General features: G+C 39.4%; 3 protein-coding genes, 3 long non-coding RNA genes, 2 other non-coding genes and 1 pseudogene across 27 annotated transcripts in view; 3 read left to right on the top strand and 6 right to left on the bottom strand.

Annotated features, from left to right (window-relative positions):
• Nucleotides 1–19405, bottom strand: part of LOC109502730 — a 21876-nt gene extending 2471 nt beyond the window's left edge. Inside the window, exons 1-4 of one of the 2 annotated variants that reach the window (XR_002744837.2) lie at nt 19244–19405; nt 8363–8756; nt 2096–2216; nt 1512–1594 (exon numbers count right to left, since the gene is read on the bottom strand). This is a non-coding gene — a long non-coding RNA (uncharacterized LOC109502730). Of the gene's footprint in view, nt 1–1511; nt 1595–2095; nt 2217–8362; nt 8757–17403; nt 17698–19243 lie in introns of those variants that run through there. The other variant, XR_002744836.2, reaches the window with a different exon arrangement.
• Nucleotides 19406–31920: 12515 nt separating this feature from the next.
• On the bottom strand, nt 31921–67468 carry CYBRD1 (cytochrome b reductase 1). Its single transcript, XM_003990848.6, has 4 exons — nt 67076–67468; nt 50363–50571; nt 36381–36535; nt 31921–35615 (listed from the first exon to the last, which is right to left on the bottom strand). Exons 1-4 carry the CDS (start codon nt 67266–67268, stop codon nt 35318–35320), a joined length of 855 nt encoding a protein of 284 aa, XP_003990897.1. The 5' UTR covers nt 67269–67468; the 3' UTR covers nt 31921–35317.
• Nucleotides 41600–44128, top strand: LOC111559066. The gene is made up of 2 exons (XR_002740083.2): nt 41600–41726; nt 43767–44128. It is a non-coding gene; the product is annotated as an uncharacterized LOC111559066 (long non-coding RNA).
• Nucleotides 54479–58765, top strand: LOC111559065 (annotated as a pseudogene).
• A 9999-nt stretch (nt 67469–77467) lies between the features above and the next one.
• Nucleotides 77468–127521, bottom strand: DCAF17 (DDB1 and CUL4 associated factor 17). 8 transcript variants are annotated; one of them, XM_045033941.1, is made up of 16 exons: nt 126751–126838; nt 125799–125902; nt 123659–123756; nt 123265–123355; nt 119026–119162; nt 117606–117684; nt 116697–116786; nt 114151–114255; nt 113746–113851; nt 105524–105666; nt 102067–102176; nt 98221–98311; nt 97503–97586; nt 95323–95478; nt 94454–94546; nt 77468–80916 (listed from the first exon to the last, which is right to left on the bottom strand). In XM_045033941.1, the coding sequence occupies exons 3-16, from the start codon at nt 123751–123753 to the stop codon at nt 80827–80829; spliced, it is 1470 nt and encodes a 489-aa protein (XP_044889876.1). In that variant the 5' UTR covers nt 123754–123756; nt 125799–125902; nt 126751–126838; the 3' UTR covers nt 77468–80826. The 8 variants fall into 8 exon arrangements, 6 of the variants coding, with proteins under 6 accessions (XP_044889876.1, XP_044889877.1, XP_044889873.1 ...); XR_006583276.1 differs by lacking the exons at nt 123659–123756; nt 126751–126838 and adding exons at nt 92904–93052; nt 126307–126750; XR_006583275.1 differs by lacking the exons at nt 77468–80916; nt 123659–123756; nt 126751–126838 and adding exons at nt 88829–89461; nt 92904–93052; nt 126307–126750.
• METTL8 (methyltransferase 8, methylcytidine) lies at nt 126908–226475 on the top strand. Of its 12 annotated transcripts, none has more exons than XR_006583280.1 (13): nt 126918–127137; nt 146074–146132; nt 169121–169275; nt 185092–185183; nt 198580–198950; nt 200732–200781; nt 206355–206418; nt 208064–208203; nt 212518–212624; nt 212746–212811; nt 213780–214086; nt 224123–224293; nt 226143–226475. XR_006583280.1 is itself a non-coding variant. In XM_045033944.1 (11 exons), the coding sequence occupies exons 2-11, from the start codon at nt 146085–146087 to the stop codon at nt 213968–213970; spliced, it is 1170 nt and encodes a 389-aa protein (XP_044889879.1). In that variant the 5' UTR covers nt 126914–127137; nt 146074–146084; the 3' UTR covers nt 213971–214154. The 12 variants fall into 12 exon arrangements, 8 of the variants coding, with proteins under 8 accessions (XP_019693813.3, XP_044889879.1, XP_019693812.3 ...); XR_006583279.1 differs by having other exon boundaries at nt 226140–226475; XR_006583278.1 differs by having other exon boundaries at nt 224123–226293; nt 226382–226475.
• Nucleotides 140969–148721, bottom strand: LOC109502728. The gene is made up of 2 exons (XR_002161539.2): nt 148214–148721; nt 140969–142101 (listed from the first exon to the last, which is right to left on the bottom strand). It is a non-coding gene; the product is annotated as an uncharacterized LOC109502728 (long non-coding RNA).
• On the bottom strand, nt 160686–160794 carry LOC111562179. The gene has a single exon (XR_002745223.1). It is a non-coding gene; the product is annotated as a small nucleolar RNA U13 (small nucleolar RNA).
• Nucleotides 226476–253127: 26652 nt separating the features above from the next.
• LOC111562088 lies at nt 253128–253235 on the bottom strand. Its single transcript, XR_002745143.1, has one exon. It is a non-coding gene; the product is annotated as a U6 spliceosomal RNA (small nuclear RNA).
• Nucleotides 253236–288358: the final 35123 nt, after the last annotated feature.

Genomic DNA, 288358 nt, shown 5'->3' with positions numbered 1-288358 from the left:
AGAAAAACTGAGGGTTGATGAAGGGAAGAGGGTGGGGGATGGGCTAGATGGATGATGGGTATTAAGGTGGGCACCTGTTGTGATGAGCACTGGGTGTTGTATGCAAGCGATGAATCACTGAATTCTCCTGAAACCAATATTTCACTGTATATTAACTAAAATTTAAATTAAAAAGATAATAAAAAATAAAATAAAATTCTGGACAAAGCATATTTCTAAAAATCTTCTAGGGGCTCCTGGGTGGCTCAGTCGGTTAGGCATCCGACTTCAGCTCAGGTCACGATCTCACGGTCCGTAAGTTCGAGCCCCGCGTCAGGCTCTGTGCTGACAGCTCAGAGCCTGGAGCCTGTTTCAGATTCTGTGTCTCCCTCTCTCTCTGACCCTCCCCCCGTTCATGCTGTCTCTCCCTGTCTCAAAAATAAATAAACGTTAAAAAAAAATTTTTTAAATCCTCTAAAAGATTTGGCTGGCCTACTGTGAAAATGAAGACTATCCTTGCTATCGGTAATAAAAGAGTAAGAATCTGGAGCACTTGGGTATCTCAGTCGGTCAAGCACCTGATTCTTGGTTTTGGCTCCAGTCATGATCTTATAGTTCGTGAGTTTGAGCTCCGCATCAACTCCACACTAAGTGTGGAGCCTGTTTGACATTCTCTCTCACTCAATAAATAAATAAACAAACATTTTTTTTTAAAAAAAGTAAAAATCCACAGAGATAGGCCCATCTGATGTACCAACATCAGTTTGCCACAGAGGTTTCTGACTAACTTTGGTGACCATATACTGAAGAGGACAAACAAAAACACAAGGCCTGTAAACGCTGCGAGGATGGAGTCGAAGAAAACTTCCACATGAACCCAGAAAGATTATAGTAGGTACATTCAAGATGGCTGAACTGGGGTGTGGGGGTGGTGAGGGTGGGGCACCCTACAGAAAGAGACAGTGAGGGGAATTTACCCGTTGTCTTTAGCAAAATGTAAAACGTCTTTTGTAAAAAGCATAAAAGAGGGAAACTACTTGGAGAATATCTAATCACAAATCTGTTACAACACGTGTTTGGGGCCATAATTTATACCACATGTGTTACCTACTCCCTAATAAATCTAAGAAAAATATTTGGTTAAAAGTGCCCCCAAATATTTGGTTAACAGGAACTGAATAACAGAATAAACCTAAAGAAAGTACAAGGATAGAAATAAAAGAAAAAAATTACTGACACAGAAAATACAGAAGCAGCAAAGCACATGTTTTGAAAAGACTAACAGTAGTGACAACCGTTATGAGAGCTTGACCAAGGAGGAGAAAACACAAACAACACAGTCGTGAACAGAGAACATAACTTAAGATGCTGAAAGGATTTAGGAAAGTATTTGGGACACCTTTGCCAATAAATATGAAAACAGATGAAATGCACAAATCCTTCGAACAATGTTTCTCCAACTTTCACCTATATCGTTACCACCTGGGAACCTTTTAAAAACACAGATCGCTGCCCCCGCCCCACAAAATTACCTGACTTCATAGATCTGAGATGTGAGTCTGAAAGTTTGCATTTTAAGCAAGTTCTCAGGCGATCAAACACTGAAGACACTGTCCTGGAAAATATAAATTACCAAACACACTTGATAGGAAATAGAAATTATTTTATGGTCTAGTGCTTTCCTACTTTTTCACATAATGGCACACATATGCAAAAACCCCATAGCACTATATGGCACACTGGGGTAAACAGATGAGGCTGTTGTTGGCTGGAGCTAACCTGCTCCTGAACTCTATTTGTCCCAGCTCTGCCTTGACCTACTTGCTCTTGGCAGCCCCAGTGATTGAAGGATTAACATCCTGGGCTCACCTGTACTCCATGTTCCACATACCAATGTGCTTTTACTCATAGAAGTTACTTACCACTGCATAAAAAATTACCCCCTGGCTTAACAGCTTAAAGCAACATACAGTAACTAGCTCACCGTTACTATGAGCCAGAAATCCAGACATGGCTCAGCTGTGGCCTCTGGCTCTGGGCTCTAACAAGGCTGCTATCAAGATGTCAGCCGAAGCAGTCACCTTCTGGGGAAGAATCTGCCTCCAAGCTCACTTACTTGGGTTCTTGGTAAGAGTTAGTTCCTCCTGGACTGTTGGGCTCAAGGCCTCAGGTCCTCTCTGGTTGTTTGCCGGAACCTTCATCCCTTGCCATGTGGGTCTCTCCATAGGTACGGCTTGCTTCTCACAAGTGAGCAAGAGAAAGAATGAAAGGTGGGCAGAAGTCAGTTTTCTGAAGCTTCATCTCAGAGGTGGCATCCCGTCACCTTTGCCGTATTCTATTAGTTAGAAGCAAGTTACTACGTGCAGCCCACCTTAAGGGGAGGGAATTACACACTGGGCACAGAAACTGAGAGGTGGAGCTCATTAGGGGCCATCCTAAAAGTCTGCTTACCACACCAGAAGAGACCCTGCTTGGTGGGAGGGTTGATGTTCAGCTTTCCTTGTTAGTTCCAGATTACCATCTAACAGTTACCATTATTACAAATTCTCACCAACATTGTTATTGTCAGATTTTTTATTTTTTTTGGCCGGTCTGATGACTATAAAATGGGAACTCATTATAATTCCTTTGTAACTAATGAGGGTGAGCATATTTTCATATGTTTACCACCTGGATGTGTTCTGTTCAAAGCTGTTCATATTTGTTCATCTTTATCGTGGATTTTTATCTTTTTCTTATCTGTTCAAAGGAGCTCTTATGAGTGGATACTAACCCTGAGTCCGCTATATGTGTAGTGAGTCTCTTCCTCCAGTGTTTGGCTTCTGTTTTCACTCTCTTGATATTTTTTGAGGAACAGCAGTTTTATGATTTTAATGTAGTTGGATTTATGCTTCCAGTTTTGTGTTAAGAAATCCCTTGTTCCCTCAAAATTAGAAAGGTAATATTTCATGTATCCTTCTAAAATTTTAAACTTTTGTCTTTAAGCCTTTTATCCATCTAGAATTGATTTTTGTGTATAGTGTGAGGTAGGAGTTCACTTGACTTTTCCCCTCTTCTGGCTAATCAATTAATACTTACTGAAGGGTCTGTCCCCCTCCTCCTAATCTGCAATACCATAGATAAGTTTTCCGTACATTCCTCTACTCATGGGTCTTACTCAGGACTCTGTTTTGGTCCACTGATTTATCTCTGAACTGATAACATGTTCCAAATTACTAATGACTTAATTAACAAATCTTAATAGCTGATAGTAGGGTCATTGCTTCTATTTGTCCAACTCCAGGATTGTTTTGGCCATTCTTAGCTCTTTGTTCACCTATATTTTAGAACCAGCTTGTCAAGTTCCAGGAATAGAATATCCTTAAATCTACAGGTCATTTTAGGGAAATATTGTTTACATCTTTAATGTCCTTTACTGAAGTTTTATGATTTTTTCCATCAAGGACTTGCACATCTTTTGTTAGATCTATTCCAAGACGCCTTACACATTTTGTTGCCATTGTAATCAGCATCGTTCCTTTTTGTATATGAGTTGCTAAAGTGTAGATTTGTAATTATGTTTTATCTATTGACCTTGTGTTGGCCTGAAAGATTCTTTTCCAATTCTTGCCTGGTTTTAGTATCAAGGTTACACTAGCCTCAGATAATGAGGTAGACACTATTCCCACTTTTTCTATTCTGCAAGATTTCAAGTATGATTGAAATTGTCTCTTAAATGTCTTTACTGTTCTTGCCATTAGAAATAGCTAGGCCTGGGGGCGCCTGGGTGGCGCAGTCGGTTAAGCGTCTGACTTCAGCCAGGTCCCGATCTCGCGGTCCGGGAGTTCGAGCCCCGCGTCAGGCTCTGGGCTGATGGCTCAGAGCCTGGAGCCTGCTTCCGATTCTGTGTCTCCCTCTCTCTGCCCCTCCCCCGTTCATGCTCTGTCTCTCTCTGTCCCAAAAATAAATAAACGTTGAAGAAATAGCTAGGCCTGGTGTTTTCTTTGTTGGAAGATTTATAATTAAATTTCTTTAATGGTAATAGCAAAGTTTTCTATCTGGTGTGCCATGTAAACAAACCGATATGTTCTGAATGGACTTCGGAGATTTTTTTTTTCCTTACTGTCATTTAAAAAACTTTTTGAAATTTACATCCAAGTTAGTTAGCATATAGTGCAACAACGATTTCAGGAGTAGAATCCAGTGATTCATCCCCTACATATAACACCAAGTGTTCATCCCAGCAAGTGTCTTCCTCAGTGCCCCTTGCTCATCTAGCCCACCCCCACCCATAATCCCTCCAGCAGCCCTCAGTTTGTTCTCTGTATTTAAGAATCTTGTATGTTTTGTCCCCCTCCCTTTTTATATTATTTTTGCTTATTCCCCTATGTTCACCTGTTTTGTATCTTAAATTCCACATGTGAGTGAAGTCATATGCTATTTGTCTTTCTCTGACTAATTTTGCTTAGCATAATACCCTCTAGATCCATCCACGTTGTTGCGATGGCAAGATTTCATTCTTTTTTATTGCTGAGTAATACTCTATTGTGGTATGTGTGTGTGTGTGTGTGTGTGTGTGTGTGTGTGTATACACACACACACACACACACACACACCACATCTTCATCCATTCATTTGTCGATGAACATTTGGGCTCTTTCCATACTTTGGCTCTTGTCGATAGTGCTGCTATACACATTGGGGTGCATATGTCCCTTCGAAACAGCACACCTGTATCCCTTGGATAAATGCCTAGTAGTGCAATTGCTGGGTCGTAGGGTAGTTCTATTTTTAGTTTTTTGAGGAACCTCCATACTGTTTTCCAGAGTGGCTGCACCAGTTTGCATTCCCACCAGCAGTGCAAAAGAGATCCCCTTTCTCTGCATGCTTGTCAACATCTGCTATGGCCTGAGTGGTTAATTTTAGCCATTCTGACTGGTGTGAGGTGGTATCTCATTGTGTTTTTGATTTGTATTTCTCTGATGATGAGTGATGTTGAGCATCTTTTCATGTGTCTGTTAGCCATCTGGATGTCTTCTTTGGAAAAGTATCTATGCATGTCTTTTGCCCTGAATGGGCTTCAGAGATTTAAAACCCTTAGCCCTGAAGAGGTCAAAGCCAACAGGTGAGAAATAGACATGGGGCTGCAAGATCCCATGGCCAAGTTGCCTCTGGTCAAAATCATCTTTGTCCCTTTAGCCCACTATGCCTTTGACATACACTATTACACTTTTCGATTTCTCCATAAAGATCTTGCATATGTTTTGTTGGATTTATCCCAAGATGTCTTGTAATTTGTCATCAACACTGGCATATTTCTTTTAATTGTGCTTACTGAATATTTGTTGATAAAGTATAGATCTGCAATTGTAGTTTATTGATCTTATTTATGGCAAGCTTACTAAACTCTCATTAATTCTAACAGTTTTTCTATATAATAGCTTTTGTGTGTGTGTGCCGTGCTATGAAGAAAGTTAGGAAGCACTGTGTTGGAGAAAGTCTAGCCTTAGTTTCTTCATCTATGAGATGAGGTTGAAAAAGTATGTGCTTCCTAAGATTGTTATGAAGATTAAATGAGTTAATCCAAGTTAGGCAACAGAACAGTACCAGGCACACAATGTTTAAGTACCACTGGCTGTTATCATTACGTTTTCATCTTTCCTCTTTCCATAAGACCTTGTATTTCTCTCCTGCAGACTCAACCTGATATTTTAGGCCATCAACAGTGGGTTTTGACCTTTTATGGGTCTTATAGCCACATTTAGATCTTGAAGGAAGCTTTCCATCCTTACCCTAGGAAGATGCAAACACATAATTTTGCATAAAATTTGAGGATCCCCTTATCTATGCACATGGATCTTCCTCTGCCTCCAAAAGATCTATGGGACCAGGTTAAGAATCCTGCTAGAAAACAATCCTCCTAGCTTTCTAGAGGGGTTTGAGATGTTCTAGTTGGATCCCCTAGGGATTTGGTATGACTATACTTAGCTCCTAGTCTGGCCATGACATTGTGCCTCAGTCCTGATAAATGGGATTCAGTCTTGCCTCTCTCACCTACAGTTTAGCTTTGGTATTGGGGCCAGGTCTTACTTTCCTGTTCTTGAGTCTGTACCTTAGCAGACTTCTCAGGACCCCTGTCATCCCGGAAATAGGGGTCATGCCCTATTAATATCAGTCTTTCTAGGGTAGGGTTTCTCAACATTGGCATCATTGATACTTTGTGCCGGACAATTTTTTATTGTGTATGTCTGTGTATAGGGCTGCTCTATGCGTTTAGAGGCCAGCATCCCTGGCCTCTATTCATTAGATGCCATTAGCATCCCCCACTTATAACAACTAAAAATATCTCCAGACATGTTCCCTGGAGAGACAGAATCACCTCTCACAGTTGGGAATCACTACTCTAGGGCCCAAAGTCCTGTCATTGAACTTTTGCCTGATGCCTAGAGTCCTGCTATCTGCTGACAGACCTCTCTAGTACCAACTAAACACCTAGCTCTTCAAATATAACTTGCTCCTAGATTTCTCAATGCCACGCTCTTCCTTCCAATAAAGAGGCCACTGTAATTCTTGCAGCATCTTTCTGGTGCCAACAGCTTGCCTGGACTACCAATTGTTCTGTTTCAAGGTACAATTTTCTCTGGCTTGGGTGAATGGCCCTCCATCCCCCACAGTTGCCGGCTTTCCTGCAGGGATGAGGTGGGGCTTATTTCAGTCTCTGGATCTGGTTGAGATCCAGTTACTTCTGCCAAGAGTGGCTGTGTCATGAGAGATGACAAAGAGATGACAGTGAGAATTTGTCTGTTTTCCTTGGGAAAGTAATCTTCCCAGTGCTTTTATGTGAGAGAGCCTGTCCTTTTCCTATGTAGGTGCAGATAAAATTTTCTGAAGGTGATAAATGAATTACCCCGTTCTACTGTGCAACAAGTCAGTCAGGAGTGAGCAGCAGAACCACAGAATTGCAGCTTTAATAGATGCCAAGAACACAAAGGTGGTGAACTTAATAACAGACCCTTAGAGAAAGTGAGAAAGACTGATTGATTGACTGAAAGCTTAGAGCAGAGAACAGAATGAAAGAACATTGTGTAATGCTTTTCACAGAGAACATATCTATGAACCACAGGAGAAAGAGAGAGTAGAGAAAGTACAGAACAAACTGTACCTTGCAGTATCCTAAACTTGGCCTAGTTAATCATAGTGGGGTACGGGGTGCTGGGAGGGCCCAGAGCCTGAAAGGTACTGCAGGGACCGACACAAATATAGACATTGGGAGGAAATCCACTCAAGCAGGTAAGAATGGTATGCAATGGCTTTAAGAAGTTAGAAGATTATTTCTTTCCCACGTGAAAGTTTGGTGGCCTTCCTTTGCAAAGTAGTCAAGGGCCCAGTTCTTCTTTCTCTCTTGTTATTCTATTATCTCTTGGATATTGCCCTCATTTTCTGACCATGATGGTCCATTCCCACACCCACATTTCTGCTAGCGGAAAGAAGGAGGGGAACCCGGGTGGCTCAGTCGGGTTAAGAGTCCAACTCTTGATTTCAGTTCAGGTCATGAGCTCACAAGCTCCATGTGGGGCTCTGTGCTGACAGCAGAGAGCCTGCTTAGGATTCTCTCTCTCTCCCTCTCTTTCCGCCCTTTCCCCACTCTCTCTCTCTCTCAAAATAAATAAACATAAAAAAAAAAAAAGGGAAAACCCAGGGAGGGGGACAAAACATAAGAGATTCTTAAATATAGAGAACAAACTGAGGGTTGTTGGAGGGTTTGTGGGGGGTGGATGGGCTAAATGGGTAAAGGGCATTAAGGAGGATACTTGTTGGCATGAGCACTGGGTTCTAGGAATCACTGGATTCTACTCCTGAAATCATTGCTGCACTGCATGCTAACTAATTTGGATGTAAATTTTTAAAAAATTAATTAAAAATAAAATAAAAAATAAAAAAAAGAAAAAGAAAAAGAAAAAAAGAAAAGAAAAGAGGGAGAGAAGGAAAGACACATCCCTTCTTCTTAAAGGCAGAACCCAGAAGTTACACATGTTATTTTGGTTCACATCCCACTGGCCAAAATTTAGTCATATGGCCACACCATATCATGCCTAGCTGCAAAGGAGATAGAGAGGTTCTGGAAGGTCACATGCCCACATAAAAATCAGGTTCTCTCTGAGAAATTTTTCTATCACCACTAGCCTGAGTGCTTTTCGTCCTCAGTCTTTCCTCCAAATTCAAGTTCCCAAATGCCCCAAGAACCTGTCTGGCAGATCCTTTGTTGGAAGACAGAAGTTGGAAAGGAAAAGAATAGGCAAGGATGGGTCCTTTTTAACAAAAAGGGGTTGCTGGACACTTAAATTTTGTTACTCCTAAGAGAAAGGTCACTTTTAGTATAATGTTATCAGGCAGGCAAACTGACCTGATCTTGTGAAACCACTCTACAGGAAGACTTTCCAGCCAGTTGTTGTGCAATTCCAGACAAGCCTGAGGCAATGTTGTGGGCTCTTCTTGGACAGTGAGGGGGCGTGTGCATGTTGAACTAGGCCCGTGCGCTGAGGCAGTCATCCCTAGCAATGCTCATCTTCCAAAGGATGAAATGTAATTGATGGACACCAGCGTATTTCTGGGACTGGAAGAATTAGAAACGTAGACAGGAAATACGTCTTTGGCCATACTATAGAAGATGCTTCATTTTACCGAGAGACTCTGGATTCTACGGGACGTGTCTCTTGGCTGGAAGGTTTCTGCAGTCTAGTCTTGAATATCAAGAGAACCGGAGGTCTGTGGTTGTAGGACATCACAGGATTATAAAGCTGTGAAAGCAGAAATGGAAATTAGGAAAGAGCTATTTACATAAAAGATATTTTGACACAATATGTGTAACTTTATAAGATTACCTTTTTACACATTTATATAAACTTTTTACACTTGATCTTAGCCAATAGGCCAAGAAGTGATACATTTATATAAACTTTTTAAGAACGGTTTTAGGGGTGCCTGGGTGGCTCAGTCAGTTAAGTGTCTGACTCTTGGTTTCAGCTCAGGTCACAGTCTCACGGTTTCATGAGTTCGAACCCCACATTGGGCTCTACCAATGATACACGTATGATACATATGTATCATATATGTATCACATATACCCTACATACACATATGTATGTCACATGCATATATCATATATATGTATCATACGTGTATCATATATGTATCATATATGTGTCGTATATATGTATGAATATTTATTTATTTTGAGAGAGAGTGAATGAGTGTGTGCAGGAGGAGTAGAGAGAGAGGGAGTGAGAGAATCCCAAGCAGGCTCCACACTCTCAGCGCAGAGCCCTATGCAGGGCTCGAACTCATGACCTAAGCCAAAATCAAGAGTCAGATGCTTAACTAACCGAGCCACCCAGGCGCCCCTGTATCTTATATATATGTTTTTCAGAGATAAAGGAATCTATCACAGCATAACAAGAAGGATAAAACATCTGCATTTTTGTATCTTATATTTTTAAATTAAGGCTTTTTAAATTCTGAACATTTTAATAGGGAAATTAAGAAGAAAATGAGTTGGTAGTAGAAAAATTTAAAAGGTATTATTTTCACTGTTCTGCCACTCCCTGAATGTGAGATTTCTGGTAAGTCACTTAACATCTTTGCACTTCAGCTTTGTCACTTATAAAACAGAGATAAAATTAATGTTTCACAGAGTTGCTATGGTGACAACACAATAAAGTACATACGAAATATCTGTATGTGGACCTATTGAAAAGTCTGAAACACGGATCAAATCGTGAGTCTAGTAATTATTCTGCAGTATCTTTGGTATTTTAACTGATTGAACACAGTATGTGAGCTGATATGCAGGGGTTAATTAATTTAATTAGCTTGTACTATGGGCTGCTGACTAAGGAGCTAACCTGCTAACCTGATGTTAAAAAAAAAACAAAAACAGAAATCATTAAACAATTAAATTTCCACCTGTACAAACAAGTGGAATAATTTCACTATGAGAATAAATATTATAAAAATTTACGGGATTGAATAATAATTTTCTCCAAAGAAAACATTTAATACGACTGACAAAGAACACGAAAAAGAAATTGTTCTTTTTTTCAAAAATTTTTTTAACATTTATTTATTATTGAGAGACAGAGCATGAGCATGGGAGGGGCAGAGAGAGGGGAAGACACAGAATCTGAAGCAGGCTCCAGGCTCCAAGCTGTCAGCACAGAGCTCAATGCAGGGCTCGAACTCACAAACTGTGAGATCATGACCTGAGCTGAAGTTGGACCCCTAACTGACTGAGCCACCCAGGTGCCCTAAAAATAAATAGTTCTTAAGAGTGTGTTGGATTTGGGGTGCCTGGGAGCTCAGTCAGTTAAGCACCTGACTCTTGATTTTGGCTCAGGTCATGATCTTGCCGTTCGTGGGTTCGAGCCCTACATGAGGCTCTGTGCTGGCAGTGCAGAGCCTGCTTGGGATTCTCTCTCTCTCTCTCTCTCTCTCTCTCTCTCTCTCTCTCTCCCTCCCTTACTCTCTATCCCTCCCCTACTCAGGCTGTCTCTGTCCCTCTCAAAATAAATAAATAAACTTAAAAAATTTTTTTAAATAAAAAATAAATTTAGGGGCACCTGGGTGGCTCTGTCAGTTGAGCATCTGACTTCGGCTCAGTTCCTGAGTTCAAGCCCCACATCAGGCTTTGTGCTAACAGCTCAGGGCCTGGAGCCTGTTTCAGATTCTGTGTCTCCCTCTCTCTCTCTGCCCCTCCCCTGCTCACGCTCTGTCTCTCTCTCAAAAATAAATAAACATTAAATAAATAAATAAATAAATAAATAAATAAATTGTAAGAAGTTGTTTCAATGTTAAGGGTTGTCAATATTCAAAGTACAGGGTGGGTTACCTTGCCTTGTTAAAACAAAAACTGTGAAGTACTTGTTTATTTAGTTTTTCCTGGTCAAAAAACAATGTGACATTTCCTGGAAAATCCCATCAATCACTAAGCATACTCTTTGCAATTCAGATTTCCAACGGCCCCTGTGAAAGTGGAAAGATTCCTATAATTAATGGATGAAAGGGTATGCTGCTTTATTCACCTCTGGGATCCATGACATATCTCAGTCTCAGATATAAATCCTTGAACTTTCTCTTTTATAGAATTTCTAACATTGAAAGAAAAGCCGCCTGTGGTCATCTAGAAATTAGAGAGAATGCTAAAAATAAAGAGCAAAATTTTTTCTTACAAAAGCAAGGTCCAAATGAACTGGCTTGAATAAATACATTATTGAAAATAGATATTCAGGGGGCGCCTGGGTGGCGCAGTCAGTCGGTTAAGCGTCCGACTTCAGCCAGGTCACAATCTCGCGGTCCGTGAGTTCGAGCCCCGCGTCAGGCTCTGGGCTGATGGCTCAGAGCCTGGAGCCTGTTTCCGATTCTGTGTCTCCCTCTCTCTCTGCCCCTCCCCCGTTCATGCTCTGTCTCTCTCTGTCCCAAAAATAAATAAACGTTGAAAAAAAAATAAAAAAAAATAGATATTCAGTTCAATATCTGCCCCTTTATTTGTGGACATCATTGTGTTTTATGAGGAAACCCAAAGATGAGACACAGGTATACTCGATCTAATGGGAATATAATCTTGGTCCTTGCTACTCAAGTAGGTCCACTGACCAGCAGCATCAGCATCACCCGGGAGCCTGTTAGACAACCAGAATCTCAGCCTCAACCCCAGATTCGCGTTTTGACAAGCTCTGCACTTGACAAGTGATTCATATATATATTAAACTTTGAGAACCGCTGACCTAGTGAATAGTCAGCTAATTCTGAGTCTTCCCACCTGACGGTATTGGCTAAGATAGCCAGCTATTCTGGAGGTACTTCTGGAAGGCGGAGATAGGTCATTGGTAACCGTACTTCCAAGAAACTCATCCTCCTGTTTGTTGATTCATCTAAAGCCTGCTCAAACTGATCAGGAGTAAATATAAAAGGTGGGGTATTTATTCAAAGAAATTATGAGAGGTTTGTGCAAAAAATAATAGAATAATTGAAAACAATCTAATGTTAAGTAATAAGAAATTGAAGAAATTATCATGTATCTAATAGCTACAAAGTAACCATTAAAAACCATGTCACCGAAGAAAGTTCATTGGTATGGGAAGATACTACATTGTATTCTCAAGTAAACAAACTGGCTATAAAACGTGGCCTGATTCTATTTTCATTTTATTTATTTATTTATTTATTTATTTATTTTTTAATTTTTTTTCCAACGTTTATTTATTTTTTGGGGGGACAGAGAGACAGAGCATGAACGGGGGAGGGGCAGAGAGAGAGGGAGACACAGAATCGGAAACAGGCTCCAGGCTCTGAGCCATCAGCCCAGAGCCCGACGCGTGGCTCGAACCCACGGACTCCGAGATCCTGACCTGGCTGAAGTCGGACGCTTAACCGACTGCGCCACCCAGGCGTCCCATCTATTTTCATTTTAAAAATACACATATATACACAAGAAAAAAGAAACTGCAAGGACATGCCCCAATGTGTTCAGTGGCTACAGATTTGGAGTGCTTTTTTGTTGTTGTTTTATTTTCATTGTGCTTTTCACATTTTCTGCATCAAGCAATTTTTCTTTCGTACAAAGAGAAATAGAAGAGTAAGTGTCAGAACAAAGAAAAGTGATCTGGACATAGCCCAGTCCTTCTGGCCATAAATAGTAGAAAATTATTTCAACTAGAAACTCATTTCTACTCTGATTGAATTATAACCAATATTCAGTAACGACACTAACTTACTTTTGCAGTAGAACAGTGGTTCTCAATCCTGGCTGCTTATTATTATCACCCCAAGGGCTCAACCAGCCAAACAACTAACCAACCAAACAACATGAAAACGATAGCTTGTTCCCACCCCAAAGCCCCTGGGCACTGGGACTTATGAAAAGCTGCCCAGAGTTGAAAACCACTACTCGGTATGGGTGGAAGGATATCCATAGTTCATTTCTGAAAACCAGTACTGCCTTATGTTTTAGTTATAAAACCTGTATGGTTATATATTTAGGGTTGTTTATTAAACTACAGCTTTTAAAGTCCCAGCACCATGACTTATACTTATTTTAATAATATTCAGCAAACATTTATTGAGCATCTAGATTATTTGTTCCGTGTGAGTCTCACAGACCCAGGAGGTCAGGAAGAGAGAAAATGTTAAATCCATTACACGGAAGAGATACCCCAGATCCCATGGTTCATTAGGGAAAGGGCTCAAATCTGTCAGATGCCAAAGCCAGTGGTAGCTCTGTCACCACATTTCTTTTAGTTTATGTTTAGTTTAGAGAAGGCATTTTTCTAGTTCATGGTTATTTTCTTTATACATCTCAAACATGCTTAGAATTTTTATAGCTGAAGGATGTGAGAGAGTCTTCCTTAAATTGAAAATTAGCCTGTGTAAGCTCAGAAATTTCTGAGGACAATGATCTTAATCATTCTTTTAGGGACCTTTTAGGGTGCTTAAGGGTTCAGGGCTTCTGAATCTGGGCACTGTAAACAGAATAAGGAAACTAGAGACTTGATGTGACATTTCCCAGCTGAATCTGGATTTTAGCAATAGTGCTCTACAAGAAGAGACCACTGGAACCAGCCGTATTTTACCTGCTGTCATGATTCTGCCCTTCATAAAATTCAAATTGTTTGAAAAATTAGCTGTTTCTTTGATTATTATAGATGTTGACTTCCACTGTACCTTCACAATATACATGGCTCATTATTTAAAATGATCACATGCCTAGTACACTGTGGGAAATAGGAATGTTTGAAAAATAATAAAGTATTTCACCAAGTGTACTGAAAAAAAGGGAAAGAATGTGAGACTGCAGATATCCCATATCAAATTATTGTTTATGTTAGTTCTGATTAAACCTGAATACTTTCTAATTGAAAATGGTCGCAATGTTTTTCTAAATCCCAGCTCAAAGAGAAACCACTAAATCTAACTTTGACACCACAACTGCTCAACTGGTGAGGAGGAAGTCAATGGCGGCCTCAGTTGTCCTTGGAGGCCACTGGCAGCCAAGGAGTTGCTGCCACCTGGTGGATATTCCAAATAGCACAGCCAGGGAGGTGGCCTCAGTCATGCCAAGGGAGCAAGCGCTCAAAAGCCCAGCTAGTCAGTCACACTTTGATAATGCTTCAGCTGAGCTCACTTATTACCGCGGAGGACGAAGGGCCTGTGCCGCTTATTATGGGTTTGTGGTGTTTATTAATCCACGACAGTATTGTTTTTGATAGACAACCTAAGATTAAGGCTAATAAAAGGACTCTGGGAATGTGGACTCGATAATTTTGCTGGCTTGAGAACAAAGAAGAAGAAAGTCAGTAAATAGTACCTGGATCGTCCAGTAATTACTCCATCTTATAAATTACTGTTTTCTCTGATTCCAGCCCACAGTCTGTCATTCTAGAAAGTATGATATATTAATTTTTAGCTAAGCAAGATCCACAGGGAGTAATCAGAGTCAGCACTATACAGGTGTTTTTCCAATGAAAAAGGTTACTATTGGAATTATTTATAAACGACATCAGAACTCTGAATATTAACAAAGTGCTTTTCAACTGCTTGTTAAGTGTCGGGAGATAACACTCGCACCAAGTCATGTTGTTCTGGCTGACATTTGAAAGGTCATGTGCTACTCGAGAAAGAGGTTCACCACCTTCGAGGCTATCCACCTCCCTTCACGTCCTTCTCCTTTCTCCTTTCAAATGTTATTTTAAATTTAATCATGAAATCCTTTAGTCCTACACAATGGTATTAAAAACAGGATATTGATCATGCTTGACCTGACCACTCGGCTTCAGAAACCCAGTATGATCGGGTGCCTGGGTAGCCCCGTCATTAAGCTCAGGCCGTTATCAGGTTCATGAGTTCCAGTCCCACATCAGGTGAGCTTGAGCTCTGCTTCGGGTGAGCCCCACATCTCTCTCTCTACCTCTCGTGGGATTCTCTCTCTCTCTCTCTATGCCCCTTGCTCACGTGCGCCCTCTCTCTCCCTCTTAAAAAGAAACTCAGTATCATCAACACAGCTGAAGCCCTCTGTGAACCCCCATTGTGTCCCCTTCTTTTCTCAAGGTTCCCAATCCCTAGATCTGGTGCTTATCATTCCCACTTGTTTCTTTATGCTTTTATTTACATGTACCTATAAATAATATAAAGTATCAGTTTGCATGTTTTAAAAAGGTTATTTAAATATCATTTTCCCCCTGTAACCTCAGTGTTTTTTTCGTCCAGTGTTGTGACTGAGCTTCATCCACTCCGGTAGTTTGCCGGAGCTGCCGTAACAAATTACCACAAAACAACGAAATGTATTCTCTCACAGTTCTGCGGGCTAGGAGCCCGAAGTCAAGGTGTCCACAGGGCTGTGTTCCCTCTGAGGCCCTAAGGGAGAATCCCTTCTTTGCCTCTTCTGGCTCCAGATATTCCTCAGTCTGTGGCTACATTACCCGAGTCTCTAGTCGATCTTTACATGGGCTTTTGCTCTCTCTGTCTTCCTCTCTTATAAGAACACTAACCAGTGGATTTACAGCCCATCTGTGTAATCCAGGAAGATTTCCTCCCAAGATCCTTATGGGGCACCTGGGTGGCTAAGTCAGTTGCAGTTGAGCATCTGACTCTTGATTTCGGCTCAGGTCACGATCCCAGGGTCGTGGGATGGAGCCCCGTGTCGGGCTCTACACTGAGCGTGGTAGATTAACATTTGCTTAACATTTGCTCTCTTGCCCTCTCTCTCTTTCTCTTTATCTCTTTCCACCCCTCTGTTCCCTCCCTTGCTCGCACAGTCTAAAAAAAAAAAATCCTTACGTACATCTGCAAAGACCCCAGATAATACGTGAGGGAGGCAGGTTTCCAACCCATGCATTTTGACCAACTCCCCTGACCACTGGATTACATGGCCTCTGAGCTCAGACAGCTGGGACTTCTGGTTATTTAAAAGATGAGCATTTAACTTGACATTGGTTTTAATGTGTAGCCCATATAGGTGAAAACTAACTCGTATTGAGAGGTACAGTGTGAGGGAATGGTACAGTGGCTAGGGAGGCAGGATATCTGGGTTCTGGAGTCAGCCCTTCATTGACTTCCAAACCCCAAGTAACAGGATGTTGTTTTGTCTCTGTTACTCTTACAAGACACTTTACATGATTGAACCAGCAGGGAGGTCAGTGAGAAGAAATGACCCAACCCATTCCCTGGGTTTGGGCTGGGAATGCACAAGGGGATTTTTTTTTTTTTTTTTTTTTTTTTAGCACTTACATTTTTTTGATTACTAAAGCAAATAATCTTACAGAAATTTGGAAAATAGAAGGAAAATTATTTTTAAAAAGTTTAGCAAGCAGGAAGGGTGGAGGAGGCAGACAGACAGAATCCCAACCAGGCTTCACACAGAGCCCCATGTGGGGCTCTAACTCATGACCTGAGCCGCAATCTAGAGTCCAACGCTTAACTGACTGAGCCACCCAGGTGCCCCCGAAGGAAAGTTGCTTTCAAGCCCACTAATAGAATCCACTTATTTCTCACCTACACATTTTTAAAGTTGTAATCATTTGAATCTAGTTTTATAACCTACAATTGATCATTTTCCTTGTTGCTTCATAAATGATTTTTTTAAAGACAAGTATTTTTATCTCTATCTTACAGTTGCAGAAAACCTCAGGAGACTGACTTACCGAAGACCCCAGCGCTAGGAAGTGATAAAGCCAGGGACCATAAAGCAGTTGCAACTTACAATGCATAAAATGATGTAATTGTTACAAGGTTTTGTTTAGACATTAGAACACTTTTAGGAGATGTTTCCATGTCAGTACCCGGGTATCTGCCACTGCATAACAAACCACCCCAAGCCGTAAACAATAACCGCATTTATTTTTCTTGTGAATTTGTAATTTGGGCAGCTCTGAGCAAGGACAGTTTCTGTCCTACGCCATCATTTGGGGCGGCTTGAGACTGGTGGCTGAGGCCGGCTCAAAACTTGCTTACTCACAGCTGGCTTGTTGATACTGGCTGTGAGCCAGGACCTTGGGTGGAGCTGGGGCCAGACACCTACACACAGCCTTTCCATGTGGCTGCTTGGCTTCCTACCAAGATGGTGGCTGGGTTCCAAAGGCAGACATCCCAAGAAGAAAGAAAACAAGGTGAAAGCTGTCTCTCGTTTTGTGATGTTGTCTGAGAAGTCACCCAGTGTATTGTATTTGTTAGAAGCAAATCACCGGGGCCAATTATGGTTCAAAAAAGGGAGGAATTAAGCTGTATTTTTTGTTGGGAAGAATTTCAAATAACTTGTGGACATGTTTTAAGATTATCACAAGTCACCCACTGCACATAAACTATTTACATTTCGTCCTACATGCAAAATACACTCATCACCTCCCCCAACCACCCCCCACCAGCCCGCCCTGTACCTAGACCCCTTAAACGTTGCACCTGCTGTAGCCTCACGCTCAGGCTTGAGGGTGCGATCTGGACACGTAAATCAGGTCCAGCAGCAGAGGCTCCTTGGGTACTGTTCTCCAGACGAAGCTCCTGGCAATCTGAAGACCCATGAATCAAGAGACAAGCCATCTGCCAACCGCATCTAATACACAGTAGTGGGACACGCCCAGGATAAGCACTGTGCACACTGCTGTTCAAAAAAGAGAAAAATGGGAGGCATGCAGCCACCGCTCTGATACCGCCGGGGAGCGCGGCGCCACTTCAATTAGGCCTCAGTCCCACTTCCGGGACGTAGCTTTTGGCTCCGCCCTCCGCGCTCTCGGTCCCACCCTTGGAGCCTGTCCTTCTCCGCTGAAAGTAGCACGTTTGGGGCTAATAGTTGTTTAGGTGGTGCTCTGCCCTTAGGAGTCTGGGGACCGACGGCCTGAATGTCCCTCTCAGTCTAAGCCGATTGTAATTCTTTTAAAAAACATTGTAGGTGGGGCACCTGTGTGGCTCAGTCGGTTGAGCGTGGGTCTCTGGCTCAGGTCATGATCTCACAGTTTGTGGGTTCGAGCCCCACATCAGGCTCTGTGCTGACCAATTGCTCAGAGCTTGGAGCCTGCTTCAGATTCTGTGTCTCCTTCTCTCTCTGCCCCTCCCCCGCTCACGCTTTGTCTCACTCTGTATCTCAAAAATAAATAAGTGTAAAAACAAAATTTTTTTAAAAACGCTGTAGGCTTCTTATCAATCAGTGGATAACTAACAAAGACAAAAGCCACTTGCATAAGACATAAGCCACTCGCTTAGCCCTTCTGTACCTTAGATTCTCCAAAGCTGTTGTCTGGTAACACCCTTTCGGTTTGCATGCCTTTCGTCTGCTTGCAAAGGTCGACGAAGCAACGCCTGAAATCTTTGTGAGGTCTTGCCAGTTTTATAGTCAACTGGTGGCTTTGCCTTTGAACTGTTTTCCAGGTAACACTCTGAATTTGATCTTCACCTGGAAGCCATTTCCTTTGCCATTTGGAGAGGCGGGGAAAGAGGAGCTGTTATTTATTTATTTATTTTAAATTTTTAATGTTTTATTTATTTTTGAGAGAGACAGAGACAGAGCTCAAACGGAGGAGAAGCAGAGAGAGAGAGGGAGACACAGACTCCGAAGCAGGCTCCAGCCTCTGAGCCGTCAGCCAGAGCCTGCCACGGGGCTTGAACCCATGAGCTGGGAGAATATGACCTGAACTGAAGTCGGAGGCTTAAACCACTAGGCCACGCAGGTGCCCCTGGAGCCGTGATTTTTGAATCCCGCAATTCCTGGCTCCTATACTATGTAACAGTTTTTTCTTATCTCTCTTCCCTTGCCTTTTACTATAGTCAGAAAACCCAGGCAGCACTCGGTGCTGTCTCTGAAAGTCTCCTTTGGCCATGCAGTTAATTTGTGTAATTTCTATTTTCCGTATAACCACAGATGACAGTGTTGCTGAACTTTCTACCACTATATGTCAGCTTCCGATAACATTTTCCTCACTTTCCTGTCAACCCTAACCAATGATGTCTCCAAAAACCGTGAAGCGTCCACTGACAGTTTCTTGAAGACCTTCCCAAATTCTGCCTTCTGACCAGTCCCGAAGTCATTGCTGCATGTTTTCAGTTTTATTACGTTAGCAAAATCGGTTCCAGTTGTTTGTTGCTGCCTAACCAACCACCCCAACACTTAATGGCTTAAAACAGTGACAACATCCACTTACTCATAATTTTGGAAGAACTCGGAGGAGACCGGTTATCTCTGCTGTGCCTAGTGTCAGCTGGGGTGGCTCAAAGAGTGGGGGCTAGAATAATCTGAAAACTCACTCACATGTCTGTTAGCTGATGTTGGTTGTCATCTGCAAGTTCATCCGGAACTGTTGGAGAACCTATGCATGAGCTTTCCTTGCGGTGGCTTGGCTTTTTTACCAAATGGTGAAATGGTTGGCTTCCAAGAGCAATCATTACAAGGGAGACAGCCAGGGGAAATTTAGTCTCAGAAGTCACATGGTATTATTTCTGCCACATTCCATTCTTTAGACATGAGTCACCGAGTGTGGCACATATTTAAGGGAGCAGAAATGAACTCCACCTTTCAATGGGAGGAGTGTCAAAAACTTCCAGAAACTGTATAAAACCACCAATAAAAAGGTATTCTTAGCTCCATTTTACAGATGTGGAAGTTGTAATTCAGAAACGGACTTGCTGAAGATCTTACAACTAGTAAGTGATAAGGCTCGGGACCATAAAATGTACTTCACATATTTAATGACATAATATATAATGTACAACCCATAAGGTATTATAATGCTACAACATTTTACTTAGGAAAGCCGCGATGTAGATGTGTGAAGGAGAGAGAGGCAAGGGCAGAAGTTTTCTAGCAAGTCCTTGCACATACAAAATACTCCAGTAATGTTGGAATATGTACAGAGCACCTGTCCATGCATGTAATAGCTGCAAAAATCCTCAGATGGCACGCTTCTGGATTCGAAAGACTAAATATTAGTATGATCTCAATTGAGCTTTCTTAACTTCTTAACACAAGTAAAAGAACCATGTAGTCATGAATCAAGGAACACTGTTGCATTTTTATATAATGAAAAATGAGTTCATTTCGCTGTTAGTGTTCATTTAGTGAATCAAACTGTCACAGTGGCCAGAAATATCTTCAATCCTGACCTCGGAGCATCTAACTAGGTTTGACTTTCCACTCTCTACTTTGGTGTACAATGCACTTTTACTTTACCACCCCTGTATTTGGCTAAGACAACTGAGTACAGTGAAGTTTCTTTAAAATAACATGACATTGTTTCAACTAGTTTGTTTTCCATGACCTTGGGCACTTAGGAGTCTTATAAAATGGGAATGTGTTTACCAACTTTTGCCCAAAGAAATTTTTGTTCTCATCGTTAAATTTCTGATTAGTGGTCAGTTTCCCTTATTTAATACCTCATATTTCTTTTTCTTACATGACTTTTATCTGTGTCTGTGACATCTGAGTGTCAGTACCTGTCCTTATGTGAACATTTTTCTTTTTTTAAAAAAACTTTTTTAATGTTTTTATTTATTTTTGAGACAGAGAGAGACAGAGCATGAGCAGGGGAGGGGCAGAGAGAGAGGGAGACACAGAATCCAAAGCAGGCTCCAGGCTCTGAGCTGTCAGCCCAGAGCCCGACGCGGGGCTTGAACTCACAGGCTGTGAGATCATGACCTGAGCTGAAGTCAGACGCTTAACCGACTCAGCCACCCAGGCGTCCCTGAACATTTTTCAACTAGTTTTTTACTACCGGTGGGCCTTTGAATTTTCTTGGTAGGCATGTTGTTGTGCAATGCAGAAAAGCAATCAAATTATGATATACCAAAACCAAACGAAAATGCTATGTCTAGTAATGTATCTAAATATCTTCTGAGAAGTGTAAAAATTACTTTTCCTGACCCTATTATGTTCTTTATGGTCACGTTTATTCTGTGCAGTTTTTCTGGAACAAAGCACCAGTCTACTGATTTGTGCCCATGTTTCCTATATTTGTCAAATCCTATGATCTTATCATTATGTACGATATTAAATATTCAAGGACAAAGATATTTGATTTAATCTCTCTCTCTCTTGCAATAATAGAAAACACAGGAACATTGTTTGGTTCAGATTGTTCTTGCCTGAAAAGAATAATGAACTGTACGTTGAGGGGAAATAAGGCATTTAGACTATTAGGCTTGGGAATTTACTACAATGATCAATAATTTTCCCCATTGCTTTTTCTCAGGGGTTCTCCCTTTTGTCCCCTTCCTCCAAATTGTGCTAAGCCAAGTGGATTACAATCTCTAACTCTTCATTCAGTTTATCCCTTACCCCAGGCTGACTCTTTTGTCACCTTTAAAAAGCCCACACTAATTTTCTCCTCTTCCTGGAACTCTCAATGCTTAGATTACAAAAGTTCTGCTCTACTCTTAAGGTCTGACAATTCTGGATAACTCTGTGCTGAAGCATGGCAATGGTGGTATAAGCTAAATTGAGGGCAAGTCTATAAAATAACACAGATTCATAGCATTCTAGCATGAGCCTAGGGCAGTGCCTACAGATAATGCCTATGTACAGAGGAGCACCTCCATGAATCATTGGTGAGTGAAAAAGAAGGGCCTGCTTTTGCAGAAGATGGAGGGATCAAGTGGCTTGTCCAAGGTTACATTCCTGGACCATGACGGAGTTCTTACAAGAATCCAGATCTTTCTGTTTTATCCAGTTGAGAAGATTCGATACTGACCAGCTTCGGGTAATTTACATTACTTTTGAAAGCCTTGAGAATGTTGATGCCTCCAGATCTGAGGATCATCAGTACTGCAGAACAAATGGGTCCTCAGGCCAGTCTGGTGTCTGACCAAGTTGGGCTCTTGGCAAATGCTTTGGTTCCTCTTTCCTGGTGTTGAGAAATTACTTATCTTGGTTTTAAAAATATTGCTTTTATTTCTTGTTAAATGAGACTAAACAAAGATTTGGATGATGTCAACTGGACAGATGGATTTCTGATAATACATATTTTTAAATATTTGTGATTTTTTCTTAACATAGATGCAATACATGTTGATTGTAGGAAATACAGATAAAACAAAAAGATATTTAAAAACTTTTTTTAATGTTTATTTTTGAGAGAGAGAGAGAGAGAGAGAGAGAGAGAGAACAAGTGGGGGAGGGGCAGAGAGACAGAGACACAAAATCCAAAGCAGGCTCCAGGCTCTGAGCTGTCAGCACAGAGCCCAATGCGGGGTTTGAACTCATGAGCTGTAAGATCATGACCTGAGCTGAAGTTGGATGCTTAATTGACTGAGCCACCCAGGCACCCTAAAAAGAGAGATATTTAAAATATCCATTATCCTACACTGTCCCAGTGAGAACCATATAACCATATGTGTATAGATAGATATATAGATATAGGGAGAGAGAGAGAGAGAGAGACATAATGCACATTAACATTTACAAATTGTTTTATATAATATTTATTTTTCTTAATAATATTTTATGAACAGTTCTCCATATTGTTAAATACTTACCTATACAATACTTTATGGCCACATAGCTTTTTATAGTATGACACTGTATTTGTCCACTCTCTTTCTATCGTACACTGTTTCCAAAGATAAGAAATCTTTATTTTTTTAAAGTTTATGTATTTTGAGAGAGAGAGAGAGAGAGCACACACATGCGCATGAGTGGGGGAGGAGAGAGAGAGAGAGGGAGAGAGAGCATCCCATGCAGGCTCCACTCTGTCAGTGCAGAGCCCAACATAGGGCTCAGTCCCACAAACTGTGAGATCGTGACCTGAGCTGAAATTAAGAGTTTAACTGAAGGAGCTACCCAGGCGCCCCAAGACAAGAAAACTTTAAAGATGATCTGCCATACCGATGATCACCACAGTAGTGATTCTCGGTCTCCTGTTGCACCTCACCTGCAGTCCAGTGCTCTGGATATAAGAGGGAATGAAAGAGAGAGCATGGCTGTGTGCATTGTGTTGCCTCTGGGAACCAGGATCCACCAGACCTCTGGGGGAAAATGGATCTTGAACATCTGACCTCAGTGCCCTTTTCCTAATCTGTGGAGGAAAAACGATTTTCATAACCTGTAGATCTTGCGGGGTTTTCTTCTCAAAATCAATCAAATATTGGTACTTGGTAAGATCAGAGTCAGGGAATTGAATGGGAGGTGAGGAGAACAACTTTATAAATGCAATATCATTTTGCAGGGTAGAAATAGAATGTTTTAAAAATCTTTTTAATGAAACAAAGAGACATATCCAGCTTTGCATGCTGATTTAAACTGATAAACTACATGTTAGGGAGAGATGGGTGTGTGTGTGTGTGTGTGTGTGTGTGTGTGATAGAGAGGGAGAGAGAGGGAAGAGAGAGACTGGCGTGGGAGTGGAAGGCCAGGGATAATTTTCCATCCATGGGGCCTGAATCATGATCACCACTCCAAACTTTTGCACATGCCTTGAATTATACTTGTACTTTTGCTCCTTCTGGAGTGAGTAAAGTCACACTTAAAAGCTGTTACTTCTTCCCTTACCTCGGCCCTCTTTTGCTTTCCCTCCTCTATTTGAGTGTTCCAGGTGAGTTCACTGGGCCCAGAATCTTTCATTGTCTGCCCCCTACTCAGAGACATGAGGGGAAAGAGGAGTTCTGATAGGAGAGAGAGGGAGCTGGGTCAAGCTGGGAGAGGCAAGGATGCTTTCACCTCTCTCCACTTTCCCTCAGCTGAGCCACAGTGGAAGAGGAAAGAACAGTGATAGAAGTACATGTAAAACATTTATATGGACTGGGCTCCAAGTTAAATTTCTACCATAACATTGACCAAAAGGAGGAAATGCTTATGTAAGATTCTGATCCTGAGGCTGAGGACCAGATGTCCTTCCAGTTGAAACAGAAAACCCATAGGACTCCACTCAGCCTAGAGATTTCCCAGGTATATACCAGTAGATATTGAACCAATCAAAGATGGCCAAATGTACTTAAAAGTCAATGAGAAAGCCTCCTCTGCTTCCAAAAAATCCACCCTAATGGGGCATTCTTCAATCACTCATAGACTTCCTCTTTTCACCCCATAACCTTCATTCATCCTTCACACATCCTCAGGTCTCTACCAGAAGGAAAGTGATGGTGGCTGACTCCCTAACTATAGTAAGATCTGAATAAGAAAACTTAGGTAATACCACATGTGTTCTTTGTCTTTTTTAAAAAAAACAAAATATGCCTACCCTCTTATCCAGATTTGCAATATACATTAGCATATTGGGCTACCTCCAATAAGAACAGAGATTGACAGACTGTGGGAACCAATACACCTCACTTACCCAGCATCCTTTCCACCCAAATTTGCCTGTCTTTATAATGGGTGGCCTTATGGGTTGTGTCTCCCTGGTGAATGAGGAGGGCCGTGTTCAGCTCATACTGTCTTCTCTTTTCTAGCTGCCTAAAGCTTAGCACTCCATAATTAAAAATGTCTTCTCTGGGATCCAAGACTGTTCCCTATGCAGATTATCATGGAAGAAAGTCCACATCTCTGTGAGAAGAGATATGGACCCAAGGGCGGTATACAGCAAGAAGTCATCTTAGGTCTTCTCTAAGAGGGCTACCTAAAAAGGCAAAAGACCCTCTTAAAGTAGAAATGCCATCGATATCACCAGATTTCTAGGTGCTAGCTAAGGACAGAGTAAGTGCCTTGTGGACTGGAGATGAACTTTTTGCCCAACAGCCTCTGGATCTGCAGGCCTCTCCCAGTGTAGCAGTGGCCTCTCTGCCTCCACCATTTGAAAAGCTAACTAGCCTGTCTCTCCACCCTTTACGTTTTCCAAGTGGAGGGAGACACTAGTCCACTGTGGACACATACTAAGCTCTCCAAGTGGTTCCAAGAAAATTCCTTCACGTTAGAGGTGCCCTCTCCAGTCTTCATCTTGCCATGCACATTAATATGAATGGCTTTTGATAAGAGCAAAATAGTAGGGTTAGGGAACTGAGAAACTGGGGAGTGAAGAGATTTTTTTAAAAATGCCAGTGAGACAGGAAGGGAGGTTTAATTCAGCTTAGGGCCAAACAACAACCCCTTCTGTCTGACCACAAAAAGGATAGCAGCTCTCACCAGTTCTGCTGCCCCATGCTTGTTTCTCTTATCCACCACTGACCATCTCTCTTGCTATCATAGTCTGCTTATCTTGTTGATTAAACTTTCATAAACATTCAACATATATCTATCTGGCCCTACCATAAGCCTGGGAGTACAAATCCCATCTCTCCAACACTTATAGAAATCAGGGAGGGAGAGATAATGAGCAATAGATACAGCCTGATAAAAACAGCTAGTGGCAGGAGCAGGATTCTTTGAGGGCTCTGAGGAGAAATGCTTCACTCAGACCAAGGGGTGGTGGGAGCAGGAGCAAAGAAGAAGAAACAGGAACCAGGGAGGGTTTTTCCTAAGTAGCGATTTCCTGCTAAATGTAGGACCAATCTCTGTTCTAAAATAGCTTACAAGATGGTCAGGATCTGGTAAAACAGACCTAAATATCACCATGCCTTGTCTGCCCAGCTAAAGTCAACATTTCCTCTAAAACCCAGATCAGGTTTACCGGCTTTAAGAATGAGCAAACTAGGGGCGCCTGGGTGGCGCAGTCGGTTAAGCGTCCGACTTCAGCTCAGGTCACGATCTCGCGGTCCGCGAGTTCGAGCCCCGCGTCGGGCTCTGGGCTGACAGCTCAGAGCCTGGAGCCTGCTTCCGATTCTGTGTCTCCCTCTCTCTGCCCCTCCCCCGTTCATGCTGTGTCTCTCTCTGTCTCAAAAATAAATAAATGTTAAAAAAAATTTTTTTTAAAGAATAAGCAAACTAAATTCAGTGTGACCACAGCAGCTTGAATCTAAGGAGAGAACCCTGGAAAGAAGAGAGCTTCTAAGCACTAACCCTGAGCTGTACATAGCATAGGGCAGACTAAGTGACCGATCTAAGACTAAATGAAGAGCAGAGATTTCAGCTGCTGCTTGCTTCAGTGTAAACAGAGCGTACAGATTGAGTCGTAACCAACGTAACTGCTTATTAAAACAAAAGTCAATTTTCTTTAGAGGAATATAACATAACCTGCAGACTCTTCAACCACACTCAATGTCCAGCGTACAATAAAAATTGTTAGACATACAAAGAAATAGCTAAATGTAGCCCATATTCAAGAGAAAAGGGCAACCAATAGAAACTCATCTCAAAATGATCCAAATGAGGCAGGCAGTGATATTAATAAACAAAGATTATAAGGCAGCTATTGTAACTATGCTCAGGGATATAAATGAAAATATGCTTGTAATGAATGGACAATGAAATCCATACCAAGACACATCAGAATCAAACTTCCAAAAGAAAAAAGACAAAGACAAAATCTTGAAAGCACCAAGAGAAAAAACGCACCCTCCTTATAAAAGAAAAACAATTTATTTTTTTAATTTTTTTAATGTTTTATTTATTTTTGAGACAGAGAGAGACAGAGCATGAACAGGGGAGGGTCAGAGAGAGAGGGAGACACAGAATCTGAAGCAGGCTCCAGGCTCCGAGCTGTCAGCACAGAGCCCGACGCGGGGCTCGAACCCACGGACCGTGAGATCATGACCTGAGCCGAAGTCGGACGCTTAACCGACTGAGCCACCCAGGCGCCCCAAGAAAAACAATTTAAATGATCAAAGATTTCTTATTAGGAACTATGGAGCCCAAAAGGAACAAACAGCATTGCATTTCTCAAGTGCTAAAAGAAAAACTATCAACCCATAATTCAATATTCACTGAAAATGGCTTTCAGAAATGAAGAGGAAATAAAATCATTCTCAGATGAAGGGAAACTTAAGAGACTTGTTGCCAGCACACTTACCCTAAAAGGATAGCTAAAGAAAGTTCTCTATACCGGAAGGAATCTTGGAACATCAATCAGGAAGGAAGAACAATGAAGAGAGTAAATAGATGAGACAAATACAAATTTCCTCCTCAATGCGTTTTCTAAATTTTCTTTGATGGTTGAAACAAAAATTATAATACTGTTGGATGTGATTCTTAATAGGTAGAAGTATTTAAGATAACTACATTATAAATGGGGAGGGTAAAAGGATGTAAATGGTATGGGGGGGAGAGGTGATGGGTGTGAATATAAAGGAGTAACATGAGAGAGATCTTTGTGGTGATGCAAGAGTTCTGTATCTTGGAGATGTCTGGCTGGCCCAGCAGTAGAGTAAGCAACTTAACCTCAGGGTCATGAGTTCAGGCCCCACTTTGGGCATGGAGCCTACATTATTATTAAAAAAAAATTTTTTTTTATGTTTCTTTATATTTTAGAGAGAGGGAGACAGAGTGGGAGCAGGTGAGGGGCAGAGAGAAAGAGGGAGACACAGAATCAAAGCAGGTTCCAGGCTCTAAGCTGTCAGCATGGAGCCCAATGCGGGGCTCAAACCTACGAACTGTGATCATGACCTGAGCCGAAGTCAGACACTTAACCGACTGAGCCACCCAGGCGCCCCATGGAGTCTACTTTAAAATAAATAAATAAAGTAAAAAAAAAAAGTTCTGTATATTGACTGTGGTAGTGGTCACAAGTCTACACATGATAAACTATCATAGAACTATATACACACATTGTACCAATATCAATTTTTATATCATGTTATTCTTATGTAAGATATAACCATTGGCATGCAAACTGGATCAGGAAGATACAAGACATCTTTGTACTATCTTTGCAACTTCTTGTGAATCTATAATTCTTTCAAAATAAAAAGTTCTTTTAAAAGTAAAGAAGAGGGAATATATAATTCCTATACAAATGTAAAATAACTTGAGTTTTCATTTGCTTAAAAATGTATATAGTTTTTAAACACTAACAGAACCTCAATGACCTGGGAACAATAACAAAAACGCAAACACATTATAAGTGGAATTCTAAAATGAGAAGAGAGAATGGGGCAGTAAAATATTTGAAAACATAATAGCTAAAAATGTCCCAAATTTGATAAAAGACATCAGTTTATAGATTCAAGAAATTCAATAAACTCAAAGCATGATTAAAAAAAAAAAAAAAAGCCTAGGGGAGCCTGGGTGGCTCAGTTGGTTAAACCTCTGATTTCAGCTCAGGTCATGATCTCACAGTTCCTGAGTTCAAGCCCCGCATTGAGCTCTGTGCTGACAGCTCAGAGCCTGGAGGCTTCGGATTCTGTGTCTCCCTCTCACTCTGCCCCTTCCCCATTCTCACTCTGTCTCTCAAAAATAAATAAACATAAAAAAAATTTTAAATAAAAAAATAAAAAATTAAAAAATTAAAAAAAATGGCTTACACCCAGATATATCACAATTAAACTGCTGAAAACCAGAAATGAAGAGAAAATCTTGAAAGCAGCCAGGAACAAAAGACACATTATATACACGGGAACAATAACACAAAGGACTACTGTTTAAACATCATAAATTATTGAGGCCAGAACACAGTAGAAGGACATCTTTAGAGTGCTAAAACAAAATGTCTGCCAACCCAGAATTTTATATCTACTAACTAAATTCTTCAAAAACAAAAATTATATGGATATTTTCAGAAAAATGAAAACAAGAAGACTTTATCATCAGCAGACCTGCACAAAAGAAATACTAAGGGAAGTTCTCCAGCAGGAGGGTAAATGATGCCAGTTGGAAACGGAGACTTCAGGAGGGTGATGAACACTGGAAATGATAAATATGTGGATAACTTTTAGAAGGCTATTTTTTTTAATTTCTTCATTTCTTTCTTTCCCTTTTTTATTGTTTTGGTAAGAAGACTTTCTAAATTTGAAATATAGCCTGAGCAACATGGATACAGTACTTCTTTATTTCTTTAAATTACATATGATTATATAAAGCAAAACTTTTAACTCTGTTATTGGTTTATAATATATGTAGCTGTAACACACATGACAAGAGTACAACATTGGTTCAACGTTCATAAACCAGTGTATTTCACCATTATATTAACAGACCTAAGGAGAAAAACAATATGATTATTTCAGTAGATGCAGACAAATCTTTTGACAAAATTTAACCAATTCATGGCTTTAAAAAGAACTCTGCAAATGAAAATTTTCAACCTGATGAAGGGACATATGCCATATTTAATGATAAAATATTGAATGCTTTCCCTCTATGATAGTGAACAAACTAAGAATGTCTACCCATGCCAATTTTTACTGTTGTTTGTAACATTTTGAAATGTATAAAAATTTAAGATGGGGTATTTGATGCAGAAAGGGATGAATAAATAGAAATGTGATAAAGCAAACATGGCAAATTGCTAATTATAGACTCTAGGTGGTAGGTACCTATATGTTCACTCTATAATTCTTTCAGCTTTTCTGTATGCTTGAAAATACTCATAAGTTATTGGAGAAAGTTATTGGTGCAAAGTCCCACCTTAAAAAAAAAAACCTGTTTAACTTTGTTTAATTCTGTGTCTCCCAAACTTCTTTTTTCAGCAAAACAAACAAAATCCTTAAGGAAAATGTAATAAACCCTACAGAACACGTTCTCGAAAATACTTCCTATTTGGATTTAGTCTACACCCAATTAAGTTTTTAAAATAAGAGTAGTGTATCACATCCATTGTTGCATAACAACTCCCCCTCCTCCAAACACAGTGGCTTAAATAAGGCTTATTTATTATTTCTCATGATTCTGTGAGTTGACTGGAGTTCAGCCGGGTAGTTCTGCTGATCTCATTTGGAATCTCATGCATGTGAGCTCGTCTGGGGCTGGAACACCTAACATGACTTCTTATTCTCTAGGGTCTCTCTTTGGGTGGCCTTTAGGTGGCCTAGACCAGACTCCCTCAACAGCATACTGGATGGGTTCCAATGGGAGGAAATAGAATGTGAGTTCTCTTAAGGCGTGGGCTCAGATTCTCAGAATGTTGCTTCTACATTCCATTGGTTAAAGGAAGCCAAAAGGCCAGCCCAGATTCAAGGGAAAAGGAAATTTATCTCCCAGTATAAGGAGCAGTGTGTGTGTATATGAGGAGAAGAGGAACTGATGTGGTCATCTTTGGATATTATCCATCACAGTGGCATACCAAAATTTCCACGCCGCCTTATTAAAGACACTTAAAATTTATAAGGGAATAGATGGTTGTTTACATTACAGTTTCAGTCTTTGTTTTCTGGATTACAGAGTTTTGTTAGGTAGCAATTTTGAAGTGCTGGAGTATTGGTTTGAGGGTATAGTGAAAATCATTCTAAATTTGAGAGTCAGAAGACCTATGTGTATACCCTGACTACTGCTCAGCAGCGGGGTGACTTGGGCAAACACCTAACCTTTCTGAACCTAAGTTTCCTTGTTCGTAAAACAGAATTAATGGTATTTAACTCACTGAATTTTATTTAGTGCCAAAAAAGAGACTGAGATCTCCCATGATTCTGAGGAGCAGTCTCCAAGGGAAGTGGAACTGAATCCATAGCAACCTTGAGGAACACTCAGCAGCATTTCATGGATCTTCACTCTAGTACCTGCCATTAATTTGAGTTGGCCACCCTCTCCAAGACTACTCCACTGCCCACTTGTATTTCCTATTATGACCTGCCAATCCTTCCTCTCTATCATCAGTATTTTCTCTTCACCACATAGTTCTTGATTTCTTATCATTTTAGCCTGTCATGAACTCTCATGGCCCCACCTAATCCCTGGTCTAGACCAGGGATTGGCAAACTTTGGCCTGTGGGACAAATGTGGGCTGCCACTGTTTTTTGTAAATAAAGCTTTATTGGAACATAGTCATACTCCTCCATTTACTATCGTCTGTGGTCTCTTTTGACTACAATGGCATTAGTTGAGTATTTGCCACAGAAACCATGTGGTCCACAAAACCCATTTGGCTCTTTATAGACAATTTCCTGATCTCTGGTCTAGATTTCCTCATGGCTCCTGTAACCAGGCATTCATTTAACTTCTGTTCTGACTTATTCTTGAAGTATTTCCCAATTCAAATTCTTGGAAAGGAGAGAGCCCAAATCCTCTGAAGTCCTCCTTCCTCAATCTGAAAGGAAATGAAAGAGGATATTTTCATTTCATACCAGGCTACTTCATAGTATGTTGGTGAGCTGTGAAAAGTCCACATGTGGGTGATGTGTTTTCTCCCACTAGCATCCAGTTAGCTGTGGCTGAGGAAATGCGGGTGGTCAAAAAAACACAGCTATGTTTGTAAGGCTGGGCATGGCGGACAATGTAAATGTCCAGTACAACCGCAAATTAAATTAAATGAGCTAATATATGTAAAATTACGTGTTAATGTATTTGAGCCATATAGTCAAAAAGTATTAAAAGTACTTGCCAATTAAAATAAATTTAAAGTAATATACAGTTATCTGAAAATAAGAATACAAAATATGATGGAACATAAAAATTCAATTCACATGCAATATTATAGCTCTATTGCATATTGTATATATAATATTAATGATGTTATTATAGCTAGACAATTTCTCAGGAGACAAAAAAAGGCTAAATGAGTGATTAAGACTGGAGGAGTACTGATTACGCAAATGCGACTAGTCAACAATTCATCCATAATGAGTTACTTTCTCAAGGACAAGTTACTGTAAACAGAGTTCTGTAATAACCAACTCTTTTAACAGGCTCTCCTTCCATGCTTTTCCCACTTACACTGTGTCTGCTTTGGTTGCCTACACCGACGGCTCCCTTCTGCACTACAAGGATGGCTCCAGTTCAGATCCTGCACGGAGGAGGATACCCTGGCAGTTTTGAAACAATCCTCTGATCCTTCCAGCAATGGAAATGGTGTGGCACTCTGACAGCACTTTCAATAAAGAAACTTAAAATTTTTTTTTCCATGAAACAAACAACCATAGAACAGAAACTTGCAGAACAATGCCTCCACCATCCAGCCTGGACAAATGGATAACACACAAATCGCTTCCAAAATAACTTTTATTACTATATAAAAACAAGTCAAGAAAAAATAGATGTATCTTTTTTCTACAAAATTATAAAATATTCAGGCTATTTAATATTTTTCCATAAGAAGGCAAATTTAAACATAGTAATCTTTTCCACTTAAAAATGTTCAGGCATCTTCTAAGGGATAAAGAATAATAGTTTTCTTTTTTTCTATACTTTCCTATGTGCACCTCTAAGACATAGCAGTTAACAGTTTTCTGTCAGAGTTATCACAAGAAGGACATAACAAGATAAAAATTCTATCATATTGCAATAAAATTAGCATAACACTTTACTTCTTTCTCTGAGGTTTTAGATCTGGCGTTGTGGTCAATCGGTATTGCACTGCAATTTTCAACTCAGCGGGGAAAGGAGCCTAATTAAAAACAAGACATTCTCTTTCTTTTGTCCTTTAGAAAATAGGAACCACTTGTCAGTATCCCTTAAAAAGTGCAATTGCTTCTTTGTCATTTGATTGTAAGGTCTGAGATGCTGTTTCTAACCAGCACAGCTTAAATGAAACCACACAAGGAATGGAATGGAAAGTATTCTGGAGGGTGAAATCAGTCTGACACAACAAGCACAGAAAGCTGTATGCATCTGAGAACATTAATTCAAAAAGTATATTCATTTGAGTTTCTCAATAAAACCCACCCAGAGAAAAGGCTTTAGTGTTGATTTAGAGGAGTGCTAAAATAAAAGCTTTTTTTTTTTTTTCTTTCTGAAATTAGATTATGGGGTAAGCCAAGCCAGACTATCTCTGCAGATGATATAAGCTATAATTATTTGGGAAGATTTCAATCACTGTTTTGGAAATGATACCTAAGGCTTTCTTCTCCCCTTTTCTTTTTGTGGACTCTTTAATGAGATATTTTGGGGAGAGGTGGCTTTAGGTAGGAAATACCAGCTTTTGAAAGATAAAGGTACAATTACCATTAGAATAAAAATCCCATTAAAAGAAGAGTCTCAGAAAGGTTTTCTAGATATATTTTACTATGCATTGTTTTCATAAAGGTTGAGAAAGAAAGAAGTTCTTATAATATCTGTAAGATTGCCCTCGCATTAGCCCATGAGAGAGAAAATAAAGGGCTGAGATGATGTGTGCTCAAAGACTTTGCAATGGAATAGAATATTCTCATGCCAAATCCATAGTTAACTTTTCTCCAGTAACCTCTTCCTTGGCCTACATAAAATGGAATAGCAGCTTCGGTCATTGGGACTATCGCCTTCCCCCAAAACGCTCCTGGAATTTGGGGCACCTCCTTGTAATGAAACATCCATTTATCGAAAATACGTTTGTATGTATGTGACAACGCAATTATTCTTCCACGTAACCCCAAAATTTGTAGCATGCTCTGTCCATATTGAATTTAACTGTGCTTACAGCGGGCCAGGCATTAGGCTGGGTACTGGGGATACTTAAGACACCATTACCAATTTTGGAAGGAGAATTAAATAAGAAGAAAACAGTGTTTTGGCAAGGGAATCTTGAATGGTTAGGCATGAAGCTTAAGGAGCATGATGGAGAGAAGCTCATATTCAGTCTATGTAGGTGACTACCACTTAAATTAAAAGGAACTTTATGAAGCACCAAAAAAGTTAAGTGTGTTTGGTGTAGGGGTGTCTGTGTAGCTCAGTTGGTTAAGTGTCTGACCCTTGATCTCAGCTCAGGTCTTGATCTCAGGGTTGTGAGTTCAAGCCCCACACTGGGCTCCACGAAATGGGCAGGGAGCCTACTTAAAAAAAAAAAAAAAAAGTGTATTTGGTATAAACTGTAGGGTTTCCACCCACATCAAAATGCCCCACTTTAAAACTGCAGGGAAACCAAAAATCAATCCCAAAATGAAAAGCATCCTTTCAGCAAAGGCACTACTCTAGGTCTTAATTCAAGTCAGCTAGAGTCAAGACAGAGATCTCCATGCATGAAAGATGTCACCTCTGAGTCTCTCACCTCACTACCAAGAACTCAAAGCTCTAGATATCACCTAAAATTCCACCAAAATCAGGAAGGACCTTAGCTCTTGCCACCGGGAAGGGCAGGCCACGAGGTGAGTCTCTCCTATCCCCAAACCCAAAGCTATACAGCAGCTAAGATCTTGAAGAAAAAAACTTGTAATTGATTCATCTTGAAAGTTAATATATTCTTGCCCAAATCTTTCTTTGTCACCAAGACACAAATTTAAGATCAAAGAGGCATTGAGGTAGGCCATGGCTTGTTGGCTGCATCAGGGTGCCATGATCTATTTCCAGGTATGGGTGGGCCTCTTTCCTTGGTTATTTGACGAATCTGCCTTGGACAAGAGAGCCAGAAGTTAAACTTTAACAACTCCACTGCACTCCAGCAGTGTACAAACTAGTATATAATAGAAGATACAGCATAGAGAAGTGGTTAGGGTCATGGACGAAGGAGTCAGATGGCCAAGTGACGAATCTCAGTTCTACCGTTGATGAGCTGTGTGACCTTGGGGCAAGTCACTAGCCATTCTGAGCTTCAGATCTCCCATCTGTAAAATGGAGATAATAATAGTGCCTACCGAGAAAAGTTTAAGGATTGAACAAGTCAGTATTTATAAAGTGCTTAGAATAGTGTCTGGCAGGTAGTATGTGCCACGTAAGTACTTTCTAAAATGAAAAAGGAAAGTCGGGAAAAAATGCTCTTTGAGGTTTGTAGAGCAGTTTACGCTACATAAGCTTTCAGGCATATTCCATTCTAATTTGGTTTGGAATCTGGGGTTATAAAATACGCCAAACCCCAGGGAGAGCTTTGGGATGAAGTGGAATTTTAGAAAAACTTCTAGGTCTGACAAGAGAAGATCTCTTTAGCTACATTTGGTTCAGTCATTGCCTCAAAATGCTCTAATATAACCCTGGTCTCTAGGGCCAATCTGAGCTCAAACTAGTTGGGGAGAGAGCGCTGAGAAAAGGGAACCAGTTAGTTTCCTAAATTTTTTTCTGTACTCTGCTCACATTATCTGTGTAGCATAAACCCTGCCCCAGATCTAATTCTAAACTGTTAGAACTGGACTCCCAGAATTAACAGGAAATGACAAGAGGCCAGAGATGCCACCAGCTGATGAAATTTACCAACCGAGGGACACATTTTTATTTTTTGTTTGTTTGTTTTTGAGAGACACATTTTGATCGACTGTTTTATGCAAGGCACTGTGCTAAATGTTTTGGTCCTCAACAAGAAAGAGGTAACATAACCACAATTTATATCTGCTATTATTTACATGATCATCTCCTTTCCAATTCAGGTAAGTTCATAGGCCTCAATCAATACAAACTCTTCCAAGGAATCCTACTTTATGATTAAAATAAATATTGACTCTGTGGCCCAATCACCTTGGGGCTAGAGAGAAGAAGTGATAAACTGTAGAGCTAGTTTGTAAAAGTGAAGTGATATGGCCACATCTCTACAACCCTTTACATGGTGGATCTCTGACCAGCCTCGTCAACGATGAAGTTTCTTTTCCTTGCTGCCGCTTCATTGTTTAATTCTGAATCTGATTTGTCCACGTTGCCGAAGTTTATTGCTGAGCCTTCCACTCCCTCTTGAGCACCTCCATTTGGCTGAAGAAAGATCGAATTTGGTTCCTTAGGACGCTGCCATTGTGGTCTGGTGACTATCCAAAAAATGAGGGCCCCAAATACCACAATCAGAAGGCCCAGGGTATTTGTGAAAACACCTTCTGGTGGAGATGTACTGTACCCAGAACTATTCCTACAAGAAAGAGAGAGTATGTCCAATTACAAATAGGGTGACGCAGCAGCGTGTCAAACAGTCTTGAATTAAAAAAAAATACCCACTGGTAGAGCTTCTATGTAAATTCCCTTAAGGTTTGATATTAAAGAGAAATTTAAGTTATGCTAAAATAACTCAATGAAATAGTATGACGTTAAAAATTATAAGTATGAAAATAATGTAGCACCTGGAACACCAGTAGCACTTAAAAATTGAAAAACGGACGATACAAAATGTATATACACTATAATTACATTTTTTTCAACGTTTATTTATTTTTTTTTGGGGACAGAGAGAGACAAATCATGAACGGGGGAGGGGCAGAGAGAGAGGGAGACACAGAATCGGAAACAGGCTCCAGGCTCTGAGCCATCAGCCCAGAGCCTGACGCGGGGCTCGAACTCAAGGACCGCGAGATCGTGACCTGGCTGAAGTTGGACGCTTAACCGACTGCGCCACCCAGGCGCCCCTATAATTACAATTAATATAAAGATATGCACATCAAAAAGATTAAGAGGGCACGTGTAACCTCAATAGTTGTAAGAGTGGTACAGTTTTTTGAACTTTTTGGTCCTTCTTCCAAGCATTATTAATGCTATACTACATGTATAATACATTTGTTAAAAATAAATTTTTAAATTGTCTATTTTTAATATTAAAAATTTTGTTACATTTTCCCCCAATGGGTAAGTATTTAGCATTTTATAGCTTAAATATTACAATTAGGAAAACTATATAACTTACAGGGCAAAGAACAATTTCTCAGTCACTCCCATAAGTACCGTTGCGATCACTGTTCCAAAGATGAGCAGTCCGGAGTAAACATGTATGGGCATGACAAGTGCTCGGAGAGAAAGTGGAGCCCAAGGAAGCAGAAAGATGGAAACACCTAGGAGAAGCTAAACATCAACAAGTACAAAGGTTATCATTTAATTTTAAGAGTTAACCAATTTGAAAAGTATTATTATAAAAGCAATTGTACGTAAAATGAGAAAACCTTCATACAGAACCAAGGGCATAAGATGAAAATTTCCCCCACTCCAGTTCCACTACTCAAAGGCAACACCTATTACCACTTTCTCAAGTATCCTTCCAGAAAATTTCTATGCCTATGCAAGCATGTGTGTGTGTGTGTGTGTGTGGAGAGAGAGAAAGAGAATTTTTAAAGTATAAATGGTATCTTACTATACGTATTTGTTCTGCATCTGCATATTGCTTTTTTTTCCCTTAATAATATATCTTGGAGATGGGGCGCTTGGGTGGCTCAGTCGGTTAAGCGTCCGACTTCAGCTCAGGTCATGATCTCACAGTTTGTGAGTTCAAGCCCTGCGTTGGGCTCTGTGCTGACAGCTCAGAGCCTGGAGCCTGCTTCAATTCTGTGTCTCCCTATCTCTCTCTCTCTGCCCCTCCCCTGCACGTGCTCTGTCTCAAAAATAAATAAACATTTAAAAAATTTTAATATTTTGGAGATCTTTTCATATCAACATCATATGTGCATCTGGTTTATTCTTTTTAATGGCTAATGTTCTATTTTAAGGATGTAACATAATTTACTCAGTTTTCTATCTATGGATGTTCCTGTTTCTAGTTTTTTTCGATCATTAACAAAGCTTCAGTGAACTTCTTGTTTGTTTTTATCTATTTCCTTAAGGTTGCCAAGTAGAAAAGGAAATAAAAGATTTTCAAGTCCCTAAAACCATATATGATAGGACACATTTAGACAGTTCAATCAAAAACATTGTGTGTTAGGGTGCCTGGGTGGCTCAGTTGGTAAAGCATCTGACTTTGGCCAGGTCACTATCTTGTGGTTCGGGAGTTTGAGCCCCACATAGGGCTCTGCACTGACAGTGACTCTAGTCTTATATGTACAAGATTCTAGATAAACCTGAATCCAGTTACCTAAAGCCTACACAAAAGTGAGCACTGAGGGGCACCTGGGTGGCTCAGTCAGTTAAGTGTCCAACTCTTGATTTCAGCTCAGGTCATGATCTCATGGTTCATGAGTTCGAGCCCCACATTGGGCTCTGTACTGACAGCATGGAGCCTGCTTGGGATTCTCTCTCCCTCTCTCTCTGCTCCTGTCCTGCGCACGCTCTCTCTCTCTCTCTCTCTCTCTCTCTCTCTCTCTCAAAATAAATAAATAAACTTAAAAAAAAAGTTACATGTTAAGAAGTTTACAATTTTGTTTTATGAGGAAAAACAGAGAGGTTATTGCCGTTTCCTTGATAATTAAATCCCTAGTGGGGGGGCGCCTGGGTGGTGCAGTCGGTTAAGCGTCCGACTTCAGCCAGGTCACGATCTTGCGGTCTGTGAGTTCGAGCCCCGCATCAGGCTCTGGGCTGATGACTCAGAGCCTGGAGCCTGTTTCCGATTCTGTGTCTCCCTCTCTCTCTGCCCCTCCCCCGTTCATGCTCTGTCTCTCTCTGTCCCCCCAAAAATAAATAAACGTTGAAAAAAAAATTAAAAAAAAAAATCCCTAGTGGGATGCTTCTCTGCAGAGGATAGCAAGATTCCTAAGTAATTGAAGTCTAGTGACACTTTCCATTTGTTTTGTGGCCCCACACCTCCTACCCCTTACCTATTCTCTTCTCCTCAAGAGAATAAAGATTTCTTAGTGACTGCTGAGCTACTGAATTTAAAGGGCATTTTTTTCAGGTACCTACTTTGGATCTACCCTCCCCGTCCCGCCCCCCCCCCCAACAAAACAATGATGAGAAGAAGGGAGAATAGGGAGAAACACAACATCACTGTTCATCTTTCCTGAATGGGATCAAAGGACTAATGGGGGACACCAGAAGATTGAAGGCAGAATGGGTCTGAGACCCTAAAATATATTTAGAATCAGTTTCTGGGAAATGGTAATGAATGGAAGTTAATTTTAAAAAAATGCATTCAATAGGCTAGTTTGCATATTTTATTGTCCACCTAATGCCACAAATGCCTGGATGTATGAGAAATGGTTCAGAGGGTCCCCTTTGGTGGTTGAGAATGTTGCTAATTCTCCTTCAGTGAAGTTTAGTGATTCTATTAGTATCAAAGGGCAAGCATCCCCATGTACAGATTGTGATTTCTATATGGAAACAGGGCTCAGGTAAATGGCCACCAAGGATTTAGCACATATATACCTCTATGTACTCATACCACATCTTTTCTGTGACTTGTCCATAGAAATATGCATTTCCCATATTTCTGCTCTCTTGACTTCACTCCTGATACTCTATTTTCTCTCATTTCTTTCAGGATTTATCATGTGTGCCTCTTGTAATCCTGTAGGGCTCAATGAGCTAAGTAGTTGGGGTGCCAGAAATTTGCTTAGAGGACCCCAGGCAATTGAACTTCCCTTAAATGTTCATAGGCACAATTAAAGCCCAAAGGAAGTAAGCCAAAGTGTAATGATACCTCTAGATTATGGCATTATCAATGATTTTTGTTTTTTTCTTTCATTTTTCTGTATTTTATAAATGTTAAAATTAATGTATACTACTTTTATAACTGGAAATAAACAATAAAAGTTTACTTTTACAGGTCCTGTGTTAAGTATCTGGGCTTTATCACTTAATTATTAATTATTATTATTTGCTCACTAACAAATGTATTTTACTATGCCAGTGTTATCTCCTTTTATGAAACAAGAGTTTTTAAAAAAAGATATGTGTGAACTTCGAGACCCAACAAAAGCTTTTATTTGCAAACCATTAATGAAACCAGGAAATATCTGCCTATCTAGCTTTTGTATTAGGTATGATTTCCTTTTTCTTCTTTTAACTATAGAGGTGGATTTAATGAGCAATCAAGTGATTTGCAGATTAATATATGGAAATCCTCTTCATTTTCCTGCTATTTCCTATACTCAATCATTCCTTCATTTAAAGTACATATTGCTGGGCCCCATCCCTTGAATTTCTGATTCAGTAGGTCTGGAATAGAACCTAGGAATCCGTATTTCTGATTTCCCTGGTGATGCTAATGATGCTGTTCTAGAGGCCACACTTTGAGAAGCTCTGTATTAGGTCATTTCCAAGTTGCATTCTTCAAGTGTAAAAGCATGTTTCTTCCAGGGATTAAAACATCTAATCAGCACCAACTAGAATATGTCCACAGTTTTTTATAAAGAGAGAGGACACACAAATGAACACTAAATTCCTCTGTCAATATCCTACATCTCCTTGCTGCACTGTCTTGCATCAAATCTACCTGGCAACACCCCAACACTGGCTCAGCCATCTTCAGGACTACCTCTGGTCTTCTAGGTACTACTAGAGTTAAGTCACACAGCCAAGGAGACCAGAGGCACTATAAATTCATGGTTATGATGCTCACAGTTATGAGCACTTCAACACTGCTCAACAATCCTTCTACTATTGTCTGATTTATCAACTGGTCCTACATGTTCTCTCTTCCTCAAACTAGTGGCTGTCCTGTGTGCCTCCTCACTATTAGCAGATGATTTTAGTACCATCTCATGGGAAAAACAGAGCTTCACTTTTCTGCTGCTGAACTTCAAACAAACCAAAAAAGCCAAGCCAACAATTCCTTCCTTTCTTCAATTACAATAGAGTTGGTGTTCGAGCTCCCAGCTGCGCTCTGCAACCTGCTTCCTGAAGGCATAGCTATAGATTCACTCCACTATTCACAACCTCTCCTTCTCTACTGGTGCCATCCTGGGAGCGTTTTATTTTATTTTAATTTGTTTTTTTGTTTTTTAATTTTTTTAACGTTTATTTAATTTTGAGACAGAGAGAGACAGAGCATGAACGGGGGAGGGGCAGAGAGAGAGGGAGACACAGAATCGGAAGCAGGCTCCAGGCTCCGAGCCATCAGCCCTGAGCCCGACACGGGGCTCGAACTCACGGACCGCGAGATCGTGACCTGAGCTGAAGTCGGACGCTCAACCGACTGAGCCACCCAGGCACCCCTTTTTTTTTTTTTTTTAATTTTTTTAATGGGAGCATTTTAACATGTCCAAGCTTCTCACAATGAAAAGAAGCAAAGAAACAGAAAAAACCCTCAACTAAACACCCGCCTTGACTCCTATCCCAGTCCAGTTACCACCCTCTCCTTCCCTTACCCAAACCTCTTGACTGAACTATTTTCTTACCTTCCACTCCTTCCTCAATCCACTGAAATCTGGATTCTCCCCTTTAAGAAAACGGCTCTCTAGTGTCATCAGTAACTTCCAGGTCACTAAATCCAAAGGACGGTTTTCAGACCATATTCTCTTCGCTTCTTGTAGCATCTGACACTCCTCAAACCCTCTCTTCCTCCTCTAATGTTCCCTTTCTCATCCCCCCACTTGCTCATGCTTGCAAGCGACTCTCATCCCTTTACCGTTAACTTTCCAAATCTCATTAATTCCACCTTTGAAATATCTTTAGAAACCATCCATTTTGCTCACTGCTACTGCTACACCTCCAGGCCAGCATCGTTTCTCATCTGAACCTCTGTAAACACCTTGCAGCTAGTCTATCTATATTTACTTCTGCCCAACCTCCAATTCATCTTCCATACTCCACTCCATGATGCCTGACCTCCTTCTTGCTTCTGAAACAAAGAAAACTGCACCCACCTACTCTTCTATTCACCTAGAATACTCTCTCCCCTTTCACCACCAACCTCATGAGTTCAGGTTTTGGTCTGACTTCCTTTACCCCCCATACCATATGAGAGCTCTCCCAGAATGCTCCATACCCACCTTGTCTACCAAATACTCAAAGACCTGTCTTGTAAACTACATGAGGGCAGAGAGCATGTCACTTTGGACCCATGCTTTTCTTATGGAACAATGCATCCCCCACAGCCTGGCGAGGAATCTCATACACAATGGGCATTTGGCTCTGTTGAATAAATGGATGGATTAATGAACAAAATTTCAGTGACATAAAATGTATGCTCTCAACCGTAAAGGTGCCAACGATCTAGAATAGAAATAAAAAATTCCATCTGCAGGTCATAAAGGAGCCTTCCATAAGACTTATACAATGGCTGACTTGTGTAATTCTAGTACACTAAGCCCTAGGCTGAGCATTTCCATGCATTATTTGGCTTTGAGCATGATGTTGTGAAGGATGTATCAAAAGCCTTAATTTACGGGTGAGCAAACTAAGTTCAGAAAAGTTCAATAATTCATCTTAAGGTCACAAGCTACAAATGGATGAACCTGATTCAAACTGAGGTCTCCCTGATTGCATGTCCTGTGTTCTTTTTTTTTTTTTCAACGTTTATTTATTTTTGGGACAGAGAGAGACAGAGCATGAACGGGGGAAGGGCAGAGAGAGAGGGAGACACAGAATCGGAAACAGGCTCCAGGCTCCGAGCCATCAGCCCAGAGCCTGACGCAGGGCTCGAACTCACGGACCGCGAGATCATGACCTGGCTGAAGTCGGACACTTGACCGACTGCGCCACCCAGGCGCCCCTACATGTCCTGTGTTCTTAAACACTACTTGCTCTCTGGATCTGAGCAAGAAGGTAGCCAGGGATCAGATTTCCTCCTGCTAAACAAAAGTCACGAAGCTGTGAAATGACCTTTCTGAGAAGCCTAGTTAGTTAGCACACAAGTAAAACAACGAAAGGTAAGAATTCGAATATTTCAGAGAGCAAAAGAGAATCTTGAGACAATTTAAAATGTTTTAAATTCACCTAAGTTTAATATTAGAAAAATCTACTGATGTAACTGACTACATTAACAGATTACAGAAGAAAAGCTTTTCTCCTAGGTTAATTGATCTCAAACCGCATGCTTCTGAACCACCTGGAAGGCCTGTGAGCACATAGTTCTGGGCCCCTCACCCAGAGTTTCTGATCCAACAGTTCCGAGGCAGAACCTAAGAATATAGTTTGTTTGGCCCTCAGGGGAGGGAAAGATTTCCAAACAAGTTTCCAAAACGAAATAAAAAATAATAGCCTTACAGGGAAAGATGATTAATTTGTTTCATTAAAATGAAGAATTTCTGTTTATCAACAAATACTAACAAAAGAGAAAATTTAAGCTTCAAACTGGAAGATATAAACAATACATATAAATGAAAAGGCATCTGACACAGAACTCCTACAAATCTTCAAGGAAAAGAAAAAAGAAACCCTCATTTTTCAAGTGGACAAAAGATATTTCTCTTTCTTAGAAAGGAAACATGAGTGATCAGTGAAATAAACATTAAAACCACAAGAAGACATCAGTTTATACCCACTAGTTTGGCAATAATCAAAAGTTTGAAGACGACGCATGTTGGCAAGGATGTGCCTTATGGGTACTCTTACATGCTGCTGGCAGGAACACACTGGGATCAACCAATTTGGAAAACAGTTTGGCATTTCTGTTTTCGTCTGAGTATAATTCCACTCCTAAGTATACGCCCAGAGTAATCTTTGCATATGAGAGCCAGGAGATGTGTATATGAATGTTCAATACAGTATTGTTTATAGCAGAAAACTAAAAATAGCCCAAATGTCTAATAGCAAGAGATTGGATAAGTAAATTCATGGTATATTTAAACAATGGAATGCAAAAGTAAAAATGAATAAACTACAGCTAAGGAATCAAGATAGTTGAATCAGTAGAATGAAAAAAAGTTGCAATAGAATACTTATATGATGATACTGTGTTTTTCAAAATTTATTAAAAAAGCAAAACTAAACAACATATTGTTTGGGGATTCGCAGTATGTAGAAAAATTGTAAAGAAAAACAGGGAATGACAGAAAAACTTCCAGAGAATGGTTACCATTAGAAGTTGGGGTAGTTAGACAGATATGGGATTGAAGTAGAAGTGGGTGGGGGTTCTATGTTTTCTAAATTAGGTTGGATAGTGGAATCCTAAGAGTTAATTTTATCATGATTCATTACTTCTAAATACATACAATATCGAGAACCCCAAAGAGCTTTTATTTATATTATACATCTATTGATATTTACCATATTAGAAATTAAAGCTGAAACTTCTAAAAATATTTATTCATTTAACAATGATAATAAATTCACTACATATTTACATAAATAACATGTCTTAGGAAAAATAACTATATTATGTGAAACAAAAAACATGCCAAGTGGCATGTTTTACATATTCGCAAATCACTTTAAGTTCTGATTCAGTAGTAGATAATTGGGTTCCTCTATTTGTCTCCACATTCAGGCTTATGTGATACCACATATAATGTAGTCTCTGGAAAAGGCCATGTAACACTTTTGAGAAACTGACACAAAGATAAATACCACCTTAGTATTATGAAAAGAGCTTTGAACAGAAAGAACCACCTGAAAATCTTGGTTACCACTCCCCACTCCCCGCTTCAGAGTTCTCTGGACTGGATTTTGAGAACTACTCTAAGAGGATGCCTCGGAAGCAGAGAGAAGGAATACCTCAGAGAGATGAAATGAAAGAATAAGAAAATATGTGTCAGCAAAATTTGGTGGAAGAATGTCACAAAGAAATTTCAGCGTAATTTCCTCTTCAAAAGAGTAAATAAAGGATCTCTGCTTTGCAGGGGAATCATTGCTGTGATTCTGTTTTCAGGGCTGGGGTTTGGGGGTGGGGAGGGGTGGGAGGGGAGTAGGGGATCCGGGTCGGTCCAACCCCCTGTAAAAGTGCCTCTTCAAGAGAACACCTAAGACACAAGTGGACCCGAACACATTTTTACTGAGTTTAATCTGTGGACTCAGGAAAGGTGGGCTCTCTACTTTTAGGGGTAGGCTCAAGGTTCTCAGCAATCCTGTCCTGACAACAGACTGAGGGAAGCAGAAGTCAGACATACAGAGAAAACAGCCCAGTGAAGAGCACACTTTGAGCCCCAGACAGTTTATTTTTTTTAAATGCCCCAGAGGCTAGATTTCACAAGCAGAAAAGTATTCTACACTTGAAATGCTTTACAACCCATAGGTAAATATGAGGAAGAAAGAAGACCTTTCAGCCTTTTTTGGTTGTATTCTTTGTTGCTTACCTCCGTCCTTCCCTCCTTACTCTATTTACTGAACGCCCCGGACACTAGCTTCCCTTGGCAGGTAAATCCTGACTTTAAACAAAGGAGCTAAGCCAAACCCCAACAGTGCTAAGGTAAGAAGATATGAACCTGACATTCTCTCCCACGCTCTTCACACTCTGGTAGGACTGCTTCTTGAATTGTTCTTTGAAGGGGAGGGGAGCACAAACTGACTTCACAAACTCGGGTGAATGGTCTGCACGCAGTTAAACTTGGAGACTGAAGTGCAGGCAGTCGTGACCGCATAAGCCAGCAGCAAGCCAGCGCCTGCACCCGCTCCAGGAAAGTGGAAACTTCCTGTTCTCCAACCACAAGCGGCAGCTCCAAGGATCTAGGATTCATCTTGATTCAGAAAGAGAAACTGCTTCCCCTTTTTACTTTAAAAAAAATTTAATTTATTTTATTTTACGTTAGAGAGAGAGCACGAGCGTGAGAGAGGGGCAGAGGGAGAGAGAGACAATCTTAAGCAGGCTCCGCGCTCTGCTCGGAGCCTGACTCGGGACTTGATCCCACAACCTTTGGGATCATGACCTGAGCTGAAAGGAAGAGTCGCTAGACTGAGCCACCCAGGCACCCCTCCCTTTTTTAACTTAAGAAATCTGACAGAAGTATGTCTCTGTCAAAGCATATTTTTGTGGCTCATGAATTTTTGCAACTAAGAATACGGAGGCAGGAATCTCTGTAAATCATAATAAGTGGGGAGCTTAGCTCCTACCAAAAGCCTAGAATTCATTTCTTTCCACTGGGAAAGGAAATGTGCTTTCACTTAATTTCTCCCTGAGCACATCTGGGTGATCTGTTCTGTCACTTGTATGGAGAAGCAATGCAAGTAACTTGAAAATAGCTTTTATGGAGCAAAGGAATAAAGTTGGAATGTTGTCAACTTTTCCTGATAAGAAACTGTTCACCTGGTTCCTGAACAACCACAGGCACCAAGCACAACGTGAGTATTCACAATCTGTGGTGAGGGGACACCTGTCTGCTTGTTTGGTTTTAAAAATTATGTATATATGCTTTGTATATAACATATGATTTACTTGTATTGGAAACAAAAGAGCCACAGGTTCAAGCAAGTCAAACAAGACACATTTAAAAATTTAATAAGCCCCCAAACCAATCCCACCCACTCCCACAATGTGGCAGTGGGTTGGTGTATTCTCCCATACCTTTCTTTACACATAAACACATACATGCTTGTTTTCTCTTTCCTTTTTTATTTTAAATGACGTTTTACTAAACATATTACTTATTCTCCAGTATTTTTTATACTGAAGAATATATCATGATTTCACTCTTGGTCAGTAGACATGGCTACATTCCTTGTAATGGCTGTATGATATCCACCATGGATTTACCAAAAATTATTTAACCATTCCCTATTGATGGATATTTAGCGGCTTCTGGTTTCCTGCTTGCATAAACAATGTTGCGCTAAAAACCCTTTTTAGGGGCACCTGGCTGGCTCAGTTGGTTGGACATCCAAATTCAGCTCAGGTCATGATCTCATAGTTCCAGCCCCGCGTCGGGCTCTGTGCTGACAGCTCAGAGCCCGGAGCCTGCTTTGAAGTCTGTGTCTCCCTCTCTCTCTGCCGGTCCCCAGCTCATGCTCTCTCCCTCTCTCTCTCACTCCCTTTCTCTCTCAAAAATAAATATTAAAAAAAAAATCCTTTTTAGAGTTCCTTACGTTACAGTATTTTATTTCCACTCTCTCCAAATGTGGGATTGCTAGGTTAAAGGGTAAGCATATATATATATTTTTTAATTTAGTAGATATTAACACACTACTTCCCTAAAATTTGGTGACAACGCATTTTCTTGTCACTAGTGGAAAAGCAAAAGTGGAGAGCACCTTTGACCACTCACGCCCTTGGCAGCAAGGAACATCACCACTGTTGTCCTGTTAGTCTTGTGGGGGAAAATGACATTTTATTGTTGTTTTATTCTCTATTTCCCTAGCTTCTTACTGAGGTTGGACATTTTATATGTTGATTGGTGATTTAAGTTTTTCTTCTGTGACCTGCCTGTTCAAATCTTCTGTTTATTTTTCTGTGAGGTTGCCTTTTTGTCATTAATTTTTAGGAGTTTTTTTATATTACATATTAAACACATTAAGCCTTAACATATGACATGACTATTCCCATATCCCTTTGTGCAGTTTCTGTTGACTTTGGTATGTTTTGCCCCACATGATTTTTTATTAAAATTTTTTTTCTTTTTTTAATGCTTATTTATTTTGAGAGAGAGAGAGAGAGGATGAGCAGGGGAGGGGCAGAGACAGAGGGAGAGAGAGAATCCCAAGCAGGCTCCATGCTGTCAGCACAGAGCCAGATGTGGGGCTCGATCTCACAAATAGTGAGATCATTACCTGAGCCAAAATCAAGAGTTGGACGCTTAACTAACTGAGCCACCCAGGTGCCCCCCTCCATATACTTTAAAAAATTTTTTATACAATCAAATATGTCTTCTTTTTCCTTTATGACTTCCGGATTTCTTGTCAACCTGTGGACTCCCCAACTTCAGATTATATAGATTATTTGCTTCTTAATTTTCTTTTTCTCTTCTCATTGGGTTTTTAGGAATCTTTTTTCCTTTGTGTTATATACAGAGTCCTTTCGCTTGTTTGGTCTCTTCCAAATGGATAACAAATTATGATGGTAACATTTATTAAATAAGCATTCTTTCTCCACTAAATTGAAATACCAAAGTGCCAAAGAAAAAAATTCGTGTACTACGTGGACTGTTTCTGTCCTCTCTGTTCTTTCCATGATTATATTTTGTTTACTCTTGTATTAATAGCTTGTTTTGAAGGCAGGTCTCCCTTCACCTCTTTTTCAACATTTGTTTGATTATCCTTGGATATTTGCTCTGCAAGTTTAAAACTACTATTGGGCTTAAAATTAGAATTATATTATACATAAATATAGTTGAAGAGGGAAAGATATTTCTATATTAATTGTTCTCTTTTAGTAACATGGTATCTAATTATACCATGTTTTCTGTTTTTCAATAAAATTTCATAGTATTCTACATATTCTACATATAGATTTTATACTTTCGTTGTTCAACTTATTCCTACATATTCTATAATTTTATATTCACATTATAAATGAATTCTACTTCTTATTCTAAGTGGTTATTTCTAGTTTACGCAAAAGTTATTGAATTATGCATGGCTATCTTCTTTTTTTTGAGTATTTTTAAATGTTTATTTATTTTTGAGGGGGGGAGGGGCAGAGAAAGAGGGAGACGTAGAATCCAAAGCAGGTTCCAGGCTCCGAGCTGTCAGCACAGAGCCTGATGTGGGGCTCGAACCCACAAACTGTCGGATCATGACCTGAGCCAAAGTTGGATGCTTAACCGACTGAGCCACCCAGGTGCCCCTGCGTGGCTATGTTAGATCCAGGCACCTTCCCAAATACTCATTACTCTAACCATCTCTGGGTTACTAGACATACATTCTATGTATTTGTTTTTGCAAACTGAAAAAAAAGTCACAAATTCTCTATTACTTATACAGATTTTTTCATTATCTTGTAGCTAAAACCTCTAAAATAAATTTGAATGACAAAGATAGCAAGCACCAATGTCTTATTAATATAATGAAATGTCTTCAATATTTCACACTGTAAGCTGGTGTTTGCTGTTGGATGTTAGTAAAGGTGTTTATCATCGGGGCCGCCATCTTAGATGTCAAGATGTAGTACACAGTGGCTCCACATCTAAGAGGAGTTTGTTTTCTCCCAGTGTGCTAGAAAAGTTTAAAGTATCCGTTCCTAGAAAGTCAAAGATACAAAACAGTCTGGACCAGTGCCTTTTTTAGAGATAGATTTCAAAAGATCTTACCAATTTCATCTAATATTTTATTGTCCTGTTTAGGTTTTTTTTTTTATGTTTATTTATTTTTGAGAGAGGGACAGAGACAGAGTGTGAGCGGGAAAGGGGCAGAGAGATAGAGGGAGACACAGAATCTGAAGCAGGCTCCAGGCTCTGAGCTTTCAGCAACAGAGCCCAACGTGGGACTCAAAACCGGGAACCTGAGATCGTGACCTAAGCCTAAGTCGAACGCTTAACCGATTGAGCCACCCAGGTGCCCCAATCCTGTTTAGGTTTTCTAATTCCTCTTGGATCAAATCTGGTAGTCTATATTTGGCAAGAAAAGAATCCTTATTTCTTAAAGATTTTTAAGTATATTATATTAAAATTTAACAATCTGTCCTAATTTTAAAATAATATCTGTATCTATGATTAATTTTTTTCTTATTCTGAAGGTTGTGTATTTTGTTTTTTCTCAGGTTTGCAATGGTTTATCTCTTTTATTTTATTTTAAAGAACCAGCTTTTCATTTCATTTATAATTTCTTCTATTTTTTATTCATTTCAGTTTCTTACTTCTCCTATATTCACAGAAAAGTGAAGTTCACATTGATATCCCAATTAGATAGCTGGCTATATACTGTCCTAAGGAAGGGAAGTGAATTGCCGTAGTTCACAAGGATTTTTCAACAAAATGGTTACCACCAAAAAGATTTTAAAAATTCACCTTTTACTTTAGTGTCCTAGAATAGCCAAATCCTTATCACACTCCATTAACTTTTGTTCATATGCACTGCTCTCAAATGTATGTGTTTTTAATAAGTGAAGAAAAGACAGGGGAAAACTAAACTAATCACTGAGCCTTCAAAATCTAACAAAGAAGTAAAATTCATGTCTTCACTCATAAAGTTAGGAAGAAGAAATGACAGGGGCACCTGGCTGGCTCAGTCAGTTAAGCACCCGACTCTTGATTTTGGTTCAGGTCATGAATCCGGCGTCAGATTCTGTGCTGACAATGTGGAGCCTGCTTGAGATTCTCTCTCTCCATTTCTCTCTCTACCCCCTCTCCCTCTCTCTCTTTCACTCTCATAAATAAATAAATAAATAAATAAATAAATAAATAAATAAATGTAAAAAAAAAAAAAAAAGGAGGGGCGCCTGGGTGGCTCAGTTGGTTAAGCGCCCAACTTTTGCTCAGGTCATGATCTCACAGTTTGTGAGTTCGAGCCCTGCACTGGGCTCTGTGCTGATAGCATGGAGCTCACTTTGGATCCTCTAATTCTTTCTCTGTCCCTCCTCTGCTCATGTGTGCACACGCTCTCTCAAAAGTAAATAAACATGAAAATAAAATTTTATAAAACAAAAAAGAAAAGAAAAATGATAGAGGAATATGGGAAAGAAATCTTGCCTATGCTTGTTTATTTAGCACATGGAACTTGAAGTCCAGATAATGGCAGTCTAGGTGTTATGGAGACAGTAATTTCCCTACATAGATATGTCCATATTTAAAATCTCATGCTCAGGGTGCCTGGATAGCTCAGTTGGTTGAGTGTCCAGCTTCAGCTCAGGTCATGATCTCACAGTTTGTGAGTTCGAACCCCGCATTGGGCTCTGTGCTGACAGCTCAGAGCCTGGAGCCTGTTTCGGATTCTGTGTCTCCCTCTCGCTCTGCTCCTCCCCTGCTCGTGCTCTCTCTCTCTTCCAAAAATAAATGAACATTAAAAAAATTTTTTTTAAATCTCATGCTCAAGCTTAAAGACTGAATTCTGCAGTTCTGGTGGCCCTTCAGGGAAGAATACTTACAATGGAAACAAAATGGAACAGGGCCTAAAGGGAATGAGAAGATTATTTCCAAGAAATATGAATGTGTAGAAAACATCTACAGTATCTGAACTGTTTTGCTTTTCATATCATGCTTACAAATACACTGAGACATTGACCTGTAAGATGTAGAGTATGACGACCGTCAGTCCGACCCAGCTGTGTAGACTGTACATGTTGGGGATATTCTTGGCATTGTGGAAATCGAAAACAGCCACCAGAGAGATAATTGCAAGAATGGCAGCAACAGCGTGTAAACCTGCATGGATGGATTTCATCAGGAGCTTGCTGCATTTCCAGGTCCATGGCAGTCTGTATACGATGATGGCTAGAAAGAAGCAAAAGGGGACAGAACGTGGCATTGTTGTTTTCAATTAACACAAGTTGAACAGTTTGACGCGCTGAACGCTCCCTTCCATGAAACCCTTTCCACCTGGCTTCTGCTTCTCCCCTCTTCCCTGCCTCTCAGGGGTTCATTCTTGGGCTCTTTTGCCGGCATCTTCTTTATTTCCGACTTATGAACAAACTCTGGTGGCTCTCAGGGTCAATTCTAAGACTTTTTCCTCCCTCTACACTCTCTGTGGGTGATCTCATTCACTCCTTCACTGAGATGCTACCTACATGGCAGGGACTCCCAAATTCTCACCTCCAGTTCATACCTTTTTAAAGTAGGCTCCATGGCCAGCATGGAGGCCAACATGGGGCTTGAACTCACAACGCCGAGATCAAGCTGAGCTGAGATCAAGAGTCAGACGCTTAACCAACTGAGCCACCCAGGAGCCCCTTAAGCCCAGAACTTTCTTCTTACCTCCAGACCCACAAAATCCAACAGCTTCTTTACATCTCTATAGAGATGCCTCCAAATATCTCAAACTCAACACATCCAAAACCAAATTATTAATCTTATGACCTGGTTTCTTCATATAGTCATAGTTTGATAAGAAAAGACAGACTAAGGGATATATATATGCACAAAGATTTAACCGAACAAAAGAGTATATCCACATATTTTACAGAAAGGTATATCCAAATATAGATAAACATAAGAAAGATGTCAACTTCACTAGTCAACAGAGAAATGCAAATTAAAATCAAATGAGAATATGTCTACCACATATCTGAATGGCTAAACATGAAAAATGCCAAGTATTGCAGAGGATGTAAAGCAATCACAGCTCTCATGTTCTGCTGATGGGAGTTTAAATGGGAACAAACACTGTGGCAAACTAGCAGTATTCACTCAAGCTAAACTTATGCATAACTTATGATCCAGCAATTCTACTCCTGGGTATATGCCCCAAAGGAATATGTACATATGTTCACCAAAAGACATGCACTAGAATATTATTAGCATCACTATTTGTAGTGGCCCCAAACTAGAAACTCCCCAAATGCCCATCATTAATAGAGTGAATAAATAAACTGTGATATATTTACACCATGGAATAATATACAGCAAAGAGAATGAATGATCTATAACTAGAACATCACCCAATGATATGGATCAACCTATAATGTGGGTGCCAAGAAACCAGACATAAACAGTTATAGACTGTATGGATTCAATTTATACGAACTATAAAAACAGGCAAAACTCATCTCTGCAATAAGAAAAGTCAGGATAATGGTTGCCCTTGTGAGGAAGTGGTATAGTAACTGAAAAGGAACATGCAAGAGATTTCTAGCTTTCTGCTAATGTTCTGTTTCTCAGTCTGAATGCTGGTTACATAGGTGTTCACGGAGGGAAGATTTCACCAAGCTATACACCGTATGTACATTTTTCTGCACGTAGATTAAATTTCAACAAAAACATTTTTGAATAGCATTTTTTAAAATGTGCTGGTTTAAGCAATAGATTACATAGCCACGTTAAGCAGCATGCAATTTTTGTTCTGAAGACAATATCCTGCCCCTACCCACCCTCATTCTCACCCCTCCTGTCCATGTCAGGAAAACTTTAGAGGGCCGAAAATGTATGACAGGTGGATAAAGTCTGAAGAATACTTCCTCTGGAAGGTGGATTCCATTATAACAGCAGTGTATATTTCTTAGTTCCAGCACGAAAAAAAAAAAAAAAAAAAGCATATTCCCACTACAGACATTTATAATTTAAATATATAGAACTTCATAGGATCACAGAAATTTATGGCATTATCTAGTCCATTCTCAGTCACAAAGGCATAAACCTACAAAGACAGATGTGGGTTCAGCCTCTTTAAAGCCTACAGCAAAAGATGTCAATCTTCGTATTCGTTGGTTCCATTCCTTAACACTTGACAGCCCTCACCATTAAGACAGTCTTCTTTTTATCTAGTCCAAACTCTGAAGGATTGCTACTTACTAATTTTAGTGCATATATGGATACCTTATAAATGTTGATCGCTTATATTTCCTCAAGGACATGGAGACTTTTTGGATAATCATTTCTATATTCAATGAATCTTTTCAAGCCATTTAGTGCAACCAGGTATACCAGTTGACCCTTACACAATGTTAGGGGCAATGACCCCAACTAAGTTGAAAATCCACATATAACTTTTGACTCCCCCAAAACTTCACTACTAATAGCCTACTGTTCACTGGAAACCTTACTGATAACATAAACAGTTGATTAACACATATTTTGTATATGCATTATATACTGTATTCTTAGAAGGAAGTAAGCTAGAGAAAAGAAAATGTTAAGAAAATCATAAGGGGGGGGCGCCTGGGTGGCGCAGTCGGTTAAACGTCCGACTTCAGCCAGGTCACGATCTCGCGGTCCGTGAGTTCGAGCCCCGCGTCAGGCTCTGGGCTGATGGCTCAGAGCCTGGAGCCTGTTTCCAATTCTGTGTCTCCCTCTCTCTCTGCCCCTCCCCCGTTCATGCTCTGTCTCTCTCTGTCCCAAAAATAAATAAAAACATTGAAAAAATAAATAAATTTAAAAAAATTAAAAAAAAAAAGAAAAAAAATCATAAGGGCAATACATTTACAGTACTGTCGTGTGTTTATCCAAAAAAAATCCACCCGTAAGTGGACCTGCACAGTTCAAACCCATGTTGTTCAAGAGTCAACTGTACTTTTAAAATCTAGCTCAATGTCCCTTCTCATCCTTACTTCATCCTCTCTGAAGGAAGGAATGCATTTTGCTGTTTCTCCTTGTATCCCGAGCCTAGAACAGCCCTGGGCTCAAAGCATGTAGCTCCATAAGTATGATTTTTAACTCTTATTTTGAGATAATTGTAGATTTACATGCAGTTGTAAGAAATAATACAGACAGATCCCATCTACTCCTCACACAGCTGATAACATCTGATATTACCAATGGTAACATCCTACATAACCATAGTACAACATCACAACTAAGAAACAGACATCAATATAATCCACTGACCTAATTCAGATTTCACTAATTTTATTTGTGTGTGTGACTTTTGCGTGTTTTTTTAAATAAATGTAAGATACTTTCTTCAGGCTGATCAAAGTCTAGAAGTCAAACTGAAGTCAACTCAGACACATGGTTTCCCCTCCTTATGCTTTTTCTCCTTGGAATTAGTGGATATACATATCCCTGTGTACATGTGATTCTCAAGTTTTCATATAAATCATATGAAACATATATGATTCTCAAGTTTTCAAGGAAAGCAAATGTCTCATTACCCATGACTTTGTGACCTTTCATCCACACAGTGGAGCGTTTTGCAATCTGTGTGATCAGGCATTAGTAAAATAAAAATGTGGATAATATGAAAATCTAATAATACATCTCACCCTCTTCTGGGTTAACATGATTTATTACACACACACACACACACACACACACACACACACACACACACAACTGAACCCTTACAAACCATGCTAAGTGCTCTATATGTATACATCATAATTTTTACCTCAACTCTGTGAAGAAGGTATGATTACTATTACCATTATACAGAGGAGAAAGCTAAGGCAGAGAGATGTTAAGTAGCTTGCTTAATCTCAATTCACATTTTAAAAATAATTATTATTGTTGCTATCATCATCATCCTATCATCCAGGCACTGCCCTTATCTTAGATGAGGGAACTTGAACATCTATGTATGAAAAGGAAATACGTGGACTATGTTTGCTTGAAAAGCAAATTATGAACAATAAATCACAACAGCTTTTTCTCCCTGATCTGGATCCTGTTGTGTCAAAAATTTCCAAAATCAAAACTAACCTCTGATATTAGAAGTCAGGAGCAATTATCATGACCGAGAGAAGTTACGATGGTTACCAGGAAGATTCTTGGGTGCCTGGGGTGTTGTTTCACCATCCAGGTACGTGAGTGTGTTCATGTTATAAAAACATGTAACTTATGATTTAGGTACTTCTCTGCATGTGTGTGGTTCTTCAATAAAACACTTGCCTAAAAAAAAATGCTCAGTGAAGAATTTTTACTCTTCTAAATACTACAGGCATCATAGAGGAATGTGTTGAATTTCCTGCAAAACTAAAATCTTTGCTCCTTGAGTGTTAAAACTGGATTTTTGAACCTTGCACATTTACTCAAATGCTTTCAGACTGGTTGCACACAAGCTTTCCTTCTCTAGCAGTAGCATGAATGGACACAATGTAATCTTTTATTGATGATTTGGGGTTACTAATAAAACATACTGTCCTATTACCAGTGGAGAAAATCCTAAGGGGCTTCTAGAGCTGGAGAGGTGCTTCCCTCCCATCCGCATGAGCCCAGGCAGTTATGATGGTTCAGCCCCTGGGTCTAGTTTAGAGTTCTCCAATCTCCAATTTTAGTTTCTTGCTTAGGTTAGGGTGCTTACCCTCTTCCATCATCCTGTATAATCTTTTCTTCCTACCACCCTTGAGTTCTAATTTATACCTTTTTATGTTGACAAAAATCAGAACCTCTGTTAAATCAGGGTGATGGATACATGGGGATGTTATGTTACTTTCCGTATGACTGAAAGAATTCTTACTATTTTTCAAGTTAAAACAATATTTTTGTAAGTTCACAAACCCAATAGCGAATTAATCTCAGCCACTAAGTCGGCAGCCCGCGGAAACTGGAGGGGGCTCTCATGTGAGTGAGGCCTGGAGTTTCTGCCTCTCCTGGGTATGTGGAAATTCTGCCAAATATAAATAGTTGACTATCATTCAGAGTGTTCTTTAGATAAATGAAGGATAACTGCAAAATGTTACATTTGCATAAAGTGTTTACATGTTTTTAAAGATGTATAAATAACAAAAATACGGTGGACTCCCAGAGAAAAGGGCAATCTTAACAAAGCAGACCACATTTCTTAAACAAGAAGCTACTCTCAACAGCTATAAAAACTGTCTGGAGAGGGGAATTTAAATATTTCTTGCTTTTTTGGCTTGGCATTTACCTAGACACCATTCCTGAGGTTCAGTGAGAAGGAAGAAAAACGTCTCAAAAGCCCATGAGGAGGGGAAACGGCATCAAACGGCTACTTGTAACTGAAACAAGGGTTTTCTGTTAGAGGCCCGAGTTGGCAAGACCATATCCTCGCAGAAAACGAAGGGAAACATGAACACATATATATGTGAGAAATACATTTTAAATCTTCTTCAGAAGAAAAATGATTGGTAGTGGAACACACCAGGAAGAAAGAAGAAAGAAAAGAGAAAAGAAGGCAAAGAAGGAAAGGGAAAAGGAAATCAACACCTGTGTATAATTATTTCTCGGACAAATGAAGGCGAAAATATAGTAACTTGAACTGAATTTAATTAGAAAATTTCTCAGCTCCTAGCTGCATGATCAATGCAGGAATGTGTGAAAATATACATTCTCTAAGATGTAATCTCTGCTTTGACACCAGCTTTCCATCCATAAACTATCTATAGGCAATACAAATTTTAGATCTGTCAAAGCGTATGTGAAGAGAGAGGCACTTGGAGGGAGAAATGTCCCCAAACATAGAAAACAATTTGACTCTAGTTCTTCCGTGTTTCAGTCTTGTGATTCATGAAGGTAGGGGCGTGTCTACTTTGTTCAGTGTCATATCTCAGCAGTTAGCAAACAGCCTGGTACATAGTAGGACTTCATTAAGTGTTTGTTGAAAAAATAAATTTTTTAAAGTACAGTAGGGGCGCCTGGGTGGCTCAGTCAGTTACCCATCTGTCTTGGGCTCAGGTCATGATCTCACCGTATGTGGGTTCAAGCCCCACATCCGGCTTTGTGCTGGCAGCTCAGAGCCTGGAGCCTGCTTCAGATTCTGTGTCTCCCTCTGCCCCTCCCCAACGTGTGCTCTCTCTCTCTCAAAAATAAACACTTAAAAATAAAAAAATTAAAAAGTACAGTAATTATTTCCCAGCAAATGAGCAGATCCTCTTTGAAAATGCACAAATCAAAAACTCAAGTCAATCTGTACTGCTGATCCAAGTGTAAGACCAAGTGGTCCTTTCAAGCAAGTAAAAGGTAGTCTACACCTGGGCCCACTGAACAGCTTGATGTATGCTTTAAATGAACCCCCAAATAAAATAGGAGTAATTGTTTGAAGTACAGTGGAATTTTAAAACACTTACAAATTCTATTTAAATATGGCGTATGCGTTACACTTTCCTTAACCCTTTGAATGAGGTATTATTTTGACATCCTTGGTATACGCTCAGAGCAGGATTTACTAATTTCCCCATGCACCCAAGAATGTACCAGACTCTACGCAAAGATCTCCAGTTTAAATGTAAAAGCAGATAATCCTTTAAAATAATCTTCTTGGAAAGATTCCTACGGTAGCTGTCAAAGAGAACCTGAACTTTGAAGCACGAATGCCTGGAACCCCCGCCCGCTAGAGCTGCGCTAGCCGGAGCACCCGAGGCTGGACGGGCGGGGGCGGGCACGGGACACAGGCTGCGGTGGCTGGCCGCGGACTGACCGGCGGGCTTCCGCCTGGGCGGCCCCGGCGCGATCCCCCCGCCCTGGGCGCCCGCCTCCGGGTAGGCCCAGTCCGAGGTCTGGCAGTCAGTGGCAGAGCCTGGCGCCCCTGGCCCAAGCGTCCTCAAAAGCACCACGCCTGCGCTCCTGGAGCGCCCCAAGCTTTCCAATGCCGTGGCCGGGGTGTTGCACCAGCACACAAAATGGAGCGGGAGCGCAAGCGGCCAGCGGAGTAAGAAGAGGTGGACAAGACGATGGAACAGAAGATGAAGGAAGAGCAGGGAGAAGGGAGAAAAAGGACAGGGCATGTGGCATCCACACGACTCCTGAAACAATGCTACGGGCACCAGTGACAGTCACAACAAAGTTTATTACAATGAGAGGCAAGGCCGACCGATTGGGACCAACACTCTTGATAAGAGTGAGACCCCAAACAGCCGGGGTACAGAGTTTCTATAACTGATCACATCGTTTTATCATCACCTGGGAACAGAACAAAGAAACAGTTTCCAGATGAGTTAGAAACAGTTGCCAGATGAGTTAGAAACAGTTGCCTAATGAGGTGCTTATTTTAGACTTTCTGCCTCCAAGTTGCAACCAGTGGATCTCCTTGACCCTGCCTCTGATGCTCTTTTCTTTGAACTTTTGTTTCCTTAATTGATGAAGCCTAATTTACAAGAGTATGAGGTGTAGTTTACAAGAGCAAAGCAAGGCTGTTATCTCTTAGCCTTCCGTGTCAACACAAAGCTGTTATTTTTCAAGCTAAGCGTTAGCCCTACACTACAATTTAACCCTTACAGGCAGAGAGAATGTCGCTAGAGGAGAACAAGGAACAAATCCTGAAGTTGCAGGAGAAGCTTGGGGCCCTACAGGAAGAGAAGCACCAGCTTTTCCGACAGCTCAAGAAAGTTTTACCTGAGGGTGAGAAACGGAGGCTTAGGGAGCACAGTGACCTGACCAGGCTGACGTCAGCTGCGCAACAGCAGAGCCTGACTGTTCACACAGGAGCTCCCCTCCACAGCATGCAGAAGAGCCCCGGAGGGCACAGTCGCCCAGGCACCCTCATAGTGGCTGCTGGCAGGGCCAAACAGATGTTCCCACCCCAAGTACTTACAACCCTGCAGGAGGCGCGCTCAGCAGCAGCTTTCGCAGGGACCGCAGAGGTCGGCCAATACCAAGGCCGTGCTTATGGGACCGCCCACCTCGCTGTGGACCCCCTTAGCCAGCCCTAGGCTGCGCTCAGAACACCTTCCGCGTTTCCGGCACTGCGGTACCTGTCATGGCCACAGCCCTGTGCAGTGCACAGCCACCGTCAGCCCACCCAGATAGGGTTCCTCCAGCCTGGTGGTGACCTGGCCTGACAAAAGCCCTTGCAAACGCAGATGCAACATACTAACCCACGGACTTATTTTCTGACTCCTCCTCCCTGCACCGCATGCACCCCCAAGCTCTGCGTCCAGCCCCTGCCCCCTTTGCCTCTCCCCAGCTCCCTGTGCAGATGCACCTGGGAGGAGAGTCGGTCTTTGCAGCTACCAGCCAGCCTGGCCCTGGGCTCCATCTTCATCCAGCACAACCAGAATTCGCCATTCTACCACAAGTGACCATCAGACTTTTGTCTTCGACCTCACCGCCACTCCCTGCCATGGGTGAGGGTCCCCAGTGTGTCCCAGTCCAAAAAAATCTACCTGCCACTGCAAAAAAAAAAAAAAAAAAAAAAAAAAAAAAGAATCTGAGCTTTGGAACATGCCTGTGTATTCAAACCGTCTTGACCTTTAGAGAATCAAAATGTAGGAAGTGATTTGGATGATTTGGTAGATTTGTTTTAGTATCTTGGCACTGAAGCATCTCTTTAAAGTGACTGAAATCATCACACAGGTGGCTACCTGGTATCGAAGAGTGTGTGAAGAGAGAAAAATTCAATTAATTGCTAGATATTTAAATACCCAGAAACTCTGCATTGTAGAAACATAAGCTATATTTTCTTATGCTTCACATCGATATTATGTAACAAATTAGAAATGGTACTGGCTCTGGTATCACCTCTTTGACCCTAGTCAGACAATCTTTAAACTTAGGAGCTGAACGTCAAATCTTAGCCAGCTCTAAATATCTAGGGCTCAGGTTTTCTAGAAGAAAACTGTAACTCAGCTCTAACAAACTTAAATGGGAACAGCTTGTAGACAGAGCTACATTTTACTTATTTGTTTTACACAGTGTCTGGCATGCAGTAAGTGTTTAATAAATGTATGCTAATTAAATAGGATGATATATGAAAACTGGATGAATGAACAAACTTAGAAAAGTACAGCCAAAGTCTGTATAGTTCTTTCAAAGCCTATTTTTACCTTTTAAGAAAGTTTCTCCTGGAAGAAAAACAAAACGTTATAAAAAAACATTTCTGGTCTATTTTCTCAACAGAGAAGATTATTCTTTTTAAGGGAAAAATTTAAATCCCACAAAGTCAAGACAGAAAGTCACTTGTAAACTCGAGTGGATTTGGTCCGTAGATGTGTTTTGTTTGATCAGCACAATATTTGGGGGGTTCTGTTTTGGCTTTGTGGCTGGTTTACTTTTAGACTGAACCAGTTTTTTAAAATCTGTATTCTCCTGGATAATGGGAAGCTCTAGTCACTCGGGGCTGGCATCCCCATAGAGCCACAATCTGCTGCAGCTAAGAGGTGTCCTATTTTGTCAAAAGTAGTCACTCTCCAGTTCTTTACAGTCCTCCCTCCACCCTCAACATGCACACACAGAAGGCATTTCCCTTCAGCTGTATGAGGATCTGACCTTTTGTTAATGGTCTTAGTTAACAGATAAAGTAGCTTCACACTGATATTAGGAAACATTGCTCACAATAAAATGACCCCCTGATTGGTAAACTGTGTCTGGACTGGGAAAAGTAATGAAAAATCTATAAATACCTGATAAGAATGCCAAACTCTGGGCTTCCCAGAGTGCAATGTTATACCCTATGTTGCGTTCCTAGGGCTATCATAACAAATTACCAAAAACTGAGTGGCTTCCAGTAACAATAAATGTATTCTCTCATCGTTCTGAAGGCCAGAAGCCCAAAATCATGGTGTTGGCTGGACTAGTTCCTTCTGGAGGCTCTGAGGGAGAATCCAGTCCATACCTCTCTCCTAGCTTCTGGAGGCTGCTGGCAGCTCATGGTGTTGCCTGGCTTGTTGACACATCATTCCAATCTCTGCCTCCATCTTCATATTGCCTTCCCCTCTCTGTGTCTGTGTCTCCAATCTTCTCCCTTCTGAGGACACAAGTCATTGGATGTAGGGCCCACTCTAAATCAGGATGATCTCATCTTGAGACCCATAACTTTACTTCTGTAAAGACACTATGGTCACATCCACAGGTCCTTAAGAATAGGACTTGGACATATCTTTTTGGGGGACACTGTTCAACTCACTATATATCCCCTGCAGGAACACTGGAAGCCAGATCTATAGAGTATTGCAAGAGATACTGGCTGCTTTGGGGCATGGAGACCTAAAACTCTGATCCCACCAATGCAGATCTCATCTCCTGGTGAATAAACTGTCACCTGCAGAGAGGCTAGTTTATGGGGGGGATATATGGTTGCTACATGAACCACTGCAGAAAGGATGCCTGTTTGGGGCACCTGGGTGGCTCCGTTGGTTAAGCATCAGACTCTTGCTTTCCGCTCAGGTCATGATCTCATGGTTCGTGGGATCGAGCCCCACATCGGGCTCTGCACTGACAGTTCAGAGCCTGTTTGGGATTCTCTCTCTCTCCCTCTCTCTCTGCCCCTCCCCAAACACACTCTCTCTCTCCCTCTCAAGATAAATAAATTTTTTTTAAAATCACTTAAAAAAAAAAAAGAAAGAAAAGAAAAAGGATACCCGATGCGGTCACACTAGCAAGCTCTGGTTCCTATCCTACATCCTCCTAAGTGGGCTGGTGCCCAGTGTGGTCTTGGCAGTCTTGTGTGTCTGAACGTTTAGTTGAACACAGAAAGACATTCTCGTGGGTGCTACACACCTAATCCACTTCACATATTTACTTTATAAACCATCCTTGTAGGTATGGCCCCTGGTTTAGAGGACTGCCCAAACTTGCATTAATTTAGTAAATATTTATTGAATTCTGACTGCATGCTAGGTAATGTTCTACACACCATGGATACGTCAGTGAGGAAAACAGACAAGGGAACTGACATTTTAGTAGGAGAAGCCAATGAGTGAATAAATAACTAAAATAGTTGATGGTCAGAATCTGGGTAATACTGTATTTTCAGTTTGGCATCTATATAATTATCTGAAGGACTGGGTGAGAAGTGTGATAGGGAAAGAGGAATCCAGGATGACTGAATGAACATCCAGAAGGATGGGGTTAAGAGTATGGTTGTTTTTAAGATGATAGAAATTGTAACATGTTGGAAATAATCCATGGGGGGGGGGGGAGGAGAAACTTAGTGATGCAGAAGGAAAGGGGAGAACTGAAGTGATGATGTCTTTAGGTAGGCAAGAGGAGGCACAGGTCGTTCTTAGCAACATTCTAATGACCCTGAGGCCTTTAGAATAAAGATGCATTTCCAATATAATATGACGCCCATTCTTCCCTAATAAACCAGTACTGCCAAACTGGCTGAACAGGATAATCACTGAGGGGGGAGGGAGAGCACATTTACTTTAGATGTTATTATTATCATTATAAAATGAGTAAAATTGCATTTTGCTACAGAACGAATCACTCAGTCATTCAATTGCTATTTATTGGCCTACCAGTTGCCAGATCTACTTGTTATTCTGGGTGCCAGATATACAACAGTGAGCAAAGTAATCGTTTCTAAAACATTTTTATTAGTTACATTACAAAGAGATCTGCATGTATTTATAACAAAAAATGTGTTTTGGGTTGCCTTGAATTGTGTCTTCATGCTTTGTAAAAACCCTCATTTCCCTAAAATTGGTAGGTATTATTATTAATAGTGTCCTCAAGGCTGGGTTTAGAGTAGGTATCTGGGGCATTTTCTCCACCATTTTCTTTGCCAGGTGCTATGCCAAGAGCCTTTTCAAATCATATTTAAGTGGACTCGGATTTGGTCATTTTGAGATACATTATTAGGCTATGCCAACTGCCTTAATTTAAGGCCTACTCAATTTCTTTTTCTTAGTCTTTTAAATGTTACTTAAATGTAGTTAGATTCTCTCACAAAGCCAACTTGAGATCACCATACTATTCAATTTCTCTTCCTTCAGTTTATACAGTAAGCAGAGTTCTGCATGTGGAAAGGGAAGGAGTATAGAATTGCTGAGGCTTCTATTCACCCAATTTATATACGTGAATTTTCTACCTTTTACCAAATAACATATTCCACCTTGCTGAACCTTTTAAAAGGTCAACTGCCACTTTGAGAGGGTTTGTTTCAATCTTTTCTGTGGCCTTCTTTTCAAGGGCTGTTTCTCTGATTTCCTGGCAGTGTACTTATTTCATGGGAAACATTCCTTTTAAGAGAAGTACAAAGCCTCTTCTCAAGTTCTCTTTGAAATTCTTCCTCATTCACGTTCGCTAGGTTTCCCACTAGTTTAAAATTTTATTTCAGTTTTAGATGTCCTATTGTCTGTTATATTCTATTTTAGAATACATAGATTTCCCAAAATGTATTTGGACTATGTGCATTTAGGTATGCATGTACCCGCCCCCCTCCCCATCACCGCAACCCACACGGGCATTTATTTATTTTGTAACTTTTATGCTTACTCCAGAGCTTACCTCTTAAAGGTGCTTCACAGGACTCTTTACTTGTTCTCAAATGGTTTTACATGTTGTCTACTGTCTGTGTGTTATATTTGTAAGGCATTTTATGCTCAGCCTTCCCCTCCTCATCTCTACATAGTTGTGCATCACAGACAAACTCCATTTCATTGTGTTCCTTACTAGGGATCTGAAAGAGCAAAACCTAGATATTTCCTCACTGAAACAGTAAAAAAGTCTGTTTTAACATGGCTAGTCTGTACCGTGTGTTTCCCTCCTGGCTTACAAAGCCAACTCTTTAACGCTGGCCCTGCAACCAGAGCCCTCATCCTGCTGGATAGGAGCAAGTGTGGGGTGACCAAGATTCGTAAGAACTCAGTTATACAACGCATGTGCCTGTATGTATGAAAAAGCTTATGTTTATGTCAATGAAATACATGGTCTGATTAAAGTGCTTTCCAAGTCTGGAATCCAAATAGTAAACAGGACAGGGAATGTTGACAGAACAAACATTCCAAAACTAATACAAAGCCCGTAACTTAGCTTAGGGGAAACAAGGTTTGCATAAAAGCAACAGATGACCATTTCCAAAATATCCATTCACACGTTTTTGCTCAAAAGTCAGTATGAACAGATTAAGAAAAGTCCGAAGTTTCAAGAAACTAAACTTTTAGGAAAACTCTAATGGACTCTAACACGAATAAACCATTTCAAAGTGTATTTGAGATGAACCTTTTTTTGCTTCTCTTAAGAATACTTTGCAGAAAATAAGCATATTGCCATAAAAGCAGAGAAATGAACCTTGAAAATAGAGCCACTGGAAACATACTACTTCCCTGGGTAAGGTACTTAATTGCTTTGTGTCTTGGTTTATTCTTACATTAACTGTGAAAGAACGCACTCAGTGGGCATACAGGAAGCATTCAATAAATGCCAGCGATTGTTTGGTGACTGTCTCCTCTCTCGTAAGTCAGCAAACAGCTAATATCATCTGTGTTTCCCTTACCCTCAACTATGAGAAGACTCTGGAAAGTTTCCTGGTATTAGGAGCTGCTCCGAAGGGCTGGTTGGAAAAGATGAAGAGACTGTTGCCACTACTTGGAGCAAACAGGAGATGTTCACAGCTCTGGCCAAACTGAAGGGCCCCACCACGAAGGAAAGAGTGTTTTTGATGACAGTGACTTTGGGACTTGAGTCTGTTTTTCTCGTTTTAGGTCAGTGGCAAAATAACTGGGACTTATGTAACGAAATAACTTGGCTGGCCAATGGCAGGCGCACCCGCATGCCTGTCACAACCCAGGTAAGGGAAGCATTAGCAACTTGTCTGCCACCACATCCCAGAGTGGGAGAATGCTGGCCACACCTGCTGGAGACTGCAGCACGAGCTTTAAATGGAAACAAAAATCTTTTCTTCAGGAATGAGGTCGGAGCTTTTCTGTTAGCTTGTTTGATTCGGAGAGCCAGATATGGCTGGAGAAAAGGCAGCCGGCTCGGAGACAGAGCTAGAGGTTTCGGCTGGTGGCACCTCTTTCTGAAGCCTTTACACTTCTGTCCATTATTTTCTTTTTTATTTAAAAAAAATTTTTTTAACATTTTATTTATTTTTGAGACAGAGAGAGAGAGAGAGAGCATGAACAGGGGAGGGTCAGAGAAAGAGGGAGACACAGAATCCGAAACAGGCTCCAAGCTCTGAGCTGTCAGCACAGAGCCCAACGCGGGGCTCGAAACCACGGACCGCGAGATCATGACCTGAGCCGAAGTCGGACGCTCAACCGACTGAGCCACCCAGGCGCCCCGTCTGTCCATTATTTTCTGAGGTATAACCTCAGCTCACCATTTTCTACCTTTTTCTAAATACTTTGTCTGCAAGGCCTTTACTTCACTTTTCGAAAAGTGCCTACAAAGAAATGGCACTTGCGCCACTGGCTGGAGGTTCCTCCAGCCAAACAGCGGAGGAAGGAAACTGTCAGGACACAATACCACACACACACACACAATACCACACACAACCACAATAAAAACTGCCATGGATTGAAGGAGGAGGGGGGTGGACAAGTGAAATGGGTGAAGGCGGTCAAAAAACTTGACTTCCAGTTATAAAATAAGTCCAGGGGATGTAAGGTACAGCATAGTGACTACATTAATAATATTATATTGTATATTTGAGCCATTGCTAAGAAAGTAGATCTTAAAGGTTGCTCAGGGGGTACATCTTAAAAGTTCTCATCACAAGAAAAAAAAATGCGTAGCTACGTGAGCTGTTGGAAGTTAACGAGACTTACTGGGGTGACCACTTCGATTTATAAATCACATGTGTGGGGGATAAACTTAGGAATCCCCCGGGCTTACACCAATGGGTTAACAAGGCATAATGACATACAAAGTCATAAAATGCTCACACCTGAGTTTGGGTAAACCAGATTGGCACTCCAAGAATAGGGGAATGCAAAGACACCCCAAGAATAGGGAGGCACAAAGGTGCCAGGAGTAGCGAGGTGCAAAGACACCCCAAAAGAGAGACAGGGTGCAGAGTCCCCAAAATAGGGAGGGAGAGGCAAAGGCCTGAGACAGAAACAGTGCAAAGGTGCCTGATACATAGGTATAGGAAATAAACAAGATTAGATGTTCAGGGCGAAAGCACCCCCAATTTAGCACTATAGCAGAAAAGCCGCTTTCACAGGAGAATAGGGCCAGGTTAGGTAAATTGGTGAACTGGACTATGGACTGCTGTGCTGCAGGCAAAGCAGCCGGAAGCAGAGATGGTTAACAAAAAGAAAGGTGCCTTATTCACCTGGAGGCTATTCCCCCTGTCTGTCTCATCCCCTAGGCTAGCTAAGATAAACAGGCACTGCGCCTCCTGTCTGCTGTTAACAACCATCTACCCATCTGCCCGGTGCCCGGATTTTGTTTTATATTGACCCAAACCCCAAACCCCAAAAACTGTATTTCTTCAAACCCCCCCTCTTTCACATCCCCAAGTTAAAGTTCCTAGTTTCTTTGTCTCTTTGTGCACGCCCATCACGTTTGCAAGCCTTCTGATCTGAATAAATACGGACCCTTATTCGGGGCTCTTGTCTTTTTCCTGGACATTAGCCATCTCTTGCTTTCATCCTGTGTCTGCTCTTCTGCTGGCCAAAAGAGAACTCTAGACTTAAAGAGTCTACGACACACATATATAATCTTACACGTGACCATGTTATACACGTGAAACACGTTGTATGTCAGTTATAGCTCAAAACAAAACCAAAAACGAAATATGTCATCCACTGAACCCTCCCTCTGGGCTAGCCTCATCCCAGAGCATGAGTACACGCCCGGAGCTGCACTCTCGTGGGGCCAAACGTGGTCACAGCAAACCCCAGGGATGTCTCAAGCACAAGCATCTCCGGGAGCCAGGCAGCCGCAAGCCCCACCTGCCAGCTCCCGCCCCACTTCAAGGCCAGCGCCCAACAGGAAGCCCCGCGGGAGAACTTTCGCTGGTCGGAAGCCACAAAAACAAGTCTGTGAAGACAGGGCAGCCTAACCCCCTTTTGAGTCCTGGCAGCTTCCTGGGCTGGACTGAAGTGAACGCTCTAGGAGACGCGAGACTAGAGCTGATGCTTCGCTCACCCCGACCACCTTCACTCAGGCCTGAGGATGGGGCAACAGGAGACCAATTCTCGCCCTACCCTTTCCGCCTTCCTCTCCTAATCTGCAGCCGGGAAGAAAGTTCAGAGGAAGGCCTCGCCTAAAGAGCGTTTCGGCACCCATGATTGCGCAGGCTCCGTCCACGGGGGGCAAATTTCGGGGCCAGGGACGCTCCGCACTCCGGCCTCCCTCCTCCGCTCCGCTTTCTGGCGTCACGCGGCTGCCTCACGTGCGCCCCGCGCCCCCTCGCAGCAAAGAGTTAACCAAGCGGGGCCCGCACGCCGGGCCACCCGCTCCGCCGCAGCCGTGCCCAGCCGCCCCCCGCGAAGCATCTCGTGGCGGTGCCCGCGCCTCGCGCGCCGCCGCCGCGCCGCCCCTCCCCGCTTGCCCACGTCGGCCCGGGGCAGGCTCCGCGCGCCCGCGGCTCCCGGCTCCGTCCCGCCGCCACGCCCGGCCGTCTCCGCGCCCCGGCCCCCCGCGCTCGCCGAGCTCCCCCTCGCACCCGCTCGCACCCCCCTCGCTCGCCCACGTCAGCCGCACTCGGCTGGGATCGGTCGGGGAGCCCGGCCGGCGCGTCCCTCCCCGCTGCCTCCCAGGAGGTGCCCAGTACCGATGCCCTGGATGAAGACGAAGCCAGTGACCACGAGCACCGGGTGCCAGTTAAACTCGAGCGCGGTCCCATCCCAGCCGAGTCCCTCCCGGTAGTGGAGGACCCAGATGAGGGTGAAGAGCACGGACAGGAAGCCGACGAGCAGCGCCGACACCAGCAGCCCCAGAAAGCCCCTGTAGCCGTCCATGGCCATCAGAGCCCCATACTCCGCGCCTCGGCAGCGACAGAAATTCTGCCAGGCGGCGGCGGCGGCCTCCGGGCACTCCTGGGAGCCGTCTCCGCCCGGGAGGAGGGGCTTCCTCGCGGGCCTGCCGGAGTGTGGGGCCTCCCGAGGGTGGGCAGCTCGCGCTCAGAAACCCGCCCCACCCCCGAGATCTTGGGCCGCCCCCTGGCCCAGCATCCGGTAACCGATCCAGTTCGTCGTTGAGAGCGAGAGAGCGCGGAGGATTCCATGCCCGCCGCTTGCTTTTGACTCTGCCCTCGTCTCTTATTTGTGGGGAGACGAAGGCAGTGGTGCTCGCTCTAGGTTATGAGAAGAGATGGGACTGTGTGTCGATGTGGATTAAGGAAGCCTCCAGAGCCCCAGCCCTGAGGATTGGCCGTCTTCGATGCCAGGAATGCGCCAAGGAGGCCCTACCGAGCAAAGCAAACTACTCGCGGCTTGAGCTTTCGACAGGGAAGACAGACATCGTCTGGACCTTGGACTTGCCTATATAGTGTCAGAAATAGTGGATCTTAAATGCGCTCACCTGCACAAACCTATTTGTAACAAAGCCCCGCTTTGATGAAGTGAAGCTTCTTCACTCTTTTGCCCTCTTTCCAGCATCATTGTCACCCTTCTCCATTAGACAAGGGACGTGGTGTTGTCATCTGCTGCTGTTAAAGAAAACGTGGCTCTGGCTGTTAGGGCTTCGAGAATGCGTTTGGGAACGTTCACTTCTAGCCGTCGCCTGTAGCTCATCTCCGAGGACTGGTTTACCGTATTGTGTCGTTGTACCATTTTGAAAGCCCTGAGAATGTGCAGGTGCTGTATGGAAGTGCTTTTCAACAGAAAAGACCAGTTTTCAGCCCAGGAAGCAGGAGTGTCAAGCCCTGGTCATAGGGCAGGATCAAGGGTTAAGAGCAGGAGGCTGCAGACTTCACCTAGGTCATCATTTTTCCCTTGGTGGAGAAACAGAGGGAGAGTAAGCAAATGGAAAAGAAGGGCGCCTCCCCGCAGTACAAGGTTTTCTAATGGTCTGGCCCAACCTAGCCCTCCACTCATCCTTTCACACCCTTACCCCCCTGATGTCCATGGTTGTAAACTTCTCACCCAGATGACCACTCTATCCACATGCTCGCTTCTAAATTTTCCTGACTCCCATCTCCACCAAGAAACCTTCCCTGAATCTGCTCCTGCCTCTGTTTTATGCCTCCACCCACTCACCTCCCCATCCCATGCCTGGCTGCATCATTTATCAAGATGTGATATAAACATCTGTTCCTGTGGCTGTCTCCGCTCCCCAAACTGCCCTCTTGAGAGTATTGTCTAATTTATCATTATCTTCTTCCTTGGCATGTAATAGTAAAGTTTGTTGGGGAGATGAATCAAACTGAGTGTGCCAGGGTCCTAGCAAGAAACAGGTGGTACACTCCAACTGGGCAATTTAGCAATGAGCTGGACTATTTACAAGGTTGTGGGCTGGGTGTGGGAAACCACAAGGATTTTGCAGTGCCCAGGCCTGAAGGAAAGAGGGTTACTGGAATCCAGAGACAGAGCTATGTAAAGAGGGCAGTATGACTGAGGTCATGGCCTTGAGTTGAGGGACACAGCCAGCCTGCAGCAACCCCACAGGGAGAATGAGAGGCAAGATGAATATTCCAGCTGTACTTTCTTCCTCTCCAGTCTCCTGTCCAGAGTCCCAAATGGCTGACCCTAACCAGAAGCCAGAGGATAATTGATCTAGTCCGTAAGGGTTAGCTTCTCAGGACATACAACAGAGGGGGAAAAGGGACAAGTAAACCTGTAGGAATAAACAAACTATCACCAGATCTTCCAGTTTTATTTTTTCAGATTTTTTTGGTTCCTGGGTGCTGCAAACGTTTCCTGTTTAACTTTATACTGCTTCTCTTCCTTTGTGATCTTTAACTAGCAGTTCCTTAACAATGTCATTGTGTCCCTATTCTTCTTCCTTAAAGTGTCTACTCCTTGTTCCCAGTTAACTTCACCCCTTTAACTTGGCATCTGCACTTCACTCATGAGTTAATTTTTCTCCACAGAAGCAGAAAATAAGAATCTCTGGGATTCCAGGGGTGCCTGGGTTGCTCAGCTGGTTAAGTGTCTGACTCTTGATCTCAGCTCAGGTCTTGATCTCAGGGTCGTGAGTTCAAGCGTTGGGCTCCACTTTGGGCTCTATGCCGGGCATGGAACCTGTAGAGAAGGAGAAGGAAAAGAAGAAGAATCATCTGGGGAATTCCAGATTCCATTTAACAAAACTTCTCAGGAGAATGAAAACATGGCCAAATGGTACGGATGGTATTCAATCATCTTGAAGTTAGAAACTAAACTGAGAGACTTTCAACTTTTAAACTTCTCAAAAGTTCAGAAGGAACAGAAAACCAATGAATCATGGAAGCAGTGATTAGTAAAAGTGTATTTATTGCACACACACCAAAAAGACAGTTTGTAAACTAGGAGCATTCAACCCAAAACATGGAATGAGGTTCAGGAGTATAGGTGTATTGTTATAAAGCAGCTTATATATGGGGCGCCTGGGTGGCTTGGTCGGTTGAGTGTCCGACTTCGGCTCGGGTCATGATCTCACGGTCCATGAGTTCGAGCCCCGCGTCAGGCTCTATGCTGACGGCTCAGAGCCTGGAGCCTGTTTCAGATTCTGTGTCTCCCTCTCTCTCTGCTCCTCCCCTGTTCATGCTCTGTCTCTCTCTGTCTCAAAAATAAACGTTAAAAAAATAAAAAAAAATAAAGCAGCTTATATAGATAGCAGTGATTGTTTATTTTTCACAGTGATTGGTTGTATTTCTTCAAATTTATTTATTTTGAGAGGGAGGGAGGGGCAGAGCGAGAGAATCCCAAACAGGCTCCACGCTCAGCTCAGAGACCCGTTTGGGGCTTGATCTCAGGGCCTTGTGATCACAACCTGAGCCAACATCAAGAGTTGGACACTTAACAGACTAAGCCACACAGGTGCTCCACAGTGATTGGTTTTAATACTAGAATTTTCTTAAAAGATAGGGAATTGATTAGTGGTTATATTGATCTTAAGAAACAGTTCAAGTTTTGCTTATGATTTCCAGAGGCATAAGCAAGAAATGACTTTGGCAAGTCAGTCTTGCAAAATGAGCTAAATTAAGCTTTGCTTGTAAATTAAACTGGTTTTGTTTGCTCGGGGAATTTTCAAGCTTGGTCTTTGTCTCCTAACATCCTTTAAAGACCTAACTTTGATAAAACTTGTCACTTGAAAGAGGAAAATTTTTAATAAATATTGTTGTGGCTTAGTATTAACTTTTTAAAACAAGAGTTGTTCAATATTAGAAGTTCCCCTTGTGAGATGGTAAACAATTAGTCACCAAAGTCTGACTAGATAACTTGTCAGCAATGCTCTCAAAGGGATTTCTGATGTGTGTAGGGGGAGAAGGGAGGGTGGGCAATGAACACAATAGCCTTCCTAAAAACCTGTGATGCTACAAACACGTACATATTGACAGATTTTGTTTTGTTTTGTTTGTTCCTGACAAACATAGAATTCAGAGTAAGGAGATAGGATGTGAAGGGGTGGGGAAAGGAAATCCAAATCCCGTCCGTCATGAGATTAGGAACCAGGTGTTCTATATGCCATTTATCTACTGAATTTCCATGAGGTAATGTTGCATTTCTCTTGGTGCATACAGAAGTCCAAAATTCTAATGTCAAGTATAATAAGTTGTGCATAGTGGATTGCCTTGTTGGATAAGTGGACTGTTTTTTTAATTCAAATATTGACTGTGTGTTGGGGACTCTGCCCCTCCATTCTCCATCCTTCCTTGGCTTGCCTTCTGCCCTGGCAGGCTCCTTGCCCATTGGCTTCCAGTTGGCTGTGGCCAGTACACTGAAGGAGATTAGAGGGCAGGAAGAAAGAGAGGTCAACCTACTTATCCATCTGTGCCCCTTTGCTAGGCCATGGTTTTTGCAGTGGTTGCATTCCTTTGCCACAACAATGTTTGAGTGGCCCCTCTTCCATAGCTATAGCTCTCCCAGAGTTCAGTAACACCATGCCTCCTTGCGTATATAAGGCCTGTATGTGGTGCTGAGCACCCCCTTGCTTGTCCCTTGTTTTCACCATTCTTTGTTGGGTTTTCTTAAGTCCGTTTGCACCTCTCTAAATACTCCCTTTATTACACTCTCCTTGGTTAAACCTTTGTGCAAACCGACTGTTCCCTGCAGGACCCTGACAGAGACAAGTAGAAAAATTACCTCACCTAATACTACTCTTCCCCTAGCCCCACCTAATTGCCTATGCCTTTTTAGGACATATTATGAAAAGAGAAATATATGAAACAAGAAAAAAAAACCACAAGTAGGAGGAATGAGCTCACACATCTTCCTGTTCTCCCTTCTACTGTACAGGAGATGTGGGGATCAGAAAGCTGTCTCAGTGACTCACAGCTGACACCATGACGCATGATGTAAACCAAGCCCAAGCAGTGGTCACAGTGTCCTAGCAAAATGAAGCAGAGTTTAGGACTTTGAAAAGAACAAAAACCCATGTTAATGGGTGGAATATACTTCCTTATGTGAGGCTAGACTGTGCCGTCTTTGGGGAAAAAAATAAATGTATGCTTTGCTGAGGTGTTTCTCCTTTGAGAGAACTGGTGAGGAGATTATCTCCAGCTCTGGCTGTGGGGAGACTAGCTGTGCAATCAGCCTCTACTGCCTCCCTAACTCAAGAGACTCTCTGAGTCTACCTGCCCCAAGAGGGCAGGGCTGGAGTAAGAATAGACTTCATTTCAGGAACCCCAGTTTGGGAAGAGGTAGAAAGTAACTCTCTTCCTGAGGGAGCAGAATGGTACACCAGCCTGGGAGGCAAACACAAGAAGAGGAAGATGTCTGGGGAGAACAGAAGCAGCGAGGAAATCACCTAAAAAGGTGCCCAAGCCAAAGGCTTAACTCAGTAGGGCCTCTTCCCCGTAGGACATAGAGGGGAGGGGGTTAGATCAAGGCATTAGTTTTGTTCACCCACGCCATACTGCTCTGTAAGATCTAACTGACCCTCCATTTACTTTTTAAAATTGCTTCCATCATCATGAGAGTTTGGTGAGGCAGGAAGCACTTGGGAAAGGGATTGATAACTCTTCCTAATCATTTAATCATCTGGCAAAGTAAAATTACAATGGCCCTACTCTGGGCCTATCTCCTCAGCCCAGACATTAGCAGGTGGAGTTTTGTCCAGGCAGAAGAGATACGGGATTCAATTCTTTGATTCCCCCATTCTTATCTACCACCTTTATAGGTTAGCAGGAACTAACCAGCTGAAGAAAAAAAGAATGGGGTTTGATCACACCTAGGTTCAATTTATTTTTTATGTTTTTTAAAGTTTATTTATTTTGAGAGAAACAGAGACAGTGCAAGCAGGGGAGGGGAAGAGAGAGAGGGAGAGACAAAATCCCAAGCCAGGCTCCACCCTGCCAGCTATTGAGCCCGATGCAGGGCTTGAACTCACAAACCATGAGATTAACCAAGAGTTGGACGCTTAACTGACTGAGCCACCCAGGCGCCCCGGTTCAATTTACTTTAGAGCCCTCCCCACCCCACACACTTATAAACCCTAGATTAAACTATAAACTCCTTGGAGGTGATGATTTGGTCTACCTTATTTGCTGCTGCTCTAATTTTAGGGTGTGTATTCTAAAAATGTGTTGAGATGTGTTGTGTGTGGGTGAGTACGAGACACAGACATGAAAAGGACTGTCATGAAGGAAGAAGTTACTTTTTTATATTCATGGTCCCCTACGAACAGGAGGCACTGCAAGTATGCCCTGCAGGGCCACGCAGGGCCACGCAGGGAAGCACCCACACAAGAGGAGTCTTTATTGTGGTTTTCCAGGGAAGAAATGGACAAGGCAAGATCGGCAAGTGGAACACACTTATGATTGGATAGTTTGAAGAATTTCCATGGGCTCTGGTTTATAGGGGTGGCCCCCAGTTGGTCTGGTACCTGCCCCTGTAGTCACTAGGGTAGGGGATAGTGCCCAGACAGTACTGGAATTGGATAAAAGAGCTGGATAGGGGAAAGGACTCTGAAGTGGATGATCTGCATATCAGAGGCTTGCTGGCAGGCAAATCGTTATCTCTAGGAATTAGTTAACCCTGAGAGGGGCAGTCCCCAGGTCCACAAGGCCCCAAATGCCAGAGCAGCAAGAATATGGAAAAGGGGATGCCTGGGTGCCTCAGTTGGTTGAGCATCCTGACTCTTGATTTCGGCTCAGGTCATGATCCCAGGGTCATGAGATTGAGCCCCTTTCTTGGCTGTTCTTTCTAGCACCACATTTTGTACAAGAAGGTCCAATACGCAAATATTTGGTTGAATAAGCTATCTGCAAACAACTTAAACTGACCTCACTGGATCTCGGGAAGAGACTAGAATTCCTGTTAGAAGTTCTTTTGAAAGAGAAACGCAAAGGGTGTAAGTCCAAATTTTATTTTTGCTCCAGAATAATTTAGTTTGGCGTCTGTCATTTATATGTTGCCTCCAAGACTAGATCCTTGAGATTCCAGTCAACAGGAAGCAGTTTGAAATGAGGAAGTATTCATTGCTCTGGGGCCTCAATCTGCTACTGGCTTGCTATATAATCAGACAGTTTACAGGGGCCAAAAACCGGGCTGCAGTGACAGGACGGCTTGGAACTAGATCCAGGTTCTTGATCTGGTCCGTGGGTAGAATCTGGATGGGGGGGGGGGCGTGGTGGGGGTGGGGCACTGCATCTTTATTTCCTTAAGTTATAACTGAAATTTAACAATTTCTTTAATTATGAATGCAAACAACAAACGCCACTGGTATTTATAGTGGCTAATACTCTTTCACCAATAAAAACTACTGATATTTTTATTCCTTAAGAGTTGTTACAGGAGGGCGCCTGGGTGCTCAGTCGGTTGAGCATTGACTCTTGATGTCGGCCCAGGTCATGATCCTGGGTTATGGGATTGAGCCCCATGTTGGGCTCTGTGCTGAGCATGGGGCCTGTTTGAGATTCTCTCCCTCTGCCTTTCTCCCCTGTTTATGCTCTCTCTTTCTCTAAAAAAAAAAAGAAAGGAAAAGAAAAAGAAAAGAAAGAAAAAGACTTGTTAAGGATATCTTAATATACCATTTATGCTCAGCATTTTTCAGCAGTTATTAGCAGATCTTATTAATGCATCAATAACAAAGCACGTATGCTATTATATTAGAATTTTCTTTTAAATTCTCATAACTCTGTTTTAACATAATTGGTTTTATTTGTAAACATATTTTTAAAATTTTATATATTTTAAAACAATATTCATGGGAGAGGTCCATAGGTTTTATTTAGCCTGCCGAAGGAGTCCCTGGCACACAAAAGTTTGAGAATGCCTGAGTAAAATGACCTCTAAGGTTTACTTTTCCTTTTAAATTTGCACTTTCAACACTTGTACCCAGAAATCCAGGGCGGGGGGTGGGGAGCTATGAACTAAATCCAACTCACATCTTACAAAGTGCAGTCACCATCCTGCTGTGATAGGAATGTAAAAAACAACACTTGAAGAACTTGATACATCTTTTGGAAAACCAACCTAGAAAAACCTTGTATCCTCTTTATCCAGAGCTGTTGTTAAATGCTGAATTGTCCTGAGTGTCATACTTCCTCAAGGATAAAAGCCTGTCTGTCCCTTGATTGTTTAATCTTTATTTACTGACGATCTGGTAGATGTATTCTATAAACATAGCCAGGCCAGGCAAGAGTGTCAAACAGAACTTTTTTGTCATGGGTGTCTTGTTGCCCTCTCCTCCTCCCCTCTCTTGGCTGTTCTTCCCAGAACCCACATTTTGTACGAGAACGTCCAACACTCAGACCTTCCTACCACCATCATGGTCCCCGGATGGAGATTCAACCTTCCTTCACCATCTATCAATATGGAATAATTGTAGGTCTCTTTCACGGTAAGTATTAATGGTTGATGATCATACTAACATCATGAGAATTACTAACGCTTATTGACAATTTAGTATGCCCCAGGCACAGTTCTATGAACTTTCCGTGTATTAAATAATTTGATTCTTACAACAACCTCATTTTACAGATGGGGAAACTGAGCTGTGCAACAGTCAATTTGTCCAAGTTCCTATAGCAAGGAGGTAGTGGGAGGTAGCGGGATTGGGATCCAAACTCAAGTATTTTGGCTCCAGACCTGCACTCATCGATACTATGCTAAACTGCCATGATTTATTTAACAAATTCCCTATTTGTTGAATTGGCATTTATATTGTTTACAGTTTTTCACTACTAGAAAATTGCCTTCATGAATGTCTTTATACATAGATAATTTTACATTTCTGGTTGTTTCTTTAGGGTAAATTCCTAAAAGTGAATCTATCCCATTAATTTTTTTTAACCAAATTGCTTAATTATCCTACAAAAGATTGTAGCGATTTCACCAGAACTGTATGATCATGTCCCTTCACATCATTGCCAATGAAGAATATTATTGTTCTATATTAAAAAAAATTGTTTTAAATTTATTTTGGAGAGAGAGCGAGAGCGAGAGAGCAGTCTTTTGAGGTTGTCTTCCCTTATTAGACCCTACATGGGTCCATTCTACCCCCTGAGAAATCCACTCATTTCTCTCCATCTTTTCTGGTGCTGCTTAATTCCAGCAACCCTGTTATGAAACCTAGATGAGCAAACAACCACCCATGGTTGGCTTCTACTCTTGCCACACCTCCCCCAGGCCACACATTTCCCACACTACATCAAAAGATAATCCAAAAATACAAACCTGACTCTTGGTTTCGTCTCCAGTCGGGATCTCATGGGTTCATGGGACTGAGCCATGTGTTTCCCTCTGCCCCTCCTCCCCAATTTGTACAACAGATCATTATGCAGTCTTATAAAACAATGATGAGGCTCTATATGTATGGATCTGGAGCACTACGCAAAATCTATTACTAAGGACTTCCAAGTACGGTGTTATGGCTAATCAGATGCACCGAGGCACCCATCCACCAAGCAACAAGTGGACCTTAATTACAACCCACTTCTTTGAGGCATCGTTAATCTCTCGAGAGGTACGGGAGGTTTCTGCAGACCTTTCTCCTTCAAAAGCAAAAACAAAAACACAGTTGTCATGAGGGAAATGATGACACTAGTGATACTTCTGTCAGGGTATGGAGGCTTGGACCAACACAAGGTTGGGAAGGATGAACTGAGCCAAAGCCCTGAAGTGGCCCCAGGATGGTGCCAGCTTTGGCTATAGGCAGAAATAGAAACAAATCCTCTCTGGAGGAGAGCTTTCCCAGTTGGGGGCTATGGGAGTCTCATGGATTAAGACCAAGTACACAATATCATCAAGATCATGAGGGAGCAAGGCAAGCCACCATTCGTGAGAATCTGCATCAATAATAAAATATAGAAAAGTGATGAATAAAATGTTTAAGAAATAAAGAAACACAAAAATCCGTATTTGGTAGATCTAGATAAGCAAGTCAAAACTATAATGCTTTTGGGAAAGAATGTAGGAGAGTACCTTCCTGGTCCAGGACAGTAAAGAATCTATAAAAGAAGATTAAGGCCACCTGGGTGGCTCAGTTGGTTAAGCATCTGACTCTTGATTTTAGATCAGGTCATGATCCTAGGGTGATCACGATCCCAAGCTGAACACGGAGCCTGCTTAAGATTCTCTTTCTCTCAGGGCGCCTGGGTGGCTTAGTCGGTTAAGTGTCCGACTTTGGTTCAAGTCATGATCTCGTGGTTCGTGGGTTTGAGCCCTGTATCAGGCTCTGTGCTGACAGCTCAGAGCCTGGAGCCTGCTTCAGATTCTGTGTCTCCCTAGCTCTCTGCCCCTCCCTCACTCGTGCTCTGTCTCTCTCTCTCTCTCAAATAAACAAACATTTAAAAAAATTTTTTTTAAAGATTCTCTCTCTCTTCCTCTGCCCCTCTCTCCTGTTCTCTCACTCTCTCTCTAAATAAATAAAGTTTAAAAAAGATGAAAACTATCTCAACCATAAAAGACTGGTGCATTTAACCACATTAAAATGAAGAACTTCTGTTCCTCAAAAGACTCCATTATTAGGAATTATTGGAGTAAAAAAAGAAAAAAGATAGGAAAAGATGTCTAGAATACACATAATTAGTAAACCCTAGTGAGCATTACTATTAGAAACTGATGGGACGAACAGCCAAATAGAAAAATGGGTAAAAGACTTTAATAGATACTGTACAAAAGTTGATATTCAAATGACCAATAAACAAAGAGGAGCTCTACCTTTAGTCATTACGGAAGCGCAAATTAAAACCACAATGGGATACATGCCTATCAGATTGGTAGAAAATGAAAGGTCTGACCATATTAAGTGTCGGACACTGCTGGGGGGATTATAAACTGGTATGATCTTTCTGCAAAATTGTGTGGCATCCAATAAAGTTGAACATATACATACCCTCTGATCCAAGGATTTTAATCCAAGATATATACCATCGAGAAATACATACACATGTGCATCTGGAAGTATGTACAAGAACACTCATGGTGGTATTGTTAATAATTGGCCCCAAACTGAAGACAACCCAAATGCCCACCAGCAACAGAATGGATAAATAAATTTTTATACAACTGAATGCTACACAGTAGCTGGAAATACATAAAACAACATAAATGAAACTTATATACCTAATGTTGAGGAAAAAAGCAAGACACAAAACAATATATACAGTGTAGTTCTATAAAGAGGCACAAATAAACCCTGTAGAGATGCATGCAGAGGTAGTACATTTATGAAGAAAAACAGGAAAATTATTATAAATCAGGATAATGGTGACATCTTGGAAAAGAGGTAAAACTGTAAACAGAAAGACATACATACGTGGCTCCTCAGATGCTGATAATATTCTATTTCTTGACCTGTATGATGGGTTGTGTGGTTGTTTTGTGGCAATTTTTTGAATTATGCTTTTTCCGGGATGCATGCTATATTTCACAGTTTAATTTTTTTTTAAGAGGAAACAAGACAAACCACCACTAAGATAAACAGGCCACAGGAGAGTACCAGAAATGAACAGGCAAATTGTGAGCAAAAGTAAAACTTTTCAAGTGCTTACGCAAAATTAAGCAAAATTGACCAAATGTTGGACCGCAAAGCAACTCTCGGCAAATTTCAAAGGACTGAAATGATATTGAGTATATTCTCTGGCCACAGTAGAATCAAGCTAGAAATGAATACAAGATTAAAAGTAGAAAATTCACTTGTTGTATATTAAGAAATATACTCTTACAGAGTTCCATCATGCAAACAAGAAATCATTAAGGATGTCAGAAAATATTTTAGATTAATATTGAAATAAAACTTGTCACAACTTGTAAGATATAGTAAAAGCCATGCTGAAAAGGAAATTTTTAGCATATAAAGTGCATATATTAGAAAAGAAGGAAAACTAAAAAAACAATTATCTAAGTCTCTATCCACAACATTAGAAAAGTAGCAGAAAAATACATTGATGGAGAAAACACAGCCAAAAGACTGTGTTTTTAATGTTTATTTTTGAGAGAGAGAGAGAGAGAGGAGAAAGCAGGGTAGGGTCAAAGAGAGAGGGAGACACAGAATCCGAAGCAGGCTTCAGGCTCTGAGTTGTCAGCACAGAGCCCAACATGGAGCTCAAACTCATGAAAGGTGAGATCATGATCTGAGCTGAAGTCAGACACTTAACCAACTGAGCCACCCAGGCGCCCCCCAAAAGACAGCTTTTTGAACAAGGCTAATGAGCATAATAAACATCCTATGAGACTGATCATGGGAAAAAGAGAATCCCTGGGTCAGCTGTGAATCAAGCTTTCAGGTGCTTTGCACCTGCTCGCCAGCATTACACACTCTTTAGCTATTAAAAGATGTCAAAAGGATATTATAAACAACTTCATGATTATAGCTTTGAAAAATGTGATGAAAGGGACAGATTTTTAGCCAGACCGTATTATTCAAGATTGACACAAGAAGAAAGAAAAACCAGATTAAGTCACTAACTCTTAAATAAATTGAATCTCTAATTTAAAAGATTCTCAATGAGGGGCACCTGAGTGGCTCAGTTGGTTCAGCATCTGACTCTTGATTTTGGTTCAGGTCATAATCCCAGAGTTGTGAGATCGAGCCCCGCGTTAGGCTCTGCACTGAGTGTGGAGCCTACTTAAGATTCTCTCTCTTTCCCTCTGCTCCTCTCCCCAGCTCGTGCACTCTTGCTCTCTCTAAAATTAATAATGATAATAATAACAATTATAATAAAAACATTCTCAATGAAAGGAAGGGTTTGCTTCTATTATTAGTATTTTCTCTTGGTCACAGGCCATTTATTTCCTGCTTCTTTACATGTCTAATAATCCTTTATTATATGACACAACTTATGTGTAAAAGAAGAAGTCTCCAGCTGATAGCTCCCATTAGTGAGTGCCCTTTTCCTCAGTTAGGCAGACAGATTTCAATCCACTTAGTGACTTAGTTGGGTCAGGGCCTAATTGAGAGTTTGTAATGTCTCTGTTTCTGCAGGCCTGAAACTACTGTAGTCCTTCAGAAGATGTTTGAGTGTAGCTCTTTAGCCTCCAACCCCATTATTATGGGCTAAATTGTATCCCCCAAATTCATATGTTGAAGTCTTAACCCTAAATACCTCGGAGTGGGACTGTATTTGGAGACAGAATCCTTAAAGAGGTAATTAAGTTAACATGCGTTCAGTAGGGTAGGCTCTAATCCAGTATGACTGGTGTCCTTGTAAGAAGAGATCAGGACACACACACATGGAGGGAAGACCATCATCCTCAAGCCATGGAAATAGGCCTCAGAAGAAACCAACCCTGCTGACACCTTGATCTTGGACTGCTAGCCTCCAGAATCATAATAAACTTCTTTTGTTTAGGCTCCCCAGCCTGTGGTACTTTGCTGCTGTTAGCAGCCCTAGCAAACTAATACACCCATGTACACATGCCTCAGGGACCGTCTAGTTATGAGTTTGTGAAAGGCTCCTTTCCCCTAGTAGGATGTTCCCCTCCAGGCACCACGGAACAATAGATTACAGTCTGACTTTCTGGGCCAGCCTCCAGCCTCATACATCACCCTAAAACTAAAAAAATATCTCATGGGGGAAAACCTGCCTTGCATTCAGGCTCTTCCAGTTTCTAATAGGTTACACCAGCCCTGTGTAATGGTCAAAAATTTTGCTGGCTTTTTTTTCCCTCTAGGAGATTCTCTCTGCTAAGTCAAGTCCATCAGGAAAAACAAAGCAAAACAAACAAACAAAAAAACAATCATTGGCTTACTTAGGAAGAGTTCTTACTGTTCTGGAATTGTAGTTCGTCTATTCCTCCTTGCTCCACAATTCTCTGATATCTTTACAAATACAATTTTAAAATTCATCCATTTCATTTTCTGGTTGTTGCAGCAAAAGCATTAGACTACTGCTAATTAACATATTTTACTTAGAAGTTAAGGTCTTGGTGGCTCAGTCGGTTAAGCATCAGACTCTTGAATTCAGCTCAGGTCATGATCTCACAGTTCTGGCAGATCTCACAGCAGGCTCTGACGCAGGGCCTGCTTGGGAGTCTCTCTCTTTCTCTCTCTGCCCCTCCCTCTCTCTCTTTCAAAAATAAGTAAACACTAAAAAAAAAAGAAGAAGAAGAAGAAGTTAAGGTCTTCATTAAAGTGATAACAAACTGAATGTAACAAAATGTAAAAGGAAACATCATAACCAAGTTGAGTGTATTCCAGGAATATATGATGGTTTTAACATATAAAAATCAATGTAATTCACAACATTATCAGAAGAAATAAACAAAATCATGATTATCCTTAATAGATGTAAACTGATAAAATTGCACATGTAGTCATTAAAAAAAAAAAACACCTCTTAGTAAGCAAGGGACAGAAGAAAAATTCTTTACTTGTTAAAGGGTATCTATGGAAAAAAAACTTACAGGAAACATAGTACCTAATGGTGAAATGTTAATATTGTTTACTCTGAAATCAGAAATATACTGGTGGACCTAGTCAATATAATAAGGCAAGAAAAATAGGTAACAGTATTATAGATAGAGAAAGTAATAGAATTGAATTCTTTGCATTCTTAGAAAATAAAATCTACAGAATAGTATTAGAATTATTAGGTGATTTGAATAAGCTTACAGGATATAGATTAGTATGCAGAAATCAATAGAATTTCTTTGGTTGAGCATCAAACCATTAAAAAATGAAATTTATTATTTATTTTTAAAAAATGAAATTTAAACACAATACCATTTACAATAGCATCAAAACATAAAATAGTTAGCAATAAAAAAAGATGACACTTCTATACAGAAAACCTAAAAACACTTTTAGAAAAATTGAAAATGACATAAATAAATGGAAGGATGTTATTACATCAATGTATTAGAAGACTCAAAATAATAAGGATGTCATTTCTCCCTAAGTATCTATAGTCAATTTGATCCCGATCAAAATTGTAGTGAGTTAATTTCTGTGGGATTGACAAGAAGATTCTAGACTCCAAGGCACAGAATATGTCAAGGGTAAAGAATAGCCATAACATTCCTGAGAAACAACAATTTATGAGGACATACTCTACTGCATATTAAGATATATTATAAATCTACAGTAATCAATGTAGTGTGATATTGGTGACAATAATGACAAATAGATCAATGGAACAGAATAGAGTCCATATAGACACATGGTGACAAAGGTGTCACTACAAAGCTGGGATTTATGGTGCTGGATAGAGTAGATTTTTTTACAAAAAGGGAGAAAAGAGAGTTAACCATAAACAAAAACCAATTCCAGGTGGACTATACCTCTGAATGTAAAAGGTAAGGATCAGAAAGAGCCCAGAAACAGACCCAAAAAGAGGGTGAGGGAGAGATCACTTTTCACTTTCAAACATTTTGAATTTTGTGCCCGCAATGGGGCCCTGAGGTATGTGTTACAGCACATCTAAGGCACATGGACATGGCAGTTCATAGTAACTAGTTCTTTGAAGAGATCTAGACCTCATTCTTAAAATACAGATCCAAATCTGGCAAAGACACTGTCAAAAACCATTTCAAATTAAGCTTCATCTATGACAAAAACTATGAGCCCAAAAAGCTCCACTGAGCTTTGATTCTCAAGTTTCTTGTCCTCAGTTATACCCTGACACAGCCCAATACCACATGGGTCATTTCCACCTGCTTCCAACACCTTGGTTCCCTATAGCATTAAGGTTATCTCCTTGTTCCTCATGGTCCTTTATGAGTCTGGACTGTTCTGCTAACAACAACAACAACAACAACAACAACAACAACAAAACACCTCTTTGGAAATTCCCCTCCCACCTGATGAATCTGTTGATTCATCAATACATTTCTCAAAACCTCAAAAATAAGTACTGTCCTAGGTATTAAAAATATACTGATTGTAGTACTATATCCCAAATGACATTGTTTATTAGAATGACGGTAGTGACTATGCACTTCTGAACTCACCTAAATACAGGATTTCTGATTCACTGGAATTTTAGATTAATACCAGCAATTAACTAAAAATAGTCTTATTTCTTTAATCTGTATGTAATGACAGTATTCACTGACACGAACATTTTATTATTAGCTGCACTTCCTTGTGTAACCCACTTGTCGTGCAGCAGGTATCACTAGTTATTAAAGCACATCTTGTTTTATTCTGATGTCATAAAGGCAACATTAACAATGCTGTTCTTTGCAGATAGAGAACCTAATGAGTTTAGTGATCAAACTCAAGAGATAGCCACAGAGGTTGCTGCATCTAAATGTTTTAGTAGTTATTAGCAAGCTGTCCGTGCAATGACTCAAAAGTATTCTTAGACACTTCTGTGTAACCTATTAAGTTTAAAAAGTCTAAGATTCTGAGACAGAAAAAGTAATTGCTCAGAAAATTATACAAGCTTGAAACACAGTCACTATTTTGCTGTCAATATTTATAAAATAACAGGTATTAATTTCACTTGATCATGGAATGCGTATTTGCTCATTGTAGGAGCATGCAAAAACCACACCCATCTGAATTTAGGGGAAACATTAAGAATTAGGGAAGAGGAGCACCTGCGTGGCTCAGTCCGTTAAGTGTTGGACTTCAGCTCAGGTCATGATCTTGCGGTTTGTGAGTTCGAGCCCCACATTGAGCTCTCTGCTGTCAACACAGAGCCCGCTACAGATCCTCTGTCCCCCTCTCTCTGCCCCTCCCCCCCTCAAAAATAAATAAACATTAAACAAATATTTAAAAAATTACAGAAGAGATACTTCCTGTCAGTGGGCCTGGACTGGTAGGTTGGCAGTATCTTTGTGTTTCCCTCACACTCCTTTTAGGAGCAGATGATATCTTATTCTTCCAGCTCTTAGTGAGGTCAGTGGCTGGTGTTTCTCTCACCAACACCTACTGGGAATGGACTCCCAGCAATATCCCCCATAGCCCTCATTCTCACCCTTCCCAGGAGAATCCCAAGCCTCACATTTGTGAATAAACTTAGAATCAAACTACAACTTATTTTCCTGTGTTAATACGAAGAAGGACTAAAACAGTAACTAGTGTTAACATTAAATTTCATTCAAGATTATAAATTTTTTTTAAACACTTATTCATTTTTGAGAGTGAGAGAGACAGAGCGTGAGCAGGGGAGGGGCAGAGAGGGAGACACAGAATCCGAAGCAGGCTCCAGGCTCTGAGCTGTCAGAACAGAGCCCGACACGGGGCTTGAACTCACGGACTGAGAGATCATGACCTGAGCTGAAGTCGGCCGCTTAACCGACTGAGCCACCCAGGTGCCCCTCATTCAAGATTATAGATTAAAATCATCAACTTAAACGTAAAAGCTAATTAAGAAACTCTTAGAAGAAAACATAAGTGTACATTTTTATGACCTTAGACTAGGCGATTGTTTCTTAGATATGACATCAAGAGCACAATCACCAAAAGAAAGAATAGATTCAAAATGTGACTTCATCAAAATTGAAAACTTTTGTGCTTCAAAGGACACCATCAGGAAAGAGGAAAGACAACCCACACAATGAGAGAAAATATTTGCAAATCACATTACCTGATAAGAGACTTGTATCTAGAATATATACAGAAATATATAAATATATAAATAACTCTTACAACTCAATAATAAAAAGACAACCTCATTAAAAATGGGTAAAGGATTGGAGTAAATGTCTCTTCAAAGATGGTATACAAATGGCCGATAAGCACATAAGAAGATGTGTATCATTAGTCATCAGGGAAGTAAAATTCAAAACTGTAATGAAATACCACCTCATGCCCACTAGGATTGTTATAATAAAAAATAGAAAATAACAGGCGTTGGCAAGTATGTGGAGGAACTGGACCTCTTGTATATTGCTATGGGGAATATAAAATGGTACCACTGCTGTGGAAAATAGTTTGTCGGTTCCTCAAAAAGTTAAACCTAGAGCTACCATGGGACCCACTAATTCCACTCCTAGGCATTTCTCAGGAGGACTGAAAATATCTATCTATACAAAAATGTGCACACAAATGTTTATAGCAGCATCATTGACAACAGCTAAAAACTGGAATCAACCTGATGTCCATCAACAGGTGCATAAACAAATGTGTTTAGTTTCATAAGAGAATATTACTTGGCCACAAAAAGAAATGAAGTATTGATACATGCTACAACATAGGTTAAAGTTTGAAGACAGCATGCTGAAGGAAACCAGACACGAAAGGCCACATTTTGCATGATTCCGCTTAGGTGAAACGTGCAGAATAGGCAAATCCACAGAAACAGATTAGTGGTTGCCAGGAGGTGGGGGGAAGGGAAATGGGAACGACTGTTAATGTATACAGGGTTTCTCTGTGGGGTGACAAAAGTGTTCTAGAAATTAGAGAGGGGTGATGGCTGCACAATTTTGTGAACATTCTAAAAATCGTTGAATTGTACACTTTGAAAAGGTGAACTTCACAGTGTGTGAATAAAAATAAAATGTTTCCAGATCATATGCCACCTTAAAACATAGAAGGGTACATTCATTTAACTATCTTGGATGTAAGGCTAAGGTCTATTTCTTTAGATTGGAGTTTGCTGGTTAGGGCTCTCTGCCATCTTTCTGGCCTTAAGCCGTGCTCACCGGACAGAAAGCAGACCAGAACCCAGCACGTGGGAAGAAATAGAGTTCTTCCCAAGTCTCCCTTTAACCAGACATCCTGCACAAATTCAGATTCTGTTGGCCTCACCCCCCCTCTTGTTTCAGTCACTGCTACTAAGACTGCTCTGTGTGGACCCTGCAAACTTCATGCCAACACAGCCTGCCAATGCGAGGACCTCATTCATGTCCTGTTGCTGAGTTTCCCTTGCTTCCCGCCCATGGGTGTCAAGGTGAATTCTGCCCTTGTGCAATCTGGAAATTCGGGGGAGTTATGTTGGAATCTTTGGAGAGTGGCAGATAAGAGCTGGGGGTAAATTCTTCCCCCTTCCTCCCTAACCTATCCCTCACACACGGCCCTGAGGTGCAGTTTCTGTGGCTTCTTGGAGGCTGGTCCGTGAGATTAAGCATTTAGTTGCTCTTAGTGGTCCAATCAATAATGATTGGTAATGTTTCCTTTCACTCTCAAAAGTGTCTGTATATGCACAATGAATCACTCTAACGCTAGCCAAAGTGGCAGAGGCACCCAAGACTTTCTGGCAGAAACTGAAATGGAAACCATCAGATCAGGAGTCCGGTAAGGGAACCAAGACAGACTCTGGAAAAGAGACGTTTGGGACATTCTTATTTTTTTTAAGTTTACTTATTTATTTTGCGAGAGAGAGAGAGAGGCAGAGAGAGAGAGGCAGAGAGAGAGAGGGAGAGAATCCCAAGCAGGCTCTGCACTGTCAGCACAGAGCCCTGCATGGGGCTCGATCTCACAAACCATGGGTTCATGGCCTGCGCTGAAAGCAAGAGTCAGACAGTCAACTGTGCCACCCAGGCACGCTGAGATATTTGGGACTTTCTATTAGATGTGGTAGTGGTCTCAAGGACCTCTTTAAGTTCATGATAGTGTCAGTCAGCATATCTTCAAGCAGATCTTGTGTCATTACTGTGTAAAATCTGAGGTTTTAGATGTGGGAGAGGTTGGAGCTGGAAATGCTTTAACTCTCACTGACTTTGCTCTCTACAGAGAGAAAGACAGATTACAGACAGGAAAATTAAGTGTTAGAATGGCTTTTAAATTGTAATTCTTTTAACGTGCTTTAACCAGTCTTATTACTCTTACAGAGGAAGCTTGAAAAGCTGTGCCCTTGGAGCTTGTGAGTTTTCAAAGAAAAAATGGTGTTTAAAATAGGATTCAGAAATGATTGTCTGCTTGAGCAGGTGCCCTCCTAAGAGAAAATTTAAAATCCTTAATTGAGCCTTAAAACTTTTACTGGAAAGAACTGATAAAGAATTTATTGATAAGTCATTTTCTTTTGAAAGTTTCATTTGAGAGATCAATTTATGGATGCCTATTACCGGAGAAGGTAGATTGTCCTCCATATGACTCATTTCACGGATTGTCACCTTTGTGAATTTAGCTCACTGTAAGTTTCATCACTTCTGCGGTGGTCCAAGGTTTCAAAGTATATTGAACTATAATGGGTTCAAAGCATTAATTGGGGTCACAGCAGGTATTAACTGACTTTTCTACCTCAGATATAATTTTACTTAGTATACGAACTTTCTGGACTGAGGTAAGACAGGGAGAGGCTGGCAGCATGCCCAGAGCTTCTCCAACGCTGTTGAGTCCCAACTTGCTAAATTCTGTTTATATGAGAATGAAGTATTTGGCAAAGGGTCCAAAAGTGTTTGGAAATTATTTGTAAAGGCAGAAAGCCGTCTAAATGTAATGAACTTGAAATGATTACTATGTACCACGGTGCCAATACAGTGGTAAATTTTATGAATTTGTTGTTGTGGAAATGACGCATGTGACAAAGTAGAACTGCAGAGACCGTCTGACTTAAAATATGATTAGAACTTTAGAGGTATCAAGTGCGTTTACCCCAAGAATTCAATACTGGTCTAAAGTTAAAAAAAAAAATCAATCAATGTAACTTACCGTATTAACAGACTAAAAGCCATATGGTCGCCTCAACAGAGTATTTGACAGACTCCAACATCTATATCCAATAAAAACTCAGAAAACTAGTAATAGTAGGGAACTTCTTCAAATTAATAAGGAGCAGCTATGAACAACCAACAGTTAATATCATACATAATGGTGAAAGACCAAATGCTACCCACTATGCACTAGATACCCATATAGAAAAAAAGAACTTTGATCCATATCTTGCACCGTACCCAAAAATCAACAAAAAGTGGATTATGGATCTAAATGTAAAACCCAAACTTGGGGCACCTGGGTGGCTCAGTTGGTTGGGCATACGACTTCGGCTTAGGTCATGATCTTGTGGTCTGTGAGTTTGAGCCCCGCTTTGGGCTCTGTGCTGACCACTCAGAGCCTGGAGCCTGCTGCAGATTCCATGTCTCCCTCTCTCTCTGCCCCTCCTCCACTCACACGCACACACGCACTCTCTCGGTCTCAAAAATAAACATAAATTTAAAAAATTGTAATGTAAAACCTAAACTAAATGTCTAAAATTAAAAACACTGCCCATAACAAGTGTTGGCAAGGATATGGAGCACCTGGAACTCTCATGTACTGATGATGGGGTGATGGGAATATAAAATGACATAGCCATTTTGGTAAAACAGTTTGTAAGCTTCTTAAAAAATTAAGCATATACCTAACATAGGATCCAGCCATTTTCTCTTTGGTATTTCCCAACAGAAATAAAGCATTATGTCCATACAAAGAATTTGTACTAAATGTTCACAGTAGCTTTGTTTGCAGTAGCCCCAAATTGGAAAGTACCCAAATGTACATCAACAGGTAAATGTGTAAAAAATTGTGGTTATAACCACACAATGGAGTAATATTAAGTAACAAAAAGGAATGAACTATGATACACGTAATACAGATGGATCTCAAAATAACTCAAAATAACTCAATAATCTCAAAATAACTATACTGAGTGAAAGAAGCCAGGAGAAAAACAGAAGAGCACTTACTGTGCGACTACATTTATATAAAATTCTGGACAATGCAAACCAACCTAAACCAACAGAAACAGATTAGTGGCTGCTTTGGGAAGGCAGGAGAGAAAGGCAAGAGAGGGGTGGCACAAAGAACCAAGAGGAAACTTTTTGGAGTGATGGATGTGTTTGATATCTCAATTGTAGTGATGGTTTCATGGGTGTATACATGACATGTCAAAATTTACCAAACTTGGGGCACCTGGGTGGCTCAGTCGGTTAGGCATCCGACTTGAGCTCAGGTCATGATCTCGCGGTCTGTGAGCTCGAGCCCCGCATCGGGCTCTGTGCTGACAGCTCGGAGCCTGGAGCCTGCTTCGGATTCTGTGTCTCTCTCACTCTCTGCCTCTCCCCCGCTCATGCTTTGTCTCTCAATAACAAATAAATGTTAAAAAAGTTAAAAAAAAATTTACCAAACTGTGTAATTTAAATGTGTGCAGTTTATTATATGTCCATTATGCCTCAAAAAATCTATGTTAAGAAAATTTAAAATTTATACATGGCATATAAACACACCTGAATATGCTTATCATCATTAGTTTACCAGGAAATATAAATCAAAATCACACAGGAAATACAAATCAAAATCAAAATCACACTGGACGAGTGATTGGTTGAGCAACCAATTCTTGGTTTTTGGCTCAGCTCATGATCTCACGGTTCGTGGGTTGGAGCCCCGCATTGGGCTCTGTGCTGACAGTGAGGAGCCTGCTTTGGATTCTCTTTCTCCCTCTCTCCGCCCCTCCCCTAGTCTCTCAAAAGAAAATACATAACCCACATCAATGTAGTTATTAGGGAAAGGATAAAGCTTATTTAATACTAATATCATATTATAGCAAAAATTCATCCGATTTACAAATAACATGAACTCCCAGCCTTTAAAGGAAAAAATCACTTTCTGCTTTTATTACAATGTTTTATGGAGCCCCTCCTCTGGTGCCATCCTGTCCAGCTCCAGCAGTCACGTAGAACAGTCTAACATAAGCCTTTAGCAATCCAGGTTTGTTCTGTTAGTCCTCATTAAAGGAAACAGGGTTCCTTGATGAGAATGTATTCTATGTTTGAGGAAGAATAATGCAAGATCGCTTTTGAGTTATCTTAATTATTATCACAAAGAAAGAATGTTTTCAGCAGTTCCTGGTGGGGTGGGGGTGGGGTTAAAAAAGATAAAGAGGGTGACCTGAGAAAGGGCTGCTAGAGGCAAGTAGAAACAATCTACGTATCAACTAGAGATGATTATACACCCACCACAAATGCTAAGATAAAGAAGACTAAGAACCACAAATGTTGGAGAAAATGTGGAATGACTGGAAGGTTCATATTGTTGCAGGCATGTGAAATGATACAATCCTTCAGGGGTGGGTGGGGGGGGGGATCTGGCAATTGCTTATTAAACTAAACACACTCCTACCTAGGACCCAATAATTGCATTCTTAGATGTTTACCCAAGAGGAATAAAGAAATATGTTCGCAAAAAAATGTGTACAAGAATGTTCACAGCACTTTATTCACAATAGTAAAAAAAGAAAAAAGAAAAAAAAATCAGAAACAGCCCAGGTGTCCATTAACAGAAAACTGGAAAAAACAAATTGACGCATTCATACAAAAGACTGGTCAGCAATAAAAAGGGATGAATCACTGGTACATGCAAAGTGAATTAACTTCAAAAACACGGTGAATGAAGGAAGCATTCCACTTTGTATGATTTCATTCATATAAGGTTTTAGAATGGGCAAATTTAATCTGTGAGGCAAAATAATCAAAACAGTAGTTAACCCCCAATAGGTGTGGTGAGGATTGACTGGGAAGGAATGGGAGGAAACTTTCCGGAATGAGTGCTATGTTCTAAATTTTGAAAAGGGTTTGGGTTACGCAGATGTACGCATTTGCAAGAACTCAGCAAATTTATATTTAACATTTTTGCATTTCACTGCATGTAAATGTACATAAAAAATTTTAAAAACTGAACATTAAACTCTATTTAGTGGTATGCATGTTGAGGTATCAGGGGGAAGTATACTGAGGTCTGCAATTTACTTTGAAATGCATCATAAAAGTAACATGGATAGATAGTAATAAAACACGTAAAATTTAGAATCCATGAAGTTGGTATTTGGGTATTTACTGTAAAATTCTATCAACATTTCTGTATGTTTGAAAAGTTTCATTATAAAATGGTAGAGAAAAGCCCTCAGTTGGTCTTATCTTTCTAATATATATCCTTTGCCTATAATAAATTATTCCTTCTGTAAGATTCTGTAGCAACACAGGGACCAGAAATTTGCCCCAGAATTTTCCCTAGAATTCTAAAAGTGAGATACATATGTAGACATGGTTAAGAAAGGTAAGCAATACAAAGATTATTAAAAAGGAAGTCAAATTAACTTATGAATCATTACCAATACTGGTGTTCATTATTACCACAAACAGGATGAGAGTACCATATTTTGTACCTTTTTAAAAAATTACTTTTAACTACTGAATGAAGAACCATCATTTATGTCAAGTTATATATGTGAATAGGCCAACTGTATTTCATCCAAACTTTGTCCAAAATTTGGATATCCAGACATCATTAAAAAAACACTAAGTATTTTCTTGTACCTAATATTATCATTATTGGTATGCTTTATATGAGATAAAGTAACATGATTTGCTTTTTTGAGAGCTTTGGAGGAAATCTGGCATAAGTGTGTGTCAAAAGAATCTGGATGTGTTTCCTTTCTCTGCACTTATTAGTTGTGGCAAAGTAACTTCTATAAGCCTCATGATACTCATTTACAAAATGTGGAGGGATAACAGTAGTTTCACACTTCATATGGTTATTCTGAATGTTGAGTGAACCATTTCATTTTACATGTTATCACAGTGACTGGTACATAGAAAGCAGTCAATAAATGTAAGTTACCATTTAAAAAATACGTACAAGAAACAAAACATTCAGTTGGTGGAAGAATGTCAAGTACCTTAATTTGTTTAAATAGAACATCATCTCCTCACTAGGCAGTTCAAACAGCAACTACAATAGGATTCGTTTTGTTTTCTCTCAGAGTTGAGAGAAACGTTTTCGAGTCAAAGAAGGATAATCTTGCTGCCTCGATACTGTGAGAACACAGCATCACAAGGAGTGAAATGTAGCAATACGCTTCTCATCAGCTTAATATCTAGACCTGCTGGAAGAAGCTAAATTGCTTCCCTCAGTTTTGCATTAAACACTCAGAAACGTTGCCCATAATGTTTTATGCCTATCAGTAGTGCCTGTTAGGTAGGCGGGCCACACCACTGAAGACTCTAAAAGAGTCAGGCAGAGAGTGGGGGTTGAGGTGGGGCCAGGAGGATATTAACCGCCACGTCCCTCCACCCCAAGAGAATGGCGGTGTCATGGCTGGCAGGTGGCGGAATGAACAGCTGCGATGCCACTATGGGGGGCTGGGACACCCACACTTTTTTGGGAAGCGTGCTGTACTGTCTCCTGCTGTGTGTGTTATCTGTAAATTTCCCACATTCTTTACTATCTTCTGTATCATTTGGCATCTTTTTATCAACCATCTTGTTAAAAGTCATGCAGCCCACATTCCCACAAAATGTCACAATCAGTTGAACCTAAATAGGAACAGCTTGTCCTTCCAGTTGGGGCATAACCCTTCTGTTTGTTACAGTGCCCACAACTGACCTCCCCCTCCCCCCCACCATGGTCTTTTACACTGAGGTAAAAGTGTCCGGCTGATACGGCATAAGGATCCTGGCCTAGTCTGACTTTAGCAGTGGTGAAACATGCGGAGTTTCTCAGTGGTCAGTTCATACCTAGACTAGAAGTATTCTAGCCACCCACCCACTCCTGACCCCAGCCTAAAAAGCAGCCAAGAATCTCAGCTAATTCTCAGATGCCTTTCTGAGCAGATGAGTTCCTATCATTTCATTAAAAGAAGAGAGTGACTTAAAGGAGATGGGGAAACTCAATAAACCTCTTCTTAAAAAAATCAAACAGGACTGAAGTCTTAACCTTTTCTGAAACACTCTTGGAAATGGAGAATAGGCTTTCAGCTTTTACATAGCACTGCATCTGCTTTGAAACCCATACAACACTGGTTTCTTTCTTTTCTCTGGTATTTTAATCTATTCCCTCTTACTGGACTTGTTTTTCAAGATGTAAATTCATTGGGCATGACTGTTTAGCTATAGCTAGTGTCTAATTGGAAGTTTGGGGCAATATCCAGTACATCATAATTATTCAACTGCTCTGTAACCTCAATCAGGTCTCTAAAATGCTCTGAAAGCTTCAAATATTATATTAAATATGCATAAAACAAGAATGGATTTTTCCAGTAGTAGAGATATAAGGATTAGAATTAATATATGAAGATAGTTATACCTTGCTCACAAGGTAATCACTTCTACTTGCCCAAACGGTTATTACACTTAAGGTCAGATGCAAAAAGATTTATCTTTGGCCACATATAAATATTTTCTGGTATTCTAAAACGTTAGCAATCTTACCTATTGCACAAAAGATAGTTTTAGGTTTGTTCCTTGTATTTCTTTTAAATTTATGGACTCTGCTGCTAATTTCTTGATGTCTGGAATAGGTTAACACCTTTTTCTCCTCAGCACTGTTGATCATAATTAGCTTGACATTTATCTGCAAACTTCAAGGGCAGAAAAGGGCAGAATTCACATCATTCTTAACATGGGGTCAGGCCAAAACCAAAGGGGAAACTAAAGGGTTTTAATGCAAATTATCCAAGCTACAATCCCATATTTTAACCTTAAATTTGATTCAGCAATGATTTTCACTGCTGTTTCCTCCCCTTCTATTTTTACTGGTTCTTCTTTTGAGGCTGAATCAGAGAAATGTGCTGAACGTGTGGATCTCAGCAACCGGATTTCTCAAACAGGAAGCAAAAAGAAACAATTTTCTCCCAAGACTTATAACGCTTTTATTTAACAATCTGACGAATGATTATCTGAGTTCAAGGATTATATCTATATTGGTCCTAACAAAGAAGCAAAAATACTGGTTTCACAACTAAGCCAGAGTCAAAAGCCTTTTCTAGCTAATCAGTCAGTCCCCAAGCTAGTAGGAATTGAGACTTTATCTACTCTTCCACAAGGAACAGAACTGGGGGGATCCAGGATACTTTCATCTTATTGCATAGGTATGAAAATACTGCCTAAGCAGAACTGGGAAACTTACCAAATAAACAGAATGGTGAAATGAGTACAACATTCTTAGATATATTCAGAGCTAAACAGGCTACATATCAGGAAAAATTTTCACTTAAAGTTTGCTTGGAATCTTTTACATTAGTCTGTGATAGAAATGTAAATAACCAATGGGAACACCAAGCCAAGAGAATAAAACCATGGAAGAAAAGATCATCTGAGAACTAGAACCAATTCCTAATGCTACATATAAATATAAACATATACATATATACACATATATGATTAAAAAAAACATGATGACACATTTTTGGCTCAAAGGTATTATTTCACATTATGGATCTCATTTCTCACCCTAAGGCAAAGTTTGGTATACAGGATGGAGCATGTCTTTCTGAACCCTTTACGTCTTTTTTTTTTTTTTTTTTTTTTGTCTCTACTGCATTGTCTTACCAATCAAAATTCCATACCATCCTTTAAGAACCATGTTTAACACTTCTCCATCAGTACCCTTCTCCCAACAACTGACACCAATTTGTTTTTCTGTGCTCCCCAACACCTGATATTTGCATCACCACCTAGCTAAAAGCTCTAAATGCTAGACTTCTTGGGATGCCATTCTAAAAAACTCTCTCCATAAAATGAAGTCCTTACCACTTGTATGGCAATAATTTAAAAAAGAAGTCACAGTCATGTGAGGTCAATACAAGATGTTTTCTAGAAAATACTGGAGAACTTGCTACACAGATAACAGAGAGGAGGACTGAACATAGTTGCTTGGCTATGTGGCTAAAAGTCTCATGAGTTACATCTCAAGTTTTAAAAGTATCTCACTCCTTTTCACAACTTCTGTTTGTTGTTTCTTCTTCTCCAGGGTCACATACCATCTGGTAAACGTAGCAGCTGAAGACCCTGCTGGGTTTCTGTTCTATGTGTAGTACCAAGTCTCTGTCAAAGTAGACTTCATGGCTGTATGTCTGGAATGAAAACACAGCCAAATGAAATCTCCTTTTCACACAACCATATTCACAACTGTGTCACTAAAATGTCATAGCACCTATGCTAGAGATCTTCAAATATATACATGGAAGCAAAACAGTTGCTAGAAATAGTTTATTGTCATTATTTATGAACATGCGGATTCCTTATGAGGCAGGCATTACATGAAATGTTGAACATAAAAAGAACCCTGGTCTTAGGAGTCGGAACACCTGGATTCCATTGCCTGTACTCTATCTCACTGTGTGACAGTGGGCAAGTTGCTAAACCTCTCAGATATTTGATAAAACAAATGATTGGATAAAATGGCAGCTACTCTTCCTTATAACTTTTATATTCTATAATAATCAAAAAAGTAAACAGATATTTCTGAGAGTGCCTAGAAACCCTACATGCTTAGATATCATCTCTTAACTAACTGGGGGGATTCAACACAGTACGCTTCTATTTTTAAAAATGTTATCAAACTTATAAAATGTGAGAAAACCTAAGACTATGGTAAGGAAATAAACAGCATGTCTCAGAATAAAACATAAAACTTTATCTTTAGGGCCTCCGGAAAGGAGGCGTCCTCTAGTTCCTAGGGAAGGAAGGTTTAAGAAGTACTCGTTTTTGTCTGGTCGGATGATACCTCTTTGATGTGGTCATTGGTACAGGCGAGCCTGGACTGACATGAACACAGTAGCACGTGTTTCAATGAATGTCACCTATGAAGAAAATTCTTACAACTTTGAATTCCACGGACTCTACTCACCACATCCCATGACTCCTCTAGTGGAATGCTTTTAAGTAAAGTTCCATATTCATTACAGTGGAAATCCAGGTGAGCTTTTCCTTCAGCATCTATTTGGGTAACAGCTACCACAGAAAGCAAATCCAGCTCATCTTCGTAGTCCACAATTTTAAAAGTCTTAGGGAACGGATGGGTTAGGTACAGGAAAAAGGGGCAAAATCCAGTTATCCACTTAGGATTATTCCTGTTCATAGTTTAACTCTTCTATTATCTTTCTATTTTAAAAATGTGGAAAGAAGAACGAATGGGTGAGAGCATAAGTAGAAATGTGTCTCTACTTTTATGCCTAGTAAAAGTCCCAAGATTCTGAAGACTTAAGCAGCATCCCACAGATTCTAACAGACTCAAGTCTATGCAGATCTTGGCCAAAGTATTATTGAAATTCTCTATTATGACAGCAACCCAGAACTTCTCCAAGTTCCAAAGAGGTGTTCAACTGCTGCCTCTGACGTGTGTGTTCACTGGTTCCCAGATAGTACTAAATATATGCAGCTCAGTTCTGAAACCTAAAAACTACCTACTGTGTCAGAAGAGTCTTACACCAGAAAATCACAAGTCATTTCAGGAAGAACTGATGACCTATCACATACTATTTATGACTCTCTTTGCCATCTTTTTTTTTTTTTTTTTTTTTTTAACTCTTTTTGGTCCTCTAAAAAAAAGTAAAAATGGCTGCTTACACTTGGGGAAGAATATTAACTAGGAACTGAAATCCAACCCACAGAACAGAACTGGGATAAGAGATATTTCTTGGAAATGACTAATGATGGTAAAGACTTACAAGAGAAAAATCTAACCTCAGAACTCTGTTTAAAGAAGAAAACCTGGGACTCCAATAGCCTCACAGGGGAAGCAGATCTGTGCCAGCCATCCAAGGATGGGCTACAGGAGGGCACATTTTGGCAGGCACAAGTTTCTTTTAACCACCACATACGAATCCTTCACTTACATTTGGTAAAACTACTTTTTAATCCACTTATATTTTCTGCCTTTACTACCCATAACATAAAACTTTATCAGATTTATTATACATGGTTCCTTTTTATTTACTTTTTTGCCTTAATATTACCTTGGTCAAACTTCAAAGAGTGACTTCTTGCCTGGGTGTCAGTGATTTTATAGCCTTTAGTTACAATCCCTTTTGGTTTTTCCTTTGCAGGCTAAACCTTGTTTTCTAAGCTCTTGATGGAGACTATCTCTCTTTTTGCTACCACCTTCTTCTTGTTAATTATTGTTGCCATATATATATGGCATGCAGCCACATACTTTTTGGAGTGCAGCCACATACTGGGAAACCTCTAACCTTTGAAAAAGATTTTCAAAAACTATCCTTAGAAGGCTACTCTAATATTTCTACCTAGAAATGGTCACAGAACGAATACAATTATCTGGTCTAAATAGACTCTGTATTCATGCAATGGTTACATATTCAAAGCATTATCACTGCCAGTTGATTTCATAAGAACTTTCAGTGCCTCTTTAAAAGAAAAGGATAAAAATGTATTAGCTCAGTGACTGGCGATGTCAAGTTCAGGCCACAGGCTGAACTAATTTACCACACCCTCACACCCTTCTTCCCTGGCCCACGATCATTAATAAACATATCTGTATCTTGTAAAGGAAAAGCCATAAAGTCATCAGGATATATTTCCCTACAAAGTGTGCACGTTAAAAAAAAAAAAAAAAAGAAAGAAAAGGAAAAAACCCTGTATATATTAACAAGCAATAAGCTAGTAGTGTTTTCAAATTGTTTTGGCTCTATAAATCTTTCTGCAAACAAAATCTTATGAATAATTCTTTTTTTTTTTAATTTTTTTTTTCAACGTTTATTTATTTTTTGGGACAGAGAGAGACAGAGCATGAACGGGGGAGGGGCAGAGAGAGAGGGAGACACAGAATCGGAAACAGGCTCCAGGCTCTGAGCCATCAGCCCAGAGCCTGACACGGGGCCGAATAATTCTAATATGAGAAGAGCAGATGATGGGGACGCATTGGTTGAAATAGCACGCACAATCCTACCAACGAAGTCTGTATGGAACTGCTCACTCCGAACCTCTACCCCAGAGTTTGGGAAGCATAATTTAAAAACCTTAGGGCTAGTACACACTCATTTGGTTTGCTACGTCTGGCTAAAGTAATACCTCTTGTTCTGGGTCATCATCCAGAAGGTTAAATTTTTTTTTCACCACCCGTCCAGAAGCTGTAACAGTGAGTAAATTTTCATTCTATCATATGGAGACAAATAAAAAGATATGATGAGTCCTATCATGTACAGCAAATAGCAAAATTGTATTAAATTTGGTTAAACAATCAACCCTTCTCCAACACCCATAATTCTTTCTTCTACTGAGAAAATTCTAAATCAGATTTCTGATCCTCCTATTAGCAAAAATACTTTACTATCATAAATTAATGGATAAAATACCAAAAGCAGTGGATCTGCTTTTAGAAATTTCTCTCCACATAATTTTCTTCATGCTCTTAATTTGCACACTAAAAGAAAACAACTACCTGGAGTTAAAGCATGGTATGTGATTTCTGATTCATATTTAACCCAACTGACTCCAAGTTTGCACAATGAATTAAACCCAAAGGTCGATAACTCATCAATGAAAACTAAAAGAGAAACCCAGAAAGGAAACAGAAATTAGCAAAAGACAGCTTAATATAACCAACTCTTTTCAAATCTCAACTGTGCATGAGGCTAAGCCTAGCTCCCTATGCAGACAAAACCACTCAGATTTCTACAGGATCGTGCTGTTCTTTTCAGCCACACCGAAAGACAAACACATTTGCATACTATAGTCTCAAATAGAAAGACAGTGATATACGAAGAATTTTAAAGTACTCCTGACTTACTTTGTTCTTCTCCCTGTTGGCCAAAATGACAAAGTCTTCAGAGATCTGATGCTGGGCACTATTATTTTCTACTTCATTTAGCTTTAAAACTCTGAAAAGGAAAACAGATTCTAAGAACCTAAGACCTCAACACACCATCAAAGTGGTAAAGTTGAACTACTGAAATAAAACTTAACAAATGAAAAGTACAGTAACAACACTGAGTTAGTTCTCTCCTCCTGCGTAGTCTGAAATGTTCATGTCTGATCACTTAAGTGTCCAGAAACTCCTTCAAATTCAGAGATTTTGTTAGACAGAAAAACCTGTGACAACAGGTACTCCTGAGGTAGGTAATGAAGCAGCTTCCTCAGGCTTAAGCCATCTTTCAAACTGGCTTACTGAAAGTTACTCTTAAAGAACCTTATCTTTGTTGTCCTGCAACAAGTCTTTAATGTTTCAGTTTTAACAATGGCATTATACTAGATATTGGCATTTTTTACTTCTGAATCTATCATGAGATATTAATGACCAATACTCAGAGTTAACTATATGACAGATTGGATTTGGGGCACCTGGGGTTGCTCAGTCAGTTAAGTGTCTGACTCTTGATTTTGGCTCAGGTCACGGTCTCACGGTTTGTGAGTTTGAGACCCATGTCGGGCTCTGTGCTTCGGATTCTCCCTCCTTCTCTCCCCTCTCTCTCTCTGCCCTTCTGCCTCTCGTCCACACACACACACACACACACACAGTCCCTCTCTCTCTCCCTCCCTCCCTTCCTCCTCCCTCTGGCCCTCCCTGGCTCTCTCTTTCTCTCAAAATAAATAAATAAACATTTAAAATTAAAAAAAAGGGAGAGACTCGATTAGCAACTAAGCCTAAACTAAGAGTTTTCATAAAAGAGTAATATTTGAAAACTGCAATTTACTTAACACTTTTTTTTTTGTAGGATTATATTTAAAGATTTGGGTTTTCTGAGTGCAAATGGCCTTATGGATCAAACTTATTAAGCAAGAGAAAATAAAATAATTTGCTCACCACCCACACAAATCTGTTCACAGCATTAACAAGCTTCAAAAGCACAATGTTATTAAAGCATAAAATCTAGAATGCAAGCAAAAAGAATAGCAGGGAGTAGCAGCCACAGTGGCCAGAGAGAACCAGGAGGCTTTCTTTGCCAGAGACAAAGAAATCAGATTGGGGGCGCCTGGGTGGCGCAGTCGGTTAAGCGTCCGACTTCAGCCAGGTCACGATCTCGCGGTCCGGGAGTTCGAGCCCCACGTCAGGCTCTGAGCTGATGGCTCAGAGCCTGGAGCCTGTTTCCGATTCTGTGTCTCCCTCTCTCTCTGCCCCTCCCCCGTTCATGCTCTGTCTCTCTCTGTCCCAAAAATAAATAAACGTTGAAAAAAAATTAAAAAAAAAAAAAAAAAAGAAATCAGATTGTATTTTAAATTACTCAATTCATTATCTTAATTATTTAAAAGTGCCTATCTTTTAGAACTTGCCAAAAGGGCACACACTCTGTGGCTCTTATCTTCTTAAACTCAAAGTACTACTAAAAGGTGGGTAGAGAGGTGCCTGGGTGGCTCAGTGGGGTAAGTGTCTGACTCTTGATTTCAGCCCAGGTCACAATCTCACCAGTTTGTGAGATGGAGCCCTGCGTCAGCACAGAGCCTCCTTGGGATTCTCTCTGCCCCTTCCCTGTCCCTTCCCTGCTCGTTCACACGCACACACACATACACACACAAGCACGCACGCACGCTTTCTCTCTCTCAAAAGAAATAAAGTTTTTTTTTTTAAAAGGTGGGTAGCAACAAACATTAAAAGTATGGTTTAATAAAGCTAAACTATAGATTTTAAGACTTTTTATAAAAGTTCATCATCTTATTTAATTAAGTCCCTTTATCATCTTTATAATCAATCCAGAGAAGTAGATTAATTATCATGAAGCATGAGGAATAAATAAGGCAGACAATACCTTTCTTATTCAACAAACTTACGGAGCACCTACTCTGTGCTAAGCACTATGTTCAAGTGCTGGGGTTCTAAATATCAGCAAAACAGACTCTTTCTCTGTCATTATGGAGTTGCTGATTCTAAAGCTAGATATTTAAACAGATGATCACATAGATAACTAATTAAAATTGCTGTGTTAGAAGAACATGACACAGTGGGTGCAATGAAAATGTGATGGGGGAGCGAATCTAACGAGGGGTCTCAGGGAAGGACTCTGCAAAAAAAGGATGTTTAAGCTGGGGCATGAAATATGAATAGAAATGAGGCACAACAGGGAGGGGAAACACATTCCAGAGGAAACAGCCCCCAGCTTTCTGAAATGACGGCACTGCTGAAGTAAACTGAGTGGGAGGATGATCCTCCAGACCATACTAAGTATGCTGGTCTTTATCTCAGGAACAAGAAGCCATAAGAAGGTTAAAGTAGAATCCATTTAGTTAGGTTTTTGTGTTTGTTAATGTTCCTAAAAATCACTGTCACTGCTGAGAAGAAAATAGACTTAAAGAGTGCAAAAATAATTCTTGGAGTCCAGGAGGTAGCCTATTAATATAGTCCAGGCTAATGATGACAATGGTCTGACAAACATGGTGACAATGGCCAAGGGCAGGAAGAGGAGGATTTAGGAAAATTTAGTAATACAACAACAACAAAGGATTCACAGGATATATGGTGCAGGTGTGTGTGTGTGTGTGTGTGTGTGTGTGTATGTATGTGTGTGTGTGTGTATGTAAGGGACAGGGAGGGGGTGAGCAAGAGGGAGGGAGAGAGAGAAAGGGAAAGAGAGAGAGAGAGAGATGGGGGCAATGTACATGAGTATATGTATATGAAAAGTCAAGAGTATATGCATATGATGAAAGAAAGACAAGAAGGTAACAAAGTGTTAAGAATAATTCCAGATTTTTGGCTGAGCTTAGATGAGAAATTTGGGCAAGGATATAAATTTTGGAGTTTTGGTGTACACATGATCTTTGAAGCCAAAGGAATAAATAGAATCATGCAGAAAGGGAATGAAGAGTGAGAAGAAAATAGGGTCTAAATCCTGAGGACATGTAATAATTAAAGTCTGGAAGACTTCCTCTAGAAGAGGATGACCATGAAAGGACATGAAGAAAGACACATCAAAGAGGGAGAGAAATATTCAGGAGAACTGTGGCGTCGGGGAAGCCAAATGAAGAGTATTTCAAGGAAGGAAAGGTCAGCTGGATGTAGATGTGGGTCAACAAAACAAAACAAGGTTCACTTCAAACAACTCCTGCACTAAAGCTATCTTTTACACCAAAAACAATCATCTCTCATTAATCCTAGAGAATTAAAACCTGACGAAGACAAGCCAATCTGAATCTCCTTTTACCCATATATCATCCACCAAAGAATTTATTTAAATGTAATATCTACAAACAGTAATGAGAAGGCTGAAAGAATAAAGTCAGGTTCTCTGAGGAAGCAACCTACAACAAGCTAATTATTTCTGTAATTGGGTCAGCAGTGAGCTGGCAAAAATAAACACGCCAATAAATGCTTCCAAAAGCTACTTTTCGCTTTAAAGCAACTAATGAAAATACTCACTTGAAGGGCACCTGGGTGGCTCAGTTGGTTAAGCATCTGGTTCTTGATTTCAGCTCAGGTCATGATCTCAGGGTTCATGAAGTCAAGCTCTGCATCAGGCTCTGCGCTGCTGGTGTGGAGCCTGCTTGGGATTCTCTCTCAATCTCTCTCTCTCTCTCTCTCTCTCTCTCTCTCTCTCTCTCTCTCTCCCTCTCTCTCTCTGTTCCTCCCCTACTTGTGCTTGCTTGCTCTCTCTCTCTCTCAAAATAAATAAGTAAACTTAAAAAAAATTTTTAAAAAAATACTCACTTGACCTGATTGGGGCCAACATGTATTATTCTACCAGAAGCATCAGGATGAAAATAGATCCAGTCAGATTCTAGAGAACAACATTCCATTTCTTGGATCCCATTTTTTGCCTAAAGTTGGGGAAAAAATATTGAAAATAAAGATTAAGGGAGAATAAAATAAGTTTTCAAATCTAACATCAATGATAGATCAGTAAATCAAAGCTACAGGGAAAAGAAAATATCAACAGTTGAACTGGGATATGCAGAAGAACTGAATTTAGGCAGTCATACTTGAGAAATCCAGAACATCTGCTCTGTACCATACAGTTTGCCTCACAAATAACAACCTAACAGTAATCCTATCTCAAGCATCTATTTTGTGTCAGACATTGTGGTAGATGTTTTAGAGCCATTTCATTTGATTTTAACAATACACAAAGCACATGTGACTACCCCCATTTTGATGAGGATAAAATCACAAAGAGGACAAATCATTTGCTCAATGTTTTGCAGCTGCAAAACAGCAGCTCTGACTCCAAAGCCCAAGGACTTTCCATTATATAACTCTGTATAATTATGCACATGCAGTCCCCTACAACTTCTTCTTCCCTTGCCCATCCCTAATAAACTGTCAAAAAGCGTGCGTAGCGCACAAATAAATATGCAACCCAATCTAAAATCTCAGAAACAGGTCACATAATCTTTTTGGATAAGTCAGATGTTAACCTCTAATAATGAGGAAATGGTCTAATAGCCTTTTAGGTCTGCTTAGCCTTTTAGGCAAGGAGAGATTTATTTCATGGCAGGACATTTAGACATTAAAATAAAGAGAAGTTACCTCCGTGATATATGATCACATATGTACATAAATGTTTTACCTTATACAAAGGAGCACTGGGAACTAATACCAGCATGGATACATTAATTTCATTTAATTTCTTTAATTTTTCCAACACAAAATGAAGTGATACCACCTTGCCTATTAGATACTCATATTTTTGAAATATTAACTTACTAATTTCACTAGCATATACTGACAGGATACTATGTCTCAAGTATCACACTAGGTGTTCATACCACACATGAACTAAACATAACCCTTGCCGTCAAAATCTCATTATCAAAAAGGGAGGCAGAAACACAAACAGAACAGAAAAGAATAAGACGGTGTAGAAAACAAAGTGATCAAGCCACACACAGGATATTATCAAGCATTCAACCCAAGTGAGCAGAATTTCAGGATGAAAAAAAGAGCTTGAAGTAAGCCTTAAAGGATGAGTACAAAATGGCTACAAGAGATGGCAAAATCTGAAGCACAAAAATGTTAATCCATACAGCATGTGTGTGCATACACATGAATAAAAATCTTAATTCTGGCTCCTAGAAAATATGCATGGTGTCCAGTCATGAGACTAGAGAAGTAGGTGGGGGCTACTTTTTTGAATTCCATGCTTAAAAAAAAAAAGGAATTTAACACATATTCTGTACTAGTGCATGTTTTAATTTTTAAGGAATTTTTATAAGTATCCTAATAATTTCTAATAGGAATGGCGGTATTATCACATTGTATATACATAAGAAACTCAATGGAATTAAATACCTTGTTTGCTACCACTAAAATTAACATATCCAAGATGGCATTAACTCCAGATGTTCCTTTAATATCAAACATGCACATACTATACATATCTTTCTTTAGACGATTCTCTTCATTGTAATAACTATAACATGCAAAAGAAATACTATCTTTTAAATATAAGACAGCATTATTACCAGCTTCTGCAGTTTTTATTATGTGCTTGAATGCTAGATTTTAAAGCTCAGTTTAATAGAAAGCTATGAAACATTTTCTGAATTCTTCAGTTTGGCTGCATGTGTTTTTGGGTAATCTACTCTTTTGACTGACAGGTGGGGAAGTAAAGGGCATATGCATCCTTAAATTAATGTCCTTACCAGAAAGCTGTCTGGCAAAAGGATTGAAAACTTTCCCTGGATTTGGCAATTAGTTATGAATATGTTGAAATACAGATTTGACTAGATGTTATAATCAGTTATTACAGGACAGTACTTGATAGACATGCTTGGTATAGATGCTGGAAGCCATTTTGTGTGTGTGTGTGTGTGTGTGTGTGTGTGTGCACATGCACGTGCACACACACACACAATAATATATATTATCTGTTCTTATATAAAAAGAATATCTAGAATTGTACGGGGTTTGACAGGATGGAAAAGTTAAGTGAAAGAGGGCTATGACAGGTCCTGGTGGTTGAAGAATGTTCACTGGCTGCGAGGTGAATAATCAAATCACAGACTTGTCATGACAGCCTCTATCTAGAGAGGCCACTGTAAAAGAGGACGTCACTGGAGCTGCCACATGTGACAGGTAAATGAGAAAATGGAAGGGAACAATGTTCCGACAGAAGGAAACTAGAAGACACTATACATAGTGTTCCCTGGTGGCGACATCAACAGAAATAGATAACTGGACCCAAGACTATGTTGATCTTCAGTGTGGTGTAAGGTGGCCTGTGACTCTAAAAGCCACTGAATCAAACAGTGACTGATTGAGCACGGTCCTGGAAGTGATAGATATGGAATAAGTGGAGTCTGATTCAGAAAAATTAAGTTCATCTCATATATCAGGAGGTTCCAGAAATAAACTACACTAACTCAGCAATAGAAAACAAAGATGGAACCCCTCTACCCATCATCACTGTGCATTCACTCTTTGGCACTTATCTTAATTACAGATTAATTAATTAATTGCAGTTAACAGACTGCATCTTACTTATCTACATGTGTGCTTTAGAGAGCATAAGCAACTTGAAGGAAGGAAGGTGTCCCCAGCCATGCCTGGCCCACATTAGGCACTCTTTAAATTAAATTAAATTAAATTAAATTAAATTAAATTAAATTAAATTAAATTAAATTATAAATCAATGCCTAAATCATTTTCAAAAAGAAAATAAAAATGAACTCAAGGAGTAGAAATTTCTATTGTCTTACCATGTCTTATCATTTCTTCCTATTCTGCCATAAATAAAGTTCTTGAAAATTCAAAGTGTTTCAGTGCTTACATTGTGACCAACAGAGTTCTACCTGGTTCTGCTCTGGAAAGCAAATAGCAGCAAACCACGAAAAAAACAGAACCAACTACACATTCCACCAGCAAGTTCAGAGGCAGCCTGAACATATTGCAACAATAATTCCCACTATGGAGCTTGGGAGATGTGTTGCACGAGATCCCATGAGAAATCTTTGGTCACTAAGTATTTTCAAATGTTAATGTTTTTAAATGCTTGGTAGTATACACAGGCGTTTGTTATATTCTTTGTATCCTTCTGTACCTAACATTGTTTACAAATTATTAACACAAACAAAAAGTAATTCTTAGGAATTCTTAATACAAAGTAGAAAATAAAGAATTTATGATATACATTTACTACTAAAAAGTCTGATCACTCATGGTTTACCAAGGAATTATCTTTCAGGGCACAAATATGGAAAACTCCTTTCTGTTTCTTCCTATTAGGTGTGATGATATAGTGCCAAGGATGGCCTCCAATCTGGAAAGCATTCTCCAGGGAGGACACCTCAAAGAGCAGTGGTGGTGAGTCTGTAGAGATGGGCAAAAGGAATTTATTAGTTTCTCTGTTCTGGTAGCCTTGGAACATTCATGATGCATGCATCATCTATGAACTTTCATTAACGAGAAATTACTACATTTAAGAAATAAAATATAATCAGGAAAGAGCTGATTGCTAAGAAAAGAGAAAGCTGGTAGGCAACAAATGTTATGCAAGAAGTCAACTTTATGTTACATGAGCAGTCTTAAGATTTCCAGTATATAAGTGATATTAGTCATAATGAATGTAACCACTTAAGGACAGGTCCTGTCACAGTGGTAGCTTTATTAAAGGATGGCGACTAATACTAGTATTATCTTTAGATAAGTTAACTAGTTTAGACATCTGTTTCCAGGGCATGTGTGACCTGCAGCTGAGTGGAGATAAAAAAGTGGACCGAAGGTGCTTATGATAGCAAAAAAATGACAAAGTACACCTAATAAAAACAGCTACCATTTACTAGGCATCTATGTATACGATTCTGAGTTAAACACGATTTCCAACTCTCAAAACAATCCTACAACATAATTAGGTCTAATAATTTCCTTCAGATGTGAGGAAGAGATCTTCCATATTCCAGACTAACAGGTTATACTTAGCAAATTTTATACGAGCAGTCTTAAGATTTCCAGTATATAAGCGACATTAGTCATAATGAATGTAACCACTTAGGACAGGTCCTGTCACAGTAGTAGCTTTATTAAAGGATGGCGACTAATACTAGTATTATCTTTAGATAAGTCAACTAGTTTAGATAAATCTAGCCATTCACTGTCTTATAGAGACTAACACCATAAAAGAAATATCTGTTGGTGCTTTTTAGTTAGGATGTCTATTATGAAAAAGATAAGAGTGATGCCTGGGTGGCTCAGTTGGTTGAGAATCTGACTCTTGATTTTAGCTCAGGTCATTAGTTGTCTTTAGGTCAACTAATTTTAAGTAGAGCAAAACATGCACTCTTACACAAGTGTGTAAGTGGAAGGTACTACAGCTTTAGAATATCCCAAACATTCTGTTTCGGCAAGTGGTTACTTGGGACTCTTTCTTTACCCTTTTGCTTTTAGTGTTTAATCTTTGGTTATGAGGCCAACACTGCCAGTAAAGGGGCTTGCCTTAGGAAGACCCATTCACTCAAGAGCCTTAAGTTACATATATAAGTGTGTGCTTTGGGTTGCCAGGGTGGCTCAGTCGCTTAAGCTTCCGACTCTTGATTTTGGCTCAGGTCATGATCTCATCGTTTTGTGAGATTAAGCCCTGTGTTGGGCTCTGAGCTGACAGCAGGGAATCTGCTTGGGATTTTCTTCCCCCCCCCCCCCCCCCCCCGCTCTCTGCCCTTCCCTTGCTTGTGTTCTCTTTCTCAAAATAAATAAATAATCTTAAAAAAAAAAAAAGAAGTGTGTGCTTTATTAGGCCTCTTCATAAGACACTTTACTACTGGGTCCTCTATATAGGAGAAAAATAATGAAAAGTGAATTCACAAACTGACAGTGCTGAGGAAGACACAGGTATAAACATATCAAATATATTTAAAGTGCTTTTTTAAAAAAAGCTTTTAGGAAGAAAGTAATATTCTTAATATATAAAGAAGTCTTCTTAATGAGGAATAAATGAACCCAACAGAAAACTCAGCTAAAAATGTTAGATAAATTATGAAAGAAATACAAACATCATATGTGATAATACAGTAGCTATGAAATGATGGTGGATGACAAAAAATTATAAAAAAAAGAAAAAATATAATTGGAGTTTGAATTTGGGGCTAAAATTTTAAGTAGGTATGTTATAGAGAATATAAAATAGGTATTAACACTAGAAGAAAATCAATGCAAAAAGATACACTTAAAAAGAAATACTTTTCTCAGCAGTTGCTAAAAATGGCCCCAGAGTAGCAGTGGGACTCTGCTAATCACAATTCTGATGGGTCCCCAGTAACCTGAAATTTTGATCTCTAATACTATTTTCAACTAGAGTCCTAGAAGTTCTCAGAGAGTAGCTGATTCTATGTCTTGTCATGAGGAAATTTTAAGATCCTTCTGAACCATCTAGTTGTTGTGATAAAGGGTATTTATAGGATGCCAGGGTAGTATTAAAAGAATAACAGAGTCAGCAAAAGGGGTTCCTACTTGCTAGACTGTGAAAAGAGAGGCATGAAAAAGAAAATAATAATAATGATTACAATGCTTTGAGTCTGTGAAAGGTCAAGCAATACTTCAGAGTTTTAATATAAATTGTACAAAATGTTGTATTGTTTAGAAAAGAATAGCTATAGTAAGATTTTTCTGTAATTTTAAAATATAGGGAATATATCAGGGAAATGCAAATCAAAACCTCACACCTGTTAGAATGTCTATTATGAAAAAGATAAGAGGGGTGCCTAGGTGGCTCAGTTGGTTGAGAATCTGACTCTTGATTTTAGCTCAGGTCATGATCCCAGGGTTGTGGGATTGAGCCCTGCATCAGGCTCTGTGCTGAGTGTGGAGCCTGCTTAAGATACTCTCTCTCCCTCTCTCTCTCTCCCCCTGCCACCCCTCTCCCCGACTCACACTCTAAAATTAAAAAATAACAAGATAAGAAACAATAGCAGTTGGAGAGGATGTAATGAAAAGGGAACTCTTGTGCATTGTTGCTGGGAATGTAAATTGGTGCAGCCACTAAGGAAAACAGCACGGAGGTTCCTCAAAAAATTAAAAATAGAACTACCATATGATCCAGCAATTCCACTACTGGTTATTTACCCAAAGAAGATAAAATCACTAATTTAAAAAGATATATGCACCCCTATGTTCATTGGGGCATTATTTATAGGAGTTCCTAGAGACAGAAAACAGACTGATGGTTATCATAGGGGAAGGGGGTCAACTATACGGTGAAAGTAGTAACTAGATTTACTGCAGTGGTCACTTTGTAGTGTACACAAAAATTTTAATTTTTTTTTTTTTTTTTTTTTTTTTTTTTTTAGGTGAAAGCAGAGTTTATTGAAGATATAGAGCAAACAGATACAGATGAACTGTCCGGAAGACTGAGAGAGGAAAGAAGCATGAGTCTCATCACTGCTTGGGGTCTGGGTTTTTTTATTGAGGATGGCAGTCTCGTGTACGTGTCCTTTCAGGCATCCAAGAAATGGTTAGAACAAAGATGAGGGCTCAGGTTCTCTTCCTAGGAGCCAGGGGGTCTTGGTGTAGAGACGTCTAGCTCTCGTGGCCTGCAATGCACATATGATAGTTTCGTCCAGTCATTCTCACCTGGGCCTTCCTTAGATGTCATTTATTCTAGAGCGTCATCAACTCCTCATCCCTTACAAGAAGGGCTTAGGCTGTTTTCATTATAAGGCATGTGTGAAGTGGGGTAGAGATGCAGGTCCTAGCAGGAAGAGAAGCCAGAAAAGAAGCAAAGGGGAAAAAACCCAGCTTTTTCTCTCATGGCATCCCCTTCAGTTTCCCTGTCTCATTCCCTGCTATGGGATTTTTATCGTCCTTATTCTTAAGGGGTGTTGAAGGGTGAAGGTCTCATCTCCTGTAGCTTCTTCAGGCTGAAAGGGATGCAGGTCCTACCTAATGGGAGGCATAAAAATCCTGAGCTATCTCACTAAAGGAAGTGCTCCTAGTTGCAGATATTTTTGAGTTGGAGGCATGCATGAGGTCTCATCATAAGAATAGGATGTTTCCTACAGTCATCATTGAGAAATTTGTCTGACGTCTTTACGCAGAGCATGTAGCAACAATAGTCCCCATAATAAAAAAGACTAGCATAATTACTATCATAGCTAGTAGAAGAAGTGTTTTCCACCAAGACTATCCATTTCCGCTAAACCAGGAAGAAACCCACTCACTAAGAGAATGAGAAGAGTCAGACATTGCTTTGTGTGTGCATGTCTGCTAAAACTTTTGATAGAGATTAGAGTCATCTGGGATATATACATAACATTTAGTCTCAATATTAGCAGAAGTGTCTTCTTGAGCTGTAGTCAGGATATCAAGGCTTTGGAGGGCCACCTTTTGAATTTGTGGGTGACAGCATGTCGGGTTTGGCTAAAGGTGGCTACCATATGCTTGACTACAGTCTCTATTTGTAATTTTACAGGTATAGAGGTGGCTCCTGGGACAAATACAGCTAAGGAACAAAACCATCAAGAGTTCCTCTTTGCCTCACGTTTGGCCTTAATAATATTCTAACTATGAGGAATCACTGGCAAGTACACCTGACACTAATCTAACGCTATACATCAACTTTATCTCAATAAAATATAGGTAGCTAATCTTATATATTTCTTCTGTTAAATAAATGTTTGCTTTAACATTTACATGTTAAATGAAAATACAAGGTACGGAACAGAGTATACAATATACTACATTTGGTGTAAGAAAGAAGGTAGCATTTATTTATTTCTAAAAAAAAAAATTTTTTTAAGATTTTTTTTTTTAATTTTTTTTTCAATGTTTATTTATTTTTGGGACAGAGAGAGACAGAGCATGAACGGGGGAGGGGCAGAGAGAGAGGGAGACACAGAATCGGAAGCAGCCTCCAGGCTCCGAGCCATCAGCCCAGAGCCTGACGCGGGGCTCGAACTCACGGACCGCAAGATTGTGACCTGTGCTGAAGTCGGATGCTTAACCGACTGAGCCACCCAGGCGCCCCAAGAAGGTAACATTTAAAGAATACATATGCATGTTTGCTTATTTAAAAAAAAAAAAAATTTTTTTTTTTTACATTTATTTATTTTTGAGAGACAGAGAGAGACAGAGCACAAGCGGGGGAGGGGCGGAGGGAGAGGGGGACACAGAATCCGAAGCAGGCTCCAGGCTCCGAGCTGTCAGCACAGAGACTGACACGGGGCTCGAACCCACAAACCATGAGATCACGACCTGAGCCGAAGTTGGATGCTTACCTAACAGAGTCACCCAGGCGCCCCTGCATGTTTGCTTATTTTTTTTTTTATTTTTTTTTCAACGTTTATTTATTTTTGGGACAGAGAGAGAGACAGAGCATGAACGGGGGAGGGGCAAAGAGAGAGGGAGACACAGAATCGGAAACAGGCTCCAGGCTCTGAGCCATCAGCCCAGAGCCCGACGCGGGGCTCGAACTCACGGACCGCGAGATCCTGACCTGGCTGAAGTCGGACGCTTAACCGACTTCGCCACCCAGGCGCCCCTGTTTGCTTATTTTTATGAAAAGAAACAACAGAGGGATAACCTAGAAACTAAAAACAATGATTACTTATAGGGGCAGGGTGGAATTGGGGGAGGGAAGTTAACAGAATGGAAGGACTTTTATGGATGGCAGCAAAGTTTCTCAGACTGTATCTTTTAATATAGTTTTGACCATTAAAACATACACATTTGACTTCAAGAATAAAGTCAAAAGGGAAAAAATAAACCTAAAATTGAAAAACTAAAACAAATGAGCCTAATTACATAAAATTGGTAACCTAATGACACAGAAAAATAATTTCAAGAAATCTTTGAACACATTACTCTGATAGTACACTTATTGGGCTGTACACTAAGGACAAAAGGACCTGCAGAGAAATCTTAACCTTCACACTGTACTTTAGTTTTCAGTAGTAGCACTGATATGGCAATTTTAAGATTATCACATATATATTATAGGATAAAGTTTCACTAGGAATCAAGAAGTTCAGTGGGAGCCAAAAGAAATACAAATATAAAATCAAAGAAGAATTGGGGCTCCTGGGTGGCTCAGTCGGTTAAGTGTCCAACTACGGCTCAGGTCATGATCTCACGGCTCATGAGTTCGAGCTCCGCACTGGGTTCTGTGCTGACAGCTCAGAGCCTGGAGCCTTCTTCAGATTCTGTGTCTCCCTCTCTCTCTGTCCCTCCTCCACGTGCATTCTGTGTCTGTCTTTCTCTCTCTCTCTCTCTCTCTCTCTCTCTCTCAAAAAAACAAAACAAAACAAAAAAAACGTTAAAAAAATCAAAGAACAATTAAATTTAGAAACACGAGAATGAACTAAAAGGTTTTTGTTTTAATGTATTTCCCAGCTCTGTTCACCAAAAATAAAGACACCCAGCTGTACTGAGCACAACTAGATCTTGGTCTATGTTTTAGGTTGAAATGCGCCCCTCAAAAAGATATGTCGAACCCCTAACCCCTGGTATTGGTGAATATGACTTTATTTGGAAACAGGGTCTTTGCAGAGATCATGCTGGATAAGGGTGGGTCCTAAAACCCATGACTGGTGTTCTTATAAGGAGAGAGAGAGATTTGAAGACAACAGAGTGAAGAAGGCCATGTGAAGACAGGCAGAGAGGGCAGCAATGCTGCCACAAACCAAGAAATGCCAAGGATTGTCAGCAACAACTAGAAGCCAGAAGAAGCAAGGGAGGATTCTTTCCTAGAGCCTTCAGAGGACCTGAGGTGGTCTCTGTCAATGCTTTAATTTCAGACTTCTAGCCTCCAAAGCTGTAAGAGATTAAATTTCTGTTGCTTAAAGCTATCCGTTTGTGGTGTTACAGCAGTCCTAGGACACTAACACAGTCAATGAGGGTGTTCTCTCCTTGTCACATCGAGGACAAGGAAAGTAAAAGGTAAACCTAGGATACATTATTGTTCCAGAAGAGCAAGGGAATTCCCCAAGACTCCTGGGGTATGTCAAAATGGAGCTCTCACTGGCCAAATTTGGGGCAATTTGAACATCATGAAGAATAATGACTGTAACCATATAATTTTGGATAGATGAAAATCCATGAGTCCACTGTGATTATATATGTGTGCTGACCTCTAAAATATTTTGCCACCTTGGACGTGACTATTAACACCAAATCCTTGCTTGAATACTGATACTTAAAGAGAAAGAATAAGTATATACCTTGACTTTTCAGGAGGAATTTCAGTTCATCCCTAGGTGATGAGTGAAAGTTTTTATTTACAGAAAAATGTCAGTTATTAAAGGTAGGAATGACCGAATCTTTTCAGATGGCCAGTCTGCCACCCACAATGACATAATTGATTCAAGCATTACTAGTTATCTGTAATCACAGAAAATTAAAAACAACCTAAATGTCCAAAGCAGTGAACTGGTTCAACAAATTCAAAGTTCATCCATAGAATGATACACAGGTCAAGTTCTTAAAACTTCAAGGAGCTGTGTGTGTGGGTGTACATGCATACACATGGAACCACATTTTGGTGAAGGTAATGTAGGCACCACATTCAAAAAGTATCACAAGATACATAATGAAAAATAAGTCTTCCTTTCATCTGTATCCCTCAGAGGAAACTACTGTTTATCAGGTTTTTGTGTGTCCTTCCATATATTCCAAGCAAATCTAAAAGTATATGCTCATGTGTACATTTCTAACATGTGAATATAAATTCTTTATACAAATGAAGCTTTTTATGTACAGTTTTACACTCCTTTTTATCATTTATTAATATATATTGGGAATTGCTCTGCAACAATACAAAAAAAATTCTTTCTTTGTAACACTTAAATTTATGATATGGCCAAACAATGAAATAATAGTAGTGTCACCTATCAATTATACATTGTTTCTAACCACTTGCTACTAGAAATAATGTTACACTTGTACATTTGTCATTTTTGTACACATATGAATGTATCTGGTATAAATTCCTAGACATGGAATTGTTCAAGGAGTATATATATTTAAAACTTTGCTGCATATTGACAAACTGTCCTCCACAAATGACTCCAACAATAAATGACTATAGTTTTATATAGTTTTATATTCTTATATACTTCTACACTATACTTTTAACAACCCCATTAGTAACTTTTTGATAGCTGAAAACCTGAAAAGATGTACCTTAGGATAATTTTAATTTACATTTCTCTTCTCAGTGATGTTGGGCTTTGCCTTCAGCTAGTTAAATGCCAAGCAAGACTCAGTATCACTAGGTGTTCAGTTCAATGAATAACTGATAGATTTTGTCAATACCTATTCAGTAGCAAGGAATAAGCTATATAGAAGTAAAATGAATTGAGTTTATAATTAAATTATGAGAAAACACTGGATGATTACAATAAATAACTATTTATATGACCACTTATTTTTTAAGGTGAAAAAAATGCTACATAGTAGCCATACCTGTGATTTTAATATTACAAGGAATGCCAAAAGGAGCCTCTCCTACAGTTCCAGCAGTCCCACCCCATCTGCATGCACACCCTAAGTCAAGTTTCTGTTGCATGAACTAAAAACAAAACAAAACAAACAAAAACGGTGGCTTTAGCACCCACTTATTTGCTGTCTGGAGAGAGAAAAAATTAAATTCACATGTATCTGACAGAGAAAATGTCTTTATTTAAAGGGCCTTTCTATTCATCCTCCCACCCTCTTTTAAAGGTTACTTTGTCTTTCTGCATTTGCACAGTTTTGTAGAGTTGAAATCTACACAAGTGCCTTACTCTAAAGCATCTCATTAAAAAAAAAAATCATACCTCAGTCCAAAATTCAAGTTATTATAATATGGCAAATTTCAGGCTTCTGTACCTGTTCAATGATGGCTTGGAAGCTATAGAGTCTGACCAGTCCTGAGCTGTACATCACAATCAGTATCCCATGAGACAAGGTAGCATCTGTAACGTTCCCGAAAATCTGAGGGGAAAGGTAGATATCACCTGAGAAAAGACCAGAAGGCCAATCCTCTTGAGTGTTCACAGTGGTTTGTGCTTTGCTTAATATTCAGGTCACCACGACATCACTGCTGCCTAGTATTATAATTTCATTATAATTTAGAGACCTGAAGTTAAGGTGTCATTAGGGTGATAGGCCACTGGAGTCTCAAACTGGAACACTAATGGGAGTGTAGCATATAACCTTCAAAATGATTCAGCAGCATTAATTTGCCTCATCCATTTGCTTTACAGTTTTGCCAATATCTTTTAATAGCAAATCCTATTCTGGGGCGCCTGGGTGGCTCAGTTGGTTGAGCGACCGACTTCAGCTCAGGTCATGATCTCACAGTCCATGAGTTCGAGCCCCGCATCAGGCTCTGTGCTGACAGCTCGGAGCCTGGAGCCTGCTTTGGATTCTGTGTCTCCCTCTCTCTCTGCCCCTCCCCCGCTCATGCTCTGTGTGTCTCTCTCTCTCTCTGTCAAAAATAAATAAACATTAAAAAAAATTAAAAAAAAAAACCCAACAAATCCTATTCTTCATGGACGTAGGCATACACTGAGACCATCTAATTCTACCATACAGGATATGCATAGTAAATATAGAGACCTATTCTTCATGCTAAAATGTTACTTATAAAGAGACAGTTTTTCGCTAGAAGGGAAAAGATTGGCTCTGAGAAAGTACTTCTAATGAGAAACAGCCAATTCCAGAATTTTATTATTACTTTGTTCTTTAAATATCTAACACAGCTAGGCATTTTAGTCATATAAAACCCAAACATGTTAAAGACCAAGCCAACACCTATAGAGACATTTAGACCGGCTAACCTTGAGAAAAGCTTTGGTTCTTTGTTCCCTTTCTGTTTTTGTTCTATGCAACGGATCCTGTCATAATCCTCCACAGAGCTCTGACAAAGAACTTGATTCTGTGCCTATTTTAATATTTACAAAAGCCAACATAGACAAATTTTCATAGCAATGAAAGAACAAGTAGAAATTAAGTGAAAATCTGTTCCTGTTTCTAATTACTTAGTGAAAATTTACTACCCCAATAAATAGCTTAAAGTACATTCTAAGCCAGCCCATGGGTAGTCTTTTATCCATGGTAAGTGAAAGATACGCTTCAATTCCAACTAACCCTAATCAAAACCAAATCCCTCCAATGATTATTGTAGGCATGTAAAAATAGATAGAAACAATTTATGACTTAGCTAAGTGTTCATTCCTGTTTTGGACTGTAATAAGCATACACAATTACTTAATCCACAAGCACAAAGAAAACAATTAAATTTGTAAGTTATGTTTTTTGTCATCTCTTAGAAGGATAATTATGCTTTCTTTGCTTTGATCTTGACTAGCTCATAATTTTTTATTGGCGGATCCTGGTTTCCCACTTTGAAAAAGAAGACTTGTGTAATTCAAACATATTTTCAAATAATGAGTGCTATAATAAAGTAGCCACTCTATTTTAAAATTTGGTTCATACTTTGGAGTCAACTCTAGTTTCTAATTCCAGTTTCTGCATTCACTAGGATTTGGTTAATTTCCTAGTGGAATACATCATACATTACAAAGTTGTAAACTACTCAAAGTGCCTGGCACAAAGCCAAGAATGAACAAGTAATTGATACTATTCATTTGCCTTTATGTAGTTTAGTATACTATGCTTTTACAAAAATTTTTTAACATGTTCATCTTATTTGCTAATGACTATTAGCAGACTCTGAAGATCTGCTTCAGTAATACTTAATTAAAGACTAGTAGAATAGACCAATAAAGAACTATCCCCCCAGACTAAGTAACAATTTTTAAATGGAAAGTAGAAGGCTATTGATTCTTTTACTCAAAGGAAGTATGTCTTTCTTTCCTCCCATATCATGGCCTATAAATCAAGAACAATGACAAGAATAAAACCTAAAACTGAATGAGTTGGAAAACTCACATATTTAATTATAAGGCTGTTTCTGTATGGAAAACTCACATATTTAATTATAAGGCTGTTTCTGTATCATAAAACAAGTTTTAGATCTATACCTTGCAATTAAAATGAGGCTTTTTGTTTAGCTTTTCACCTTCCTAATGGTCATTTTAAATGAGCTTTGGAATATCCCTCTGCAAAAAACCACCTTACTCATTTCATAATTTTGTAAAGTAGTGGTTTGTTAATGACACCAAAGGTAATTCAACACTATGCACTTGAATGGCATAAAAACATGTAGAAAGAGGAAGGAATGATTAGACTTTCTTCCTAAATGAAACATTCTCATGTGTTTTGATATGAAACAAGCTAGATCAGAAAGCTTTTTACAATTAGGGGAACACTTGCAATCAAATGACTTAATAAAACAAATAATTAACCAATGGCATCCGATCTTTTATAAAAAAGTTGATATTGCAATTAAATTAGAAGTAAGTTCTTACCTTCTTGCTGATCTCCAGAATCCCTATGAGTGAAAAAGGTAAAACATGGAACACTGCAAGGTACAGCAAAATAGGCTGTTGAATGCCTGCCTACAAGGAAAGATTAAATTATAGGCAGCTCTCAAAAGAATTTCAGAAACAGTTTTCATGAGTTGAAAACATCCATCTATCCTAGCATACAGTTATGTGGATGTTTTCAATTCATGAAAACCTCCGTCTACATTGCAAAGTTACTTAAACAGGAAGGCATATGTGTTCAAAATAAGTCCATTAAACCTTTAGCCCTTCAACACACATGCACATACACACAAAAATCTATAAAAGTAAACCTAACAGTAAACATTTCTTAACAATGAAACATATTTTACATACTGTACAAAAACATTTTATCTACTGCATAACAAAATACACTTTCCATATTACAATTACAGCATAAATATATATTTATAATATCTACCATATACCATATAATTAAATTGTTATTATTATACATATATTATGGTATATTAATATAGTATAAGTTATATTGTAAGTTGGAGTTCTAATAATAAAGACCTTAATCAAAAGACACATAGTTATGGTTGTATCACCTGAAAGTAGCATTACACTGACATGTCTACGTGAGATGAGAAGAAATTATCAACAGTTAAAGCTTGAATGATTTGTCTGTTTGGAAAAGATAGCTTACTTTGAAGAACAAGGTTCAATTTCTTTCCACTATGGAATGTAAAATAATCTGTTGTACTTCTCCAGAGTGGCTTAAAGGGTATTTCTTAAGCTCGTGGTAAACAACTTTTATACCATTTTTCAGAAATCAAAGATCATTAGTTCTTTCACAACAAATTTGCAGACAATTTCTTCATTTCATTAATGCTTAAGGTTTATTTATTGATACTTAAAGATGTCTACCTGCCGGGCCAATGCTGAACATTTGTTTTGAGCTGACTTGACCGCAATGACTTCTTGAGGAGTGTCCCAGCTCAAATATCTTATAAAAGAATGAGGAGAAGGTTATTCATTGGGGTCAGTTTCCTTATAATCAAAATATAATAGTATTTTCTAAATAGTTCTTTAGTTATTTAAATTATAAAACAAAGTAATTTATTTTAAAACAAAAACAACTTAAAATTTTCCTCTAGATCCTTATGCAATAACTCCTATTTAAAAAAATATATATATATATGTATTTAACGTTAATCCTTCTAGAGTGTCAGTGAATAAACTCTGTGTTTGATCAAACAGTATTCAAAACTTAGAAAACAAAAAACTATTCCTGCTTTAAAATGGAAGTTACGAAAAGCATTAAAAATGTTACTTTCACATTCTGCATGCATTATTCACTCCAAATATATATATATATATATATACACACATACACACACACACACACACACACATACCTATATAGGTGTGTGTGTGTGTGTGTGTGTGTATATATATATATATATATATATGAAATTTAAAAACTACTAGTTAAAATAACAGTTTTTAGGGACATCTGGCTGGCTCAGTCAGAAGAGCATGTGACTTGATCTCAGGGTTGTGAGCTTCAGCCCCACATTGGATGTAGAGATTGCTTAAAAACAAACAACAACAAAAATACTTCTTAGATTGTACTAGGCAGATATTTAACTGAAACAGACTAACCTTCAGGAAAATCAACCATGAAGTACAACCTACATATAAAATACTATTTGCAGAAGGGAAATTAGGAACACCTGGGTGACTCAGTGGGTTAAGTGTCTGCTCAGGTCATGATCTCACAGTTCATGAGTTTGAGTCCTGCGTCAGGCGCTGGGCTGACAGTTCAGAGCCTGGAGCCTGCTTCATTGGGATTCTGTGTCTCCCTCTCTTTCTGCCCCTCCCCTGGTTGCACTCTGTCTCTGTCTCTGTCTCTCTCTCAAAAACAAACACTTAAAGTTTAAAAAAGATGGGAAATGAAAACGGGAGAGGGGTGGTACCTGGCTGGTTCAATTGGTAGAGCATGTGACTCTTGATCTCAGGGTTGTGAGTTCAAGCCCCACGTTGGGCATGGAGCCTACTTAAAAAAAAGGGTGGGGGTGATATCTGCCAACTATTACAGGTTAGTTACTTAAGAGTGATACAACAATAAATGATCAAAGGTCTGTTATCCTCAGACCTTCAAAGGTACTCATGAGGAAAGACAAATAGAATAGGTTTATAAATTGAGATCCAGGTATACAATGGTAAACTAAAAAAAAAAGCTTGAAATTTCCTGGGCCACAAGTCTCAAATTTATTTCATAGGTTTATATTTACATATGTATATATATAAATAAGATCTTGAGTAATAAAGCCACATTTAATACCTGAATTTGCAATATGAAGCAAGATATATTTTCTCGAGGACTTTTCCAGTAGTTGCTGATATGCGAAATAGCCAATTATGTGCAGTCAGTGCTATGAGTGAGGATTTATAATCTGATGGATTGGGAAGTATTTCCCCCTAAAAAAATAAATAAATAAAAATCAAGGTGTAAAAATGAAACTGGCTGGTCATGAACAATCTGCAGTAATCTATGTCCAAAGAAAATAGCTAAAACCTTAAAGAAACAGCTATGTAAAACCAAAGAGGAAATATTAAATGTACAAATAGAGAATTAAGACAAGGAAAGAAAAGACTGTAGGTTATTATTTTCATCATTAACTTATTGAGTTTATTCACATAAAGTGCTTAGACAGTACCTGAAATAATTTATTATTTATTGTTATTTATCATTAAATAATTCAACAAGTGTAAACCAATCATCATCATAACAATAGGAGTATTACTAACAATGCTGTTGTGATAACAATAACAACAATAACAGTTCTTAAAACCATTAAGAATTAATAGTCTTCTGCTAAAGGGGCAGCTGGGTGGCTCAGTCAGTTAAGCATCTGACTTAGACTCAGGTCATGACCTCCTGGCTCATGAGTTCGAGCCCTGCTGACAGCTTAGAGCCTGCAGCCTGTTTCAGATGCTGTGTCTCCATCTCTCTGCCCTTTCCCTGCTTGTGCTCTGTCTCTCTCTCTCAAAAATAAACATTTTAAAAAATTTAAAAAACAATAAAAAGAGTCATCTGCTAGAATAGATGTTTCTTTGTTCTAAGACTCGTCTTTTTGACAGAAGTCAAAATGGCAAGGGGGCAAATTGTTCCATGATTCACTGCAGCTCTACTCTTAACCCAAATGAAAAGCTAGAATGCAGAATCAAGGCAAAGAAAAACACAAGATGGACCTGGTTTTAAAGATATCCTCTGTTGGTGGCTCGGTTGGTTAAGTGTCTGACTCTTGATTTTGGCTCAGGTCATCTCATGGTTCATGAGACTGAACCCCATGTCAGGCTCTGCACTGACAGCATGGAGCCTGTTTGAGATTCTCTCTCTCCCTCTCTCTCTGCCCCTTCTGTGCTCTCTCTCTCTCTAAAATAAATAAAATAAACTTTTTTAAAAAAGATGCCCTCTGTTGTTAGTGCATTACCCCCCAAAAAGGGAGGTAATGGCTATTTGGGCATACCTGCCACTGATCAGCTGCCACAAGGTGGAAGTCTAAGGCAGGAAAAGAAAGAGAAGCAAAGAGTTCTACTTTAATTTGTAAAATAAAAAGGAAGTTCTTGGGGGGCGCCTGGGTGGCTCAGTCAGTTAGGCTTCCTAAGCTTCCCACTTCAGTTCAGGTCATGATCTCAGGGTTTGTGGGTTTGAGCCCCACGTCAGGCTCTCTGCTGTTAGCACAGAGCCCACTTCAGATCCCCTGAATCCCTCTCTCTTTGCCCCTTTCCGGCTTGCACTCTCTCCCACTCTCAAAAATGAATAAACATTAAAAAGAAAAAGGAAATTCTACGACAAAAGTTAAGAATAGGGAAGTTAAAATTAATCTACTATTTGCGTTGGCTAAAAAGTGAATAGAAAAGAATAAAAGCATAGGTATTTTATATATGGTTTTAAAGATTTGTCTTTCCTTTCAGTTTTTGTGTTTGTTTCTTGGTTGTGTGTATGTGTGTTTAACTACTGGAAGTCTTACACTAAAATCACATATAATGATGTAAACATTTTTAGTCTGTGGTGTCTTACATAAGTATCACCTCCTGGAGATTTTTTTTAATGTTTATTTATTTTGAGAGAGAGAGAGAGAGAGAGAGAGAGAGAGAGAGAGAGAAGAGTGTGTGTGTGTGTGTGTGTGTGTGTGTGTGTGTGTGTGTGTGTCTATGCAGGAGAGGCAGAGAGAGAGAATTCCAAGCAGGCTCTGCACTAACAGTGCAGGGCTTGATCTCACAAACTGCGTCATGACCTGAGCTAAAATCAAGAGTTGGATGCTCAACTGACTGAGCTACCCAGGCACCACTTACCTCCTGGAGATTTAAAAAAAAAAGAATTGGAAGTAGCATATATAATAGGTTTGAGGTATTTTCCTAAACCAAAAGTTGCATTTCACACATTGTCTCAGAAAAGGGTGCTAATTTATTATTTTTTAATTAAAAAAAATTTTTTTTATATTATTTTTGAGAGAGAGAGAGAATGCAAGCAGGGTAGGAGCATAGAGAGAGGGAGACATAGAGTCCGAAGCAGGCTCTAGGCTCTGAGCTGTCAGAACAGAGCCCAATGCAAGGCTCAAATCCACCAATGGGGAGATCATGACCTCAGCCCAAGTCAGATGCTTAACTGACTGAGCCACCCAGGTGCCCCTAAAAGGGTGCTAATTTAAATGTAGTTTCACATCAATATGTTAACAACAATAAATGATAACCTTCTTAGTTTTTCTTAATGGAAAATCTTGCTTAACTTCAAATGAGAAGAAAATGTTTAAAGAGAAGTGAGAATAGGAATTAGATTACTAGAAACTCTATTTTTTCAAGGATTGCTCTAAATTTTTTGTGTTTTTATACTGTGTCTTCAAAACTTCTCTCAATTAAGAAATCTGTCATCCTTGGGGTGCGTGGGTGGCTCAGGTGTTTGAGCGACCCACTCTTGATTTCAGCTCAGGTCATGCTCTCAAGGGTTAAGTGAGATTGAGCCTCACGTGGGGCTCTGCGCTGACAGTGAGGAGCCTGCTGGGGAATTTCTCTCTCCCTGTCTCCCTGCCCCCTTCCCTGCTGTCTCTTTAAAAAATAAATCAATAAACATAAAAAAAAAAAAAAATCTGTCACCTTCCTCCCCCAACCAATGAAAACAGATTAAAAGGCTTTAGATATTGGGGGCACAACAGTTATTTTCAGCTTTCAGTAAGAAATTGGGGAAGAAAACAGATTCAAAACTTTCTGATTTTTAAAAACATGTCTCTTTTTAAAAAGAATAAGTGTAGGGGCACCTGGGTGGCTCAGTCGGGTAAGCGGGTAAGCGTCCGACTTCAGCTCAGGTCATGATCTCACGGTCGGTGAGTTCGAGTCCCGCATTGGGCTCTGTGCTGACAGCCCAGAGCCTGGAGCCTGTTTCAGATTCTGTGTCTCCCTCTCTTTCTGACCCTCCCCCATTCATGCTCTGTCTCTCTTTGACTCAAAAATAAATAAACGTTAAAAAAAAAATTAAAGAGTAAGTGTCTAAGGGAAAAGAAAGCAGCAGCTCTGGAAAACTACAATTTTATGTAAAAACAGTAGTCTTTGACAGAAGAGAGAATTTTAATAGTAAATTCAAAGGATAGCTTCTTTTCTTTTAAACATTATTTTTGGTCACATATTTTAAGTTCCATTTTTCCTAAAAAACAACCAGCCAGATTCAAAAACCTGATTAATTTGCTACAGTATGTCATAAATACAGTTCTTAAAACACTGATTCCATGAAAAACTAATATGTAGAAATATACCTCAAAAAGGAAGTCCTATAATCAAGAGTTTCAGAAAATGGTTTGATAATCACTGTGAACATTAGTATTATCGTAAGTATTATTAAAGGCTCTGAGAAGTAATTCTATAAATAAACTTGTTTAGCCTTTTAAACTCAGAATATTCCAAACTTATTTTGTGTACAAGTCAATTCTCTCAACTCCTCTAGCAAGTAGAAGGTGCTATTTATGAAAACACGGTTCTGAAAAATACACATCAGGGCAATGTGAGTCTGTCTGATGGAGTGAGCTTATCTTATTATTTTATTTTATTTTGTATTACTTTTATTATTTTATTTTTTATTTTTGACTTAGTGAACAAGATTCACAGAGGAAACTTATAAGTCTACTTTTACAGAGCCAAGTGACATAACTGCTGTCCTAAATAAATATCTTATTTTGATAGAATGATCTCTTAAATCAGTAGAATGATCTCTTAAACACTGAGGATAACTCTAAACTAGCTTATATTGCTTGCAAAACTTTTAATCAGTTCATAACTTTTTTCTAGTTTTTAAGATTTACAAATAGCATCAAAATTTTAAAATACATTCATAATATTAATATATAATTTTTTAGGATATAAGTTATTTCCTGAGGGAAAACAAGCAAAGGATACACTCTCTCTTCTTGACTCCTTTCAAGATTCAGGAATCACTATGATATTAAAGCTTTATACTACATATCAACAATGATCAGTTCTTTTAAGCAAAAAATGCATTAGAAACAAATACTCTAAAAATAAATCTTACCACTGGGCATTCCCATAATAAAGCATCCTCTATTTTTTCTGATTTGGAACATTTTGGCATTTCATAAAGTTTTCTTGGCTCTGATGCAACACTGGGAAAAAAGAAAAAAGAATGATTATTCTTCTTATTCATTGAGACAGTGTTTGCTCAGCTTTGAGTGATTTATTCTATTTAGAGATTTGGAATACCAAGACACAACTTGCTACTTTGTCTTCCTTTTCTTAACTAAATGTTAACATTTTTTGCCTGATCACATAATTCAAAAGGAAATTCACTGGAAAAAAATCTGAAAAATACAGTAACATAGATTAGAATACTATAAAATTATAAAAATAACCATTATTAACATTTTGGTTCATTTTCTTCTGTTTTTTCTTTATATACATATACTTACCTGCAGATTATTTTCCAAAGTTGGATCATATTGATTTCTTTCTTTAACCCTGAATGATTACGGTGAATATCTCTGCTGAATTCCATGGCATTCATAAACTGTTATTCCAATATTGTAAAATGAAAATTAGATAAAAAGAGTCCTTTTATTTTAGAATGAAAATTAATAGGTTAAAAAAGGAAATACCTTTAAGTTGTTGTTTTTTTTTTTTTAATTCCCAAACTGCCTTTCAGAAAAATTGAACAAGTGTATACCTCTGCCAGTATTGAAACTACAATTTTTAGGTGAAAAATAGTCCCTTATTTTTAATTTATACTTCTCTGATTATTACTGAGATATGATCATAGATATTTTCCTTTTTTTTAACTGATGTACTTTAAAATTAAGCTACTATTTAAAAAAAATGTTTTTACTGCTTGTATTTGAGAGAGAGACAGAGTGCAAGCAGGGGAGGGGCAGAGAGAGGGGGAGACACAGAATCTGAAGCAGGCTTCAAGCTCTGAGCTGTCCGCACAGAGCCTGATACGGGGCTTGAACCCAGGAATGCGAGATCATGACCTGAGCTGGAGTCTGATGCTCAGCCAACTGAGCCACCAGGCACCCTGAAATATATATATTAACAAAGGGAGAAGCTTCTAGGTTGGTGAACACATGGACATTCAGGGAGAGTAGTGTGCTCAAAGAGCCTGGATATTCCATGCCCTTTCGCATGTAACTTGCCTATGCAACTCTTCCATCTGGCTGTTCTTGAATTATATCTTTTATTATCAACTGGTAATCTACTAAGAAACCAATCACAAAAGACACATACTATGTGATTCAATTTATATGCAATGTCCAGAACAGATGAATCTATAGAGACAGAAAACAGACTATCACTTGCTTAGGGCTGAGGATGATGTGGGTATTGGGGCAATAGCTAAAGGCAATAAATTTTCTTTTTGATGTGATGAAAATGTTCTAAAGTCAACTGTAGTGTTGGCTGCCTATATGAACCACAAGGGTTCACCAAAATTCCTATCATTGAATGAACATTCAATGAACTAAATATCATCAAATTGTATACTTTAAATTGGCAAATTGTATAGTATGTGAATTATATCTTTTAAAAAATGTTTATTTATTTATTTTTGAGAGAGAGAGGCAAAGAGAGAGGGAGACAGAATCACAAGCAGTCTCCGCACTGTCAGTGCAGAGCCTGACATGGGCCTCAAATCTAGGAACTGAGAGATCTGACCTGAGCCAAAATCAAGAGTCAGGTGCTTAACCGACTGAGTCACCTAGGCACCAGTGTGTGAATTATATCTTAAGCTGTTAAGAGAAAGAAAATGTCTAATATTTTTTGTAGAAGCAAAGCATGGTGTTTAGAATATGCTTTAAAATACTTTGTAAAAAGATAAAGGAAAAGTGAGCAATGGCATAGATAAGCAAATGCAGTAAAATCTGGATCATCTTTGAATTTAGGTAATTAGTACATGGGCGTTCACTACACTATTTTCTCTGAAGCATGTTCGAAAATTTTCTCTTAAAACAAAGAAAGGCAAGTACTTCCAAAACAAAACATAGAACTTCTTCCCAGGGCACGTAGGTGGCTCAGTCAGTTAAGCGTCCAGCTTCAGCTCAGGTTATGATCTCAAGGGTTGAGAGTTCGAGCCCTGCTTGGGGCTCTGTCGCGCCAGCTCAGAGCCTGGAGCCTGCTTCAGATTCAGTCTCAGTCTCTCTCTCTCTGCCCCTCCCCACTAGCATACTGTCCTTCTATCTCTCTCAAATATAAACATTAAAAAATTTTTTTTAATTTAAAGAAATTTTTCTCTAAAGCAGCATGTAATTATTAGATACCTGACTTCCTTGACTCTGCCGTCTTCTAAGCAGAATAAAACACTACACCAGACTCTGAGCAACCTATCATTTTGCCTGCACTATAAAGTAAATTCATTTTAAATTGGTACTTGCAAAGATGAAACCTCTAACTTTGGGTTTAAGAAGATTTTAAAATTATACCCATTTACCACCTACTTTTCTTTTGGGCTCATTTTTCCATTCTCCTATTTCATTAAACATTGATAAAGCATGTGGTTCTATAAAAATGAGTCAAGATCAACAGTGAGGTGAATTACAGGAAAAACGTTCACCAAGATACCTGCTGACACAGCACCGATAATTGTCAAAATATATTCTTCCTCTCTCATAGGCTATAGGTGACTTGGAATGAGTTGTCCAAACATTCTTAAATTTAGTACTTTCCTGAAAGACACAAGGAATTTTGGTTTAGGAAATAACTCATAAGTCTCTACCCTGCAGCAATATTAAGTGGGATAATTAAATCTACAGTTTTCAAAGTAATTCCACGTACGTTATTTAAAACATGTTCATTTATCCCTCACTCTGTCCTCACGTTTTACGCGGTGTGACCAAATTTTAGGAAGACTGTTTGCAGGAAGACATAAGAAGCTTAAAACTAAAAGCATACGGTGGTTCTATTAATAGCTATTTACTAATTCCCCAGGTTCAGGGCCTGGATACCCCTGTCCATCACCTGTGATCTTCTTAAAAGGAAGCGCTAACGAGTAAAAACTGCACCCCAGCAGGAGGCTTAGCCGCCAGTCGCCCCTCTGCCCTTGGCCCCATTCCCAGCAGCCGGCGGTCACCTGGCACACCAGCACCCGCAGGATGCCCAGGTTCGTCCTCTGCACCACGCCTGCGTCCCGCGAGAAGAAGCCCAGCGCCCGGCGGCTCAGCTGGCGGCACACGTTGGGTTTCTGAGTTGGGCCCATGGAGGCAAGGGCCGGGGGCGGGGTTTGCTGGGCTGAAGAGGGGCGCGCCCCTCGCTTCCGCGCCAGGCAGCAGCCGTTACCTTCGAACCTCCAGGCCCCAGCTCATCCAGGGGCCCAGGAAAAGCTGACGCGGGGAGCCGGGCAGGGAGCGCACGGCAGTGGGGGGAGGGAAGGAGGGGTTGGCGCTGCCTGAGCGCAGAGTAAAGGGAAAAATACCCCTCCCGGCCTGCCACTCAAACACTCTGCAAGTCTGGACCGGGCTGCGGACAGTGCGACGCCCCCGCAACGCGCGGCCTGCCGGAGCCGTACCCTCCTCACCCGGAGATGTAGTTCCCAGAGCCCTTTGAGGGAACCTGGCTCGTTCCCAGAACTACAATTCCCATCAGGCGGCGGGAAGAGAGCTCTGGTGCCGGCCCCGCCCCAACCAGCCGAGACCCCGCCCAGCCCCTCCTCCTCTGGCGGCGCCGAGGCTGCGCCGTGGGGCTGGTCCCCCTTTTCCGGGTCTGCGTACCGAGCGGGGCAGAACCCTAGGGGCGCTGTGTTGCCGCCTCCTGGTCTCGCTTAGCTGTGTAAACCTTGCCGCCCGGTTACCTTCGAGTCTCTCAGCTCCCGACTTTCGCTCTAGGAGGCCCTGGCCGAGCGCCGGGAGGGGCGCTGTGTTGAAAGCCACCCCCCCTCTTTCCAAAGCAGTGTCCTGTGCTAAAGGTACGGCCCGCGGCTTTCCCTTCAGTCGCACGTTGGACGTTGTGGATGAGGTTGACGGTTAAACATTTCGGGTCTAGAAGCACAATGCTGTTGTAGAAGGAGTTAGTGGTGGAAGATGCTGGCATTCCCACCAAACTAGGATTGACTTACTCTCTCCTTTTGTGGCCTGCGGGGACACAAGGCTGGTTTTGCGATAATTGCTGCATTTTCCTTCCTCTCGCCTCTTTTTTCTCTTCTTTTGCTAATAAAATATGAAATGTTTACATTCTTAATGGACTGTAAGATACTCCACGTTGATTCCTCTAAGTAGAAGGTAACTTGGTCGCCTACCCCTGCCTATAGGGTCAAAGTTCCCGCTACACTACATTTTCCTTAATCACGCACTACATGTGCCCCCGGGGATGGATTTGCAAGTCCGTTAAGGGTCGTGTCTTTGCGTCTCCCACGTGGGCTTGACATGCCACCTCTCTTTCATACGTGGGCAAGGGAGTGATTGCATTTGACTGACAGCAAAGAGTGCAGTACTGGGTGAGTGCATTGGGTCACAATTTAAGTGTTTGGTAAAAATTGTGTCCCGGATACCCAGGGTTCTCTATTGTTAACTTAAAATATTTCCTTCAGGGCTTGAGCTTTTGCTGATTTTTCATGACTTATTTACAGCATACTGTGGAGCGCTTTGTATATTTTTAGAGCGCACTATAATAGTTAATTTGGTAATTCATGAATGCAGCTGTCACTGAGAAAACTGGGACCCAGAAAGGAGAACTGGATTTTCTTTGGATGAAATGAAATTCAAACCATTGCTGACTTAAATTCATCATCTCTCTCTTTTCTCATCCCCCTTCACCCTCACTTGTTTGTCTTCCTGTTGTCTTTATCTCACCACCAAGTCACCCAGAGGGCAGTCATCCTGGATACCCTCCCTTTCTCACCCACAACCAAGTCCTTTTGATTCTCTTTTCCATCTCCTTTTTATATCCCCTGCGTAATTTAGGGCCCCACCACTTCATCACATTATTATATTAAGTACCCTCCTTTCTGCCTTACTTAAGTACTTTCAATTCGAATTCTCCATCCTGCTGCCAGAGTGATTTTTCTAAAGCACAAATTTGTCATTTCCTTCTTAAAATCTTTCAGTGGCTCCCAATCACTCAGAGCAGAATTTCTCAAGCCTGAGTGGATACCCAGGATTCTCCATTGTTAACTTAAAATATTTTTAGTATGTTAAATATATGCAAATATAAAACTATATATACACTCCTTATGTTGTATATCTTATACAACTATAACTCCCAGTTATAAGTTAAATGAAGCACAATTATGAAACAAATAAATTCAAATGAATACTTATTCATTGTTACCAATGAGACAGTTTTTGTTGGACCTGATATGCTCCAAAAGCAAATATTCACTGTCCTCCATAGCATAACTTCTTTACAGAAGCCCTGTCCATATTGTACTTGTGTTGAGATTACTCAGTGCCTTCACCTCTTTTCTTTTTTTAAACCACGGCAAAGCCTGCCTTTGTTCAATGTGTCATGATTTCATTTGATCTTCACTTGTCAAACAACATGATTTACACAAAGTAGTCCCCATTTCTTTCTCATTAACCTATGCCAGTGACAAATGGTACCATTTGTTTGCCAGTGCAATGCTAAACACAAACATGTAAACTGAAATCTTATGACAGTATTCAATTATAAGGGGGTCATTCAGATAATCCAGAGGATCCTTTTTAAAAAAATGTTTTTGTTGTTGATTTTTATCAAGTTGTACAAATCCCTAGGGGTCTGAATAGGTGCCGAACAGGACAAAATCTGAATCCCTTAATGTGGTGTACAGGGCACTTCTATCTGCATCTTGCCCACACTTTCAGCCTTATTTCCTTGTCCATCGTTACTTAACATTTGCTCTTGTGGCTCTGACATGTTGCTCACTTACTCAAGCCAATGGGCCTTTCAACTTTTCTTTGGAACTCCCTCCCTTTCCTTCTCTTGTCTGTTTTATCTTGTAACTCATCCCAGGTATCACACCTCCACTCACACTTTTCCTGACCCCTTCACTTCAGGTGTAGACTTGCTTCTTCTAACATGTTTCTCTGCATACATTGGTTGTAGCACTGTATTAGAATTATTGTTTGTTGGTCTTCCCAACACATTGTTTTTACGCTTTTTTTTTAATAGGCTCTACACCCAGTGTGGGCTTGAACTCAGGACCCCAAGATCAAGAGTTGCATGCTGTACTGAGTGCCCCCCAACATACTGTTTTTAGAGTAGTCCATTCGTTCATTCGACATACATATGCATTAACCACATTTTAGGCAGTATACAAAGGATGCATATGTATGTTGAATAAATTGACTGTTCTAAGGACATTGTATAGAATCCATTATTGGCAACTAAGTACTTTCAACATACATGCAGATTTAGTCTCCCTTTCTTCTTTAAATCAGTAGGAAACCACAGTGTTCATAAGAAGAAATAACTTTTTAAAAACTTGAATCCCCAACAGTTCTACCTATAAGTAGATGTTTTTTCCATTTGTTGAGGGTAAAATGGCATGCACAGATATCCCTAGTTTAGGATTTGAAAATGACTTCTCAATTTAAGACCTAGAACAAACATTGTTTTTTTGTTTCTTGTTTTTCTTTTTCAATCTGTGTCATGTGTTTTAATAGAATACTTAGCTATCTTTACCACGATGTTTTTTTTTTTTTTCAACGTTTATTTATTTTTGGGACAGAGAGAGACAGAGCATGATCGGGGAAGGGGCAGAGAGAGAGGGAGACACAGAATCGGAAACAGGCTCCAGGCTCTGAGCCATCAGCCCAGAGCCTGACGCGGGGCTCGAACTCACGGACCGCGAGATCGTGACCTGGCTGAAGTCGGACGCTTAACCGACTGCGCCACCCAGGCGCCCCTACCACGATGTTTTTTAATATATATTTTGTTAAATTTATTTTGTTAGTAATCTCTACACCCAATGTGGGGTCAAACTCATGATCCTAAGATCAAGAGTCACATACTCTACCAACTGAGCCAGCCAGGCACCCCTATCATGATATTTAAAGACAAAGAGATATGAATTCAGAAGTTAATAAAATGCTTTTTGTTCATGTTCTTTGTTTAAAGAAGCATGGTAAAGCACTCAGGTTATTAAACTTGAACATTTGTTCAGAGATAAATTGTTCAGAGACAAAACCACAAGAGGTCATTCATTCAGCATGTAATTATGTTCATGTACTTTGTGCTGGGAACTATTTTGGCATAGGGTATAGCAGTGAATGGGATAGACAAAGCCTCTACGTGTGGAGGGAGTTAGACGATAAATACATAGATTACAAAAATAAAATTTCAGGTAGTGATAAGGGCCATGAAGAAGACAAAACAGGGTGATGTGCTTGGTAGAGTATGGTTGGAAGCCCTGCTTTATTTTAGCTAGAGTGGTCAGGGAAGGCCTCTTGCAGATTGGACTTCTGGGCTGAGACCTGAATGATGAGGATGAGTGAGTCTGCAAAGAATTGAGGTTAGAGTAGTCCAGGCAGAAAACGCTTGAATGCAAGGTTCCCAAAGCAATAACAACCTTGGCTTATTCTAAAACTGTCAGGCCAGTGTGACTCTATAGTGCACGTGAGGGAGATGAACTTGGAGAGGTAAGCCAGAACCAAGTTATATCGGGCATAAGGAATTTTGGATTTTATTCAAAGCCAAAGGAGGCTTTGAAGGAGAGTGACATGATCTAATTTGTGATATAATAAGATCTTTATGGCTATAGTGTGGAAAATGTACTGTGAGGAGATAAGAATGCAAGTGAACAGGCTGTTCACTTGGTCCAGGTAAGCGATGATAGTGTTTGGACTGGAGTGGTAGCAGGAGAAATTGAAAAAAGTGAACAGATTCAGGATATATCTTGGAAGTAGAGTTGATAAGACTCCTAATGTAGTGGATATTAACAATGAAGAAAATAAAAGATTCAAGTGAAATCATAATAAAGCAGAACCACAATAACCCTCTCCAAACTTCCCAGAACAAATGGAAAACAGGGAACCACTTATGATGTGGTGTCTATGAAACAATACCTAGATTTTATTAAATGTACATATCAGCTTTTTACACACTGATGCTAAAGAATGTTAGGTTCTGTTCTGTGGTTAGGAATGTGGGAAGAAGGAAGTAAAATCAGGTCCCAGAGGGGGCAGGGGTCAGAGCATGTGGGACCACGATAGTGTGATGGAAAAATCACTAGTGATAGGCTAACATTCCCTTTAACAACAAGAGTGAAATAGGCCAGTTAACAGGTAGTTGGTGTACTTTAGGTGAGAATCACTTTTGGAAATTTATTTTGAAATTACTGAGGCTTTTGGCTACAAGTTTGGTTCTCATGTTTCCTTTTCACTGTATATTTTCACATTTTGTTTAAACATGAAGTACATTCATGCATATACAAAATCCAGAAAGATTAGGCTTAAAGATTGATAGTAATGATTATAAGCTATTCTTATTTTACAATTATTTTATTTAAATAACATGTATAGATAACATAGCATAATGTATAAAAAATATAAAATGAATGCACATGTATTTATCATCAACTTAAAAACAAACCCAGAAGAGGGGTGCCTGGGTGACTCCGTCAGTAAAGCGTCTGACTCTTGACCTCAGCTCAGATCTCCATCTCACGGTCATGATTTATACCCTGACGAGGAGCCTACTTAAAAAACAAAACAAAACTTTAGAACATTACCTGCAACTTTGACATCTCCTAGGTGCCTCTCCTGGTTCCCAGATCCCTCTTTCCTCTTTATATAAATAAAATATTGTTAACTTATAAGTGTTTTTGAACATGTATAAATTGAATCATACAATATATGTGTACTCTTCTACAATTTGTCTATTTTTTCTTTTCTTTTTTTTTTTTTCAAAGATTTTATTTCTCAAATGCCTGGGTTGCTCAGTCTGTTAAGCGTCCGACTCTTGATTTCAGCTCAGGTCATGGTCTTATGGTTGTGAGATCGAGCCCACATCAGGCTCCACACTGGGTATGGAACCTGCTTAAGATTCCTTCTCTGTCTCTCTCTCTCTCTGTCTCTCTCTCTGTCTCTCTCTGTCTCTCTCTCTTTCTCTCTTTCCCTCCCTCCCTCCCTCCCTCCCTCCCTCCCTCCCTCCCTCCCTCCGCCACTCCTCACCCCCTGCACCTGCATTCTGTCAAAAAAAGAAAAAGTTCCCTTTAAAAATTTTTTTTATTTCTAAGTAATCTCTACACCCAACCTGAGGCTCGAACCCACAATCCCAAGATCAAGAGCCACACGTGCCCTACCAACTGAGCCAGCCAGGCGCCCCACCTATTTTTTCTTCAACATTATACTTGACAAAGTACTATAGTTCATTTCATTTATTTTTACTGCTATATAGTATTTAATTGTATGAATTTACTACAATTTATCCATCTTCTACTGACTGGGCTTTTGTTTCTTTCAAGTTTTTTATTCCTAGAAAAGTACTGTTACAGACATCCTTTAACCTGTCTCCTGGTATACATGTTAAAGAATGTATTTCTTTTCTCTTGCTGTGTAACAAAGTACCACAAACTTGGCAGCTTAAATGAACACCCATTTATTATTCCTAATTTTTGTTCCTACATGAAAAATCAGTTGTCCCAGAACTATTTTTTTGAAGGTTCCCTCATTTCTTCACAGATCTGCAGTGTTAACTTCATTGTATATCAAGTTTACATTTATAATTAGGTCTGTTTCTAGTCTGTGTTTTCTGTTCCATTGTTGTATTTCTATTACTGGGCTAATACCTGACCACTTTTATAGTAAGGCTTGAGAGCTGGTAGGACAAATCTTCTACCTTATTCCTTTTCCTCAGGAGTATCTTGTTTCTTTTTTGCCTTTTGCATTTTCAAATACCTTTTTAAATCTGCTTCAGTTCCACAAAAAAACCTTATTGGAATTTTGATTGGAATAGCATTAAATCTGTGTATCAACTTGAAGAGAACTAACATCTTTACCATATCAAATTATCCTACTTATGAAGACCATATGTCTCTCCATTTATTTAGATCTGTAGTGTCTTTCAATGAAGTTTTATAATTTTTTTTCATAAGGGATTTGCATATTTTAAACTTCCTAAGTACATTATATTTTTGGTCAGTGTTATAAATGGTAAATTTTTAAATTAGATTTTCTAACTATATTTTTGCTAGCATATAAAAACGCAAATTTTCTTTTTGTATATTGGTCTTTTATTTAGCAACCTTGACAAACTTTATCTTTAGCAATAATAATTGTCATTTGTAAAAAACAAAAACAAAAACAAAAAAAGTCATTTGTAAGATTTGGGGGATTTTTCTATGTAGATAATCATGTCCTCAGGAAACTGTGACAGCTTTATTACTTCCTTCTCAACTCTTACCGTTTATTACTCTTTCTTTTCTTACTGTGCTGGCCAGGACTTCTAATATAATGAATAAAACTGGTGAAGGTGGCCATTCTTGTTTTATTCATGTTTATAAACAGAATATTTCTAATAGTTCACCATTAGGATAACATTGTAAGTTTTTGATAGCTACTCTTAATCAGATTAATGAAATTCTCTTCCATTCCATATTTGCTAAAAGTCTTATTTGATTTTTTTAAAAAAATATTTATTTATTTTGAGAGATAGACAGCATGCATGAGTTGGGGGAAGGGGCAGAAGGGGATTAGGGGAGAGAGAGAGAGAGAGAGAGAGAGAGAGGGAAAGTATCTTAAGCAGGCTCCACACTCAGCTCAGAGCCCTACTCAGGGCTTGATCCTACAACTATGAGATCAAGACTTGAACTGAAATCAAGAGTCTGACACTTAATCTAATGAGCCACTCAGTCACCCTTTGTTTATTTGATTTTTAATCATGAATGGGTGTTGAATTTAATCAACTACATTCTCTATATCTGCTGACATAATCATATAATTTTTTCCCTTTAATCTGATAATGTCAGATGCTCAACCGACTGAGCCACCCAGGCACCCCTTTTTTAATGTTTTTATTCAGCCTTTGGGAGTATTTTTTTTTATTTTAGCCAGATACTTTTATTTATTTGTTTATTTTAATTAATATGAGATTTATTGTCAGATTGGTTTCCATACAACGCCCAGTACTCATCCCAACAGGTACCCTACTCAATGCCCATCACCCATCCTCCCCTCCCTCCCACCCCCCATCAACCCTCAGTTTATTCTCAGTTTTTTTTTCAATATCTATTTCAATTTTTTTTCAATATATGAAATTTATTGTCAAATTGGTTTCCATACAACACCCAGTGCTCATCCCAAAAGGTGCCCTCCTCAATACCCATCACCCACCCTCCCTTCCCTCCCACCCCCCATCAACCCTCAGTTTGTTCTCAGTTTTTAAGAGTCTCTTATGCTTTGGCTCTCCCTTTGGGAGTATTTTAAAACAGAAAGGTTTTTGGGGTGTCAGTTCACCAAATTACCAGAACTACAATTCCACTTTATTTTTTTTAACGTTTATGTATTTCTTTTTGAGAGAGACAGTGCACACACCATGAGAGTGGAGCAGGAACAGAGAGGGAAATAGAGGAACTGAAGCGGGCTCTGCACTGACAGCAGAGAGCCTGACATGGGGCTTGACCTCATGATCCTTGAGCCGAAGTCAGTCACTTAACCAACTGAACCACCCAGGCACCCCTACAATTCCACTTCAGTATTTTTAGTGTAAAGACTTCTGTTAATGTAAGATATGATCACTTACCATCACTTCTGTCTTCTTGTCTCTATGCATAACCATCTCTCTTCCAGCTGGAAACAAGGAAGCCGTGTAATGTAGTAGAAAGAGCATCATACCAGGAGTCAAGAGGCACAAGTTGTAGCTCTAGCACCACCAGTTAGTGGGATCTTAACCAAGCCACTTATTCTCTCTGAGTTTCATTCAGTCACCTTCTAAGAGGAAATACTCAGGATTGAAGTGAGAATTACATGAGTTTATAAATGTCAACTCGTTGTTGTAAGGGGAAAGGATGAGAACCAATGATGCCTAGTACATTCTCTGTTAGGGAAATGTAACCAAAACAGGTAGTTTAAGGAGAGAAGAGGGTTGATTTGGTAGCACAGAGGATCTTTTTTGTGTGGTGAAACTATTTCATGGTTTTGAAATGGTGGATACATGACACTGTGCATTTGTTAAAACCCACAGTGCTCTACAGCACAAAGAGTAAACCTTGACACATGCAAATTTTAAAAACAAATAAGGGGAAATAGGATTCAGGATGGAGGGCAGACTGATAAAAGAATCTAACTGTATTATAAATGTATTTAATAACCTCACTGAAAGGAGCCAAGTAACTTGAAAATGAGACTTAAACTAAAGGCAGTAGGAACTGTTCATAAGCACTGTACTCTAGTTGATAAAGTATGAACTCTAGCTTGCTATAGATAATGGTAGATACATGTAGAAGCATTTATAAAAACGTGTTTATACAAGGTTTAGTATTCCCACATATATTTCCTTGTTTTGTCAATTGAGAGGGCCTAGAAGCAATCTTGTAGCAAGGAGCACACCCAGTACCTGGTCCATTCCCCAATAAAAGAAACAGACACTCTTTGGAGAAGTAGCTGATTCTAGGATTGGGTTAACGAATATACAACATGAGCCTGCAGTATCTTGTAGTGCCAGAAAATAAGGCAAGTGCTCCAAAACAAAAACACAATGATGAGAGTATGTCAAAAGAACATAGGAGCCAACTATAGAAAGAAACTATAGAAGAAAGAACTCTTAATAGCCAAAACAGGAACAGTTTGCGCAATAAATAAAATAGTATCGGGTTATAACCCACAGTGTAAAAGAAATGTCTTTGAATCCATACTGATAGAAACAAGCGATTGAGTAAATAAATGGGGGAGAAGAGACAAATCTCCCATGTAAAAGAATTCCAGATAATTTATGTAGCTATTCTGCCCTTAAAGAAGTGGAGCATAACTCGCTACTCCCTAAGTGTGGACTGCACATAGTGACTTCCTTCTAAAGAATACAGTATGGAGGGACCACTGGGTGGCTCGTCGGTTAAGCGACCGACTTCAGCTCAGGTCATGACCTCACAGCTCTTGAGTTCGAGCCTCGCTTCAGGCTCTGTGCTGACAGCTTAGAGCCTGGAGCCTGCTTTGGATTCTGTCTCCCTCTGTCTGCCCCTTTCCCACTTACGCTCTGTCTCTTCCTCTCAAAAATAAATACTGAAAAAAAAAAGTTAAAGAATACAGTATGGAAAGGAGGAAGGGAATAAGTTTACAGTGGAGAAACTTGTCAATCACTGCCTCAGCCAGGTGATCAAGGTTAACATTAACCCTGATAAGTCATATTCATATCATGAATACCCTTGATATGATGTGATAAGAATGGCACTTTACTTCTGTAGTTTTCTTCCCTAAAACCCAAACCCCCAGTCTAATCACGAGGAAAACATCTCATAAATATTGAGGGACATTCTACAAGATACCTGATCAGTATTCCTCAAAATTGTCAAGGTCTTCAAAAACAAAGAAAGTCTGAGAAACTATTAGAGCCAAAGTGGAGCCTAAGGAGACCTGATCACGAAATATAACATGATGCCCTAGATGGAATTCTATGAGAGAAAAATACATCGAATGAAGATAAAGGGAATTTGAATAAAGTATGGGCTTAGGTTTAGAGTAATGTATTAGTATTGGCTTATTAATTGTAACAAATTACCATGCTAGTGTAAGATTTTAGTAATATAGGAAACTAGGTTAGAATATGGGAGCTTTCTGTACTATCTGCAACTTTTCTGTAAATCTTAGACTATTCTAAAATTAAAAGTTTACTTTTGAAATGCAATAGGTGTGCACGCACAAGTGGGGGAGGGGCAGAGAGAAAGAGAGAGAGAGAGAGAGAGGCAGAGAATCCCAAGCAGGCTCCGCACTGCTAGCACAGTGCATGACACGGAGCTCAATCTCACAGACCATGAGAGCATGGCCTGAGCCAAAATTAAGAGTTGGATGCTTAACCAACTGAGCCACCTAGGTACCCCTATTGCATTTTAAAAGTAAACTTAAGATGAACTCAGTTACCAGCCTGCTTGCGTGTAGATCTCAGCCTCAAAACGTACTAGCTATGCCAACCAGGGTATCCCACTTAACTAGAATTACTTTAACTTGTCTATGCCTCACTTACTTATCTGTTTGGGAGGACTAAATGAGTAACATAGTAAAGCATTTAAAGTAATGCCTGGCACATAGCAAGTGCTATATAGTGTTTGATTCTGTTATCATTACTACTTTGTTTTGATCTTTCGTTTTGGGGATCTATGTGTTTATAGCTGAATTACACTGAATCTTCTTCAGCATGCTGAAGTGTCCAACAAAACAGTATCCATAATGCTTTTTTCATAAGGGAGAAATTATTAAGATTGTAAAGATTCAAGAGAAAGGACCAGAACGTGAGGATTCCCACCCTGTTTCAAACCAAATAAATAGAATTGACCAAGTGAATGGAGAAGGTACAAAGCCTGGATCTACCCTTTATGGGCATAGACATGCCACATATAGAAATTCCGAAGTTAATGTTATTTGGTTTTCAGTAGATTTCTTATTAAAATGTCCACTCCCCCTGTTAAACTGGTATTTGGTTACGCCTGGGTGGCTCAGTTGGTTTAGCATATGGCTTTTGATTTCAGCTCAGGTCATGATCTCATGATTCGTGAGATCAAGCCCCACATCAGGCTCTGCTGATACCAAGGAGCCTGCTTGGGATTCTCTCTCTTCCTCTCTCTCTCTGCCCCTCCTCCACTCGTTCTTTCTCTCTCTCTCTCTCTTTCTTTCTCTCTCTCAAAAAAAAAACAAAAAAAACAAAAAAAAACCCACTCATGTTATTTTAGGACAAAGCACTGCCTACAGTACAAATCCCCAGATTTAGAGTTGAGCATCTGAAGTTTTGGTGACTTTTGAAACAAAATGGAATGTATTATAAAAACATAGGTTTTAGGCTTTTTACTCCTCTGCCTGAAATACATACCAGCTCTATCAAAAACTCCTTATAGATCAGCAGTTTAGGTGTAATAGTGTACTGAGTAGACCATAGCATTTGGAGTCAGGAAGCCTGCTTGGGGTATGGAGTCTGATAGCTGTGTGCGTGAGGCAACACATGTAACCTCTTTGAGCCTCGTCTCCCACATCTGTAAAATGGTGATAAAGATGCTTGTCCTGCCTCCTTCCCTTACTTATTGTATTATTGTAAGGATGAGTTGTAAAAGTGAATGTGAGAGCTTTTTGTAAATTATAAAACCTATGCAGATATTATTGTTATAGTAATTCTCAGGTTTTCGACCAGAGTAAAACTCTAATGAAGCCTTATAGTCAGATTAGGTGTTGCATGCCTTTACTTATTTAATTATATAATAAGATGAAATCATTTGAATTTAACATGCCTTTTATGGTATATTTTCTCACAGTACTTTAGTTTTTATGATGTTTTTCTTTGGTGTAACAAAGGAGGGCATTGTTTTTATCTGTAATTGTTTCCTTCAGGTGGCAGTTTGAGGAAATGGTTTCCAAGCTCTTCGCTGAAATTAGCTATATAGAGAACACAAAAGTGTATCCCTGTGATTTGTGAAATTGTCTCTGTAGGACACAGACCCTCTTGTCCTGGAGTGGAGCTGACCAGCAGAGGGTGCACGAGCTTTCCCAGGAGCTGGCTTCAAAGGCTAGGCTGGGCAGACCTGACTGGTGCCATCTGTGTTTGCTGTCTGATGATTAAGAAGTACTATAAATGAAAAGGTTCTGGCACACCAAAAACACAGTTACCAAATGGAAAGAGAGAGCAGTCTTAATGTCACTTAGCAATGTGGCAAGTACCTGCCGTAGTTGGTGAGTAGGAAGTTTCTAGATAATTGGAGTTTGGTCTTCTAGCATGGGTTATTTGTTTTCCACCTCCTCCTGCTACTCTTTGCCTTTTCCAATAATTTCTTTCTCTTTCTGTATTCTTTGCCCTTACCGTCTGAGCATCTGCAGTTGTTGGCCTTATGTGGTCTAACAAATTGGAGTCTTTTAAAACTGACCTTTCTCTGAACTTCTATGGCCCTAGGGTAAATGGGTCCTGGATCCAACTGTCTACAGCACCCTGTCTGGGTCCCCTTACCAAGGCTCTCACAGGTTCCATGGCATCTTTTCCTCCATGTAAATGGGTGACCGTTAGAAAAAAGACTTTGAGACTTTTCAAGTGTTACTATTACCACTGCCCATACCATCTTTTGTTCCTTCCTTCCCAAGCACGGATCTACCTGTGGATATTGTGTAGAGTTTATATACATAGCGATTGTAAAAATATTTTTATAAGTTTCCTGAATATAAAGGTTATTTGAGTTTACTTAAAAAGAAAAGAACATTTGAGATGTGTGAAGAAGAAAATAGAAGGAACTCCTTGAGCGTTTCAATCAGAGAAAACTGTAAATTCTTCCAGACTTTTCCTATACATATGTATATTTGTTATTACATATATTAATTTTTAAAAATGAGATCTTACTAAAGGTACGATTTTGTACCCTATTTTTTCCCCCACCTAAAAAAATCATGGACTTCTTTCCATATCAGTAAATTTAGGTTTATAAGCAATATTTTTGCAGGCTCCACACAGTCAGCACAGAGCCCGATGCAGGGCTCTATCTCATAAACCATGAGATCATGACCTGAGCTGAAATCAAGAGCCAGATGCTCAACCCACTGAGCCACCCAGGAGTCCCTAAGTAACATTTTTAAGTAGCTACATGATTTTCCCTTACATGGATATACAGTAATTCAGTCAGTTTTCTGAGGATGACTATTTAGATGGTGTACAGTTTTTCAGGATAATGTACAACAGTGCCATGACAAATGCTTAATATATTCTTCTGGTTACATTCTTAGGATATAATTCTAGAAATTGAATTTTCCATCAAATTTATTTTTCAAGAATTTTCATATGGGGGCGCCTGGGTGGCTCAGTCAGTTAAATGTTTGACTTCGGCTCAGGTCATGATCTTGTGATTCGTGGGTTCAAGCCCCACATCGGGCTCTATGCTGACAGTGCAGAGTCCGCTTCGGGCTGTGTCTCCCTTTCTTTATGCCCTTCCCCGCTTGTGCTTGCTTCTTCTTTCCCTCTTTCTCTCTTCCTCTCTAAAAAACAAATAAACATTAAAAAATTTAGAAAAAAAGAATTTTCATTTGTATTGACAGAGTTTCCTCAGAAAAGGTTTCTCAATGCAGTCTCCCCTGAGAGTGTGTGAGTATGCTTGTTTTTCTATACCACTGATCACAACATTTCACTTTGCCAAAATGATAAGTCAAATACTTAATTAAGCCATCATGCTCTTTTTAAATGTTTTTAAATGTTTTTATTTATTTTTGAAGGAGAGAGAGAGAGAGCATGAGCAGGGGAGGAGCAGAGACAGAGGGAGACACAGAATCACAAGCAGGCTCCATCCAGGCTCTAAGCGGTCAGCACAGAGCCCAATGCGGGGCTTGAACTCATGAACTTGAGATCATGACCTGAGCCGAAGTCAGACGCTTAACTGACTGAGCCACCCAGGCGCCCCCATCATGCTCTTTTTTAAAAAAATTAGTGGTCCTGCCATTCTCCTGGTCACCCCAGAAAATTAAGCCAAAAGGCAGCAGTTCTCCAACTGTTTGGTCTCAGGACTCCTTGACACTGAAAAATTATACCCCCAAGAGCTTTTATTTATATGGATCATAGTTGTCAATGTTTACTATATTAGAAATTAAACCGAAGAAAAATGTAAATATTTATTAAGTCATTTAAAATAACAGTAATAAACCCACTATATATTAGCATGAATACCATTTTTATTAAAAATATTTTCCAAAGGAAACAAGTTAATGAGAAGAATGGCATAGCTTTACATTTTTGCAAATCTCCTTAATATCTGGCCTCTAAGAGAAGATGGCCAGATTTTTTTTTTTAAGTATACTTAACACATAGTGTTATATTAGTTTCAGATGTACAACATATTGATTTACAATATGTACATTACTCAGTGCTCACTGTGATAAGTCACTGTCACCATGTGATGTTATTATGATATTGGCTATATTTCTTACACTGTACTTTTTGTCTCTGCATCTTATTTTAAGACTGGAAGTTTGTACCTCTTAATCCTCTCACCTGTTACACTGGATTCTTATGTTTGCTTCTGTATTGAGTCTGTGGTGATTTGTTGTTCTCTTTTAGATATGTGAAGAAAAGCTGATCTCACAGAGAAATGTGAGTAGGTAGAAAGAGGAGGAGTACTTTAATAGTCTCTTAGGATGAATGTGAATACTCTTCTTTGATATTGTACCAAATTCCAATAAGTGGTAGTTTCTTAAAGGTGAATTGCAATGTAATACTTGAAACCATGTCAGTGTACTTCTCTTAGTCTGTTACATTAAAATCCATTGATCGTCTTGCACTCTGAATGGATCTTTTACCCATGTATGATTTTGTGATACCATATGTGTCATCTGGAAAATATTGGTTCACTGAGTTGTGCATGTCTTCCAAACGTTGACACATTTTATTATACCATGTCAAAAATACCTTATTCTTCTCAGAACAGTGTTGAAGTGTCAGAAAGCTGTTAAGCTAAGCATGGTGGACACAAGTTTTCTAGAACTCTAACTTTTTGCTTAAAAGCTTGGATTTTATTAATGGCAACAAATGGTGTCAGTTGTTTTCCTGCCAGGCTTACTTCGTTTCTGAGAAAATGCCAAAGTACAAATGGTGTTCCATGAAAACAATTGTTTTGCTTCATCAAGGATACGCTGAAGTGAAACAGACTTTTTTTTTTCTCCTGTCGATGCATGGTTGGTGAAGAAAATAGTCACCTGCAGTACAGTTTGGTGCCACTGCCTTGATTCAGACTAAGGTGCCAGCAGTTTTATCCACCATTGCCTATGCATCATCAGTGCACCTGTCACCACTGTAAAAAAAGACAAAGAATATGTTGATATTATTAGGAAGAGAATTTTGACCTTTTGTGGACCCCCTTGAAGTGTTTTGGGCCCCTAGGGATCCCTGGACCACACTCTGAGAACCTCTAGTCCAAGGTAATCATAGGAACCCATTCTGTTTTCAGAGACTGATTTAGAGATAGTTTGTGACTCTCAATTCTGGCCAGAGAAATCCGAGAGCAAGCCTGTTGAGGGGCTTGTGAGATAATTTCTCCATCCCTAAAAAAAGACGTAAGAAAGAAATAGTCCTTTTCTTCCTCTGGATGTTGCTGTGTCAGTGTGATGCCTGGAGCTGCAGCAGCCATGTCGTAATTGGCAAAGGGAACGAGCCTTAGGGTGAAGGTGATGCTCAAAGAGCAGGATGGAGAAATAGCAAGAACGTGGGTCCTTGATGACATCCTTGAACTAAAGATGAAACCACACCTAGAACTGGCCCAACCTCTGGACTTCCAGTCATGAGAGATATTTTTCTCTCATTATTTAAGCCAAGATCTTCTGTTACTTGCAGTTGAAAGCACCCCCCAAAGATATTTTTTGTTAGTGTGATGAATATTTTTAAGTGTTTGGTGGCCATTTGCATTTTTTTGGTGAATGTTTGTTGATGGCATTAGCACATTTTCTACTGAGGTCATTTCTAAGTATTTTCTAAGTGTTCCTTATAGATCAATAGTACATTGCAGTGTTTTGCAGTATCTCCACTGGAGTCTTTTGTAGCATATCTTCCCATAAGCTTTTATAAACAATGTATTAGTCTTTGTCTTTCATTTTTAACTTTTTAGCTTTGGCGTCATGTTCAAAAGAGTCTTTTCTACCCTACTTTTTAGTAAGCACATATATTTTTTAGGCCTATTAAGGAGTATTTTTTACATTACCTGGAATTTATTTTGGTGTTAGATATAGCATTGGCATATAAATTTATTATTTCCAAATACGTAGGCCATTTTTTTTCTTTTTCTTTTTTAAAGATTTTATTGATTTATTTATATTTTATTTATTTATTTTTTAGTAGGCTCTACGCTCAACATGGGGCTTGAATTCACGATCCCGAGACCAAGAGTTGCATGCTGTACTGACTGAGCCAGCCAGGCACCTCCCCTAAAGATTTTATTTTTTTAAGTAATCTCGATACCCAACATGGGGTTTGAACCTACAATCACGAGATCAAGAGTCACATGCTTCACCGACTGAGCCAGCCAGGCACCGCTTCCTTTCTCTCTCTCTCTCTCTTCCTTTCTTCTTCCTCACTCTCTTTCTCTTTCTTTCTTTCTTTCTTTTTTTTCTTTCTTTCTTTCTTAATTTCTTTCTTTCTTTTTTTCTTTCTTTCTTTCTTTCTTAATTTCTTTCTTTCTTTCTTCCTTCCTTCCTTCCTTCCTTCCTTCCTTCCTTCCTTCCACACCCAAGTTGGGGCTTGGACCCACCACACCAAGATCTAGAGTCACAGGTTGCACCAGCTGAGCCAGCCAGGCTCCCTGGTAGCCCATGTTCTTCAAACACTTTTTTGAATAGTCCAACCATAACCTACTGATTTGAAATACTAGCTTTATTACAAATAGAATTCTTCCATGCATTTTGACTAGTTTCTGGATTATCTATTCTTTTTCACTGCTTTGACTATATATCCTAGCACTAGAGACATGGCTAAGTATACACATACTTGATGTATAGTGTACTCTAATGTCTGGAAAAATGAGTACTTCCCTACCCCCCTTTCCCCGATGCCACCGCAACTAGCATCACTATTTCCCTTCCAGTATTTTCCTGGCACTTTCTGCATGTGTATTCTTCCAGATAAACTTTTAAATTATTTGTTTAAGCTTCTCAAAAACATTTTTGGAATTTTGAATGAATTTCTTTAATTTTATGGATGATTTTGGTGAGAATTTACATTTTTACAATATTAATCTTCAGCTTCAGAAACCCATGTACCATCTTCCTATTTATTAAAATTATCTTCCATGCCCCTCTGTAGAGTTGTATAGCTCTCTTCATATCAGTTCTATACATTTCTGGCTAAGTTTATTCCTGCATATTTCATATTATGTTTGTTATACTCATAAGAGGAACCTTATCCCCTGTATATTTTCTATTTTGCTATTGATGTTAAAAAAAAACATTCAGCTCATATTTCCAGATAGTTTTGGCTTCTTAAAAAAGAATAAGCACACAGGATACTATCATTTGTGTTAGTACAGTATATACTGTGTGAACTTGATTTATGAGGTATGACTGTTTAAAGCTGTTTAAGGAAACAGAACATACCAGAAGCTAGATCTCAATGAATATGATCTTTCTAAGCTGGTTATGTTATAGCAACAAGAACAACAACTTACTGTAAAAAAAAATTAAGGGTATTATCCTCAAGCAAAGAGTTTGCCACCACTGAGGATATGAAAAAGAATTAATAGGCCTGCTATGAGGACATTATCTGAAAATAAAATTTCAAAGATGTTTATCATTGGAATAAATGGTAATCTCTCAAAGTGACTTACTTGAAGGGTCAACACTTATTTTGATGTCCACATCTAGTTTTTAGTTAAACAACATCACTTTTAGACACACCTTATGTTATCAGGTGGCAAAAAAATGGCTGACAAGTTTTATGTGTTTTGTTGTTGTTTTAAAAGAATCATATTGTTTTTGTATTAAATAAGATTCATGTTGCCCCAGGCATTATGGATTGGCAGTGTTTCAGCTGTTGGGAAAATGAAATTTGCCAGTTTTCTAAGATCATTTAAAATAAACAAATTTCTTTTTATCCACATTATGGATTTAAAAAGCATGTGTGGGCTAGTCTTGTATCTTAATCACCATTTAAAATGTTTCTATAGAACATATTGTTCTAGGGCGCATGGGTTGCTCAGGTCAGGGGCTTAGGTCAGGATCTCACGATTGGTAGGATCGAGCTCCAGGTCAGGCTTGTGCTGATAGCATGGAGCCTGCTTGGGATTCTGTTTCTGTCTGTCTCTCTCTCTCTCTCTCTCTCTCTCTCTCTCTCTCTCTCTCTCTCTGTCTCTCTCCACCCCCCACCCTGTCCCCTGTGCCCACATGTACATGTGCTCTCTCTCTCTCTCTCTCAAAATAAACTTAAAAAAAAAAAGAAAATGTAGTTCTGAGCTTTTAACAGCTGACTTACAGATAATATTAGAAATAAGACCTTTTATAGATTGAAGATCACAAAGGTTTCTCTACATGATGTGATCGAGGTTAAATATATAATTCTTTCTTGGGACTCCTGGCTGGCTCATTCAGTAGAGCATGTGACTTTGATCTTGGGGTTGTGAGTTCAACCCCCATGTTAGGTGTAGAGATTACTTAAAGATAAGTCTTTAAAAAATATTTTATATATACATATATAACATTATGTATGTATGTATGCATCTATCTATACATATATATATATATATATATATATATATATAAAATGTTCTTAAGCAACTTGCTATGGCATTATTATTCATGGGCTTTAAAAAATAATTCCTAAATTTATTGATTTTTTTTTTTAGTTTATATAATTTCTTGGAATAAGGTTTATTGTATGTTTAGGTAAAGAGTGTTTGTATCCTTTATTTCTTTGGGTGAGGAGTCTGGCTCCAAGTCAGAATCCTATGTGTGATGTTTCAGGCCTGACCATAGGCAATTACAAGATTTTCCTGGAAGGCCTCATGGGAAGAGCTACCATTCCCACACAAGAATTGGGGTACAGCCAGTGCATTGCAGTTTTCTGGAGTGATTGCAGTCAAGGCTCCCCTGGGCAGTCATGCTCAATAATGAGGACTGCTGCTGAGATACTTTCTCCACTTTGGTGGCTCAGTACTATTCCCCTCTTAGCTCTTCTTCCCCCAGCCCCACTCCCCTTTGCCCACGGATCCATAAAAAGGCAGGAGACAATTTCCCCCATCTGTGCTGCATCTACGTGATCCTTACCGAGTGCCATTCCGCAGGGAAAAATGGAATGCCGGAGCGCTGGTGCCTCTCGTTGTCTCTTGCTTACACCGTTGCAGTAAGTAAAAGGCTCGACTGTTAATTTCAGTTTGGCTTGTTGTCCTAATTTACCATTTCCGTACCTGATTGCTCAACAGTAGGAGGTGGGAATGGTGTTCCTAATAATTTACTAATTTTTCATCTGATGGATGTTTTTCCTTTTCAAGCTTTAAGGGGTGCCATTTATTTTTAATTTTATTTAAATCCAAGTTAGTTAACATACAGTGTAATAATGATTTCAGGAGTAGAATTTAGTGATTGATTCATCACTTATGTGTAACACCCAATGTTCATCCCAACAAGTGCCATATAGAAATGTTTCTGGAATTCACTGAATAATAATTTGACTTTATATTTGTGAGGTATGATGTATTTTTTTTTTTTTTTTTTAATTTTTTTTTCAACGTTTTTTATTTATTTTTGGGACAGAGAGAAACAGAGCATGAACGGGGGAGGGGCAGAGAGAGAGGGAGACACAGAATCGGAAGCAGGCTCCAGGCTCCGAGCCATCAGCCCAGAGCCTGACGCGGGGCTCGAACTCACAGACCGTGAGATCGTGACCTGGCTGAAGTCGGACGCTTAACCGACTGCGCCACCCAGGCGCCCCTGTATTTTATAACGTTCTGTGCAAGAACTTTGTAACTTCGGAATTATCTCCATTTTGCAAATGAGCCAATAGGTTCAGGCCCAGTAAGTGACTTTTCTAAAAGTCATGATAATAGATGGTTGGACCAGGACTTGAACTTGAGGCTTATTATATTCTTAGTTTAGCACTTTCTACTCTGCTTCCCTACTTCATTGTTAAATTAGTCTTACCTTCTTGGGAAGTTGGGACGACTTTAGGGCTGTTTAAACTAAGAAGTATAGTGCAAGGCTTGATTCTGTGGTGTTCATGAAGCCTTCTGGAAGTTATAAGTTAATGATAATGACAGTAATATCAGCTAAAGTTTACTGAGCACTTACCATGTATCCAGCACTACATTACATATATATTTTACATAGATCACCTTCTGTGACCTTCCTATATCTTAGAATACTCTTATTAGCCACCTTTGAGTAAATTAAAGTATCCCGTCAGAGGTTGTGTGGTAGCCGGTGGCACAGCCTGCACTCAACTTAGTCCAGACCCGTTGCCTCTCCACTTGAAACTGCTTTCCAAGAAGACTTGAGGTGATTCTGCCCTACTTTGCAATATTTCAGCTATTAAAGAGGAATAAGAGGGGCTCCTGGGTGGCTCAGTCAGTTAAGCGTCTGACTTCAGCTCAGGTCATGATTTCGCGGTTGGTGAGTTTGAGCCCCTGGTTGGGAACTGCACTGACATTGCAGAGCCTGCTTGGGATTCTATCTCTCCCTCGTTTTCTGTGCCTGTCCCACTCTCTGTCTCAAAATAAATAAACTTTAAAAAAAAAAAGGAATAAGAGAATTCTCTGGAACAGAATCTCCTAATACAGTATTTCTCAATGTTGAAAAATGTATAAACCTCCATTTAAAGGGGAAAAAATTCTCAGATCTCTGGGTTGACTTAAATTGACATATTGTTATACAAATCTAGGTAAAAGTCCTTGTGCATAGAGCTCTTTTTCAACTATAAAATCAAAATAAGTATAAATACCATCACAAGGCCAATAAAATTCAAATTAACAGCATAATGTGACTGCTGATGTGTTACCAAAACTAAATTGCAGCTCTCATTATTAATTAGGTACTGACCTCCTCCACGTAGGTTCACTTGACTTCAGCCCATCTTTACTATCACGTGCTGTGTATCTTCTCAATTCCCTTACCACTTTTCTCAATTTGAAATACTGCAGAATCTTTTGCAGTGTGCTATATACTCAGACGCTTCATTTCCATATTATATCTGTGCTGCTTGTTGCCAACAAGATCATAAATGCAAACCCAGGCACTGAAATCAAGTAGCAGTTATACCTTTGCTCCTATTGATTTTGTTTTTAGATTGTCATAATAAAAACACGATTTAAAAAATTGTCATAGGACCTCAGTTTGACAAACCCAGTTTGCTTGTTTGTTTTTAATTGTTTTAAGTCATCTCTATACCAACGCACAACCCCGAGATCAAGAGTCACATGCTCTACTGACTGAGCCAGCCATGCACCCCAAAGGCTGTTTTCATAGGTGTGTCCAGTAGGAGATTTTTCCTGAAGAGCAAGGAATGGAGATCTGTTGTAATGACCTTCAGAAGGTTAAAATGAGGTGGTGGATGGCCATCATGTTTTTAGCTCCTGTCCATGCTAAAGTTTCTCTGTCATGGGTGTTTATAACCTTGTGGTTCTTTCTAGCCACATGTAAGAGCTTCTCTCATTGAGAGCAGGATTTCCTTCCCATTGTTACAGTGTTACTGTTTTTGTTACTAGGTGACATGGGTTAATAAACTCAGAAGGCCTCATTATCAACCCATACATTCTATCTCTCTTCCCCTTCTTTTTCTTTTCTTTTTTCTTTTCTTTCCTAAAAGAAAATAAAATCTTTTGTAAGATTTTATTTTTAAGTAATCTGTACACCCAACATGGGGCTCTGATTTATAACCCTGAGATCAAGAGTTGCATGCTTCATCAGGTGCCCCCCCTTTCCCTTATTTCTGTTTAACCCAGGCTTAAGCCCCGTGAAGTCCATCAGCTGCACCCCACCCTCATCCCTCCTTCTCCTCTATCCTCTTTATTTTTTTATTTCTGGTCATTTTGGGCTTATTTCATGGTCATCAGTTCTCTTCACCCTCAATTCCACTGTCCTAAGTCACCACTACTTTCTGTACTACCAGCCTGGACAGGCCTAATCTAGATAAAAACAAATATATTGCCCCCAGACTGCCAGGTGGTAGAGGAAATCATATAACTGCTTTATCAGGTTACTTTTTTTTTTTTTTTTTTAAGAGAGAGAGAGAGAGAGAAAGAGAGAGTTCAAGCGGGGAGAGAGGCAGAGGGGGAGAGAGTTTTGAGCAGGCTGCAAGCTCAACCTGGAGCCCAACACAGGGCTCAATCCCATGACCCTGGGATCATGATCTGAGCCAAAATCAAGAGTGGGATGCTCAACTGACTAAGCCACCCAAGTGCCCCACTATCAGGTTACTTTTGGTTACAGATAACAGAAAGCTCAGATTGGCTTAAATAATTGAGGGAATGTATTGGCTAAATAACTGAAAAAGCCAGCGGTGGGACAGGCTTCAAATGAAACTTAATCCAGCTACTTAACAATGGCATCTAACTTCTTTTTATCTTTCAATTTTTCTTTCAGAGTTAGTTTCACCCTAAAGTTGTACCATCCTGAGACCAGACCAAGATGGCTTTTGTTATGTACTGAATTGTGTCTCCCCAACTCTGCCCCAATTCATGTGTTGAAGCCCCAACCCCCAGTGTGACTGTTGGAGATAGGGCCTTTATCGAGATAATAATAGTTAAGTGAGATCATAATGGTGGGGCCCTAATCCAATAAAACTGTGTCCTGGGGTGCTTGGGTGGCTCAGTTAAGCATCCAGTTTCAACCGCAGGTCATGATCTTTCCATTCCTGAGTTTGAACCTCCTGTCTGGCTCCATGCTGACAGCTCAGAGCCTGGATGGAGCCTGTTTCAGATTCTGTATCTCCCTCTGTCTCTTCCCCTCCCCCACTTGTGTTCTGTCTCTCTCTCTCTCTCAAAAATAAATAAACATTTAAAAAAATTAAAAACAAACAACTGTGTCCTTATAAGAAGAGAGACACTAGAGAGACATCTCTTTCCCCAAGCATGCATGGAGGACACAGCTATCTACAGGCCAGCAAGAGATACCTCACCAGAACCTCACCAATTCTGATACCACCTTGATACTGAACTTCTGGCTGCCAGAACTGTGAGAAAATAAATTTCTACTTTTTAAACCATCCAGTCCTTGGCATTTTGTTAAGGCAGCCTGAGCTAACTAGTAACAGCTTTCAGCAGCTACAGGGCATCATGTTTCCTCTTTCATCCATAACAGGTACGAGAAACTATCTTTGTCCTAAAATCTCTGGCAGTAGACCTAAGGTGCACTCTGTTGGACAGGTTTAGTCACATACTTACCTCTAAACCAATCACTATACCCATAGTTTTGGAATGTGGCTGATTGGCTTAGCATAGATTAAGCAGTTCACCTCTAGTTTCAGCCAGGTCTCCTGTGGCTTCTCTACAAACTCAAAGATTTCAAATACATGAGCTATTTATTAGTGGGGAGTGAGTGCTCAGGAGGCCACCAATAAATGATCACTAATGTGAGTCACAACATCAGATGGACCAATTAGCTGTTAACATTCCTTTACTCAAATGTTGTTAGTTTTCTTTTCCATTTTTTTCTGTTCCTCCTTTTCTCAAGTTCCCTACCTTTCAGCCTCTTCACAAAGAGAGCATCAGGGATTCGGGTGGGGGGTGCCTGGTGGCTCGGTCAGTTAAGCATCTGACTCTTTCTGCTCAGATCATGATCTCATGGTCATGAGATCGAGCCCCACATTGGGTTCTATGCTGGACATGCGCCCTGCTTAAGATTCTTGCTCTCCCTCTGCCCTTCACCCCAACTTGCTCTCTCTCTCTCTCTCTCTCTCTCAAAAAAAAAAAAAACAATTTTTTTAAAGTTATTAAGAAGAGAGTATTGGGAAAGGACTCATTGAACAATCTTCCCTTTCACCACAAACCCACCTGTTCTCACTCATCAGAGGATGAGATTGTTCTTGACATCTTACATAGTTAACTATGTTTTTGGTGTACTTAATTCCCCACCCTTCCTCCCACTTTTTGAAATTTGTTTGTCAACCATCCATCTCTTTCCAATATTTTCATTCTTTTTTTTTTTCAATATTAGGTTTTCTCTCATTCTACAAAGATACTCAAGATTCTCTGCATCTTAACAAATAACTCTTCTTTGATCTAGGTGACACCTCAAGATTTAGCCAAGTTCTCTCTTTTCCCTTCCACCGCCTATCAGACTCATCTCTATTCACTACCTCCCCTACTCATATTGACCTACTTATTCCTCAACTCTGCCTTCTGCTGGCACAGCCAGGATCAAAACACTTTGATAAAGGTCATCATTGATCTCTGCTTCCAAAACCTGTTATTTTTAGTTTCTTTTAGTGTTCTTTAGTATTTGATCACAGAAGCTGATTCTTCTTCCTCTACCCGTCTCCTAAGTGTTGTATTACTATGAGTTCCATCTGTCTCATTTTTTTCTCTTGGTCAATTGATCATGACTTCAGCCACCACCTGGAAACCAGTGATCTGTCTCCCAAATCTACATCTCTAGTGCCTACCAGCTACCTAAATTCATGTTGCAATACCCATTTAAATATATTGTGGGATCCTTAAAATTTGTCATGTGCAAACAAACTATCTCCTCTTCTCTACCACTGTCCCACCATTGTCATAACCTTTTTTCTGAATTCTGTCATGAATAGTCTCATCCTCTACCCAGCTACCCAAGCCAGAAGTTGTGTTTCATGTTTGGCTTCATCCTGCTTTCACATCTAGTCATTTCAAAAAAAAAACCCAAAAAACAAACAAACAAAAAAAAACTATTGATTCTGACTCTAAAATATGTCTTGACTTGGCCCCTTCCTTGATTTTCATGCTGCTGTCTTCTCTAGCTCCCATGATCTCTGACAAATTCTTATTGTGTGGAGCCCGCATTTAATCAGTTCTGTGTAGGAGTGGTTCTCAACCATTGATGTGCACCAGGATCATATATGAAGATTTTAAAAGCTATACATGCAAAGGGGCGCCTGGGTGGCTCAGTCAGTTAAGTGTCCGACTTTGGTAGTTTGGTAGTATAAAACCATCATAATAGTCTTTATAGAATACAAATCTGGTCATGTTGCTCACCTTGTTTAAAACTCTTCAGTTGTTGTCAATGCCTTTAGAAAAACATTGAAACTGCTTAATTTGGTAGAAAGATTCCTATCTAGCTCCGGCCTAAATTTCCAGCCTTATAAACACCTCCCGCCCCTACCCCCACCCCCTGTCTGCCCTTCACATCATAGACTGTAAGCATACAAAGTTAATTCTTTTAAATAAACTTTTCATTTTAGAACAGTTTTAGATTTATAGAAAAATTGTGAAAATAGCATAGCTACCATATATTCCATACCAAGTTTCTCCTATTATTAACATCTTATATTAGTATGGTATATTAGTCACAATTAATGAACCAGTGTCAATACATTACTGTTTACAGTAAAGTACATAGTTTACTTGGATTTTCTTAGTTTTCACCTAATATCCTTTTTCTGTTCCAGAATCTCAGTCAGGACACCACATTGCATTTAGTTGTCATGTCTCCTTAGGTTCCTCTTGGCCCTTACAGTTTCTGAGATTAACTGGTTTTTTTTTGTTTGTTTGTTTGTTTTTTTAATGTTTACTTTGGGAGAGAAATAGAGCATGAGCAGGGAAAGGCAGAGAGGAAAAGAGAGAATCCTAAACGGGCTCTGCCAGTGCAAAGCCCAACACAGGGCTCAATCCCACAAACCGTGAGATCATGACCTGAGCCAAAATCAAGAGTCCAATGCTTAACCAACTAAACCACCCAGGCACCCTTCAGATTACCTTGTTTTTTTTTGATAACCTTGATGGTTTTGAAGAGTACTATCAGGTATTTTAAAGAATGTTCCTCAAATGAGGTTTGTCTGATGTTTTTCTTACGATTAGACTGGGGTTATGGGTTTGCGGGGAGGAAGAAGAATACAGAGGCAAAGTGCCATTCTCATTACATCATGTCAAGAATACATACTATCAACACACCTAGGTGGCTCAGTCAGTTCAGTGTCTGACTCTTGATTCTGGCTCAGGTCATGATTTCGTGGTTTGTGGTACTGAGCCCCAAGTCAGGCTCTGTGCTAACAGCATGGAGCTTACTTGGGATTCTCTCTCTCCCTCTCTCTCTCTGCCCCTCCCCACTCTCTCTCTCTCTCTCTCTCTCTCTCTCTTTCTCTCTTTCTCTCTTTCTCTTCCTCTCTCTCTCAAAATAAACATTAAAAAAAGAATATATACTATCAACATGACATCACTGTTGATGTTAACTTTGATTACCTGAGTTAGTGTTTGTCACGTTTCTCTACTTCAGAGTTAACTTTCTTCCCCTTTCCATACTGTACTCTTTTTTAAAAAAATAGTTTTATTTATTTTTGAGAGACAGAGCGTGAGTGGGAGAGGGGGCAGAGAGAGAGGGAGACACAGGATCCAAAGCAGGCTCCGGGCTCTGAGCTGTCAGCACAGAGCCCAATATGGGGCTCGAACTTGGGAACCTTGAGATCCTGACCTGAGCTGAAGTCGGACGCTTACCCAACTGAGCCACCCAGGTGCCCTTCCATACTGTACTCTTTAGAAGGAAGTCACTCTGTGCAGCCTGTACTTAAGGAATGAGAAGTTATGGTCCACCCCCTTGAGGATGGAGTATCTACATAAGTTATTTGGAATTCTTCTGCATGGGAAATTTGTCTCCTTTCCTTCATTTATTTATTTAATCAATCATTTATATCCATATGGACATATGGATATTTATTTTATTTGGGGGTTATAACCCAAACTATTTTGTTGCTCATAGTGTTTCAGCTTTGGCCCCATTAGGAGCTCTTTCAGTTGGCTCACATGTCCCTTTAACATACCTCTTTCATTGTGGGGTTTGGGGGTTTGTTTGTTTTATTTTATTTTTGAGCACTTCCTTACTTTCTGGCACTTATTAGATGCTCCAAACTCATCTTGTATGTTCCTTGCCCCAGTCCTGGCATCAGTCATTTCTCCAAGGAGCACTAGTTCCTTTTATTAGAGAATAGTATTAGAAACCAAGATCTGGGTGCTTCATGTGCTTGTTGCTACTGGGATGTGGTCACTTCTAGGCCTTCTCAGCCAGCAGAGTAAGGAAATATATGTATATACCCTAACTTGCTAACATGTATATACATATCTACAAATATTTCTATGTATGACATCTGTATTTATGTAAAGCTCTACATGAGTTCATACTGATGATTCCATTTCTAATCCATTACCACATGTATCATTCCAAGCTTCTTCCCTTTGTTTGTAACCTTCCATTCCCAGTGAGAAACCTGGTTCCCACCGTCTACTATTTTTTTCTGAATTGTTCAATTCCAATGTGTTTTTATAGTGCTTTCAGAATTGTTAACCCTTTTTCAGCTGGATTACAGTGCTTATTATACTTCTTGCCTTTAGTTTTAAAGACTAATTCATTTTCAGAGTTACCTTATTAGCATCTTTTTCCAAATTAATTTTTATTTCCTGAATGTACCATATGCTTTCACACTTTTTTGTCTTTAATTGTGCCAGTCCCTCTGCCTGAAATGTCCTGGTTTTTATCCTTATCTCCTTGGAATATTGCCACTCATTCTTCTAGACCCAGCACAGATTTTGCCTCCACCCAGAAACTTTCCTGGCCACTACCAATAGCCTTTAATCATTCATTCTTCTCTGCTCTAATAGCACCTTGTACCCACTTTTACCACACATGCGTCAGGACTCCTTGTTTGCATCTCATTCTTCTTCACTGGATGGTAAGATCCTTAAGGTCAGAAACCAAATGGATTTGTCCCTGGATTGCCAGGACTTAACAGTAGTGGATATTGTATCTTAGAATCCTCTTGGATGAAAAAATAACAGAAAACCTAATAGTGGCTAAAATATATAAGGACTTATTTTCTTACCTAGCAAGAAGTCCAGAGGGAAGGTGGTAACTAACATTGGTTTACCTGTTCAGGGTTGCCATCAAGAATCAGATCCTTTTCCTCCTTTGTACATAGCATTGCATCTAAGTTCAGGAAAGAGGTAGGGTGAGATTGTGCCAGCAGGATATCCTCTGCCCCCTTTTCCTCTGTAGGAAAGCAACGACATTAGCTCCTTAACAGGTTTCTGTCAGCTAGAACTTGGTGTCTTGTCTCCTCTAGCTATAAGAGAAGCTGGAAAAGTGAGTTTTTAGGAAGACTAATCTTTTGAGTAAGAACAAGATGTTGGAATAATCACAGATGCTCCAAGTAATCACAAGACCACAAGGAAATCAGGGATCTGTTCCTTATTGGATAAAAGGCCTAAGGATAGAAAACCAGTCCAAGAAGGCTCTTCCATACAAGAAAAAAACATGAGTGATCCAAGTGGGAGCACAGGTAGAAAGCACAGGTTCATCTTTTGTAGAATCTAACATCCTCTGGCCATCCACTCTATAATCCTAGACAATTCAATATTCCTCTCTGGAGACCTTCATCTTTGTCTTTTCTCATGTAGAAATTGTACCATTCATGTGAATTCTACTTTTTATTCTTTGGCCCCTTTTCTGTTACGCCTTCTGTGGTTTTGCAGTTAGAATTTTCCCTGATAGTCCATGGTGCAGTTTGCCTTGTTTTTTTTGCAAGTTATAACTAGTTGTAGTTCTTTAAAGTAGAATTTACACAGTGCTATAGCTTCTGCTTACCTAAATTCCATGTTATTTTGAAATTATAGAAATACATTCATTTGGACACCTTTATTCACTGATTCTGTATTTCAGGCTTTTTATACCTAACATCCCTTTATGATATAAAGTTTTTATAATATTCCATTTTGTAACAGGGGAGCGTTATTGATACATTAGTCCAAAATGTGACTGGGTAAATCCTGCATATGTGTACAAGTACCTTCTGCCATCTGCTATGTCTAGGGATAGAGACCTTTGCAATGAACAAAAAGCAGAAGTCTCGTTAACAGATGAACTACATCAATCTCATCCATGTGCATTTTTTACTAGCACTTGTCGAGACTGATAGCACATAAAGTATGCATGTAACTTAGTACCCTTTCTCAGCCCACCAAATCTAATTAATGCCTCCAGAGGTTACTATAGCGCACACAAATGTGAAATGCCAGGTGAATGAGTTAAAACAGATTTCATTCTGGTCCAGCATAATGATTTTGGAAACAACTTCCAGCGTAAGTAGAATGGTATATCCTTCAGATGTTTAGGATTGAGGCTCCTTTAAGATGGGCTGACATGAAATCCCTTAAAGAACTTGTGAGTCCCAGTAGACCCTCGTGAGTACATGGTGTGGCCCCCTTTAAGGGCAGTCATAGTGAGCAAACACTGAGCATGAGATTTCCATTTTGAAGCTGCAAAGTGACTGATGTCATGGTGTGATCAAAGTGCTCTGCAAATACTTACTGTAATTATTGTTGTTGTTCTGTTCTTGCTAATAGCCTTATTTATACCCTGAAATTATAATCATCCATAGAAAGATTAAAACAAGATGTATAAGTTTTCTGAGCTGTTTGCCTCACAGATGGTCACCCTTGGAGTTCTTAGAAATTGCCAGGGTTAATTGAAGCTTTAGTTTTCACTGCAGTGTAGTTGATACTTAAGTGTTTCTTACCTGTCGGCTTTCACTATCCAAAAACAGTACAACAATAGCACTTTAATTTGCTCTCATTAATGCTAGCCTCTCAGGTAATGTTAGTGCAGTTTTATCTAGATGATGTTTGTTCCTCTGAATGAAACCTTTGTACCAGCTTCCCAACTGAGAAGAAAAGCTAAACAGTGACAAAGGTAAAAACACAAATGTCTCGCTAATTTATCTTTTAAGATGCTCAGAACCCAGGAAACATCAAAGGGGAGTTAACTTTTAAGTGGTGGGCAGGCATTTAGTGTATGATTAACAGCAGTTTCTTTTCCTGTGATTTCAGTTAGCTGAGACAACTGGGAATCATTCTTGGGGAGCCTAACAAATAGTTTTTGCTCAGAGCCAGCTGAATGCTCCAAGGATAACTGTTACAGATTCACACAAACAGCAGTACTATTTGCTCTAGTTCTTTGGTGCTTTTCTGGTAGTATTGAGATGTGAGACAGCAATCTTAGGATCAAGCTTAGATAGAAGGCAAGTAAGGTCCTCCTTTGCCTCTAACCCTCAGCTGTGTAAAAGTAGAAGACCAGCGAGAATAAAATGGGTATTAAAATGTTACATTATAGGGGCGCCTGGGTGGCGCAGTCAGTTAAGCGTCCTGACTTCAACCAGGTCACGATCTCGCGGTCCGTGAGTTCGAGCCCCGCGTCAGGCTCTGGGCTGATGGCTCAGAGCCTGGAGCCTGTTTCCGATTCTGTGTCTCCCTCTCTCTCTGCCCCTCCCCCGTTCATGCTCTGTCTCTCTCTGTCCCAAAAATAAATAAACGTTGAAAAAAAAAATTAAAAAAAAAATAAAATGTTACATTATTTAGGTGATACAAGAGCTCTTTGCCTGCATCTTGAGATTTGAGTATTGGCAAAAGTGTAACGATGCTTTCCTAAATCTGGGGACTAGTGTCTCCCACTGGAATTGCTTGCTATTTAATTAAGGCCCAAGAGAAGAAACAGAATTGCAAAAAATGAAGGAGGAGAAGGAATTCTGGGCCTCCTTAAATCAGTTAGAGCAAATTAGCAACCCCAGTAAAGACTGGAGAATCAATGCTGTAATCCTTGCTTGCAGGTGTGATGTACAAAAGTAGAAGGCAAATGGGTGATTTATATGTATGTGAATAACAAAGATGTAAAAACAACACGCAATGAAAGTAGAGCGTGGACTCTCCAGTTAGACTGCTTGAGTTCAAATTAAAGCCTCATCAGTTATGGGTTGGGTGACCATTAAGCATGTTAGTTTTATGTCATCCTGTATGGGTTTTTCCTTTGTAATGTGGGTATAAAAATAATGCCCTGTGATAGGGAAATAGAGGTTAAATAAGATAATACATGTAAAGTGCTTGGAATAGGGTCTCACACATGGCAAATACTTAACTTTTTTATTAGTTGAGATTTACATGAAAGATAAATTGGGATCAGTGCTTTTACTTCCTCAAATATTTTTTTCAGTTTTCAAAATTTAGTATGGAGTGTTTCCTTCAACTGAAGTTATCCTTTTTACTTAAAAAGTACTTAAAACTATTATTCTATAAAAATTAAATTTGCAGTTATTTAAGAAACACTTTTTCATGTTTGTAACATATTCTTACATATTCTGGTAGAATATGGTATAGTTTGCTGGTATGGTAAAACAGATGGGTGAGTCATTGTGAAAAGGGCTCCATTTTAGTAGAAAGCAAAGCCTTTTGCCAAAATCGGAGGTAGGGCAGAGATCTTCCTTCTATACCAAGGCTTCTTCTTTTGCTATGCACAAGTGATGAGCCCAGCAGAGTGGTATTAAAACCATCTTCTCCTTGGCTTGTCATACTGTATGTGGAACCTGAGGCATTTTGTACATTTGTGCTTTTCCTTGCATTCTAAAATAGGTCCACACTTAGCTGTATCTAAGCTGGCAGAAAGTCTGTCAGCATTTCATGGCATACCTCTGTGTACTTACAACTAAAAAGTATAATGTTATAGATAATAAAATTCTGATATTTACTCTGATAAATTCTGATATTTATCTGAGCGTCAGGTCCTTTTTGGATCTGTTCCTTAGTGATTTCTTTAGCCAATTAAATACTCATGACTGAGTCGTGGCATTGAAATCTCAGAGGGCCATGGCCCTGAAGTCATGCTCATTCTGTTTCACTTTGACCTTGACAAGACTCGATAGGAAGAACCACTATGGGATGGTGAGCTGCAGTAGGAACCTATAGGCAAAGTAAGTAAAAGAAAGTAAAGTAAAAAGTAAAAAAAATACCGTATGATTTTACGGACTAGAATTTGATATGGCAGAATTGGTTTGAGCTAAGTTAAATGAAGGGTGAAGACCACAAAACTCTTTCAGGTGCTTCCAACAGTAAACAAAAACTTTCTAAACACCAAACAAGGATTTGTGAAGATTTTTGTTACCTTCATTTTTCTCTTCTCTGAACTAAAGGAACTCAAACTAAATATCAGCCTTAGCAATTAAAGCACACTAAAACACGTCTAAAAAACTCTTACTTAGGCTTCTCCCTTTTAGATACCCTCAAGTTTTATTTCTGACAAACACTTGATAACTTGAAACTACAATGAGAAGCACGGAAGTCTGTGAGAAAAGCTGCATTGTAACAATGTAGCCAATATTCAGACAATTCAAATATACAATTGTTCTACTTATCAGAGTTATGCTGGCCTCATAAAACAAAATGATAAGTGTTCTCTCCTCTATTTTCTGAAAGACTCGGTGTAAGATTTTGTTATTTCTTCCTTAAGTGTTTGATATTCACTAGTGAAGCCATTGGAGCTTGCAGTTTTCTTTGTAGACAGGTTTTTTGTTTTTTATCATGGTAAAATATATATAAAATTTAACATACATTTTAATCTTTTTTTCAGTTTATTCGTTTTGACAGACAGCGTGCACACGGACATGTGTGCAAGTGGGGTGGGGCAGAGAGAGTCCCAAGTGGGGCTCAATCCCACAAACTGTGAGATCATGACCTGAGCTGAAATCAAGAGTTGGATGTTCACTGATTTGAGCTGCCCAGGTGCTCCCCATTTTAATCTTTTTCAAGTATACAGTTCAGTGACATCAAGTATATTCACGTTGTTGTGCAGATATCACAACTATCCATCTCTAGAGCTTTTTCCCCAACTGAAGCTATATACCCATTAAACACTTAACTTCCCATTCTCTCATCCTGGTAGCCCACCACCATTCTACTTTCTGCCTCGATGAATTTTTAACTATTCTAGGAACTTCATGTAAGAGGAATGATACTACATTTGTCCTTTTATGATTGGCTTATTTTACTTAGCATAATTTCTTCAAGGCTCATCCATGTTGCAGCATGCATTAAAATTCCCTTCTTTTTAAACTGAATAATATTCCATTTTACGTATATGTTATTTTGTTTATCCATTCATCTTTTGGTAGACACTCAGGTTTTTTTCCACCTTTTGTCTATTATGAGTAATGTTGCTATAAACATGATGTACAAATATCTCTTCAAGTCCTTCCTTGCACTTACTTTGGATATACATCCAGAGGTAGAATTGCTGGATTGCACAGTAATACCATGTTTGATGTTTTGAGGAATTGCCATACTGTTTTCCACAACATCTGCACCATTTTATATTCCCACCACCAATGCACAAAGGTTCTGGTTTCTCCACATCCTTTTTTTTTTTTTTAAATAATAGCCATCCTAATGGGTATGATGTTTGTTTTGCTTTTAATTACAAATTAAATTTATTTAATAAATTTAGGGCTATTTGAATTTTTTTTCTTGTGCTGTTTTGGTAAGTTATTGCTAAATTGTGGTTTTTTTTTTTTTTTTTTTTTTTTAATTTTTTTTTTTCAACGTTTTTTTATTTATTTTTTGGGACAGAGAGAGACAGAGCATGAACGGGGGAGGGGCCTAGAGAGAGGGAGACACAGAATCGGAAACAGGCTCCGAGCCATCAGCCCAGAGCCCGACGCGGGGCTCGAACTCACGGACCGCGAGATCGTGACCTGGCTGAAGTCGGACGCTTAACCGACTGCGCCACCCAGGCGCCCCGCTAAATTGTGGTTTTGATGGCATTTATCTCATCTAATAAATGGAATATAATTTTTTGTAATACTTCATTATTAGCTTTTCAATGCCTATAGGGTCTGTGGTGATGCCTCCTATTTTATTCCTGTTATTGGAAATTTGTGGGGTTTTTTCCTTTTTTTTTTTCACATTAGATGAGTAATGTGCTGAGGTCATAACAAGGTTTGAGGGAAGCACATGTCACACAACACAACAGCATGAACACCCAATCCTTACACTTAAGAACTACAAAAGGATCCAGGGGGCGCCTGGGTGGCGCAGTCGGTTAAGCGTCCGACTTCAGCCAGGTCACGATCTCGCGGTCCGTGAGTTCGAGCCCCGCGTCGGGCTCTGGGCTGACAGCTCGGAGCCTGGAGCCTGTTTCCGATTCTGTGTCTCCCTCTCTCTCTGCCCCTCCCCCGTTCATGCTCTGTCTCTCTCTGTCCCAAAAATAAATAAACGTTGAAAAAAAAAATTAAAAAAAAAAAAAAAAAAGAACTACAAAAGGATCCAGAAATGTGCATTTTTTGAGACACAAGTGTTGGAGATTAGTCTTGCCAGAAGCTTATCAGTCTTATTAATCTTTTCAAAGAATCAGCTTTGACTTTGATTTTCCCTGTTTTGTCCATTTTCTGTTTCATTGACTTCTGCCCTTATTTTTTCTAATATTTTATTTATTTGTGTGTTTGTTTCAAGTATTTATTTTTGAGAGAGAGGAGAGAGCACAAGCAGGGGAGGGGCAGAGAGAGAGGGAGACAGAATCGAAGGCAGACTCCAGGCTCTGTGTTGTCAGTGCAGAGCTAACACCACTGGGTCTCAAACCCACAAACCCTGAGATCATGACCTGAGCCGAAGTCAGACACTTAACTGACTGAGCCATCCAGGCACCCCAATGTTTTATTTATTTTTGAGAGAGAGAGAGGTATAATGCAAGCAAAGGAAGGGCAGAGAGAGAGGGAGACACAGAATCCAAAGCAGGCTCCCAGCTCCCAGCTGTCAGCAGAGCTGCTATGTAGGGCTCGAACTCAGGAACTGTGAGATCATGACCTGAGCTGAAGTCAGACACTCAACCACCGAGGTGCCCCCATTTCTGCTTTTAGTTTCTGTTGTTTCATTCTTTCCACTTACTTTGCATCCCATTTACTATTTTTCTAGCTTCTTAAGATTGAAACTGGATCATTGATTTGAGATCTTTCTTTCTTTCTAATAGAAGCATTTAAAACTATCAATTTTCCTCTAAACATAGGTACATCCTATAAGTTTTGATATTTTAACATTTCATTGTTATTTAGTTCAACATATTTTCTAATTTACCTTAAGATTTACTAACTCATGTAAATCTTTGACCTATATGTTGTTTAGATGTGTGTTGCTTAATTTCTAAGTATTTGGGAAAATTTCTAGATATCTTACCCTTTAAAGTTTGGATTAAAAAAGCAAGAACCAACAATATGCACTTTAAATGTAAACACACAAATGCATTTAGAATGTGTATATATATATATATATATATATATATATATATATATATAACATATGAAATACTGCATAAGACAGCTGGTAGGATTATATTAATATTAGACAAAGTAGACTTCAAGAAAATAACTATTACCAAAACTCAGGAGGAATATTTATTAATGAATCAATTCATCAGAAATATTAACATTAAACATTGTTAATGGCCAGAAAGCATACTCTGTATGATTTTAATACTTTGGAATTTACTGAGACTTATCTTGTAGAATGGCATATGTGGTCTGCCTTGGAAGATATTTGCCAATGCACATTCACAAAAATGTGCATTCACAAAAATTCTCAACAAGATAGTAGCAAACCAGATCCAACAATACATTAAAAGAATGATTCACCATGATCAAGTGGGTTTTATTCCTGGGATGCAGGGCTGGTTCAATATCTGCAAATCAATCAGTGTGATACATCACATTAATAAAAGAAAGGATAAAAACCACATGATCCTCTTAATAGATGTTGAAAGGCATTTGACAAAATACAGCATCCTTTCTTCTTAAAAACCTTTTTGAGGGATAGAGTAGGGATTTGAGTAGGGATAGAAGGGTCATACCTCAAGATCATAAAAGCAAAATATGAAAAGCCCACCACTAATATAATGGGGAAAAACTGAGAGCTTTCCTCCCAACGACAGGAACATGACAAGGATGCCCACTCTCACCACTGTTTTCAACATGGTGTTAGAAGTCCTAGCCTCATCAATCAGACCACACAAAGAAATTAGAGGCATCCAAATCAGCAAGGAGGAAGTCAAATGTTCACTCTTCACAGATAACATATACTCGATGTAGAAAACCCAAAAGACTCCGCCAAAAATCCCTGCTAGAATTGATACATGAATTCAGCAAATACACAAGATATAAAATCAATGTTCAAAAGTTGGTTGCATTTCTATATACCATTAATGAAGCAGAAGAAGAGAAATCAAGGAATCTATCCCATTAACAATTTCACCAAAAACCATAAAATACCTAGGAATAAACCTAACCAAAGAGGTGAAAAATCTATATACTGAAAACAATAGAAAACTTATGAAAGAGATTGAAGACACAAAAAAATGGAAAAAACATTCCACGTTCATGGATTGGAAGAACAAATATTGTTACAATGTCAATACTACCCAAAGCAATCTACATATTCACTGCAATCTTGATGAAAATAACACCAGCATTCTTCACAGAGCTAGAACAAACAATCCTAAAATTTGTATGGAACCAGAAAAGCCAAAGAAATAGCCAAAGTAATGTTGAAAAAGAAAACCAAAGCTGGAGGCATCACAATTCCAGACTTCAAACTATATTACAAAGCTGTAATTATCAAGACAGTATGGTACTGGCACAAAAACAGACAAATACATCATTGGAATAGAATAGAGAACCCAGAAATGGGCCCACAAATCTATGGCCAGCTAATCTTTGACAAAGCAGGAAAGAATATCCAGTGGAAAAAAGACAGTCTCTTCAGCAAGTGGTGCTGGGAAAAGGACAGCGGCATGCAGAAGAATGAACCTGGACCACCTTCTTACACCATACACAAAAATAAACTCAAAATGGATGAAAGACCTAAATGTAAAACAGGAAACCATCAAAATCCTAGAGAAAACAGACAACAACCTTTTTGACTTCGGCCGCAGCAACTTCTTACTTGACATGCCTCTGGGGGCAAGGGAAACAAAAGCAAAAATGAACCATTGGGACTTCATCAAGATAAAAGGTTTCTGCACAGCAAAGGAAAAAAAAATCAGCAAAACTAAAAGGCAGTCAATGGAATGGGAGAAGATATTTGCAAATGACATATCAGAGAAAGGGTTACTATCCAAAATCTATAAAGAACTTATCAAAATCAACACCCCAAAAAAACAAATAGTCCAGTGAAGAAATGGGCAAAAGACATGAATAGACACTTTTCCAAAGAAGACATCCAGATGGCTAATAGACACATGAAAAGATGCTCAACATCAACATCATTCATCATCAGGGAAATCACCAATCAAAACCACAATGAGATACCACCTCACACCAGTCAGAATGGCTAAAATTAACAACTCAGGCAACATCAGATGTTGGCAAGGATGTGGAGAAAGGGGAACCCTTTTGCACTGCTGGTGGGAATGCAAACTGGTGCAGCCACTCTGGAAAACAGTGTGGGGGTTCCTCAAAAAATTAAAAATAGAACTACTCTGCAACCCAGCAATTGCACTACTAGGTATTTATCTGAAGGATACAGGAGTGCTGTTTCAAAGGGGCACATGCACCCCAATGTTAATAGCACTATTGACAATAGCCAAAGTATGGAAAGATCCCAAATTTCCATCTAGTGATGAATGGATAAAGAAGATGAGGTCTATATTTATGATGGAATATTACTTGGTGATCAAAAATAATGAAATCTTGCCATTTGCAACAACATGGAAAGAACTAGTGTATTACACTAAGTGAAATAAGTCAATCAGAGAAAGACAAATACATGATTTCACTCATATGTAAAATTTAAGAAACAAAACAGATGGGGCGCCTGGGTGGCTCAGCCGGTTAAGCGTCCAACTTCAGCTCAGGTCATGATCTCATGGTCTGTGAGTTTGAGCCCTGCATCAGGCTCTGTGCTGACAGCTCAGAGCCTGGAGCCTGCTTCAGATTCTGTGTCTCCCTCTCTCTGCCCTTTCCCTGCTCACGCCTCTGTCTCTCTCTCTCTCAGAAGTAAATAAACATTGGTAAAAAAAATAGATGAACATAGGGGAAGGGAAGCAAAAATAATATAAAAAAAGAGAGGGAGACAAACCATAAAAGCCTCTTAAATATAGAGAAAAAACTGAGGGTTGCTTGAGGGGTATTGGGAAGGGGTGAGGGGCATTAAGGAGGACACTTGTTGGGATGAGCACTGGGTGTTATATGTAAGCGATGAATCACTAAATTCTATTCTGAAATTATTATTACACTATCTGTTAACTAACTTGGATTTGAATTAAAAATCATTATAATAATAAAAATAATAATCAGTCTTTAAAAAATACAAATAAAATAAAACAGAATCCTTACCCTCAAAACGTCAAAATCTAGATGGTCAAATCATGCAAATACACACAAAAAGTTAACAAGTTAATGCCTCCTGAGTGGTGTAGCCTGGTAGATCCCCCAACAGTCAGAGGAAGATGTCTCTGCATATTGGGCTGGCCCAGGACGACGCTGTAGAGAAGGTGGGACAGGGTTATAAGGGATCCGTTAAGACGCAAGAGTAGATAGGGCAAAGGACGAAGAGGAAGAGGAAGAGCACTCCATGCAGGAGGAAATCATTAGCCACAAGGGGAGAAACACTGTAATAAAAAAGAAAGGAAAAAAAAATGTGCATTCAGCTGTTATTAGGTATAGTGTTCTTTCTATGTGTCATTTAGGTCAAGTTGATAATGTTAATTCTTCCATATACTTACTGATTTCTTGATAGTTTGTTTCTGAATGTTCTTTTTATTACTGGGAGAGGCGTATCGAAATCTTGAAGAATTACTGTGAATTTGTTAATTTATCCTTTTAAAAAGTTTTGTTCATTTTTGCTTCATGTATTTTGAAGCTCCGTTATTATGTACATGCACATTTAGGATTGTATGTATTGATAAATTGGCTCACCATTATTAAATGTCCCTTTTTATATCTGTAATACTCTTTTTTGTGTGTTAGTCTACTTTGTTATTAAATAACAAAAATTCAACTGAATAAATTATAAAGATCCAAATCAGGCAGCATCCCATCTAGCAGGTAGAAAGGAGATCTGAAGGGCTACAGAAAGGAAGAGGTTTTTGAAGGTAAAGAGGGAGCGGAAAAAAGGAAATTATTAGCAAAGAATCCATTGTTTTAGGCAAGGTTCCCCTCCTAAGGAACCTTAGGAAAGGGTGTCTCAATAAAGTCCCTAGTGCTGACAAGGAGAGTCTCAATGCTGATTGATTAAAGGTTACATTTCTGGGGGGTTAAAACTACAGTTAGGTTAGGTATTAAGTCTTATTTTACTGACTTGGGGCCTTACCCTAAGTGATGCCATTTGGGTCTGTGGTTTTATTTTTAACACTATTAATATAGCTCCACCAGTTTTCTCATGCAGCATTTGCTCAGTATCTCTTCTTATTTTAATTTAGTTGTATTTTTATATTGAAAGTGCTTTTCTTATAGACAATATGTGGTTGAGTCTTGCTTTTTCATACAAATTGACAATCCATGTCTTTTAATGGGAATCCATTTACATTTAATGTAACTGTTGATATAGTTGGGTTTAAACATGCCATCCTAGGGGTGCCTGGGTGTCTTAGTCGGTTAAGCATAACACTCTTGATTTCAGTTCAGGTCATGATCCTGGGGTCATGGGATCAAGCCCTGCATCAGGCTCTGCGTTGACCATGGAGCCTGCTTAAGATTTTCTGTCGCCCTCTGCCTGTGTCCCCCATTTGCATGCTCTCTCTTTCTCTAAAACAAAAAAATAAATAAAAATAAATTTAAAAAGATAAATATGCCATCCTAGTATTTGTTTTCTAATTGTCTCTTTTGTTTTTAGTTTCTCTGTGCTTCCTTTCCTGCCTCTTTTGGGTGAATGGAATATTTTTAGCTATACATCTTTGTCTTATTTCAAATAAAAATACTACTTGGGGCACCTGGGTAGCTCAGTCAGTTAAGCATCCCACTCTTGATTTCCTGTCAGGTTATGATCTCACAGTTTATAAGTTCGAGCCCCTGTCAGGCTCCACGCTGACAGCGCGGAACCTGCTTGCATTTCTCTCATTTCTCTCTTACACTGTCTCTCTCTGCCCCTCCCCTGCTTGCATTCAAAATAAATAAATAAACATTAAAAAAAATACTGCTTATTCATGCAGTTTCATGTATTTTGAAGCTCTGTTATGTACACGCATGTACAGCTTTCTGTACCGGAATTCTGTCTGGGGTTGACCTTGCCCATCTTTTCTTTTCCCATCACAAAATGAAACCAAGACCTAGTAGACATTAAGCTAACATGACAGTTATAACATAAGACACACCCTTTTAAATCACTGTAATCAATGTAACTGGATAGCTGTCTGTACACTGCCACATTCTTCTGTCATGTCCTTCTTCCATGCTGTATGCTGCTTAGGAGCCAGCCTGGAAGATATGAAGTTGTTTCCTTCTTATGAAATTTATGTCAGACAAGGATCATTTTTGTATTATCAGTCAAACAGTTAATTCATGAGCAGCTTGGTGCTGCCCTTAGAAGCTTGCAATTTGGTTAAGGCATTTATATAATTTTATTATGTATTTTTCTATGTTGTATTATGTAAGTGTATCATATTTATATAATAAGAAAGATAAAGAGCAATACAAGGCTGTGTGTAACTGTTACAGATAATAAATAAATGAGGTAAAGATGTTTATGTAGTTAATTAGAAAAACAAGCTGCCTAAACAGCTGCCTATAGAGATTCTTGATCATTTATAGTGAGAGAAACTCATATCTTTTTTCCCCTGTCTTCCTCTTTTATATAGATAGATATAGATAAGTATCACATGATTATTTGAAGATTGAAATTTCATTTTGATTTGGCTTTCCTGGGTGGAAAACGTTTACATCATTTTACACTTTTGAGCATGAATTGCCTCTCTTTCTAGGTGTAATCAGTTTCTACTCTTCAGCATACAGATTTTATGAATAATATTCATTGCAGAAAGAGAGCTCTAAAAATAATTGTGCAGGTAGGGTTTTGTTAGTCTTACATGGAACACAGGCAGGAGAAAAGAACAAAGGCACATCAGAGGAAAGGTAGTGGTAGGCAGAGCATTTAATTTCATTTGCCTCCACCAAAGAGCTTGCATTTAGCAGAGAAGGAAAAACAAACAAGAAACAGGAGATCTGCAGTAGCTATTGAATGTTTCATTTCTCATCACTGTTAGTCACATTTGAATGGAACCATTACAGTCTTTTTGGTGTATAACTAAGCCTCTCTTTTTCCTCCAAAAAGAAGATCTTGAATTTTATGTTTAAAAGCACAATGAGATGTTTTTGACATTCTGCAGTTCATTTTGAAAATCACAGTCAAAATCCATTGCCTTTCAGTAAGGTGGTAAAGGATGTATATAATACACGTCATTTTTACACATAATAGTACCTTAGATAGTCTCTAATGTGTATTATGTACACACACCTTTTAGCATCTCTTTCTATCTGGCAGCTTACAGCATTAGGCTGAATGTTTTGGTGAACAACTGAGTCGGGGTGAAATGCTGAGCAGTAGAACAATGGATTTTTATTATAAAAAGTAAGCTCTTCACAGCTTCTTTCTGATACTTTTCTGTAAAGATTGTAAGCCAACATATTTGCCAGTACATAATTAAGATGGCATACTCTTTAATGTTAAAATTATTCTTCCAGAAATGGAGATGGAATTGACTAACCAACTGATGATTCTCCTCTTGAGCTAGGATTTATGTTTGGTACAGGGAAATCTATTTTGCAAATGTATTACTGACTATTCTTACAAATAAATGTATACAGGGTTGTTATAATTAAGAATTGCTGGGCTCATCTACTACGACAGTATTTACTTATTATTTGACTAAATTTCATATTATTCAGCTCAGCCCAGGGAAGGAGATTTAGTAGGTTTGCTTTCTTATTCTGATACTACTATACTTTGGTTTTCAGTCTAGTGGTTGTGAAATATTCCCTACAAATATGTTTGCTTAGAATCCCCAAAACAAAATAATAAAATCACTTAAAAAAACCTTTTAATACACAAAATTCATATTCTGGGCTGATATGCTTTGGCTGTGTGCTAAAAATTAAATAAACAAATACCAAACAAAGCAAAGTTGGTCAAGGCTATGACTTATGAAGAATACCAGCCAATGGTACAACTCTAAATATTCTTTTTCCTTCTCTTGGCCTGAAAATACTTCAGGAGAGAAGCTATCATACCCATCTTTCACTTAAAAATGATCAGTTTTCATGTCTTAGATTCCAAACCTTTTAGAATAGTTTTTGGCTCTTAGATAAAACAATACACTGTGTAATCCATATTGACTCATTAATCATTTGTAACTTTACAGGTACTGATTAGGATGAATGTGATTTGGAGAAATTCTGTTTCCTGTCTAAGGATAAGAAAGGTGCCACATAGATACCAAAGTGGTAATCACCCAGCAGCCCCTCTGGGATCAAGGATTTTAACTGACCCAGCCAAAGTTTTTGAACACAACATGTGGTGAGTTATGTTTCAAGGTCTAATATATATGCCTGTTAAACATTAACAGTGGTATTATTTTCATTTAGTGCCAAGAAAGGATTTTTAAACTTGATCCGTGTTGTTAAGGTCCAAAGGCAGGGTAACTCATCCTAACTTAAGTGTTGCCAATTCTGAATTTCTTCACAAATGGAATTGGAAAAATGACTTCCCAAGTGCTTTCCTCAGCTTTGGTGTTCTTGCAGACCCTTCCTGCTCATCTCTGGTCCTTAGTACTTGTCAGTCAGCAAACTGTATATTCACCACCTGCTGCTTACTGAGCAGGGAGAACACACTGGTATGACCCTAGTCTGTGCTTTTAGGAAATCCAGCCTCTGTTTGGAAGGATAGATATTTCTAGGAAAAAAATACATGCAATACATAGCAGCAGATTGTAAGGGCCCAGTGTGTTCTTATAAGACATATACACTGTATGTCTTCTAAGAACAACTCAGTAGTGCAAAACCACTTCTCCTTTGACGCTGGAAGGTTTTCCCCGCCAATTTCAGCTTTTTTGATGTATCACTGATATATAAAGGAAGCTTTCTTTAAGTGGAGAAATTGAGATCAGGATTATTTATTCTGTCTCCAGTACCTAGAACAGTCCCTGACACATAAATATTTGTGAAGTAATGACTTAGATAGTTAAAGCTGGAATAAGGGCATTCTAGGTGTGTAAAAAGTCATAAAACACAGAGATTGAAAAGTATAAGACATATTCAGGAGACTGTGAACAGGATAGTTTTCCTAAAATAAGGACTCTTAGAAGATTTATAAATGATAAGGCTGGAATGATATAGAGCAGGTATGGGGGTGGGAGCAGGATTGCGTGAGTTCTGGAATTCACAGCTGAAGTAGAAGGCATTCAAGAGCCACTAAAGAGAAATGGCAGCATACATAGGCTATTAACTATTGTATATTTATTTGGTTAACAGTATACTAACTAGATAGATCAGCAGGTAGAACTAGAAGCAGGAAAGGACCAATGAAAGAGAGATCTCAAAGGAAGAATAAATAGAACTTGATGCTTTTGCAGAGTAAAGGAAAAGAAAGCATTTGACTCTGAAGTTTTGATCCAAGATGACTAACTGAAAGTTATTAATTAGTTCCACACTATACAATATGTGGCCACTAGCCAGATGTGGTTATTGAGCACTTGAAACCTAATTAGTCTCAAGTGATATGTGCTGTAACATTTTGAAGACTCAGTATGGGCTCTCTCAGCCTTAGTGCCATCTTTTGGAAACTTCTGCACCATGAGGAGGAAAAAGCAAATGTTCAGGCTGAAGTGTAAAAGAAGATGAGGTAGAGGTCCAAAGAAACCACTAGCTTGTGAACCCATGGAAGCCACAGGAGCAGAAATAAGGAAAGACAGAGGCGGGGATGCTGTTACAAATTGTTGAACTGCATACCAACTTTCTAGAACTTGATTCAATGGGTCTAGAATGTCCATCACCATCTGATCACAAGGACCACCTTTGAGCGACCCACCTTGTTTATTATACCAAAACAGTTCCTTTTGGTCCTTTGCCCTGGACCCGTGACTTTCAGAAATAATTCTGTTTTCATTTGTGGCTGAATGTAACATGTGTACAATAAATCATCTCTTCTGCTGTCTTAGCTGAAGAAAAAAAACGGTACAGGGGTACCTGCGTGTCTGAGTTAGTTAAGCATCTGAGTCATGATTTTGGCTCAGGTCATGATCTCATAGTTTGTGAGTTCAAGCCTCACATCGGGCTCTGCACTGATAGTGTGGAGCCTGCTTGGGCTTCTCTCTCTGTCTCTCTGTCTCTCTCTGTCTCTCTCTCTCTGTCTCTGCCCCTCCCCTGCTCATGTACACTTTCTCTCGAAATAAATAAATAAACATTAAAAGAAAAGAAAGTACAAAAAGAAGAGGTAAAATATATCAGTAAAATTTTTTTATACTGAACCACATGTTAAGATGATATTGTTTTGGATATATTGAATTAAATAAAATATATTATTAAAATTAATTTTATTTCTTTTAGCTTTTTTTAAAGTTTGTTTATCTTGAGAGTGTGTGCATGCACATGTGTGTGAGTAGCGGATGGGGAGGGCAGAAGGGGGGAGGAGAGAGAATCCCAAGCAGGCTCCGTGCTGTCAGCACAGAGCCCAACATGAGACTTGATCCCATGAAACGTGAGATCACAACCTGAACCAAAATTAAGTCAGACACTTAACCGACTAAACCACCCAGGCATCCCTCTTTTAGCTTTTTTAAAAATGGCTACTAGAAAATTTTAAATTACACCTATGGTTGACATTATATTTTTTTGGACAGTTGCTGAATTAAACTACTTTGCCTGCCATTACCAGTGTGGACAGTTAGAGTAGGCTGTGAGATCATTGCCAGGCAATTAAACCTCCACAGGAACTTCTGGTCCTAGGCAAGATCTTCATTTACCAAGTTTTTATTCTTCATTAGAGTCTCGTGATATAGCGGTCTATGTTCTCTTCTTCCATCTGGTACCACCAGCTCTTTTGTCCAAGGTTCCTGCCTACCCATTTATGTTCTGTTTTGTCATAGACTCTCAGGGAAGCAAGGGTCCTCTGGGTCAATGCCTCTCAAGCACTGTGGGCTAGTACAAGAATCCCTTGGGGAGTTATTATTTCACTAGGTCTAGAGGTATGGCCCAGGAATTTGTAATTTGAAAAAGCTCTTTTAGTAATTCTATTGAGCAGCCAGGTTTAGGAATCTTTGATCCAGTCCAGTGGTTTTCAAACTTTTCTTTAGCAGTGGAATTTTTTTCCAGGTGAAGTCTTATCATGGAATCCCAATATTTAAGCGGTAAAAACAAACCTGGTCTTAATGAAGCATGTAGAGGCCTGAGGCACCAACAGCTCCACCTCCCTTTTCCTCTCCCACCGTGCCTCCCTCACTGTAGAAGCCTCATGGCCTCTTAGGGTTCTGTTAATTGAAGTTTGAAAAACCTTAATCTAGTCTCGACAGCTGTCCTTCTCCACAGCATACTCCCTAAAAGGTTGTGCAGCCCATGCCAGGATACTTGTAGTGAACTCTCTCCAAAGGTGGATTCGTACTGTAATAATAAAAATAATTTCCTCCAAAGAAAGAGGAAAGTAAAAGTAGTTGCTTCCTATCATCTCCTCCTGTACCTGTTTTGCTGTGGTTGCTTTTTTGTTTGTTTTTTGGGTTTTGGTTTTTGTTTGTTTTTATTGTTTGTTTTTGTTTTTGTTTTTTGCTTAAAGAGAAGATTTGTAAATTAAACTGAAAACCAGAAGGCTGGTTTACTTTCCCCTTCCTTCAAGTCCAAGTTCTATCCAAAATTTCTGACTTCCTCATTTCCTCCTTTGTAGTTAAGAATGTTTCCTCTCTTGCCGAACTTTGATTTTTAAAAGATGTTTTTAGAAAACTACTGTACCTGTCAGTTCTTTCTCAGAGATGTAAAATTGTCTACAGCTTATTTTTCTGTTTAGCCTCTAATTTAGTTAGTACTATTTACTCTATATGTGACCCACTTTTTACAAATAATTTTTGAGGAAAAAATAAATATACCCCTTTTTATTCAGTTTCTGATATCCTGAGAAAGAATTGCCCTCCAGCCCATTTCACTAAGAAGCCTGAGTTCTCCAGATAAAGAAGATAGAATGAATCTGAAACACAAAGTATTCTTCCTTCAACAAAATGAATAAAAAGTAATAAAAGCAAGCAAAACTACCAATAGCAACCAGAGAAGTCCATAAACATGGCAAATTAGTGATCAAGTAAAGAAACTGTAGATTCATATGTGGCTCAGAGTGGTTCCTGACCTCACCTTCATCTCTCAGAAGCAGTACCAAGAAAAGAAGATCAGCTGGCAGATCATTACTAATACTCATTAGCAGCCCAGTAAAGGTTGAAAAAGAACTCTTGAAAATAAATGGTTTTGCCTATGGCAGCAGAATTTAAGGTCTCAGCAGAGCAGGGAAAATCCTGAGGCTCACCATTTTCTGGGGTTCCATGCTGAATTGGGAGAACTATCCCAAGCCCAAGTGAAACCCTTTTAGGAATAGGACACATCTTAACTAGATGAGTGAAACCTAGCATAGGACTTAATGAAAGGAAAGGGAAGGGAAGGGGAAAGGAAGGGAGAAAGAAAAAGAGAGAGAGAGAGAGAGAGAGAGGAGGCATGGGGAGGGGAGGGAAGAGAAAACAGATTTCACACCCTCATAAAGGCTGTCCACTACCCAGTGGAGTTTCCTCCATCTCGCTCAATTCTAAGACCCTCAAAATATAGGAAAGTGGATACAATCTATAACGCTGAGCCTTCAAACTGGGAATTTACAGAGAAAGATAAAGAGGTCTCTGAGTAAGGTTGGGTGTCAAGAGAATTTATCTGCAGAAAAACAGAAAGACAGAAAGAGGGAGAAAGAACATAGCAAGCATTATTGATTCGTTTGCATTTTCCAGTATTTAAAGGAAATCACAATATGTATTCTCTTTTTTGCCTGGCTTCTTTCACTAAGCATAATTACTTTGAGATTTATCCATGTTGTTGCATGTATCAATAATTTGCTCATTTTCATTGTAGATAAAAGACTCATGAGAGCTTTTTACAAGCTCTCAAAATTCAGTAAACAAAGCTCATGATAAGAATATATAAAAAGCTCCCAAAATTCAACAAGAGCCCAATAAAAATGGGCAAAATATTGGAACAGATACTCCACCAAAGAAGACTCACAGATTAAAAAAAGAAGATACATGGATAATAAGCACATGAAAAGATGATCAGCATCATTAGTCATTAGGAAAGTGAAAATTAAAGTTAACAATGAGGGGTATATGGCTGGCTCAGTCAGTAGAGCATGTGATTTTTGATCTTCCCATCATGAGTTTGAGCCCCATGTTGGATGTAGAGATTACTTTAAAAATAAATAAATAAATAATAAAAAGCTTTCAAAAAAAAAAAGCTAAAGACACAATGAGATACTACTACAAACTTATTAGAATAACTAAAATTCAAAATCCTGTACTGAATATTAGAGAGGATGTAGAGGAACTGGAACTTTCATATACTACTGGTGGGAATATAAAATGGTATAACCACTTTGGAAAACAGCTTAGCAGTTTCTTAAAAAACTAAACATAAACCTGTAATATGATTCAGCCATTCAATTCCTAGATATTTACCCAAGAGAAAAGAATGCATATGTCCGTACAAATACTTATACATGATTATTCATAGCAGCTTTATTTGTAGTAGCCAAATTTGGAAACAACCCAAATGTCCATGAGTAAGTAAATGGACAAATTGTGTATTTTATATATATATATATATATATATATATATATATATATATATATATATATAATGGAATACTACTCAGTAATAAAAAGGAATGAGATACTGATAAACATAACAATATGGATGAATTTCAAAATAATTATGCTGAGTGAAAGAAGCTAAAAATGAAGAGTATATATTGTATTCTTAGTGCTACACCAGAAAATGCAAGATAATATATAGAGACAGACAGCAGATCAGTGGTTGTCAGTGGAATTGGGGGTGGTGATGAGAAGGGGAGGGCTGGAAAAGAGGAATTTTAAAGGCACACAAGGAAACTTTTGAGGGTGATGGACATATTCATTGTCTTGACTGTGGCGATTGTTTCCTGAGTGCCAACATATGTCGGAACTTCTCAAATTGTACACTTTAAATATGTGCAGTTTACCATATGTCATTTATACTTCAATAAACCCATTAAAATATAGTTATATCCATACATTGGAAAATATTGTAGTAGTTAATAAAAATAAGAGAGATCTGGGGTGCCTGGGTGGCTCAGTCAGTTAAGCATCCGACTCTTGTCACCGGCTCAGGACTTAATCCCACGGTCATGAGTTCAAGTCCCACACTGGGCTCTGCACTGGGCATAAAACCTACTTAAAAAAAAGAGAGATCTATGTATGTTGACATTAAGAGATATCAACAACAAAAAGAGCAAGTTGCAGAAAAGTATCGCAGGTCTCATTTTAGTAAGGAATTCTTGTGCATGTGCTATATGTGTATATATATCTTTGTTTTTATATACACAGAGAAAAGTCTGGAAATGTCTACATCATACTGTTTATCTCAGGAATGGGCATGAGGATGAGAGGTAGAGATTAAACTTTATATTTTATATGCATTAGTTACTGTTGCAATTTTAAAAGAATGCCCTCCATACACCTATTCCCATCTTACTTTCTACCTGATAAATTCTTTATTCTTTAATAGCTGATTAGAACTCATCTTATTAAAATTTTGAGTTCTACCAAATCTTCTTCATCTTTATGTCTCCAATTCACATTTCAGTGCTTGAAAGATACAGGTCCTCAATAAATGTCTAATGATGGAAGTGGGTATTAGCTTCTTCCAGCAGCTGTGACCTCTATTTAATGGAATAGAGAATATGCAGAATATGCAGAAGTGGGAAGGCATCACTTCTTTCTGTGTGTCTTTTGTAAGTCATTCATTCCTAAGGAAGAAACGGATTTACTAATAAAAATAATCAACGGAAATACTTAACTATAGCCAAAAAGACAAGTGGACAGCCAGGAGTCATAAGTATAAGTTAGTGTCAATAGTAGAAAAGATTTAATTGAAATTAGTTAAATTATTAGCTGATATACCTGTAATAATTGTATTTCATCCATCTGAGGCTCACATTTGTTTCACTGATTAACATCTCTGAAATCATGATATTTCTTACAACTGATGACATCTTACAATTATAATTGGAGTGTTTTTTTTCCTTTCTTACCGGTACAGAAAATAACTGTCTTAGATTTGACGAATTAGGATAATTATAATTCCGAAGTAGTTAATCTTAATTATATATTGTTTTGAGAATTATTGCTCTTATTTTACTAACACAAAAACTGAGAGACACAGAAAATTTAAATGACTTTTCATTATCATATATCAAAGTTAACATATAGAACACATAGAATCTTTGTTACATTGTTAAAAAAGCATTAAGGTTTTTGCTCTACAGATAAATGGGCAGTAGACATAGAGAGAGTTGATCCAGGAGGAAGTCCATGTGAGCATATGAGGAAATACACAAGAGTAAAAGAAATACAAATTAAACAATAAGGTACCTTTTTATATCTATTAAAATTGTATCAAAAAAGAAAAGGAGAGAGAAATTTAAGATAACACTCAATTCTGGTTAGCATTGTAAGTTAATATAATGTGTTTAATTATCTTTCTTTTTTTATTTGTGTCATTTGTTCTTTTATTTCCTCTACTAGCTTTTTGGCTATACATCTTTACCTTAGTTTTTAGATACTATTCTAGAAAATAGTTTCAAACATTTTCATCTCAGAACCTCTTTGGACTCTAACCTTTTGAGGACACTAAAAGAACTTTTATTCATGTGAATTATATCTAGTGATGTTTTCCACGTTAGAAATTAAAACTGAGCCATTAAAAATATTTAATTCATTTTAAAACAACAACAATCCATTACATGTTATATAAATTACATATTTTAATGAAAATATCTATTTGTTCCCCCAAAAGAACGGCATTATTTTAAATGTTTGGAAGTCTCTTTAATGTCTGGTTTAATGGAAAAAGCTAAATTCTCATATCTGCTTCTTCATTCCATCTGTTGTGATATGTTGTTTCAGTTGAATTATATGAAGAGAATTTGGCCACACACAGATATGTGCTAGTAAAAGAGAGTTTTCACATAGCATTTAAAAATAATTGTAGGTATTTTTCCTGATATTATACTAAATCTCAGCAATGGTAGTTTCTTAGTTACAATACGGAATATGAAACCATATTAGTTATAATTCATTGATACATTTTACACTTTGGATATTTTATTTCTGCATCATTTTATAACATTATGCATGGATAATTTTGAGTAGTTTGATTCTCTGTTTTATGTAAATCTTTCAAATGTTGACACATTTCATTATACAACATTTAAGAATTGCTTTTGTAATATCACCACTTTCTCATCAGTAAAATCTTGAAGTATTGATTGGAAAGCTATCAAATTCATGGGGTGGACAAAACTTTTGCAAAATCCTAATTTTTGTTTTAAAACACAAAATTTATCTTTGGCAGCAAATATTACCATTTGCTTTCCTTAAAGTGGAAGCACATTTCATTTACTTTTAAGATATGTCAGATACCCAAGTCTGAATAACTAAGTTTGTCTATAGTTGCATTTTCAACTAAAAATAGGATTCCCTGAAAACAAAAAAGCAGATAATTCAGTTCACAACATAAACAACCATACAAATTCTTTTCTATAAGTCAGTCGTCGTACTTCACAATGCAGAAATGCTTTATGTATACCTCCCATTTTGTCACATAGAATGTTAAACATATGTATACCCAAGGGTCAATATTTTATAAAATAGTTTTTATTGCTTTATCAGACACATTCTCCAGTGAATTCTGTTTTTTAGAACAAAACCTGGTGAATTCTTTACCACCCACTGGATGGTGGTGTAGAATCAACAACTACTAGCACATTTTGGTACCACTGTCTTGTTTCATATTAGGGCAGCTGCACTTTTACCTACCATTGTTTTTTATACTATCAGTGTAAACTCAATCAGTGAAAAAGGCAAATAGCAGTATTATATAGTTTTGACTTAGTGAACCACCTGACACGGTGGGCAACACCTTGATAACTATAGTCCTAGAGATTACAGTGTTACTGTCATTATCTTAAGGTGCTTCCTTGATTTGATACAGTTTACTTAGAATTGATATTGTACCACATAATATAAAATGTTAAAAAGATTACAGTAATATGATTCTACTTATGTATTCAACTTGTGTTATATTGTTGCTGTTTGGTTTACTTCTGTAGTTATAAGCTCTATGATTCATTGTTATTATTTTTGCTACATACAGTTAGTAATTTTGTTAAGAAATTAAGACAAAGTATAAAAAAAATGTCTTATAGTTACCCACATATTTATCACTTCTCATCTCTATATTCTACTCTGTGGCTCTGTGTCTCTATCTAGTACCATTTTCCTTGAACCTGAAGAACTTTAACATTTCTTATATTATAGATTCTGCTAGTAACAAATTCTCTTAAATTTTGTTTATCTGAAAATGTTTTTATTTTTAAATTTTGAAAGATATTTTCACTGCATATAGAATTCTAGGTTGACAGAGATTTTTCTTTCAGTACTTTAAAGATGTTCATTTGTGTTCTGGCCTCCATTGTTTCCAATGAGAAGTCAGCTGATGTTTGCAGTGCTTTTCCCCTCTCTATAATTTTTTTAAAGATTTCTTTTTACCTTTGTTTTTTAGAATTTTTCTGTGTATTTAACATGCCTGGGGTTTGCTTTGCTTCCTGGATTTACTATTGGTTACTATTTGTTTGTTTGTTTGTTTTTAATCAAATTTGGAAAAACTTTAGACAGTATTTCTTCAGTTTTTTTTCCTATTCACTCTGTCTCTTCTATTACAGGGACTTCAACTTGTGTGTTTCTTAGACCCAATTTGTATTATACCATAGATTATGAAGACTTGCACCTTTTTTTCCCCAATTTTTTCCCTGTGTTCTCAGTTTGAATAATTTCCATACCTGTAAGTCTTTAAGTTCACTGACATTTTCTTCTTGTAGTGTCCATTAGCTGTTAAGCCTAGCCAGTGAATTTTTCATTTCAGATATTGTATATGGGTTAAAGTCAAGAATTTCCATTTAATGGTTTCCATTTCTTCCATCTATTCATCAATTCAGTCCATCTTTTCCTCTAAATCTTTGAACCTTTTTTTAAAAGCTATTTTAGGGGCGCCTGGGTGGCGCAGTCGGTTAAGCGTCCGACTTCAGCCAGGTCACGATCTCGCGGTCCGTGAGTTCGAGCCCCGCGTCGGGCTCTGGGCTGATGGCTCAGAGCCTGGAGCCTGTTTCCGATTCTGTGTCTCCCTCTCTCTCTGCCCCTCCCCCGTTCATGCTCTGTCTCTCTCTGTCCCAAAAATAAATAAACGTTGAAAAAAAAATTTTTTTTTAAAAAATAAAAGCTATTTTAAATTCTTGTGTACTAATTCTGACATTTGAGTTTTCTTAGTATTTATTGGCTGCCTTTTCTCTTGATTAGGGATCACGTTTTCCTGATTGTTCAAATGCAAATAGTTTTGATTGTGTAGTGGACATTGCGGATGATATCTTTTATGGAATCTGGATTATTTCTAACTTTAAAGGTGTTAGATTTTTTTTCTGGCAAGTGGTTGAATTACTGCCAAATCTCTCTGGTCAGGTAAGATTTAACTTTAAAAAAATTTTTTTTAATATTTAATTATTTTTGAAGGAGAGAGAGAGAGAGAGAGAGAGAGAGAGAGAGAGAGAGAGAGAGAAAGAAACAGAACATTGGCGGGGGAGAGGCAGAGAGAGAGAGACACAGAATCCGAAGCAGGCCCCAGGCTCTGAGCCATCAGCATAGAGCTGATGTGAGGCTTGAACCCATGAACCATGAGATCATGACCTGAACCGAAGTCAGACAGTTAACCAACTGAGCCACCCAGGCACCCTAGGTGAGATTTAATTTTAAGTGTTGTTAGGGTGAGACTGTTTTGATATTGTCCTGAATCCAGTTTGGGTCTTATTCCTATCGCATGGCATTTCTAGGGTCTTAACTGAATAATGAAGGTGTTCAGAGTGGTCTTTCCACTCTGGCTTAGCCAAAATTCCAATAACTCTGAGTACTGCACTGCCTGTGTCCAGTCAGTTTTTTTTTTTTTTTTTTTCTCTGCCTTCACCTCCAGAATCCATCAGGATCTGTGGAGTCTGTCCTGTTGGTGAATAGCCAGAACTAATTAAACACTAGGAGAACTCTCTTGCAGATTTCAGGAGCCTACCCTTCTGTCCAGCCTTCTCTTCATTATTCTGCTGCACAAAGTTGCACCACCTCAGGAACCCTGAACCCTGATCTCTGCCTTCTCAGCTTACAAAAGTGCCACTCAGTAAGACAGCCACTCTCTGATGGGCTGTACCTCTGTACTATAGTCTAGAACATGACCTAGACAGAAGGCCAGGGTGAATGTGGGGACTGACCTTTTGTGTTTCTCTTCTCTTAGGGATCACAGTCTTGCACTGTCTGAGGTGTAATACAGTGCCTAAAAACAATTCCTTCATATATTTTATCCAGTTTTATCATTGTTTATGGTAGAAGGGTAAGCCCATTACTACGTACTCTGTCATGGCCAAAATTACAAGTCCTATTCAGCAATTTTAAGTCATAATTATGAAGATTTTTTTAGCTTCATAGAAAAATGTTTGTGTATATGTATATGTACAAATACAGGAAGGGAACTTAAGAACTATTAATCTGTTAGGATATTTAAATGAAAGGAAAGACTTTTTCTCTTTAAAATTTTCTATTATTATTATAATGATAACTGCAATACATATGATTTTGTCATGGAATTAAGGATTATTAATATAATTTTAAGCTGAAACTAATACCCTCCATTTCTTCCTTTTTACCTAAGAATATTTTATTTTTAATTCACCAGTCACCTAATAAATTTGTTAAATTTGTCTTTAAATTTTGTCTTATGATGAGGCTTTTATATACCAACAAGTAACAAAGACAGAAGAGCATTCTATTCATATAGCTTATACTGGGTACTTTAGTTTATATCTGATTATTAAAAATTATAATAGTGGCACCACATTCAGCAGAATTTTCAATAGGCAGGATCCTCAAAAATGTTAGTACCCAAGCTAAATTATTGAGGTCTGTGTATGTGTGTGTGTGTGTCTGTGTTTAACTTTTCCAAACCAAACCAAATACACAATTATTTAGACTGTTAACTGCAATCAACTTAAAGCTGAAGCAAGGAATCATCATTTGATTACACTTTACATATAGAAGGAATAAGAAGTATGGACATATGCACATTCATGAACTGAGGTCATAAGACTTATGACTACTACAAAATTATAAGACAAATTCTACCAGCCATATTGTAAAAATTTATTACTCAAAAATTCTTTTATTTTTGATATTTCTTTTTTTTAATGTTTTTAATGTTTATTTATATCTGAAGGAGAGAGAGAGACAGTGCATGAGTGGGGAGGAGCAGAGAGAGAGGGAGACACAGAATCCAAAGCAGGCTCTATCCGCACAGAGCCCAACGCGGGGCTTGAACTCACAAACCCATGAGATCATAACCTGAGCCAAAGTCAGATGCCCAACCGACTGAGCCACCCAGGTGCCCCTATTTTTGAGATTTCTTTTTCTCAAATTCAACTTTCCAGGAAAAATGTTAAGTGTATTTTGTATTTTCTGCTTAATTCTCTCTCTCTCTCTCTCTTTTTTTTTTTTAAGTTTGTTTATTTTTGGGAGAGAGACACACAGAGAGGGAGAGCACACAAGTAGGGCAAAGAAAGAGGGAGATGAATCTCAAGCAGGTTCTGCACTGTCAGTGCAGAGCCTGATGTGGGGCAAGATCATGATCTGAGCCACTATCGGTAGTTGGACGCTTAACCAACTGAGCCACCCAGGCGCCCCAAGGAAATTTGAAAACAGTAATCTCAGTTCTGTTATTTGAACACAGTTGTTTTTATTCATCCAATATCTTTATAACTTTATTTAGTTCTGATTATAATACATATACAATTTTGGGATCTGCTGTTTTAACCTCATGTGTCATAAATACTTTTCCACGTTGCTATGTAAACTTTATATTTATAATTTTAAATATCTGCATAATATTCCTTTAAGTTACCATATTTTTTTTCATTACCCTATAACTGAGATTATTTCCAATTTTTTTGTATTATATTTGGTATTCTAGTGAATATCATTTTATAGGTATTTCTCTGTTCTTTTGAGTTACTTTATTACAATAAATTCCCAGAAGCGCAATTCATAGGTCAAACAGTGTGGAACACTTTTTTCCTTTGTTGTTAATGATGGTGGTTGTAATACCTGACTATTTTCAGTTTGTTTGTTATTTGTCTCTATGCTTAAATTCTATTGTAATTGTATTTATTACTTACAAACCTGAATGATTCTTATTGCCGTCTGTTGGGTTTTAGTATATGTGAATCAGACTCTTCTAATATAAAGAAATGCCATAAAGCAGCAGGTCTGGAGGAAGTTCTCATAAATACAGTAGAAACATTTTATAGGTTTCTGTGGGGATTTGGTAACTGTACAGTGGAAAATCTGTTCTGCCGGGGCTTAGGGTATAATATTCCCCTCACTTAGCAGTTAAGAAAATGAAGCAACATAAAGAACAGTGTAAGGAAGTTAGAGCAATTTAAGAAATAACTAAATCTATTAAATACTCAGGAAGAAGCAAGTTAAACTAACAGTTTAAAACAAATGCTTAAAGCTAAAGACCATATATACTCTCATTGTCTCAGAGCTTGATTTTTGTTACAGGGAAATGGATTGTTCTATTTTCTTTCTTATATGCTGTAGAAATTCATAGATGAGAAGCTTGTACCCAGCCTTAGTAATCCTATTTTTTCAATAAATGACCTGTTGCCTTTAATATCATAACTATCATTTAATAATGCTCTATATGGATTTATATATACAGAAAATAAAGTATAATTGCCAGTTCCAAGTTATGTATGTGATTGCTCACATAAGTTAAGTCAAAACAAAAGTCTGTTCTAATTTCATTCATTGAAGCATGTGAACAAAGCTGCTGAATGATTATTTAGGCTGTGAATGACTGGGTTTTATTTGAAACGACAGTGGTTAAATTTTCATCTTTGCAACTCTGATTTTTTTTTGCATTATCATTTACTTTTCTTGAGAATTTCAGTATACCAGTTTTGATCCTACTTAAAGGAAAGTATTTATAGCCAGGTCACTGGAATATACCCTCTCATATCTGATTGCATAAACATGACTTAAAATAGGACCAAGCTTATCATTCCACCCAAAGTAACTCCTTATTCTGTCTTGGTTACCCCTACTTGATTAATACTCAGTTTTGAGACCTTAGAATCATTCTTGACTCTGTTGTTCTTCTCCTCCCTGCAGCTAGTTAACCTCTAGGTCACAGCTACAGGTTTTGTCGGTGTCTCTCCCTCTGCTCTGCCTTTCTGTTTGTTGCCACTGCCTTAGTCCCGGGACTTATTATTCCTAGACCACTGAACAGACTTCTCACTGGTCTCCCTTCCACCTCCCCACGTCATTTTCTCTTGTGCACTACTAACCTGTTCACACTTAAGATCCTCTGAAATCTGACCATGACCCAGCTGCCAACTTCATCTGCCGTTACCCAAGAGAACCAATCAAAATGGATTTTTTTATTGTTTCCTGTACATACTGTCCATATTCCCAGCTTCATAATGACATGAATAATTGCCCCACCTCCTTTCCCTCTAACCTGGGCCCAAACTCCCCTCCCTCTCAAGCCTTCCTATTTGCCCCAGCTAGCATTAATTGGCTATATTTGCATACAGTAGATGCTAACCAAGTAGACTACCTTGTATTCTCATTTACTTCTGTTAATCTGCCTGCTTCAGGAGAATATAAACCCCATTATGGCCAAAGATAAGTCTTAAATCTCTCAGTATCCCCCACTGTCTTGGTAGACATTAATAGACTACTTACTTGCCAAGAGGATGGACTTGGATTTGAATTCTGGTTCTGTCACTTAGTGGCTATCTTACCTTGATTAAGTTACTAAATTTCTCTTTCCTCTTACGAGAAATGAGCATGATTATAACCCCCTCATAGGGTTTTTGAAAGAATTAAGTAAGACATATATGTATGTAATGTGCTTACTAGCACAATGCTTAGCACATAATAAATAATAGTAGCTTATCAGTATAATAATTATGACCAGGCTAAGTGCTCAGTTAATGTTTATCAGCCACCATTATGATGCATGTCAAAATGTTGATATTTTGCCCCTTTATAATCAATGAGGTAGCTACAAATATCATATGATATTAATGTTAATTTTTCTTACAATTATCAATAAGCTACATGGAACTTGAATTTTAGATATGTAGTTTCTTTGTTGTTTAGAAAAACGATTTATTCCTGAAAATTACATCACTCATTCATAGTCTTACCAATTGAGAAAAAGGCATTGCAAACTTTGTAAAAACCAAACAAAAAAACAAAAACAAAAACAAAAAAACCCCAAAAAACTCACCTTTTGTGTATAAAGATGTTGCTTCTATTCCATGAAAACATTTTAGCAGTGGAAAATATCTTCTCATATAGGAAGTATAAATTCTGAAACTGAAAATACTTATAGAAAGTGCAAGACCTTGAAAAGCTGACCTTCTTATATACTATGTGAATTATTCTATCATTTAAATGTAAAAGAATCCATTTACAGAAATTAAGGCAACTAATAAAAATATAAAATTACTTAAAAGACTGAAGGTAAGTGCAAAATATTTTAAAACTTATCTCTTTGACAGTGAAGTATTAGAATACAATTATTATGAAAGAGATTTTAAAACTGTTAAAAATGCCATATTCATAAACAAAAGGGCAAATAAATTTAGCCTTAGAGTAAAATAGAGCAAACCATACTAGTACTCAAATAATCATGCACCATAGTGCTCCTGGGACATTACTTCGCAGTCATTTCCAAAAGGTGGCTGGGGCTTGCAACACAGCCAGATTTAAACAGAAGAGCTATAGGAGTTCCAGGATTGTACCAGCACTATCAGAAGAAACATCTGACACAAAATATATTCATTCAACACAGAATTAGTTTGTATCATTTGTCTTTGACTCTGCTAGAATGACAGATGTGTCCTTTGCCACTCTCTTTCTGATTTCAATTATAAAACAGGTTTTACAATCTTTTCATTTTTTGGTAGGGATCACATGCAGTGGTCAAAAGAAGAAGAAGCAGCAGCCAGAAAAAGAGTAGAGGAAAACTCAGCTGTGCGAGTCCTTCTGGAAGAACAAGGTAGGCAACTACGTGTAGTAGCTTCTGGAGCCTGGTTTTTCTCTTTGACCTTCCACTGATTCAGTTCACATGTTAGTCTGTTTTCCTCCTGTGTCATTACTTTGGAGAGTTCTTAGCTTTTACCTACGCCAATCCACTTGTTCCATTTGGGAGAATTCCATTATTCTAGTGTAGTGGGACAAAGTTAGTGAAATAAATTATGTATTGACTCTTTACTTGCTTTTTTGGTAATCATAGTATGACATTTTTCTGAGAGATACACACAAGGAAATTTTGAAATTTCCCTCTTGCTATGCATCTTTTATTTATTTAGTTAGTTGTTTTTGTTGTTTATTTATTTATTTTGAGAGAGAGACAAAGCTCACAAGCTGGGGAGAAGCAGAGAGAGAGGGAGAGAGAGAATCCTAAGCAGGCTCCATGCTGTCAGTGCAGAGCCAGACCCAGGGCTTGATCTCACGAACCGTGAGATCATGACCTGAGCCAAAATCAAGAGCCAGATGCTTAACTGACTGTGCTACCCAGGTGCCTCACTATGCATCTTTTAGTATGCTGTTGTGCATTTTACTGGCCAGGAATATTTAATAAATTCAGAAACTTTGAGCAAAAAAGGTAAAGTCGTATTAAAATGTTGTGACCTTTTAGGCTAAACATCAAGGTACTTTTCTTGGAGGCCTTTTGATATTCAGAGTTTAATTGAGGTAAGACCTTGCCAACCTTCGAATCTGGCTTCTAAAAAAATTGGCTAATGCTACTGTTACAAAAACAGAAAATAACAAGCATTGGTAAGGATGTGGAGAAATGGAACCCTTATACACTGTGCAATTGGTGAAATTGTAAAATGGTGCCGCCTCTATGGAAACCAGTATAGAAGTTCTTTAGAAAGTTAAAAATGGAAGTACCATATGACCTAGCAATCCCACCTCTAGATATATAGCCAAAAATTGAAAACAGGGTTTTGAAGGTATATTCACACATCCATGTTCATAGCAATACTAGTCACAATAGGCAAATGGTAGAAGCAATCCACATGTCCCTCGGCGGATAAATGGATAAACAAAATGTGGTATACACACAAGAGGATATTACTCAGCCTCGGAAAGGAAGAAAATCCCACCACATGCTACAACATGGATGAACCTTGAGAATATTATGCTAAGTGAAATAAGTCAGTCACAAAAAAGGCAAATACTATATAATTCCACTTATATGAGATACCTTAAGTAGTCAAATTCATAGAAACGAAAAGTAGAATGGTGGTTACCAGGGGCTGGGGGGAGGAGGAAACACAGTTGTTGTTTTAAAACATACAGAGTTTCAGATTTGCAAGATGAAAAAGTTCTGGACCTCTGTTTCACAACAAAGTGAATATACTTAACACTACTGGACTGTACACTAAAAAATTGTTAAGATGATAAATTTTATGCGATGTGTTTTTTACCACATTTTTTTTAATTTTTTTTTTAAATTTTTTTTTCAACTTTTTTTTTTTTTATTTATTTTTGGGACAGAGAGAGACAGGGCATGAACGGGGGAGGGGCAGAGAGAGAGGGAGACACAGAATCGGAAGCAGGCTCCAGGCTCTGAGCCATCAGCCCAGAGCCTGATGCGGGGCTCGAACTCACAGACCGCGAGATCGTGACCTGGCTGAATTCGGACGCTTAACCGACTGCGCCAGCCAGGCGCCCCTACCACATTTTTTTTTAAAGCACACTAGAAAAAACTTGGTCTGTGTCATTCTCACTTCATAGCTAGGAACCCATATACACTTTGACCAACCCATGTACTCTCGAGATAAGACTTTCTACCTTGTTTTTCCTAAAGTGATTTCTCCTTTCAAACAGGTTCGTTCTTTCTTTAAAAAAAAAAAAAAAGTTGTTTGAAGTACCAAATACATAGAGAAATTTTCACAACTCTTAAATGAATTGTCCCAAAGCTCATTGAATTTCCCCAATATCCACGTCAAGAAACAGATTATTACCATTAACCCCAAAATTTCCTCATTTTCTGAACGAATAACAATACTTTTCCAACCCCTCCGACTCCACAAAGAGCAACCACTATTCTGGCTTCTAATACCCTAGATTAATTTTGCCAGAACAGCTTGGTTTTGGTCATGATGATTTCTCAATCATTCTTGTAGCAGTATCAGAGTACCTGTTAGATGGAGCAAGTGTCAGCAGACTATGGCCAGGGGCAAATCCAGTGTACTGCCGGCTTTTATAAATAAAGTTTTATTGGAACACAGACATAATCATTTATTTACATATTGTCTATGGCTGCTTTTGAGGTATACATACAGAGCTGAATAGTTGTGATAGAGACTGTACACAGCCCATAAAGACTACTTACTGTCCGACCCTTTACAGAAAAGTTTGCCAACTCCTGAGATAGAATTTGGTTTCCAGATCAATCCTATGTTCTGAAACCCCCCAGGGAAAGATGTTTTAATTCCTCTGTGCAAGCCAAACATAGTGAAAATCACTAATCTCACCAATAGTCAACTATTATTCTAGTGACTTTAGTATACAATTGTAGCTAAGGTTTGAAAACTGAGCTAATGAGACAGCTTTTAACCAATGAAGGGGGCATTTCTTCCCTATCTTATTCTCTGCCACCATTAATGACTTACTTTATCCTCTGGCACTGTTTGGTACTCCTTAGAGCTAGTTCTCCTTCCTTATCTTAAGCATGAATATGTCCTGGCGGGTGGGCAGGATAGAAGAGCACCTGGTCCACGATGGAACCATTCTATTTTTATGAGCTCCAGCCATGCAGTCCCAGAGTGGGATATAGCCAGGGAGTGTTGGGGCTGGATTTGAGGGTGCATACCAGTGGCAGTTCTGCTTACAAATCAGCCAACTTTGCATTCCTTTGCAGGAACTCTGTCACACTGTTTCTGAGGAAGTATAATTTTGCTTCTTTGCCAGCAGCTGCACAGACATATTTTCCACATTACTCAAGCTTCTGCTAGTGGCCACCTGGATGTGACAGAGAGAGTCAAGCCTAAACAGAATTAAAAGTTATCAGTCATCTTAATTCGTTTCCAGGAAGTTAAAAATTATCTACAGTATATTTCCTGATATGAAAAACCAAGAATTTTTTTCATGCTCTCTTGAATATTTGTTTAGGACATAAATAGATGAGCAGTGCTGATAATGTTCCCTTAAAGTGCTCTGTACTGAGGCTGCCTATTTTGGCCTATTTATGTTAACAATGAACTTGAGTGAAGCTAATGAGAAGGTTATTTTAGGGCTTGGAAACCGCAGTAAAGGAAAATGACAGTTCCCACAGAACCATAGTGTGACTGAAATAGAAAGGTGGTGACTGGCCTCTCTCTACAGAAGCAGGAAAAGCAGGCTGGAGAGGACTGATGATACTGCTTTGAAGCATTTGGTTTGCTTATTAGCACATACAGTCTCTTTCTGAGCAAGTTTTCTGGCTGCTGTGGAGACCCAGAACTAAAGACTCCATTTTAAAATGACTCAAAATGGGGAGCCTGGGGAGCTCATTCGGTTAAGCCTCTGACTCTTGATTTCGGCTCAGGTCATGATCTCATAGTTCATGGGTTCAAACCCCGTGCTGGGCTCCATGCTGACATCACAGAGCCTGCTTGGGTTTCTCTCTCTCCCTCTCTCTCTCTGCCCCTCCCCCACTCGTGCTGTCTCTGTCTCTCTCAAAACAAGTAAACTTAAAATTTTGTTTTAAGTAATAAAAGTAAAATGAAATAAAATGACTCAAAGTGATTGAGGTTTCCCCACCCTGGAATAGAACATGGTGCGGCGGACTGCATACATGTCAGGGAATTGCCACAAGGAGGGGACCACACAGGGAGAGTGGCCATTTATGCCATTTAAGTAAGATTGCATAGAGCAGCAATTGAGGCTGCTGTGGGGATGGCAAAGAAAGAGAACTTCTGTTCTGAGGAGCTATGTTCAGTGACAAGACATTACAGTGAGACTAAATACCTTCTCAGCCACCCAGCCAGTCTCTGCCAGGAATCAGCCAGGTCTCTGCCAGGTCCTGCTAGGCTGTGGAAGTCCGGGGGGAAGCTTCTAATTTGATATCTAGTGTCTCTGATGAATACAGGTCAAGGTGAATGGATCCATTTAAAAGCTCTGCTCGTAAACTTTGTAAAAACCCAAAGGAGGCTCTGACCCGGTTCTTATTCTGGTGCTTCTGTTAACCACCATCTCTTCTTTTCCAGGAGAGCCCTAAGTCTCTGAAAGAGCCTGTTTTCTCCCATCACAGAGGATTCCGTTGGCAGATCATTATATAGCATAAGGACTAGTTATTGATCTTATCTCACTTATTTTAATGTCCCTGGGAGGAAATACTCGTTCTGCCATGCTGGCCTACTCTCTAGCACACTTCTTTTGGTCTTGTGTGTGTCACTCCCTCCTGTCACTCCCATTTCTCATTTCTCACCTATTGTCGCAGATATTGTGAGAACTGAAGTCAGGAAACACCCTCACAGTTCTGAAAATAGGAACTTAAGCATCACAAATAGTGTAGTTTTTTGCTGAGAGATGGTTGACATTTCATGTCTGTGATTAAAGTGTATAACATCCAAGCTCTCATTAGCAATATTTCTTCCACTTAGGTGCCCAGATTAATAGTTTTAATTCCACGTTTCCTTTTGGTAATTTATTTTAAATATTACAATAGCTCATATTTCTTGTAAAAGCAGATTAATTCAGAGAAATAAGAAAAACACATTTGGCAGTTTTTGAGTTAACATGTTTATATTTTATAATTTCCTAAAAACACCTCCAGTGTGTTATATCTTAGCTGATCATTTAGCAAATGTAATGGGCTTTTAAAACTTAATAACGAAAGCAGCTGCTATTTTTACTTTAAAATATACTTTCAAATAACTACCTATCTAGGGTGAGTTATCTATGTTAAGCAAAATAGTAAAAGAATAACTTTACCACTTGTGAATACCTTTACCACTTGAAAGTGTCCTGTGTGAAAAAAAAGAGTAGCTAAAAGTTTCGTGTGCTGATAAATTTAGGGTACTTTTTTTTTTAATGTCTATTTATAGTTGAGAGAGAGAGAGAGAGAGAGAGAGAGAGAGAGAGAGAGAGAGAGAGACAGAGGGCGCCAGCTGGGGAAGGGCAGAGAAAGAAGGAGACATAGAATCCAAAGCAGGCTCCACGCTCTGAGCTGTCAGCACAGAGCCCGATGTGGGGCTTGAACTCACAGACTGTGAGATCATGACCTCAGCTGAAGTCAGATGCTTAACCGACTGAGCCACCCAGGTGCCCATAGGGTACTTATTTTTAAGTCAGCTTTGTTTGTTTAAAAGTTCATGCTGTGCTCTTAGAAATACACTTTTCATGGGGCGCCTGGCTGGCTCAGTCAGTAGATCATGCAACTCCTGATCTCAGGGTTGTAAGTTTGAGCACCACTTTGGGTGTAGAGATTACCTAAACATAAAATCTTGGGGCACCTGGGTGGCTTAGTCAGTTGAGCTTCTGACTCTTGATTGTGGTTCAGGTCATGATCTCAGGGTTGTGGGATCCACATGAGCTCCACATGAGCATGGAGCCTGCTTAAGATTCTCTGTCTCTCTCTCTCTCTGCTTCTCTCCCCAATCTGCATGCTCTCTCTGTCTCTAAAAAATAAAAAAATAAAATCTTAAAATATATGTGTATGTGTGTGTATATATATACATATATATGTATGTATATATGTGTATATATATATACATATATATGTATGTATATATATATATATATATATATATATATATATATATATATACTTTTCATAAGAGTTTTTTCTTAATTAGACAATGAACTTTATCAGTGATATATGGAAATTTCTAACTTTGAGAGCTCAGGTGTTTGTGTAAATGATGTGTAAAAATAATTCTAAATTGCCTTTTGTTTCACTGTAACAGGATAAATTTTCATAATTCATACTAATCATATCTCATATGTCAGATACATAAGTGGTTTAATTCAGTTTCTTAGTTGTGATATTCAGTGTGATTCAGGGTGAGTTCTGAATATTTAAGTATAGTTAGTATGTCATATTCCTTCTTCCCCTCAGCAGTATTAAATTTAATAAATGAATAATTGAGAATTTGCTTCATCTGTCTATGGTTAAGCACATCACTACATCCCTTTTACTGCCATTGGCACTGAACAATTAACTCTGAGTCCATAGCCTAGGAATATGAAAGGAAAAACTGCTTCTCCGAGAAAAACTGATCATTAATACACCTATTTAGAAAATCAGTTGGTAAAAAAAAAAAAAGTCAGTTGGTTGGGGCATCTGGCTGGTTTAGTCAGGAGAGCATGTGACTCTTGATCTCAGGGTCATACATTATGTATGTATTTTGGACAAGATTAAGAAAGTGCAGATTCTCCACACTATATTTATCATTATTGGCCTGAACTTGAGATGAGTTAATAGGAGTGAAACTACATTTTTCACTCATGGTCAGGAAAAATAGCTCTTCCACTTCCCTGTTATCAGAGACCTTTAATGTTCAGGAAATTAAATCATATGCTGAAGGTGTTTACCTTGCTCCTAACCAGATCTGTGAGTGTGAATGAGCTTCTGGTGGGGTCTCAGAAGCCATCACACATAACTGGGAACTATGAATTGCCAGCCTTGATTGAGATACTGCTGAAAGCACAACTTTAAAAAGCAAAGAACAAGAAAGTTCCGGCCCATTAGCCTTTACCCCAGCCCATGCTGAGTGCTGTTTCTGTTTTGTTTCTATCCCACAAACCCACCTATTCTCATAGAACATTTTATGTTTCCATTGCTCATCATAATTTCATCATATAATTTTGCATAGTTTATATTTTATATAAATCAAATGGTGTTTAATTCTGTATTTTTTGTCTGTTTTTATGAAGGTTCACTCCAATCAGCATTATTTTTACAATTTATACTGATTATGTCATACTGAAGTTTTAATTTCAGTTGGATGCTTTATAATGAGAGGAAAGTACAAAATCAGAAAAACAGGTTATTTTCAGAGATATTTTGGAGGGGTTGTTACTGATTTTGTGTTGTGATGCCTGGGTGGTTCAGTTGATTAAGCATCCAACTCTTGATTTTCGGCTCAAGTCATGATCTCGGGATTCTTAAGATGGAGCTCTGGGTTGGGCTCTGTGTTGACAATGCAGAGCCCACTTGGGATTCTCTCTCTCCCTCTCACTCTGCCCCTCCCCTGCTGGTGTTCTCTCTCTCTCTCTCTCTCTCTCTCTCTCTCTCTCAAAATAAATAAACTTTAAAAATTTTCTGATTTTGTGTTAGGAAGGCAATATAGTGTAATAGTTAAGAGAATGAGCTTTATTTATTTATTCTTTTTTAAATTTATATTTTTTAGTAATCCCTACACCCAAAGTGGGGCTCAAACTCACAACACCAAGATCAAGAGTCATATGCTCTTCTGAATGAGCCAGTCAGATACCCCAGAGCATGAGCTTTAAAGTCCAATAGACTTGGGGGGTGCCTGGGTGGCTCAGTTGGTTAAGTGTCTGACTTCAGCTCAGGTCATGATTTCACGGTTCATAAGTTTGAGCCCCGCATTGCACTGTCTGCTGTCAGTACAGATCCCGACTCAGATCCTCTGTCCCTCTCTCGCTGTCTGCCCCTTCCCCACTCATGTGTGCTTGTGTGCACTTGTGCTCACACACTCTCTCTCTCATAAATAAATATTAAAAAAAAAAACGTCCAGTAGACTTGGTCCAGATCCTGGCTCTAGCTGGATGACCTTGGAAAATTTTTTATCCCCTCTGACCTTGAATTTCTTTGTCTGTAGATTGGAGTAATAATATGTCTGATTAGTATCATTAGGATTAAAATGGGAAAAAATCCAAATAAAGCATTTGACATAGTGCCTAGCACATAACAAACAGTATCTGTTATTGCTGTTAATGATATAATGATTTATGTTTTTTTCTCTTAATTCCTGAATAGTGGGAAATACTTGAAAAAGGCTTGGAAGTGTACGTATTAGCAGACCTTGACTGTAGTCTTCTCATAGTAATCAGATCCTTTTTAAAGATTGCATAATCTAGGGTTGAATTTAGATGCTTGATGTATTTGCAATGAACCAGATTCCAGTCACCTTACTGAAGATTCATCTTTATAAACTGTAGAAATTAAAACAGTAGTAGTACAAGTTCATATTTAAGACAGCAATCTGACCCAAGGTTTTGTAGTTTGTAGAACTGACAATGTTTAATGTTCTCCATAAATTCATGGGGTTTAATAAGAAAAGTACATAGACTTTTAGACCTTGAACATAGAGAAACGCTAATTCAACCCCTCATCAAATGAGGAAACTGTCGGCAAGTTGAGTGAAGAATTCATCTAAAATTCTTGTTTTGTGTATAAGATATAGATAAAACTTTACAAAAAGAAAGAACTACTTAATAATCATTAAATTGTTGCCATCACTCTAAATATTCATCTGATTATTATAAATGAGTATATAATAAATATTAATGTTTTTTAAAAATTATTTATATTTGAGAGAGAGAGAGAGAGAGACAGAGCATGAGCAGGAGAGGGGCAGAGAAAGAGGGAGACCCAGAATCCGAAGCAGGCTCTAGGCTCTGAGCTGTTAGCACATAGCCCAACATGGAGCTCAAATTGTGAGATCATGACCTGAGCCAACGTTGGACGCTTAACCAATTGAGCCACCCAGGGGCTCTGGTATATAATAAACTTTAGAATTGTAATCAGTGTATAGACTGGTCTGTGTGAATGTTTTCTGTTAATATCATTATCCTTTAGGTTTTAGTGGCTATTGAAGATTACTCTGTTTTGACCTGCATGGCTTGCTTGGTCATTCCTATGTTGTTGGGTATTTGAGTTTATTTCCCACTTATTCCTATTTTTTAAAAATGTTTATCTATTTATTTTGAGAGAGAAAGAGAGAGAGGGAGGGGCAGAGAGAGGGAGAGAGAGAGAATCCTAAGCAAACTCCATGCTGAGAGCACAGAGCCCAACTTGGGGCTCAAACCCATGAACCATGAGATGATGACCTGAGCCAAAACCAAGAGTCAGACACTCAACCAATTGAGCCACCCAGGAGCTGCCCCCTTCTCCCTATTTAAAAAAATTTTTTTTTCAACATTTATTTATTTTTGGGACAGAGAGAGACAGAGCATGAATGGGGGAGGGGCAGAGAGAGAGGGAGACACAGAATCGGAAACAGGCTCCAGGCTCTGAGCCATCAGCCCAGAGCCTGACGCGGGGCTCGAACTCACGGACCGCGAGATCATGACCTGGCTGAAGTTGGACGCTTAACCGACTGCGCCACCCAGGCGCCCCCTCCCTATTTTAAATAGCACTACTATGAACATTTTTTCTTCCAAGCTGCTGTCCTGCTATTTACCTCCTTCCTCCCAATTAATTCCGAGGGGAATATTTCCACAGATTAATTGAGATGTAGTGTTACATTCTAGTTACTGATAGTTAGGTTCAAACTCACTTCACAAGTAGCTTGGCAATGAAACATCAGATACCGGGGATTTTACTAAATGTAGGTCTTCTTAGGTGGTTGCTTTTTATTAAACTGAAACATTTTTTACCAGCACAGAGTGAGTTACAAAGAGAGTTTTTAAGGAAAAAGGAACAGGGGAGGTGTGAGAAAACCCTGGGGAAATTTGATAGTTTCCTAATTCCTCCTGAATCTGATTTTCAGAATGTTGTTTTATTTCCTCACACAGTATACCAGGCACACTCCAGTTCTTAAAAGTAGAGATAGAACTATTTTAAAGATAATCTATAAAATTTTCAGATTAACCACAAATGGGCTTCCTTCCATTAGTGCAGATGTGAACATGTTTTGGACTTCAGCATCATATAATTCTTTTGTTACAGAGATCTACTTTCATTTCTCAGACCTTAAATACAGATGGGAGTTTCTGTCTTTATAGCAGTCCTGCTGCCAGATACAATTCAGCCTTGATGGGAAGGAAGTCTTGTGGCCAGATGGGTGGAGATCCATGTACAAGGCCATAAAGATAAAAATGGAAAGAAAAGGAAAACTATAAAGGTTTCAGGACAGGGTTCTACAACAAAGATGAACTGGCAACTGCTGGCAACTGCTTGTTCTGAGGGTTGGGGCTTCTTTACAATTATGAAAGAAATGATTCCATTATTTTTATTTAATTTTTTTTTTTTTTTTTTCAACGTTTATTTATTTTTGGGACAGAGAGAGACAGAGCATGAACGGGGGAGGGGCAGAGAGAGAGGGAGACACAGAATCGGAAACAGGCTCCAGGCTCCAAGCCATCAGCCCAGAGCCTGACGCGGGGCTCGAACTCACGGACCGCGAGATCGTGACCTGGCTGAAGTCGGACGCTTAACCGACTGCGCCACCCAGGCGCCCCCCATTATTTTTATTTATAACTTTATTTAGGGGATAGTAATTTCATACAGATCAAAATTCAAATGAAAATTCTTTAATTTCTTCTTTCCTAGCCTTTGTTTGTTTGTTTATTTATTTTGAGAGAGATATTGAGAGAGCACCAAGTGGGGAGGGGCAGAGAGCAAGGGGGACAGACGATCTGATGCAGGCTTTAGGATCCAAAGCAGGCTCTATGCTGACAGCAGAAAGCCCAGTGCAGGGCTTGAACTCACTAACCGAACCATGAGATCATGACCTGAGCTGAAGTTGGACACTTAACCGACTCAGCCAGGCACCCCCAAATGAAAATTCTTTTTCTATTCCTGGCCCCAGCCAACCCAGTTCCCCTTTCTAGAGGCAACCAGTATTACTAGTTATATGATTATCCTTCCAGAGGTATTCTGTACGTATACAAGCAAATATGTGTGTGTGTATGCATTGTGTTTCTGTGTATGCACACACATGTGTTCTTTATCTTCATTTTTCCTAACAAATGATTGTATCGTATACACACTGTGCTACACTTTGCTTTTTTGCCCAACATTAGGTCTTGGAAATTATATCGATAGAAGATCTTTTTTATTCTTTGAAAGCACTTTAAAAAGGTCATGTGTCAGGGCGCCTACGTGGCTCAGTCGGTTGAGCAACCGACTTTGGCTCAGGTCGTGATCTCGCGGTCTGTGAGTTCCAGCTCCGCATTGGGCTCTGTGCTGACAACTTGGGAGCCTGGAGCCTGCTTCAGATTCTGTGTCTCCCTCTCTCTCTCTGCCCCTCCCCCACTCATGCTCTGTTTCTCTCTCTGTCAAAAATAAACATTAAAAAAAAATTTTTTTAATAAATAAAATAAAATAAAATAAAAAGGTCATGTGTCTATATTGGGTGAGAATAATTCTTTTTTTTTAATGTGTATTTTATTTTTGAGAGAAAGCACGAACAGGGGAGGGGCAGAGGGAGAGGGAGACACAGACTCTAAAGCAGGCTCCAGGCTCTGAGCTGTCCGCACAGAGCCCAATGTGGGGCTAGAACCCACAAGCCATGAGATCATGACCTGAGCCGAAGTTGGACACTTAACCGACTGAGCCACCCAGGTGCCCCAGGTGAGAATAATTCTTAACCCAGGGATTAGGCCTGGTACATGCATAACAGTGTCCAAGAAATGTTTGTTGAGTGAAGGAGTGAGTGAATTATTTTATTAATTTAAGGTACAAATAAAAAGAGGCAGAAAGCTGGGGCACCTGGGTGGCTCAGTTGGTCAAGCGTCCGACTCTTGGTTTCCGCTCAGGTCGTGATCTCATGGTTTGTGGGTTTGAGCCCCACATCAGACTCTGCAGTGCATGTTCACACAGACTCTCCACAGCATGGAGCCTGCTTGACATTCTTTCACTCCCTCTCTCTCTCTGTCCTTCCCCCGCTCACTCTGTCTCTCTCAAAAATAAATAAATAAGGCTAAGAAAAAAAAGAGGCAGAAAGCTAAGAATTGTCTGAAGTTCTGAGATGGTTGAACTAACGCTGACACTGGACAGAGGGAAATCCAAGGGATAACATCATGAAACGCAAATTTCCTTTAAAAAGGCATATCTCTTTAAGGTTTCATAGTAGGAGATGTCAATAGGAAGAGATTCCTCTGGAGGTAGGGGGAGAATGGGATGGCTCTTAGCTCCAGGGGTTAAGATACGTGGTCCTAGCTCTGCTGTGACTGGGCTCTGGGGCCTAGAACAAGTGGGTTCATATCTGTGCTATCTTCTGTTCAAACGCAAAACAAGGGAGTTGGGAGTAGATTATTTCAATGGGCCATTCTGGCTCTAAGATTGTGTAATTTATAATTCTGCAATTTCCTGTCTGATTACCAAGATATTCATTGTGTTGAAACTGCATATACAGAGACATAAAAAATGGTGTCCTTTCTCTAAGAGTCCTACAAGTTATTGGTAAAAATGTGAGTATTAAGAATCCAAGATTTAGGGGTGCCTAAATGAGTGGCTCATTTGGTGTCTGACTCTTGATTTCAGCTCAGATCATGATCTCACGGTTCGTGGGTTCAAGCCCCCCATTGGGCTCCACACTGACAGCACAGAGGCTGCTTGGGATTCTTTCTCTCTCCCCCTTCTCTGCTTGTGTATGTGCTCTCTCTCTCAAAAGAAATAAATAAACTTAAAAAAAAAATCTATGGGTGCCTGGGTGGCTCGGTTAAGCCTCCAACTTTGGCTCAGATCATGATCTCTTGATTCATGAGTTCAAGCCCCTCATCAGGCTCTGTGCTGTCAATGTAGAGCCTTCCTGAGATCCTCTGTCTCCCCCTCTCTCTGCCCCTCCTCCCTTTGTGCCTGTGTGCACACATGCGCTCTCTCTCACAAAAATAAACATTAAAAAACTTTTTTAAATCTATCTTCCTTAAAAAAATAAATAAAAATAAATTCAAGATTTAAACTATAAAAAGTAGTTTGCAATGATTATATTCCTCACAAAAATGTATTGGCCAAACTATTAAGACAGAAGCAGATTTGTAGGGGATAGAACTAAATACCCCATACACTGACACATTTTGAGAAAAATAATACTCTGTAGTTTTAACCTGTAAAAGGCCAAAAAAAAAATCAGATAAATAAAAGTTATAATATTAAAGTTATTCAGTAGTGGGGCGCCTGGGTGGCGCAGTCGGTTAAGCGTCCGACTTCAGCCAGGTCACGATCTCGTGGTCCGTGAGTTCGAGCCCCGCGTCAGGCTCTGGGCTGATGGCTCAGAGCCTGGAGCCTGTTTCCGATTCTGTGTCTCCCTCTCTCTCTGCCCCTCCCCCGTTCATGCTCTGTCTCTCTCTGTCCCAAAAATAAATAAACGTTGAAAAAAAATTAAAAAAAAAATAAAGTTATTCAGTAGTAAATGTAATTGTTATAAATGTATGTAATATATTTAACAGTATTTAATTATTAAATATATTTAGTTATTAAAGTAGTAACTAATAGTAAACATCATTTATAGTAAAATAAATCTTTTTTTTTCTCTTTATTTTAGTTAAGTATGAGAATGAAGCTAGTCAATATTGGGATACATTTTATAAGATTCATAAGAATAAGTTTTTCAAGGATCGTAATTGGCTGTTGAGGGAATTTCCTGAAATTATTCCAGTTGATCAAAAAACTGAAGAGAAGACACAAGAATCATCATGGGATAATGTGAAAACTGGTGCTGCAAATTGTTTCTCAAGAACACACTGCCCTATTATGCCTGAAGAAAAAAATCTTGGTATGAAAAGGTGTGGTTCATCAGATGGTCCAAGCAAAGCAAGATCTCATTTTTCCAACCTAGACTCTGAAGAACACAGCGAAGGACCTCTGAAGACTGAATTGTTTCCTGGTAGCAGTGCCACTTTCAGAATCCTTGAGGTACTGTCCTGCAGGGGCAAAGATGGGAGGTGGCAAATAATTTTAAAATGTATATTGCATATTACCTTATTAATGATCCAGATTTTTTAGGGGGAATAATGATCAAATCTAACTAGAAAAGGGTTCAGTATGCCTTTGTGCATAAAAAATATTGAAGGGACTCACATGTATAATCAGGCTCTAAGTTTGTGATTTTAATTTTTTTTTTAATTTGTTTTCATTTCTAATTTGAAGGCAGTTTTAAATACCAGTAAAGTTTTGGCCTTAATTTCTGTCTCTTTCTGTTATTACCCCTTTTTAAGTGAAATAGAAATAAGTGAGATATAATTAGCTATAATCCAGTGTAGACCTTGACTTTCTTTCTTTTTTTTTTTTTTAATGTATTTATTTCTTTTTGAGAGAGAGTGAGAGCAAGAGCACAAGCAGGGGAGGGGCAGAAAGAGAGGGAGACACAGAATCTGAAGCAGGCTCCAGGCTCTGAGCTGTCAGCACAGAGCCCAAAATGGGGCTCGGACTCAAGGACTGTGAGAGAATGACCTGAGCCGAAGTTGGACGCTTAACCAACTGAGCCACCAGGTGCCCCTTGACTTTCTGTTTTTAAAAGTAAATCTCCTCCTTTTGGTTATAAAGGTATCTATACAAGGGATTTAACCACCCTTCACATTTTACTAACTTTTTTTTTTTCATTTATACTATTTTATATAGTTGAGCTATACTGTACCTGTATTTTGAGGTTTTGGGTTTTTTCTATTTAACATTATATCATAAGCAGTTTTTTCTATCTTAAAAATTCTCTATAAACATTTTTGTGGCTGCAAAATATTTTATTATGTGGAGTACTTTAATTCTGCTTATCTGTTTTTACAGTACTGAGCATTTAAATTGTTTTCAGGTTTTCTACAGAAAATATCTTTGGGTATAGACTTTCTGTATTTCTTTTATTATCTTGGGTCAGATTTACTAATTCGTAATTTATTTTAAAAATGTAATGCTCTTAGTGGTACCTGGGTGTCTCAGTCATTTGAAAATTCGACTCCTGATTTCAGGTCATGATCTCATGGTTTGTGGGATCGAGCCCTGCATCTGGCTCTGTGCTGACAGCGTGGAGACCCCTTGTAATTCATTCTCTCTCTCTCTCTCTCTCTCTCTCTCTCTCTCTCTCTCTCTCTCTCTCTCAAAATAAATACATAAACTTAAAAAAATAATAAAGTAATAAATTTAGTGCTCTTAAAATATATTGCCAAATAATTTTCTAAGAAGCTGTATTAATACCAATTCATAGCAATATATGTCTGTTTCATCACACTCTCATTGGTTAGAATATTCTTACTTAAGTGCTTTCCTTTTTGACAGATGAAAATTACACCTTGTTTTAATTTGCATTTCTTTGATTGCTAACTAGGTCAGATAGTTCTTCAGATGTTTAGAAGACAGTTGTATTTCTTTTGTGTTCTATTTATTTCCTTTGCAAATTTATCTGTTACTGTTTTTTTAAAGAATTCTACCCTTTTATCATATTTATTGCCAATTTTTTTTCATAGTGCATTGGTCACCTTTTAATTTGGTTTGAGTTTTGGTGTATAAAAATTTCACATGTTTCCATAGTTAAATTAATTAGTGTTGTGGCTTATTCCTTTGCTTTTGAGTTTAGAAAACTCTCCTACACCTAGAGATCCAGTAAATTTATTCTAGTTTTTTTTTTTTAATGAAAAAAATCTAACATTGGTGAAGAAAATTTAACCTTCTTTTCATGATATTTGTTTATTCTTTCAATTTTTTAGGTTGGCTGTGGTGCTGGAAATAGTGTTTTTCCAATTTTGAACACTTTACAGTGAGTTTTAAAGTTTTCTCCTACAAAATTTTACATATGTATGGGGTGTTCAGAAATTCTGGGAAAATGTCACGTGTATGCTGGTAGTGTTTTTATTCTCATATAAACAATCACTGAAGCAAATTTCAAAGAATTGTTTCGGTGTCTAATTTCATGTAAACGAGGAATTACTATGAAAAGAATGTTTCACAGCTATGGGTTGTCCACCATGGGTCAAAGTAATTTTTAAAGCTTGTGTTTGCATGGATGAGAGAATAAGAAAAGAGCAAGGGATTTGACCCTTCCACTAAGCTGTGAATTGCTAACGTCAGAAATCGATTTGCTCCTCCAGGTATGTAGGTGCCATTTTACACACACAGAATTGAGTTTAAAGCTTATTCTTAACCCTCATTTTGTCATCACTTCTGGAGCCACACCCAGTAGAAGACCTTCTTTTGTCAAATAACTTGAAAATGTTTGAAGGTAACAGCAACTAGTCTAAGACTAGACTAAAACTCAAAAAAGCAGACAGAGATGATAGGGACAGAGGTGTTTTCCTGACACATCCTTCCTGTTCACTGCTTCACGTATATGTTGTGGTATTTCCATGATGAAGACACTTCTTACAAAGCTTTTCTAGCACCTTTTACCTATTCTGTTTTGTTTTGTTTTGTTTTTCGTTTTTTTTTTCTTTTTTTACATTTTATTTATTTTTGAGAGACAGAGAGAGACAGAGCACAAGTGGGGGAGGAGCAGAGATAGAAGGAAACACAGAATCTGAAGCAGGCTCCAGGCTCTGCACTGTCAGCACAGAGCCCGATGCAAGGCTCGAACTCACAAACTGTGAGATCGTGACCTGAGCTGAAGTCGGATGCTCAACTGACTGAGCCACCCAGGCGCCCCTCTGTTTTGTTTTTTTTTTTTTTTTAAGTTTATACAATAACTTTCACATTATTTTTTCCATTATAAAATCAACATGAACACATTGCAGAACATTTCCATTAGAGGACAGAGGGGTGGGAATCACCCATCATCCTAACATAGCTACTGTTTGTTATAATTCCTTTCAGTCTTTATGTGTATTTTAAATTCTAATGATGCTATTTTTTTAGTGTTTCCTTGTAATACAATGAATTCTCATATACCCCCCCACCTCAATTTAACAGTTAACACAATGCCAACATTATGACACTTTTTTTTTCTTTATTTATTTTTATTTTTATTTTTATTGAGAGAACTTGTGAGCAGGGGGAAGGGACAGAGGAAGAAAGAGAAAGAATCCTAAGTAGGCTTCCACATTCAGTGTGGAGCCCAACCCTGGGATCATGACCTGACTCAAAATCAAGAGCCACCCAGGTGCCCCTTATTTTATTTTTTTAAAGTAGTCTTCACATAGGGGCACCTGGGTGGCTCAGTCGGTTAAGCGTCTGACTTTGGCTCAGGTCATGATCTCTCAGTTTGTGGGTTCGAGCCCCACGTCAGGCTCTGTGCTGACAGCTCCGGGCCTGGAGCCTGCTTCGGATTCTGTGTCTCCCTGTCTCAGCCCTTCCCATGCTCATGCTCTGTCTCTCTGTGTGTCTCAATAATAGATAATGTTATAAATAAATAAATAAATAAATTAAGTAAGTAAGTAAGTACGTAAGTAAGTAAGTAGGCTTCACACCCAGTGTGGAGCCCTACATGGAGCTTGAACTCATGACCCTGAGATCAAGATCTGAACTGAGATCATTAGTCGGACAGTTAACCAACTGAGCCACCAGGTGCCCCCAGGACACTATTTTTAAATACTTATGATGTAGCGCCAAAAAAATCCGGATATTCTTCATTACTAACATAGTAAATAGTAATTTCCAAATACCATCAGATTACCAGTTAAAGTGGCCAGGCAGAAGTGATAGAACTGCACATTTGCAGGTCTGAATGGCCTTTCTCCTTTTGTCTTTATTCTCTTTGTTTTCCCTTTTCCTCATTTCTGGGCCAATGTTTCCTGTTTTATTATACCACGTAGCCAGTTTCCTTCACCCGAGTTATCTCTGAGCTTACGGTACACAGAAATTTACTACCTTGGCAGTTGATAATGTGTTACTTTATGACTCATCCCAAGGTATTATTTAGCATGCCATTTCTTTTTGTCTTGTGTCTCCAGCCACTGCTTGTATTCCTTGAGGTAGAAAGCATATTTTACCCTAATCTGATTTTCCAGGTAGCCCAACAGTATAATACAGATAGTTAGAGCTCAATACATATTGACTAATATCTCTGAATCCCCACTTGTTAGTAATATTTTTCCCTTTTTACTTCTCCCTCCAGCTAATAATTGCAATCTTTTGCTTCCTTGCTCCCTGATTCTTCGTGGCTCTGTCTTTTTTAAAAAAAGTCATTGTAGTTCGATAACGCAAGATAATTAATTCATCATTAAAAGGCAATCAGTGATTAGCCTTCCAAAGGGAGGATTAGACTTTTTTTCCCACCTAAGAAATTATGTTTTATTACTTTTGGAGAGTACAGGATTAGTGTTTTACATTTTCAGAATATTTTACCATAATTAGACCTCTGGAATTGAGAGGTCATATCATTCTCCAAGGATCATTTAATTCTTAAACCCCCTGCCAAGGGAGTGCTTTGTGGTGTGGTGTTAGTAGTGATATTTACACCTGCTTGCTGGGAGAAGGGCCAAGGCAGTCAGCTGATTTTACAGAAAAGCTCTGGAAAGTCATTGGGTGGTCACAAGACTTCAACTTGGGCTGCTGATGCATGGGAATTCAGTCTCAGAGGTCATGCTGCTGTCCTGGTAGGACCACATGGCAAATGGCACATACTTTCTTTAACTGCTAGACTGTTCTATATCTTGTGAGTGTTTAGTAACCACTGCCCAAAGGTTGACTGCATACCTTTTATAATGAGCTAGATATGCCAGTGTCCAGAGAAGCAGCATTTTGAGTTATATGGAAGTTTTTATAGAACCATGATAATTTCTTAAGTTTTTAAGTTCCTAGAAGGCAAAGGCAGATCTTCCTATAATATGATAATAGTAATAATAGCAATAGCAACAACAATTATAATAATGACTAACATTTATTAGGTACTTACTCTGAATTAGGAACCTTCCTAGAAACTTCTAAGAATCCCTTCAATCCTCACAGTGACCTTAGATGCCATATTTATCTCTGCTTTATAGATGAGGAAACAGGATTACAAAGAGATTAAGTAACTATTCCAAGGCCACACAACTAAGTGGTATAGCCAGGATTCAAACCATAGACAGTTTGGTTCCAGAGTCCTTGCCCTTTGCCATCATATTACATCGTGCATCTGAGTGCTTACGGAAAATTTTCAAACACGTATGACCGCCCAGCAAATTAAGAGTCATGAATATATGGATTTCATAGGAAGCAATAGGGTTACAGGCTGCAATAAATCACTGTTGGGTTTTTTTCAATGTTTATTTATTTTTGAGAGAGACAGAGACAAAATGCGAGTGGGTTAGGGGCAGAGAGAGAGAGGGAGGCACAGAGTCTGAAGCAGGCTCTAGGCTCCAAGCTGTCAACACAGAGCCCGACGTGGGGCTCAAACTCATGAGCCGTGAGGTCACGACTTGAGCCGAAGTCAGATGCTCAACTGACTGAGCCACCCAGGTGCCCCTAAATACTGCTTTTATTTGGGACAGATGAAAAAAAAAACAAGCAGTGCAAGTCATAACCAAATCCTGTTCATTATACTTTAACTTATTTGGACAGATCTTAAATTGAACGCAAATCTCCAAGTGCCACAGAATGAAGGACTCCTTCTCATAGTACTCATCCATGAGTAGCATTTAAGAGTATTATCTGAGCCTGGGTGAGATTTTATTTGTGGAATTCATATTTGTGCTTATATCCCATATTTATTTAGTAGTTCTCCTTGCTTGAAATGTCTCCTGAATCAAAGTCCTAATTATGTGTTTCAAGGCCCACTTGTATATCCTGCCCCATACTGGTTTGAGCTCTCAGGATCAACTCTGCTTCTCATCCTTGGCACATGACTCCCACCTTTAAGCCCTATACCATTTATCCTTCTCCCCATTCAGCATTGCTATCCCCCTTCTTCAGAATTGTTAAAACTTACACCTTAGGTAAGACTTAAGAAGTCTGCCCTATCCGTAACCCTGTAGAAGCTAGATAAAACCAATCATATCCCCACCTAGGCTGTAAAACCCACAGGAGCCAGAACTATAGTTATAATTGTTGTTTCATAACATGCCAGTCTCTGTGATTCAGGCATGGTGCTAAGCAACATGATGCAGTAATTATTGATACAAGCATACAAGGGATGACCGGGAAGAGTACTGACCCACAAAATTCAAAGTATATGCATGCCCATGAATAACCATGGTCCAGACATTGTTACTGAATTTCAGGTAAAAAGCCAAATAGAACTTATCTAAGTTCAGTGGAGGCCAATTAAGATTACTCAAGACTTTTATATGAATAAACATCCTCCAACCAAAAAATAACTGTATTTATTTACATCTGTAAATAAAGTAACTGAGTCTTAGAGAGGATGAGTCAAATTCACAGAGTTAATAAATGGCAAATTCAGGACTTAAACGCAGTTTGGCTTCAAACCAATAAATGCCAATAAATGGCAAATTCAGGACTTAAACGCAGTTTGGCTTCAAAATCCAAACTCTTACTATTTTATTAGACAATTTCATTTACTAACTTGTATTCTAATTCTTGGTACATACATGAGTCTTAATAAATGTTTGAAAAACTTGAAAAGATAACTAAGAGTTAATATATTAGTATTTTTTTACTCTTTTTTAGAAGTTGTATTTACATGCTATTAAAATACATATGTATTCCTGTCCCATTAGGGCATCAGAGCCTCTGTGAGAAGCTCAAGAACCAAATGAGTTGTACACACAGAAAGGGGAATGAAGCACCAAAGAACACAAGGGTCTGAGCATCCTTGCACAAGGGTAGCACTTGACTAGGCAACAAGGAACTATAGGCCCTGCTGGCTGGAGGCACAGAAGAAAGACTGGGGGGGAGGAAGATGGAGCAATGATGATGGATGGCGTTGGAGGGTTCCTGTGTGAGAGTGTGATGGGACGTAAGGCAGGTAGGCCCAAGCAACGGAGAGCTTTAAAACCAGGACAGGAAGGGGCACCTGGGTGGCTTAGTCTGTTGAGCGTCCAACTCTTGATTTTGGCTCAAGTCATGGGATGGAGCCCTGTGTCGGGCTCTGTGCTGAGCATGGAGCCTGCTTAAGATTCTCTCTCTCCTCCTCCGTCCCTCTCCCTCACTCATGTACACTCTCTCTAAAATTAAAAAACAAAAAACAAAAAAAAAACACAAAAAAAACCAGGACAGGAATTTGAAAGTTACCTTGTAATTAATAAGTATTTGAGACAATGCTGTTTCAGAAGTAACATGAAGGCACCCATACACCATTATAGAGAACACCATCTAAACGGAGAAACAGTAAGCCAGGTGTCATCCAAAATTTTATTAAAGAAATACCTTTTAACAAGTTCAAGCCTACAGTTTCCTTTCTTTTGTAACCTGAGCATATGTGAACTCTAGATTTAAATATTTCTTCCATTTTCATAGGAATGCTCCAGAGTCCTTTCTTTATTGTTGTGATTTTGCTTCCGGAGCTGTGGAACTAGTAAAGGTATGCCTCATATTTTCTTTAAAGAGAGCCATGTAAGGATATAATTTATTTGTTGTTGAAGTGATATTTTTTAAATGTTTCAGTGTTATCTGTAACCATTTTTAACTGAGCTTTTACTAATTCTGGGAATCACATCATCACCTGATGCCTAAGATATTACCCTAAAATGATAGAAGTTATTTTGAATTCAAAATAAAGCTGGGGAAAAAAAGGAAAATAAAATGAAATAAAAATGAAGGGACTGGTACACCTAGAAAGGTCAGCAGGTCCTATGAGGTGATCTTATTCATATTTATGTCCCTATAGCCCTATGCACAGACTGACACATAGTAGGCACTAGTTAAATTGAAACTTTTGAAAGTAAAACAAATTTTGAGAAAGTATATGATACAAATGTAAAATGTCCTAGACTATTTGGAAAACAGTGGGGAGCCTGGGTTTGTTTGACCAATCCCCAAAAGCTAGTAAGCATTACCTTAGCAAAAAGTACTTTTGGGAAATGGGAAAGGAAAGGAAATTCTGCTAACAGAAATGTGTAGTCAATAGATGGAACTTAATTTCTGATAACAAGAGTAATAGTTATTCATGGTAGACATTTTCTAAAATACTAAAAAACCTAAAGAGGAAGATAAAATTCACCTATAGTCACACTTCCTAGAGTCCTATGGTGAATCGAGCTTACTGTTTTGGTATATATGCTTCTAGTGTTGTTTTGTACTCAAACTGTGTGCATGTGCATTTGTGTGTGTGTGTGTGTGTACTCTAATTTTTTTCATTATTTATTTTTTTAAAGTTTATTTATTTAAGTAATCTCTATACCCAACATGGGGCTCAAACTCATGGCCCTGAGATCAAGAGCCACATGCTCCACCAACTGAGCCAGCCAAGGCACCCCTGCTCTAATTTTTTGAAAATAACAGCTTTATTGAGATATAATTCACAGACCATGAAATTCACCATTTTAAAGTTATACAGTTCAGAGGCACTGGGGTGGCTCAGTCAGTTGAGCATCCAACTCTTTTGATTTCAGCTCAGGTCATGATCCTAGGGTTGTGGGATCAAGCCCCGAATTGGGCTCGGAGCCTACTTAAGACTCTCTGTCTCTCTCTCTGTCTCTCTCTCCCTATCCCTCTCTCTCCCTCCCTCTGCCCCTCTCTCCAGCTTGTACGCTCAGTCTCTCTCTCTCTATCTCTTTCAAAAAATAAAGTATACAGTTCAGTGATTTTTAGTATATTTACAGAGTTGTACAGTCATTACTATTATCTGATTGTGTATTAGAGGATATTTGTATCTTAAGCCAAAGGAGGCATGGACAAGCAGTGGGAGAGAAAACAGGATGATCTCAGTGCCTCCGAAATCACATAGGGTAGGCTTCCAGCAACGCTGCCTCAAAAGCCTGCCCTATTCCACTTTTAAAATTAAAAAGGGATTGTGAAGAATACTTGTTGAGTCCAAGTGCTAGACTTAATTTTTTTATGGCAGCTTGAAATAAGCTAACAGAATATGGAATCTGAAATAAAATGCATTCATATTTACAGAGGGAAGACACTAGGGAGAAATATAAAATTTGACCTCTTTATTTTAAGAAAAATGCTAAAAGTCTGCTAACTGCTTTTTTATTATTATTGTTCCTTTATCATGATAGTTGCACTCATCCTACAGAGCAGCTCAGTGTTGCGCCTTTGTTCATGATGTTTGTGATGAAGATTCACCGTACCCTTTTCCAGATGGGATCCTGGACGTCATTCTCCTTGTCTTTGTGCTCTCTTCTATTCATCCTGACAGGTAACTGAAGACACGAGAAAGGGCAAAGCAAATGTGTAAAGCACCTTTATCAATCGTGGTTTTCAGAACTATCAAAAGTGACAATTCTTAACTTTATTATTTAGTGAACTATACCATATATAACATGCAGCCTTTTAAGTGCAGTTTTTCCTTTCTTCAGACTTTTAGAAAGAAACCGGTCAAACTGCTTCATTAGTGAGCTTTCTATCACTGTCAGAGTGAAGTGAGCATATTCTGGCAAGACACATACCTATTAAAAGTGACAGTACTTTAAGGAGATTACAAATTCAGAACAGCCTAATAGACTCCCAAGAGGGAAATTGTACTTGGTGATCAGAAACAAACATCTTTCTTTGATTTAGCATCTTACTGAATGTTCGTGAAGAGGTGGGTTGTGAATCTGTTTGGCTTCATACCAGTCTGTCACAAGACTTTAAAAAAACGTGTTTTAGGGGAGCCTGGGTGACTCAGTCGGTTAAGCGTCTGACTTCAGCTCAGGTCATGATCTCACAGTTCGGTTCGTGAGTTCGGGCCTTGCATCAGGCTCTGGGCTGACTGCTCAGAGCCTGGAGCCTGCTTCAGATTCTGTGGCTCCCTCTCTCTCTGCCCCTCCCCCACACGCGCTCTGTCTCTCTCTGCCTCTCAAAAATAAAGAAAACTAATAAAAAAGAATGTGTTTTAAAGAGCCCTCTAGGGAATTAGGGGTACTCAAGATTTGCCAGATTAACCTTGGACCTTTATAATCTAAGGTTGGCCTAGTGCCGTCATTTAAATATTTATGACTTCGATTTTTTTTTAAGTTTATTTATTTATTTTGAGAGGGACAGAGAGTGGGAGTGGGAGAGGGGCAGAGAGAGAGAGAGAGAGAGAGAGAGAGGAGAGAGAGAATCCCAAGCAGGCCCCACACTGTCAGTGCAGAGCCTGACACAGGGCTTGATCCCATGAACCGCGACATCATGACCTGAGCTGAAACTAAGAGTTGGACGCTTAACTGACTGAGCCACTCAGGCGCTCTGTTCGCACAATGTTTTGAAACAGTAAACATAGCTTTTGTTCAGAGAGGAAGTAGAAAGACATATTACCAGCTATTAAAATGATCACTTCTCTTAGAATTTTGCCACCTCATGTATATTAAGACACGTGTGGTGTCAAGGGTTGTGCATTTGTAAGTTTTCTTAAAATTGGGTTTTCTGCTCTGGTAGTAGATTTAGCTCCAGGAATGTTCCTCTGCTGGTAGATACAGACTTGATATCAACCACTCTTTGATGAGTGTGACACTTTGCCAAAGAAAGTGGGTTAATGTGTGCGTTTTCCTTTGCAATTATAAAATCATTAAGCCCCTTTACTGTCCTTTTACTTCTCATTCAGAGATGAGCTTTTTGGTTGCTTTTTGAAAGACAAATTAAATTTTCAAATAAATCTGAATGCAACATATTTGTACCTGGTGAGATATATCACATTCCATGAAGCTACATTTCCTCCCAGTTTCTATAATCTATGTCTTTCTACTAATCTGGGTAGAATATTGGCATCATTCAGGTACTGGTAGAAAGATGCCATCTATGTATTTTGTCTCATAGTTAAAAGAATGAATAGTTAAAAGGATGGAGTAGGTGGATAGAGAACAAGATTTTCTATTTGACACCTGTAACAGGAAGTGTTTAAATTCCAAATAAGACCACAAAACCACTACTTGAAATTAGTTTAGATAATGTATTTTCTTATGATTTGAACTGAATGTTAAAAAGAAGGGGAAGCAGATGTCTTGGAAGGATTACTGTCATTCTATAGTATGTTCATTCTATGTAATTATTATAAAATAAATTTACATGTATCATGTCCCTAGCCATTTTCTTGCCTAAAATGGTCTAAATGACCTAAAAAAAGGGTGAATGCGTAGAAGGAGGGCAGTAGTAAGTGAAAAGGCAGGACAGTATCTTTAGAGTCATTTGGGACAGTGATATATTTAACCCCGTGAAAGTTTTGGAAAAGTGTCTTCTTGACAGCTTGGAACATCCATGCACAAACGAATGGCAAGCGATTCTGCTAGACCTTGAGTCTGGGCATCCTAGCCTAAATGGGAATAAACCACAGGAGGCTACAAAAGAAGAGCTAACTGTCCTTATCATTAAAATAAAATACAGTATAATATGTTTACCACAGATCCAAGCAGAGAGTAGGTAGTCAATAAACACTCCTTTTTAAAATCTCTTCTTCCTTTTCCTCACCCTCCAACTAGAGGTAGATGAGGATAGCAGAGTTGGCCTGAGTGGAATAAAGAAAGAAAAGGAGCCTTCACCCATTATTGTCTTGTCCATCTCCCCCAGCCGTCTCCCACCGACAGTTCTCAGGAAGTGGCTCTGGAAGTTGGCGCTGGGCCAAGCAAGATGGGATGATGAAGAAAAGCAGCTCCCCACCCTTGCCTTTACTCACAACCCCAGACATTAAAGGATAATTGGGAAGAAAGGATTTGCAGACGGAGATGGCTGTATTTGGCCCTTTGTTTTTCTGCATCTTTGTTTCATGCTTGTTTTAGTAATCGTTGCAGAAAGATATTTTTCTCAGTACATAAAACATTTCTTCTGAAAGTGGATATTTTAAGGATTAGATACAGTTTTCTTTAATTGCCAAAGCCTAAGGCCATAAGCACAGTGTGAAAATAACCTGTAATAAAATAAACAAGGAAAAATATTTTTCTTTTTTCCCTTTCATGTACTTATGTTCCAGTTTTTTAAAAGAGCATTTCATCTAATTATGCCACCTCTTTCTGTTATATTTCTGTCTTGTTTTCATAGTTACTTTAATTTCCTCACTACTTCCTTCAAAACCTGACATAAATCTGGCTTTTCACTCCATTATTCCACTGAACAGTGTTTTAACTGGAAAGATTTACAGATTATCTAATCTAAAACCCTCATTTTTGAAATAAGAAAAATCTAGAAGCTTTAAGTAGCATGGATGAAGCAGAGATGGGGAGGACTTAGCACACAGGCTGCCATTTACCATTCTCTGCTCAGGGCAGACACTGATAACTGATTTTGTACCCTGATTGTCATTCCCAGTGAGCCCTAAGAGCCCTTCTCAATAGAGCTCTGTAGGCAGCCTATGTCAGTCACTTGGCATTAATATGAGATCTGAAATCTTTGCCATCTCTGGCCCATAATCACACATAAGACCATAAACTTAACCAAAAACATTAAGTCAAGAGCAGTCACAAGGGGTCATATTTGATTGAGAGCCAAATGAAAAGAATAAATAATAAAAGAAAGAAAGTAAAGGCTTCCCAGTATTGAGCTGGGGGTGGAGTGTGAATAGAATTTAAATAGGCAGAAAGGAAGAAGGAGAGAATTCTTTGAGGGGAAACCATGTGAACGAAGGCATGGACTGCTTCAGAGCCAAGCATATAACAGTTTGGCGAGAGTTGATGCTTCACATTGAGAAGTAATGGTAAAGATGTTAGAGAGATTGAGACCAGTTGTAGGAGATCTCAAGGGCCCAACTAAGAAATTAAGATTTTATCCTATGGGTTAAAATCATGAACATTTTTGAGCAAAGGGATGATTTGACAAAACCATCATTTTAAGCGGAATAATTCATCAGTAATATACAGGAAGACTTACCAAGGGGAATAATAAAGCATGTTAAGAAGTAGTGTGTTTTCAGGCCTAAGGAGGTAGAAGTTTGTACTAAAGGAGCGCCAAAGGGAAACAAAAAAGAGAAAAAAGCCATCAGTTAAAAAAAGAACACCTAGAATTGGATGACTAGATGGTTATGGGGAGGTTAGTGGAAGAGGAGAAAAAGGAAAGGGGTTAAGGATGTCTCTGAGGTGTTAACACTTTGATGAATGATGGTACCTTTGAACTAAATAAAGGAGAAGGAGCTAGTCTGGGAGGAAAGATGATCTCTGTTTAGACATGTGCGATTTGGAATAGCTCTACAATATTTTTTTATCTTCAAGGAAAATGAAGCAACTTCAGTGTTTATCTGCCTTGGAACTACCTTAACTTGATGTAAATATCAGGAGCCATCTGTGGTTTTGCAGGGCAGCTTTGACATCATATATCAAGCTCTCTGAAGTCACCACTCTTGTCATTTGGGTGATTACTTGATACTCTAGGCCTTTTGATTCTTATCATTTAGCAAGTTGGTACCCTTTTTCCTTTCTATACAAAATATATATATTTTTGTTGCCCTTATTTTTGTGGGTTAGATTTTTTGGCCCCATCGAGCTTTCCTTATTTTATCTCTAAGAAGGGTAGGAGGTGGCATGTAAAACAAGATTTCTGTAAACAGTGTCTTGCTTTGTTTTCAAAGGATGCAAGGTGTTATAAACCGACTGTCCAAGTTACTGAGGCCTGGGGGAATGCTGCTATTTCGGGACTATGGAAGATATGATAAGACTCAGCTTCGTTTCAAAAGGGGTATATTCAGTTTGGAGTTATTTTCATGTGTTTTAAAGAATGCTTTGTTTATATTTTATTTCAAGTTTTTGTTTTGTTTGAAGGAATACTAGGTTTCTCTGATCGCAATTATTTTTTTTAGGGCATTGCTTATCTGAAAATTTTTATGTGCGAGGAGATGGTACCAGAGCATATTTCTTTACGAAAGGTATGCTTATCTATAAGGGGAAATAATTAGCTGGAAAAAAAAAAAAAAACTCTTTGGTTAGTCTGTCACCACACTGTAGCTGTTCTACATGAAAGCTTGAAAATGGCCTTTTTGCCTTTTAATCTTTTCCCAGCTGAAACTGCTTTAAAAGAATCACTTGTTGGGGCGCCTGGGTGGCGCAGTCGGTTAAGCGTCCGACTTCAGCTAGGTCACGATCTCGCGGTCCGTGAGTTCGAGCCCCGCGTCAGGCTCTGGGCTGATGGCTCGGAGCCTGGAGCCTGTTTCCGATTCTGTGTCTCCCTCTCTCTCTGCCCCTCCCCCGTTCATGCTCTGTCTCTCTCTGTCCCAAAAATAAATAAACGTTGAAAAAAAAAAAATTAAAAAAAAAAAAAAAAAGAATCACTTGTTTCATCTTATACCCAAATGAAGATGTAGTCTGTTCCATTTTGGAAGTACTGTTAGCCCAGATATGAAGAAGCTGATGACATACCACAGCCAAAGGAGGGGATTTGATTTTAAGAGTCCATAGAAAATTACTTGTCTCTTGTCAATTTCTCCTTTAAAAAACAAAACAAAAAAAAAAAAAACAACTTTTAAAATGAATTCTGCATGCAAGGATTTTCTCCAAACTTATGTGAGCACTTTTAAAATGTGCCATTTGGGGTCTCTGCAAACTAACAAAAACTCAGAAGAGAGGGCACATTTCAAAATATTTAAATTTGCAACCAGTAGTAAGTAATGTATATCTATTTATGCCTGCTATGTTAAACTGTGTATATTGGTATATTTCTGTGAAGTAGAAGAAACCTATTTGGTTTCACAGGTTTCCTTAACTAATTTGTACTAGAGAGTTTCTTGGTTTAAATGAAATTTAGATGGTCAGTCATTCCATTGTTCTTGACTGTCTCCTTTGCCCCCCACCAAGCCCCAGTCACATATACATTTGATTGCCACTTTTGTCTCAACAGGGGAAGTCCACACTATGTTCTGCAAGGCTGGGTTAGATGAGAAGCAAAATCTGGTTGATCGTCGCTTACAAGTTAATAGGAAAAAACAAGTGAAAATGCACCGAGTGTGGGTTCAAGGCAAATTCCAGAAACCATTACACTTGACTCAAAAACCCTCCAAATTGGTATCACCACTCCTTTCTCATGGCTGAGTTATGTATCATGTTAAGGTACAAACCAGAGGATTACACTATTCAAAGACTTCTGTAAATCTTTCATTTTTGAAAGGGAAGACAAGAGAATTTGTATATCCTGCTGTTTATCATGGGTGAGCTCTTTTGTTCATTTTAAGCACTTGTAAATGATTTGGAAGAGTATACCATATTCTGTGCTCAAGCTTGTTTGGGTTTATTGTGTCTAACCATTTTGTTTGTTCTTTGAATTTTATAAGCATTCAGTTAAATGACTGATATAAGTCAGATGATTCTGAGAAACTCTACCCTGCCATTTTTTAGAAGTGGGAAAAAAACATCTATTTATACATTAGTCTAACACGGTTAAATTCTCTTCCTCTCTTATCTGAGAGCAGAAAGGCAGCTCTCCTCGTTTCCTTGGCCAGTCACAAAACCAAGACTAAGGTGTTTGTTTTGCTGTTGTCTGTTTTTTCCCAAAACTCTTTTTTTTTTTTTTTGATTCAGAAACTAATGTCTGAAATAGAATGTTAGTTTCTCTTTCCTTTCCTAAAATTGGGGAAGTATCACCCAAGCTAACATTATTTTCAGGCTATTCTTAGGCATACAAGTTGTAATCTCTCTTTAAGACAACGGCTATACACAAGAAAATTCTTAAATTGTAGCAATTAAAAATTTATTTACCACCTTGCCTCAAAAAGGGTATAAGTTGGCTTTCAAATTGTACTTTGTAAAAACAGAGTTTCTAAGATTGGTTTTTCGTTTGTTATACAACATCTACTGGGTACTTACATTGTGCTAAATGATATGGAGTAATACAACAAAGACTCAGTCCTGTCTTCAGGGAACATAAATAGGATCTGGCTGGCAAAGAAAAGTGTGCACATCCCAAGCCTCTCAATCACAATCTCTGATAATATATGAAAAGGTACTCAAATAGGGAACTTATCAGCTAGTGGACTTTGGTTATGAGCCACAGAAATCTGGAAGAAATGGATAGTCTCTTGAAGGACCACCATGGGAAAAATTTAGTTCCCACTGTTTTTTCCTTTTTGAATTCACTTAAAATTCAGTTTTCTGTAAGAATGTGATTGGTCCCACTTGGGTCATGGATTCATCTCTTGACAGGTTGGGGCAGGGTGGCTTCATTGACGATGCGACTGAATGTATGGAGTGGAGAAAAGTTCCTCAAAGGAGAATGAAGACCCTGTTATCAAAAAAAGAGAAGAGGGATGCTGCCTAGTCATAAACATGTCACATAGTAGTGGTAGCAGCAGCAATAGTGGTTCCAAAGAGAGAGAAAGATTAGCTGGTGGGAAGGAAGGGGGAAGTATCAGCATTCTGGGGGAGGTGGGTGTCAGGCTAGTCCTTGAACATGTGCTCTCAGAAGATGATGAAAGACAAGTGTGTTTGGTATGGACCATTCGAGATGAGGAGTCATGGACAGAAGATAGGGAGGTCAGCTTATAGACAGCTTTGAATAGAAGAGCACATTTTGCGGGGGCGCTTGGGTGGCTCAGTCAGTTAAGCATCCAACTCTTGATTTCTACTCAGGTTATGATCTCACGGTTTGTGGGATAGAGCCCCCACGTCGGGCTCTGTGCTGACAGCACGGAGCCTGCTTGAGATTCTCTTTCTGCCCCTCCCCTGCTTGCACTCACTCTCTGTCTCTCTCAAAATAAATAAATTTTTTAAAAAAAGTGGGGGACACATTGGGTTCTAGTCTCTGGATTGGAGCAATCTGAAGTTTGTTTCTTTGTTTCTGTTTTATCCTACTGATAGCATGTTATGAATATATTTAGAGAGATTAGGGCATCTTATGTAGAATGGAATGCAGTGAGGTCAGACGTGGGAGCAAGGAGGATCACAAGCTTTTTGCATACACTTGCCTTGGTAGCAATTCCTCAGAAGTACAATATTAAGGTTTCTGTTTAAATATGCTTCCGTCAATAATCCAAAAGTTGAAATTTGCCTGAGACTCTTCACTGTTGTATTTCATAATTAAAGTGTACATTTAAAGCCAAACTAATGAACGTATTATATACAACAAGGGCAGTTAGATAAGTTAATGTTGCTATGGGAACCCCAGTAGATCTTCTTGTGTCTCAATTTAAAAATCATGGCCTAAGGTGGTTTTAAAAACAACAGAAGATAAAATCATTCTCACATCCTCACACATGTAAATCATACTCTCTCTCTCTCTCTCTCTCTCTCTCTCTCTCTCTCTCAGTCCTAAATAGCAGATTCAAGCCAGGCTTTTGACTGGCACAGTAAAATTCAGCTCTGTCTTTCTATAATGTATTATAGCATGTAGTTAACCTTTAGAAACTTCAAAAATACATCAGCCAAATTTGGACTGTGAGACACAAACTGGGCTCTTTTGGGCTCCGTCTAGCATAGACCTCTTAATCCACATGGCTGCTCAATAGGTCATTTCTACCAGTGTCTTCTGCTTGTCTGGTCAGTCTTTCTCTTGCTTAGCCCACCTAAATCAGCCCCCTACTTAAAGTTGCTGCTAGACAAAATAACAGATTTTTGGCAGAGGGAAAAAAAAAAAGGAGGGGGGTAATCTATTGCCTATAGATAATAAAAAATCATGTGGCAATCCCTATAAAATACCACCAGCATTCTTCACAGAGCTAGAACAAACAATCCTAAAATTCATATAGAACCAGAAAAGACCCCAAATAGCCAAAGCAGTCCTGAAAAAGAAAACCAAAGCTGGAGGCATCACAATTCCAGACTTCAAGCTGTATTACAAAGCTGTAATCATCAAGACAGTATGGTACTGGCACAAAAACAGACACTCAGATCAGTGGAACAGAATAGAGAACCCAGAAATGGCCCCACAAATGTATGGCCAACAAATCTTTGACAAAGCAGGAAAGAATATCCAATGGAAAAAAGACAATCTCTTCAGCAAATGGTGCTGGGAGAACTGGACAGCAACATGCAGAAGAATGAACCTGGACCACTTTCTTACACCATACACAAAAATAAACTGAAAATGGATGAAAGACCTAAATGTAAGACAGGAAGCCATCAAAATCCTTGAGGAGAAAGTAGGCAACAATCTCTTTGACTTTGGCTGCAGCAATTTCTTACTTGACATGTCTCTGGAGGCAAGGGAAACAAAAGCAAAAATGAACTATTGGGACCTCATCAAGATAAAAAGCTTCTGCACAGCGAAGGAAACAATCAGCAAAACTAAAAGGCAGTCAATGGAATGGGAGAAGGTATTTGCAAATGGCATATCAGATAAAGGGTTAGTATCCAAAATCTATAAAGAACTTATCAAAATCAACAGTCAAAAAAACAATCCAGTGAAGAAATGGTCAAAAGACATGAATAGACACTTTTCCAAAGAAGACATCCAGATGGCTAATAGACTCATGAAAAGATGCTCAACATCACTCATCATCAGGGAAATATCAATCAAAACCATAATGAGGTACCACCTCACACCTGTCAGAATGGCTAAAATTAACAACTCAGGCAACAACAGATGTTGGTGAGGATGCAAAGAAAGAGGAACCCTTTTGCACTGCTGGTGGGAATGCAAACTGGTGTAGCCACTCTGGAAAACAGTGTGGGGGTTCCTCAAAAAATTAAAAATAGAACTACTCTACAACCCAGCAATTGCACTACTAGGTATTTATCCGAAGGATACAGGAGTGCTGTTTCAAAGGGGCACATGCCCCCCAATGTTTATAGCAGCACTATCGACAATAGCCAAAGTATGGAAAGAGCCCACATGTTCATCAACTGATGAATAGATACGGAAGATGTGGTATATATACAATAGAATATTATTCAGTGATCAAAAAGAATGAAATTCTTTCCAATCCAATCCACAATGTAGATAGAACTAGAGTGTATTATGTTAAGCCAAATAAGTCAGAGAAAGAGATAATCATATGATTTCACTCGTGTAGAATTTAAAATACAAAATAGATGCACATAAGGGAAGAGAAGCAAAAATAATATAAAAACAGAGAGGGAGACAAACCATAAGAGACTCTTAAATACAGAGAATGAACTGAGGGTTGCTGGAGGGGTGTTGGGTGGGGGGATGGGCTAAATGGACAGGGGGCATTAAAGAGGGCACTTGTGGGAATGAGCACTCGGTGAATGAATGTTGTAAGTGATGAATCACAAAATTCTATTCCTGAAATCATTATTACACCATATGTTAGCTAACTTGGATTTAAATAAATTAAAAGAAAAAAAAAAAAGACAGGAAATGTATTCTTCCCTGGAGCCTTTCCAGAAGGAAAGCAGCCCTGCCGATACCTTGATTTTAGATTAGTGAGACCCATTTCAGAGTTCTGACCTCCAGAAAGTAATAAGTTTGAGTTGTTTTAAAATCATGAAGTGTTGCAAATATATCTGCTTGGGTATTAGCTTAAAATATTTGATAACTGCATGAAATTCTAATTTTTTCTTCATAAACATAAAGCTAGGACCAGTTAGGCAGAGTTTGATATTTAAAAATTCTTCTGAGGGAGCTGAATTTCAAAAGGACAGTTTTCTTTCTAATAGAAAAAGATGTTCCTTCATCTTTTTGCAAGATAGAAACAATGAAATATTCTGTATTAAAAATGCACCCTCTATTTTTCCACACTTCTAAAAATTCGCTTTTGAGTATTTTCCAAATGTAAAAACTCTCCTACACAAACTGTTTTCAGAAGTTTGCAAAAAAGCCAAGGTAACGGTTTCTGTTATTAAAAGTTTTGCATTCAGTATGACACATTTGTTGTATTGAAACACTAAGTTAATGTTGACTTCTGAGAAATTATTTGTGTTGCTTGACTCTGGTCCATATGCTTTGTCTCTGAATTATGAACACACGGAGGTTTCTACCATTATGCAATCTAAATAGTTACTTACTTTAGTTTGTGAAACCTCACCCATAGGCAAAGAGATGCCCCCCCTGGGCATCTGAATCATTTAGACTGAAACTTCAGGTTAGCTAAATTCTTGCCCCCAAACTCTTATGCTGTCTTCCTATGGTTTTCTAACTCATCAAAGCCGAATTCTGAAACTGGAACTTATCACTCGTTGTTACTTCTAATTGGTTTTAATGTTTATTATGCTCCTCACAAGTGCAGATAACTTCACATTTGCATCACTAATAGACCTCTTTCAGAGCCTCTGCTCCTTCTGCTTCCTGCCTCTATTAGTCATCCGTAGACGACATGTTGGCGTGGATTTTCCCTCCCCACATGTGAAAGTGCATTGTAAATTCTAAAGCACTGAATATGTGTGAGGTATTGTGATTAGTAACAACATTTACAGTCTATAAGACGGCATACAGAGTATTCCAGCAACAGAAACTTTTTCAGCGGTTTCATGAGACCTTGTGAGAAAGACAGTAAGATGCGGTGGAAAAATATTGCCTTGGAGTCAACAGAAAGCTTGGGTCTTAGTTCCTTTTGAAACACTTAGCTACTCTTTTTTTTATTAAAAAAAATTTTTTTAACATTTATTTATTATAGAGAGAGTAAGAGCATGGGAGGGACAGAGAGAGGGGGAGACACAGAATCTGAAGCAGGCTCCAGGCTCCTGTCAGCACAGAGCCTGACACGGGGCTCGAACTCACAAATCGCGTGACAAATCACGAGATCATGACCTGAGCCAAAGTTGGACGCCCAACCGACTGAGCCACCCAGGCGCCCCAACACTTAGCTACTCTTAATTTAGCTCTGAGTGCTGAGTCTTTTATAGACTACAGTTTTATATATTAAACTATTGCTTCATTTAATTTTCAGACTGCTGTGAATTCATTTCTATTATAACCATTTAACAGATTAAGACAGGGGCCCTGAGATTTGGGATAACTTGCCCTGGATATCACAAGTCAGTGAGAGAGCCACAGTTTGGACCCAGAACTGATTGCGAAACCTTTAGTCTCCTCAGCACACTTTTAATTGATAGGCTCAAATGCTGCTGGGAAAGCTGCTGGAGGAGAAAAAGTGCTCCTGAATCAAGCGGAGAATTATAGCAATGGGTAGGAGTTTGGATGAGACAATCTACAAGGTGACAGCTCATTCCAGATCCAGTGATTCTTTGAAATAAGTAGGTTGCATTTGGTCCACAGTCACAAACTGGGAAGGAAAAGCAGGAAAGGAAAGAGAGGAATGACAGAGCAAAAGCTTTCAATCAGTTCTTTTCAGCATTCTGCATATGTTTACTTCTGTTCTCACCCCACCCCCTTCAGGCTTCAGGCTTCAGGCTTCAGGCTTCCATTTGGCTCCCCTCCGAGTGAGCAGAGCACCCATCACTTGCGTACTCCTCACTTAAAGGAAAAAAAATCAGTCTGAAAAAGCCCTTAACATGTCTTCAAAGGGATTCAGCTTTTGTATAATCTAAAATATGTGAATTCAGGGATTGTCAGTAATAAAATACAAGTGGAAACATCTTTATTTAAAACATTGTATGTACATTAATGCCAATTCAAGCATAAAATGTTGAGCATTTCTTGGAATATGGTTTGGGATTTGAGAGGCACAAAGGTACCTGCAAGATGACTTTGGTGTTGTTATAAATAGAAGTAAAATAACAGTTGCATCTTCAGTTATAACGAATCTTATATTGTGGCTTCAAAGCCGCAAAAGAGAATGGATGCCAAAATCTGTCTTTCATTAACATATGCCTTAAATGACAGGGAAGAGGTGTTGAAGACAAAATTACTTTTTCCTCCGAGTATGAATCAGCAACATGCAGTAACAAGTAATAATAGTTCTGTGTATGAGTGCAGGCAGAGGGTAAGAAAAACAGCATCAAATTGAAAATGCAAGTGCACCTGCCGGAGAGGCCCAGGAGGCTGCAGAACACAGCTCCCCAGAGCACCATTCTGCAGTGTCTCAGAGCACAGTGACCCTAACACTGGCAAGCCAGGTTGGCATGAGATGGATGGAGCACAGTAAAACCTGCAGGTGGTCAAAGAGAGCCCCCCGCCTCTTCCCCTGGAACTACAAGGCACCACTACTTGTTCAAGAGCTTGAAACAGCTGCTTTGGATTCTCTAGTGCATGTGGTTTCACAACCACTTAACCTTTAGTAAGGAACGGCTAGAGGCAGGTGAATGAATAAAAATACATGTTAACATTTCATAAGGAGAAAAAAAATCAATACTTTAGGAGCACATGGACTTCAGAGAGTCACAAAAAGCGTCCAGTTAGCTGTGTCCCTGGCTTCCCAGGGATTTGCATCTTTATCTTTGATTTTCTCCAGCAGGTAGGCACCAAGTTGAGCCTGGGCCCCAGAAAATACATGTTTTTCTATCAGATGTTGCCTATCAAATGAAGTGAGCCATTGATTGCCTCCTTAAAAGCCCCAAGCACCATCTCTCCTACTTGGGCTGATGGGTTTGGTCCAGGAAAACTGTAAGTTTTGTTAGGCTTATACAAGTTTTTTGGCAGATTTTTCAATCCATTGCTCCCTTATGTGACACCTAGCTCCTTGCACAAAGAGCAGAAATGAATTTTCTTCCTCCGTTAATCTTTATGTATTGATTATTGGTTGTTTCAGAATCATTGAGGAATGGCAATCACACTTCAAGTCTTTCAGCCTTTTTCATTGGGAAAAAGAGCCAAAACTGTGTGACTTCATAAAATTAGTGATGAGATGCCTTTGAGGTTTTTTTGGGGTTTTGTTGTTGTTCTGTTTTGTTTTAATGCTATGTACTTACCACAGTCAACGCTATGCAATTGCTGCCTCATTTCTCTTACCTGTCTCCCAAGGGTGACTTATCTTCCTCCTGAGGCTCTCCTACTGAACAGAATGTTTGGCGTAAAGAATGTGATAGCTCTCCATACATCTTTAGTTATGCCCCAGTCCCTCAGGTAACTGAGACCGAGTTCCCTCAAGCAGCATTTGGAACTCACACTGAAAAGCACCTGAAAGAGAATGGCTGAAATTGCCAGCATCACATGCTGCATTGAAGCAAGGAAATTTCTGTCTCCAAGGATAATTGCTTTTTTCATTGCTCATACTTCTTCCTTCACAGCCCTCATTTATTTTAATGTATATATTCCACTTTGACTCTCTAGAAGATATTTTTAAAGTTTTTAAAAAATCCAAATGAAGGATGCAATTCGAGATCCAGAAAAGCATTTATTCTATTTATCCTTTCCCTGAATATATTCTTAATCAACCAGTCTTTCTGAGTGTCTCTTCATTTGCAGCTTTGTTTCCTAATAGAACACTTGGGCTCTGGAGATTAGTGAGACAAAGCTTCATTATAACCATCCTTGTTTTACTCCCATGTCTTATATGGGTTCTCATCCTAACTCACTCTCCAGGTGCTTCTTTCTCTTGCCAAATAGTGCAAGGAAATACTTTTGCAGATCTTTTGTTTACTTTAGAAAAAACACTGATCCAGTCTTTCCCATTCGGGAGTGCTGCTCATTTCCTGACTGGCCTTTAAAGTTTGGCTCAGTAGCAACTTGGGGATTTGTTTTCTACCCAGAGTGGAAGGATCCTGGTGCCCAGCAGCCCCATGCTGGAATGGGAATTAAGTGCTGCTCATTCCCCGGATACATAAGCTGATGTTTTCCTCATAGATTTTACCCCCATTCCTCAAAGTTTTAATGTTTATAGTCATTTAGCTCTGACTTTTTAAAAGGCGTTTTAATAGGGTTGTCTCTCCTCCAAGCGCACGCAGAAGCTGATCATGTACACAGGGAAACTTTCAAGAATAATGAATTCTGTTTGCTGGTTTTTACCTACAATACAGTGTGCTGCACAACATTTGCCCCTGCTCTGGTTCCATCGCCAGTTGCCTGGGCTGGTATAGAAGGACCTGCAACACCAGAGGAATTTGGCTTGGGCTGCCTCACTTTCTGGGTCCCCAAGACTGCTAAGTTAATGAACCTTTGGTCATTATCCAGTTGGACATTTTCTTTTAATGTTTGTTTATTTATTTCAAGAGTGAGTGAGCAGGGGAGGAGCAGAGAGAGGGAGAGAGAGAATCCCAAGCAGGCTCCATGCTCAGTGAAGAACAAGACGTGGGGCTTGAACTCACAAACTGTAAGATTATGACCTGAGCCAAAACCAAGAGTCGACCACTCACCCAACTGAGCCACCCAGGTGCCTCTGGACATTTTCTTATTTCAAGTTTTATGCATTTTTTTTTTTTTGGTGCTTTCTTCTCTTTGGCACATTTACATTAAATCTTATTCTACTTATGCAACTGTATCTATACTTAATTATGTTTATATATGAATATAAGTTACTTTCGGTTCATCCTACCTTGGGGAATTTATTTATAGTTCTATGAGGTCAGTAACTTTCCAAAGGGACCACTTTCCAAACCTGAAGCCTATGCTTTTCTATATTAATGCATTTTTACATTAAAATATGTTTGGACTAGCAAAGTTGAATGATAAAAATAGAAAACACTGACAAAGAACTACATCAAGGGGGTAGGTACTGTCTTCTCTTTTTTTAAGTGTATTTATTTATTTTGAGAGCGAGCACAAGCATGGAAGGGGCAGAGAGAGAAGGAGAGAGACAGAGAATCCCAAGCAGGCTCCAGGCTGTCATCGCAGAGCCCGATGTGGGGCTCAAACTCATGAACCATGAGCCAAAACCAAGAGTCAGACACTTGGACTAAGCCACTCAGGCACCCCTAAGGACTTAATCTGTAATACAAAGTAATAAGGCCATAATTGGGGGGTGGGGAAAAGAAATACAAAGCCATGGGCATAAATAGGGTCTAGTTGACAGAGTCAATATGGTGACAAGGAATCTAGGGTCAGTCATTTCTCAACCTCAGCCAGGCGTAGCTAGTCATCACTAGGAAGGGCTACCAGAAGAAGCAAGCCACACTCTGGCTTAGAGAAAGTAGGCAGTGTTCACAGGCAGATTAACCAAATACTGCTCCAGTGACCCAAAGAAAAATGCAAGGTCAGAGAAAATTATAGCAAGAGTGACTTGTAACTGAATCTCAGAGAAATGGACTGTAAACTTAAATGCCCCCTGGCCTAGCTCAGAAAGAGCCAAAAAAGAGCCCTAAGTTGGCCTTGGAAATGGAAAGGCTGGAGAGGCCATGAGCTTTTTTCTGTTTACCTGAATTATACCACAGAAACAGCTAGTAAGACATTTTGTTCTTGATACCTTTTGGAAGAGCAAAGACTCCCTTTTATCTGATTCTTCCTTTTGATTCCAGGACCCTTATGTTTTCCATCATGATGTGTCACAAAGTATGAGTTTATTGATCTTCAAAAACCTGGAAAGATGGGACACAGCTTTAGGAGAAACACACCTAGAGAAGTGCAGGCAGAAGGGGACATTGACTGAGCCAGAAGATTGCCCTCATTCACCAGTATGACAGAGGAAGGTACAGATTACATATCAATATGATGTAGTCACCAAGTAATTCATGATCTTCTGACCCTCTGCGAGAAGATTAATGGAAGGCACGTGAAGAATGCAGGCCAGCATAGCCTATGAGACAAGGCCTCAGTGTATAGTCACCACCATTTAGTTAGGTTTGAGAGAAGCCCCCAAAATATCTCTGTGTTCCTGCCCAAACTTCAAACCAGCTGAGAGAAGCTGATACTGGAGAAAAATGGCCCAGGGCACATGAGAAAAATTGGCTTCCTACTACTCAATCCAAGAATCAAGACCCACAGATTGACTGTGCTCATGGGGGTCTGCCCCTGTACAGCCTCTTACAGAGTAGCCAGTTTCCGAGAGAGAGAGAGGAGGAGGACTAGGTTAAGCATGCCTAATTCATTTCCCAAATTCACCTGTATAAGGTACTCTACCTCTCTCAGGAATGAAGAAAGCAGGATTAAAGAAACCAGGTGGGTCCCGCCACATGGCAAGAAACAATAGGAGTGGGCGTTACCTGAAATGTTTAGAAGTGCCTAGTAAACTTATGCCACATCTACTGAGGCTAGAGCAATGTTGAGTGCCCTTTTTGACTTGCTGAGTAGTAGGCTTAGAGAGCTACCCCTTCACTAGTTGTTCAGCACTTACCTATAATCCTGCGGCAGTGGACGAGGTCTATGAGCACCTGCCTTGGTGATGGATGGAATCTTCAGGGTATGCACTGACACATGTAGACGGTTGGAATGCTGGGAACTAAAAGTGAGTTTCCAAAGGTATTACCAGTGAATTATTCTGGGAACCCTACTACACTTAAATCTTTACTAGACTGCTAAATAAATGGTCAGGAGATCTAACAACTCTGCCAAGCACCGCTTCTATATTGACTTGCAAAACAAATAACTGGCTCTAACCCAGCACTTCTCAAACTATCTGAGGTAAAGGATGAGTTGTTGCCTTTTGTTTTGTTTTGCCTATTTGCAACTTGTCATAGACCAATACTTTTCAAAGATAAATTACTAGGAAAAAAAAAAAAAGACGTCCTCCCGTTCCTGGCATTGTGTTTCCTAGTCTCTGCCCTCTCCCCAGCAATCTCTCCTTATTATCTCCCAGGCAGCCAGTGTATACCAGCTACATGTCAAGTGCTGCTCTAGTGTTTGGAAATAAAGGGGTGAACAGGAAAAAATAAAGATGGGTAATATACAAGCCCAAGATTTTTATTAGATTCAACTGACGTAAATTTATTCAGTTTCTCTACTTACCTTGACACAGGCTGGCAATAAAACAGACTAGCATCTTCCCACAGCCCACACCTTGAGCTGCCCTACTCTAGACCACGGGAGACGACTAAACCCACATCACAGTATTTGTTCTGCTTCACCTCCTGAACCCTGTGTCCCTTCACCTTTGGGTGTACGGCACCAGGACCCGGCTTGTGCACCTAGAAAATGTGTAGTTCAGGTGCTCAGTGCTGTTGCCTGGTATCCTTTTTACACACTTGGTTGTATTAAGCACCCAAAACCACACCACACCACCCAGCTCTCACCAGGATTTCTGGTGATTATTGTTCCTTTTACTTGTTCATTTTTTAAAAAATAGCTTTTTGTGAATATGTGAATAGGTGCTTAATAGTTTCTATCCCGATTTAAAATGGAAGGGAGATGATTCTATTATTCTTGTGTTGAAGTCAAAACTTGTGATTTTTTCCCCACTGAATGGTGTTTTAAAGACAGAGTTGATGCCAAACTCAAAGAACGTGGGGAACTTGGGGAAGGCCAGAGATAGATAAGATTATTAATAGTTTATTTATAAGGCTGTGTTTAGAAGCTAAAGAAAATGTTTATTTGTCCTAGAAGAAGAGCACACTAGAAGATGAGAATGATAGTTCCCAGGGAGGAACAGGCAAAAACGGTTCTCAGAGAAGAAACACTGTCCTAAACTATAAATTGGAGACAATATTGCTTACCTGAAGATTGTTGCAAATACAAAATACAAAGCACATCAAATGTAAGGCATGGTGCCTGGAGATGATTGGTGCTTAATAAGTGATAATTATTAATCTATCACTAATAGTTTTTTTTTTTTTTTAACAAAGGATGGTGATCAAGTCTTTGTCTCTTTTGGGGAGAGGAGGAGAAATGGACTCTTTCTGCAATATAAATAAATTAGCCATAAGAAACTGTTCCTAACTATGAAGAGTTGAGCTTTTTATTTCAGAAAGTCATTTCTGTTTCCTTGGCTTAGATTCAATTCCGTTCAAACATTTATTAAGCACCCACTGTGTTCCAGAAACTGTGTTGGACACTGACAATACTAGGGTGAATAAGTCCTGGGCCCTTGCTTCTTAGATGCCTGCAACTTAGGCTGGATGCCCATTTGTCTGAGATGTGGCAACTATCTCTCACGTAAATTGCCTAGCTCCAGGCACCTACTTAAACCTCTTGGCTCCACTGGCCAGCACTGCCACAGTCTACCCTACTGTACCATATCAGGTGGCATCCTCATGTTTGAGACCCTTTCCAAGGCCCTCCATGAACAAATCTAGTCGTGTGATACCTAGTGAAAGACAAACAAAGCATGTGAAAAAAAGTCCTCAAGATGTAGCCCCTGTACCGTATACCCTCTGTTGTCCGAGATCACTTTTAATAATACTACCCATAACTCTACACAGACCACCTTCTTCACAGCATTTAGGGCTTCCACTCACAGTATCTCTCAGCACCATTCAGCATCACCACAATCCATCTAACTGGTCACGACTGAGATGGTATCTGGGCTGCCTTCAAGAGATCCACAAGACTCTCCCTAATAGTGCTACAAAGCCCCACTCCTTGCACGTACACCATTCACCTGATCGTCCAAGCAGGGAACCCGGTCTGGCTTACCTTTGGTCACATTTATCACCTGAGTCTCACATAAACTCAAAAATTAGCCCCTGTGGAACCCAGAAATAAACCTTGCATATATATGATCAAATGATTTTTTTAAAGGGTGCCAACACCATTCAATAGGGAAAGGACAATCTTCTCAATAAATTATGTTGGGAAAACTGAATATCCACTTGCAAAAGGATTAAGTTGGACCCTTCATCTGTAAAACATAGAAAAATGAACTCAAAATGGATTAAAAAAAAAAAAACCTAATGTAAGCCCTAAAACTATAAAACTCTTAGAAGAAAACAAGAGAAAAGCTTCATAACACAAGTTTTACAGTGATTACTTGGAAAATGACACCAAAAGCACAAACAACAAAAGAATCTTTTTGTAATCCAAAAAGATCAACTGGGCTACATCAAAATAAAAAAATCTGTACATCAAAGGACACACTCAACATAGTGAAAGGGTGATCCACAGAATGGGAGAAAATGTTCACAAATTATGTATTTGATAAGGGGTTGATATCCAGAATATATAAAGAACTCCTACAACTCAACAACAAAAACCAAAACTACCCTATTATAAAATAAGCAGAGGACTTAAATAGACGTTTCTTCGGAGAAGGCACTCAGATGGCAGGTAGGTGTTGAACATCACTAATTAAAAAAGCAGTGGGATGGCACCTCACACCTATTAGGATGAAGACCACCAAGAAGCAGAAAATAAATGTTGGCAAGGATATGGAGAAATTAGAATGCTTATACACTATTGATGGGAAGGTAAAATGGTGCAGCACTTATGGAAACATTATGGTGGATGGTGGTGTCTCAAAAAATTAAAGATAGAATTACCATATGACCAGAAATCCCACCTCTTGTTATATACCCAAAATAATTGAAAGCAGGGACCCAAAATGATATTTGTACATCCATGTGTATAGCAGCATTATTCGCAAAAGATGGAAACAACCCAAGTGTCCATCAACAGATGAATGGGTAAACAAAACATGATACATACACACAAAGGAATATTATTAAGCCTTAGGAAGAAGAGTGTCTCATTCAGTTGAGAGTCTGACTCTTGATTTCGGCTCAGGTCACGATATAAGTGTCATAGGATCTTGCCCCACTTCAGGCTCCATGAGTATGGAGCCTGCTGAAGATTCTTTTTCTCTCTCCCTCTGTCCTTCTCCCCTGTTCATGTTCTCTCTCTCAAATTAAAAAAAAAAAATTAACAATTAAAAAAAATTCTGACACATGCTACAACATGGGTGAACCTTGAGGGCATTATGCTAAGTAAAATCGGCCAATCACGAAAGGACAAATATGGTATGATTCCACCCCACCTCCATTTGAGGTACCTGGAATGGTCAAATTCATAGAGACAGAAAGTCGAATTGTGGTTGCAAGGGACTGGGAAAATGGGGAGTTAGCATTTAATGGTAAAGTCGTAGTTTTGCAAGATGAAAAGAGTTCTGTGGATGGCTGGTAGTGATGGTAACACAACAGCGTGAATGAATGCACTTAATGTCACTGAGCTACATACTAAAAATGTTTAAGATGGTAAATTTTGTGTTAGGTATATTTTACCACAATTTTTAAAAAGGAAAAAGAAAATCAGCCCTTATGTTCAGCTCAGCCTTCCAAAATCTTGAACTTGCTGCCTTCTGGCTCTAGCTCTTGGCCCTTCCCACCTGCTTTCCACACACACCACCCTGCCTCCTGCTATTCCTCACTATGCCCGCCCACTTGGACTTGGCCTGGCAGTTTCCGTACACATTCATTGCCTGGTCCAGGAGAGAGGACCTAAGGACGGGAGATGCTGGGCTTCCCCCACTGCATGACTTTCTCATAAGCTTCCACCCCTAAGTATGGATCATCAAAACCCTTTACCAAGCAAACGTGGGAACCTTTCAGGCCTTCCACAAATCCTCATGGTTGGAAGTGATGGTTAAGTGGAGAGGGCCCGAAGCAAAGCTGTTAACATTTGATTTCCCCACACAGCGTGCTGGCATGACATAAAAGAACTCCAGCATTTGTTGAGGGCCTTTGCTTGGAATTTTAGGCACTACATTTCTTCCAACCTCCAGCCTCCTGCCTTCTGACCAGAGTATTCATTTTCCTTTTTCTGACCTTGCATCTCCCTTCAGAGTTCATGCTTATCTTTTTTTTAATAGAAGTTTTTATTTATTTTGAAAGAGCGTGGGGGAGGGGCAGAAACATAGGGAGAGAGAGAATGCCGAGGAGGCTCTGTGCTGATGAGGGGCTCGATCTCACAAAATCAAGACTCGGATGCTTAGCCAACTGAGCCATCCAGGCACCCCTCATTCTTTTGCATTTTTGAGAGAAAGAGAAAGTGCATTTGCACATGTGCTAGGTGGGGAGAGGGAGAGAGAGAATCCCAGGCAGGCTCCATGCTTAGTGTCAGATCCTATGACCCTGAAATCATGACCTGAGCCAAAAACAACAGTCTGACACTCAACCGACTGAGCCACCCAGGCACCCCTGTTTGCCCCTTTTTTTTTTTTAAGTTTATTTATTTTGAGAGAGAGAGAGACAGCCGCACACAGGAAGGGCAGAAAGAGAAAGAATCCTAAGCAGGCTCTGCACTGTCAGCACAGAGCCTGATGTGGGGCTTGAATTCACAAACTGTGAGATCATGACCTGAGCTAATATCAAGAGTCAGATGCTCAACCGACTGAACCATTCAAGCACCCCAGTGTTCTAGAAAATTTCTATCTGCTCCCATTGGAGCAAATTGATCTCTACCTTAGCTGTTCATTAGAAATATCTGGGAGCTCTTAAAATTACTGATCCCAAGGTTCCACCACCAGATTCTGATTTCATGCATCTGCATTGATTCGTTGTTGTGGGTTTTTTGAAAGATTTTATTTTTTTAATGTTTATTTTATTTTTGACAGAGAAGGAGACTGAGTGGGGGAGGGGCAGAGAAAGAGGGGAACAGAGGATCCAAAGTAGGCTCCTGCTGACAGCAGAGAGCCAGATGTGGGGCTTGAACTCACGAACTGAGAGATCATGACCTGAGCTGAAGTCGTACACTTAACCAACTAAGCCACCCAGGCACCCCAAAAGATTACATTTTTAAGTAATCTCTGCACCTAATGTGGGGTTCCAACTCATAACCCAGAGATCAAGAGTCACTCACTCTACTGACTGAGCCAGCCAGGCAACCTGGATGGTTGTTTTTTATTCTCTCAGAGATTTTGTTATTTAGCCAGAGTTGAGAACTACTGGGTTAGAGTGTAACTGAAAGAAAAATATCCCAGAGAATTCCATGAATTTTCAACTGGCTTAGAGTTGTAAACAAGCAAAGTAAAATTGTTAAATTTGAATAGTTTCTTAACATATATATGTGAATATTAACTTGAAACTACAGATTGTATGTATAAGCAGTTTCTCCTTAAAAGTCTTCCTCTCTTGAGGCGCCTGGGTAGCTCAGTCGGTTGGGCATCTGACTCCGGCTCAGGTCATGATCTCACAGTTCATAAGTTCAAGCCCCACATCCAGTTCTGTGCTGACAGCTCAGAGCCTTGGAGCCTGCTTCAGATTTTGTGTCTCCTCTGGCCCTCTCTTGCTCATGCTCTCTCTCTCTCTCAAAAGTAAATAAACATTAAAAAAAAAAAGTTCCTTTTTTGGGGGGCCTGGGTGGCTCAAGTTGGTTAAGCATCTGATTCTTGATTTCAGCTCAGGTCATGATCTCCAGGTGTTGAGATCAAGCTAAGAGTCCAGCTCCACACTCAGCATGGAGCCTGCTTGGAATTCTCTCTCTGCCCCTTCCCTGCTCGAACACGCACGGGCTCTTTCTTTTTTTCTCTCTCTCTAGCTCTCAAAATAAATATTAAAAAAAAAAAAAGTCTTCCTTTCTTATTCCTTAGTTTTCTCTATTTTCTCTCTCCTTAGACCTTAAAGGGGTCTCAACAGCTCTCTTAACCTCTGTTAAATGGCATCCAGGGTTTTCCACCAAACTCAGTAAGAAGGCCTCCCTCCAGTCCCAGTCCCCAAAGCCAGTGCAGGTTCCTACTGCTGCTGAGGCTCAGGTACAGGGTACTGGTGGGAACAGCCATCACTGTCACTGGCGTTATTGGGTCGATGCCCCAGAGCTCACTGTGCTATAAGCCAGTCCATCTAAACATGTTTGAATCCCATTAGTGAACACACCGTAGCCTCAAGATTTCCTTTCCCAATCAGCCTTGTGGGCTTCGTATAAACCACAGAGGCCGCTTTTAGGCAAATAGGCTTGAGCAATGGAAGGTAGCAAGGGCCACAACCCCCTGGCTGACTACAGACAAGCCCATCAGGGGACCCACCCCAAAGTATCCATAGGCCCTACCTGCCAATGGGCTACTTACAACCAGGTACAGTTACCAAAAAAGGGGAAGATTCCATTTGTCCCTATACCTCCTCATCTTCCACCTCTAAAAGCAGCCCCCGCCCAGGGCTCCTTGTAGATAGCCTCTCCTCTGTTGGCCTGCCCGCCACTCCTTGCGGTGTGTTCAATAAACTTCCATCTCCTTTGTTTCACCTCAGATGAATTCTTTCACCGCCTGCACCACCAGCTTCCATCCAATCACCGCCCCACGTTTGGCAGCCCCCATCCAAATGATACCACCTAAACCACATCCCATTTAGATACCTCGTAAACCACACCCACCCCCAAACTAGAACAACTTTAGTATCCCCCACACCAGTCTGCAACTTCCAAATTTTCTTTAGGCTTTTCCCGTGTTTATTGTTTTCCACGTGCCCTTTCAAAGAGCTCAGCCAAAATCTATCATAATCTAAATGGGTTTAAGAGTAAAAAGCTTCACCTGACAGATGGGTCGCTTCCTGAAGACATACTTTCCTTCTGTGGTCGCAGGTGAGTAGATGAGGGCCTCTCAGCAAGGCTTAGTAAACATTTATATATTCACTCATATTCTTCATTTCTATCCCAGAAACTAGTTTTGAAGAGGTTTGGATAGATTTTTTTAGTCACTGTTGAAAAAAAACTTTGTTTTAATGTTTGAAAGTGAAATTCAATTTAATTGATTTCTCAATCTCAATTGAATTCCTGCTGTTACCATCACAAGAGAATGACTAGCAGCTTTCCCATTGTTACTGAAATACTCATCTTCTTTATAAATATTTTGACATTTTTTAAATGCCAAAAATATGCATGATGTGTACTGTATAGTCAAGAATTAGACAGGGATCTTGCTTTGGCATAAAGCTTGTTTTAGGTGGGGAAAGGAAGCAGCTGATAGTGTAGTAAGAAAGTAAAGTTAGATAAAAATCATTTTTTTTATTGACATGATATATTTCAAGATAGGGTCCTCACAATTTAATTTCTCATTGAAAATTGTACCCTAAATATATGCAAGGCTGATTTGCATTTTTGGGTTGTAAGTTCTGGCTCCAAATTCAATATGTGTCATTGAGTAAGTCAGTCTTTTCCTGCCTCAGAATATTTAGCTGCAAAATTAGGAAGCTGTACCAAGAGTTTGAGAAGGTCCCTTCCAGCTCTAAAAGTCAGTGATTCTTTGAATTCTCAGCTAAATTATGCATTATCAAAGGGCAGAAACATCATCTTTTATTTTTTCCCAACTTTGGGCTTTGCCAACATATGGAAAACAACAGAAATAAAGGCAATTAAAATTAGATTAAAAAATGGATCTAAGAAGCGCCAGGGTGGCTCAGTGGGTTGGGCATCCAACTTCATCTCAGGTCATGATCTTATGGTTTCTGGGTTTGAGCCCTACATCAAGCCTGGAGCCTGCTTTGGATTCTGTGCCTCCCTCTCCCTCTGCCCCTCCCCTACTTATACTCTCTCTCTCTTTCAAAAATAAATAAACATGATTAAATGGATTTAAGGTGCCATCCTAACATCTTAATTATTATCATTTTATGTTCCATTCTGGTCCTTGAACATATGTATACATAATTTTACATAGTTGTAACCATAAAATAGGTAAAATTTTATATCTGGCTCACTTTATTTGATATTACATAACATTTTTATTTTACCATTATGGCTCATAATTATAGTTTAAATGGCTGATAATATCCCATTTCATTAATGTACCATAGTTTACCTAAGTTATTTCTTGTATTTGGACATTTAGATTGCTTTCAATATTTGATAACCGAGAATGCTGCAGCAAACTTTCTATTCGCATGACTGTCATTTGAATAACTTTCTAAGAATAAATTTTTAGGTGTATCATAACTGACTGAGTTAAAGGGAGCCTCTTTATGGTTGTTTGAAAGTGTTGACAAATGGCTTTCCTAAAAGCTTGCACTGATTTACATGGTTGCCACCATATCTGAGAGTGACAGCTTAACCACAGCCTCACCAAAAATGAGGTATGAAATTACACTTAATGTCTTAATGCACATTTCTCTGATTACTGGAAATCTTGAATATTTTTCCATTTGTGATCGCAGTTTATCTTCTGTGAATTGTCCCATTTTTCCTTCTGCCATCTATCTGGCTGTGTAACGATGGGTGAGTCACTCAACCTGTCTGTGGCTCCATTTTCTCATCGGTACACAGGATAATAATAGTACCTGCCTATAGAGTTGTTGTAAGGATTAAATAGATTTTTTTTTATTTTTTTTAAATTTTTTTTTTAACGTTTATTTATTTTTGAGACAGAGAGAGACAGAGCATGAACGGGGGAGGGGCAGAGAGAGAGGGAGACACAGAATCGGAAGCAGGCTCCAGGCTCTGAGCCATCAACCCAGAGCCCGACGTGGGGCTCGAACTCACGGACCGCGAGATCGTGACCTGAGCTGAAGTCGGACGCTTAACCGACTGAGCCACCCAGGCGCCCCAGGATTAAATAGATTTCTAAATGTAAAGCATATAGAACAGGATCTGACACATGGAAAATCTTCAAAAAATGTTGGTATTAGCGTTAGTAGCATCGATATTAGTTATACAATAGGATAGTGGTGGTTTTCTTTACAGTTTATATGATTTCTTCTAGTTCTTGTATAAATACATACATATCTTTGATTAACTTTTATAAAAGAGCTCTTTATATAATATAGATGTGATCCCTTTGGTCTGCTGGGTTTGGTGAAGTGTTTAATCCCAGATCATTGTTTCAATTTCCATATTAGTTTTGGGTGTGTGTGTACATAGGCACGCATGAGCATATGAGTATGTGTTTTCTCAGAAGTCCAGAAACACAATGTCTATGCAAAAGGGGCAGCTCAAAACAAAAATGTTGGCCGTGGCCAGTTCTCAGAAGGGCACGCCCAGCTCTACGGAAGAAATGGTTCAACCAAGTCATTTAGAAAAATAACAAATAAACAAAAGCAAAAGCAAACCGCACACATACACTCACCCACAAAACCCAAACCAAAAACAAACCATGTACCTACACGCACATTACAAACAAACAAAACGGTGGCTGTTTTAAGCCAGAAAAATGAAAGGGAGGCAGATGTAAGCCATGGAAATTTCTCTTTGAGAGTAATTGATTCTTTGTGTGCAACTGTGCCCCGATTCCTGGCATGCTGAGGTCTAACTTAGACCACTCAAAAGAAAAACAAAAAGGTGGCATCAATAAACTGCCTTTGGGGGGCGCCTGGCTGGTTCCGTCAGAAGAGCATGCGGCTCTTAATCTCAGGGTCATGAGTTGGAGCCCCACACTGGGTGTAGAGATTACTTAAAATGAAGGACATTTTAAATAAATTGCCTTTGGGCGTAAAAGAACATCTTAGATTCTACAACATCATGGATGGAAGAGATCCTTAGGGAGGGAAGGAAGCAAAGCTCAGAATGGCAGAGTTAGTGATGCTCAAGACAAAAGTTAATCATCTATACAATGAGCAAATTGAAGGAAAAGGATAAAGAGCAATAAAAAAAAAAAATGTATATGAGTAATGGGAGGACTGAAGAAGTCCGCTGCCCAGATGAGGATTGGAAACTGTTTAAACTGGATATTACAGTATGTGTTTTGGCTCTGAGAAAACAGAAGTTGAACTTTTGAGTGGTAATCAAGGACTTGGTCTCAAAGTATTTGCAAATAGTGCTGGTATGGAGAACAGATGCTGACATTATTGCCAATGGGAATCGCAATATGATAGTTGGAGTGAGAGACCGAAAGAAACCACAGGGAATTTTTGTGGAAAGCTCAGCACTGAAAATGATTTATGGTTGATTTAAGGAGACAAGGAAAATAAGGCTACAGTGTATACCATCTGACTGTGGCAGACAAAGGATGTAAACAGCTGTAGCTTTCCAACCTCCTGGAAATCAGAGCTCTGCTCATACAGAAAGGCGCCAGAATGTTTGTCTGAGTTAAGTGCATACTTCTTTTTTAGTATCTAAGAATAGTGCCTCATCCTCCTTTTCTCTCCCGTTACTGTTTGGGTATCCTTCAAAAATCAACCTATTAAGCTGATATCACCAGCTTTTAAGCACTATGGAGTCACCTAAAGAGATCAGTAGGTACTTTACTTCCTAAAGAGCATCAGATGCTTCCTGAGGAGCATCATTTCCTACTATCCGAAAGAGGAACTTCACTTGAGGCCCTGGGTTTGAAAGGTGGGGGCTCTATTTTGTTAATGTTATATGTGTGAAATGCTTTTATGCTAGGAAACAGAAGTCAGGGGACTCAGGAGAGTCAGATGAATCTTCCAAAGATATCTAACAACGTAAGTGGAGAAGGTAACGTGAGGCACGAAAGATGTGACCATTCCTTTGATGTCATTTAAGTTATATTCTCCGTTCAAAGGGCAGAGAACCACCAGTGTCTCTCAGACAAGAGATAAGAACTTCTTGAGCTGTCCTATAGGGAATCTGTGTTTTGAAATGGGAAGACGGACATAGACAGTAGAATTTTCATGTAAGAGAGACAGACTTTGGGAAGGTCACTTTTGGTCCTTCAATCCTCAGAACCACTAGAGAAACGAGGTTCATCTAAGGACAATAGATGAAAAACAACAACAAAAGTAGCATCTCCAAAGGATTGCAACAAATAAGTTCTAATATCAGTCCAGTGACAATACTTATTGAATAGCCGAGCAAACAGATGAGATGAAATTATAGCTCTGCTTTGTGCCCAGGAACCTGCACCAACTGAGCCTGTCAGTGGCCAGATTGACATTACCGTAGGAAAATGGATCCAGGTTTTCTCAACATGTCTGTGTATAGGCGTTCTCCTCACACATGTCTCACCAGCACCCTCTCCATTACATCCTGGTTGAGTTCCCTTCAAAAACTCCTCATTCCAGAGCCCGTGCTGAGTCTGTGGAGATCTACCCAAATCCGGACCAGAATAACAAGGGAGACCCAAGGGTACCCTAGGTGGTCAGGATACCCATCTTTGGTGTAGAGGCAAAGAAGAGTTGACACAGCTAGAGAAGACGGAAAGGCAAGGATTCTTCCTCTGCTTGTATTGCCCTCTTCACTCTCATTTTCTTGGTGGAACCCTAATCAGCACGCAGGGTCCACTCGTATTACAATGGTCTCCTCTCTCAGCACCACTGGTGTTTAGAAAGAGCTCTACTTCCATAGGATCTTGTTCATAGCACTAATTAAGCATTTACTACACTGTTTGGGGGTGATTTGCTTGTCCGTCATTCTTACTGGACCATCAACTCTGTGATATAGGGACAGTATCCTTCATCTCTATATATCGAGCCCTAACACGGTATCTAGAACTGGGGCTATTGAGCATTTGAAATGTGACTAGTTCAAATTGAGACAAGCTTTGAGTGTAAAATACAGAGTTTGACATAGCAATAAGAGAATGTAAAATATGTCATTGATAAAGTTTTATATTGATCACATTAATTAATTACACATTAAAATGATAAATACTTTGGATACACTGAGTTAAACCTTTTAAAATTCATTTTATCTGGTTTTTTTTTTTTACTTACTAGAAAGTTTAAAATTATATATGTGACGCCCGTTATGTTTTTTATTGGAAAGGACTGGTTTCGAACATAGTGGAGGCTTGTCCAAGTCGGTGTCTTAGCAGCAAAAAGAAAATCTACTCGTTTTAGACCTTGAAGAAATTTTAACAAAGGGAGGATTTATAGAAGTAGGGGCAGGAAATCCACAAAAGATGCTGAAGCATCAAGAGACTAGCAACAGAGGGGAGCAGTTAACACTCAGCCTAAACAAGGGAAGGAGATGATGTCACCAGAGCTGGTGAGCACTACAGGCACGTTAGAGGATCAGCTAGCAGGAGCTCTACTTATAGAGGGAGCCAGTCACCGCCAGAACTGTGGAACCAAGCAGGGAGACCACCTGCCTTTCATCTTCTTCTGCGCTCCACTGGCCGTAGAGAATCAAAAGCCAGAGGGCAAAGGATCCTGAATGATGCCGTCCTTAGAGGTCACCTCTCACCTTCAATGGCACTAAGCAGTGTGGAGCAGAGTAGAGAATTGATCAGAGCAAGAAGGGGGCAGGAGATGAAGAATAACCAGCATAGGGCTCAGTAAATGTTGAATGACTGAATGAAACAAAACCAGCCAGTGGGGAGAGAATGGCGGACAGTGATAATATTTTCCCACCTGGGATCTTTTTGCAGCGGTGCTTTCCATACGATTCTGTGGCACTGAGAGTTTAGTGAAATTATTTCAGGACTTCACAGAAATTTCTTCCTGTGATTTTACATATCTATGTATCTATATCTATATCTTGTTTGAATATCTTAAATGTATCATTAATTAGGAAGATTTAGGTCTGCATTAGTCTTCTACGAAAATTCAGGTCTACTACACGTGTCCACTTACATAAAATTGTACACATTAGTATGCCAGTGTAGCACATGTGCAGAGCTCAGTGAAATGCCAAGTTTCAGGCAGGTGTATCTGCCCATGTTCTCACGTCTAGTCATGTTATATCATTTTATATCATGTTTCTGTAAATATGATATATTTATCAAAGAATTACACAATTGCAGGGCCACCTGGGTAGCTCAGTCGGTTAAGTGGCTGACTTCGGCTCAGGTTATGATCTCATGGCTTCTGAGTTCCAGCCCCTGGTCAGGCTCTGTGCTGACCGCTTGGAGCCTGGAGCCTGCTTCAGATTCTGTGTGTCCCTCTCTCTGCCCCTCCCCCCCTCTCTCTCTTAAAATAAACAAACAAACATATATACATTAAAAAAAAGAATTACACAATTACAAATATTGTTAGGAATTCCATTTGAAATGCACTTCTGGCCATTTGCGCCTCCCATTCCCTATTCCTGGAAGGTTATTCCTTCAGTTCTCAGCAACGTTGAGATTAGGATATTTCTGGTCCTTTTCATCCTTTTTTCCTTTAGCTCTCTCAAATGTTTCCTCCTCAGGAAAGGCTTCCTTAATCACCTAATATTTTAATTAGTTCCCCCTCCCCTCCATTCTCTATTTCAGCCCTGTTTTATTGTTCACATAGTACTTTTCACAATGTGTAACTGTTTTGTTTCATTTCCTCCTCATTTGGTTTTTGTGTGCCTCCTTAGCAAAAATTTAAATCTCATCACTGCTAGGACGGGGTTCCTCCTTAGCATGAGTGGGGCTTACCTATATTAATCCATCTGCTCATAAAATCCTTGTGAGGGTCCTTCTGAACCCCCTTTTAGAGATGAAGACACTGAGAGAGAGAGATGAATAATCTGATGAAGGTCACGTAGCCATTACATGGGAGAACCAGGAGTCAAGACCAGAAATCTGGCTCCAGTTCTTCTACTCAGTGGGAGCCCAGAGGTACAGCAGCACAGTTGATATTACAAGCTTCAGATTTCAGGGCCCAAACTGACGACAATAATACCGGCTGGGGCGCCTGGGTGGCTCCGTCGGTTAAGCATCCAACTCTGGCTTTCAGCTCAGGTCATGATCTCATGGTTTCATGAGTTCAAGCCCTGCATCCAGCTCTATGCAGACATGGAGAAGCCTGCTTGGGATTCTCTCTCTCTCTCTGTCTCTCTCTCTCTCTCTCTCTCTGTCTCTCTCTCTCTCTCTCTGCCCCTCCCCCACTTGTGCTGTCTCTGTCTCTCTCAAAATAAATAAGTAAAATAATACTGGCTAACATTTATTGAAAGCTTACTATGGCGCTTTCAATGGTGTTTCAGTGGTGTTACTATAGTGTTTTATAGGAATTCTTATTATTATTACAATAACCTTATAAGATAGGTACTACTATTATCCCCATTCTATAAAGGAGGAAATCGAAACCTAAGGAGATTAAGTAGCTTTCCAATGCTCATGTAGCCAAAAAATGGCAGAATAGGAATTTGAACCTAAGCTTGGAATCCTGCCTGGAATTCTTCCCAGAATCCTGATTCTGCCATGTGCCCCACCTCACCGTGTCTGGTACCATGTGTAATTGGACATATATTTCTCAGCTGTACTTTGGAAGAATATGTACTTGCTGAGTTCATATGTGTTCTCCGGATGGAGAGCTGGAGGGCAGGTTTATATAGACGAGTTCATTCTGAGTATACATCACCGGGAAACTTTGTTTAATCTGTGTCTTCATGTCCTCTCCAAATTGTGTTCATCTTGGGCTCCCCAAACTGATGTTTAACATTATCATTTCCCTATGGAAAATCTGGGAGACTCACAAATGTATGGAAATTAAACAACCGTGTGCCTAAATAACCAATAGGTCATGGAAGAAATGAGAAATAAGATAATGAAAATGAGGATACAGTATCCCGAAACTTAGGAGATGCAATTAGAGCCTCCTATGAACACATGTGCATGTTTATTTCTATCTTCTTCATTTGATTCACATTATTATTATTGTTATTATTTTATTTATTTATTTTAGAGAGATTAAGAACATGAACAGGGGAGAGGGGCAGAGGGAGAGAGAGAGAGAGAGAGAGAGAGAGAGAGTCTTAAGCAGGCTCCATGCTCAGCACAGAGCCTGACTCAGGGCTCAATCCCACGATTGATCATGATCTGAGCTGAATCAAGAGTTGGATGCTTGGGGAGCACCTGGGTGGCTCAGTCAGTTAAGTGTCCAACTCTTGATTTTGGCTCAGGTCATGATCTTACAGTTTGTGAGATCCAGCCTTTTGTCAGGCTCTTCACTGCCAGCACAGAGCCTACTTAGGATTCTCTCTCTCTCTGTCCCTCCCCTACTTGTTCTCTCTCTCTCAAAATAAATAAGCATTAAAAAAAAAAAAAAAGAGTTGGACAGTCAACCAACTGAGCCACCCAGGTGCCCCTTGATTCACTTTCTTATCTATTTAACCAACACTTACTGAAGGTCAATTCTGGGCCAGGTGCGGTGCTTAGGTTTGGGGATACGACGACCAGAACACCATCACAGCTCCATAGGGATTAGCTAGGCAGATAGAGTACATAAACTGATGACACCAATTGGTTAAACCTTGCTTATACTGGGATTCTAAATTTTTTTTTTCTAACGTTTTATTTATTTTTGAGACAGGGAGAGACAGAGCATGAACAGGGGAGAGTCAGAGAGAGGGAGACAGAGAATCTGAAACAGGCTCCAGGCTCTGAGCTGTCAGCACAGAGACCAACGCGGGGCTCGAACTCACGGACTGAGAGATCATGACCTGAGCCGAAGTCGGCCACTTAACCAACTGAGCCACCCAGGCGCCCCGCGTACACCGGGATTCTAATCAGCAAGACTGGAAAAAGGGTGCTATTCTTTTGGTCTGTTACTATCTGATTTTGTCTTTTATTTTACTCTCCTCCAGCTTTCCTTCTCTCTTGGGGACCACCTTTTCTAGCTGTCTTGTGTCCACTTTTTTCCCCTGTGTGTTATTATTTATAAATAATTACAGCTAATTCAAGATGATCTCTTGTGGATTTTGTGCAATTAATGTTTGAACCCAAATAGTGGAATCTGGATTGAAACTTCCCCTCCAGATTCCCACCTCCTGCCCCCAGCTAATGAATACTCAGGGATTAGTTGTAACATTAGCCTGAGGAAAGTTGAATTAGACAATCATTAGTTCTTCACTCTTCCCTATTCCCCCCTATGGGCCACAAAATTTAGGATCTCTTCCAAAGCCACATAGAAATTTATATAGATATAAAATCTTTTTTTGGTATTTTCTTAGTTCTCTGCTCCACTTCCACTGACACACATATTTACAAATAGATGTCTTCTGACTTCTTTTCTGCTGTCCCTAGAGTTATGGAATGTTGTTTTGAAATTCTTCTTTGGGTTTTTGTAGCCCAATTTATATCTCCAATTCCTTGCATACTGCCTGGTACATAATAGATGTCCAATAAGTATATGTGAAAATAAATCCAAAGTGAAAAAAAGAGAAAATCAGTATATCATTTTTGCATGAACAGTGTTATTGTATTTAAATTGAGGGGGTTACGTATAGGTTTTATTCCTAAATTACCTGGTCCTCAAGAATAGGGACGAGTCTTGGGGCACCTGGGTGGTTCAGTGGGTCAAGCGCCCAACTGCGGCTCAGGTCATGATCTCCCGGTTTGTGAGTTTGAGCCCTGCATCGGGCTCTGTGCTGAGAGAGCAGAGCCCGCTTCAGATCCTCTGTCTCCCCGTCTCTCTCTCCCTCCCCTGCTCATGTGCTCTCTCTCCTTCTCAAAAATAAATAAACATTAAGACAAAAAAAAAAAAAAAAAAAAAAGAATAGGGACTGGTCTTTGTTCTTCTTTGTATCATCTGCTACCTCGTGCCTAACACAATATCTGGTACAGAACGGATCTTAATTTACATTGTTGAATAGAGAATGAATAAATATCATTAAATAAATATCAGTAAATATCTGCGGATGATATAGATGAGGATTTATATTAATAATATTACCTGGATGGGGCGCCTGGGTGGCGCAGTCGGTTAAGCGTCCGACTTCAGCCAGGTCACGATCTCGCGGTCCCCGAGTTCGAGCCCCGCGTCGGGCTCTGGGCTGACAGCTCGGAGCCTGGAGCCTGTTTCCGATTCTGTGTCTCCCTCTCTCTCTGCCCCTCCCCCGTTCATGCTCTGTCTCTCTCTGTCCCGAAAATAAATAAACGTTGAAAAAAAAATTATAATAAAAAAAAAATAATAATATTACCTGGAATATTCCCTGGAACAAGGTATAAGTAACCTAGGTAAATAAACTATAAATAGTATTAGAAGAATGTCTATGGAGATGAGACTACATTGGTGTAACTCCTGCTCTGGGAACCCCTCCCTTAGAATGGGTGTGCCTACTTCTGTTTCTTTTCCTCCCAAAGAAACTGGAGCCGAACTTCGGAGATGGCTTTGCACATGAAATGGGAGTACAAGAGTGTGAACATGTGGCTGTGGGGTTTTTGTTAATGTAGTCATTTCCTTCCAAACACTTGAAAAATATTTTTCTTTTGTATTTTCCATCCCATTGCCATTGCCTCTGTGCTTTCTCCTCATTTTACATTTAAATTCTGTAAACTGTCCAGTTAATGTGGACATGCATAATAAGTGGGCCCAGATCTTATTCTAAATGGAAGCCAGAACCAGCGTCCAGACACTAGGAAAGCATAATTACCCCAAGAACAGAGTTAGGTTTTCTGGAAGGGCTTTTATCAGTGTGTGTGGAGCCCCAGATGAATGTTTCAGCATTAGACAAGGAAAAAGATTTATGAAATACATATCTCCTCTTTCCTGGGGAGGAAAAAAACCTCTTTTGCAAAAAGACTTAGGGTGTGAGTCCCTCCTGACCCTTAAGGGAAAGAAAGAAAATTATATCAAATCTATGCATGCTAAAATAATATTCACTCAAAATAGGGAATGATTGATTTTTTCCATATGTTCTTATCCTATTTCAATTTAAATTAATTTTGCAGGAGTCATTAACCATCTCTGCAAAATATGCTGGGTTTGCTTCTGATGCTGGCTTTGGCACACCTGCAGCCAGTGCGTGTCTTTATGGTTAATGTGTAGGAACCAAAATTAATTTCAGTGAAACAGCCAAATGGTCCTCCGGAGTCCTTGCTCATATGTCTGGTTAGTATTCACCGGGGGCAGAAAACAGCCTGACAAGGGTGATAGAAATGTTTCAAAGGATCTTTTCTAAGTTCTCTCACTATCTTTTTTTTTTATTTGCAGGTGCAAAAATTCCATTTGTAATTCTTTAATTCCAAGGGCAATGGGTGTCTTGGGGTCTCAGAATTCAGGACAAGTGGCCAGCTGGGACACGATATTATGTTTGCAAGTCATGGCAGGTGCAGAAGGAGGGCAAGCAGTTAAGAGTTTGGCCCACTCGCCTCTTTTTCTCTTTTTGTGCTTCCTTTTACTCTTTTAGGCGGGTGTACAATTACACGAGCTGAATTCGTTATCTCCCAAAGCTGTGCTGTTGTACATCCAGGAAAAGGACTTGATTACTCAACCCATGTTTCCAGGAGCCTTATTTGGGTTCTTTTGTGCAGCAGAAGCAAAAGTGCTGAGTGCACCCTCTATTTGTTTTGCGATTTGCCTGCTGGGCACATTACTTGCTATCACTCTGGTTTCAATAGATGGTCTTTCCACTGAGGTTTTAGCATGTCTATATTTAGAAAACAATAAAAGATGTATAAGATGGAAAAATTAGAGGAGAGCAAAAGTGCACGGAGGAGGAGCGAGAAGGGCAAGAGCTAGTCACAGATCCTTTTCAATGATAAGAGATGCCCCTGGCACCCAGGCTTGAGTTCTTTCTTGCATTGCCAAGTATTTCACTGTACAATGCGGAGTTATTAAGTGCGGAGATGAGGAATGGAACAATAGCCAAAGAAAACATGGATCCACTACTCCATGGCGTCCTCAGAGTTAGCTTTGCCAGGGCATACGGCAGAAACGGTGTGAGAATACAGGGGCCGATGCGTCGGCTACAAATGGTATGTCTGTGTGCTATGATAACCACATATATAATCTCCCCTTTTGTGCCTTTGTCAGCACATGAGCTTCTGAGGAGGTCAATGACGTCCTTCCCCACCAGGAGTAGTTTGTATGGTTCTTCTGCAAGCTGTGGCGAGAAACTTCAGCTTGGGGATTCCAGAGATGAACGTAACCAGAATATGCTCTGGTTTGTCTCCCTGGATTCTGATGCTTTGATAAGATTAATGGGCAAAATACTTGGAGATTAAAACAAGAAGGAGAAGAAGAAAAGAGGAAAGATAAACAAAGCAAGGAAGAAATGACATTGAGATGAGCTATTGCCTTGACTGTAGCTATAAAAACCTCATTGTTCATTATATCAGATAATAATAGGTTTATTCGGTTGTCTGTGGGCTTGATATATGTTTGCCTATTTTTACATGGCCTCTTTAATGCTATATGGAATATTGTACACATTTACTTATTTCTGTATATATTTACTTACTGACTTTCTACTATACCCAGCATTGGGTCAAACCCAGTTGGACACTTAACAAATAGATATAGGAGTTGCCATAGCCTCTAACTTACATTAACCGTAGGTTATGCATAGACATTTTCTTTGGTGTTGAAAATAAAATGAAAGAAAGAGAAGACAGGCAGTAAAGCACCCAGCTCTTGATTTTCGCTCAGGTCATGATCTCATGGTTTGGGAGTTTAAGTCCCGCATCAGGCTCTGCGCTGACAGCATGGAGCCTGCTTGGGACACTCTCTCTCTCTCTCTCTCTCTCCCTCTCTCTCTCTCTCCCTCTCTCTCTCTCTCCCTCTCTCTCTCTCTGACCCTCCCCTGCTATCGTGCTTGCACTCTCTCTCTCAAAAGAAATAAATAGTTTAAAAAAGAGTAGAAAAAAGTTATTTGGCCAAAACATATATATAAGAGGTGTGTATAACCTTAAGATGTTTAATTGAATACACATCTCTTCCTTGACAAGTTCAAGGCCCACGACTATTTAAAATGATACGATTGGGGCACCTGGCTGGCTCAGTAAGTAGAGCATGGGACTCTTGATCTTAGGGTTGTGAGTTCAAGCCCCATGCTGGGTGTAGAGATTACTTAAAATCTTGAGAAAAAATAATGTTATGATTAAGAGGAAAATACAATTGCGTGATGAAGTAGCTACTGTCGGGTTGCAGCTGCCTGGTTGGACATCACCACAAGATTTAGCCCTATCTGAAAACATCAGATTCTGGTATAATCAAAAGTAACCCTAAAATTGCCACCCATCTAACTGGGGAACATCATTTTCTTCCAACATTAGGATGCCTGTTGGTGTTTTAGGCAGAAAGTCTTGGATGTACCTCTAGGCCAGGCTCCCTGGATTTTCCTGGGGAAAGGAAATGGACCACAACCTGCCCCTGCCTTATGGCCTCTCTGTGGAATGGCCAACAGGAAATACTGCTAGGAAACCGGACCCTTGAGTCCTAGTGCTGGCCCAGCCACCCTTGTGAGCTGGAAGCAAATTAACTTCATCTCCCATAACCGCAGTTCCTCATGGGTGTGAAAAGATGTACTACTTTCTCTGGATGATTCAAAAGACCATTTTCCGGGGTAGCAGGCAATGTTATGGAAAGAGGGAAAGCTTTGGAGTCATCCAACCTCAACATTTCCTCGACAGACATTTATTTAGCATCTACTCTATGCCACGTACTGTTCCAGGCAGTAGAGAGGCACTTGGTGTGGAGAGGATCACTATTAGTCTGTGTCATTGGCAAATCATTTAGCTCATCTCAGCTTATTTTTTCCAGCTATAAAGTGGGAATTATCATAATTCAAGATCTGTTAGCATTTGACACAATGGTATGTAAATCACTTATTATACAGTAGGGGTTCAATTAACGTTATGTAAATAATATTATATAACATGTGGGAAAATGCTTTTATGCTTGCATAATGCTATCCAGATATGTGAATTAGTTTTTCGTCTCTTCTCTGTACCGTATGGCTTTAAAGCCACAGACCATCACAAAATTATACCATAGAGTTCATAACTTCCGTTTATTTCTTTAAAAGGGACTTCATTTATTAAAGAAATGCTTTTTGAGTACCTACTATGTATTAAATACCAGGCTGGTGCTAGGGATATAGAAATAAATGAGACTCTCCAGGCCTTACTTAGGATCATAACAATAAATACTTGGATTTCAGCAGGGTTCTTGCTTTGGAGGGCTTATTCTTCTAGAGTTTATGTTGGCTCTTTACTGTTTAGAAAAAAGAAAACAGCTCTTGGCAAGTGAGTTAAGCTAAAGTTTTACTAGAGGACTGAAAGCTCTTTCTATAAGACCCCTGGCAATTTCACTCTATTCAAGATGAAACAGACAATAGAGGACATGTTTCCTGTAGCTGCCCCAGCGGTAAATGGTCCATCTATCAATATCCTTTACAACAAGAGAAAATCGATCAAATTATTTACTGTAGCCAGGCATGTGGCCAGTGTTGTTACAGATATTTCAGAGGATATAAATAAAAGAGGATATTGAGGGGATAGAGATCAGTGTAAGATGTGACACCAGTCCTGGAGGCAAGAGGTGGAACCATTTGTTAATTTACTCATTCACTCATTCAAGAAAAATCTGTTTAGTAACCGTGGCCTTGAAGGAATTGCACTGAGTCCTGGGTCTACAAATGAGAGAACCAACAAAGCAGAAGAATATTTACTGAACATCTATTACGTACCAGACACAATCTATCACTTTACCTACATCATCTCAATTTATTCTCCCATCAACCCTAAAAATTAAGTTGTAATCTTTGACCTCAAAGAGTTAGCTGGGGTATGACAGGACAGAAAACAACCATACACAGTGTGAGAAGCAATGTCAGGAAGGAACAGGCCCAGGGCTGGTAAGCTCAGTACAGGGGGTAATAGTTTAGGTGTCCTGAGAGAGTGGGTGCAGAGGTGACGGCATTCTAGTTTTAAAGCAGAAATCAAACACGTCAAAGAGATACTACTGAGCAGTCAGGGATACAGACAACAGACAGACAGATAGGGGTTGATAGCATGGACTATAAGTGCTGCAGAAGCTAGGGAAACTCCAGGCTCTCAGAGCACCGAGTTACCCCTCCCTTCCTATGGGTTCACCTAGAGTTGTTGCCTCAACTGAGAAAACTGATTTCCCTGAGAGAATGATGCTGGGACACAGATTTCTAGCCCAATTCATGGTGCACATGGGGCCTTTTTTATAATTCATGCTCTGTTTTGTGAAGGAAGTAGGTCTCTTCTGCTCTGTGCTCTGTTTTAGAGTCAGGAACTGATCTTTGTGCTGATGCCACGCTGGATCGTGATTTATTTTATGTTGATGACACTTAGAAATAAGAAATGGGAAGCAAACTGATCTTCTCTATGTCCCACTCTTTGGTTTTGATGGATAAAATGGCCTTCTTTAAGCTTTGCTTCTTTTAGTTGGAAGGTATTATAAGACACAAGTTAAATGCTGAAGTGTGGAGCCAGGTAGACCTAAGTTGAAATCCTATTATCTGCCCCTTATTAGCCGGGTGATGTTGGACATGGAATCTCTTCCAATTTGGATCACAAGATCGAATCAAACTCTGAGAAGTGGAGATACAGTTCTAAATTTGGAGCCCACCAAAGAAAAATTCAAAGAGGGCTCCTTTATCCTTCTATGAATAAATAGGTACAACTCAGTGGCCACACCTGCAGCATTAAAGCCATCGAGGAAGAGAAAAAGCAGCCAGAGGCTGGTCTCTAACTAGTTTGCTCTAAACACCTGATCCTCAAGAAAATTGTTAGGGTTTTTTGCAATAAGTAGTGTCTTCGGGTCCTGCTGAGTCTTGGAGGGCTGTGATTATATTCAGAAAATAGTCTTTATTGAAATAACTGAATGGGTAAATAGGTAGGAGGCTAGAACTTTTAACCTGCAATAATAATAATAATAACAGATTAATCTGAGGGTGCTTACTATACACCGGGCGTTGTGTTAAGCACTTTATTATGAGTTAACTAATTTAGTCTTACAATTACCCTATAATGTAGGTGCTATCTTTCATATCTATTTTAAGGTAAGGAAATTGAGGCACAGAAAGGGACAGTGGCTTGCCTGCCTGGCAGAACCAGGATTTACATTCATAGATGGGCTTCAAGGCCCATGTAATGAACCACTCTCCAGCCCTATAAGCCAACTTCTTTAAAAATAATTATAATAATAACATTGTATGTGTTCTAATTATAAAAGTAAGTCATGGTAGAAAATTTTGAGAACAGAGGAGTAAAGAAGCCAAAATTATTCATATTTTTATCACCCAGGGATAAGGTTTATTAATATTTGGGTCTATTTCCTTTAAGAAATTAAATTACATATATAATACTCATTTCAAATAGCATAATGCTGCATATAAATTTTTAAATTTAATGTTAAAATTTGAGCATCTTCCCATGTTACTAAATGTTCTTAGGAACATAGATGCCTGCAAATATTCCAATTATCTGGAGGTATCATGATTTACTTTTAAAATCTCATACCACTGGACCATTAGGTTGTTTCCAATGTTCCTGGGACTTCTCTGAGACTTCTCTGTTGGTTTGTTAAGGATTCCTTAGCCTCACATTTTCAAGAGCTGCCTGGGCTATTGGATGAGCAGCTTATCTTCCAATGAAGGGAATGTGCTCACATACTTCTCCCAGGTAAGAACGCCCTTGAACCACTGAAAACAGGTGAGAATTGAGAGCATCCAAATTCTCAATAAGAGTCCAGAATTTCATTCAATTAAAAAAACACTCTGTGTAATTTCTTCCTAGTTTTGGAAATAAAACATATATCTTATGAAGAAAGTAGAATGTGCACATGAGTAAACAAGGAAGAAAAGATCTAAAATCTCACCACTCGGTTTGATGAATATTTCTCTTTCTGCACTATACACTATCTTGTAACCTGCTTATTTTATTAAGTAGCATATTACATTTTTCATAATGTATACATATATGAAGTCATCACGATGTACACTTTAAATATCTTACAATTTGATTTGTGAATAATACCTCAATAAAGCTGGAAAAAACAAACAGCTACCAAATAGTAACTGCTTTCTTCTCAAACCTCTTCCAACCCAGAGGGCTGATCCCTACAGAAAATCACTTTTTAACTCATTTATTTTTATATAAATTTGAAGCATTTTTTTTTCTCCTTCTTCATTTTGCCAAACCTACCTTGAAGCAGTACTTTTAGAGTGCTCTACTTTTAGAGTGGGGCCCCTACCATCAAGGAGTCAGCCTTCTGCTTGTGGAAGTAAGACCCACATTCTTGGGAAAAAGACAAAAAGATAAGGCTATAAAAAAGTGATCCAAAGTGGTGCTTCCAATGAGGACATATGTGGGAATAAGGAAAATACAGATCATTTTACAAATCCAGACCCTCTCTCTATCTTTTTGAGAAAGAGAGGGCACAAGTGAGCAAGGGGCAGAGAGAGAAAGAATCCCAGGAGGGGCAGAGGGAGAGAGAGAGAGAGAGAAAAGTGGGGCTCACCCCAAATGAGACTTGAGCTTACCCCAAATGGGACTCATGCTCACCCCTAGTGGGGCTCCTGCTCACCCCAAGCAGGGCTCGAGCTTACCCAATATGGGTCTCAAACTCACAAACCGTGAGATCATGACCTGAGCTGAAGTCAGATGCTTAACAACTGAGCCACCCAGGCACCCTTCCTCTATCCTATCTTTAACCCAGAATATTGTGTCCAATTTTCCCCTCCATCTCTCCATTGCCTCAAGTTGCTTGAAAAAGAGTGTAGTTAGCTGTGCCATGTACAATCCCCCTGACCAAATGTCTGCCTCTAGTTTTTTAAAGAGATATTTCTACCTCCCTTTCTTAATTTATTCAAGAAAGAAAGAAAGAAAGAAAGAAAGAAAGAAAGAAAGAAAGAAAGAACGTTTGTACTAGAAACTAAGCCTACGTTTAGTTTTTAAATGACTGAGTTGAAATCAATGAAGAAAGGACTCTGAGCTGCCCCAGTTTTCCCACACAGACTTTATTAAAAGGAAGGACACTTTATTTTTTATTTATTAAAAGAGACTTTATTCCCAGAGGAACTGTGAGCCTAGGGATCACTAAGGGTATGAAGTGGTAAAAAGATCAGATGAAATGTAGTCATCTTACTTTGTGATAAAACTCATGCTGAAAGAGCTTAGAAATGGCTTTTTTGGTAAGCTGACAGAATAAGCAAGCAGATTTATTTAAAATTCCTATATCTCTTGCTATTTCATAGCTTCAGGTCATTCCCATAGCATCACTCTGAACTCACTTTTATTGTAATTATTTACCATAACCTGTTATGTTTACTTTAAATAATCAATTATATTTTAAAGAGATGTTTAAAAAGAACAGCCAGGGGGCGCCTGGGTGGCGCAGTCGGTTGGGCGTCTGACTTCAGCCAGGTCACGATCTCACCGTCCATGAGTTCGAGCCCCGCGTCGGGCTCTGGGCTGATGGCTCATAGCCTGGAGCCTGTTTCTGATTCTGTGTCTCCCTCTCTCTCTGCCCCTCCCCCGTTCATGCTCTGTCTCTCTCTGTCCCAAAAATAAATTTAAAAAAACGTTGAAAAAAAAAAAATTAAAAAGAACAGCCAGAAACAGTCTTTTATATCCTCCCATAGAGTTACCATTACTGGTGGTCTTGTTTCCTTTGTGCAATCCTGATTTTCAACTGGTATAATTTTCCTTCTTCCTGAATGTCCTTTAGCATTTCTTGTAGTACAGATCCACTGGTGCAAATCTTTTCAGCTTTTGTATACCTGAAGAAATCTTTATTTGTCCTTTCGCTTTGAAAGATGTTTTCACTGGGTATAAAATTCTAGGATGACAGGGTTTTTTTGTTTGCTTTTTGGTCGTTTTTTGTTTTCTTTCAGTACTTTTTTTTAATAAATTTATTTATTTTGAGAGAGAAAGAGATGGTGCATGTGCATGCAAGGGAGGGAAGGGCAGAGAGAGAGGGAGAGAGAGAGAATTCCAAGCAGGCTCAATGCTGTCAGCACAGAGCCTGACTCAGGGCTCGATTTCACAAACTGTGAGATCATGACCTGAGCCAAAATCAAAAGTCCTATGCTTAATGGACTGAGCCACCCAGGAGCCCCTCTGTCAGTACTTTAAGCATGTTGCTTCATTGTCTTCTTGTTTGCATTTTTTCAGACAAGAACTTTACTGGTTTACCGTCATTCTTATCTTTGTTTTTCTGGCAGTTTCTAAGATTTTTCTCTTTTTGCTGGTTTTGAACAAGTTGATTCAGATGTGTACTTTGGTGTACTTCTCTCTTGTTTCTTACACTTGGGTTTGTTGAGCTTCTTAGATCTATGGGTTTAGGATTTTCATTAAATTTGGAAAATTTTCAGCCATTATTTCTTCAAAATGTCTTGTACTCCCATCTCTTTTTCTCTGTCTCTTTTTTTTTTTTTAAGTTTATTTATTTATTTTGAGAGAGAGAGAGAGAGAGGAGAGCACAAGTGGGGGAGGGGCAGATAAAGAGGAAGAAAGAGAATCCCAAGCAGGATCCGTGCTGGCAGCACAGAGCCCAATGTGGGGCTGGATCTCATGAACCGTGAAATCATGACCTGAGTCCAAATCAAGAGTCAGACACTTAACCAACTGAGCCACCCAAGCGCACCACCCATCTCTTTCTTCTGTTATGGCCTGAATTGTCCCTTCAAAATTCATATGAAGCTCTAACTCTAATGTGACTGTATTTGGAAATAGGGCATTTAGGAAGATAATTAAGGTTAAGTGATGTCCTAAGGGTGAGGCCATAGCATGTGTCCTTGTAGGAAGAGGAAGAGACACCAGAGATCAATCTCTCTCCACATGCATGCACAGAGGAAAGTCCAAGTGAGGACACAGTAAGAAGGCAGCTGTCTACAAGCCAAAAAGAGATCTCACTAGAAACCAACCCTGAAGGCACCATGCTCTTAGACTTCCTGCCTCCAGAGCTGTGAGAAAATAAGTTTCTGTGGTTTAAGCCCCCAATCTATGGTATTTTGTTATAACTATAGAAGACTAATATAATAGTATAAAAAGTTCCCATATTAACCATGGCACTCACTCCCACCTGACATCCAGTTTCCCCTATTATAAACATCTTACATCAGTATGGTATTTTTGTTATAATTAATGAACCAATATTGATACAATATTGATATATTATTATCAGCTAAAGTTTATTCAGATTCCTTTAACCTTCCCATAATATACTTTTTTTTCAGGATTCTCCTAGTATATCAAATTAAATTTATTTGTCATGTCTCCTTAGGCTCCTCTTGGCTGACAGTTTTTTAGAATTTCCTTGTTTTTGATGGTTTTCAAAGACACTGGTTGAGGTTTTCAGAGACACTGGTTAGGTTATAACAGGATGCTCCTTTATTAGGTTTCCTGATTTTTTAAATGATTAGATTAGGGTTTTGAGTTTGGCCATACAAATACCAATACCCTTATGAGCATTCTTCTCGATGACCAGTGTAGCACAAGATTTGTCCACTCAGGGTCCACTCAGGGTGCTGGGAACATAAATTATTCCAGGCCCTGTGTGAAGTCTGATGATTGTCTGTGTGCTCCTTTCCAGTGGGTCTTTTCCCTTATTTGGGTACATTCTTCATTCACATGTCCAGTTAGTTCTTGCCTGAAGACTAAAAAGGAACCACAGTTTTCTGAAGCCCTTGCTCTCTCTCTCTGTGCAGCTCTCTCTTCTCTGGCCCTACCCTGTGAATTCTGTATGCCTTGGTTCCTCCAAATCCACAACCCTGGCTACTCAACTCAGGGAGATTTCTGGGCTCTGTTTGGGATTTTCCTCCCTGTGCTATAGCCTGGAAACTCTGTAGGCATTAAACTAGCTATCGTAGGGCTCACCTCATCTATTTCTTTTCTCTGAGGGATTATTGTCCTAGGTTTTGAGTGTCCGGTATCTAAAAACCATTGCTTCATATTTTGTCTTGTTTCTTAATTTTATTTTAGAGAGAAAAAGGGGGGGGGGGCAGGGGAAGGGGCAGAGGGAGGAGGGAGAGAGAGAAAGAATTCCAAGCAGACTCCATGCTCAGCATGGAACCTGACATAGGACTGGATCCCATGACCCCGGGATCATGACCTGAGCCAAAACCAAGAGTTGGATGCTCAACTGACTGAGCCACGCAGCTGCCCCTTAATTTTTCTTTTTAATGGAATGCTTCGTGAATTTGGGTGTCATCCCTGCAAAAGTGGCCATGCTAATCTTCTCTGTATCATTCCAATTTTTGTGGATGTGCTGCTGAAGCAAACACTTGCTTTTCAATTTTAAGTGGAGAGTAAATCCAGTTTCTCAGTATTATGGCCACATACTGAAGTCAAAATTACATTTTTGTTTTATCATAGTAAAATATGCATATCATAAAACTTACACTTAACTGTTTCAAGTGTACAGTTCAGTGGCATTAAGTAAATCTACATTGTTGTGCCACCATCACCATCACCCTCCTCCACAACTTTTCCATCATCCCAAACTGAAATCCAGTACCCATCAAACAATAACTCCCATTTCCCCTTCTCCTCAGTCTTTGAAAACTACTGTTCTGCTCTCTGTCTCCATGAATTTGACTATTCTAGGTACCTCATGTATGTAGAATCATATATGTATCCTATTGTGTCTGACTTATTTCACTTGGCGTCATAGCCTCAAGCCTCATCCATATTGTAGCATGTGTCAGAATATCTGTCTTCTTGAAGGCTGAATAATATTCCAGGGGCGCCTGGGTGGCGCAGTCGGTTAAGCGTCCGACTTCAGCCAGGTCACGATCTCGCGGTCTGTGAGTTCGAGCCCCGCATTGGGCTCTGGGCTGATGGCTCAGAGCCTGGAGCCTGTTTCTGATTCTGTGTCTCCCTCTCTCTCTGCCCTTCCCCCGTTCATGCTCTGTCTCTCTCTGTCCCAAAAATAAATAAACGTTGAAAAATAATAATAATAATAATATTCCATTGTAGGTATATTTCACATTTTGATTATCCCTTCACCTATCAATGGACATTTAGATGTTTCCACCTTTTGTCTATGATTAGTGCTGCTCTGAATATTGGTATATGTTATGGACTAAATTGTGTCTCCATAAAATTCATGTTAAAGCTCTAGCCCGCATTATGACTATATTTAGAGATAGGGCCTTTAGCGAGATAATTAAAGTTAAATGACATCATAAGTGTGGGACCCTAATCTGATACGACTGATGTCCTTAAGAGAAGAGGAAAGACACCAGAGATTGATTTGTCTGCATGCACAGAGAAGAGGCTAGGTGAGGACACAAGAAGGCAGCTGTCTACAAGCTAGGAAGACAGACCTCATCAGAAACACACCCTGATACCACATTGGGCTTGGACTTCTCCAAAACTGTGAGAAAATAAATTTATGTTGTGTAAGGCACCCAGTCTGTGGTATTTTTTATGGCAGTTTGAACTAATACTGTATAAAGATATCTGTTCGAGTCCCTGCTTTCAGTTCCAGAAGTGGAACTTCTTTGAATTTTTTGAGGAACTTCTCTACTGTTTTCTGCTGTGCATAATTACTTTTTAATCATCTATTTCTCTGCCAGAAAGTAAGATCTGGGAAGGCAGATTAAATATATTGTATACCTTGTACGTAGAACTTTGTAAATGCTCAATAGATATATGTTAACTTCATGAGTGAACACATGAGTTTTTGCAGCTGAAAATTAATTATTAGTAGTAATAACTATTAGAGGCAACATTATATTGTAGAAAAAGCACGAAACTAGAATTTTAGTCATGCCTTGGCTACCAACTTACTTGTGACCTTGGATAAAGTATTAAATCTCTTGGGGTCTCAGTGTCCTCATCTGAAGATGAAAGAGTTGTATTGAATGATTTCAAGGTCCTTTCAGCACTCATATGTCTTGGTTCTCTGGTTCTCAGTGCTGGGATACCTAGTATCACTAGTTGTGCCTCCTTGCAAATACTGCTGCTTGCTAAGTTGCCTGCTGTTAGGGCTTAGGCAAAGCAGGGTACCAGGTTAAGGTCCCTGGTGAGCTGAACTGGGTTGGCTGTTTCCCAGAATTACCAATGGTTGAGAACACACCAAAGATTAGGTCGTTAAAAGCAATATCAGTCATCAAAACTAAAAGTCAAGTACAATGGCCTGTAGTAGGAGCCAACCATACCAGGAAGAGGTCAGGAAACGGGCTGCAAAGCTAGACTACACAGCTGAATGGTGGTTGGCTTCATGACGGTGGCTATGGATAGTGCTGGGTCTCCAGCGTTCTGTGACAGGATTCTTTGTGTCTCTGTCTTTTAGGATTTTAATTAGGGTGTTAATTGCTACTTTTTCTACCACTTAGGCTAGAGACGAATGGAAATAAAAACTTCAAAAAGAACTAGGCCTTGGGGCACCTGTGTGGCTCAGTTGGTTAAGTGTCCAACTCTTGATTTCGGCTCAGATCATAATCTCACGGTTCATGAGTTCACGCCCTGAGTCAGTCTCTGTGCTGACAGCAAGGAATCTCTGTCTCTGTCTCCCTCTCTCTCTGCTCCTCCCCGACATATGCATGTTTTTTTTCTCTCTCTCTCTTTCAAAAATAAATAAATTAACACTAAAAAAGAACTAGACCATAATTTCTCTATGAAATACTTAAAAAATTAAATGTAAAATGCATTTAAGTTAGGGTAAAATGTAAACACTGGTGAATTTAAATAAAGAATATTTAGGAGTTCCTTGTATTTTTTCTTTCAGCTTTTCTGTAAGTTTGAAATTATGTAAAACTTAAAAGCTACCAAGAAAAAGAGAAAAAATGTATTTTAAGGAGATTAAGAGAAAACCCAGAAGAGGACACACAGGAGCTTGCCTACCTAAGTGTCCTTTATCTCCCTCCCTTCCTAGAGTATACTCTACTTTTCCTGTAAGCATTAGAGCTGCCATAATTTAAATCCATCCCCACTGTGGGGAATATTTACTTCAGTCTGGAAGCATTTTATATGGGAATTTACCTACAGCTCCTTTAGAACTGATTTTGTATGCATAGATGAACTGCTTCAAGGGCAAAGCATCCAAATCATCTTTTTATAGAGGTCTTTCGACATTGTTCCTAAGTCTACATCAAAGTATCAGTGTATTAATATATAGAACTCTAATTTGACATTAGAAATTCAAGAAGCCACAATTTTATTTATTTATTTATTTTGAGAGAGAGAGAGTGCAAGCATGAGTGTGGAGGGGTGGGTGTCAGAGAGAGGAAGAGGGAGAATCCCAAGTAGGCTCCACGTTGTCAGCATGGAGCCCAATGCAGGGCTCAAACCCACAAACCTTGAGATCATGATCTGACCTGAAACCAAGTCAAATGCTTAACCAAGTAGTCACCCAGGCGCCCCAAGTAGCTGCAATTTTAGGTTTACCAACTTATCAGAAATCCTCTGGGTTTTGGCTAACCTACATCATTCTTTTGGAAGAAAGTATTTCTAAAACATAAATCTGATAAAGCTCTTATAGCCAAAACAAAGAACTCTTAAACCTCAGTACCAAGGAGATAACCTGATTTATTTTTTAAGACAAAAGATTTGAGGGGCACCTGGGTGGCTCAGCTGGTTGAGCTTCTGACTCTTGGTTCCAGCTCAGGTCATAATCTCATAATTTGTGAGATTGAGCCCCACGTCAGGCTCTGTGCTGATGCTCTGAGCTGTACCCTACTCCCTCTCTCTGAAAATAAATAAATAGATATTTTTTAAAAATACATAAAATAAAGGCAAAAGATTTGAGGACATGTCACCAAAGAAGAACATAGCAAGTGCATAAAAAGATGTCTAGTATCATTAGTCATTAGGGAAGTGCAAATTAAAATGGCAATAAAATACCACTACACAGGCAGTAAAATGGCTAAAATTCAAAAACACTGACAATACCAAGTGTTGGCAAGAATGTGGAACAGACACAATGTTTGTACATTGCCGGTGGGAATGCAAAATTGTGCATCCACTATAGAAAACAATGTGGCTATTTCTTATAAAATGAAACATGCACTTACCATACGATCCAGCAGTCTCACTCGTAGACAGTCACCCAAGAGAAATGAAAATATACTTCACGCGTACTTGAATATTCCTAACAACTTTATTGATAATCGTCAAAAACTGGAATCACCTGAATGTTCACCAACTGATGACTGAATAGACAATGTCTGCCATGTCCATACAGTGGAATACTCCTCAGCAATAAAAAGGAACATGCTACTCATATACACAACACCATGGATGAATCCGAAAGTGTTATGCTAAGTAAAAGAAGGCAGACATGAAAGACCACACAGTGTGTGATTCCGTTTATGTAACATACTGGAAAAGTCAAACTAGAGTTACTGAAAGCAGATTAGTGGTTCCTTGCTGCCAAAGATAGGAAGAGAATTGCAAAGGGGCAGAAGGGAATCTTTTAGTTTGACAGAAATGTTCTATACCATAACTGTGAGGGTTGTTAAGCAAATATACGCACTTATGAGAATTCATTAATTGTACACTTAACTTTTGGGTATTTTACTGTAGTCAGTTATTGCTCAATATTGCTGATTAAAAAAAAAAACTTTAAAATTAAGTTATTCTTTTTATTGCCCCAATATTTTTATCCTAGTGGGTATCTGATATTAGGACCACAGTAACTGCTATTGGAAATCAATAATAAACAGCATCAATGGGCAAATGTTTAACATAGGATGCTTAGAATGACCTAAACTACCAGCTTCACATTTTTCAGGATAAATTAAAAATAAGAGAGAGGGGGTGGTTAACATAATGGAATTTGCTTTGACAGAAGGCTGCTATGGTGTTTTATCTGATGTGAAATGGAAAGGTGACAAATATGGGGATCATTTTAGTTCAGATGTATCAAATATCCTTATTATTCTAGAGCAAATATTAGTGGATTGAATGAATCTCAAGCTGTAGACATTTCTCAGGTCTATTTTTAAACTCAAACTGGCTCTTTCCCAGAAAGAAGAGAAACAAAAATTTACTGGCAGTAAAGCCTTTACCTTTTTTCATTGAATTTTCTGAGGAGATTTAAAAAAAAAAAAGCTTCTGAAAAATCAGAACAGATGGAACATTATGAAGAGCACTGCAAAACAGAATACTTTTCAGAGTACTTAGGAGAAAATAAAGTACTCAAAAAGACCTTGTCTTTTTAGAAAATCAGTTGACTAGAGACAAAGTATCAGATGTAGTAAATATTTGTCTTTCTTTGAAGGAACTGAAAACAATAAAAGGCCAGTCACATTAAATTGTTCTCAAGGTTGGTCTATAAGGCACCCGTCCAAAGGATTTCCATCTGAAAAGGATTTGTAGAATTCTTCTTAGAAATAAGATAGTTGAATAGTTTGGGTAAAGCCTGAGAGAACTGATAAAAATGTTGCTCATTAACATTCACTCTCTCTTTTTCCTTACCATAACACTATCCCTTACCATAAAACTTTTCCCTATCAGAAAAGTTAAATTTTAAACTTTCCAAGGGGAAAACGTAGCAGAGAAAATCCCATACATAGCAGCCATGCTTTGCGCTCATAAAAGTTTCACAATCTCCACTTGTAGACAGTTGAATTGGTATTAGAGTAAGTTGTCTGGCTCTTCGCAACAGGTAAAGGATGAGAAGTGGCTTATACAAGGGCTGAGGGACAGTGTGGAGAGTTCCAGGTGTTAAATCTATTTTCCAGTTCACCAGAACTCATTCATCGCAGACATCGCTACCAAACCATTGGGAATGAGACAGTGTAAGGGAACATGTTAACAGCAGCCAGTGAAATAGACCAAAAAACTGTCAGTCCCAGGAAATGTACTAGAGAGGAGAATCGCAAATGCAGCAGTGAATCTTTGCCAAACAGATACAGTTGGTTTGTTGGTTTTTTTTTTTTAAACATCACACTTGACAAATCCACCCTGAGTTTCAAAGGGAAGAAGACAAATAAGCTTCCATTTTGTTATCAGTAAAGGTAGCAAGTTGTAAAAAGCTTAAATGCTGTTTTAAGAATAAACTATAGAGAGAACATGGCAAGCTATCATAAAGTAAGAAAAAAATAAAGAAAAAGAAGTGCAGTGAAAACAATAAAAACAAAACTTTCCTTGAAGGGAAACTGGAAATACATTTCCTTGGCTGAACACCCAGTGTGAATAAAAGAGAAAAAAAACAACATCTTGATAAGGCCAAATGAAAGGGTAAACCAACCTTCAGTACTGATGAGATTGTCAAGAAGCCTGTAGGGGCACCTGGGTGGCTCAGTCGGTTGAGCGTCCAACTTCAGCTCAGGTCATGATCTTGTGGTCCATGAATTTGAGCCCCGCAACGGGTTCTGTGCCAACAAATCAGAGCCTGGAGCCTGCTTTGGATTCTGTGTCTTCTCTCTCTGTACCTCCCCTGCTCGTGCTCTTTCTCTCTCAAAAATAAATAAACATTAAAAAAAAAAAAAAAAAAGCCTTTAGATGAGTGATTTGGAGTGCTGGTCTTTTGACACCTGAAGGTGTTTACTAAGTTTAAGGAAATACCCAAAGTCTCAAAAAATGCTTTCGAAATTACTTCATTCTGATTCTCTTTTGTTGGAGAAAATCAAATAGATGCCGATAGCTCTTAGATGAGTGGGGATTAAAAGCATAAATGAGATGTTGTAATGAGCTCAAAGTATTTGGAAACCATTGTGTCTGTGTTTTTGAATGATTGGAATTGCAAGATGTTTACAAAGATGATGATCTAAAAGTAGATGGTCAGGCCTGGCCTCAAATGGCTGCCTGAATGAAAATGAGGATGTTAGGAAACCCATTAAGGACCTCTCTGAGCTCCAGAAACCAGCATGGTTTAATGTCACTGCCTCTAAGAGGGAGCAGGTGACCTATTGCTTTGATCATTTGATAAGCATACCTCTTCCAGGGACAGAGTGTGATCCAGGATGGCAGGTCCATTCTAGGTCCTGGATCTGATGTCTAGAATCTCAAGAAGCCTGGGAATCTTAAGAAGGCTGGGAAATGGACCTGGGATCTCATGGGGGAAGGACTTCTTAAGGAAACTGTTTTTCTTCTTGGCTAAAAAGGCACTCAGGAGGAAGTGTGTCTTCTTTTGCTGCCATTGGATAAATAGATCATTCATCCATTCATCCATCCACCCATCCATCCATCATCTATCTATTTATTATATTCAACAAATATTTTCTCAGTATCTACTATGTGCCAGGCACTGTGGGTGCTGAAGATAAAACAGTTAAAGAGACCCTCATGGAGTTTACATTCTAATAGAGAAGTCCCAACATAAACAAGAACACAAATAAATATTATACTTAAATATTGTAAATGAGCCCTGAGGAAAATAAACAGGGTGATAAGAGAGTGAACAAAAAGGTCACTAAAGTGAATAAAGTTCACTATAATTAGTGGTTAGGTCACATAGAGCCAAGTCTTGATGGATGAGAAGGAGCTAGCCATATGTAAACAACACCAGGGAAGCCAAGAATGTCTCAGGCAGAGGTAACAGCAAGTACAAAGGCCATAAAGTAGAAAAGAAGGAGCATACATCTGGTGTAGTGTGATGAGTCAAGGGAAGAGTGACCTTAGATGAGGTTGGAGAGACAAGAAGTTAAGATCTTATTCTGAGTGCACTGGGAAATTGATGGCTTTCAAGCAAGAGAAAAAAATTTGACATTTCAGTAAGATCACTTTGTGATATTGGAAAGTGTATTGGAATGGAACAAAATGGAAGCAGGGAGACCAGTTAGGAGGTGCAAGGGAATGGTAACTTGTATGAGGGATAGATAGATATATCCCACTAAGAAGCAGGATCTACATCCCTTTCTCCTGAGTTTGGGCAGGCTTGTGACTACTTCTACCAATAGAGTAACACTGGAGTTGACCCTGGGACTTCTGCCTTTCGACCACAGAAGGCCATACCTTCTCTGCGGGAACTTTGCTTGATCCACCATGTCAGAAGTCCACCTATCCTGGGGCTTCCCTAGGCTATGAAGGAGCCTGGGCACATAAATCGTCCCTGTGTAAATTTTCTGGTCAACAGCCCCAGCTGAGGTCCTAGTCGACAGCCAGCATCAACGGTCAGATGTGTGATAGAAGATGTCTCCAGATAATTCTAGCCCCTCATTATTAGGTCACTCCCCCCCCCCCAGTCCCTGAGTCTCTCCAGCTGAAGACCCAAGATATCTTGATGCAGAGATAAATCATTCCTGCTATGCCCTGTCTGAATTCCTGACCTATTAAGATTTGAAGTGGTTTGTCACACAGCAAATAGTAACTGGACCACTAGAAGGGGAACATCTTTGAAGGGAGAAATGAAGAGATGCCAGTGAAAACTGAGGGCATAAAAGTGAAGCAATTGAGTAGAGAGATCAAGTAGTTTGTTGGACACATGAGCGTAAGCAGACAACTGAGCCGGAGACATGCTAATCGGCAAACAGCATATGGATCCTATCTACTTTCCTGGGACTGGGTGAGTTCACTCAGGGCAGGGGGTAAGCAGAGTTTAGTTCAAAACCTCATTCTGAAGAAGGTCAGTATTTAGGTAGGTAAGCGGAGAAAGAGTCAGAAAAGGGAACTGAGACCGAGTGAGTGCCCAGTGAGGCAAGAAAAAACCTGAGAGGATGGTTTGTCACAAAAGAAGAGAGAGAAAATTATTTCCAGAATGAAGAGACAGCCAACTTTGTGGAAAACTTTTGAGAGCCAAAAAGATTAAAGTGGCCAATAGATTTGGCAGCAAAGAGATCACTTGTGACCTTGAAAAAGAGCAATTTCAGTGGGGGAGAGGGGGTGGGGATGGGTCAGAAACATAATGGGGTTTTGATCTGTCAAGAAATGAAGACCAGTACATTATTTCAGAAAAAGTTAGATCAGCATGCCATATGCAGCTGGCTTGAGTGCTACCCAAACCACACAATTTAACCTGCGAGGAGAATAGCATCATGTGGTAAACAACACGAATTTCTGGCATCAGAACCAGGTTGAAGTAGCCATAGGCAAATTATTTAAACCTGTACGGAATGGGCAGAGGTGGTGCAAGGAAGGTGGTAAGGGGTGAGGCCAGGCTGGTGAGAAGGAATAGGAGGATGCAGAGCCTCCTTTGTCGTGCAGAGAAGTTTAGATCTTATCCTGAAGGGATAAGGAGCCACTGAAGGCAGAAGGAAATGACAAAACCATTCTTAGGCATGGAAGGTGGACTGAGTTTCCCCAGTTTTATAAAATGCCTTGGCCTTTGCACTTAAAATAAAAGGTATCTCTCTAAAAAAAAAAAAAAAAAAAAAAAAAAAAAAAATGGTGTCTCTGACCAATGCTTGGCAGGACATGTGCTATAATTTGTTTTTCCAACTGTGACACCGGACTCTCTTCGTTTTTATAGGGAGGAACTCATGGACCAATTGATCCAGAAAGAGACTATGTGAGAGGAAAGACTAATTTAACTTTCTATTCTTTCCATGGAGGATAATGTCAATGCCATGTGAAGTGGTGATCAAAGAGCAATGTTTATAGCAGCACTCTCAACAATAGCCAAATTATGGAAAGAGCCTAAATGTCCATCAACTGATGAATGGATAAAGAAATTGTGGTTTATATACACAATGGAATACTACTTGACAATGAGAAAGAATGAAATATGGCCTTTTGTAGCAACGTGGATGGAACTGGAGAGTGTGATGCTAAGTGAAATAAGCCATACAGAGAAAGACAGATACCATATGTGTTCACTCTTATGTGGATCCTGAGAAACTTAACAGGAACCCATGGGGGAGGGGAAGGAAAAAAAAAAGAGGTTAGAGTGGGAGAGATCCAAAGCATTAGAGACTCTTAAAAACTGAGAACAGGGGCGCCTGGGTGGCTCAGTCAGTTGAGCGTTTTACTTCGGCTCAGGTCACGATCTCTCGCTCCCTGAGTTCGAGCCCCACGTCAGGCTCTGGGCTGATGGCTCGGAGCCTGGAGTCTGCTTCCGATTCTGTGTCTCCCTCTCTCTCTGCCCCTCCCCCGTTCATGCTCTGTCTCTCTCTGTCTCAAAAATAAATAAATGTTAAAAAAAAATTTAAAAAAACCAAAAAACTGAGAACAAACTGAGGGCTGATGGGGGGTGGGAGGGGTGGGTGATGGGTATTGAGGAGGGCACCTGTTGGGATGAGAACTGGGTGTTGTATGGAAACCAATTTGACAATAAGTTTCATATATTAAAAAAAAAAAGAGCATGTAGCAAAATAAAAACAAAAACAAAAAAGTAGGCAAAGAGTATTAAAGAGATGTGATACATTTAATAGTGATATGAGAGGATAGTATTACCTAGATTTTATGACATGTGGTATTTATAGTTTTATAGATTTGTGATTTGATATGCTTTCTTTCTCATCTTAAACTCTACATTTTTTTTGTATCAATGATTTTGCCTTCTTTTTCTTAAAGGTTTTAAAAATTGAGTATGCCTTAGACACAAAATCACACAAACCTGTATAAACCATTGAGTACTGCATTATCCTTTACTGGTTTCCCTAAACCTGCTTGCAATTTTGTAAATACTTATTTTATTCAACTCTATGGTGACTTCCCCGTTTGAGCATGTATCCGTTTGCAGTACCATGGCTCTTCATGTTAGTCATAATCTTTGTCCATCATTTATACATTATATATATTTGTCAAGAAATTGACAACCATAAAAAGGGCATAGGAGATATCTGTATATCTACCTAGTGCTCTATGTGCTCTGAGTATGTGTGTGTATACACGTATGCACACAATGTATACATCAATATCAGGTACAGATTATGTATAGATTAAGTCATTGTTAACAAGGCTCCATGGAGGAGACAGGAGAACAAGGGACAGAGATTAGATGAGAAACTACTTTCATTGTAGTCTCCTTTTTTATTGTTGAATATTTTTCACGTTTGTGTATTTATTTCTCAATTGAATTACGTTTTGGGTTCGTTTCTGTTCAAACTAATTCACTAGGTACTTTTCGAAGGGGAACAAAATGTAGAGTTGAGTTTTACTGAAGGTTGAACAATATGGTTTATTTTAATGTTTTAGGTCCACCCACAGTTTTCCTGTACTCAGTAGATTTCTGGGACTGATGACTAGGCCTTAAAGAATGGAATAGCTTAATGTTGCCCATCAAGTAACAGAGATAAAAGTAACACTTTTCACTTTATTCATATCTTACCATCTTACCTTTGAAAATATTCTCTGAGGTGCTTCCTCTGAGGAGAACTTACATTACTGAAATAATATTTTTATTTTTATTCATTTTTGAGGCTCTCCCTAGAGTTCCATAGTCATTTTCAGGCATAATACGAAATCCCCACACTACTTTTCACACATATCCCCAGCCATGGAACTGACCCTCAGTTCTGTAGTCTCATGAAGCAAGAACCCATATCCTGGGGGCCTGGGCATGCAAAATGCATCCCAGCCCCATCCAGCTGATTGGGACCAAAGCCCAGTTCCCTGTCAGGAAAACTTGCCAGGAGTAGGGTCTGCAGTCCTGACTCCCCTTCGAGGATCCCTCTGACACACTCCACATGGGCAGAAGACTAGAAAACATGCTAGAATCATCCTGAAGGAATAGAGTTTGTTGGGTGGGGAGTCCTTTGGACACCCACACATCACATTGCACAGTAGCCTGCCTATTGACATGCTGAGATAGAGATCCTGGAGACTGGGAAGCAGCTGAGGCTTGGGAAATTTTGCTAAGCAAGGGAGGAATGGGCCACCCCTTGCTATGCAGACATATCCCCACAAATCCAGAAAAGAAAGAATGGAAATATATGGCCTATAAAGTTGAACCTGTCTGCTTTTTTTTTTTTTTTTTTTTTTTTGATCCTTACTATCTTCTGCTAGCAATTTATCTGCTCCAGTCACTGAATGCCTCAGGAAAGCTAATGATCTGTGGAATATGGTAGATGACGGTACTTTGAATGTTTCTTCCCTACACGAATGATTTCATCATGGCCGGGAAGTATGCAACCATGTGACTTCACCCCACCCCACCCCCACCAACCAAAATACTTTCCATTCTCCCCATGCCTCAAATTCTCTTAATAAGACAAAGCCTTTTATTCCATAGTTAGAGATAAGGCAAACTACCCTAGGAGGTAGAGCATATTGGCTTAAATACACAGAAAAGGTTGTTAAGGGATCCCCTCAGGAAAATCTCCACCATGGGGCCTGAAGACCCTCTGACACCTCATTGTACAAATTCTTTCTTCTCTTGGAAAGCAGATGGAATTAACAGGCTGTGACATTTGTCTATTGTTCTCAAGCAAGGCACATATGAATCTTTTTGTCCTTTCTCACAAGATAGGCTTTATATCTGCATCAAGGGACAAGAACATCTACAAATATACTACTTTGTTTAGGAATCATGCTCACTCTTTATGTTTCTATAAAATAAAACAAAGAAACCTGCCTGCAGTGACTTGAATGAGATAAGAGAATTGTGATGGGAAGACCCTAAGAGACCTTAATTTCTGCCTTGAAGAGAGAAATACAAAAGCTCAACACTATGGCCCCCCACCCCTTCCTATCACCTTGGATGGCTTGTAGAGACATGGCTGTAAGAGAACAGACAAAACTCCACAAAAGAACGACCAGTTTGGGGCTTGAACCATTATGATGATTAAAAATCCCAGCTTCAAAGAGCTAGGAGGTCAAACACGGTATGGGCAATGCCTAACACTGATTTTTTCATAACTGATATTTATTATTTCTATACTTCATTTTTTATTAGGTATAGTTAACATAAAATAAATAACATATGCTTGATGTGCACAATTTGACATGAATACACCCATGAAATCATCACCACAATCAAGATAGTTTAAATATCCATAACCTCCAAAAGTTTCCTCATGCTCTTTTGTAATCTCTTCCTCTTGTACCTTCCCATCTCCTCATCCACCAGGAAACCACTGATCTACACTAGTTTGAATTTAGTATGAATTTTCTAGAATGTTATATAAGTGAACTCATACATTAGTATGAATTTTCTAGAATGTTATATAAGTGAACTCATACATTAGTATGAATTTTCTAGAATGTTATGTAAGTGAACTCATACAGTATGTAGTCTTTTTTGTCTGGTTCTTTTGCTCAGCATAATTATTTGGGGATTCATCCATGTGTCAATAGTGATTCCTTTTTATTGCCAGGGAGTATTCCATTGGGTACATATACCACAGTTTATCCACTCATCTATAGATGGACATTTGGGTTGTTTTCAGTTTGGAGTCATTACACATGAAGATGCTATTAACATTAATGCATACATTTTTGTGGATGTATGTTTTGTTTTCTCTTTGGTAAATACCTAGGAATGAATGTCTGGATCATATGGTAGGTGTATGTTCAACTTTTTAGGATCTGACAAACTGTTTTCCAAAGTGGTTACACTGTTTTATTTTCCCACCAACACTTGGTATGGTCAGTCTTTCTAATTTTAGCCATTCAGTAAGTGTATACTGATATTTAATTGTGTTTTTTAAATGTTTTATTTACTTTTGAGAGAGAGAGAAAGAGCAAAAGCAGGCGAGAGGGGGACAGAGAGGATCAGAAGAGAATCAGAAGTGGGTTCTGCCCTGACAGCAGTGAGCCGGATGTGGGACTCGAGCTCATGAAACATGAGATCATGAACTGAGTCAGACACTCAACTGACCCAGGTGTCCCTAAATGTGGTTTTAATTAGAATTTTCCTAATAACTAATGATGCTGACTGTCTTTTCATATGCTTATTTGCCATCCATGTCTTTTCAAATCTGTTGCCCATTTTTTTTAATTGGGTTATTTTCTTATTGTTGAGCTTTGAAGTCTTTTTAAAAATATATTCTAGATGCAAGTCCTTTATCAGATATAAGCCTTGCAAATCCCATTTGCAAGACTCTATTTCCCAATAAGGGTAATAAACCAGTATTGGGTTTCATTGATTTTCTATTTCATCGATTTCCACTCATTATTATTCCCATTTTTCTTCCTGCTTTGAGTTTCATTTGCTCTTCTTTTCCTAGTTTCTCTTTTTAAATAAAAAAAAAAAAAATTTAAATGTTTGTTTATTTTTGAGAGACAGAGAGACAAAGCGCAAGCAGGGGAAGGGCAGAGAGAGAGGGAGACGCAGAATCCGAAGGAGGCTCCAGGCTCTGAGCCCCATTCTTTTCCTAGTTTCTTAAGGTGGAAAGGGAAGTTATTAATTTGGGTCTTTTTTTCTCTTCTAATATAGGCATTTGGATCCATAAATTGTCTTCTAAGTACATCTTTAACAGCACTGTACAAATTTTGATGTGTTGTATTTACATCCAAGTCAAAATGCTAATTTCTCTTTTGACTCTTTTTTTTTCTGACCCATGGGTTACTTAGAGGTGGTTATTTAATTTCCAGATATTTGGGAACTTTTTGATTTCTACTATAATTTCCCTGTGGTCAGAGAAAATATATTTAAATTATTAAATTTATTGAGACCTGTTATATAGATGTATACCAAGGTCTTTCTTGGTAAATATTTTGTATGAAATTAAAAAGAATGTTATTTTGCTGATGGTTGTTGAACCAGTTAAGTCTTGGATGCTAGTATTGCTCTATCAGTTATTGAAAGGGTACTATCGAAATCTCTGGACGTAATTGTTGATTTCTCCTTGCAGCTCATCATTTTGGTCTGTTGATGAATTGATCCCTTTATCATTATGAAATAATCTTTATCTTTGGCAATATTCTTTGTTCTGAAATTTTCTTTTTCATTTATTTATACAGGCTCTCCAGCTTTCTTTCACTAGGGCTAATAAGGTATATACTTTCCCTTCCTTTTTCTTTTAACCTATTTGTGTCCATTATATGTAATATGGATTCCTTTTAGGCAGCATAAAGGAAGGTCTTGCCTTTTTATCCAACCTGACAATCTCTGACTTTTCATTAGGGTGTTTAGTCCATCATACTTAATGTGATTATTGCCTGGTTAGGTTTAAATCTATCATTTTGCCTCTTGTTTTCTATTTGACCCCTATATTCTTGATTCCTCTTTTTGTTTTTTTGGTCTTCTTTTGGATTGAGTGTATTTTGATTTCATTTTATCTCCTTTGTTGACTTATTAGCTATAACTTTTTGTTTTGTTATTTTAGTGGCTGTTTTAGGGTTGTCAGTATATGTTTAACGTATCACAGTCTTCTTTTTTTTAAGTTCTTATTTTAATTCCACTTAGTTAACATACAGTGTTATATTAATTTCAGATATGTTATAGTGATTCAGAACTTCTATACAATACCTATTGCTCATCACAACTAATACACTCCTTAATCCCCTTCACCTATTTCACCCATCCCCCACCCACCACGCATCCAGCCAACATCTGTTTGTTCTCTATAGTTAAGAATCTGGTTTTTTTAAATTTTTATTTACTTATTTATTTATTTATTTATTGAGAGAGAGAGAGAGAGAGAGAGAGAGAGAGAGAGAGCAGGGAAGGGGCAGAGGGAGAGGGAGAGAGAGAATCTTGAGAAGGCTCCACACCCAGCACAGAGCCCAACTCGGGGCTTGATCTCATGACCCTGGGATTATGACCTGAGCTGCAATCAAGAGTTGGATGCAGTTGGTTGAGCATCTGACTTCGGCTCAGGTCATGATCTTGTGGTTCGTGGGTTTGAGCCCCACACTGGGCTCACTGCTGTCAGCCTATCCCTTTCTCTCTGCCCTGCCCCATTTGTACTCTCCCCCAAATAAATAAATATTAAAAAAAAAAAAAGTGTTGAACATTTAACTAACTGAGCCACGCAGGCATCCCAAGAGTCTGTTTTATGGTCTCTCTTTTTTTTCCCTTGTTCATGTTTTGTTTCTTAAATTCCACATATGAGTGAAATCATATGGTGTTTGTCTTTCTCTGACTGACTTATTTCATTTATTATACTCTCTAGCCCCATCCATATCACTGCAAATAGCAAGATTTCATTCTTTTTTATGGCTGAATAATATTCCATATATATGACATCCATCCATATCCATCATGATATGATGAATATCTATTCATCAACCAATGGACACTTGGTCCATATCTTGGCTACTGTAAATAATGGTGCTATAAACATAGGAGTGCATGTCTCCCTTTGAAATAGTGTTTTTATATTCTTTGGGTAAACAGCTAGAAGTATGATTGCTGGATTGTTGGGAAGTTCTATTTTTAACTTTTTTGAGGAACCTCCATACTGTTTTCCACAGTGGCTGCATCAGTTTACATTCCCACCAACAGTGCAAGAGAATTCCTTTTTCTCCAGTTCCTCACCAACAACTATTGTTTTTTGTGTTGTTGATTTCAGCCATTTTGATAGATAGGAGGTGTATCACAGTTGACTTTCAAGTGATATTATACCACTTCACATATGCTTTAAGAATTTTATAATGGTATACTTCCATGTCTCCCTCCCAACACTTATGCTATTGTTTTCATGTTTTACTCATGCATATGTTATAATTCCCCACAATACATTGAATTATTTTTGTCTTTTAAAGATATCCAAATCATTAAAAAATAATCTTATGGGGCACCTTGCTGGCTCAGTACGTACAGCATGCAACTCTTGATCTTGGGGTCCTGAGTTCAAGCTCCATGCTGAACATTGAGCCTACTAAAAAAAAAAAAAAAAAAAAAAAAAAAAGCAAATTTTACATATTTGCTCATGTAGTTACCATTTTTGTTGCTCTGCATTCTTATGTATGTCCATAATTCCGTGTGATGTTATTTTCCCTCTGCCTGAAAGGTTTTCTTTAAAATTTAGTGTAGTGATAATTTATTGTCCATTAGTGATAAAGTCTTTCAGTTTTTGTATATATGAACAAGTGTTTGTTCTACTTTCCTCTTTGAAAAATATTTTCCCTGGGTATAAATTTCTAAGTCATAGTTTAGTGGGGTTTTTTCCACAGTTTAAAGATTTTGCTCCACTATCTTATCCTTGTATTGTTTCCCATGAAGTTTCTGTCATTCTTTTCTTTGAGTTTTTTTTTTTTTAAGTTTTATTTATTTATTTTGAGAGAGAGAGAGAGTGGGGGAGGGGAAGAGAGAGAAGGAGAGAGTGAGAATCTCAATCAGGCTTTGTGCTATCAGCATAGAGCCTGATGTGGGGCTTGATCTCATGAACCATGAGATCATGACCTGAGCTGAAATCAAGAGTTGGATGCTTAACCAGCTGAGCCACCCAGGCACCCCATCTTTGAGTTTCTATATAAAATGTATCTTTTCTTCTCTGGCTGCTATTAAGATTTTCTCTTTGTTGCTAATTTTGAGCAATTTGGTTCTGAGGTGTCTTCGTGTGGTTTTCTTCATGTTTCTTGGGCTTAGAATTCAATGAATTTCTTGGATCTACTGGGTTTATAGTTTTTGAATAAACTGGAATATTTTCTGCTATCATTTCTTCAAATAGTTTTTCTGTCCCTCCCCCACTTGGGAACACTGATTACAGGTATATGAGGAAGCTTGAAGTTGTCTCACTGATTCTCTTTCCACTTTTTTTTATAATCCTCTTTTCTCTGTTTCGTTTCTATTGCTGTGTCTCAAGTTCATTAATCTTTTCTTCTGCCACTAATCCCATCAGTGTAATTTTCATCTCAGATATTATAGTCTTTATCTCTAGAAATTTCATTTTTCCCCCATGTATCTGCTTAATTTCTTGAACATCTGGAATATAATAATAACTGTTTTAATGTCCTTATCACTAATTCCTATATCTGTGTCAATTTTGTATCAGTTTCAATTGGTTGATTTTTCTCCTTATCGGGGGCTGTATTTTCCTGCTTCTTTGTATGCCTAGTAGGTTTTAACTGTTTAACTATTTAACAATAGATGCAAATATTGTGATTTTTACTCTATTAGGTGCTGGATATTTTTGTATTCTTATAAATATTTTTGAGCTTTGTCCTGGGATACAGTTAAATTACTTGGAAACAGATTAAACATTTTTTATCTTGCTTTTAAGTTTTGTTAGGTGAGACCAGTTCCCCACTAAGACCTTACTGCATACTCTCCTAAATGCCCTGTGAACTTTGAGGTTTACCAGTATAGCTGGTGGGAGCAGGCAGTATTCCTGAGCCTGTGTTACCAATGGGCACTGTTCTTTCAAATCATTAAGCCTGCTCTTTCTCCGGCCTGGGACACTTCTCTTGCTCATCTGGGCTGACAAGTACTCTGCTTAGTGCTCAAGTGGTGCTCTTTGCAGATTGCCAGAGTCCTCTGGCTGTGGAGCTCTTTCGTCCCTGGAATACTAGACTTCTTGATCACCCAGGACTCTCAGCTGGCCATCCTCAACACCAAGAGTGGGCCAGAGTCCTCCCAGGGCCCCCTTCCTGCACTGTTACCTAGAAACTCTCCCAAGGCAGTAAGCTAGGTAGATTATAGGGCTCATCTTGTATCTTACAATGCCTGACGTCCAGTTTTTGAAACCTACTGTTTTATATATTTCATGTGGGGTTTTGTGGTTTGAGGTTTTGTTTGTTGTCATTGTTGCTGTTGTTTTTGTTTTGGTGGAGGGGTAGATTTGGTTGTTCTGGGCACAAAGGCAAAGCTGGTCTGTTAGTTACCCTACCTTGGCTAAAAGTGGAAATTCACCTGACATGGGATTTTAAAGAGGTCCTCTGATTTTTTTTCCTTTCTAGTTATTCCCAAATGTCCATGTTGTTTTGATCGAAAAGAATCAAAGTAAATTCTGGCCCAGAATGAGGGGGAAAATCCTAATTCCAAAGTGGGAGAGACTGATAGCAGCTCATCTCCGGTGAAGAAAATTTAGAAAGGAAAGGAAGGAGAGACACAAGCGTGTCATGCCACTGCTGAAGGGTTCCTAATCACCGAGTCCCCATTTTATTCCATTTCTCATTTTGTCAAGAACAATCTCTGGATCCACGAAGACTTGTCCTATCGGGATGCCACCTGGGGATACTTCCCAAAGAGAACAGGAGCTCGTTGAAGAGGTAACAATTGGGGCGCCTGGGTGGCGCAGTCGGTTAAGCGTCCAACTTCAGCCAGGTCACGATCTCGCGGTCCGTGAGTTCGAGCCCCGCGTCGGGCTCTGGGCTGATGGCTCGGAGCCTGGAGCCTGTTTCCGATGCTGTGTCTCCCTCTCTCTCTGCCCCTCTCCCGTTCATGCTCTGTCTCTCTCTGTCCCAAAAATAAATAAATGTTGAAAAAAAAAATTAAAAAAAAAAAAAAGAGGTAACAATTGTCAGGGGAAATGACAAGGGAAACAAGTGAAGGGAAACAATGTGAAGGGAAGGGAAACAAGTCATTTTAACACTATGTGCTGCCATTAGATAGTATCATAAGGTATTTAGGGAATTCCCCGCATTATGAGTTCCCTACCCCCATCATTGCAAAAATCAGACACTCCTCTCAGCCTCCCTTGCAGCTGTGGGCAACATAGACATGTGACCTGGAATACACTAATCAGATCTACCCGTACCAGACTTTAAATATTTATTTATTTAAAGCTTGTTTGTTTGTTCATTTATTTAAGTAATCTCCACACCCAGGGGCGCCTGGGTGGCTCAGTCGGTGGAGCGTCTGACTTCAGCTCATGTCATGATCTCACAGCTCGTGGATTCAAGCCCCGCGTCGGGCTCTGTGCTGACAGCTCAGAACCTGGAGCCCGCTTGGGATTCTGTGCCTCCCTCTCTTTCTGCCCCTAACCCACTCGCATTCTGTCTCGGTCTCTCTCAAAAATAAATAAACATTAAAAAAAAAAAAGTAATCTCCACACCCAATGTGGGGCTCAGACTCATGACTCCAAGATCAAGAGTCACATGTTCCTCTGACTTAGCCAGCCAGGTACCCCCACTCATACCAGACTTTAAATCAAATGTCTGTGGGCCAGTAGCAGGCACTGGCTGCATCTGTTTTGATGAGGTGCTAAGAGCAACATTCCAGTTCGCAGAGGCGGCACTGCCGAGGATCCTAGAGTTCTGTCCAGTGCCTGGGTTTGGAAGTATTAGCAGTACCTTGGGGTGGTGGAAATGGAGTCTCCCTGAACAAGTTTACAGTGTGATTTTGTGAATTTCCTGGCTGTGTTGACACCAACAGTGTGTAGCATGATACTCTGGCCCTCTTGGACAATCCGTGTGTGTCCTAGTATCATTTAATACAGGGATTAGCAAAAACTTTTCTGTAAAGGGATAGTTTACAGAATGGGCTATGGACTGAATTATGTCTCCCCACCCCCAAATTCATATGTTGAGGCCCTAACCCCCGATGTGATGATATTTCAAATTGGGAATTGGGGAGGTAATTAGGTTTAGATGAGGTGGTGAGAGTAGGGCCCATATCAGTGCCCTTATAATCAGAGACACCAGAGAGCTTGCTCTTTTTTTCTTTCCTTCTATGCGTGGACCAGCAAGAAGGCAGCCATCTGCAATCCAAGGAGAAAGCACGCCTCAGAAACCAACCGTGCTGGCACCTTGACCTTGGACTTCTAGTGTCCAGAATGTGAGGAGATAAATTCCTGTTATGAAGACAGTCAGTCTGTGGTATTTTGTTATGGCAGCCAAACTGGCGAAGACATTAGTAAATATTTTAGGCTTTATGGGACATACAGTCTTCGTCACAACTATTCAGCTTTGCCACGATAGCATGAGAGCAGCTATAGATACACAAACGAGTGTGGCTGTTTTCCAGTAACAATTTACTTGTGACATTAAAGTTTGAATTTCCTATCATTTTCACGGGTCATGAAATACTCTTCAAAAATTTTTTAATTATTCTTGGTTTGCGGGCCATACAGAAAGAAACGGCAGGTCACGTTTGTTGACCTCCGTAAAGACATTCCTTTTCCGCTTAAACAACCTACCGTTGGTTTCTCATTTGCAACTGAGAGCACTGACTAATACATTTAGTCTATGCTTGCTTTAAGAGAAGCTTATTCTTAAGCCACTGAGATAGACAAATACCCACTCTGCTTTTCTTCAGCTGCCAAAGAAGAATTTTCTACATAAACCTCCGTGGGTCACCTGCTGCAATTTTTAGCAACCCGTAGACCCCTTGCACTGTCTAATATATTTCCAGAGTCTCCTCATGAGGAAGGATTTTAAATAGCTTTTTGTTTCCCTCTCCTATAGATTACTCTGCTCTGGAGAGCCCTCGCTCATCTGAGTGAGCTATTTCTTTCGTTGTCACCTGAACCACATGACTGTGGATAGACAGAGCTCAGCAGCCATAGCCGTAGCTCAGCCTTTCTGTAGCTGACAGGAAAGAGATGTGAAATAAGACATACAGAGATGGCAATAAAATAAAGCGGGCTGCAAGATGAAAGCAGGTCATTCCCTGGACTCGTTTGTAAGGTGGATTTAGGAAACTGTACCACGCCATTCTGGAAGCCCAACTGACCAAAGTCACTGACATTTAGTCCTTTTTTTTTTTTTCCAGGCACCTCACTACAAAACCCAGACTCTGTTTGCATTTTCAAATAGAGTAACTTGTCTAATAAAAATATGACGCTTAGCAACAGAAATGGATTACAACTATATTTAGCTAGACCAAAGCTGTATAAAAATCTACTGGACAGTATGATTGACACAATTGGCAATTCCTCTTGTCCTTTACTGACAAGTATCGCCTGGTTCATATCCTGATGTGAGAAGAGTCTCATCAGTCTGGGGTGATTTGATTTGTCAGGGGAACAATGAGAAGACAAAGGCTCAGACAAAAAAGCCTCTCCCTGCCTTCTCATCGGGTGCAGGTTTGGAATTTATAGACTTCCTGCCTGCATTAGGGACTCTCTCTACCTTTGAATATTAGATCTTCAATTTTACTTTCTAAATTACAATAATTAAGTAATCAGGAGAGAAATCAAGTCAGTCCCATACCCATAACCCCAGTCTCATCGTGAGAGAAACATGAGACAAATCTCACTCAAGGAACATTCTATGAAATACCTGACCAGTACTCCTCAAAAGGTGATCAAAAGCAAGGAAAGGGTGAGGGACTCTCACAGCCAAGAGCCTAAGGAGACATGACAATTAAGTATGTGGAATCCTAGATGGGATCCTAGAACAGAAAAAAGGACATTAGGGAAAAACTGAGGAAGTCTGAGTAAACTATGGACTTTAGTTCACAATAATATGTCAATATTGGGTCATTAATTGTAACAAATGTACTAACATAAAATGTTAGCACGAGGAGAAACTATGCGGTGGGGGGGGGGGGATATGGGAACTCTTAGTACCTTCTTCACAACAATTCTGCACATGTAAAACTGTTCTAAAATAAAAAGCTTATTCAAAAGAAAACAGTAGGCTTTCCCTTTCGCCAGACTCCTTCCCCGGCCCTGCAGCCACAAGCAGAGACAGCAGTTGTATTGACGTGGCGTTCAATCTGCCGTTCATCATCTGCAGCTAGATAATAGAGGATATAAATGAGCAGCCGTACATTTTTAAACTACATCTAGACAAAAACCGGAATTAGAGCAGTGTACACAAAAGAATAACTTCCCAAGCCATTTTGTTATGTGTCAGTGTGAATAGAACATCATCTGTGAGAAACTCCAAGATGGAATCCGACCTTTTATTTTTAACACAACAGCTGAACTCTCAGTGGTTGTCTGCAATAACTACAACCATTGCCTGTAGACAGCACCTCTTCCAAATTAAGGAACGTTCCTTGAAATTCTCATTAAATGCACATTACCGTTTGGGGGTTGATATCCTGGGAGCGATGAGTGTTCACGTTACCCTGTACAGAGTTGAGTTTTATATAAAGCAGAAGCATTAGGAGGGAACCGGAATGTATTCTTCAGAGTAGGTTTGTTTTAAATATGTTATGCGGTACAGATATCTCCTTTGGGAATTGTGCGAGAGAAAACCTTTCTGATCGCTACTCCGTGGCTGTGTTTTTAGAGGTGATTGCTCCACTTAACATAACCTTACAGAGGTCATTCTTAAACAGAGAGAACTGATGATTGATTATCTTGAGACTGTCCTCCACCAATTGGTCACAGTCTACATCACCCGGCCACAGAGAAAGGAAGAATCTCTGGATTTGCCTCTTTAGCGGCAAAACGAGTGAGGGACTTGAAATCCCCTTTCTGCTGCCTTCGGGTCCTGGTTTCAGAGTTTGGGGGCTGCCTTGACAGAAGGAGCTACCTCAAGTTATCAGCTACCTCCAGATAGGCTGATCTTCATCTTTCTGCTCTTTATATGAATTGAGTTCTGATACTGCACCTTTCTCTTTGCTTTTCTTTTGCTTTCACGATAAAGATTATGAAAGTGGGGTGCTTGGGTGATTCAGTCAGTTCAGTGTCGGACTTCGGCTCAGGTCATGACCTGAGTTTGTGAGTTGTGAGTTTGTGAGTTGGGGCCCCGCATTGGGCTCTGCACTGACAGTGTGGGTACTCAATATGCCCGTCTCCCACCTTCTCTGCCCCTCTCTCTGCCCCTCTCCCACCTTCACTTTCTCTCTCAAAATAAGTAAAAACTTTTAAAAAAGATTATGAAAGAAAGAAGGAAAGAAAGAAAGAAAGAAAGAAAGAAAGAAAGAAAGAAAGAAAGAAAGAAAGAAAGAGAAAAGAGGATCTAAGACTGGATTTCAGCATTCTCAGGTTTGCTATTAAATGGGCTTTTTTACTTGGGCAGAGCACTTAATTCTCTGTGCCTCAGTTTCCAAAGCTGTAAAGTTGTATTCACAATATGTGCCCCAATTAGTCACCATGAGGGTCAATGATCATAATAGATGTTGCCATTTTTTTTAAGGTTAAAATTCAGGACAAAGTTATATTTAAATACAGGAAAACCTTGGTTTGTGAGCATTATTCGTTCCAGAAACATGCTTATAATCCAAAGCACTTGTGTATCATAGCGAATTTCAAGACCTTGGCTCAGTTGTGATCATGTGACTTTGGCATCACGTACTAGTGGTTATTGCAAGGCATCACTTGTTTACCAAGTTAAAAATTTATCAGAAATGTTTGCTTGTCTTTCAGAACATTCGCAGAACAAGTTACTCTCAATCCAAGGTTCTACTGTACTTAAAGAGACTACTCAAAATTTCAAAGTGCCCTTCAAGCCCGCTAAAATAACAATTTACTTGTGACCAAGCTGTCAGAGCTACAATTTGGTCACACATGTCACACGACAGAAATTAATTCTGGCTGATTTAAGCAAAAAACAATTTTTTTTTTTAAGAAAGCGCGACAGAAAAAAGTAATTGGAAACAATTTTGAGTAACTCCTGCAATTTCCAGGCTTGAAAAATGGGTAAGAACAAGGAGGGCACAAAGCAGCCAGGACCGTGGCCAAAACCATGTCACCCAACACTGCCCCCGCCTCGGTGGTGCTGTAACCAAACTAACGTGGGTTGGCTCCTCGGTGAGTCAGAAACTGTACCAGGTTGAGCTGTGACACAAAGAAAACTTGTATTGAAAACAATAAGGAGATCACGGAGAATGACTTCCAAAGCCATGACTCCCTGAGAGAGGGTGAGTGGATGAGTTGCTTTTGTTTAGGGTTAAGTCAAATATTTTATTTATTTATTTATTTATTTATTTATTTATTTATTTATACATACTTTTTATTTATTTATTTTTGAGAGAGAGAGAGGGAGGGGCAGAGAGAGAGGGAGACAGAGAATCCCAAGCAGACTCCACACTGTCAGTGCAGAGCCTGATGTTGGGCTCAAACCCATGAAGCACAAGATCACGACTGGAGCTGAAATCAAGAGACGGAGCCACTCAGGCACCCCGGGGCGACTATTTAGATAGGGAAGCCTTGTCATCCCATGTGGAGGCAGGCATAATGTCGCATGTGCACCTTAAGGAAATATGCCTCTGTACATACATTGTATGTTATGTAAGTGAGGCTTGTGCTCCTCCCTGGGCAGAGATTTTAGTACTATAATCAGGTAAAGGTAATTCAAGGGTATCCCAGAGGTCACTTCGTGGTCTATCTGCACAGGCACTAGTTTAGGCACCCATCTGGGAGGTCTGGGCCGGCCAGAGATTTTTGTTAGAGCACTTGCCATCATCTGGGGGGTGGTTTCGGCTTTCATTTGCCTGAGTTAAAGAGGAAAGTGGGAAAGAAGAATTTAGGGGAAAATGTAAGACAAAGATTAGCAAGTACAAGCAGGTGGATTGTAAAAGCCAGGTCTTGGGGTCTAGGTGGTGACACTGTCACTCTCTAACCCCCAACACACACACACACAAACACACACACACACAAAGATTCTCTGCAATATGTATGTTCTCCACCACTGATTCAAAGTATAAGGTATCTCTCATTGGCTTTGCCCACTTTGTGACACAGTCTTGCAGTATGGAAGCTGGGACGTGAGCATCTGGAATTTTCTGCCTCTAAAGTGAGAAGTAGGCACTGTTTCCCTCTAAGACTCACAAAAGGACATTCAATCCCCGAACATAGGAGGGGGTGTCCAATGCTGAGTAGCACCCCAATGATAGTAAATATCTCCTATGTAGAGTCTTTAAAGAGGATTGACTACCTAGTGTTGGACAAACTACAAGCACACATCCAAAGGATCGGCTTCTAACCTGGGTATGTTCCCAGTGTGCCTATCTGTGAGCCCTTATCCTTTAAATAGCCTATTTTTATTTTCATTTTTATTAGCTTTACTTTTCTCCAACTTTGGACTTGTCTGACTCCCAACAAGGTCACAACTGTTTGCCCCCATAAGTCACAAGTTAGGGCACAACCCAGAAGTGAGACTATAAAAGAAACAATAAGCTACACAGCAACATAGACCTTTAATGTATTCCATAATATTAGCACATAGCTCATTTTTCAGCTAGAATATAAATGGCCCAAATAATTAGGATGAGGTATAATTTTATATGAACTTTTAACATTATTTTTTCAAACTTTGGAAATGTTTGTTATTTTCATGATCAGAAATGTTCCCTAAGCAGTTTGTGAAGGCATTTTCCTGATGGTGCCTACGAGTGCCAATTAAATTTTTTAAAGTTTGTTTTCACATTTTTATTTGATGAATATAAAATGTAAGCCCTAATCTGATGATGAGAAACAATTTATCATATCAAAGTTTTTAAAGAACTTTTCCCCAAATTATGGTTATGCTCACCAGGGCGATGAGACTAAGTGACTAGAGGAATATTCAGAATCAAGGCAGCAAGGAACTGGAAAAACTTCTTATCCCCCAGTGGATTTGCCAGCCCTCTCTTTGCTTTTACGTAGCAAGAAGAGACCATGAGGTATGTGCTACAAAAGTTATTTTCAGAGCTATTGGGATGTGATCACTTCACTGTTTTCAACCAGAGGAACCTATTATTACTTTTACTACGTTGAAACAAACGTTTAACAGGAAAGCTCAGACAGTCCCTGACTTAGAATAATGAACTCAGAGTGCTTCCTTCCTCCTTCCCCACTCGTGTGTAGTTACTTCCCTTTGACAGGCAGCACACAGATGACCTCTCTCACTTATGCACTCTTCAAGTGCTTATGAAGGACCTATTTTGTGCCTGGCACTGTGCTAGGCAGAGGAGAATTTCATATGAAGCCCAAAAAGCTTGATCTTCAGGGACTCGCTACTTCATGTGGTACCTAGCAATATATTCATGTGGTCATAGGTTTTTACAGAATTTGCAAAAGTGAAATATTTTAACCACAATTGATTAGGGCTGTTATCTCTTTCAAGTCTGACATACCCTCTATCACAATTTTCCCTTTTGTCTGATGGCCTTGGATAAAGTCCGTGGTCACTTTAAGGACCCATCTAAGGGAAGTTAAGTTAGGAATACATTTTGTTTGGGTTCAGTGGGATATGTTCATGTGGTTGGCAGTCATTTCTGTGAATAGTTCAGTTGTTGCTGGCCATCCCAGCTCAGGAATGCCTTGTAGGAATACTCCTACCTTTCACTATGCCAACTCACCATTGTTGTGACCTGAAGGTGTGGGGCCATTGATGATACATCCACTGGTAAATGAGACTTTGGTCAATTCAAACAATATTTAAGATTAGTCAGCATACAGGGTGCCTGGGTGGCTCATTTAAGCGTCTGACTCTTGATTTCAGCTCAGATCGTGATCTCATGATTCTTAGGTTCGAGCCACCCATTGGGCTCTGTGCTGACAGCTGACAGCGTAGAGCTTGCTTGGTGTTCTGTCTCCCTCTCTCTCTGCCCCTCCCCTGCTTGCTCTCTAAGTCTGTCTCAAAATGAAAATAGACTTTAAAAAACAAAAAAGATTAGTGACTGCAAAACAAAACTTGAAGTGCCCTGAAATATCAGCCTATATATGAGAGAAACCTGGTTAAGAGGTTTTCCCAAAGTAGACAACATTCCTAGAAATGTACATGACTTGTCAGTAGTGAGTTGGGAAACTGAAAGATACTTTTTTAAACAACCAGTAATAGAGGGGTGCCTGGGTGGCTCAGTCAGTTAAGCATCCAGCTTCAACTCAGGTCATGATCTCATGGTTGGTGGGTTCAAGCCTCATGTCAGGCTCTGTGCTGACAGCTCAGAGCCTGGAGCCTGCTTCAGATTCTGTGTCTCCCTCTCTCTCTGCCCCTTGCCCACTCATACTCTCTCTCTCTCTCTCTCTCTCTCTCTCTCTCTCTCTCTCTCTCAAAAATAAGGAAATGTTAAAAAAAATTTAATAATAAAATAAAATAAAATTACCAGTAGTAGAAAACTTATTGATCAACTATTTTGGAGAAAAGCATGAACTATCTTTCTAATCCCTATGGAAAATGAACTTCTAACTTGGTGTCATACGTTGCAATCAAAAAGTATGAATCAAAAAAGTAGGAAAAAATATTATAGAGCAGTCAGGCAGTTAAATGAAAATATTTCATTTTTATAAATTTTGTGGTAATTTATCAGCTCTTAATATTTGTAATTTGTTGTGATTTCTTCCCACCGAATTTTGCATTCTTTTGAAAACCCTCCCCTCCCCAAACCATATAAGCCTTAAGCCCACAGAACTCAGATTTGCCCCTGATGTGTGGCTTTTGGAACACAGGTGCATGAAGGCCCAACTGACTCCTCCAAGTGCTCACCTGTCAGTAGGTCAGATAAAGAAACAAGCAGTTTGATACAGTGTTACAAGTGCTGCAATGTAGCATCATCTGACCAACTGGGAAACAATGGAGTGGTTTATAAACAAGGGAAATTGATTTATCACAGTTCTGGAGGCTGGAAGTCTGGGGTCAGGGCACCAGCACCAAGTTCTGGTGAGAACCCTCTTCCAGGATGCAGACTTCGGACTTCTCTTTGTATCCCCACATGGCTAAAAGAGACTAAAAGAGGCTAAAAGGGACTCTGGTCCCTTCATCCTCTTAAAAGACACTAATCCCATTCATGAGGGTAGCACCCTCATGACCTAATTATCTCCCAAAGGCCCCATTTCCATTTCCAAATACCATCACACTGGGGGTTAGGACTTCAGTGTATGAATTTCTCATGGGCGCAAACATTTATCCCATAATAGATCCTAACCTCGCATACACCATGTGTGTTTTTTTCGGACACCAACCATGTGGTTTCTTTCACAACAAATGCCTTATTCCAACACCAGTTCTCCAATTTTCTCACACCAATTGAGGGTCCTGAAATTCTATTCAATTCCATCACCACCTAGAGGGCTGGCCCCCACAAGACTACGTGCTTCAAATGTCAGTCAAACGTCCTAGATCCTTAGGCTACATGCACTCCTGTCCAACTTGGCTACGAATTTAGGGGTTTCCATGACCCTCCTTCAGGTGTAATAATTCTCTAGCACAATTCATAGAACCTAGAAAAGAGCTTTACTTATGTTTACCGGTGTATTATAAAGCATCCAACTCAGGAATGGCCATGTGTGGGAGATACTGGAGGCGGGAGTGGGTGTCAGTGCCAAGCCCCCATGCCATCCTTCCCGGCACATTGATGTCACTGACCCAAAAGCTCTCTGAATCTCATTGTTCAAGAGTTTTTATTGAAGTTTCATTAAGTAGACATGACTGATGAAATCAGTGGCCATTGGTGATTGAACTCCATCTCCTCTCCACCACCCCCTCACTGGAAAGGGAAACTGAAAATTCCAAGGCTGTAATCACCTGTTTGGTCGTTCTGGTGACCAGCCCCCATACTGAAACTATCTACGGGCCCCACCTTGGGTCATTTCACTAGCATATATGTTGATATCTTTGAAAGTGGCTCCTTAGGACCAAAAAAAGACACTCCAATCACTCAGGAAATTCCAAGCATTTTAAGAGATCTGTAGCAGGAACTGGGGGCAAAGACCAAATATATAAGTTTATTTTACCTCAATCTAACAGCATTAATTTCAGATATAAAGCTAGGAAATTAGACAATAAAACAAACTTTCCTAAACCATGTACCCAAAACTCTCCCCCAAATATTCCCCAAAGTTACCTTCCCAAGAAGCTTTCTCAAAATCCCTAGAAATTGTTTACAGTTTCTTGACTCAAGGTGTAATGATCCTTCCATTTTTGCTTTGCACAGTAAAAATAAGGAACAAATTATGAAAAATATTAAAAAAGACTTTTTATAGTGTGTTCGTATGTTCTTATCATGAAAATGGAAGTTGTGTGTGATGAATTAGTATTTGGATTGCATATATTTTTGGAAACTATACACTATTCAGCATTAAATATATGATTTATGGACCGTGGAGTATAAGGTTGCTATTCTATATTTGTAAAATAGAAGAGATGGAGTCTCTGGTTGATTTTTAAAATTCCTTCCAGTTTCTCACTTCTTTCATTTTAATGAATTCCTAGCATTCATTAAATCATGGGCTCCAGGCCCTTCGTCAGATGCTTCATCGCCTTCCCATGGCTTCCAAGGGGAAAATCAGATTCAGCTTACATCATTTTTATTGATAGCATCATTTTTAAGAAGATAAATCAAGGGAGGTGTATGGACCCATCCCTATACCTTTATCAGGCATAACTTATTTTTAAATGGTTCTATTCTGTTAAGAAGTGTTTAAAGTATTTTTATTAGGCAAAAAAGTCTCTTTGAAGATGCAGGTTGGCAACCACAGATTGTCAGACTGCAGGATTTAGCAAAGAAGTCACTTAAGCTAATTGAGAAGTAGTAGAAGAGGAAGTTAATTAAGTGAATTAGTAACTTGGTTACTAGAGTAACTTTTTCCTGGTTTAAAGGAAACAAACTGGTTAGACACACTTTGGACAGTGGTAGAAGAAAAAAAACAAGGAGAGTGAAGGTGTTCAGAACATGCCATCCCAAAATATACCACTCTGGCATATGGATTATTTTGAGCAGAAGGGAATCAAGACCCAGAAGTCTCAGGAGAAGCTTTTTATCTCCCTCTTAACTGCCTAAAAGTAGGTAAAATATTCCCCATCTGTTGGATAGATCTACATTTATAAAAGAAAGTTCCACTAGAAAGGGTACCTGGACCAAGGGAGTGAGTTACTACCAGAGAGAACTTGCTTCACCAGAGAGAATTATCTGCATAACAAGGTATCTGTTATTTACCAGGCACCTAGAAAACCCAAACCCTTCTCTTTAGCTGAGCTTCCTTTGGTATACAAGTCTCAGTCACCTGGCTGCCTGCTGAGTCTCAGATCTTTGTGAAGCTCCCATGCCCATAATTAAGAAAAATTTTCCCCTTCTGTTAATCTGTTTTATGTCAACTTAATTCTTAGACCAGCCACAGAACCTAGAAGTGTAGAAGGGAAACATTTTCCTCGCCTGTAAGAACACAATTTTCTTTTCTAAACAGGAACAAGAAGGGGTAAGGAAAGAAGACATAAGAGCAACAGTGATGTCATTAAAGACATGGAAAACTTACTATTCAAAATTCTGAATTAACATACACAAAAGGAGACACGCTGTAACGTCTACTATGACTTGTAAATAGTGATTCATTCATAGCATGCCATAGGCCTGGAAGCTTTAAAACTGAGGGTGGAGGGGGAAAGGAAGGTTTTCTGAAAAGCGGAAGAGAAAAATCAAGATTTTGTTAAGGAGTGGCTGTTAATGCTGTAGTTAGTAACAATGATTTGTATCTAAATTTGCTTGACTACCTTTAAAGTTTGCTTGATTTTGTAGAGCATCTGAAATACGCTTACAAATTTGTAATCAGTGTTTCAGTTTAGTAAAGTGTTTAAGAAAAAAAATCTTCAAAGACAAGACTGGATTTGATTTAATATAGGCAACCCAAATCCTCAGAGCCTCAGTTGCTTCCTTTATAAAAGCGCCATAATAATTGATACTGGGTGGCTGAGAAGATTAAATTATGAAAGCCTTGATGATGGCTGGTCAGTCAGATACCCAAAAAAGAATCGGTTAATGCCGGAGCCTTTGAGTTGATAAACATCATCAAGCAGCTCTCTGTAAGACTGATGTTAGAGGATAGCGGTCCCTTTGTCCCATCAAGTGCCATGGACTCATAGACAGTCTAGAGGTCACCTCATCCATTCTTCCCACCAAAGTAAGAACCTGTTTTACAATGTCTATTACTTGTGCTTGAACCTGTCTACTTTGGAGAAGTCACTACTTAGTACAGTAGCCTATCTTGTTTTAGAGTAACACTATTTGGAAATTTTACCTTATATTCAGCCAAAACCTGCCCTTCACTTCTACCCTTGGGTCTTTGTTCTGCAAGTCCCTTCCTTATTTCAATCTGCAGATAGGCCCTGCCCCCGCCACCATAGGCCCCTCCCCCGCCACCATAGGCCCCCTCTTTTCTAATCTCTCTTCCTAGAGCCAGTCCCACTGCTGCATTTTGGTGTCCATGAATAGAAGGAAAAGCCTCACAGAGAGAGCACTTCTGACCATAGCAATTTGAAGAGAGGATCTTTTGCAAATCCTTGTTTAGGGTCAGGATGGAGGGCATAATTTAAATTCACACAATGACTGTTCACTGTATCAATCATCTGTTACATAGTAAAATCAGAACAGAGCATCTCCCTCCTCTAAGAAAATGTCAGCCAGAGAGAATAGCGACTCCTGTTGCCACTGACCCAGCCTTCATTATAGAAATCGAAGAATCATGGGTTCTTCAGTCAAGTAGAGCCTAATCAGGAGCATGGGAAAATAGAGCAGAAACTGGCCACTTGGTTACTGAGGGAATGACAAGACACTTGATGAATGGGGCCTAGAGTATCTCTCTGTCTCTTTATCTGCCTGTCTCTCCTCTCTCCTCTAGCCTCTCTTTGTTTTACCCACTCTTTTGGTAGAGGAAAGTGTCAAGAGCCCATGAGGGTTTGAGTTTGCAAATAATTTAGCCTTGTCTTCTTTTATAACCTCTGGTGGTTGTATTTTCCAGGGTCTGATTTTAATAATAATTGCTACTGAAGGGAAGCAGAATTTTGTCACCCCCAAATACGTCTCTTTGGCATATTGATTATTTTAAGCTTTTTTTTTTTTTTTTAAATAATGGATATGGGAGAAGCTCTAAAAACCAAGTAGAAGTCACCCTTTTGTAAAAGACATTTACATGTATAAGGAACTCTCCATTTGTAAGGGTGTCTTCCTTGCTGTAGTAGCAAGAGGCGAATGACCAAATCTCAAGAAACTCTTATCAGTGGAGACGGCATGGGGACAAATCTGCAGAGCAACCATACCCTTGTTTACTGTGCCTTCCTGGTCACCTCCCATAAGTGGCTCCTCAACTCCATCATCTTTCTTCTTCAGCTGAAGATGGTATTTAAGGTGATGGCCTGGGCCACTTCAGAGAGTTACTCAGTTTTCTTGAGTCTCTCTCCCATGTTTATGGGGAGTACGTGTGTTATTAAACTTTTGTTTGTTTTTCTCCTGTTAATCTGACTTTTTATTACTGGGATGTCTCAGCCCAGAATCTGGAAGGGTAGAGCAAAAATTCTTTTTCCTCCCCCACACTACTTACTATGAGGCATGGAATTGTTCTGAGCGATTGAGCATATCAACTCCCTCAATCCTCATACCAACCATTTAGGGAGATACTATTATCATCAGTTTATAGATGAAAGAAATAGGGAAGAGAATGGTTAAGTATCCTGCATAGCTAGTAAAAGGCCAAATGAAGATTCAAACTCAGGCTACCCAACTCCAGATCCTGCACTCTGTCCATTACATAGTGTTAAAGAAAAAAAAAAAAAAAAAAATGATTCAACTGAGTAAATTTGAAGATCTAATTGTTTTATTCAACAGTTCACAAGTTATCAATTTCCCATATAGCAGATAGAAAGGAGTTCCAAGGAGTTGTACAAAATTCCTATAGACTTTTATATGCAGAAGAAGACAGGGCAAGGAAGTTACTGTAGCAAACAGTGGATTATTTCAGGCAAGGTCACCTTCCTTTGGGGGGAAGAAAGCAGTCTATCAGGTAAATTACTTCACCAGTGCTGACCAGGTAGTTCCAGGTTAAGATTATTCCTAGGAGAGGCTGAAACTGCAATTAGGTTAGATATTAAGTCTTGGTTTGTTGATGGGGCGGGCTTAGCACCAGTGACTCCATTTTGCACCTGTTGTCTTTTTTAAAATAATTACTCCCTTTTCATCAGACTCTCAGCTTAATTGAGAGATGTGATCAAAATTTAAGGCATCAGCACTACTCCCAGCTACCACTCTGAAGTTTTTGCAGTTTTTGCTGATACTCTGTGTGGTGTTCACAGGTCATGAGTTCACATTCACTTTTTTTTTTTTTTTAAGTCAGGGGTTCTCTTCATTTCTTTTCTGATGTTCCAGTCTTAGGGAGATCATTTGCTTGGTGGTTAGCAGCTGCAAACATACATTTAAAACTTCTGAGAAAATACAGCTTACCAGAGGATCTATTATGATTATTATAAGCAGGATAATTCACAATGTCTAGAGGATACTTCAAAGTCATGGTCCCAAGACTCAAATCAATCAAAACTCAAATGAGTCAGGGATGCCTGGCTGGCTCAGTCAGTGAAGCATGAGACTCTTGATCTCAGGGTTGTAAGTTTGAGCCCCACATTGGGTGTAGAGATTACTTAAAAATAAAAATAATCTTTAAAGAAAAATCAAATAGGTCAAAGAAAGACCTTGTTGGAAGAGTCACCTTTTTAAGCCATGTGGCTTGCTCAGTGATCTTATACAACTGAGGCTCAACTTCCCCAGAAGTGTTAATCCAGCAGTAGAAAGTAGTGCTGATCACATCACAGACACCCTCTGCTTGGCTAAAAGACAATCAAGGCTTATCCTATCATCCAGAACAACTTTGGGCAGAGAGTCTGAGGATTTTTATCGGGCAGCTATTACTTTAGTAGCAGATTCTGCGCTATCTTCAAAAGTTAAGGAGGCAATGATCATTGCCTCATATACATTTGTTTTTAACAAAAGATATAGAGCCCTGGCAAAGGAGATAAATCCTGAATCATGAGGGTTTCCTGCTAGGTCTTTTCTAACCTGACAGTGTCAATTCAGGGGACTTGACAAAAGAACTGTCTTTGTGTGTGAATAGTTAGGAGCACAGTTAGGTTACCTAGGAGGCATTGCCCACTTATGCACCAGCCATCTAGTCATTTACAGGCCCAAGGAGAATGATAACCACCACAGGCAAAGATAAATCCTGTCGGGGCACAAATCACTCCCACTAAGGTGACATTGTTAATGGAAAGATCAGAGTTTCTGAAGACAAATGCAGCAGTCTGGGGGTTACCTCCCTTAGCAATGGTCTGGGAGATACAGATGATGGTATTATCTTTCCAGGCCAATGCCAGAGTATAAGGGAGGAAAGAGAAGAAGAGACGGTTTATGTTTAGTTAGGGTATAAAGTCTTGCCCCAGCACCCTGTGTAGAAGCGGGCTACATTGATGTCACTTACTTCTCTTCCTAGTCAATGTGATTCAGAGTTCTCCAGTGTCTGCACAGGACTAGATGTTGGGTGGAGCTTTTTTTAGCTGTGAGATGTGTACCCAAGGTTCAAGTCCCTGAAGTTGGCTGCTATCTGGCTAGTGAAGACACCTGATACAGTCCTGTCCCAGGAGATTCAAAGGCCGTCATTGTTTGTAGTAATTCCACATTGGAAGGATAGGGGAAAATTGCAAACAGTTTGGAGAAATGTAGCTAGATATTTGAGGAAACTAAAAGTTAGGATCCAGTCCATTTTACATGCAGAAAACAAAACCTCAAAGACAATTAACAGAACTAAAATCTGATATCCACAAGTATATATTATAGTTTCTGCTGAAACATAATTATTCCCTCTAAAACCACCCTCATTTCTACCAGAGATAGCCAAATTAGGACAAATTTGTTTACAAAATAAACTTGTCCTGGTTATTTAAGTAAGTGCAACAAGAATAGTGATTGGCCGTATAGACTTATTTATTTGTTTTTAAGTAGTCTCTATACCCAACATGGGGCTTGAACTCACGACCCTAAGATCAAGAATCACATGCTCTACCAACTAAGCCAGCCAGGCACTCCCATATAGATTCTTTTAAATATGCTTTGCTGGAACTTTTTATAAGGAATCTCAAAATTGGTCTTTTAAAAAAATTTTTTTTCAACGTTTTTATT

The sequence above is a fragment of the Felis catus genome, chromosome C1, assembly GCF_018350175.1.
Source record: "Felis catus isolate Fca126 chromosome C1, F.catus_Fca126_mat1.0, whole genome shotgun sequence".
Taxonomy (NCBI): Eukaryota; Metazoa; Chordata; class Mammalia; order Carnivora; family Felidae; genus Felis; species Felis catus.
Note: the sequence above shows the minus strand (reverse complement) of the source record. Positions and strands in the feature narration are given on the sequence as shown.

Excerpts from the sequence above, each read along its gene's own strand:
- DCAF17 (XM_045033938.1), bottom strand. The coding sequence starts at position 126,432 with ATGGGCCCAACTCAGAAACCCAACGTGTGCCGCCAGCTGAGCCGCCGG. Across the intron at positions 123,356-125,798 it reads TATCGGTGCTGTGTCAGCAG|TGTTGCATCAGAGCCAAGAA; the intron begins GTATCTTGGTGA and ends CTTTTTTCCCAG. Across the intron at positions 94,547-95,322 it reads TAGAGGAGTCATGGGATGTG|ACATACAGCCATGAAGTCTA; the intron begins GTGAGTAGAGTC and ends TTTTCATTCCAG.
- CYBRD1 (XM_003990848.6), bottom strand. The coding sequence starts at position 67,268 with ATGGCCATGGACGGCTACAGGGGCTTTCTGGGGCTGCTGGTGTCGGCG. Across the intron at positions 36,536-50,362 it reads TCATACTCTACATCTTACAG|CTTCTCCTAGGTGTTTCCAT; the intron begins GTCAATGTCTCA and ends GTTGATGTTTAG. Across the intron at positions 35,616-36,380 it reads GAGAAATTGTTCTTTGCCCT|GAATAGTTCTGGGTACAGTA; the intron begins GTAAGTTATATA and ends TCTTTCTTGTAG.
- METTL8 (XM_019838252.3), top strand. The coding sequence starts at position 146,085 with ATGCCGGAGCGCTGGTGCCTCTCGTTGTCTCTTGCTTACACCGTTGCA. Across the intron at positions 208,204-212,517 it reads TCTTCTATTCATCCTGACAG|GATGCAAGGTGTTATAAACC; the intron begins GTAACTGAAGAC and ends TTGTTTTCAAAG. Across the intron at positions 212,812-213,779 it reads AGCATATTTCTTTACGAAAG|GGGAAGTCCACACTATGTTC; the intron begins GTATGCTTATCT and ends TTGTCTCAACAG.